This window comes from Canis aureus, chromosome 14 (assembly GCF_053574225.1).
Source record: "Canis aureus isolate CA01 chromosome 14, VMU_Caureus_v.1.0, whole genome shotgun sequence".
NCBI lineage: Eukaryota > Metazoa > Chordata > Mammalia > Carnivora > Canidae > Canis > Canis aureus.
Window position 1 is genome coordinate 14,809,957 of NC_135624.1, and position 288,358 is coordinate 15,098,314.

Genomic DNA, 288,358 nt, shown 5'->3' on the forward strand with positions numbered 1-288,358 from the left:
AGTTGTGCTGTGAATGAAATAAATATTGCCAATTCATTAATAAATTAATAATTCTAACAAGAAAATTCAATTATTCTTTCTTCGTTAGACACTTTTTTTTTTTTTCCAGTGAGGTAAAGGGTATTTCCACGTTTTGTAAAAATCACTCTTCTGTACTTGACAAATGTTTTCATCATACCTGTACAGTAGAAAGTGGTCAATAAATGTGAATTGCCTTTCCCCTAACCCTGAGACATGCTATAGGACTTTACCACTGTTTCAAATATCCTCCTTGCCCATTACCACTAAATCTGTTATTGGTAATCATTAGAATTCCACTTAAGTATCATTCCCCGCCCCCAAGAAACATTTTAGACTAATTCTAGATTAGGCAGATCTTTATTTTATAATCACACTGGTAATTTTCACTTCATTCCTTCCTTTATGTAATCTATAGGAATTTCAATTTCTTTCTCAATCAAATGAATAATCTGTTTCCAGATGGTATTTTCCATCTAAAAAACTGAAGACTCTAGTTCTCCAGTAGTATTCACTCAAAATGTTAATATCTCTTGGCCAAAGTTGGCATCTTCTTATTGCCTGTGAGTTTTTTGGTGAATGATAATGCAGTGCTAATGAGATTATAATTTGTTTGAGCCCTAGTCAATTGCTCTTTGCCATAGCTGTAGACTATATCATCAACATCAGCTCAATAAATGATGCGAATGTTTTCATTTGTAAATAAAATGTAGGAAAGAGAGAGGATAACTTACCACGAAAGCCTATAATATAATGGGGAAAAATGCAAAGATATAGACTGCAAATTCTTAGTGCATGAGTAACAATCTTTATAGTTTCTTGTATTTTTAGTCAGTTTTCTAAGCTTTCATGAGGACTGTGTTCATTCCTTTTAAAATAACATTGATTGGAACAGGAATCATTTATTTCTGTCCTTTTTAATATGCATACTTTTTAAAAAAGATTTTATTTATACATTCATGAGAGACACTGAGAGAGGCAGAGACACAGGCAGAGAGAGAAGGCGGGCTCCATGCAGGAAGCCTGATGTGGGACTCAATCCTGGACTCCAGAATCATGCCCTGGGCTGAAGGCAGGTGCTCAACTGCTGAGCCACCGAGGTGTCCCAATATGCATAAATTTTATTCAGTTGAATGGTCTTAAATGTTTTAGTTAAAATCTTGAGGGTACTATAAAAATAAAATAACCTTTTCAGAGTTAAAGGAAAAAAATATGTAGATATATCCCTCACTATTTTTAGGAAAAAAATATAGGCAAAATGAGTTGTTTGTATTCATAATTTGATATTTATAGAATAATTCTTTCGTTCCCTTTTTAGAGGATCTTGGGAAAAGCCCTCAGATACTCCAGTATCTGGAGGTAGAAAGGGTCAAAAAGACATCTTTTCATTCAGGGTCACTTCTGTACTGAAAATATTTAGTGATCTATGTGTGGACTGGAGTTCAAGGATTCTAGCAGGATAACTCTAGTAAATGTGTATATATTTATTTGTTAGCTTGGATCAATCACCATTTTTTCTTTATATTCTTGATAAAACTAACATGGTACCACAGTGACATAGTAACAGCACTCTGCTTCCCTGGATGTTTCCACATAATGAAAGTGTAGGTAATTATGTATTGCCAAATAAGGAAAAAAGAAAGGAATACTATGTAACTTATTTTTGGATTCTAATTGTTTATTGTGATAAAACTTAAAGCAATAAATTCAATAAATCTTAAGCTCACATTTGGAAAACATTCATGCAAGCATATACATATGCACCTACCACCAGGTAAAAATGTATAGTATTTCCATACCAAAAAACTATCAAACAGAAAACCTCACAATGGCACTTGTCCTTCTGACTCCCACCACAGGTTACTTTAGTCTGTTTTTGAACTTAATATAATTGAAGTTATAAATTGTTTTACTAATTCTCTCCCTAAAAGTTCTGCCTATGAGTTTATCCAAGCTCCATGTCAGGAGTTCATTCTTCTTTATTGCTCTGTAATATTTCTATATACAAATATATAAACCTAATCCATTTTTGATGGGCAGTTGTTTCCAATTATGACAATTACTGATTTTTTTTTTTTTGGTGGACAGAAGCAATCATTTCTTAATAAGAGAGGGAACTGCTGATTTATTGTGTAAGCATATACGTAGCTTTAATAAGTCCAATTAATATTCCAAAGCATTTGTACTACTTTAGGCTTCCGTCAGAAATATAAAAGAATTCCAGTTGCTGCACATTATCTCCAATACTTGGCTTTGAATTTATTCTTTTTTTTTATTTTTTTTTTATTTTTTTTATGATTTATTTTATTTTATTTATCTTATTTATTTTATTTTTAATTTATTTTTTATTGGTGTTCAATTTACTAACATACAGAATAACATTCTTAATTTTAGATGTTCTGGTGTGTATTTCAGTTAGATTCTAATTATATTTCTCAGAGGCTTTTATTTTAATTTTCTGTTTGTTTGTTACTAGTATATAATTGATTTTTGCATATTGACTTTTAACAACCTGACTAAATTCACTTATTTCTAATAATTCGTAAAACTTTATTTTCTAGCTAAATAGTAATGAATATTTTCTTACTTTATTAGTCTCTATTTACTTTCTTTATTTCTTATTTTCTTATCTTCTCCAAACTTATTCTACCTATTTCTCTTTTTTTTTTGTGCTAGTCTTCTTTCTTGAATCAGCCAGGATGTTAAATAAATACATTTAGAGATAGTAGATATTATTTTTGTTCCCCCTTTGCTGTTTTTTTGTTGTCGTTTTGTGGAGGCAAGGGAGGTTCTGGTAGTTTCACTGAGTGTGTATAAGCAATTTGGGAGATAGCCAGTGACTCTGGAAGAATTTTAAGACAGCTGGGAGCTTATCTCCATGTACTTTCTTTCTCATTGGTAATTTGCTCATCAAATTAAAATGATTTCAAATTTGAATAACGTTATTTAGAAAAGACTAAAAGAAAAGACAAGAGAAGGATTATTGTGTGCTTTGTGTATGGAAACTGGGTTAGAATGATGACATATTTAATCTATTCCTTTACGAATCCTGAGATTGATATGCAACTTTGTGGGAGTCAGTGGTCAGGATTTAGGGGGATAGTTTTTTTAATGAAATTGATTTATTAGAATTATTCTATAAACTCAAGTTTGAAATTATACATATGGAGTATTACAGAAGTCACAGTATAATATAGTCAATAACATTTTCACTCCCCCCCCCTAAAAAAATGCAACACATCCAAGGTTCATTGGAAATCAAACATAAAAGTTGTACACACAAATCATGGAAAACTGCCACAATTATGAAAGTGACAAAATTAAAACCCTCTTTATAAACTGATAAGAAAGAACAATGGAGAAATGAGCAAAGAACATAAGTAAAAATATGAAATATAAAATAACTAATATATAACAACAATGTTTTACTTTGCTAGGAATCAAAGGCAAATTAGTATATTTAGGTTATAAAGATTGTTTTTTTTAACCTATCAAATTATGTTTAAGGACATGTTTAAGGTAATATTGAAATCTGAGGAATATATGGAGTGTGGCATCTTCATGATTGATAAGGTCATAAATTGTCATAATATTTATTGGAATCAATTTGAAAACATGAATCAAGAGGCTAAATTTTGTGGGACCCAGGAAATTTAACAAAAATCCCCTACCCCTGGACAAGCAGAGCAGGACTAACTCCTTTTTGTGCTGCATGTTAGATGATAATAAAAACAAACAAGATCTCATCAAAAACTAAGATTTTGGGTAAGACATAAAAGATATGGGCAAATGAATCACACAGATATCAGGAGAAGAGTGTTTGGGAAGATAAAACTGCCTGTACACACATACTGAATTAGGATCATGCCCAGTATATGCGAGGAACAATAAGGAAGGTTAGTATAGGTACAGCAGGAAGAGAGTAAAACAGAAATAGACACAAAGATGGGGGTGGGAACAGCAGGGGAGAGAGAGAAAAAAAATTAGTACATGAGATGAGATGTCAAAGGAATTTTGAGGAGGGAAGTTTCATATCTATCAATTTTAACAAGATCACTATTGCTGCCATTTGAAAAAAGTGAAAGACTATAAAGATTGAGTATGGCAGAATAGCTAAGAGGCATCCACTTAAATTCAGATGAAAGATAATTACCTTGACTTGGACTAATGTGGTAACAATGGGCGTGGTGAATAAACCAGACTCTGGACAAAATTTCAAGTTAGAGAAAGCAAGGAGCCAAAGATGGCAACAGGGCAGCCCAGGTGGCTCAGTAGTTTAGCGCCACCTTCAGCCCAGGGCGTGATCCTGGAGACCCGGGATGGAGTCCGGCATCGGGCTCCCTGCATGGAGCCTGCTTCTCCCTCTGCCTGTCTCTGCCTCTCTCTCTCTCTCTTTCTGTCTCTCATGAATAAATGAATAAAATCTTAAAAAAAAAAAAAGAAAAAATATGGAAAGAAAAAAGGGAAAATGTTTCAGAAGGCAGGAAGTAAAATACCAAGAATTGTGGAGCATTGGTAAGTTACCTAAAAGTATGAACAAAATGAAACCTGTAAATCCATGGACAATCAAGATAGCATTTAGTATTTGAAATGACTTGAGTAAGATCCCAAATCTTTCTCTTCTCACAATGGGACTTTCAAAACATATTTTCGTCTAAGTATGGTAAGTAGAATATATATCTTAGTCAAAATTAGAATATAAAATTTAGAGTGATGGAAGATGGAGAGTATGTATTTTATTAGCATGACAACCTAACAACTTAATTAAATCTCAGACTGATTCAGGCTTGATTTTCTATCCTAGTTTCACTATTTTTTTTTTTTTAAAGTTAGTGTAGCTTTGAACTGGTTATACAAAATTTTAAGGTTTAATTTCCCCATCTCTGAAGTGAAAACTAAAATAATAGTTTCTACATAGAGTTGTTTTGAAGAAACTTTAACAAAAATGTACATAAAAACTTTTTGTTGTCACTGACACATAAATGTTCAATAAATATTATCTATTGTATCATTAATATGGACTACCATCATCAATCACTTATAATCTCCCAGGGTGTGATTTCTCCTTTAAATATGTGACTACTGATTTTGAAAAAAACCTTCTAGGACTTGTGGTTTATCATTATTTTACAAATGAGAAGACTGGAAAAACAAAATAACTATAGGAGCTCTAGTAATTAGAAAGTGGTAGAACTAGATTTTGAATTGACTTATAAAACCACCCCCTCTCAAAATATATTCTGCTGTACTAGTACATATCCAAGGATTAGCTGAGGTAGTTCTAATTTAAAGTTTCAGTAGCACACCCCCACGCAAGTTTGAGTTAGCTCTTCAGATTATGCTTAGTAGGTATTAATTTAGAAATACATTCCCCACATCCATAATTCACAGGGAAAAATTGAGTTAAATACTGTATATGAAGGATTACTAATTTCTATGTTAGAATAAATCTCGTATACATGCCCTGTAAAAAATACATTTTCCTTCAGCTACTAAGAATTGTTGGGTTTATTTTTTGTTTAACATATATATGCAAATTATAATTATTTTCACATGCAAGCTGAGCATACTATATCACAATTAACCAAGTTAACAAAGTTAGCTCTGTGACTCAGACTAATGCACTTTCTATTTATAATATAGCGGCAGGAATAATAATTTTGAAACTCCCATAAAATTGATGCTTTCAATAACTATAACACCAAAGTAAAATAAAAAAAAGAGCTCATTAAAAAGTTCTATTTGAACAGCATAATACCATATTTTTCCCAGTAAAATATCCTTTAGGACTGAGTAAAGCACTCCAAACCTGAATTTTTTATTTTGAGAATTATGATCTAAAAAGCTGCTAAATGGTGGCAATAATAACATAGTTCACAAAAACCATCTATGTCTTACCAAATCTTACTGCAACTTTTATTCTTAATAAAATAAATGTTTCCCAAGTTTTTAAAACCTAACGCAAAGCTTTAGTCAGTTAAAACATAATTTGGTCTCTTTAGAATACAGATACAAATCTTCCATTTTTGTTAAACAAATATATTCCAAACAACTTTGGAAATCGTAAAACATCACAGCTTCACAGCTCTCATGATTTTATGTCCATATGAAATTTTCTCACCATGTCCTATCAATTCTTCACAATGTTTTCCTAATGTTTTCTCTATTTCATTCCCCCTGCAACCACTTAATTTACTTCAAAAATGGGCCGTCCTAAGCCTCCCTCCTGCTCCGTCTCTTCCTCTTCATTCCGTATCACTGCTGGTGTGATCTTTAAGATGTTTTTGTCATATAATTCCCAGTTTAAAACTTAACTACCTAAAGAGGAAGTTGGCATTTTTGAACCCAGCTTTAAGACCAAAACATTCTTTATTCTGATCATAGCCTTTGTGAATTTATTTTAAAAATCTGTTATTAAGAAAAACTAACAGTGACAGTTTTGTTAAAGATTTTCTTATCCTCAATCCCATACACTTCTCATTTTCTTTCACTATTTATAAAGGAGAAGACCAAAAATGGTCTGTTTATCACTCTCTACTCCTCACCTAACATCATATGAGGCACAATATACCTCATCAAAATTATTTCTAGAATGGGAGAAGAAGGACTAACTGCTCTCATGAAGAAACTTGCCCTTCCATTGGCAACAGTTAAATTGAAATCTCACAATACTGAATGCTCCTGGCAAGCATTTTTCCTATTTTTCCAAAGCAATAATTATAGGCTCTCCACTAATATAACTGCTTCAGAACCTGTTTGAATCTATGCTTTCCATTCTTCCACATAAATTAAAAGAAAACTCTCAGAACTCCCAAGACATCTCTTTCACCCAACTGTAATCCTCACACAATCTTTTTTTTTTTACATATACTTTTCTCATAGTACTCTTTAGACTTTCTCACTTTACTCTCCAGTACTAAGGTTTCATTCTTCAACAAGTCTGTATAGTCTCAAATTCTGTGAATGCTGAAGTCTCTTTCTCAGCCAAAGTTAAACCTGGATCTACACTGTGTTTCTTGTAGACTTTTAAGTAAAGGTATTGTTTTTCTGACATAATGTGCATACCGCAGCATGTAGAAGGTCAAAATAAGCTCTATGTATTTATTGCTGCTTCCATTCTATTTTTCATTTTTCCTCCCAGCTTTTGATCTCATATTATCCAGACTATATTACCCAAAATACCTTTTATAGTCATGCACCTCTCTGTGACATGATCCCATCATTTGAACCTTGAAGATATTAGCATCTGGACTGTTTTTAGTCTTGTCACATTACACCTGTCATTGTATTTTGTGATTTAATACCCATGAGGATGATCTTTCTAGAAATCAATTTCTCATTTCCATTACCTCCTCCATGATTCCATTATTGCATATTCCACATCATATGAGACCCTTGGCTTGTTGTCAGGTACTCAAATTTATCATCACCATGAAGTTGAATGCCTCCATACTGGTCGTTTCAAATGCCGCAGTCTCTGATCACCATCAACTCTCCTACCAGAGAGAGACTAACTGGTCTCTAACCTAACTTCAGGAAATGTTGGACTTCTGTGCAAGTTCAGTATATTTGCCTATCATATTTTACCTCACCTTCAACCCTGACATTTCCACATTTCCTTTCAGGAAAGTAAAGAAAGTACATATCTACATGTTTGTGATTGACGTGATAAGAAATGAAACGAAACCAAAAACCAATAAAATTCACCTGGACCTCCAGGGTGCGGTCAACATCATATTGATTCTCTTTCTCCTCCCCCTTTTCTCATCTATATCAATATAATATACATATATATCAAAATGTAAGTATACCTTTCCTACGTGTGTGCATATATAATACTAGCACAAACTACACATGCACAAACATATCACAAATAATGTAAGGATACTCTCAACACATAAAAGTAATGAAAAGTTATCACCCTGAACATGTAATTAATTTATATGTGATAAAAATAATTAAATAATAAAAGATATCACAATAATTTTTTACTTGGGAGCACTACACCAAAGTGATTAAGAGCATAGTTTCAGAGATTAGGCCTCAGATTTTATTGTAAATCTGTTATCTGATAATGATACAATTTAGACAAGCTGCTTACACTTTGTTTTCAAGTTTTCTTACCCTCAAAAAAATTTTTAAAGATTTCTCATTCTGACTTATTTCACTTAGCATAATACCCTTCATCCATGTTGTTGCAAATGGCAAGATCTCATCCTTTCTTATGGCTGTATAATACTCCAGTATGTATGCATCACACCTTCCTTCCTGTATGTGCAGCATCTCAACTAACTTCCTTATCCTTCCTTATCCTTTTGTCAATTAGTGGACTGTCATGTTGCTTCCATATCTTGACTATTGTAAACAGTGTTGCAACAATGTTGCATAGAGGTATGTAAATCTTTTCAAATTAGTATTTTCATTTTCTTTGAGTAAATATCTAATAGTGGAATTATTGGATCATACAGTAATTCTGTTTTTAATTGTTTCAAGGACCCTCTATTGTTTTCCACAGTAGTTCTACCAATTTACATTCCCATCAACAGCATGAGGTCTCCCTTTTCCCCACATCCTCACTAACATCTGTTATTTCTTATCTTTTTTTAGCCATTCTGACAGGTGTGAGCTAATATCTCATTGTGGTTTTGATTTGCATTTCCCTGATGATTAGTGAGGCTGAACATCACTGCAATTGTCTGTTGGCCATCTGTATGTTTTCTTTGGGGAAATGTTTATTCACATCTTCTGTCCATTTTTTAATTGGATTGTTTTTTGGTGGGTGTTGTGAAAGTTCTTTACATATTTTAGATATTAACCTCTTATCAGATTTATCATTTGCAAATATCTTCTCCCATTCTGTGGGTTATCTTTTTGTTTTGTTGGTGGTTTCCTTTGCTGTACAAAAGGTTTTAATTTTTTATGCAGTCCCAATAATTTATTTTTGCTTTCTTTCTTTTGCCTTAGGAGGTATATCTAGAAAAAGACTGCTTTGGCCAATGTCAGAGAAATGATTGTTTTGTTATCTTAAACTCAAATTTCCTTTTTTTTTTAAGATTTATTTATTTATTTATTTATTTGAGAGAGAAAGCAAGAGAGTGGCAGGGGGAGAGGGGATGGCAGATTCCTGGCTGAGCAGGGACCCCAAAGTGGGGCTCAATAGCAGGACCCCAGGATCATAACCTGGGCCAAAGGTAAACACTGATTGAATGAGCCACCCAGGCACCCCTTAAATTTCTTATGATAAAATATACCTAGCTTCATGGACTATTTTAAGGCACTGTATAAGAAGCATAGTTCTAGGTACAGGGTAACCACTCATTAAACATTGCTTCTACCATTTATAAAATAAAAAGTAACTTTGTATAAATATCATATTGAAATAATTCTATTTTTTGTATTATATTTGTGAATTTACTCCATATTCACTAATTATTAGCATTCACTTATGATATTATTAAATTTTATTTATCTGTTTTCCTATTGATGGCCCTTAAGGTAGATTGTAACCATTTCCTATGACAAGTATTGGCATATGTGTCTCCTGATAGATGTGCATGAAAGATTATCAGGTGTTTATGCTTTGCAGTAAAATTGATAAGAAGTATATTTTGCATTCACTCACATTTACTTGATACTGAGAAAACAGTCTACAGATGTTGTTTGTACCAACCTCAACTAGCAATCCACAAATAGCTCCCTTGCTCTCCACATTCAGCAGTATTTCATATTGTCACATTTAAAATGATTGAGAATTGTACATATACATTGTTGCCACATTTTGCCTTTAATTTCTAATTCTGATCTCTCACAATTTTGAGCTTTTTATAAAATATATTTAATATCAATTTCTTAACCCTCCCTGACTTGCTAGTTTATAACTTTGGCTTAATTTTCCATTATCTTTATTATTTGCCAAGACTGAAGCCAGTCAAGAAGAGGGCTCAAATGAGTCTGGATAAGTTATATAAAGAACAATTTTTTTTTAAACAGTGGACCCTTGATTCTAACTAGGTCCTCTTAGAAGTTTCATCTCAGTTTTTCATCCACTCTGCCTTATTCTGGGGGGAAAGTAACCATTTAAACCCACAGTTTAAAACTTAGCGGTTTCCCTTATGTTTCTTATTTTTAGGGTCCATAATCTTTCACTGCCTTGTTAGCTCTTTGCCTTCAAGTATTCATTTTTTACTGTTTTCTCTTTCTGATAGTTCTCAAAATAACAGACCTCATTTTTTCAGGGCTAAGGAAATAATGAGAGTAGAGGGTAAGGTAGGGCCAAGAACAAATAAAAGAATAAACTAAGAAACCTCTTTCAGTGGCAAATCAAACTCCAATAAAAAAATACGTATACAAAAAAAAAGAGAAAGAAATCTCATTAAATTGGAGGAAAAAATGAGTATAGCCAAAGAATACTTCTTAATCCTTTGCAAAAGACATAAAAACTGCCCACCAAGATTCCACAGTTACCATGGACAATGACTGTGGTATGGAATCCATATTATTCTTTCTGAATAGGGGTATATTTCTGTGAGTGTATCACTTGGATTTTGATCTTCCACCAGTAGATATTGTCATGGAGGGTATATAATTTGCTCTTTTAGTTCAAATTCATTGGATTAGTAATATCCATATGTGGATATAAAGTAGAGAAAACTGTATATACCTCTCAGGTATTCTGGACTTAGAATCTGATGCCAAGATTTATGGTACTATGGTACTTTGGATTATCTCCCTCCCTCAAGAAGGAGGTAAGTGTAGTGTGTGTGTGTGTGTGTGTGTGTGTGTGTGTGTGTGTGAAGAATAACCAAATATTTGGTGATCAGTAGCAGGATTGTAATGGTAATTAGAGTGTAAAAGTATTCCAATTTTTTCTCTCCTTCTAGGCTCACAATAGGGTTAAATATCTGCATTCTTTAAAAGCTTAATGTGCCCTGAAACTTATTATAACCAATGAATATGAGTGGAAAATTTTAGAGACCATGGATATTAGTGGAAATGACAGAGACCTCTATAAAACAGGAAAATGCCCCCCCAAAATCAGAATCAACCTTTTCCCAACTCTGGAAACTAAACAAAAGCTTGCAAAAACCAAGAAAGAGTTGGATATTGGTACAAAGCTCAGTCTTTGTACCAATACCCATTCAAAGTAGCCAAAAGTAGCCACATATACCATTGCGAGTATCTAATTTTCAACAAGAAATTATAAGGCATAAAAAGAGGCAAATCATGCAGATTTCTGAACTGTTTAATCTTACTAAATGTTTAAAGAGTGATAATAGTCCTTCATACCTCTTCCAGAAAGTGGAACAGGGGGAAATCATTTCACAATTATTTTGATAAGGTCATTATTACCCTAAGTCAAAACCAAAAGTAGTGGAAGTTTTTGGAGAGTGCATGATCTTCGCCAATTCCCTGGCCCCTGTCACCATTATTTTTTTTTTTTCCGTACATTAGATACCTGGAGGGAAATATAAGAAAATGCCTCCTCTCAAACTAACCTGCAGTAAATCTGTGTTGAGAGAAATAAATAAAGCTCTATTAGCAGACACTAAGATTTTAATGTTGTTTAATGATGGCATTGCCTTGATTATCTTGACTGAGATTATCCATCTCCCTCTTTAGTCTCATTATTTTGCCATTAATGCTTAGTCTAATACCTCTTTATTTTTAAAAATTGTTTCAAATTTGTTTCTAATATGTTTTCCTATGTCCTATTGAGGATCTTATCATTTCTTGAAATCTTCTTCTGGGTCCCATTGTAGATATTTAAAAGAGGTGTTTTCTCCATTTGGAATGTGTAAGAGTGATTTTCTTTTTTCTTATAACCAGTGTTTTGCTAGAGATGTATAGAATTTTCTCTATTCTAAAACAACATGAAAATTCATTAACAAACCTGGCATAATAGTTATCTTTGTTTTTTTTAAGATTTATTTATTTATTTATTCATGATAGACATAGAGAGAGAGAGGCAGAGACAGGCAGAGGGAGAAGCAGGCTCCACACCGGGAGCCCGACGCAGGACTAGATCCCGGGACTCCAGGATCGCGCCCTGGGGCAAGGGCAGGCGCCAAACCGCTGAGCCACCCAGGGATCTCTCTGGCATAATAGTTATCTTTGAAGCAAAACAAACTAATGTAAAACTCGAGCACATGAAACAATAATTATTTATTATATGACATAGCAATTACAGCATAACAAACCATCCCAAAATGTAATGACTTAAAACCATAAGTTATAAATGTGTGGATCAGTGATTTAGGCTGTTCTCTTTGGGGTACTCCTGGCCTCATCTGGGCATCCCCTGAGACTGAAGTTGATTGCATACCAGATAGTGGAAATGATTATCTTGGTTGGGGTTTCTTATACCTCTAGGGTCTCAGCTGGAATGAATACATTAACTGTATTCACAACCACATGGTTTCTTGTTCTCCAACAGGGTACCCTTTGCTTATCGCATCATGTGGCAGGATTCCAAGAGAATGAACAGAAGTGGCTAACAGGCACAAGTTAATACTACCACATACTATTGCTCAAAGCAAGGGTTTAGGGAGTGGGGAATGAAAGAGTTGCAGACACATAACACATAACAAATACATAATAGGGAATAGAATAGTTTTTCAAAATAATATTCCACATTTATCATTATAGCTTATGAACTTTGGAGTCAACCAGCTGATGTAGGCTGAGCTTAGGTGATCTGGGCTCTTCTTGCTCATGCATATATGATGGTCAGCTAAGAGCTCTTGGTTTCTCATACTCCTTTTGAGACTAGTGGATTATTTCAAGGATATCCTTCCTTCTTTCATTTGTTCTTTTGTATGTCATAACTTTTTTAATTAAAATATTTTATACCAGTTTTAATTTCAAAACAAAATTGTGGGTAAAGTACAGAGATTTCCTGTATACTCCCTGCCATCACACATGCATAGACTTTCCCGTTTTCAACATGTGTCCCATTATCAACAGAGTGATACATTTGATACAACTGATGAACCTACATGGACACATCATAGTCACCCAAAGTCTGTAGTTTGTGCTGCATTTCACTTCTGGTGTGATATATTCTATTTGGACAAATATATAATAGCATCTATCTGCCATTAAAGTACCATACAGAGTATTTTCAGTCATCTAAAATCCTCTGTGCTTTGCCTATTCATCCCTCCCCCTGCTCAGACATATCGTTTTTTATGGTGATGCACAAGTGAATATGTGCAAAACATCTAGAGGGCATTGGTAATAGTGGAGAACTGGAGACCTTGTCTTTGCCAATGATCACTATGTGTTAGCAACTTTCATCTTCCCCATCTTCCTCTGGCCTTAGACCTATGAATCGATATACAAGTCGAGCCTTGTTGGCTAACTCTCTTCCACTCCAACACTGCAGCTGTTCTAAAGGTAGTGTATCTGATAGCCAGAACCCATCCTATCTCCAGTTCTATTAAACAAAAATGTGGAAAACAAGACTTAAGTAAGTTACATGTGAATTTCTTAACTGACATGTAGCCCTGATTCCCCAGTTAGATTCCTGAGGGAAGTTTATGCAACCTGACTTCTTTTAATATAAGATGAAAACTTTTGCCAATCAGGAAAAATAATGATTACTTTAGAAATGAAATTTTTGATGCTTTTGTTTAAGGTGTCCATTAGATAATGGATTGATAATATAGTTTATGACAAGTTTTATAAACTTTGTTTTAGATTTTCCAGATGGAAAAGCATATTTTAATATGTTTACACTGATCATATTTGACAGCAGTGAAATTTCCTTTTATGCTACTTTGTCAGAGATGTAGAAAATGTTTTGAAAATTTTTGAAAATTTAATTTAATTTTTAAAAACATTATTAAAGGGATGCCTGGGTGGCTTAGGGGTTGAGCGTCTGCCTTCTGCTCAGTGCAGGAGATCTGGGATCAAGTCCTACATTGGGCTGCGTGCGAGGAGCATGCTTCTCCCTCTGCCTGTGTCTCTACCTCTCTGTCTCTGTGTCTCTCATGAATAAATAAATTTCAAAAAAATAAATAAAAAACTATTATTACCAAGTAGTTTAGGTATATAAAATAATATTTTTGTTTATATAGATCTCTGCATAGTCAGGCTGCAAAGAAGCAGATATACTCGATATACTTTATTTTATCCACTGGGGATCAGCCAGTCTTGTTTCCAAACAAAATAGAATTAATATTATTCAATTTTTTACTCTTTTTTCTCAAGACAGATAATTATTTTTGTATCCCTAACCTCTTCTTTTTGACTCATCCCTTTCAAGAAAGTGATTTTATCATTTAAGAAAATAACTAAAGTCCTTAAGCATATATATATATAGTTTCTTTATTTCTTCCTTCTGTTGTGTGTTTTCACAGATGAGTGGGATAAAAGAATATTAGAATCAGCAATAGATTATATTGGGGGATGTAGCCGCAGGCGTAAAATGTGGTTGAAGCCAAGAGATTATGAGGTAATTTATTTTATCCTGAGTTACTTTGTCTCTCAATGATACAAAAATGATATAGTATATACTATAGTAGCCAAAAAGGCAAGAACCCTACATTCTTCTAAGAACATAGCACTTGACATGATGTGTCAACTACACAAACAAATTAACCTTTCTCTATCCAAGTTTCTTCATCTGTGAAATGGGGACTAAAACATTTGTCACCAAGGTCACCAAAAAATTTCACAGATTAATGAAATAATATTCTCAGAATCTCTTGAGATTTGAGATTCTTAGGAGGAAAAAAGAAAACTAAAACAAAAAAAAATAAGGGCATATTTTACTAGCGATTTTTTTGCTTATAACTTAAAAGATTTGTTTTAAATGTTTTAAATATTTTAAATTACATACTTTATATACATATACACTTCCAAGTGTTTATTCATTTACTTCAAACTAAGCAACATAAACATGAAAACTTGAATGTAAACATAAAGTACATACCAATAAAAGATGCCAAGTTCTACCTAACACAATTTTTTAAAAAAAGTTTTGACAATTTAAGACTAATTTTAAGCATAAGTGAGAACTCACTGAGATACTTCATATTAAATGCCTAACATCCAGCACATAGTACAAAACCAACAAATATCAGTTAATATTACTTTTATTATTTTTATAAAAATTTAGCCTCCTTAAATTTCAGTATGGTCTCCATGGAAATTTTTTTAAAATAATTCTTCTCTTTCCTTTTTTATTGTAAACTCACCAGTCATCTTTTTCATATCTCTTTCAGCCATTTCATGCAATTTTTGCCAAGCACCACCTGTTTAAATTCAAATGTACCTTAAATTTTGTGTCAATGGAGCTGAATTCCATGGAATTAGTAGACATAAGTAACATTTACTTGATAATCATTATTACAGTGGCCACTTTTGTGACTAGTATAATAAATCATCAGTGATGAATACCCTTACCTAAATGCCTATGAAGAAACATATTTCTCTATTTCCAGTATATATAAAATCAATCTCAAAAGTGCATTAGAAGCAGAAATTTTTTATTTTTACTGGACCTATATGAAAAGACATTTTTACTTTTGGAGCTCATGTATATAATTCATAATGATAGGGCAAGCATAGCATAATCATAAATTCTAATATCTGACCTCACATTGATATAGATGACGATCCTTTTTCTTAAACTTGACACATTCTTTTCTCCCAGGGTTGATAGGTTTATGAAGGCATTTTCTCTTAAAATTAGACTAAAATCTATTCTTTTTATATGGTTCTTCAGTGTGAGAACACTATTTTATAGTAATTTGGACAATTTCCTTTCCTGTTAATATACAGTTATAAAGAGATGACTTTTTAAAATATTTATACCAATACAGATTCCTTTTGAAGTTTAGACTGTTGACCACATTAGTTCCCCCCACAATCTATTAGTTTATAGAAAGATTCTCTCAAGAACAAAGAATCTCCTGAGAATTTTCTTTACCTACAAATGTGTTTAACTCTTATTAACTCAATTTTTCTTCAAATGCTGCTCTTACTGAGTGAGGGATTTAGGCATTGACAGGAATACTGAGTGTAATAATTTCATAATTCCTTTTAAAAAATTCTATGAAGGCATACACTTACTTATTCACAACACATATTGATGCAATTACTAAATCATACAGTCACTGTTTCATTTATCCCACCCTTAGTCTAAAGGCTAAGAGTTATTTACACTGGGCCTCTTCATTTTATTACCAGAGTCATCAACCAAACAAGTGGTTGATTTCAGGGTAATTTTATTTTTGAAACAAACATGTTTATGACTTCCTTAAGTTGCTGGAAATGTAGCAGACTAACAAAGCCTCACTGCAGTGCATATGTTGAGTAGTTTGGTAGGCTCAATCACTACATGACAAACTGTTTTGCCAATTTCTGAGCAAGTGAATTGAATTCTTTGCTTCAGCAAAAACAAAATTTATTGTATGCTATGAAACTTTAGTGGAATACTAGATTAGTAAAAATCATTAATATTAAATATGCTGTAACTATGATCTACTGCAAGGAAAACCAAGGTAAACACTAAATATAGAACTAAACTAATTCCTTGTAGCATATTATAAATGTAAAGATAAGAAAACATATGACATAAATACTTTATTCTTGAAGTTTCTAATATTTGCCTTTGAAGTTTGATTAAGAGGTCCTTTTTTTGACTCAAGAGACCTATATTGCTGATTCTTTTTCGTTTTGTCATTTGAATTTTTTATCATAAAGAGTGCTTTAACACTCAGAATGTATACTTCAAGATATCTACGTATGAGATATCTCAACACTACCTCAATGTATCTACATAATATATGGCATTTCAACATATATATTTTACAGATTTCTTAATGAGCATATAAAATAGAGCATGTTCACTTTTGTATTTTCCTGGACTTAAGAAAACTTACTGATTCAGTAGTATTTTTTGATGCCTAGACAGAGATAAAAATATTTCATTGTTCATGATAAGATAATTCTATGATCCTAAGTACATGTAACATTTAGGAAGACTCTACTAGGAAATAAAATATAAGTATGGTTTCAAAATAACCTTGCAAGTAGTTGGCTGTGTGTAATTAGAAAAAAAGAACTTTACAATATCTGACTATAACTCAGAAGAATGAATTTCAAAATAACATAATTAATCATTATGGAAGTGCTTTAATATTTAAAGTGTACTTATTATAACATTAATATTTGTCATTCTTAATGTGATGTAAACTCTTCTAATATGATTAAACATATCCATCATAATAACAGGCAAACAATAATACACTAATAATAGTAGCCTCCAACACCAACAAAATTACTAAGAAAAGTGGCAACCTGATGGAAAGTTACTAATGTGATCTGATCAGATTTCCTTCTTTTTTTCTTGTTGCTTTTTCAGCTTATTTTTCCTTTACTCAAGGGAATAGAATAGATGTCATGAAAAATATCAGTTATAACTCAGAATGTAACATTGACTTTGTGATTGAATGTACAATTCATTTAAGCAGATAATCTTTCATAGAAATAGCCATCCTTTAATTTTTAAATTTCTCAACAGAATTCTATTCATTTCAGGTTCATGGAATATGCTTACAAATGATGAACTGCTGTTTATACTTCTATTTATCACATTAGCTTTCTTAGTTGATAAATGGTTTTAACTGCTGTAGAATTATTTATTCAAAAGACTTGACATTGTTTATTATGTACATAAATTAGTTTATTCATGTAGAAGTTTCAATATAATCCTAAAATTCTAGAAAATTAAAGAAACTTAGAAGTAACTTGTAAAAACAATATAAAACTGAGACACAACGGAGAAAACATTGACATTGAATGCAAAAAGAACTAGGGATGACCTTGGCCTCTGGTTATAATAGGAAATGCATAAATGGACATAAATTACAATTATGTGGGTAACATTTTTTTCTTTATTTGGTATGTATGTATGTATGTCTGAAAGTGTGTAAGAACATACTTGGTCAATGGAGTTATCTGGTGTCTAGACCCTTATATAATAATAGGAATTGTATTTAAAAGTCAAGCAAGGAAACAACAAATATTGGGGAGGATGTGGAGAAAACCCTCTTGCACGGTTGGTGAGAGTGTGAACTGGTGCAGCCACTCTGGAAAACTGTGTGGAGGTTCCTCAAAGAGTTAAAAATAGACCTGCCCTACGACCCAGCAATTGCACTGTTGGGGATTTATCCCAAAGATTCAGATGCAATGAAATGCGGGGACACCTGCACCCCGATGTTTCTAGCAGCAATGTCCACAATAGCCAATTTATGGGAGGAGCCTCGGTGTCCATCAAAAGATGAAGGGATAAAGAAGATGTGGTCTATATATACAATGGAATGTTACTCAGCCATTAGAAAGGAGGAATACCCACAATTTGCTTCAACATGGATGGAACTGGAGGGTATTATGCTGAGTGAAGTAAGTCAATCGGAGTACAATCATTATATGGTTTTACTCATATGGGAAATATAAAAAATAGTGAAAGCGATTAAAGGGCAGAAGAGAGAAAATTAGTGGGAAAAAATCAGAGAGGTGACAAAACATGAGAGACCCCTAACCCTGGGAAACGAACAAGGGGTAGTGAAGGGGAGGTGGGGGGGGAATGGGGTGACTCGGTGACGGGCACTGAGGGGGGCACTTGATGGGATGAGCACTGGGTATTATAATATATGCTGGCAAATTGAAGTCCAATAAAAATGCCCCCAAAAAAAGTCAAGCAAAACTTTGGATCTAATATGTCCATTCAAATAACGCTCCATTCTTTCTTCTACCTGTTAATTTAATCCTACGTGCTTATGGATAAGTCCTGTCCACAAAGTCCAGTGTTTATTAGCACAGCACATTGCCATAGTACTACATTGTGCTACACACTTCTTGAGGCCAGCAGATCAGTAACAACAGAATGTAGGGACGCCTGGGTGGCTCGGTGGTTGAGCATCTGCCTTCAGCTTGGGTCATAATCCCAGTGTCCTGAGATTGAGTCCTGCATAGGGATCCCTGCAGGGAGCCTGCTTCTCCCTTTATGTCTCTGCCTCTCTCTGTGTGTCTCTCATGAAAAATAAATAAATAAATAAATAAATAAATAAATAAATAAATAATAAATAACAAGAGTATATACACACTGTACACAGATGTATATCATTACTCACATTCACATCCTGATTTTCCTTTTTTCTTTATTTTGATTCCAATATAGTTAGCATACAACGTTATATTCGTTTCAGATGTACAATACAGTGATTCAGTAATTTTATAATTTACTCAGTGCTCATTGTGATAAGTGTATTCTTAATTCCCTTCAAATATTTAACCCACCCCTTCTGGGTGACCATCAATTTATTCTATTGGTTGAGTCTTCTCTTTTATAAACAAAAATTTCTTTTCTCCTTGTTCATTTTTTATGTTTCTTACATTCCACATGTGAGTAGAATACATGGTATTACTTTCTCTGACTTATTTTACTTAGAATTATATTCTCTAGATTCATCCATGTTGTTGCAAATGGGCAAAATTTCATTCTTTTTATGGCTGAGTAATACTCCAGTGTGTGTGTGTGTGTGTGTGTGTGTGTGTGTGTGTGTACACCACATTTTTATGCAATCATCAATGGATGGACACCTGGGCTATTTTCATAATTTTGGAATTCTAAGGAAGACTGCAATAAACATACTGGTGCATGTATCTTTTCAAGTTAATATTTTCATATTCTTTGGGTAGATACACAGTAGTGGAATTACTGTATCATATGGTGGTTATATTTTTAATTTCTTGAGGAAACTCTACACTGTTTTCCACAGGGGTTGTACCTGTGGCCAAGAGTGCATGAAGATTCCTTTTTCTCCACATCCCCACCATTTCTTGTTTCTTCTGTTTTTTATTTTACCCATTCTGACAGTTCTGAGGTGATATCTCATTGTGGTTTTGAATTGCATTTCCCTGATGATCAGTGATGCTGAATTTCTTTTCGTGTTTTTGTTGGCCATTTTTACGTCTTCTTTGGAGATGAGTCTGTTCATGTCTTCTGCCCATTTTTTTTTAATTTTAAGATTTTATTTATTCATGAGAGACAGAGAGAGAGAGAGAGAATGAGAGAGAGAGAGAGAGAGAGAGAGAAAGGCAGAAACATAGGCAGAGGGAGAAGCAGGCTCCACGCAGGGAGCCCGATGTGGGACTTGATCCTGGGACTCTAGGATCACACCCTGGGCCAAAGGCAGTCACATAACCACTGAGCCACCCAGGCATTCCTTCTGCCCATTTTTTTTTTTCTGTTGTCTTACATTTGTATAGTGATTTTTATATGTATATTTTTTTTATTGGAGTTTGATTTGCCAACATATAGTATAACACCCAGTGCTCATCAACCTCTGCCCATTTTTTAATTGGACTATTTGTTTATCTTGGTGTTGAGTCATATAAGTGCTTTATATATTTTGGATACTAATCCTTTATCAGATATATCATTTTCAAAAATCTTTGCCCAGTTAATAGGTTGTCTTTTAGTTTTGTTGATCATTTTCTTTGCTGTGCAAGAGCTTTTTATTTTGATGTAGTCCCACTAATTTATTTTTGTTTCCCTTGCCTCAGGAGAAAAATCTAGAAAAATATTATCATGCAAATGTCAGAGAGATCACTGCCTGTGTCCCCTTCTAGGATTTTAATGGTTTCAGGTCTCAAATTCAGGTCTTTAATCTACTTTAAGTTTATTTTTATATATATATTTATGATATAAGAAGTGACCTAGTTTCATTCTTCTGCATGTAGCTGTGCAGTTTTCTCAACACCATTTGTTGAAGAGACTATCTTTTTCCCATTGCATATTCTTGTCTCCTTCATTGAAGATTAGTTGAACGTATAATCATTTTATTTTTTCTTTTGTGCTTTCTATCCTTTTCCATTGGTCTGTGTGCCTGTTTGTGCCAGTATCCTACTGTTTTGATTACTACAGCTTTGCATTATAGCTTGAAATCTCACATTTTGATATTTCCAATTTTGTTTTTCTTTTTCAACATTGCTTTGGCTATTTAGGTCTTCTGTGGTTCTATATAAATTTTAGGATTATTTTAGTTTAGTGAAGAATGCTGTTGTAATTTTGATAAGGATTGCATTAAATCTGTAGATTGCTTTAGGTAGTACAGACATTTTAACAGTATTTTTTCTTTCATTTTATGAGCATGGAATCTCTTTGTGTTGCCTTAATTTCTTTCAACAGTGTTTTATATTTTTCAGAGTACAGGTCTTTTAACTCCTTGGTTAAGTTTATTGCTAGGCATTTCATTATTTTGGGTGGAATTGTAAATGGGATTGTTTTCTTAATTTCTTTTTACGTCAATATTACTTTGTAGAAATACAACATACTTCTATATATTGATTTTGTACCTTGCAATTTTGAATTCATTCATCATTTCCAATAGTTTTTGGTGGTCTTTAGGATTTTCTATATATGTTAGTGTGTCATCTGCAAATAATGGAAAGTTTACTTCTTCCTTACCAATAGGTGTCTTTTAGTCTTTTTTTTTTTCTTGTATGATTGCTGTGGATAGGACTTCTAGTACTACATTGAATAAAAGTGGTGAGAGTAGACATTTTTGTGTTATTCGTGATCTAAAGGGAAAAGCTCTCAATTTTTCATCATTGAATACGATGTTAGCTATGAGTTTCTCATAGATGGCCCTTACTGTGTCGAGGTATGTTCCCTCTAAACCTATTTCTTTGACGGTTTTTATCATGGATGGATATTATACTTTGTCAAATGCTCTTACTGCATCTATTGAAATGATTATATTATGGTTTTTAGTCTTTCTTTTGTTGATGTGATGTATCACATTGATTGATTGGCATATATGAAACTACGCCTGCATCCCAGGAATAAGTCCCACTTGACTGTTGTGAATGATTTTTTAAAAGTATTGTTTGATTTAGTTTGAAAATTGTTGTATTTCTGTTCATCAGAGATATTAATCTATCATTCTCTTTTTATTTATTTTTGGTATCAGGATGATGCAGACCTCATAGGATGAATTTGGAAGTTTTCCTTTTTCTATTTTTGGAATTTTTTAGGAAGAATAAATTAACTTTCTTTAAATGATTGGTAGAACCATCTATGGAGTCATCTGGTTCTAGACTTTTGTTATTGGGAAGTTTTTTATTTCTGATTCAATCTTATTGCTGGTAATCAGTCTGTTCTAATTTTCTATTTCTTCCTGAGTTTGGGTAGTTTATATATTTCTAGAAATTTATCCTTTTCTTCTGGGTTGTCCAAAGTATTGGCATATAATTTTTCATAATATTCTTTTAAAATCCTTTGCATTTCTGTGGTGTCAGTTGTTATTTCACCTCTTTTTTAAAAAAAATATTTTATTTATTTATTCATGAGAGACACAGAGAGAGAGGCAGAGACATAGGCAGAGTGTGGTGAGCCTGATTTGGGACTCGATCCTGGGCCTCCAGGATCACGACCTGAGGCAAAGGCAGAAGATAATCAACCACTGAGCCACCCACACATCCCTTATTTCTCCTTTTTCATTTTTAATTTTGTTTATTTGAGTCCCTCTTCTCTCTCTCTCTTGATTTTTTTTTTTTTTTGATGAGTCTAGCTACAGGTTTATCAATTTTGTTGGTATTTTCAAAGAACCAGCTTCTGGTTTTACACATCTATTCTATTGGGGGATTTTTGTTTTGTTTTGTATTAATTTTTACTTTTTTTCCTGTTGTAATATTTATTATTTCCTTCCCTCTACTCATTTGGGGTTTTGTTTATTCTTCTTTTTCTAGCTCCTTTAGCTGTAAGGTTAGGTTGTTTAATTGAGATTTTTCTTGCTTCTTGTGGTAGGCCTATACTGCTATAAACTCTCCTATCAGAATAGCTTGTTGCATATCAAAGATTTTAGATCTTTGTTTTTGTTTTTTCCTTTTTCATTTATCTCCATGTATTTTTTATATCTTTTGATACCAATTCATTGTTTAGTAGGATTTTATTTAATATACATGTATTTGTGTTCTTTCCAGATTGTTTTCTTTTGGTTGATCTACTTCATAGCACTATAGTCAGAAAAGATGGATGGTATGATTTTGATATTTTTTTTAATTCAATGAGACTTGTTTTGTGACCTGATACGATGTAATCTGGAGGATGTTCCATGTGCACTTGAGAAGAATGTGTATTCTGCTGTTTTAGAATGGAATGTTCAGGACATATCTAAAGGCAAGTGCTAAACCGCTGAGCCACCCGGGCTGCTCTGTTCAGGACATATCTGTTAAATCCATCTGGTGCAGTGTGTTATTCAAAGCCACTGTTTCCATGTTAATTTCTGTTTGAATGATCTATCCATTGATGTAAGTGGGGGTGTTAAAGTCCCTCTTATTATTGTATGACTATCAGTTACTTTCTTCATTTTGTTGCTGCTTCATTTATTTGGGTACTCCCATGTTGGATGTATGAATATTTACAATTGTAATATCTTGTTGGATTGTTCCCTTTATGATTATGTAATTTCCTACTTTGTCTTTTTTTTTTTTTTTTTTTTTTTTACCATATTTGTTTTAAAGTCTATTTTGTCTGGTGTAAGTGTTCCTACCTTGGCTTTCTTTTCACTTCCATTTGCATGATAAATGCTTTTCTATCTCTTCACTTTAAATCTAAAGTGGCTTTAGGCCTGTAATGGATTTCTTATAGGCAGCATATAGATGGGTCTTGCTTTTTCATCTTCTGCCCCAAGTCTTTTGATTTGAGGGTTTACTCCACTTACATTAAAGTAATTATTGATAGGTATGTACTCTTTGCAATTTAATTGCTTATGTAATTAATTACATATTGTTTTATGGTTGTTTTTGGAGTTCTCCATTCCTTTCTTTTCTTGCTCTATTCTCTCATGGTTTATTGGCTTTCTTTAGTCATATACTTGAATTCCTTTTTCTTTATTTTTTGCATATCTATGACTGGTTTTTGATTTGTGGTTACCACTAGGTTTATAATAGCATTTTATGCATATAGTCATTATTTGTTAAGTTGATGGTTGCTTAATTTTGACCCAGTCTTTACTCTTCTGTCTCCATGTTTTAGGAACATGTTGTCATGCTTAATATCCTTTTATTTTATGAATCCCTTGACTGATTTTTATAGATTTAATTTTACTGCTTTTAAAAAATAATAATAATTTTACTGCTTTTGTGCTTCCTACTTTTCTTACTCCTGCTTACAGTCTTTCCTTTCCACTCAAAGTATTCCCTTTAATATTTCTTGTAGGGCTGGTTTAAAGGTTTTGAATTCCTTTAACTCTTGTTTATCTGGCAATATCTTTACCTCTCCTATTCTGAATGACAGTCTTGCAGGATAGAGTATTTGTGGTTGCAGTTTTTTCTTTCTTTCTTTTGGCACTTTGAATATATCATGTCACTCTCTTTTGGCCTACAAAATTTGTTCTGAAAAATCTGCTGATAGCCTTAAAGGATTTCCCTTTATGTAACTTCTTTTCTTTTGCTACTTTTAAAATTATCCCTTTATCACTACTTTTTGCCATTTTAGTTAGGTGTTTTTTTGGAGGGACAAAGGGCAGAGAGAAAGAATCTTGAGCAGCATCCATGCCCGACCTGACATGGGGCTTGATCTCATAACCCTGAGTTCATGACCTGAGCCAAAATCAAGAGTTAAATGCTTAACTGACTGAGCCACCCAGGTACCATTTTAATATAACTTTTTGCCATTTTAATTACTATGTGTCTTAGTGTGGACTTCCTTGGGTTTATTTTCCTGGGGGATCTCTGTGCCTCCTGGATCTGGATTCTGGTTCCTTCTCCAGATTCCAGTCATGCAGTGTTAGTAGGGTTTCCTGAGTCTGCTGTATGAGAGGTCCTGGAGCTGAGGGCTGACTAGAGGGGACATGTCCTCAAGAGAACACATTGGTGGGGCATGATGTTATCAAGTTTAGTAGTAAGAGTTGGTGCAGTGCTGATTCCTGCAGGTGTCCCTATGTTTATGCCACAGGGCAGGAGAGGAAAATGGTGCCCATTAGCAACTTTGTTCCTGCAGAGGTTTTCCAATGATCCCTGTCACTCCAGTATGTGTTCTGAGGTCAGTAAATAAATTCCTTCCTGTATACACTAGGTATTTTTCTGCTAACATAATGTATCTCTGTGAGGCTGTTTGTTGTGCTATCTCTTTAAGGGTGGGAACTTAGTTTCCTCTCACCCTCCTGGCTCTCTCAGGAGCCTGCTGATTTTTAATATTACAGATGTTAAGCTCTATATTTTGCAAGAACTTGTAAAATTTAGCCAATCTGGTTTTGAAAGCCAAGAGTCTGTTTCTTTCCCTTCTTCATTCCCATGGTGTCCTTCCTTCCTCTGGACAGTCCCAGTAGTCCTATAGCTCCTGACCATGTCACCACCCTTCCTACCCTCTTTAGTGTGGTCTCTTGTCTACATTTAGCTGTGGAGAATTTGTTCTGTAAGTCTCTAGGTGGTTTTATAAGCCTTGGACACTGATATGGCTCTTAACTAGTTGTGTCTGTGGGAGGAGATGAGCTGAGAATCCTCCCATTCCATCATTTTCCCCAAAAGACCTCTCTTTGACTCTCTTTTTCACAACAAATCAGAACATCCTAGCACATTACGTCTTCAAATTCAGACCACATAAATAATTTTTTGCATCATCTCAAATCTCCCATTCCTGTAAGCATTAAGAAAGATACAAAACTACTGCTATTTTTAGCTATAGTGAAAATCACATATTTTTAGCTATAGTGAAAATCACATCCCTATATTAACAATATAAACTTAAATGTATAGAATCGTTTCCTTAGAATTATGGCACATTGAATTATTTCAGCCTCTTGTCAATATCTCTCTCGACAACACTACCAAAATAGCAATGAATAAATAAACCTAGAATATATATTAAGGCAGTTATTAAGGGTGTAAAGACCAGGATCTCCACTTTTCCTTGACTTCATGATATGCTGAGCATTTAGTGTCATGGAGAGCAACATTGTATATTATATCTCTGTAACATACTATTGAGATAGTTTGAGAAAATCATGCTCTTAGAATATAGTTTTCCTCATCTGTTACAAAAAGAAGTAATATAATTTGTATCCTGTTTCTCCAATATGGTGCTCGAAATTTTCAGTTATGGAAGGATTTTTTTTAAAGATTTTATTTATTCATAAGAGATGGAAGCAGAGACATAGGCAGAGGGAGAAGCAGGCTCCATGCAGGGAGCCTGATGTGGGACTCAATTCCAGGAACCTGGGATCATTCTCTCAGCCAAAGGTAGACGCTCAACCACTGAGCCACCCAGGTGTTCCTATGGAAGGATTTTCTGATCTTCTTAAACAGATGTTAAACAGTTATCTATTTCTATGGGTGATTTCTTACTAACCTAAAAACATCAAAATGCATACTCTGCCTATTCATAAATCTAATAATATAACAAAGATTTATTTTATAATAATATAACAAAGATTTATTTTATTATTTTATTTATTTTATCTAATAATATAACAAAGATTTATGTTATTGCTCCAATGATAGACTCTAATTATGCTCTATTTTCCATTCTCTTCCTGTTATATATAACAAGATAATGAGATTCATGCTAATTAACTTATGATTTTGTATAATTAAACAGTCTGGACATTTAGAATTATATGTAGAAAAATATTATTTTTATTTATTGAATTTAAACCAAACTACTTAATATATGATGTATTAATAGTTTCAGATGTAGAATCCAGTAATTCATCAGTTGCATATAACACACAGTGCTCATGACATCAAGTGCCCTCTTTAATGCCCATCACTTACTTACCCCATCTCCACCACCTCCCCTCCAGTGACCATCAGTTTGCTTCCTCTAGTTAAGAGTCTCTTATGATTTGTTTCCTTCTCTGATTTTGTCTTATTTTGTTTTTCCCTCTCTTCCCCTATGATCCTTGTTTTGTTTCTTAAATTCCACATATGGGGGAAACCATATTAATTCTTTCTCTGATTAACTTATTTCACTTAGATACCCTCCAGTTCTATCTATGTCATTGTAAATGGTAAGATTTCAACTTTTTGATGGCTGAGTAATATTCCATCACACACACATGCACACTATATTTAGGAAAATATTCTTAACCTATAGTTTTATATAATATGTTGGAAAATCACTGATACTCATGGGAAAATATGTTTGTTCAAATCAGAAGATCTTAGTTTTGACATTATTCTAATCATTTTACTTTTTTTAATCTCAGTTCTTTTGTATAAAATTGAGATGATATTGACCATAATACTTAATATATATATATATATATATATATATATATATATATATATATCTGTTGTAAGGCAAAAGTAGCATATGGCACAGTGTTATATAAAACATATTATTTGTAGCCATATATACATAATGGAGAAAATTATTTTAAAGTCATTTAAATAACTATCAGAATATATATTTCAATATATAATATATTAAAATAAGGTAAAATGTTGTAAGTTTAAAATATTGTACTTTGTTTTAATTTTTTATTTTTATCATCTGCAATTAGATAGCAAATGTACTTAGCCAATATCTTGGGTAGAATTTAGTAGAGTCCTGTAATTTAGATATTTTTGTCATTTTTTTCAATACCCAAATACTTTCTAGTACAATTCTTTTATTAGATCTTATATTTTCCAGCAGATATGTACAGCCATGAAGCCTATTTTCTTTCATATTACTCTTCTATATAGTTTTTTGCACTAAAGACACAAATCCAGTTCTATCATATATGATCTTAGTAGTATGTTCTATTACCTATACTTTTTAGTTTATTAAAATGAACATCTGAATGTACATCAGTTGCTTCATACCTGCTTTTTTTCTGTTATGATGAAACTTATTAATCTTCCCTTACCATTTTACTTTAATGATATCCTTGTCATTTACAGTATATGTTGCTATAGTTTTCTTTAAGTGTTTGCTTCTGTAATGATTACCTAGCAGAAAATGACATTGTTCATGTTTAAATGTCAATAACAGGCCTTTCAAATATGATATATTTTATCTGTTGTAGACATAAGTTATTTTATTTTTTATAATTTTTTTAAAGATTTTATTTATTTATTCATGAGAGACACAGAGAGAGAGAGAGAGAGAGAGAGGCAGAGACACAGGCAGAGGGAGAAGCAGGCTCTATGCAAGGAGTCTGACGTGGGACTTAATCCCGGGTCCCCAAGATCAGGCCCTGGACTGAAGGTGGTGCTAAACCGCTGAGCCACCAGGGCTGCCCGACATGAATTATTTTATAAGGGAATTTACAGATGGATTTGGTTGACTGATATCACTGTAAATTATCAAAAAATAAACATGCATTGCATTTAAACTTTCAAATAATTCAAAGTTATTATTAGTGTATATACATTGTCTAGTGTAGCTCTTTCCAAAGTATCAACTTGAATTTTTTGCTTCATAACCAACCCCTTTAAGTCTTCTAGATTAAATTAGTAAAAGCTTATTGTCTCTTTATCCTGTAGATTCACTGGTTGATTCACCTGGGTGGGCTGGATTAGTTGTAGGTCTATGGTCTAGGGTAGACTAATTCACATCTCAATTCTCAACTGTGATGGCTGGAGGGGTTGGTACCACTGAGGCCTCTCTACATGTCTTTATTCTCTACCAGATCAATCTGGACTTGTTCACATGGTAACAGAAGAGATTCAAGAATCCGAGAGGATAAACCCAATGCCTAAACAGTTTTAATCTTTTGCTCATGTTAACTTTTGTTCTATTGGCTAACGCAAGCCATGTGCTAACCCCAGAGGCTTTGTGAGCATGACTATAGGATGGAATGGATTATCAAGGGTCAGTACTGCAAAAATTTAGCGTGCATAATAGACTAAATTAAAACCTAAAATGAAATCACTTACATTTTATTTTTAATTTGGTTACATTGTTTATCCTGCTTCCTTTTCCTTTATATTCGTATATATCTCTCTAGATTTCCCTAACAGAAAGTTTCAGGGTACTCTTGGAAAAGGTCAAAATTTATCCTAACCGTTACATAAAATAAGTGACTAACAAATATAGTCACTGCCACTATTTGTTAAATTCTGTCATGGTGTGGTTTGCTGGAATTAAATTATCCATTTTCTATTTCAGTTTTACACTTTATATCACTATCAACTTACAGCTTGCCCTCATCCTTCAAATTAGTAATTTAAATCACATCCATACAAATAAAGAATATAAGGAAATGAATGTTGAAATTGAGTTTATACATGCAATTATACCAACATACTTTTATGTTTTGCTCCTACTGCCAATGTGTCAGGAAAACTGCACAAAAAATGAAGATAGTTTGGAGTGCCTGGGTGGTGGTGGTGGTTAAGCATCAGCATCTTGATTTTGGCTTAGGTCATGATTTCAGGGCCATGAAATCAATCCTGCATCAGGTTCCACACTCAATGCAGAGTCTGCTTGAGATTCTTTCCTTTCCTCTCTCTTTGTCCCTCCCCTGGCTATCTAGCTCTCTCTCTCCTCTTTGTTTCTCTCTCTAATCGTTAAAAAAAAAAAAAAAAAAAAAAAAAAGAAGAAGTTCATAATAGCAAAAGTAGCTTAATTAGCACAATAGTAGCTTTCAGTATCTTCCTTCAATATTTCCTTTGGTTGTAGGTATTATTTATGAGGTGGGTAATTAATCCAAGGAAGAGTCACAGTCCTTAACTTATGCAAGTTCAGTCACCCCAACATATACGATCAAACTCCACTACAAAAAACTCATTTTATTGAGGTATAAAGTTAAATGTATAATTTATTGTTAATCCAGTAGCGTATGTAGCCAAGTATTATCTGTCCACATTTTGAATTAATTCTTTTGCTTCAATTTTAATAAAACACTTAAAAATGAAAAGCCATTATTGTGATCGATTGGAATTACACTTATGATTAATTAATGACATTAGAATTTTGTGTTTTTTGATATATTGCAATAATATAATGGTATTGCAATAGCAGCCTTCTGATGTATTGCCATAATATATTATCAAAGTGGTATCAGAGAATTAATGAGAATGATTGTATTTATAAGAATTTTTGTTAAAAAAACAACTTTGAACTATTTGAGCAGTAAGAAATAAATGAAAAACTAATAAAAAGCATATAAATCATGCAAATATCCAAAAGGGGGAAAAGGATTTGGGGGGAATAAATATGAGAAAAAAAGAAAATACCTTTGCTCAATTGTTTTCCATTATTCAGTTTTGACAGAAATCTATAAGCAACATGAGAATAAAACATAAATGTGTACGTATTTATTTTGAGATATTTTATAGATTATATGTTTGTATCTATTTACCAATCTAATATAAATGATCCACATCTTGACATCAATAAATTGTGTTTACAAGAAATATAAAACTGATAATAATTCTCTTCATGCATTCTTTTATTCTGTTATTCAGCAATAGAGTAGCATTATAACCTAGAAATTGAAACGTACTTATTATTACATTTGTTCCCCTATTATAATTAATGCCTATGCAGCTTTAGCTAATGCCATTTTTTAAAATGTACTGATTTTTCTTGGTATAATTAAAATAAAATAAGCTTTGACATAGGTAGTCCAGTAATTACTGATTACTTATTTTACAGTGAAGTATTAAAATGAGAAAATGTGAACTCTCTACTTTGATTTGAAATGCTTATATTAATAAATTATTCATAATCATGAATACATTTTAACAAAAGCTTTAGATCTCTGTATGACAGATCTTTAAATCAATCTTGTCAAATCATCCTTGGAAGAAGGTCATTGAGATCACAATCCTTCAATCTGGGGAAATAATATATGCAAAGTATTTGTAATCTGACAGTGGCTTTAGAAATACAACAAGTGGTAATGTAAAACATTCAAGTCATTAAGAATTCATTGACTCTAATGTCCTCATTCTGTAGTGGATATCCCAATTCATAGATAATTTAGTTTTGTTTGATTAATGAAAATGTGCCTCTTTCCTGACTCTAGTAAGAGTCAGTGAAACTTATATAAATATTAATGTTTATATTTAGATTAATTGGGATCCCTGGGTGGTGCAGCGGTTTAGCGCTGGTGTTTGGCCCAGGGCGCGATCCTGGAGACCCGGGATCGAATCCCACGTTGGGCTCCCGGTGCATGGAGCCTGCTCCTCCCTCTGCCTGTGTCTCTGCCTCTCTCTCTCTGTGTGTGACTATCATAAATAAATAAAAATTAAAAAAAAAAAGAAATTCTATATTTAGATTAATTAATGGAAGCCACCTAACATCATGTATCTCGATAATATAAGCAAAATATAAGGTCTCACTTTGGTTAATGTTCATATGTAGTCTTAAAATAAGTCATGTAAGCTAATTATTATTTAATATTATAAATTGTTGATTTTTTATATCTTTGATTTGGAATACATCTGTTTTTAAAGATTTTGAGAGAGAGAGAGAAAGCATCTGAAGCAGACTCTGTGTTGAATGTGATGCCCAATGAGGGTTTTAATTCCATGACTGTGAAATCATGACCTGAGCCAAAACCAAAAGTCAAATGCTTAACCGACTGAGCCACCCAGGTGCCCCAATGTGGAACACATCTCATTGGTATTTGATGATGTACAATATATGTGTCATTCATGAAATTTAGCTGGATGTATTGCCTTGATTTAATTTATAAGATTTCTGCTTTTCTCCCCAAATGCTTCCTTTATTTCTAATAAAGGCTTTCAAAAAAATCCGAGAATGTGTATATAAAATTAAAATGGGATAAATAAACAAACATTGGGAAAAATTTCTTAAGGAAAATTATACTTGAGCCTAAACTAAATGGGAAAAATATACAAAATAGGGAATTTTCTCTTGCAATATAAAGAATATAGAGTTCAACCACTGTGGGTTCAACCACTGTAGGTGGTTCCTGAATGGAAAATCCTTGCAATCACTATCATAACAATGTTTTTACAGAATAATGTGAAAAACATTAGGAGGATTTTAAGATATTTTTAAATCATAGATTTTGGTCTTTTCTTTTGTGTCTTCAACATTTCTATTTATTGGTTTCCTTTTAGTATTATAAGCATGCTCCTTCTTACTTGAAACAAAATGGAATCTACAAATAAAATGAAACAAATTAAAAAAATATGGAATTCCTTAGAATACTCCCTCCCTCATTGCTCTCTTATCCCTCTTCTCTATTTTAAAGTCATCTACACTTTCTATGCTTTACCATTTATTTCTCACTCTTGTGCATATGACCCAGCTGTTTTCACAGTCTGTAATAATCTGCCTCTTGCTAAGCATTAGTCATGGATTTAATGCTTATCTCATTTGACCTTTCAGTAACATTTATCAAAGTTTTTCCATGACAAAATAATGTTCTTGTTTTCCTCCCACACTTCTGGTTTACTTCTCTATCTCAGACTCCTTCTTTGGTGCCCACTTAAAAAATATTGATATTTATTAGGACACCATCCTCAGTTTTATTTTCAGGACATATATGCTCACTCTTTGGCAGTTCTCTCAAGACATTTCTATTGAAACCCATCCATCATCTATCAGGAGCCCAAGTGGAGGAGTAATCCTGTAGACATTGATAGCCAAGCTCTACAGAACTTCAGCTAACCTTAATTAAAGATGATTAGTGAATATTATTTATATAAATTAATTTTAATGTTTAAAAGAAAAGAAAAATGATTCATTGGTTCCTAATAAAGATGTGGAGTTTTTTTTTTTTCAAGCACTTGAAAGCACTGTGGCAGATACTTTTTAAAGAATTTAATATATATTTAAGTTACAGAACTTCTGATCCTATCATACCCTATCCTATCCATATCCTATCACTGTTACTAAATGAACGGCTTTTCATAGTTTCATTATTTCTCAGTTTTTAAAAACTAAAATCATAACATCAATTCACCTATATCCTAGATATATAATATACATAAAAGCAGTTTTTAAGTAATAGAAATGAAAGCAACCATAACAATGCCAAGTATTATAATTATTTTAATTTTGAGCAAGTAAATCTGTCTTACATCTTCATGTATTTGGGAAATTACAAGTTTATAATGAAAAGCATAATATCTAACAAACCTTCTCCTATCGCTTTATAATCTTATTTATTGAAAATAACACTGATTAAGCATGTTAACTGTTCCATTAAAAATCTCCAGTAGTTAATTTTTGTTTTCAATCCTTCAAACTATGTGAGGGTTTAAAAAGTGTTCTACATTATCTTTTTCTAAGAGGGTAAATTAAGCAATAAAACCAAAAATGAATATATTTGACAGACTTATTCTTTGTTCTTTGTATCTACTTTTTCCCAATCACTTCATGAACCTGCATCCTGTCTTCTGTAATATGTGAGTAACAATTATGGAAGCCAGCTCATAAGGTACATTGAATGGCATCTCAGCCTTCCTCCAAGCTTTTACTGTGTTATTCTAATGAAAGCTATTCCTAGGAACACCAGGCTTGAAAGATATTGATGTGGAAATTACATAAGCCCAGCTTCAGAGAAAAGTAGGCAATTTTATTTTATCACATTTTAAGTTGATATTCTCAGTCAGAGAATCAAAGTGAAAGTAGTACATAATTTGTGTTACAACTGTATTTATTATTCACACATTTTTCTCCCAAGATATTGGTTACATTCCTCATACTGGAGCTATTTTAAAGACAATAAATAATTTGGAGGATACTTTCTTTAGGATCCTTTTTATGTGAATATGTCTGCATGTATACACAAATACAATCTCCTAAGTAATGTGGTATCTCTTTTAATATATACTTGACACCAAACAGTTAAATATATCTAATAAATGATTAAGAGTTACTTTGTTTTGAAAAAGAGTAGTTATTTTCCAAAAGGGATCCTTGTAGTGATGGATAGTTCTATATTTTACTGTGGCAGTAAATACACAAACCTACTTGTGATAAGATTATGTAGAACTAAATACACATAGCTACACACATATCAGTATAAATAAGACTGAAAATCTGAATAGAATTATTATACTGTATAAAAGTAAACTCCTGATGTGATGTTGTACTGGAGTTTTTTTTTTTTTTTTTTTTTTTTATGTACTGGAGTTTTGCAAGAAGTTACCATTGGGGGAGATTGTGTAAGGGGCAGGCATGTAGGATCCGTCTGCTTTATTTTGTACAGCTATGTAAACTTTTAATTATCTCTATAAAGTTTTCAGCTAAAGATAAGTTACTCTTTCATTTATAAATTCTTTTTAAATTAAAAATGACTTGTAAAGAGAAACATTTACTAATTTGTTAATGCTCAGATTCTATTAAGAGAGCCTGTAATATTTATAGCATTGTTTTAATCTTTATGATGTTACAATAAATCCTAGTTCACCAATGTTTCTCATGCAATCATTTTTTTTCTCCTGCCATTTCACAAGCACTTATAAACTTAAAAATTAAAAAAAATTAAAAAGTACACCTAAAATGACGGGGGACTTATTATATGTAAATCCACAATTTATGTGTTTATGGAGCAGAGGTCATTGAGAAACAAGTGAAATATGTAGCTAATTGAGTATTAGAATATATTCCTTAAAAATGTTTTCTTATGTAGGTGATGAGGTCATGCATCTCTTAGATCTTTATGTGTTCTAATCCTAGAGCTCTTAAAACGAGAGTCAAGACACAAAATGACAAGATATTGTATAGGTAGAAATCAGATAAACGTATAAAAGGAAGATAATGTTGAGTTTCTGCTTTGAAATCTCTGGTTGTTCCATTAAATAAACCTGAGAATACAATAGCTGAAATCACTTGGAAGAAGATAATGAGCTCAGGTTTTGAATACACTAAACTTGGGGATTTATGAGATACACTAATTTTCATTTATTCAAATAACAACCTGGTTGTATGCTATTCTCTGAATTGACTGTGTATATCCACTCACCTATATGTTTAAACCATATGTACAATAATGGTCCAGTGAAAAATTTATAAAATATATTCTATTTTCAATTGAAAATACTTCTATTTTCTTCCAGACCATAATGTGATATTCTTTTTTTAAATTACATATAACATTTTCTTTTAAGGAATTGGGTTTCTTTGTAAATTATCTTTACTAGGTGTTATACATCTTTAAGAATGCGAAATCCATGATTTTTTTGGTAATGCATTCATATACTTTTATCCTATTCATATATTTTTCAATATGGTAAAATACACACAAATTAACATTTTGATATTAAGGTGTACAATTCTGTAGCATTTAATATATTCTCAAAGGTGTGCAATCATTACCATTTTCTAATTCCTTACATCTTTATAATCCCAAGGGAAACCCCATACTCATTAAGTAGTCATTCCCATCCCTCCCTCTATCATCTGGCAACCACTAATCTATTTTCTGTTTCTTTTGAATTTTATATTGTATAAATATCATATAAAGGTAATCCTACAATAGGTGCCCTTTTATGTGTGGCTTTTTACATTAATCACAATATATTCAAGATTTGTCCATGGTGTAGCATGTATGAGTGCTTAACTTCCATTTATGACCGAATTCAATTATATGAATGTAGCACATTTTTTTTCTTTTTTTTTAAGATTTTATTTATTTGTTCATGATAGACACAGAGAGAGAGAGGCAGAGACATGGGCGTAAGGAGAAGCAGGCTCCATGCCTAGAGCCCGACCCGGGACTCGATCCTAGGACTCCCGGATCACACCCCGGGCCAAAGACAGGCGCTGAACTGCTGAGCCACCCAGGGATCCCCTGTAGCACATTTTCTTTATCCAGTCATGAGTTGATAGAAACTTGAACTGGCTACAACTATTGTGTGAGTGTTGCTATGAACATTCATGTGCACCTGTTGTTTGAACATCTGTCTTCAGACCTCTTGAGCATATATCTAAAAATGGAATTTCTGGGTTTAGTTTATTATGGAATCGACAAACTGCTTTCTTAGATGTTTGGCAATTCGCATTTCCACTAGTAATGTACAAGCATTTCAGTTTCTTCACATCTTCATCAACACTTGTATTACTTATAGCCATTCTAGTAGCTGTGAGTTGTTATCTTGTGATTTGATTTGCACTTTACACATAGCCAATTATATTGATTATATTTTCATGGTCCTGTTGGCCATTTGTTTACATTCTTTGGAGAAAGGAGTCCTTGGTCTCTTTTTTAAATTGGGTAGTTTTTCTTTTTGTTATTGAATTACATGAGCTTTATGTATATTCTAGATATTAGGCCTTTATCAGATATGTGATTTATAAACATTTTGTTTCATTTGTGGTATTTTTTTACTATTGATATTGTCATTTGATGCGCATGTATTTTTAATTTTTAGAAAATCCTATTCATGTACTTGTTGCTTGTGTTTTTGATATCACATGTAAGAAACCATTGCCAAGTCCATGTTCGTGAAGATTTGTCCCTATGTTTTCTCCATTAGTTTTATACTTTTATCCCTTATATTTAGGCCTGTGATATATTTTGAGTTGTTTTATATATGAAGTGAGGTAAAGTTTAATTTCATGTTTCTATATGCAGATATCCAGGTATCCCAGCACCGATTTTTGAAGAGACTATTCTTTCCATCGTGGAATGTGTTCATACTATTATAGAAAGCTAACAGATGATAGATCTAAAGGTTTACTTTTAGACCCTCATTTTATGCTATTTTTCTAATTATGTCTACCATTATGCTGGGACCACATTGTTTTGATTATGATAGGTTTATAAGAGCTTTTGAAATTGGGAAGTGTGAACCTTCCAACTTTGTTTTTTTCCCCCAAGGATATTCTTGCTATTTGGTGTCATTTGCAATTTCATGTGAATGTCAGAATTAGTTTTCCATTTCTGCAAAAATGGTCACTGGGATTTTGATAGCGATTTCATTGAATTTGTAGATTGGTCTGAGAAGTACTGTTACCCTAGTATCTTTGAACACAAATATTTTTCTATTAAGAATTAACCAAATACTTTAGTACTTTCCGCAGCATCTTCTAGTTGTCAGTATACATATTTTGGATCTTCGTGGTTACTTTTATTGCTACATGCCTTACGCTTTCTCTAGCCACTATTAATAGATTGTTTTCTTAATTTTCTGTCCAGATTGTTTATTGAGAGGGCATAGAAATACTACTCATTATTATATATTGATCTTCTATCCCACAACCTTGCTGAATTCGTTTTTTTAAATTTAATATTTCTTGTGGATTTTTATGATTATTATCTATCACCTATCTATCTATCATCTATAATCTATTAACTACCAACTGTATCTTCTTTATCTATTCATATCCATCAATATCCATTAAGTTTTTTGGTTATTTCCATAGCTTAGCTATTATAAATATTGCTGCAATGAACATGGGAATGCAGATATCTATCTCTTTGAGATTCTGGTTTTCATAAAAAGATTAAAATAGTGAAAGATCTGAGGTAAGGGAAACAGAGATGATCATGTGTGTTGGCTGTGGTGTAAGAAGTCCAGCAGTATCACTTTTCCTAGGAGGATGAACCCGAAAGCATTCTTCTCCCTTCCAAGAAGAAAAAAGGTTCCTGTTGAATGCGACACCTGTGAGATGGAGCTCGGGTTAGAGCTCCGAGTTTATAATGGACTAGGCACTCTCATTTTAGCCCTTACTGCAGTTCACTTTTCCTGACACATAATGAGCATGTAACAATTTGGAGGATGCATGAATGAATGAATAAAGATGAAGACTGGTTTATTTTGCTATATAATGACATAATTGTGGGTGTGACATCTCACCACCTTTGCCATATTCTATTGGTCAGAAGCAAGTTGCATATACCATTCACAGCCTCAAGGGAATGAATTAAAAAGGATGCAACACTGGGGTCCAGAGATCAAGAGGCCATCAAATGTATCTGCCTACCACTTTCTGTCTTATTTTCTATGCTTCCTCCTTTTGTGCTTCCTAGGGAGACTTCTCACATAAATTTCTACATTTACATCTTTTGTCAGAAGCTGCACTTCTGAAAATCCAAAGTAAGACAATGTATTCAATTTAGAATATAACAATTTGATGTTCCTTTTGTTTTTTTTTTCTAGGATAGTTTTAACTATATATTATTTGATCATTCTGTTAATTTGGCAAATGATTGTTATTGGCCTACTTTATGCTAGACTTGTTTCAGGTATGTGATTTCAGTGACTCAGACAAAGTTGATGTCATTAGATCTACTGTCTTAAACTATATACACCTCAGTTTATTGCATCCTGGCTATATACACCTCAGTTTATTGCACCTCAGTTTATTGCATCCTGGCTTTCAACTTAATTATGCCAATATAGCACTCAAATTTTATAGGCCCTTCAGAAATGACAAATAAAATGGTCACATATTACTGGGATGTAATAGTATTTGCATTTACTACTGTATTCTCCTTTTAAAATTTCTTATAAAATCCATTTTCTACTGGTACTTTCATACCATACATACATCTCCATGTTTGTTTGTTTTTTACAATTTTAATATATTTTATATAAAATCTGTACATATTCTTTCAGAAATCAATTAGAAATAAAACACAAAAAGAATAATTCATATTTCCATTACTTATACACAAATTGGAAACAGGATGCTCAATTATTTTGTTATTTTTCCTTTTAACAATATATTGTGAATATTTTACTGCCCATAAAAATTATTTTATATTTACAATATTTTATGCATAATATTCTACTCTATAATGTACTGTAATTTAAACACTCTTAATATTGGTCATTAATATTTTCAAAGTTTATTTTATTATAAAAATGAAATAGTGCCAATATATACAAAGATTTTTAAGTATCTTATTTCTATTCTGATATTTATTTAAATTAGTGGTGAGAGTAAACTGTTTTCAACATCTGTGGTGCTCAATTGTTTTTCTTCATATATAAATTTCATATCAGAATGTCAGTCTTTTTTTTTTTTTTTCACTTATCGACTGCTAAATTCTGTTAATGATTATTGCACTAAATTTTGACCAGGCTCATACTTCCCTTTAAATTTTGTTTATGTTGATTTTTTATTGTAGTACAATTAACAATACAACATTATATTAGCTTCAGATGTACAACATAATGATGCAAATTTGTATACATTATGAAATGATCACCACAATAATTCTAATTACCATCTGTCACTCCACAGAGTTACAAATTGTTTTTGTGTTATTTTCTTGTGATGGAAACTTTCAATATTTACTTTCTTCCCATTATTCAAATTTTCAAAACAATATTACTGACTAAGCCAGTCTGTGTGTGTGGTGGGGGTGGGGGGGAATCCTTTAAGAGCTGTATTTCAATTCCTCAGCACCATAATTCTCCTAGATATACCTCATTGGTTTTCAAAGCCCAACATTTTGGGGGCTCATGTCCCTGGTGCTGGCCCCATGGGATGAAGTGTTTGATGTGGAGCATAGGCCTTTGCTCCTCAGGGAAAAATTCCATATTTGTGAGATCCTTACCAATTGGGAGCCACTGGACTGGGTGTGAGGTGTTTGGTGACAACTTGTTTCTGCCTCTTCTACCTGTCTTATTGTGGTCCTTTTATCTTTTGTTTTGGTGGAGCTGTTCAGCTAGTTTTCAGATCTTTTTCAGAGGGAATTATTTTCACATGTAGCTGCAGATTTTCTGTGTCTCGGGAGGGCATGAGTGCAAGATCTCCCTATGCTACCATCTTGAACATGGAATTTTATGATGACTTTGATCTCCAGAAGTGTATATATAGTATATAAAATATAATAAATATATATTTTATTTCATAATTTATACATTTGTTTGTAGAATTAAGAAGGTTTCCAAAATAGAAAGTTAAATTATCTCTGCTCTATGGTCACATTCTTTTATGGTTATATTTTTATATTGAAGTGGAATTCCAAATCATTAATACCAGTTCCAAATAATTTTCTTATAGAAAAATTTATTCCTTTCTTTAATATCTGTACTATATTTTAAAGTTACATTGTTTTGTTTAATTTGATCTTTCAAGATTCTAATATGTTTTTTTAAATATTTATTTATTTATTCATGAAAGACACAGAGAGAAAGGCAGAGACATAGGCAGATGAGAAGCAGGCTCCCTGTGCAGACCCTGATGTGGGACTCAATCCCAGGGCCCTGAGACCATGACTGAGGCCAAAGGCAGACACTCAACTACTGAGCCATCCAGGTGCCTCTACAGTCTAATATTTTTATAGGACCTGAAGCAGACTTTGAATTAGAAAGGCAGGAATATGGCTTAAAGCAATAGCTTGAAACAGTTTCTATAGGGATTATGATATTTCTCCCGTCACCTATGTGGTCATTGTTCCTAACTACATGTCTCCAAACTAGACTACTTCAGAAATTCAGATCCACAAATTCCATCACCTAACATGTCTTTACCCCGATGCTACTCACAAAAGACAAATTAAATATGTTCAAACTAAGACCATCCTCTTTCTCCAGAATTGCTTATCCTTCTTTCTAGAACAGTGGAAGACACTACTAAAGGTTTTTGGATATGGTCCTGTATTTGTTATTTCCAAGGTATAATTGATTCTTAAATACTTTTAATTTAGATTTTTGAATATATTTAAAATTCATTCCTTCTACTATATCCACACTGGTCCTGTCTTACTTTAGGACATCTTCTCTTCTTAACTAGATGATGACATTTTTTATATTCTCCTGGCATCTACCTCCAGCTCCTTTCCTCCTTTTAATGCATTGTTGCCAGAGTGATATTTTTAGATATTCAAGTTAGTCCCTGTAAAATATGAAATGAAATCTAAAGGTCTGTATATGGCTATCTGCACATTCGCATCACATAAAAAATAAACTTTGTGTCTCTGCATGGTTTTCTGGAACCTTAATTATTTAGACCTTTCTTTATACTTCAACAAAAGAAACTGCTGATGGTCTTCAGAACAGTGCTCTTTTTTGCCTTGTTGCCTTTATGTTATTAAATTTACCAAAGAAAAGTCTCCAGTTGATTGCCTACTTCGCAAATTCATATTTGTTGTATAAGTCTCAGCAAAATGTTACCTCCTCTAGGCAAACTCAGTATTCTTTCCCTTATGCTTCCACTGCAGTTTTTAGAAACATCCATTAAACAATTATTTTATTTTATTTAGATTTTTTTATTATTTCTTAGGAATGCAGACTTCATGAGAACAAGAATAATGAATTTTCGTCTTTAAATTTCTAACTCCTAAAGTAGTGCCTGGTCATAAGAAGTACTTCATATACACATTTGAAATGAATAGCCTGTGGATACTTAAATCAAATTATAATTTCTCCAGTAATGAGTACCAGAGAACAGAGCTAAAATTTCATGTTTCTAAATTAAGTGTTTTCATCTTTCATACACAGATTCACTGACTCTAGAAGCTACAAACCATGGTAACTAATTTTCCCAAAGATCTAAGCATAGTGGGATTTAATGCCTGTTTGATACATTATCAGTTAATTTGTTCCATCATATACTATTAAAATAGACAAACTTTCTGAAATGAGAATATATGCCCACACAGATACACAAATGTTTATAGCAGTGTTATTCACAATAGCCAAAAGTTGCAGTGAACCCAAATGTCTATCAATGTAGAAGCAAATAAACAAACTATGGTATATGCATACAATGGAATATTACTCAGCCATAAAAAGTACTTAAAAACTGCTACATACAACAACTCGAAATAATCTCAAAATATTAAGCTAATTGAAAGAAGACAGATACAAAGATTGTACATTATATGATTCCTTTTGAATTGAGTATTTAGACAAATACTTAGAACATAAAGGAAGATTTATGGTTTCTAGAAACTGGAGGAAGGGGACGGAGAATGAATCATATGGAATGTTCTGAGATGATGAAAAAGTTTAAAACTAGAAAGAGGAGGTGGTATTACAATGTTGTAAATTCACTAAAAGCCACTTTAACATACTGTTTAAAATGATCAATTGTAAATTAAGTGAATTTCACAACAACCACAAAAAAAAAAAAAAAAGAAAGAAAAAGAAAAAGAAAAGTAAAACTGCCTGGGCTGTTCTAGTACATGCTTAGGCACTCCATTCTATGTGACCTCAGGAATTTAACTTCCCTGCATTTATTATTATAAAGAATAATAAGACTTATGAAGTCATTTTAATATTGAAATAAAAGCATGAATACTTGCCTACAACTGTGCACACATAATTATCACCCAAAAGTATTTAAATAATTGGTAATAATATAATAATGACAGATTATTTTAATTAAATTAAGAAATCTGAAGGTCTGTGGAGGTGGTGGCAACTGAAGGCAAAGATCATATTCTGAGAATATAATCAGGGGTTTTCTGTCTGACTTTAATTACAATAACTAATTCCCTCCAACAATCTGCCTATATATCTTTACTACAAATTCCCATATCGCTGTTTTCTGTATTTTATCTTGAGCATATAGATGTTATCAGTGGGTAAGCTAGACTGTTGCAGACCTACACAGGTATGCTAGAAGTAGAAACCCTGATCAATGAATTTATTGATTGAATCCATGTACCTGTCTGAAATTTTTTTAATGAAATAATCGAAACTTCTTAAACCAAAAAATGATTTAGTTAGAGAAATTTAAATTATATGAAGCCAATGTCTTTAGATGGTTTAGTTACACAGGTTACAGACCTAATTGTCTTGATTGCTGCTTACATATTCAGCTCACTTGACAACCTGATGCCTAGTAAATATAGGTTTCTTATTTCAATGAAAATGTCAGTTATATGTTATAATGAATTATACTGATAAAATTTTGGATAGTAATTCCTTTATGGCAAATTCTGTTATTTCAATAACCACGCTAGTAAACATTTATGGACCAATTTATAGAAGCCCAAACTTTTTTTGATATTATACAGACAACCAAGTTATATTTGAAGGTATATATAACAACAAATATATATATATATTTGTTGCTTTATCTGTTAACTGCTATAGTATGGGATAGATTCAAGAAACATAATTCAAGTATCCTAGAGATATATTGGGACTCCTCAGAATATACTACCTTAAGAATGAAAAATAGTGGAAATGTCTGTGCTTCTTACAAGAGTGGTAGCCCATAAAAGTGCTAAACCCATGTTTGTGTTGAACTTATACCTCAAAAGGATAAGAGAGAGTGACTATATTGAAGTGGAACATGTTACCCTGGTCTCTACTGTGGCTAATACAAAGTGAAAAAGTGAAGAAAGAAGTTCCAAGTGTGTATATATGATAATTATGACAGTATTCTTCCCTCCAAAGATTGTAGGTAATCTATTTTGGTCATCCGTATAATTGGTTCTTTTATTCAACATTTGCTTTTGGAGTAACCTCTATATATCAGACTTTATGCTAGATGCCACACATAAAAAATTCCATGCTCTTTTCACAGAAATGTGTAACATATATGTACAAATTAAAATTATTTCTAGATGTTATTCTTACAAATATCATTGCTTTAATATGTGGAATGTTTGTTAGATATTTACAAAAACAGTCCCATCTTTGGATTTTGTTTGTTTTCTGATGATATATTCTTTTCCTCTCTCCCTCTTTCCATTTTTTTTTTTTTTAGATTTTATTTATTTATGAGAGAGAGAGAGAGAGAGAGAGAGGCAGAGACACAGGCAGAGGGAGAAGCAGGCTCCATGCAGGGAGACTGACGTGGGACGCAATCCCAGGTCTCTAGGATCACGCCCTGGGCTGAAGGCGGCGCTAAACCGCTAAGCCACCGGAGCTGCCATCCCTCTTTCCATTTCTCTATTATTAGCTTCACTGTCAGTGAAGATTTTTTCATATGGTGGCATCTGACAATCCCAAACCTAGAAATTGTGTATCAATATCAAAAAGAAAAAAAATTTCTCCCAATCCCAAAGTTCCTACAAAATTTCAAGGGTGGACTCTGAATGGCTATGAAAGATGCAATTACTATGATTGAAAAAATATGCCAATATAATTGATGCAATGTGAGACATTTATACTCCTGTGGTGTATTTGGGGTAAGGGACACTATGACATCAAGAACTCAAAGAATTGGGAATTATTGAATTTCCTGAGGAAAAAAAAATCTTCAAAAAATCAGCATACAGTGAAATAAAAAATAGCAGTTTGTGTTGGAATGGAGTTTTGAGATGAATTGTTGGCTGAAAACTTAATTTCTCTAGATTTCTTAGAATGTTTGTTGATCATCAAAGTATTTTTTCTATATTAATCAGTCAGCGCCACTGTGGTAGAGGAGGAAACATATACATTTTAGAAATTATTATTTTTTATTTTGATAATGTTGGCAAAATTAGGCAGAGGATAATTTCTCCTTTCTTTCAGTTTTTTCATACTTTTGCTTCCAAGGCTGATCAAAATTTAAGGCATGGTTTGGTATATGACTGAGACATGGCTCACACCCTAGGGCTCACATGATAGACTGCTCTTCAAGAAGCTATGAGTACTTCATTGGTTGCCACTCTTTTATTTCCTTGATCTAATTTATTAAGAAATAATTTACATAAATACACTATTTAAAGTATACAAATGAGTTAATACGTCAGTGAAACCAGTAGCATATTTAAGATAAAATATTTTTGGGGCACCTTGGTGACTTAGTGATTGTGCATATGCCTTTGGCTCAGGTTGTGATCCTGGGGTGGGGATGGTGTACCACATCAGGCTCCCCAAAGGGAGCCTGCTTTTCTTTTCTGCCTATGTCTCTCCTACCTGTGTCTATCATAAATAAATAAATAAATATTTTTAAAAAGATAAAATATATTAGCCATCTCCAAAAAATTCCTCATATCCTCATCCTTTCCTCTTTTTGTGCTCTGATCTGTGTTATTTCAGCACACCAGTCAGGATTCTCCAGATAAATAGAATATGGAATAGAAAATATAAATTTATATATATTCTTATTTATATTATCATAATATCTATATGATTATGTATTTATTATATATCATATAACATTATATATAACACATAATATGTAATATAAAATACATATTATATATAAAATATATATCATATATAAATATATGATATATATATCAATTGCATATGTTAATATTTTATATGTAATATATAAAACATAGTTCTATAAACGTAGTTTATATAGTTCTATATAAAACATAGTTCATAGTTCTGATATATAAAACATTGCTCATACTTTCTGCAATGTGTAGGCCTATTTTAGGTAGGAAGATAAATTTCCACTTGCATATTTGCCCAATATAACTTACCAGAATTTTGTATCAGCATTTAAAGTTAAATTTCCACCTTATAATGAAATTACATGTAAATTTTCTTTGCTTTCTGAAAGTATATCTTTTTGGAAGCTTGTTTGTGGTGATGATGAGTAAGGATTTCAGATAAATCTCAATTTCTGGCCAGTGAGAAAATATACTATATTGATATCTACTCTTTAGAGAATGAACTACATGCAATCTTGATAACTACATTTTATTATGTGATTTAAAACAATTTTGATTGTGCACAAGTATACAGTCAATTAGAAAATTATTATTGTTTCATATTTCAATAAGAATGATGAGGATCTGGGTGAGACAGAGTGTATGTTCTGTACTTTCTATACTACTTGGTAGAAATATTTCTTTGGATAGTTTTAGTCAATCAAAGTACATTTTGCAATAATGCCTTGCATCCTAGATACAACTAGGAACAGAAAATTATCAACAGACAAGTTATGCTCTAATATCTAATGGTAGTAACTGATAAGATATCAGAAGAGTCTATCGTGAAGATCGTCTTATCATGGCTGAACTGTAATGTGATCTGAAAACTCAAAACAGTGACACAAAGGAAATATTAAAACCCTATGAAATCTATGCATATAATGCCAGATTTGTGCAAATCCTTGGATTTTTTTTTATAGAGATGTTGCATGGTACTTTAGGATTCATTTGATAGAAAATAATCAGGAGAGTTGACCTACAAGATCCTGTCATTCTGATTCCATAATACATATGAAATGTGTACATAAGTGAATAAGAAAGTGAGTAAATTTGTTGAAAAAATAGATTAGTAATTTCTTAGAAAATAAATTATGTACCTAAGTATGGTATTATTAATACCTCCAGATTTATTTTTTCTTTCAGATATTTTGCATTTTTAAGGATCATATAACATTTTACTATTATGCTATTTGTTTTTAATACAGATTCCATTTTCTGTTTTCTGTACTGCACTGAGAGTTATTTGCTCTTGGGAATGTGTGCCAACTGAAAAAATGTATCAGGTGATCCTCTCACACAAGAAAACAAAAATCAATTAATTTGCTACTAAGTACTTTTTATAACATCTGTGTAACTCCAAATTTTTAGCTATCTGATGATCTTCTTTATAATATAGTATTGTATAATTTCCATGGCTTATAATTTCCTTATAATTTCGTGGCTTATGTCCTGCCACGTATTAAATAGATGTTCACAGTTATGTCTTCAAATTATCTCTAGGTGCCTTAAAATATAAAATTACCAAACCCATTATCAACTATATCACTTTAATTCACTTGCATTGAGCCTCAAGGATCTTTCAGTGGTGGACTTTGGAAGTTGTCTACATGGCATTTATTCTCTCCTTTTCCACAATAGAAACCCATTTTGTTCAGATATCTAACCTTCTCCTCTTCAGCCCTGTGCCTTAGGGAAAGTTCTAACCCAGTTTCAGCAGGGTGTTTCATTTGTCCAAGAATATTTTCATTTGCCATGACAGTAATTGGTTCAGAGATGGCAGATAATTGAGTTTTGGCCAATGAGGTGCAAGAGAGTCTCAGAGAAAGAGGCACTTTCTATTCTTTCTTTGTTTAGTGTCAAGCTTGTTATGAATTCTGAAAATGCTGTAACCATCTTGATATAAAGCCAAAACTTAAGACAGCAAAATGGAAAGAAAGAATAAAACTGGGTCATGGATAATATTGATCTGCCAAAACAGACAATTCTGGAGCCATTGCTCCCACTACAATTACAGATATGTGAGTATAAAAGCCTTTTTGGAGCTGAATTTTCTTTTATTTGTAGCTACAAGTATCAAAATACATAACCGTCCATCATTCATTTTGTGCATTTTAAGCTCAGGGAAATGACTTTGGTGCCAGATTTACCTTCATAATAGTAAACTGTCCTGGATCCCATAGTCATTTAATTTTAAGTGGAGAAACTATAGATGATGAGGCAATTTGCAAAGAAGTTGAATAATATATAGAAAGCAAGCTTAAATCTTGTGATCATCTTACTTAAAAGACTTAAAAGAGGGGATCCCTGGGTGGCTCAGTTGTTTATGCCTTTGGCCCAGGGTGTGATCCTGGAAAAAAAGAAAAAAAAAAAAAAGAGAAAAAAGACTTAAAAGAAAAAACCCTCTTTCATGAGATCTGGATTTTCAATCATATGTTAATCATGTCAATCATAAAAATTCCAAAATTACACTGCCTGCAAGGAGGTTAAATCTTCTTTACCTGAAAGCTTAAAATGATCACTTTGTGCCTATAGTATCTAACATATTACTCATTAATAAATTAAATACACACACATAAGCATATGTATATATAAGCTACGTAATCTGAGTGTATGTATATATATGTTATATATATATATATATATATATATATATATATATATATATATATATATATCTTACATCCACACATACTGTATCTTGAAATACATTTGCAAAATTCTAATTATTATTCTAACAGTGCCATTACTGGAAAGCTTCAACTGTAAGGTGAATTTATTTCCTAAACAAACAAAGAAGTCATTATCAGCTCCATAGACTTTGTAAATTATGGAATTTTCTCCAGAGTCATAAATTTATGGCAGACATTTCCAAAATAAGAGAGTATAGCATAATGGAATAAAATTAGGCTTATCAATTCCTTAGTAAGCACTGTTTGAAAAAAAAAACAATCTGACATGATAGGTGAAAATCTTCAATCTTCTAAATAATCTTAAATTCACATTCAGATGTTTTAATAACCCAAAACATTTTCTTAGAATAAAACTGAGCTCAGGACATATGAGCACTCCTTGCTTTCTCATAAATATTTGCATATTAGGTCAGGCAGTTTTTGAATGTTACACTCTTGAAGAACTCAGTTCCTTAAACTTTCTTCCTTACAGTTTATTCTAGGTATTACTTTGGGAAAACATTGTTTTCTGACATGCAGGCTTCTCCCTGTGAATAGCTTCTGTAATTTAAAAAGAATGCATGCAGGAGAAAGTATAATATAATATAATTATTTAACAAGGACATTTTATAGGAAACGTCAAGAAAAAAGAAATCATGAGTAGGTATTCTTATATCCTAGTTAATCTTAAAATAACCAGACTAGCCTTTAACATAATAAAGGGAGTATTGGTTAAATGTTGAAAATATTGGTTAAATGATGCAGGGTGTTAATTAGAATTACTGAGCTATAGTTTATACAAATCTTTATTTAGGTTCATTTCAATTAATTTAAACTACTTATAATAAACTAAACACAAAAGGATTTATCTTTTATATCTGAGATTAGAATATTAATCTGTGCTATAATTCTCTACCAATCTTAAACTATAGATTTTTCAGTAGATATTTAATATAGAGTACAAATTTATCACTTTAGCCCAGTCCCTATCCAAAAATTTAAAAAAGGAGAAAAGAGATAATGAATATTCAATTATATTAGATTGTATATTAAGCATATAGGATAAATTTATTATTAAGATATACAGAAAATAAAACTGTCACTGTTGGCTCTATTACTCAGGAAGCTTACATCTGTTGATGTGGTGTCTGGTTTATGTTGTACTTTTCTTTTTTAATATGCTACTTGTGCTTTCTGGAAAATGTCCACTTTGCCAAAAAGATATTCTTCCCACATGGAGAAAAGTCATTCTTGATAAAAGTCATTCCTGAGCTAAGTTTTCCAGACTGGTGCCAATTGGTGAGAGCTATCATTATTACATCGCTATCTAATTTTCGTGTTATAAGATCTGAGATTACAGTATATTCTAGACTACTTGAAGACTCAGATTCTTAGTTCAAATATGTACACTTTCTGCACTGAATATATCAGTTTTACTTAAAAAAAGCTGTACCTGAAAGAAATCTGTCCTCTAAACTGAGGGTGATAAAGGTAAATCTGGGTATAAAACCTTGCCTTTTGGTTTTTAATCAAAAGATTTTAAACAAAATTACTTGAGCCTTTAAGACTTTAACAAATGTATCATTTTCTGTTTTGTTAAGTATTTAGTGAATATAAGGAGTGCAATTCTATATTTAAACCTTATATCTAACTGGGTACATAGGTAGGAAACTAGGTAAAGGGAAAAAATAAAAGGCTACATTATTTCTTTCTTTTGGAATGTTAACTACATACACAGTTCCTCCATATGTATTTTGAGTTCATGTGGGAAAACATTAATTTATTCATTCTCTGAATATCTTTAATAACCATTTTCCATATTTATCCCTTTCTATATGACATTTTAGTTATATAATTTAGTAAATAATGTACATTTAATTTGTCAAATATGTTATGGGTTTTTTTAACTGAAATATAACTGACATACAATGTTACATTAGTTTCAAGCATATTACATAGTAATTTGACAAGTCATCACAAGTGTAGCTACCATGTGTCACCATACCTCACTATTGCAATATCTTTAACTATATTCCCTATACTGTACCTTTTAGTCATAGGACTTATTCATTCCATAACTGGAAGCATATATCTTCCACTGCCCTTAACTCCTTTTGCCCATTGCCCCACCTGCTCTATTTTTTTCAGTCATTCCTTGTTATCTGTATTTATAGGTCTGTTTCTTCCTTTTGTCTGTTTGGTTATTCATCTGTTTATTTATATTCCACACATAAGTGAAATCACTGGTATTTGTCTTCATCTGTCTGACTTATTTTACTTAGCATAAAATACCCTAGGTCCATCGATGTTGGTGCAAATGGCACAGTCTCATTCTTTTGTATGGCTGAGTAAAATCCAGTGGAGTGTGTGTGAACCTACCCATCACATCTTTACCCACTCATCTATTGAATGAATGCTTGGGTTGCTTCTATATCTTGGCTACTGTAAATAACTCTGCAATAAATGTAGAAGTACGTATATCTTTTTGAATCAGTGTTTTTGTTTACTCTTTGTTTTTATTTTAATTTTTTGCCCTTTGCTTTTAATTTACTTAATATTATCTCACAAAAACAGAGGAAACATTGAATTTCATACTTAATGAGTTTAACTCTTTTATAGCTTAATTTATTTCATAAGTTAAATAAAGTATATAAAACAAATCTGTTTTCTGGAGAAATGCTTAATAGAGAGATTTTAACTGTATAGCTAAAAATCTTTCTCATTAAGGATTGATCACAAAGATATCTTTAAAATTACATAACCAAGTTTACCTGCATCTATTTCAATACACTTTTACTTCTTTGAACTGGAAGAAATAAAACACCCTTGCATTATAGTATTATATTTCTATGAATGGGTTAATTAATTAATCCATTTGATTTAAATAGAACATTCTACAATGATAGTAATACAATGATAGTAAAAGTTTAAAAAATAAACTGAATTTGTTTTATGCTTGATTTTTGTCACCATTAAAAATTCAATTTTTAGGACACCTGGGTGGCTTAGTTAGTTGAGCATCCAACTCTTGGTTTTGGTTTATGTCATGATCTCAGGATCCTGAGATCAAGTGCCACAATGGGCTCCATGTTCAACAGGAAGTCTGCTTGAGGTTCTCTTTCCCTCCTCCTTGTCCCTCCCCAGCTTGTTCTTCCTTTCTCTCCCTCTCTCTCTCAACAAATAAATCTTTTAAAAAATTCATTTTTCAAATATAAATTAGTGTGTTTTCAATGATGAATATTAAAATATATTTCCTAGATTGAGAAGCAGTTGTAAAAGAAGATATTTTGAATAATGTTGAGTAGCAATTAAACAAAAATCAATGTAACTAAATAAAAAAATACTACAGAATTTTCAGTTGAACACTTTTAAAAACTAAGAAAACCAGTTTTTATATGATGTTTTATGAAGTGTTCTATTGTACTATTATAATAATGAATGTTATATTAGATATTTGAGTAAAATCCAGTCTACATAGCAGTGATAAATTTACATCAAGACTGCAAAAGATGAAAAAAACCTTAAATCAAAATTTCCAAAATTCTAGAAAAGCGTATTTTTCTCCTAAAAGATGAAGCCAAAGTTTATTATGTTAGCTGAAAGTAAACAATTAAAATTATGAAGCAGCTTTTCTCTAGCCACTGTAGATGTCCCTCAGAATGATAATGTTATAACAGGTCAGGAGTAGAGTATGAGTTAATAGCCAAATGAATTTAAGAAATTCTCCGTAGAGCACCACTTTCTGAAGATTTACATTAAATATTAACAAATAAAGAACCCATCATGGTCAGCTATAAGACAGCAGCTTATCTTTGTCCAATCTAATATTTTAGAAATATATGCAACCACAGGAATTTTTTAAAAATTATTTAAACTCTAGTTTTGCCCCACAGCTTCAGTGTTCCAAGATATATCCGTTTGGGAAATGCCCCTAAAGGCAATTTAATTAAAGACTAATAATTAGCTATGACAAACATTGCTACTTCTCCAGAGAAAATTCTACCCATGCCAATGCTTAAGAAAAGGTTATTTGCAATCTGGAAATACTAATAGAGATAACTAACCATTATAGAGGACTAACTATGCATCAGGTATTGTGCAAATACATATAAGCAACATCTCTTATATTTCCCTGACCATACACTTGCTCTTTCTATTTCTCCACTGCTAAAATAATTATCTAGAAAACAATTTTGTGTTTTAACAACATCATTTCATTTTTTTATCATTTACCGTTTAACAAAAAGATATGTTCCAGAGTCCTCAATAGGATATATAAGACATCTCATAATTTGTTTATATATTTATATTATATCCATTTTATCCACTTATTTTTGTTTATTTTATCTTTTTAAAGATACTAGTTATTTGAGAAAGAGCATGAGTGGGGGGAGGAGCAGAGGGAGAGGGAGAAGCAGGCTCTCTGCTGAGCAGGGAGCCCAACATGGGGCTCCATCCCAGGGCCCTGGGATCATGACCTGAACCAAAGGCAGATGCTTAACTAATTAAGCCACACAAGCACCCCTTATCCATTTATTTTTGATAGAATATACTGTGCTAGATTTTTTTTTTTTTTTTTTTTTTTGGTGATTAGGGATCTAGAACTTAAGATAGACAAGGGTCTTTCTCCCATATTATGCACATTTTACAAGGGAGGAGAGACAATAAACCTATTATTACATGATAAGTAAGTTAATTTAAAATGGGGACAAGTATCCTAAAAATAATACATTAAAACAAATTGATGGGACTTAAAATTCCTTTATATAGAGTGGTCAGGGAAGACCTTACTCAATAGGTCATAACTGAGTGAAGACTTGAATGATGAGATGAAATTAACCCCAAGTCCCAGAAAAATTAATAGTGGTCAAAACAAAAGATACAAAAAATACAAAAGAAGGCCTTGAGATAATAGAAAAGATGATGATCAGACGTAGGCTAGAGCCCAAGTCCAGAATCCTTTGAAGTTTCTAACTATGGTCCCTTTCCAACCAACACTCAACAAAATCATTAAGGATTTTCCCACTAAGCTAAACCAAATGATTGCAAATTCCTGATTTTCTCTTAAGGGTATATACCTAAATATGCAACTCACTCTTCTTGGAATATTTTCCTACCCTCCTTCATCTACTCACCATTAATATAGTCTTCAAAAATGCTAATGTTTAAAGATGCAGCTCAAATTCTAAATCAACTCTTGCCAAATAATTTCTTTTATATAGGTTAGTTATTTTTCCAAAGATTTCAGAATTTTATCATTATACCTCAGTTTTAAAGTTGTTTAGGTTACATTAATCAATGTAAATAGTCAATACAGAATTCTATATCTGGTTGAAATAATTTTCAGGATGAGAGCATAGAAACATTAGCAGATGAAGAAAGGCTAGGAGACTTTCCAGCAGAATTTTTCTAAAATAATTCCCTCTCAAATTCTTTATACAAAGGATACTAGTCTTCTGTATTGACACTTTTCTTTCTATGTGATAAAAAATATATTCTGTAAACTTTTTGTTTTTCTTGGTAACATAAGAGATGAAAGGGTTCTATTTTCTAAAAAGAAAGAATAATATCCATTAGCTGAAAATAAAAATCTACATCAGCTAAAAATAAATGTGTCTGCAAGTAATTTAAAAACTATCTCAGTGATGGTTAAACTTTCCTCATTTTTCTCTCCTTTTTTTCTACCTTCTTTTTTACATCTTTCTATACTTATTTTCATCTTCCTTCATTCCTTTCTTTCTTCCTTACTTCTTCACTTCCTGCCTCCTTTTCTCCCATCCTTCCTTCTTTTCCTCCCTCTCCTCTTTCCATGCTTCAAAGTTATTTTTATTATTTTTTAAAGATTTTATGTGTTTATTCATGAGAGACGCAGAGAGAGAGAGCAGAGACATAGGCAGATGGAGAAGCAGGCTCCATGCAGGGAGCCCAATGTGGGACTCGACCCCAGGACTCCCGATCACACCCTGAGCCAAGGCACATGCTTAATCGCTGAGCCCACCCAGGCATCCCTCATAGTTATTTTTAAATTAGAAAATGTTTAGTTTTTTGGCATGTAAATATATCCTTAGAGATAATCTTTATAGTTTTAAAAATATTGCATGCAGGGAAAGGTATAAAACAATGTAGCCTGTGTCTTCTGGGTGGCTCAGTTAGTTAAGCATCTGACTCTGTTTTGGCTCAGGTCAGGATCTCAGTCTCATGAGATCAGCCCCACATTGGACTCTGCACTCAGTGCAGAGGGGACTTCTCCTCTCCCCCTCTGCCCTTTCCCCTGCTCACTTGCTCATTCATTCTCTCAAAAATAAATAAATCTTAAAAAAAACATTAATGTAGCTTAAGTAACATTGAAAAATCTATGAGGAAAAAAGTAAGAAAGATGAAATAATAAATAATCTTTAAACCACCTGAGTTTGGTCATGTTTTATATAGACTGACACTATCTGTCTTTTAATTTATGTGTTTAGATAGTAATTTAAATGCAGTTTTTGATATTTGTATCATAAATAAAACCATTTATTTCCTCTGTTTTTTCATTTATTTCTATATTTATATTTAATTGCTTTCTAATATTTACTATTCCATTTTAATTTATTTACTGTGTTCTTGTATATATCTATATATATTGTTATTTCCAATTGTTGTTATAGGGACTATAATATAGGAACTGAAACTTTCAGTCTGTTCAGAATCAACATTTTACCACTTCAGATGGAATGTAGAAACCTTATCACAATGTATCCTTTTACTATCCCTCTGATTTTTCTTTATATATATTGTAGCCTCATCATTGAAGACCCCATTATATAATGCTATACCATTTTGCTTTTAACTGAAAAAATAGTTTTTACATAACTTAAGAGGATAAAATAGTCTACTTATATTTATCTGTTACTTGTGATTTCTGATATTAATTCTTTATTTAACCCCCAAAACTACCCAGATCCAGAGGTTTTCACTAGATAATTCTTTTTATTTAATTTTATTTTTTTTAGAGATTTTATTTATTCATTCATGAGAGACACACACAATGAGAGAGAGGCAGAGACACAGGCAGAGGGAGAAGCAGGCTCCATGCAGGGAGCCTGATGTGGGACTCAATACCGGGTCTCCAGGATTACACTCTGGGCTGAAGGCGGCACTAGAATGCTGAGCCCCCCGGGCTGCCCTCACTAGATAATTCTGTCAAGTACTTAAGGAAGAATGAACACCAGTTCTGTACAATCTTTTCCAGAAAATGGAAGAGAAGGGGGCATGGGTAAATTCTTTTAATGAAGTTAATGTTTTCCTAACGCCAAAACTTGACAAAGACGGTATGAGAAACAAACAGAAAACCTACATACGTAGACAGAAAAATCCTTGGCAAATATTAACCAATATAATACAATAATATATAAAAAGAATTACACAGCATACCAAGTGGGGTTTATTCCAGGTATGCAAGGCTGGTTCAGTATTCAAAAATCAACATAATTGACACTGACATTCAAAAGAAGAAAAAGCATGTAATCACATCAATTGATAAAGAATGCATTTGACAAAAATTCAACACCCACTCATGATAAAATCATAAACAATTAAGAATAGAGAGAACTTCTTCTAGATAAAGAACATCTAGGAAAAAAAACTTACAATCAACATTACGCTTTTTTTTTTCAACATTACACTTAATGGTGAAAGACTGAAGTTTTTTTCCCCTACGATCAGAAGCAAAGCAAGGATGTCTACTGCCTCAACTTTTATTCCACATTGTGCTGAATGAAAAAGATATAGGAGGAAATAAAACTGGGTATATTTGCAATTGAAAAGATTGCCTATGTAAACAATCTCAATCTATTTTAAATTCCTAAAATTTATGGGTGTGTTTAGTAAAGTTTCAGTGTACTTCAAGATCAACATAAAAACCAATCATATTTCTATATACTAGCACTTAGTGCATGGACATGAAAAGTGAAATAAAATACAATGTGCTATCATAAAAAAGAACAGTTGTAAATCTAATAACACATATAGAACTTGCATGCTGAAACCAAAATATTCTGATGAAAGAGATTAGTAAAATATAAATAAATTAAAATATGGACTATGTTCAAGGATTGGAAGATACAATAGAGTAAATATGCCAATTCTTTACACCTTCACATATGTTTTCTGTAATTACTATCAAAGTCCGAGCCAAATACTTTGTAGATTAGACAAGATAATTCCAGAATTTATATGGAGAGTGAAAGAACTAGAATAGCTAAAAAAAATTGACAAAGTACAAGTGGGTGCAATCAGCTTCCCTAAGTTGACAAGGCATACATAGAGATGACAAATCAGAACATAGAGTTGTTCATCACCATTAGCAGTTGGGAAAAATGAAAATTATAGCCAAATTCTGACAGCACTACAAACTAATCAGAACAGCTACCATAAAACTGAAGAAAATACTGATAACACCAAGCACTGGCAAGGATTCTGAGAAATGGGATTATTTTTATATGGACCATGTGAATAAAACATGAGAATTCTACACTGGAAAACAGGCAGGTAGTTTATTACTCAACTAAAAATGCAGCTACCATATGAGTCTGCAATTGGAGTCTAAAACATTTATCTAAGAGAAATAGTGATTTATGTTCACACAGATATTTGTACAATACTGTCCATAAGTAATTTATTCATGGTAGTCTCAAACTGAAAACAGCCCAGATATCCTTAAGTGGATAAGATGATAAACACACTGTGTTATGTCTATACTGGGGAATACTACTCAACGATAAAAAGGAACAAAGTGTTGATAGAGATAACAAACTGTATGGATCTGTAGATAATTGTAATGACTAAAAAATAAAAAAAAAATCAAAACAACAACAAAAAACAACACCCTCCAAACTCAAAAGTAACATACAGTATGATTTCACTCATATGAAATTCTTGAGATTTTAAAATTATAAAACAATGGAAACGGAGAACACATTAGTAGTTGCTGCATTGTTAAAAGTTTACAGAGAAACATATATATTTGAAATTAAGTATAGGATATATATGAGGTAAGTATATTTTTTATTATATAAACTTATATAAACAATTATAATTTATAATACATGTATGTATAATATAATAGGATATATATCTTGAGAGAGAGGTTGAGTAAGAGAATAAGAAGACAAATTCATTTTAAGGAATTGGCTTGTGCAATTCTAAGGCATGGCAAGTCCAAAATCTATAGGCAGGCTGAGACCAACACCCAGAGACAATTGATGTTCCAGTCTTGACCTTAAAATTGTAGGTGCAGCAGGTAGGCTGGAGGCTCAGGTAGGATTTCTTCTTTGGGAAAACTCAGATTTTGTTCTTAGGGTTTTCAATCACTTACACTAATGTGGATAATCTTTATTTAAAGTCCCTGATCACCTAAAAAATTAATAAATAAGTAATAAAAAAATAAAGTCCCTGATCATAAATGGTAACCACATCTACAAAATACCTTAGTTAACAGTACTATAGAATACACAAATTGACACATAATACTGACCATCACCCAACAGTATAGTGCATAAATTGAAACAAAAAATACTGTATAATTTCATTTTCACGGCAATATTTTGACTTCTTTTAAACCAATTATCTGGGGATCCCTAGGTGGCTCAGTGGTTTAGTGCCTGCCTTCCACCCAGGGCATGATCTTGGAGTCCCAGGATCGAGTAACATATCAGGCTCCTTGCATGGAGCCTGCTTCTCCCTCACCCTGTGTCTCTGCCTCTCTCTCTCTCTCTGTGTGTGTGTGTGTGTGTGTGTGTGTGTGTGTGAGATGAATAAATAAATAAAATCTTAAAAAATACAATAAAAAATAAACCAATTATCTTACATTTTATATTAAGAGTAGTAGCAGCAAGCTCCATTACTATTTGTACTTCAAACTCTGATTATGGAATGTGTACCATTTAAAGACTATCTGATGTAGAGTTTTTAAAAGATGAACATGCAAATGTAAGTAACATATTCACCATCTGTATTTGGCTTGGGACAATGTAAATTGCTATACAAAAAAAATACATGTCTTCTGAAAGGGTCTTATGAAGAGTTGCTTAAAGAGTGAACTTTCTTGATGTGCTTAGTATATAGTTTAATTTGTAAAATTAAATCAAGACAAAAATATTAAAACCCAAAGTTTTTAAAAACAGTCTTAGGGTCCTGGAGGATAATCAAAGAGAATTTCAGACCTTCACAAAATTGAACTTCAGAAGGCTTCCTGCTGTTAAGCAATAATAAACTAATTGTGACTTCCAAGTAGAAAACCACAGGGAAGATAGCACATCCAAGAGAAATTTAAATCTGAAGTTAGAATCCAGCTTCTTATTATAGTTATTATCCTTCATTCAGTTAACATTTTTGCCACTTAATAAGACCATCTGGAATCTTTTGTGACCTCAAACATAGATTTTACTTGTCTTCATTTCTATCCAGGGATGCTTTACAATTAAATTACATGGTTTTAAGTTACTTTTACTAAACCATATATGATTTAGCAATGGTTACACTAAGCATACAGATTGTGGTTATTGACTTTGGGAAGGTTTCTGATAAGTGCTCTATCACATCAGTCATTGGTGCTGATTTTTTTCTATTTGAAAGTGATTTATGACTACTTATGGGTACTTCAGTATATTTTCATTGGTATACATACTTTATATTTTATCTCTTCTTTATTTGTAACATTCCTATGTTCTGTGATAAAAGGTGTTTGTTATTAAATACTTTAGATATATAGCAAAGAACAAATGCAATTCACCTAAATGGAAGTTGCTCCCAACTTTATTATTATTTATTGTGTTCAAAGTATTGTGCTCAAATAAAATCTCATATACAATAATGTTTTAATCTGTATGAAGACCAAAAAGAAAATGACAAAGAAGCAACACTGGAGAACATTTAAAATTGGATAAACCACTTATATTGTTCTTTTATTTCACATGATATATGCTTGAAATGAATAGCACTTTTATTTATTTATTTGTTTGTTTAAGATTTTATTTATTTATTTATGAGAGACACAGAGAGAGGCAGAGACATAGGCAGAGGAAGAAGCAGGCTCCCTATGGGGAGCCTATTGCAGGACTCGATCCCAAGACCCCGGGATCACACCCTGAACCAAAGGCAGATGTTCAACCACTGAGCCACCCAGGTGTCCCTGAACAGCATTTTTAAAAAGATGTGTAGGGGGGCACTTAGGGGTTCAACTGGTTAGGTGTCTCCCATCAGTTCAAATCCTGATCTCAGGGTATTTTAAAACAAAATTGTTGTTGTTGTTGCTGTTCTTCATCCTCTTCCTCGGTAGAAAATAGACTATAGATTACTGGGGAAGGAGGGGATAAATTAACAAATATTAGGAATATTAACAAATTATAGAGCATTATTGTTTTGGAGGTGCTAAAAACCAACCCTACCCATTTCTGCTTTTCTAGGTAATCTACACTCAACTTTATTTGATATTAACTAAAATGTTTTATACACAAAATTGAAATTAAAATTTAAAATATAAGTAATACTGATAAGTATAAGTTTCAGGTAATTTGGATATCATAGCTTTTCAATGATGGGTTTAAAATGGCATTGAGACATCTACAAATGATTATTTCATATATTACCTTATATAGAATTTATAAAAGTTAAAATAAATTAAAAGGGGTATTAATTACTTAATAATGTTTATGTATATTGATTGGTTTCTGGTCCCGAATCAAGGAGGATTGTTATTTATAGCTGTGTTCTTTATATCAGTTTAAAAATTGCCACTTTGCTAGCAAACAATCTTATGCTTTCTATAACACAGTAATGAGCAAATACAGCCCCTGAAGATTTAATCTTGACAAGACATTCAGGGAACTCATGGGGATTTTTCTCTTAATTGGAAATTGAATGACAAACTCTAAGTGCCTTATTTGCCAAAATGCACTACGTTACTCTAGTCTGCTGATGAGAGATAAACTTCTACTGTAAGAAAAGCCTGTTTCAGTTTAAATATTTCAACACTTTTATTTTGAATGTCTGAAAGAAAGCTGACAATGAGCTGTTTAAGACAAAGTTAAAGAATCCTTTTCTCCAAATTCAAACTTAAATTAACCAATTCAAAGAATGTCTAACTAGTAGAAATGAAAATGCTGTTTAAATAATGTATCATTTCTTTGTCTATAATTACACTTCTTTTCTCTTATTAGCATCCATACAGCCAGGTAGCAAAACAATACCAGAAAACTGTTTTTCTGTAATTACAGTTTTCTACAGTACTTTCCCCACCCAAATCAATTTATGGGGAATCTCTAAGCTCTTGTCTCCTTAACAGGCTCTTCTTGGTTCTACTTGGAATCAGGGAACAACCTATCTTTGCCAAATGAATCAGCTCCTATCATTAACGTAACAATGTAAGACAAATTTGGTGGCTTAAAATAACACAAATTTATTCTCTTGCTGTTTTGGTGGTCAGAAAACTAAAACCAAAATGTTAACAGGACTGGATTCTTTCTGGAGGCTCAGAGGAGAACCCAGTATATTGCCGTTTTCAATTTGAAGAGATCACCTGCATTCCTTGGCTCATGGCCTTTTCTCAAATCACTCTAACACTTATTTCCTTTGTCACATCTACTTCCAACTGACCTTCCTGCCTCCCCCTTATGAGGAGTCTGTGGATTACTTTTGGCTCATCCAGATAATCCAAAATAATGTCCTTATTTGAAGATCTTTAATCACATCAAAAAAACCTCTTTTACAATGCAACATAATATATTCAATGGGTCCAGGGATTATAATGTGAGTGTTTTTAGGAAGGACATTAATTAGCCTATCACAGAAAACTGGTTAAGATTTTCATTCTCTCTTCTGCAGTTTGGCCCAATCGTCATAGGGTGGCTAGAAAAAGGGAGAATGTTTCTTATGGATATAGTTTCTTGCTTTATTTATGTATTTCATTCCCCCCCCCCATTATGTAAAAATTTCCGCTGTCTGAGCATGAACTGATAATGATTTTTCTATTCTTTGAGACATAGCATCTTAAATGCAGTATCTTGAATGTCCAGGGTAAGAATTGATTTTTCTATGCTCTTTGATGTCCTATGTTAGCCAGTAAATACAGAACATCTTATAGAATATATAACACCTAGAGTGAACATTAATGTAAACTATGGACTTGGAGAGATTATGATTTGTCAATGTAGGATCATCAATTGTAACAAATGTAGCACTCTCATGAGAGATTTTAGTAATATGGGAAGCTATGCATGTGTAGGAGCAAGGATTTATGGGAAATCTTTGTATCTTTCTCTCAATTTTAATGTGAATCTCAAACTTCTTTAAAAAAATAAGTATTTTAAAAATTAGCTACATAAAGGGGCATCTGGGTGGTGCAGTTGGTCTGACTCTTTGTTTGGGTCAGGTCCTAATCTCAGATTCATGATATGAAGCTTTGCACTAGCATGGAGACTGCTTAAGACTCTCTTCCCCTCTCCCTGTCCACTCTCTCTCTAAGACAAAAAAATAATTCTTTTTAAAACATTGGTTAGGGATGCGTGGGTGGTTCAGTGGTTGAGGGTCTGCATTTAGCTAAGGGTGTCATCTCAGTCTGGGGATCCAGTCTCACATTGGGCTCCCTGCGAGAAGCCTGCTTTTCCCTCTGCCTATGTCTTCTCCTCTCTCTCTGTGTCTCATGAATAAATAAATAAAAATATTTATTTAAAAATTAGTTAAATAAAACCACTCATTTTAAGTCTATAATTTAGTAAGTTTTATAGATTTAAAGTCATGTAACCACTTCATAGTCATGATATATAATATTTCTATCACAACAGATTTTCCTCTGAGCTGCCTTGCATTCCATCCTCAGCCCCAAGTTCTGGACCCTAGAAATCACTAATCTACTTTCTGTCTTTATAGTTTTGTTTTTTCATTTTTTTGGAGTTTCATATAAATGAAATCATACACTATATGAGTCTGACTTATTTCACTTAGCATGACTTTTAGAAATTCATTATAGTGTTTATTTTTTCACCATAGAGTCTTTGAATCAATAGTTTATTTTATTGCCAATAATTATTCCATTTCTATATTGACCACATTTTTTGTGTGTGTAATCCTCTTATTCAGAAGTTGATGGACATTTTGGAGTCTTCCAGTTTGTGGCTGTTTGAAATAAAAGTGTTTTGAATGTTCATATATCAAATTTTGTGTAGATATACGTTTTATTTTTTATGGGCTAATCAGGTAGTATTGCTGGATCTTACACTGAATGTATGTATAGCCTTATGAGAAACCGCTAAGTTTTTTTTTTCCAAAGTGAAGGTATTATTTTGCATTCCCACAAGCAAAGTATGAGAGAATCAGTTCTCCAAATCTTCTCACATAATTGGCATTTTCAAGATTTTTAATCATGAACTTTTTACTAGTTTATTGGTGTTTCTTTGTAGTTTTAAGGTTCATTTTCCTTTGTGGTAATTATGTTGAGAATTGTTTCTTATGCTAATTTGCCAATTTGTTTATTCTTCAGTAAAGTGTGTGTTCATTTTTTTCTACTGGACTTGACAGTTTTCATATTTTGAGTTGGGTTAACTATTTATATATGCTGGATTGTATTAATCAGGATTCTCCAGCAAAACAGAACCAATAGGATAGGACAGGATAGGACAGATAGGTAGATATAGATATTTATTTTTAAAAATTGACTCACACAGTTTTAAAGCCTGAAAAATCCCTTGGTCTGGCATCTGCAGACTGAAGAACCAGGAAAGTCAGTGAAGTAAATCAATTTAAATCAGAAGGCCTGAAAACCAGGGGAACCAATGGTATAAGGCTCAAGGCTGAAGGTCTGAGAATGGGGGAATTGCTGGTTACCCACAGACCGGGGTCACTGGTTTCTGAAAGCAAGAAAATATCAACATCTCAGCTCAGGAAGAGAAAGAATTTTCCATTCCTCCATCTTTTTGTTTATTTTTTTTTCATCTTTTTGTTTAATTTGGCCGTTCAGCAGATTGGTTGAGGCCAGCTCACATTAGTATGAAGAGACATTTTTTATTCTGTCTACTAATCCAAATGCTATTCTGGAAACATTCCAGTAATAATGTTTTACTAACTAACTGTGCAACCTTTAACCTAGTCAAAGTTGACACATAAAATTAGTCATCACATGGATTCAAATACACTATCATATATGTGATTTATAAGTATATTCTCCCAATGGCTGGAGTTTTCATTTCCTTAGAGCTTCTTTCAGATAGCAGAATATTTGAATTTTGATGAAGGGCAGGTTAATAATTATTTGTATATGGTTTGTGATTTTGTGAGCTATCTAAAAAAATTTCTACTAGCAAAAATTCACATAAACTTGAAAAGGTAGTCTCCTATATTTTCTTCTAAATTTTTTATATTTTTCCCACTTATAGTTAGGACTGCTATCATTTTGCATTTCTATATTGCATTAGTTAATAACTGAAGCTATATTGTTGCTATATAGATATTAGATTTTTCCAGCATCATTTGTTGAAAGTATTATACTATCCACATTGAATACCCATAGCCCCTTTGTCAAAAATCATTTGACTATATATAATTTGTAGACTTCCTATTATATTATATTATTATATTATATTATATATTATATTATATTATATATTATATATTATATTCCTATTATATTCAGTTGATTTTTTTAAATCTACAAGCCAATTCACTATTGTCCTGATTTCCATACTTTATAGCAAGTCTTGAAATCAAGGAATGTAAATTATATTTGTTTTTCTTTTCTGTGATTGCTTTTGGATCATCTTAGCTACTTGAATTTCCATATAAATTTTAAATAACTTGTCAATTTTTAACAATAAATTTTTAAAAGCTTGTAGGATTTTGTTTTCAGATTGAATCTATAGATCTATGTAGAAAAAAATGAACACTTAATAATTTAGAATTTTACAATTCATTTACATGGTGTATCTCCCCATTTAGATCATTATTAATTTTTCTCAACAACGTTGTTTTAGTTTTCAATTTGTAAGTTGTATATTTATTGCTTAAGCTTCCTCTAAGTTTTTTTATGCATTTAGATGCTAAAATATGTGATCATAGAACTGTGAGAGACGCTAAAATGGCAGAGTGGTAGGAGGACCCTAGCTTGCTTTGTCCATCCTATATAGCTAGAGAAATATCCACTCATTATGAATGTCCAAGAAATCAGACTGAAGACTGACAGAATAAACTGCACAACCAGAGAGAGAGAAGGAGAAACATCATGGAAGATAGGCGGTATAGAGATGTCTTTTAGGGAAGAAACAGATCATGCATGCTGTGGAGGGGAGGGAACCTTGGTCACAGAGACAGGTGAGAGAGAAAAAGAAAGAGAGAGAGAGAGAGAGAGAGAGAAGTGAGTACAAAGGTGATCATACAAGAACACTTCCCCAAAGCTATTGGCTGGGAAAGGAAGAGGGGCTGACTTTTGTGAGTTTTTACAGCCAACGGGGCTCAAAGAGTAGAGTTTTAGAGGTTGAGGGCATAGCTGGTACAGGGTGCTGCAATGTTTCTGTGGAGAAGGCAGCTAACCTGGGGGGCAGATGACATAATCTGAAGGTTGCCTAAGCTATCTAATAGATTGTTCCCTCTTCTTAGAATACATCTGAGAGAGTTGGTGTCACCTCTCTAGGGACAAAAACTCTAATTTCAGGATAGGCACAGAGACACATGCTGAGGATGGCTAGTCCAGACACTAGCTGTTTAATTTGCTTTTCTCCAAATTTGACACTCCTTTGCTCTGGTGCCAGAGCCCTTCTGCATCCATCCCAGGGATGTGAAATCCTCCCTAGAAGACCAGTGCAGGTCCCTGCCACACTAGGTCCCCAAAGTTAGGAGTTTTAAACTCAGCCAGCCTGGCTAGGATAGAGCCCAAAGTGCATGGCACTGGTCCAGGCAGGCAAACAACCTGGATACAGACAGTATGAAAGCAGCCATCTTAAAAAAGTACAGGATGCACAAGGGAAAGTTATTCACTCATCTAGGTGGGCTTCCCTGACACCATCAAACATAAGCTCCCTCCCTAGGGACAAAGAAGCTGGCTGGCACCATTTTCATCCCTCACCCTCAGCATAATACAGCACAGCTCCCACACTGGCTGCCTAACCCACTTACATCAGGTCCTACAGTTGTGCTAGGCTGATACTGCTTTTCTCAAGCAAGTATGCCTGAGAAGCAGTGCAGCAGGCCCCTCCCTGGGAAGACCAGAATAAATCCTCATATACTGCATTTACTGACCATAGAGTTCTCCAAAGCTTCTACTCTAGTGGAAATAGCATTACTCTTTTAACAAGAAGACCAGAGCATACCTAACCACACTTGGTGACCACTCTCTGGCCAAAATCCAAACAACTCTACACTGCAGACAAGGTGAAACTGTGCAGAGGACTGACCTGTGGGATAGAGCAGCCATAACATAGCAGCAGAGTGCACACAGCACACACGCAGAGACGCTTCCTGAAGTGCCAGGCCCTGGATATTATATGACCTCTCCTTCATAAAGCCATTACTTTCAGGAGCAGGAAATAAAACAGGCTTTCCTAACACAGAGAAGAAGGCAAAGACCTAGACAAAATGCCAAGATAGAAGATTCCATCCCAAAAGAAAAAAAAAAAGAAAAAGAAAAGAAAAGGTCACAGACAGGGAGCTAATCAAAATAGATAGTATGCCTGACCAAGAATTTAAAGCAACAATCATAAAGACACTAGCTGGACTTGAGAAAAGTATAGAAGACAGGAGGGATACCCTTACAGCAGAGATAAAGAGCTTAAATTCAGAAGCAGAGGAACACCTAAGTGATATAGAAGATAGAATTATGGAAAATAATGACGCTTCACAAAAGAGGGTAAGAAAAATATTGTATAATGAAAGTAGACTTAGGGAACTCATTGATATCATTAAATGTAATAACATTCTTATCATAGGAGTCCCAGAGAAGAAGAGAGAGAAAGGGGTCAGAATATTTAGTAGAGGAAATTATAGCTGAAAACTACCCCAATCTAGGGAAGGAAACAGACTTTTATATTAAGGCACAGAGAACTCCCATCAAAATCAGTGAAAGCAGGCCAATACCAAGACATATTGTAGTTAAATTTGCAAAATATAAAGAAAAAAGCTTAAAAGCAGCAATACAATGAAAGCCCCAACTGACAAGACAACTTATGGTAGTACTAGATCTACCCACAGAAACTTGGCAGGCCAGAAGAAAGTGGCATAATATATTCAACGTGCAGAAAAGGAAAATATGCCAAGGACACTCTCCAACAAGGCTATCATTCAGAAAAGAAAGAGAAAGAGTTTCCTAGATAAACAAAACTTGAAGGAGTTCATGACCACAAAACATCCCTGCAAGAAATATTAAAGTAGACTCATTGAGTAGGGAAGAAAGACTAAAAGTGACAAAGACTGGAAAGGAACAGGAAATCTCCAGAAACAGAAATAAAGCAAGTAATAAAATGGCACTAAATTAATATATATCAATAGTTATGCTGAATGTAACTGGACTACATGGTCCAATTGAAAGACATAGAGTATCAGAATCAATGGAAAAAAATAAAAGAACCCTCTATATGCTACCTACAAGAGACTCATTTTAGAGTCTACCTCCAGATTGAAAGTGAAGGGATGGAGAAATATTTACAATGCAATGTATGTCAAAGGAAGACAGAGTAGCATTATTTGTATCAGAACTACTAGATTTTAAATGAAAGACTGTAGCAAGAGAGCAAGAACGACACTTTATCATAATAAAGGGCTCTATCCAATAAGAATAGGTAGCAATTATAAATATTTTCACCCCCAACTTGGGATTACCCAAATATATAAAATGATAACAAACATAAAATAATCATTGATAATAATACAATAATAGTAGAGGACTGTAACACCCCACTTATAGCAATGGTCAGATCGTTTAAGCAGAACATCAGAAGGAAACAATAGCTTTGAATGACACACTGAAAAATTAAATGCCAACAATTTGGGCAATCTGGAAGAAATGAGTAAATTCCTAGAAACATATAAAGTACCAATACTAAAACAAGAGGAAAAGGAAATTTGAATAGACATATAAGCATCAAAGAAATTGAATCAGATATCTCAAACAGAACAAAGTCCAAGGCCAGAGGGCTTCCCGGGGAAATTTTACCAAACATTTAAAGAATTAATACCTATGCTTCTCAAACTATTTACAAAAATAGAAATGGAAAGAAAATTTTCAAACTTATTCTAGGAGGCCAGAATTACCTTAATTCCAAAACCAAAGACCCTCATTAACAAAGAGAATTATAGACCAATATCCTCAATGAATATAGATGCAAAAACTCTCAACAAAATAATAACAGTCAAATCCAAGAGTATATTAAAAGAATCATTCACCACAATTAAGTGGAATTTATTCCTGGGCTGCAAGAGTGGTTCAATATTCACAAATCAATCAGTGTGATATACCACACTAATAAAAAAAAGGTTAAGAATCATAGATCCTGTCAATGGATGCAGAAAAAGAATTTGGCAAAGTATTTGACAAAGAATAGCATCCATTCTTGATAAAAAAAAAAAAAAAAACTCAACAAAGTAGGGAAAGAGAGAACATAACTCAACATCATCAAGGCCATATACAGAAGATCCACAGTGAATATTCTCTTCACTGGGGAAAAATTAAGATATTTTTCTCACAGTAACAAGACAGAGGTGTTCACTGTCACCACTGTTATTTAACATAGTACTGGAAGTCCTAGCCTCAGCAATTAGACAACAAAAAGAAATAATAGGCATTCAGATCATAGAAGAAATCAATCATTCACTCTTTGACAATGACATGATAGTCCTGAAGAGAAAACCTGAAAGACTCCATCAAATAATTGCTAGAACTTACTTAGAAATTCAGTAAAGTCACAGGATACAAAATCAATGTACAGAAATATGTTGCATTTCTTTTTTTTTTTGTTCAATTGGTTGCATTTCTATAAACCAATAATCAAGCAGGAGAAAGAGAATTCAAGAAATCGATCCCATTGATAATTGTACCAAAACCATAAGTGACCTAAGAATAAACCTAAACAAAGGAATAAAATATTCATACTCTGAAAATTGTAGAATATTTATGAAAGAAATTAAAGATGACACAAAGAAATGGAAAGATATTCCATGATCATGGACTGAAATAACAAATATTTTTTAAATGTCTCTAATACCCAAAGTGATTATACATTTAATTCAGTCCCTAACAAAATTCCACCAGTATTTTTTGCAAAGCTAGAACAATCCCAAAATGAGTGTGGAACCAGAAGAGACCCCAAATAGCCAAATTAATGTTGAAAAAGGAAAGTAGAGCAGAAGGCATCAGAATTCCCAACTTTAAGCTGATTTACAAAACTGTATAAGTAAGACCGTATGGTACTGGCGCAAAAACAGACACATAGATTAATGGAGCAGAATAGAGAGTCCAGACATGGACCCACAACTATATGGTCAACTAATCTTCAACAAAGCAGGAAAGAAGAGCCAAATAATAATAATAATAATAATAATAAAGAGTCCCCTTGACAAATGGTGTTGAGAAAACTGGACACCGACATGCAGAAGGATGAAACTGGACCACTTTCTTACACCATGTATAAAAATAAAATCAAAATGGATGAAAGACCTAAATGTAAGATAGGAAATTATCAAAATCCTGGAGAAGAACATAGGCAGCGACCTTTTTGACATTAGCCATAGCAACTTCTCACTGCACATGTCTCCAGAGGAAGAGAAACAAAAGAAAAGTTAACTATTGAGATTTCATCAAGATAAAAAGCACAGTGAAACAAATCAAGAAAACTAAAAGGCAACCTTCAGAATGGAAGATATTTACAAATGTCATATCTGATAATGTTGGTATCCAAAATATATAAAGAAGTTAAAATATTCATCACCTCCCAAAACAAATAATCTAATTTTAAAAAGGGCAGAATATATGAATAGACCTTATTCCAAAAAAAACATACAAATGGCCAATAGATACATAAAAAGATGCTCAATGTAACTTATCAATAGGGAAATACAAAACAATCCAATATCACCTGGCACCTATCAGAATGGCTAAAATTAATAACACAGAAACAAATGATTATTGGCAAGGATGTGGAGAAAGGGGAACCCTCATGGACTATTGGTAGGAATGCAAATTGATGTAGCCACTCTGGAAAATTGCATTGAGGTTTCTCAGAAAGTTAAAAGTAGAACTACCTTATGATCCAGAAGTTACACTCCTAGGTATTTACCCAAAGAATAAAAAAAAAAAAAATACTGATTCAAGGGGATACATGCATCCCAATGGTTATAGCAGCATTATCAACAATAGCCAAATTATGAAAAGAACCCCAAAGTCTATCAACTAATGAATGGATAAAGAAGTGATATATAGGAGGAGGCAGGACAAGATGGCGGAAGAGTAGGGTCCCCAAGTCACCTGTCCCCACCAACTTACCTAGATAACCTTCAAATCATCCTGAAAACCTATGAATTTGGTCTGAGATTTAAGGAGAGAACAGCTGGAATGCAACAGTGAGAAGAGTTTGTGCTTCTATCAAGGTAGGAAGACAGAAAAAAAAATAAAGAAATAAAAAAGCATACAAGGGGGAGGGGCCCCAGCGAGGAGCTGGGTTAAGGCCGCCCGGCAAGTGCCCCCAGGACAGGGAAACCCAGGGCCGGCGAGGCAGGAGCATCCAGGCCCCTGCGGACTGGGAGCTGCAGTTGTTACTGCGGGAGCTGACTCTAGAGCTGGAGAGCTGGCCGCTGCTACTGTTGTTGTTCCTCGGTGTCCCCTTGTACCTGGGACTGAGCAGGGGCCTCACAGGATAAACAACTCCCACTGAGTCGTGCACTTGGCAGGGGGCTGGCAGGGCCCCCAGGTGCACACACCTGAGAATCAGCACAGCAGGCCCCTCCCCCAGAAGACCAGCTAGAAGGACAGGGGAAAAGCAAGTTATTGACCAAGCAGCACTGGAAAGTTCCAGGGGAAATCGAGGGATTTACACTATATATAATCAGAGGATACTCCCCCTTTTTTCTTTTGTTTTCTGTTTGTCCCCTGCCTCCTCTTTTTTTTTTTCTTTTTTTTTTCTCTCTTTTTCTCCTTTTTGCAGTACAACTTGTTTTTGGCCACTCTGCACTGAGCAAAATGACTAGAAGGAAAAACTTACCTCAATAACACCAATCAGAAACAGTCCTCTCTCCCACAGAGTTATAAAATTTGGATTACAATTCAATGTCAGAAAGACAATTCAGAAGCACAATTATAAAGCTACTGGTGGCTCTACAAAAAAGCATAAAGGGGGATCCCTGGGTGGCGCAGCAGTTTGGCGCCTGCCTTTGGCCCAGGGCGTGATCCTGGAGACCCGGGATCGAATCCCACATCGGGCTCCCGGTGCATGGAGCCTGCTTCTCCCTCTGCCTGTGTCTCTGCGCCTCTCTCTCTCTCTCTGTGACTGTCATAAATAAATAAAAATTAAAAAAAAAAGCATAAAGGATTCAAGAGACTCCGTGACTGCAGAATCTAGATCTAATAGGGAGAAATAAAAAATCAATTAAATGAGATGCAATCCAAACTAGAAGTCCTAACGATGAGGGTTAACGAGGTAGGAGAACGAGTGAGTGACATAGAACATAAGTTGATGGCAAGGAAGGAAACTGAGGAAAAAAGAGAAAAACAAAAGATCATGAGGATAGACTAAGGGAAATCAATGACAGCCGCAGAAGGAAAAATCTACATTTAATTGGGGTTCCCGAGGGTGCCAAAGGGAAAAGAGGTCCGGAATGTGTATTTGAACAAATCATAGCTGAGAACTTCCCTAACTTGGGAAGGGAAATAGGCATTCAGATCCAGGAGATAGAGAGATACCCCCTAAAACAATAAAAACCACTCAAAACCTTGACATTTAATGATGAAACTTGCAAATTCCAAAGATAAAGAGAAGATCCTTAAAGCAGCAAGAGACAAGAAATCCCTAACTTTTATGGGGAGAAGCATTAGATAACAGCAGACCTCTCCACAGAGACCTGGCAGGCCAGAAAGGGCTGGAAGGATATATTCAGGGTCCTAAATGAGAAGAACATGCAGCCAAGAATACTTTATCCAGCAAGGCTCTCATTCAGAATAGAAGGAGAGATAAAGACCTTCCAAGATAGGCAGAAACTGAAAGAATATGTGATCACCAAGCCAGCTCTGCAAGAAATATTAAGGGAGTCTCTGTAAAAGAAAGAGGAAATCCAAGGAAAAAATCCACAAAAACAGGGACTGAATAGGTATCATGATGACACTAAATTTATATCTTTCAATAGTAACTCTGAACGTGAATGGGCTTAATGAACCCATCAAAAGGTGCAGGGTTTCAGATGGGATAGAAAAGCAGGACCCATCTATTTGCTGTCTATAAGAGACTCATTTTAGACATAAGGACACCTACAGCCTGAAAATAAAAGGTTGGAGAACCATTTACCATTCAAATGGTTCTCAAAAGAAAGCAGGGGTAGCAATCCTTATATCAGATAATTAAAGTTTATCCAAAGGACTGTAGTAAGAGAGGAAGAGGGACACTATATTATACTTAAAGGATCTATCCAACAAGAGGACCTAACAATATATGAATATTTATACCCCGAATGTGGGAGCTGTCAAGTATATCAATCAATTAATAACCAAAGTTAAGACATACTTAGATAATAATACACATATACTTATTGACTTGAACACACTGCTTTATATAATCGACAGATATTCTAAGCACAACATCTCCAAAGAAACAAGAGCTTTAAATGATACACTGGACCAGATGGATTTCACAGATATCTACAGAACTTTACATCCAAATGCAATTGAATACACATTCTTCTCAAGTGCACATGGAACTTTCTCCAGAATAGACCACATACTGGGTCACAAATCAGGTCTTCTCCGATACCAAAAGATTGGGATCATCCCCTGCATATTTTCAGACCATAATGCTTTGAAATTAGAACTAAATCACAAGAAGAAGTTTGGAAGGATTTCAAACACTTGAAGGTTAAGGACCATCCTGCTAAAAGATGAAAGGGTCAACCAGGAAATTAAGGAAGAATTAAAAAGATTCATGGAAACTAATGAGAATGAAGATACAACCATCCAAAATCTTTGGGATGCAGCAAAAGCAGTCCTGAGGGGGAAATACATCGCAGTACAAGCATCCATCCAAAAACTGGAAAGAACTCAAATACAAAAGCTAAACTTACACCTAAAGGAGCTAGAGAAAAAACAGCAAATATATCCTACACCCAGCAGAAGAAGAGAGTTAATAAAGATTCGAGAAGAACTCAATGAAATAGAGACCAGAAGAAGTGTGGAACAGATAAACAAAACCAGGAGTTGGTTTTTGAAAGAATTAATAAGATAGATAAACTATTAGCCAGCCTTATTAAAAAGAAGAGAGAGAAGACACTAATAATGAATGAGAAAGAGATCACCAATACCAAGTTAATACAAACGATTTTTTAAAAAAATATTTTATGAGCAGCAATACGCCAATAAATTAGGGAATCTAGAAGCAATGGACTCATTTCTGGAAAACCACAAACTACCAAAACTGGAACAGGAAGAAATAGAAAACCTGAACAGGCCAATAACCAGGGAGGAAATTGAAGCAGTCATCAAAAACCTCCCAAGACACAAAAGTCCGGGGCCAGATGGCTTCCCAGGGGAATCCTATCAAACGTTTAAAGAAGAAACCATACCTATTCTTCTAAACCTATTTGGAAAGATAGAAAGAGATGGAGTACTTCCAAACTCGTTCTATGAGGCCGGCATCACCTTATTTCCAAAACCAGACATAGACTCCACCAAAAAGGAGAATTATAGACCAATATCCCTGATGAACATGGATGCAAAAACTCTCAACAATTCTCAACAAGATACTAGCCAATAGGATCCAACAATACATTAAAAAGATTATTCACCATGACCAGGTGGGATTTATCTCCGGGATGCAAGTCTGTTTCAACACTCGTAAAGCAATGTGATTGATCATGTCAGCAAGAGAAAAAACAAGAACCATATGGTCCTCTCAATACATGCAGAGAAAGCATTTGACAAAATACAGCATCCATTCCTGATCAAAACTCTTGAGAGTGTAGGGATAGAGGGAACATTCCTCAGCATCTTAAAAGCCATCTATGAAAAGCCCACAGCAAATATCATTCTCAATGGGGAAACACTGGGAACCTATTCCCTAAGAACAGGACAGGGATGTCCATTCTCACCACTGCTATTCAACATAGTACTAGAAGTCCTAGCCTCAGCCATCAGATGACAAAAAGAAATAAAAGGCATTCAAATTGGCAAAGAAGAAGTCAAACTCTCCCTCTTCGCCGATGACATGATACACTATATAGAAAACCCAAAAGCCTCCACCCCAAGATTGCTAGAACTCATACAGAAATTCGGCAGTGTGGCAGGATACAAAATCAATGCCCAGAAATCAGGGGCATTTCTATACACTAACAATGAGACTGAAGAAAGAGAAATTAAGGAGTCAATCCCATTTACAGTTGCACCAAAAGCATAAGATACCTAGGAATAAACCTAACCAAAGAGGTAAAGGATCTATACCCTCAAAACTACAGAACACTTCTAAAAGAAATTGAGGAAGACACAAAGAGATGGAAAAATATTCCATGCTCATGGATTGGAAGAATTAATATTGTGAAAACTCACTGTTACCCAGGGCAATTTACACATTTAATGCAATCCCTATCAAAATACTATGGACTTTCTTCAGAGTGTTAGAACAAATCATCTTAAGATTTGTGTGGAATCAAAAAAGACCCTGAATAGCCAGGGGAATATTAAAAAAGAAAACCATAGCTGAGGGAATCACAATACCAGATTTCAGGATGTACTACAAAGCTGTGGTCATCAAGACAGTGTGGTACTGGCACAAAAACAGACACATAGAACAATGGAACACAATAGAGAATCCAGAAGTGGTCCCTCAACTTTATGGTCAACTAATATTCAACAAAGCAGGAAAGACTATCCGCTGGAAAAAAGACAGTCTCTTCTATAAATGGTGCTGGGAAAACTGGACTTCCATATGCAGAAGAATGAAACTAGACCATTCTCTTACACCATACACACACATAAACCCAAAATGGATGAAAGATCTAAATGTGACACAAGAATCCAGCAAAATCCTAGAGGAGAACACAGGCAACACCCTTTTTGAACGTGGCCACAGCAGCTTCTTGCAAGATACATCCATGAAGGTAAGAGAAACAAAAAGAAAAATGAATTACTGGGACTTCATCAAGATACGAAGCTTGTGCACAGCAAAAGAAACAGTCAACAAAACCAAAAGAGAACCTACAGGATGGGAGAAGTTATTTGCAAATGACATATCAGATAAAGGGCTGGTATCCAAGATCTATAAAGAATTTATTAAACTCAACAGCAAACAAACAATCCAATCATGAAATGGGCAAAAGACATGAACAGAAATTTCACAGAGGAAGACATACACATGGCCAACAAGTACATGAGAAAATGCTCCGCATCACTGGCCATCAGGGGAATACAAATCAAAACCACAACGTGATCCCACCTCACACCAGTGAGAAGGGTGAAAATTAACAAGGCAGGAAACAACAAATGTTGGAGAGGATGTGGAGAAAGGGGAACCCTCTTGCACTGTTGGTGGGAATGTGAACTAGTGCAGCCACTCTGGAAAACTGTGTGGAGGTTCCTCAAAGAGTAAAAAAATAGATCTGCCCTCCGACCCAGCAATTGCACTGATGGGGATTTACCCCAAAGATACAGATGCAGTGAAACACCAAGACACCTGCACCCCGATGTTTCTAGCAGCAAAGTCCACAATAGCCAAACTGTGGAAGGAGCCTCGGTGTCCATTGAAGATGAATGGATAAAGAAGCTGTGGTCTCTGTATACAATGGAATATTAATCATCCATTAGAAACGACAAATACCCACTATTTGCTTCGATGTAGAAGGACCTGGAGGGTATTATGCTAGTGAAATAACTCAGTCAGAGAAGGACAAACATTGTATGGTCTCATTCATTTGGGGAATATATAAATTAGTGAAAGGGAATAAAGGGAAAGGAGAGAAAATGAGTGAAAAATGTCAGTAAGGGTGACAAAACATGAGAGACACCTAACTCTGGGAAATGAACAAGGGATAGTGGAAGCAGAAGTGGGCGGGGGTTTGGGTGACTGGGTGACGGGCACGGAGGGGGGCACTTGATGGGATGAGCACTGGGTATTATGCTATATGTTGGCAAATTGAACTCCAATTAAAAAAATAAATAAAAAAGAAATATATAAAAACTCTTAAAAAATGAAGTGATATATATAGTGATATATATATGTGCATATATATATATGCAGAAACACAATGGAGTATTTCTAAACCATAAAAATAATGAAATCTTGCCATTTGCAACAATATCAATGGTTTTATATATAATTCTAAGGGAAATAAGTCAGTCAGAGAAAGATAAATACCATATGATTTCACTCATATGTGGAATTTAAGAAACAAAATAGATGAACATAGGAAGAAAAAAAAAAAAAAAAAAGAAAGACAAACCTTAAAGGAGACCGTTAACTCTAGAGAACAAATTGAGGCTTGCTTAAGGAGAGGTAATCAGGGGAATAGGCTAAATAGGTGATGGATATTAAGGAAGGCACTTGTGATAAGCACTGGGTGTTTTATGTAAATGATGAATTACTAGATTCTCCACCTGAAACTAATATTACACTGTATGTTAACTAACTGAAATTTAAATAGAAACTTGAAAAAGGAAAATTAGAAAAATGTGATATTAAAATTATTAGTGTCAAATTAATTTCAATTTCTAATTGTTTATTGCTAACATATGAAAATAAAATTTACATTTTGTAATCTTCCTAAACTCATGTTTAGTTGTGGTCACTTTTTGGGAGATAATTCAGCAGTTACCTACATAAACAATCACATCATCTGTGAATAAAGACCATTTTAAAAAATAAATACCATTTTACTTCTTTTATAATGTGTATATCTTTTATAAATATATATAAAATTTATAAATATATATATAAAAGAATGTATATCATTCTTTTATAATGTGTTTATCTACTTTCTTCCCTGCTGTTATAGCAATGGTTAGAACCCTCAGTATAAAAGAAGTGAGAATAGAGTTCTTGCATTTCCTATCATTATGTCTTCAAGTTCACTGATTTCTTCTGCAGTGTTTGATCTGCTTTCCATTATAACTAGTGAACTTTTGAAAATTTTAGTTATTTGTATTTTTATCTGTAAAGCATATACATCTTAAAACATGCTTCATTCATTTCCTGTGTTTATTTTATACCTCATTGAATATACATAGGTTCAATATTTTAAGATCTTATTAATTATGTTTTCCATAATTTCTATCTTTTGGTTCAGTTTCTATTCATTTATTTAAATCCTCATGAGTTATATTTTTCTACCTCTTTCCATGCCTGCTAATTTTGTTTATTTCATTGCAGATATTGTGGATTTAATATTCTTAGGTGTTATATAATTTTTAAAAAATGTTTTAAAGTGTGCTGAAATTCGTTTGAGAATGCAGTTATTCACAGATCAGTTTGATCTTTTTGAGAACTTTTTAAGCTTTGTTTTGACTCTCTCCATAGGCTCATATATTATGATATCTCTCCACCAAAGGTGGAGTAATCACGAAACATTCCCCAGCATTTGTGAGATCTTAGAATCCCAATTCTACTCTCACTGGCTTCAGGGTGTTTTTTTTTTTTTTTTTTTTCCCACCCATGCACAGATCATTATGCAGCCAAACATTTTCTCCTTCTCTTCTCTTCTTTTTCTTTCTCTTCTTTTTTTCTTCCTTCTCCTTCTTTTCCTCTTCTTCGTCTTTTTCTTCTCTTCTGCCCTTCTTCCTGTTCTCCTCATCCCCTGCCTCCTCCTTCTGCTTCTTCTCTTTCCTCTCCTTTCCCCTTCCTCCTCCTCCTCCTCCTCTTCCTCCTCCTTCTTCTTCTTCTTCTTCTTCTTCTTCTTCTTCTTCTTCTTCTTCTTCTTCTTCTTCTTCTTCCTCTTCTTCTCCTTCTTCTCCTTTTCCTCCTCCTCTTCCTCCTCCTCCTCTCCCTCCTCCTCTTCCTTCTCTCCTCCTCCCCCCTTTCCTACCCTCTTTGTGCAACTCCTCTTATCTAGTATTATATAGAACTGAACTGTAAAATCAATCTCCCTTGGCCTTCCCAAGATCCAATATTTGTTTTCTCAATCCTAGGCTCTATAGCCTGAAAATTGACTCCAGTGATTAAGCAGTAGCAATCCAAGGATTTACCACATTTTAAAAATCCTTTTAATCAGGCAAAAAGTCCTCTGATGCCTGTAGTTCAGTTTCTGAACATTATTGTTTCATATATGTCCTGGTTCTTATTATGCACAGCAGGAGAGCAATTCTCATAGCAGTTATTCCTTTACCGAAAGAATTACAAATCACAAAATTGACTAGACTTCTAACTGACCCATTATACTTAATTTTAAAAACAGCTATGGATTACTATAATATTAAAGCTGATACGAATATTTCCCTTTAAAAAAATATTTACTTATTTCAGAGAGGGAGGAAAGAGAACAGAAACAGAGGGAGGGGCAGAGGGAGACAATCTCAAGCAGACTCCACACTGAGTTCAAAGCCTGATGTCAGGCTTATTCTTACAACCCTGAGACTGTGACCTGAGCCAAAACCAAAAGCCAAGAGTCAGATACTTAACTGAGCCACAGAGATGCCTCTAAAATATTTCTCATTTTTATCAAATACATTCATATATTAGATAAATAATTTCTGTTTATCAGAAGTACAACATCCAAATATACTGCCGAAAACAAAATACACTGCCAATCTCTCCTTCATCCTCTCCACCTCAAATTGGGAAAGGTAGTTTTGGTAGGTTGAAGCTGGAATTTTCTACATGGAATCTTATGACTGCTCTGAGAAAATGCTCTTTAAAGAACTTTGTTCACTGACATCATGTAAATGTAAGTTTACTAATTTATAGCAAATATGGGACACCACATGGTGTCACATGGGACACCTGGGTGGCTCAGCAGTTGAGTGCCTGTCTTTGGCCCAGGGCGTGAGATCCTAGAGTTCCGGGATTGAGTCCCACATCAGGATCCCTGCATGGAGTCTGCTTCTCTCTCTGCTTGTGTCTCTGCCTCTCTTTCTGTGTGTCTCTCATGATCAAATAAATAAAATCTTTGAAAAAAATAAACACATATTCACCAATGCCTGTTAAAAATAAGCAATCATTGCAGAATTTCATCTGAATATAAGACTTCATTCAATTCATTTCACACTGGCAACCCTTTGTATTGCTTGTATTGTGCTGATATTCCACAAGGTTTCAGTACATTCCCAATTTCTAATTTTGAGTTACGATTTCAGACTGTTTTCATACTTTTCCTTTGAATCTTTATAGTTTAAGGATTTAGAGGAAGTTCTTCCTATCCACCCACTTTAATACAAACTGCTTTACATCTGTTTATGTTATATACAATTGCATGGATTTCTGTTAATTTATATAGATCCTCAGTAATTTTTGATACACAAAACAGGAATTTCAATTAGTGGGTTTAAGCCATCTTGTTTTTTATCTACTGTATTTCTAAATGGAATAAACCTATTTCTCACATTTACCTATTGTTTCCTATTTCTTGCCCTGCATCCAAATGATCAATGTAAACCATGCTACAAGCATTTTATTGTGAATATAAGAGGAAGAGACCCTGAAAAGACAAATTGCTTAATTCAAAGACTTTCAAACTTACTAAGGCATGAAACAATTTGTTCATAGCATGCCTAGTCATATTCTGCAGAAACATGTTCTACAGAGCATGAGTCTGGGAATGCTGATTAAATAAAAATCCCATAAAATATATGAGGTTTGAATTAGATGCAAAAGGAGTGAAAATCTACAAAACTTAAACAGACTAGGAATAAAAATGCTCTATAATAAATATCTATAGTTCTTTTAAAAATGTTTCTTATTTGAATTAAGAACAGATCAGTGTTTTTCAAAGGCAGAGTCAAAAATTGAATAGAAAAGACAGCATGAGGGAACTGTTTGGGTAGTAGAATAATTCTATATCTTGTTTGTAGTGGTGGTAACAAATCTCTATATATGTATTTGTCAGAACTTGCAGAACTGTAAACTGACATGAGTATGCTTATAGATTACTATTAGTTATAATATGTAAGTGAATAATTCAGTTTTAGGGGGATAAAACTGTGTTTGAATTACATTCACTTGTAGAAGTGAAAGCATAGCTAATTTAACATCGTACTAGCATAACCCCCTAGTTGTATTCTCTGTGAACAGGAAAAATACTGTTTAGGGATTTCTTGCATATGAAGTAGCCTGAAGATATTGAGGAAGAATAGTGATTATTTCCAATATGCATAATATTACTTAGCTAAAGAAAGCATATAAATGTCTATCTTTTTTTCACCTCAAATATATAATCTCATATTTGGAAAACAAGTGGGGGGCAGACAAGGGCTAAATTATCAGCGTTTTATTTGTGTAATAGCATTAGAAGGAATGCTATTAGTTTAAATTAAAGCACAGCAAGGCACTTCTGCATAATTCAAGCAAACAATTTAACAAATAAACTCCAGCCTTCTCATTACTGATTCTGAAATTGCTAGGCAGCTTGAAGACGATGAGAAAACTATTTTATAATGAAGGGTGATCATGAGAGGGCAGAGGTGAAAATCTAGGAAAACTTGCTTTCCAGAAAATAGATGGGAAGTTTCAGTGAAATTTCTAATTCTCAAGACAAACTTTACATGCTGTAATTATAGAATGAAATACAAAATCATATTTCTGAGGATGACTTTAATCGTTTGAAAGAAAAGTCTTTCTGAACTCGTTTGCTTCCATTTATGTTCTTTGTTAATGCTTCAAGTAAGCAAAATAAATAACCACAGAAAGGTAATGTTTGGGTAATACAGACAATGAATAAATAGGCCAATTATAGACATCTATTAGTTCTACACTTGCAATGCAGAAACCAATGGAAAGAACAATTATTTATGCAATGGAAGACCCAAGAAAGACATATTGTTCATTCAAATGAACAACATGAGGAATTTTTTTTTTCTTTTTTTTTTTTTTTTTAAATGTTTATTTATTTATTTATTTTTTTTATTTATGATAGTCACAGAGAGAGAGAGAGAGGCAGAGACACAGGCAGAGGGAGAAGCAGGCTCCATGCACCGGGAGCCTGATGTGGGATTCGATCCCGGGTCTCCAGGATCGCGCCCTGGGCCAAAGGCAGGCGCCAAACCGCTGCGCCACCCAGGGATCCCGAGGAATTTTTTCCTGTAAGCTTCTACACTAAATTGAATTGGGAAAAAAAAGAAACTGATGTGAACATCTCTTTCCTAAACTCCTACATGTACCATAAAGCACTTTAAAAATAATGAGAACTATCATTTATGTGATGTTTACTTCTATTTCTCCAATCTTCGCTATATCAGTTTGCATATGACAAAACTGATAATTTTAAAAATATGAATAAATTATCTGAGATCCAAAGTTAGTGAAAGATACAGGTTCTTATATCTAAATTCATCTGATCAAAGCCCATGTTCTTTCATTTACTGTTGTGCTTCTTAAATAAATATTTATTGAATGCCATCCGTGTTCCAGGAATTCTGTAATAGGGATCAAAACAGACACAATCTCTGGCCCTATTTAGAACCCATTAGAGAAGGAGGGGAAAACACTTAACAAATATTTATAAAAATTATTTTGTCATTACAGCGATTGCCAGTGTAAAGGAGGAGTGAAGAGGACTTTGAGAATGTGTTACAGGGGGTTATAATCTAGTGGGTGAGAGTGAGGAGAAAGAAGTTATCCAGACAGTCTGACATAAAAATATACAAGATCAGTGGTGCCTGGGTGTCTCAGTCAGCCAATCATCTGCCTTCAGCTCAGGTCGTGATCCTAGGGTCCTGAGATCGAGCCCTACCTTAGGTTCTCTCAGTGAGGAGTCTGCTTCTCCTCTATGCCTCTCCCTTGGCTTGTGCTCTCTCTGTCTTGTTCACTCTCCCTCTCTCTAATAAATTATATATATTATATATGTAATATATAATATATATTATATATATTATAATTATATAAGTATATATAAGTAATTATATAAGTAATTATATAAGTATATATAATATAATTACATATATAATATATATAATTTATTCTAGAAATTAACAACAGGGATTGCAAACTGATTTAGGGAACTACTATATCATTTGTAATAACTATTTTACAAAATGAAATTTTTCTCTTTTAAAAACACACAATAGACTTTATTGTATCACCCATCACCACACAGATAATCGTTTTGGAAATACTTTTCTCAAAGCTTTTCAACAATATCGCTCCCTACATTGGTAATTACATTATTTAAAGTACTAGTCAATACATTTTCATACCACATTACACTGATCAAATTGATAAATGTAATATAAGGAGCTAGGCAATTCTGTTCAAAGTCAACTCATCTTTCAAGGTCCAGGTGAAATGTCATCCACTCTGTCATGCTTTGCTTAACACTTTCCTCTAATGCAGAATTATTTCCCTTTGAATGTTCCAATATGTCTTAACTATTCCTACAATGTTTGAAACAAATCACCCACACCCTGTAGCTTTTACAATAGGTCCTTATTTTTCACTCATGAGCTATTGGACTTGTCTTGGATCCAGACTGTGGATCTGGTTTAGTTCTGTTTTACCATTCCACATTCTCCTTGAATCAATAAAAATATGCAACATTCTTCTCATGGCAGATCACAGGACCATGGAATAGTTGCACAGAAAGACATAACACCTCTGTGACTTGGGCTCAGAACTGAAATATTGTCACTTTCCATATTCCTTTGTCTGAATCAAGTCATCTCCAAGACCAGTATGAATATTGGAAAGAAATAATGTGCCCATCCTCTAGCACAAGGCAGAAGGGACTGAATAATTAAAAACAGTAAACCAAGTTAACATAGTATGGCATTTAATCTGTAAATAGGTTTAGCATTTTTTATACTATAGTCAAATATATGTTAGGATGTTGTTGATACATACCCCTGTTGGTGTAAGAAGAACACGACGAGTTGCACAGTGCAACTCAGAAGGTTTCCTTCCATCCCTGAGTTAGCCAATATCTCCATTTTTGTGATAATTATACCATTGCTTTACTTTAGAGTTTGAGAATCCATTGTTTGAAACCTAAACAGTATAGTTTTCATTGTGACTTTTTTAAATGTTAGACAATGAAAGGAAAACTGTATGAATTATTTTGTAACCCATCCTTTCACTATTCTGCTAAGATTCATCCATTTTGACATATGAAGCTATAGTTCATCCAATTACATTGCTATGTACAATTTTTTATTTTTTTATTTTTATTTTTTATTTTTTATTTGTTTTTTAAGTAGGCTCCATGCCTGGTATAGAGCGCTACTTGGGACTTAAATACGTAACCCTGAGATCAGGGCTTGAGCTGAGATTAAGTTGGACACTTAACTGACTGAGCCACTCAGGCATCTCTATTTTTATGAACATATCTATTTATATTTTTCATTATGCTTTATAAGAGTTTTCATATATACACATACCAGTCCTGTATTAAACATTTTTGAAGTCAAAATCTTCTCTAATTTTTGACTTGCTTTTATAGTTGTAATGCTGCTATTTAATGAGAGGTTCTAACCTTAATGTCTTCAAATTTATCAAAAAAATGTTTATTGTTAGTGCATGTGTCTTTTAAAATATATCCATAACTTGATCACATAAACATTTTTCCATTATTATCTTTATTTCATCTGAGACTGTTTCTATGCCTAGTATTGAGTGTCTAGTACCATTTTTTTCGTCCAAATGCCCAATTGTTTTAGCATCATTCATTGAGAAATTAATCCTTTATTCATTGATCTGTACAAATAAGTGTTCAAATTGCAACTGAGTCTATTTGGGGGTTTCTATTCTATCCCAATGTTCTGTTTACCTCTATGCATTGATATGTATTCTTGATATCTGATAGAGTTAGTGCTTCTATCTTGTTTTTACTCAAGAAGAATTTTAGACCTTTTTATCAATGTTCACAGAATTGCTGTAGGTGATTATGATTAGGATCCTACCAATACTACACACCATTATGGAGGAAATTATCCTCTTTATTATTCTTCCAATCTTTTTATTTATTTTTTATTTTTTTTATATTGGAGTTCAATTTGCCAACATATAGCATAACACCCAGTGCTCATCCCATCAAGTGCCCCCCTCAGCACCCGTCACCCTGTCACCCCAACCCCCCCACCCATCTCCCTTCCACCACCCCTTGTTTGTTTCCTAGAGTTAGGTGTCTCTCATGTTCTGTCAACCTCACTGATATTTTCACTCATTTTATCTCCATTTCCCTTTATTCACTTTCACTATTTTTCATATTCCCTGTATGAGTGAGATCATATAATGACTGTCCTTCTCCGATTGACTTACTTCACTCAGCACAATACCCTCCAGTTCCGTCCACGTCGAAGCAAATGATGGGTATTTGTCGTTTCTAATGGCTGATTAATATTCCATTGTACACATATACCACATCTTCTTTATTCATTCATCTTTCGATGGACACTGAGGCTCCTTCCACTGTTTAGCTATCGTGGACATTGCTGTTATAAATATTGGGGTGCTGGTGTTCCGGCGTTTCACTGCATCTGTATCTTTGGGGTAAATCCCCATCAGTGCAATTGCTGGGTCAGAGGACAGATCTATTTTTTACTCTTTGAGGAACCTCCACACGGTTTTCTAGAGTGGCTGCACCAGTTCACATTCCCACCAACAGTGCAAGAGGGTTCCCCTTTCTCCACATCCTCTCCAACATTTGTTGTTTCCTGCCTTGTTAATTTTCCCCATTCTCACTGGTGTGAGGTGGGATCTCGTTGTGGTTTTGATTTGTATTTCCCTGATGGCCAGTGATGTGGAGCATTTTCTCATGTGCGTGTTGGCCATGTGTATGTCTTCCTCTGTGAAATTTCTGTTCATGTCTTTTGCCCATTTCATGATTGGATTGTTTGTTTCTTTGCTGTTGAGTTTAATAAGTTCTTTATAGATCTTGGATACCAGCCCTTTATCTGATATGTCATTTGCAAATATCATCTCCCATTCTGTAGGTTGTCTTTTGGTTTTGTTGACTGTTTCTTTTGCTGTGCAAAAGCTTCGTATCTTGATGAAGTCCCAATAGTTCATTTTTGCTTTTGTTTCTCTTGCCTTCATGGATGTATCTTGCAAGAAGTTGCTGTGGCCAAGTTCAAAAAGGATGTTGTCTGTGTTCTCCTCTAGGATTTTGCTGGATTCTTGTGTCACATTTAGATCTTTCATCCATTTTGAGTTTATGTTTGTGTATGGTGTAAGAGAATATTCTAGTTTCATTCTTCTGCACGTGGCTGTCCAATTTTCCCAGGACCATTTATTGAAGAGACTGTCCTTTTTCTAGTGGATAGTATTTTCTACATCATTCTTCCAGTCTTGAACATGGTATATCTCTATATTTGTTCCTTCTTGATTTCTTATTTATGCATTATAACACAATTTTCTTTTATAATTATTGAAATGATTTATAAAAATTCAATAAATTATTGAATTTATTAAGCATATCACACATATACTATTGTAAATAACATACATAAAATATATAATCCTTTTATAATGGATTTTTTAACATAAAGGATATTGATTTTCATTTTTTTCATTCTGGAGCAGAGAAGTGATTAATCATAATCCTTGTTTCATAGTCTACTCTTGGTATTTGATTCTTCTACTATATGTTTCTTTTATTTACTCTTAATTATACTTTTAAAATAATATAATTCATGTCCATGCACAATGAAATGATTATTAATTTTGTTGTATACAGTTAATATGCATTTACACATGCTAAACTACTTACCCACACGTTTTTAGCTATTCCTTTTCATTTGTATCAGACCTTTCTGCTTGGAACATGTTCCTTCTGCCTTAAGTACATCCTGTAGAATTTCTCTAGTAATGTCTGCCAATTTAAGTCTCCAATTTTTTAACCCAATATTGTCTTTATTTCACACTTGTTTTTGAAATGTATTTTCACTGAGTGCAGGATTCTAGCTTGACATTTAACCTCTTTAGTACTTTGAAGATATTGCCTGCAGGATAAAGGTGCAGGATGAGTTTACTCCTGTTTGATCTCACATTGAAGTTATAGGCATTTCGAGTCCTGACTTTAAGGAAGATGGCTTCCTATATGACTCCCCTACTGGCATAATATCTAGGCATTTTGTTCAGCAAACCAAAGCTCAAAGTTCACAAGTTTGTAACCACCATCAAAGCAACAGTAACTTTAGTATGCTGCTGACCTCTGTGTTCACCACCGTTTTTTCCTCTCTGTGTTTCAGCATTCAGATACTCGCAAGATAGCTCTTTTACATGTTTGACAGCATTTTCATACTTCATTACACTGATTGAATAGATAAATGTAAGATAAGGAGCTAGTAGACAACTCAGTTAAAAGTCAACTCATCTTTCAAGGTCCAGGTGAAATGTCACCCATTCTATCATGCTTTGCTTAATTTTATGTTATTTTTCAAAGGGAGAATATCTTAAGATGTCTAGCCAGGCATATTGCTGGAAACAAAATTGTCTAACATTTATAGGTTATAAACTGAAAAATTATTTATTTAGGAAACATTTTATTTTACTTTTTAAAGATTTTATTTATTTATTCATTAGAGAGGCAGACAAAGAGAGAGAGAGAGAGGCAGAGACACAGGCAGAGGGAGAAGCAGGCTCCATGCAGGGGGCCCAACGTGGGACTGGATCCGGGTCTCCAGGATCAGGCCCTGGGCTGAAGGCAGGCGCTAAACTGCTGAGCCACCCAGGGACCCCCCTGATTATTTTTCTAATTATTATAACGGGCTTTCTTCTAGATCCTAAGTTGTTTTCTCCATGCTTTAGCTGTAGGCACTGGATCCCTATGTTTGCTCCTGTCTCTGTGTCTTGGTTTTGCTAATTTGAGCAGTATTATAATATTCCATGAATTGTAAGCGGTATCTTGCCACTTAGATTCTAGCTATGACTTCTAGATATCCAGTACCCTTCTACTAGTAGCCTGATGTCTGCCTCTAACATACTTGGTTCTCAGGCTGGAAGCAAGTATTTCTGAGAGTCTGCTTTTCCTGTGACTAATGAGTTCTGCATTACAAAAAAAAAAAAAAAAAAAAAAAGATTATACAGAACATATTTCCAGCATTGTGTATCCAAATGACTCAGGAGATTCTGTGACATTCTTGTATTAATTTAGAATCAAAGGAGTATGAGAGAATTAGAGAGGAAAAGATCATTTAGAATCAAAAGAGTATATAAAATCTAGGGAGGAAAGGAAATCCATGAGAAACTCCTGGGGAATAATGCGCTTATTATTAGTATGATTTTAAACCTATTAATTAAGTTGTTTTCATTATAAAGATTAGTTTAAAAATAGATCAAGTTTATTTAATTGGTTCTGAACTTTTCAAGATTTGAATTTCAAATTTTTTTTAATATCTTAAATCAGGAAGAAATTCTTTAATTACTGGAACACTGTGTAATTCACATTTTATAATTTGATATCAGAAATATTTTTTTTTCAAAGAAAGATACAGGACTTTCAACAGATGCGGGTGACATCAATAAATCCAAATTTGGAGGGGTGTTGAAAACTGCACTTGATGATTAATTGCATGTGACTGATATCTAATTTAAATTACATGCTTTCCATTTCAAGTTATAAATTCGAATCAGTTTTGTTTGGCCGTACTGACCAACAGTTAACTGCTCATGTGAAAATGCTTGCATATTTTTATATTAGAGTAGTTTAGTGAAAGTTATTTTAAAGTGTAAGTAAATAAAACTAAATAAACTAAGACTAAATAAAAAATAACATTAGCTTATCTCTATAGTTCAATGACACAAGTGTAAAAAAATTTTCCGATGTAAGTTCTTTGACCTCTTAAAAAATGTTGTTAAATTGCTACATATTTTACAGTGCTTTTGTGGTGTTAAATATAATTTTATGAATAAAAACTAAAAATAACTCGATTTCCCTTTTTATCCCTATCCATTGTATTTAATTCCACCACAAAAATGAGTTCTAAATCCACAATGTATCCTGAATTATCTGTAGTTTTCCATCTCTAATCACTTTAGTCCAAACTAAACCAGCACCAAATCTCATAAAAACTATTATATTTTCTGAATGGTTTTCCTACTCCATTCTGGTCTGCACTACCAGCTCCATCTTCTTCACACAGCAGCAGTAAAGGGGATTTTTATTTAATTTGTTTTTAATATAAATCTCATGGCTTTCACCTGTCTGTAACTGCATTATAGATTTCATTATTCTTTCTGTTGAAAGAAAGAAAGTCAGGACTAAGTAGCTTATATCGGACTTATATCTTATAGAAAGGACAAAGTACATAAATATACTAAGAATTTGAAGAGTGGAAAGAAACCAGTAGAGGCAGAATGAGACAGCCTACAATTCCTAAGGGAAGAGAAGATTAACTGCATATTCATCCTGGGGTTCTCCTCCCCCTAAAGAAAATGCTGCTGATAGTTCTGGAAAGCAGTTACAGCAAGAAACTGTAGTCTTACTTTTAAGAAGAAAGACAGGAGTTGTGGGCTCCTAGACTGTGACTTGAAGGGTAATATCAGAGGGAAGAGGGAAATCAGTAACATGAGCCCCAAACTCTGTTTGCAAATTCTCCCTCAAGGTTTTTACTAATCACTAGAGTGCAAAGGTGCATGACAAAAACAGTAAAAAACAGAAAAACAAAAAACAAAAACAAAAAAACCTCATAGGTAGTGGCATTGAAGGATAGAGTGCCAAGCAGTAATTTTAGCTAGTATGTGATGCCAGTGCCAGGAGTTGAGTTCAGAGCCCACCCAAAATAGAGGCGTTGAGTAATATCCCATTTTTTCAGTTGAAATTCAGGATGGGCCACATCTTAGAAGTAATGGATTAAGATGAAATATAACAAAGAAAGATTAATAAAAAAGGGTCAATATTAAATATGACAGCCATTGAAAAGCATAAAACCAAACTTTGGTAGGAAGAAATGACCTACCTATGTTCTTTCTTCATGGCAGAAGAAAAAAATAATCTTCCATAGAGGAAGATAGTATATTCTGGAAACTTGACCAAATTTTAGACTCACTATTCTGTATTCAATTTAAAATGATCTGCTAAAAAATGATCCAACAAGAAAAATTGGCAATATAAATAAATTCAAAAGGGATTTAGGTATGGAATTTTAGACAGGGATGTTCCAATAACTTTGCTTTGTATATCAGAAAAAGAGGTAAACATGAATAATTATGGAAGAAACTAGAATCAACAAAATATGAGTTAATGGGATATTCTAGAACTGAAAATAAAAATTCAATGGACTAATTACGTATCATATTAGGCATACATAGTCATAAGAAGAGGAGGGAAGTTAGTGATATAGAAGATAAATCAATTGGAAATATTCAGGCTTGTGTGAATTATTTAAATATAAAGATGATGCAGAGAATTCCTGTGTTTTAGTTATTTTTCCACTTATTTCAGAGGTTTTGAAAGTATCTGCAGGATGGGGAACTGCAGAAGATATGTAAAAGCTTTAGTCCCTCCTTGTCTCTAGAGTACACAGGAAAGCCTCTGGGCAAGATTAAAAAAACCTACTAGCTTACGTAATGGTAGACTTCTCCTGGATGACTTCTAACACCTAGTCACATAGACATTCAAACCCTATTAGTTATCCAAGAAGCTTTACTCCTATTGAAATTCTTTTTTCTCATGTATAAAATGGGAAAGATAACCTCTTTTTCTTAAAGAGATAGAATTGAATGAAATGTTTTACAACTTTAATCTGTATTAGAATCCCATAGGCTAATTCCTGGCACATAGTAAAAGTTCAACAAATCCATGTTTGTTTTATTTTGGTTTCCTTTCTTTCCTCCATGGTAAGAATACTAGCTTAGGGATAATTAGTTTCCTAATGATAGAATGAGTGGTCTCATAAACCCAAGATTTTTTGAAATTATTTTATTTTCCAGTAAATAGCTTTCCTCTGCTTTATGTGAAGTACTTTCCAGCCCCCCCACCCCAATTTTTCCATCTTTTATACTTTCTACATAAGTAATTGAGTTAATGAATAGCCATTCATTTGAAGCCAACTAACTGATTATCGTTAGAAATAATATTATGAAAAATTCTCCAGTGTTAGCTGAACACCACTCACAATTCACATTCAGAACTGATTAGTGTATTTGTTCTGCCTATCTGAGCAAACAAACAAAACCAACCCTAAAATTGCTTAGCTGTAAGAGAAAATTAAATGTTATTGGAAAAAAGTGTCAATATTCCTATCAAGTAATTTGGTTTGAGACAGAGCCAGCCAAATGCACATGCATAAAATCACAAATATTTATATCTACTGCAAACAGAACACTCAAGATTTATACACAGAAAAATAAAAATATAAAACAAATTGATATTCCACAATTTGAGGCATTGAGGGCAATAAATGAATACTTCTAGTAACCTATGTTCAGTACTACAAAATCTCATAATAAATAACTCATTTTTTTCGATGTCATAATTTCTAGATAATAGATTTGGTACTATATGTATAATCTAGCTACTTTATAAACTAATGCTTACCATTGTCCTTCAGACTAATCTTCTACCTTTCTACTTACATACCAGCCTCTACTTTGAACCAGCTATATTCAAATTGAATATTATCATCTTTGTGGAGTGTATTCTGACTGTCCTCTGTCTATATCCTCATCCCTCAAATTCTTAATGTATTCATCTTTCTTTTCTTTCTTTCTTTCTTTCTTTCTTTCTTTCTTTCTTTCTTTCTTTCTTTCTTCTTTCTTTCTTTCTTTCTTTCTTTCTTCTTTCTTCTTTCTTTCTTCTTTCTCTTTATTCTTTTTTCTTTATTGTCACTGCATTGTGTTGGATTTTTTCCCTTTTTATTTAAATTCAAATCAGTTAACATATAGTGTAGTCTTGGATTCAGGAGTAGAATTTAGTGGTGATTCATCACTTACATATAACATCCAGTGCTCATCACAAGTGCCTTCCATAATACCTATCATGCATTTAACACTTTTCCCCACCCACCTCTCTTTCAGCAATACTCAGTTTGTTCTCTGTAGTTAAGAGTATCTTATGGTATGCCCCTCTCTGCATTTTTATTTTATTTTTCTTCCCTTCTCCTATGTTCATCTTTTTGTTTCTTAAATTCCATGTATCAATGAAATAATATGGTATTTGTCTTTCTCTGGCTGATATATTTCACTTAGTATAATACTCCCTAGTTCCATACACATCATTGCAAATGGCAAGATTTCATTCTTTTTTTTTTTTTTTTTGCAAGATTTCATTCTTTTTTTATGGCTGAGTAACATACCAAATTTTATATGTACATATATATATATGAATAATATACCAATTATATGTATATATACACCAACCAAATCATTTATATATATATATATATATATATATATATATATATATATATATATATACATACCATGTATATGTATATATACATACCAAATCTTCTTTATATATTCATCAGTTGATGGGCACTTGGGCTCTTTCCCTAGTTTGGCTGTTGTTGATAAAGCTGCTATAAATGTCAGGTTGCATGTACCCCTTCAAATCTGTATTTTTGCATCCTTTGGAAATATACCTAGTAATTCAATTGCTAGATCATAGGATAGTTTTGTTTTTAACTTTTTGAGGAACCTCTATACTGTTTTTCAGAATGGCTATATTACGTTGCATTCCCACCAACAATACATGAGGGTTCCCCTTCCTCTGCATCCTCACCAATATCTCTTGTTTTCTTTGTTGTTAATTGTAGTCATTCCAACAGATGTGAGGTGATATCTCATCGTGGTTTTGATTTGTATTTCCCTGATGGTGAGTGATGTTGAACATCTTTTCATGTATCTGTTAGCCATATAGATGTCTATTTATGTCTTCTGTCCATTTCTTAACTGAATTTTTTTTTTATTTTGGTGTTGAGTTTAATAAGTTCTTTGGAGATTGTGGATACTAATCCTTTATCAGATGTTATTTACAAATATATTCTCCTATTTCATAGGCTGCCTTTTAGTTTTGTTGATTGTTTCCTTTACTGTGAAGAAATGTTTATCTTGATTAAGTCTCAAAAGTTCACTTTTGCCTTTGTTTTTCTTGCCTCAGGAGATGTATCTAGTAAGAAGTTGCTATGGACAATGCCAAAGAGGTTGCTGCCTATGTTGTCTTCTAGGATTTTGATAATTTCCTATCTCACATTTAGGTCTTTCATCCATTTTGAACTTATTTTTGTGTGTAGCTTAAGAAAGTGGTCCAGTTTCATTCTTCTGCATGTCACTGTCCAGTATTCTCAACACCATTTGTTGAAGGGACTCTCCTTTTTCTGTCAGCTATTCTTTCCTGCTTTGTTGAAGATTAATTGACCGTATATAGTTGTGTGACCATGTCTGGGGTTTCTATCCTGTTCCATTGATCTATGTATCTGTCTTTGTGCCAGTAATCAACAAGATAGTTGTTATAATACAGCTTCAAGTTGGAAATTGTGATGCCTTTTGCTCTGCTTTTCTTTTTCAACATTAATTTGGCTATTTGGAGTCTTTTCTCATTTCATACAAATTTTAGGATTTTCTAGCTCTGCAAAAAATGCCAGTGGTGTTTTGAAAGGGACTGCATTAAATGTGTAGATCGTTTTAGGTAGTATAGACATTTAAACAATATTTGTTCTTTCAGTCCATGATCATGGAATGTCTTCATTTCTTTGTGTCATCTTTAATTTCTTTTATAAATGTTCTACAGTTTTTAGAGTATGGACATTTCACTTTTTGTTTAGGTTTGTTCCTAGGTCTCTTATGGTTCTGGTACAATTGTCAATGGGATTGATTTCTTGATTTCTCTTTCTCCTGCTTCATTGTTGGTGTATAGTAATGTTACAGATTTCTGTACATTGATTTTGTATCCTGCAACTTTACTGAATTCATGTCTATCAGTTCTAGCGATTATTTGGTGGAGTCTTTCAGGTTTCCTGTGGAGTATCATATCAACTGTGAAGAATGAAAGTTTGACTTCTTTCCTGATTTGGATACCTATTATTTCTTTTTGTTTTCTGAATGCTTAGGCTAGGACTCCTAGTACCATGTTGAACAACAGTGGTGAGAGTGGACATCCCTGTTGTGTTCCTGACCTTACAGGAAAAACTCAGTTTTTCCCCATCTAGGATGATATTCACTGTGAGTCTTCTGTATACAGCCTTTATGATGTTGAAGTATGTTCCTTCTATCCCTACTTTGTTGGTTTTTTTTTTCCAAGAAATAATGCTGCATTTTGTCAAATACTTTTTCTGCATTTATGGAGAGTATCATGTGGTTCTTATCCTTTTATTAAAGTGGTGTATTATGTTACTTGATTTGCAGATACTGAACCACCTCTGCAGCCCAGGAATAAATACCAGTTTGTTGTGGTGAATAATTCTTTTAATGTACTGTTGGTTGAGATTTTGTAGTATCTTATTGAGAATTTGTCTGTAACAGTGATATTGGTCTGTAATTCTCCTTTAGTGGGCTCTCTGTTTAGTTTTGGAATCAAGATAATGCTGGCAACCTAGAATGAGTTTGGAAGTTTTCCTTCTATCTCTATTTTTTAGAACCGTTTTAGAAGAATAGGTATTAACTCTTCCTTAAATGTTTGGTAAAATTCCCCTGGAAGCCATCCAGCCCTAGACTCTTGTTTCTTGGGAGATTTTTGATTACTGATTCAATATCTTTGCTGCTTATGGATCTCTTTAAGTTTTCTATTTCTTCCTGTTTCAGTTTTGATGGTTTATATGTTTCTAGGAATTTATCCATTTCTTCCAGATTGCCCAATTTGTTGGCATGCTGGATTTTTATATTAGAACAGATTGTTGCCTTCCAGGAGAGCCATATTACAAGATCTTTACATATCCCCAAGTGTGCAAATATATGTTTAAATAGAACCTAGTCTTTTCTCCAAGTCACATTTTTGATGAATTCATAAGATTTTCTTTGTCTACCTTCATTTTGTAAATATTTGCCATTTCATCATCCACTACAAGTTATCTTTCACCTAAACATTTTCCTACATAACCAATATTTATGTTCCTCCATGAATATTTATGCATACATAAGGGTAATAAAAGAATAGCACCCAGGTGATATATTAATATCTGTGTTTAGGTTCATTCTTTAGTGGAGTGAGGGTCCACCACATGGACCAACTTCAGTATTTTGCAATTCAAATTGAGACTTCATTGATCATATAAAATGCTCTTTGTCATTAGCCAATAAATTTGCTTGTGAGTATTGAATATAGGAAACATTAAATTTGTCTGTTCCACAGTTCTAATCTATTTTTTCTTACTCTAGAAAGTGTATTTTACTTTTGTCTATCTCCTTTTCAGCTTTTGGATGGTAAGGATTTATAGAAGAAGCTGTAAAATTTGCTGTCCCTAACTATACCCCATAAAAAGGTAAGATTGGCCCAAATAGTTATATTAACTGTCATTGTTAATCATATTATCTATCCCAGTGGAAAAATTAATGGCCTCATAAACTCAAAACTTTTTAAAAATTATTTTATTTTCCAGTAAAAAGCTTCCCCCTGCTTTATGCCATTAGTCAAGGGTCATATTCAATGATAATATTACTATCACTGCTTTTCTAGAATTCATTTTAATTGGTTATAAATCGCATCTAATAAAGTGCACAAATCTTAGCAGAACAATTCAATGAAATTTTACACATATATACACTCCTGTAAACTGCCATCCAGGTGGACATATAGATCTTTCCCATCACTCCATAATTTCTGTCCTCTAATTACACATATATTAGACTTTTTTTTCAATGTCCCATTTCTCTTTTCCTTCTGTGTTTCTGTTTTGACATCTTCTATTGTCTAGCATGTGTTTACTACTCTTTATCTTCTGTAGTTAGTTTGTTGTTAATTACATCCAATGAGTTCTTAATTTTAGTCATAGTATTTAATGGAATGTTTATTTGAATAATTTTTGTAGATGTTAAATACATGTTGAAATTCTCTGTAAGTTAAGCTATTTTGTCCATATTTTCTTCAATTCTCTTTTAGTGCTCTTCCTCCCAGAACTGCATTGTCCCACCTTGTACATTGTCCCACCTTGTAGTTGGCTCAGGAGTCAGCTGAATAATCTGAAGTAAATATTTATAAAAGATCTCAGGGATCCTTAAATGCATTTGCCTTTATTTCAGTGTCTTTCCCTATCTCTCCCTTCCTTTTCTTCTAAGACTGGTTCTTCCTGCTAAGGATCTACAGTGTTCTGCTTCAGCCTGAAAATTACCCTGAACGAAGACAGAGGTGAATGTCAGATTCCTATCACATGTTTTCTTCTCTCAAGTATGAAAGCTTCCAAATGATTGCTAATAACTTTAAACCTTTTGTTTTATAAATTTTGTGCAGCTTTTATACATTAATTTTGGGCATTTTTATCTAAATGGAACATGAATCACATATGTTTGATGTTTCCCTTCTTACTCTCATATAGTGGGTATCAAGTACAGTTTATTCTATTCATCTCTAACTATGAACATGCCACAATTATTTTCACAGTAAGTACTATCAGGTAATTTTTAATCTAATTTTATGCCTCCAGCATGATTTGATTTACACTTTGGTTTTATTTTATATTTTCATATATATTATAATGAGCTTGATAATTTTTAAGCTGTTTACTGGATGTTAGCTTATTCCCTTTGTTAAATGCATAGTTAAGTCTCTTGCTCACTTTTATACTCTACTGTCTTTTTATAGATTTATAAAAGCTTATCATATGTCCTGGATACTTTATGTTTCACAAATATCATCTCAGTATCTTTAATTTAATAACGTCTTATAATGAACAAAATATCTTAATTTTTAAGTAGTCCATTTACTCAGTGTTTTCAGGAATGGTTAGTCCTTTTTTTGTCCTATTTAAAATATTATGTTTGCAAATCATGTATCCTAGAAGGGTATAATATACAAAATACATAAAGAACTTATGCAAGTCAGTAACAAAAACAATCAGATTAAAAAGTTGGCAGAGGAGGGGCACCTGGATGGCATAGTCTGGGCATCCAACTCTTGGTTTCTGCTCTGGTCATGGTCTTTGGATCATGAAATCAAGCCCCCAGACATGGAGTCTGCTAAGATTCTCTCTGCCTTTCCCCTTTCTGTGCACCTCCCCCAATTAAATAAGTCTTTTTAAAAAAGTGGCAGAGGATATGAATAGCCATTTTCCAAAGAGGGCATATAGATGGCCTACAGGCACAGAAAAAGATGTTGAACTTTGCAAGTCATTAGATAAACGCAAATCAAATCCAGTGAGACACCACTTCACATCTACTAGGATGGCTATTATCAAGCAAAGAAACAAATGAAAAATAACAAATATTGGCAAGGATGTGGGGAAATTGGAATTCTTGTGCATTGCTGATGGAATGTAAAATGATGTAATACTATGGAAAAAAATTTAGCTGTTCCTCAAAAGCCAACCATAGAATTACTGTATGATTGAGCAATTTCATGCCTGAGTATATACCCAAAGGAAATGAAAGCAGAGACTTGAACGTACATTTGTATGCCACTGTTCATTGTTGCATAATTCTAAATAGTCACAAAGTAGAAACAACCTATGAGTGAATAAAAAATATGATATATAATATATAATGAGATATTAGCCTAATACATGGTATAATGTGAAGTTTGAAGATATTGTGGCTAAGTGAAGTAAATCAGACACAAAAGGACAAATATCCTATGATGTCACTCATATGAACTACCTAGAATAGGCAAATTCATAGAGATAGAAAGTGATTAGCCGTTAACACCGTTTTGGGGAGGGGGATAGGAAGTAATTGCTTAAGATTACAAAGTTTCTAATGAAAAACTTTGAAAATACATAGTGGTGATGGGTGTACAACATTGTGAATATAATTCCACTAAATTGTACAATTTAAAGTGGTTAAAATGAATAAATAAACAAAATGGTTAATATGGTAAGCTTATTGTTTTTTTAAGATTTTTATTTTATTATTATTATTATTATTTTTTTATTCATGATTGACATAGAGAGAGAGAGGCAGAGACTCAATCCCGGAAACCCAAAGGCAGGCACTAAACAGCTGAGCCACCCAGGGATCCCCTGGTAAGCTTATTGTTATGCATACATTATCACAACTAAAATACCAAAAATGGGGCAGCCCCAGATGGCTCAGCTGTTAAGCACGCCCTTTAGTCCAGGGCCTGATCCTGGAGACCTGGGATCAAGTCCCACGTCAGGCTTCCTGCATGGAGCCTGCTTTTCCCTCTGCCTGTGTCTCTGACTCTCTCTCTCTGTGTCTCTCATGAATAAATAAATAAATCTTAAAATAAAGTAAAATACCAAAAATATGTTGTCTAGGATATGATGCATGATCACGATGAATCACCAAAATGAGCCTGTAGTTTCTGGAGCCACTCCAATTAAGATGATATCTTTTATGGGGATCCCTGGGTGGCGCAGCGGTTTGGCGCCTGCCTTTGGCCCAGGGCGCGGTCCTGGAGACCAGGGATGAATCCCACGTTGGGCTCCCGGTGCATGGAGCCTGCTTCTCCCTCTGCCTATGTCTCTGCCTCTCTCTCTCTCTCTGTGACTATCATAAATAAATACAAATTAAAAAAAAAAAAAAGATGATATCTTTTACTATCTCTTTACTCCTACTTAAATTTTATCATTAGAATAGTTGCATCTTTGCTTCATCAGCTGGATTTTGCGCACTGCAAAGTAGTGGTCAAGCCCCAGATCTTCAATAAATCCTTATTTCCATTCTTCCTTTGTTTTTCTAAAATGTATCATTCCTAATTTCAAAGTAGCCCTAAAATCCTCACTCAATTGTTTACTGCACTCTTTGCTTTATACCCACAACCCTTTCTTCTCCAGCAAAATCTATGAACCTGCTTCATACCTGTGAAAGTTAATGTTAATGTTAAGTAAGAATATAATTAATATCTGTAATAGTAGTAGTAGCAATAGAAGTAGTAACTTTAAAGTAATTCATGGATTTACCACATCACTGATACTCTTAGATACTTTTAAAAAGATTTTATTTATTTATTCATGAGAGACACAAAGAAGAGGCAAAGACATAGGCAGAGGGTGAAACAGGCTCCCTGCAGGGAGCCCGATGTGGGACTCAATCCCAGGACACCAGGATCATGGCCTGAGCCAAAGGCAGATGCTCAATCACTAAGCCACCCAGACACTCCACTCTTAGATACTTTTCATATAGTATTTCTGATTTTCATACTCCCTATTTTCCAGATAAGGCAAGTGAGGCAACTATACATATATAACTTTCCCAAGTTATTACTAAATGAAGAACCTAAAGTTTGAAACCAAATCTACCTGCTCCAAAACCTGTGCTTATTTCAGGCTTTTTAATAGTCTCTAGAGAAATTTCTGAATATATTAATCTCAGAGTAAGTACTCATTGATGCTTCTTAGTTGACATCATATAAATCCTTTTGTTTTTTCATCCTGTTAAAATTTGCATGAAATTATTCAAAATTATTTTAAATAATCTTTCTTAAAATTAAATAAATAAAATAAAGCCATCAAAATTCTCTTCCTTATTTCAAAAATCATTTGTGATTTTTTCTTCTTTTTATTATTAACTAAATATAAGCCTTGATTTTTCAACTATACTCTTCATTTAATTACATGGAAAGTAATTTGTTATTCCAAGATATTTAAATGGTGGACTAGAAACTTATTTTTCCAGTCCATCTCCTGACTTAGCATTTTCCACTTCAAGTATCCATACCCCTTCTCTCACCAAATCTGCTTCAGAATAATATCAGATTTTAATTATTTCTAATATATCAAAATATATATCAGTGATCATACTCTTCCAGTAGGGATGACTGGTACCCTCAAGAATTGCTAAATGGAAGACTTGTCCTATTGTTACAAGAATTTCATGGGTCGGGATCCCTGGGTGGCGCAGCGGTTTGGCGCCTGCCTTTGGCCCAGGGCGCGATCCTGGAGACCCGGGATCGAATCCCACATCGGGCTCCCGGTGGATGGAGCCTGCTTCTCCCTCTGCCTATGTCTCTGCCTCTCTCTCTGTGACTATCATAAATAAATAAAAATTTTAAAAAATTAAAAAAAAAAAGAATTTCATGGGTCAATGACCACATGAGAAAACTTTGTGTCTTTATTTTCTCTAATACCATATATGTGTTCTCTGTGATATTCTGATTTATAATTCATATTTATTTTTTAATTTCTCATCTATATTTGGCCTTCATCCACAATTCATATCTTATAGGTTTCCAAACTCTTGGAATTTCCTGTGTTGAAAATTATAAAGGTGTCTTTGTTAAGTTAACAAGATGACTTTTGGATCCCACCTAAGGATGGAGACTGGTTACCAGGAGAACCACCCATATGATTAGAGGATTAGAACTTTCAGTACCCCTCACCCCCCAAAATCTTTGGGGAGAGAAAGGGGGATCTAGGTTGAATCAGCCTATGGCCAATGACTTACTTAATCATGACTATGGGATGAAGTCTCCATTAAAACCCAAGGGGGAGCTTTTTGATAGTTTTGGAGAGCTTCCACTCTTGGAAAACCAGAATACAACTACATGCCACCAAGCCAGGCTCTTAGCTCCATGAGGACAGGAGCTCCTTTGTTTAACCTTTGTTTTCATATCTTTTCATCTAGCTGTTGATTTGTAGCCTTATCCTTTAAGAAACTAGTAAATGTGAGTCTTTCCTTGAGTTTTGTGAGCCCTTCTAGAAATTAATCGAACCTAAGGAGGAGGTCATTGGAACCTCTAACCTGTAGTTGTTGAGCTACAAGCACAGGTGTTTGGGGCTTGTGATTGGCATCTGATGTGAGAAGGTGAGGGGAAGACTTGTGAGACTGAACCCTTAACCTGTGGAATCTAATGCTATCTCCAATAGATAGTATCAGAATTGAGTCAAATTCTGGACATTCTGCTAGCATCTGAGAATTGCTTGCATTGTGTAGGTAGGAAACCTTGAAGGACTATCCCATACTTACATACCCAATGTGGGATTCAATCCCGGGACTCTGGGATTGCGCCCTGAGCCAAAGGCAGATGCTCAACTACTAAGCTACCCAGGCATCCCTCAAATCTCTTCTTTTGTAAAATGGAGACTTAACTAAATGATTTTTGGTTATATGTTTTTTTTTTTTTATTTTACGGTATTATTTCACAGCAATATCAATAATTTTTAGACTCACTATTATAATTTATTTACATCACTAACCTTATGAAAAAGAAATGTGAAACTCTTACTTTCCAATTTCATTGAATGATTTAGCCCAGGAAAATTGGTTAAATTCATTCAGTTCTTGTATATAGTATACCAATCTTCGTGTGACACTTTTTTGAAGTGTTAATGCTATTAAAAATACTGGAATTTATATGAAACATATTTTTTTAAATCAAACAGCATGTTAAAGATTCCTTTGAACTTAATTATAAATGAATTTAATTTAAACTCTAATGGTTTTCAGTAAATGATTTATTATAATATCTGATACACAGTCTTTTCAATAGTAGAATAATTTTCTAGTTCATTGCTGTCATTTGAAAATGACATAAAAGCTTGGTTTGCTTAAAATATCTTATTACTAATGATTTTTTGTTGTTCTTCCTTGGTATTTCAAAAAGTTAATAAAATGTTCTTATTTATCACTAAAATTAAAAATGTTTTATGAATTTGGGGTCACTGCCTCAATCATTTATATAAAAAGAAATAATCTTTTTACTTGATAGTATTTTGTAAAACCAAGATAACAAGCATATAAACAGATAAGTTATATAGATATTTAAGTTAAGCATATCTTATATATCAAACTCTATTCTAAGTACTTCAAATATGTGAGTGGACAAAAAACAAACAAACAAAAAGCAAAAACAAAAACAAAACTTCTCTATTTAAGGAGCTTAATTCTAACAGATTAAGAGTCAGAGGAATATAATAGTCCCCTTACCCTTAAAAGTTCCCAGAGTTAGTGACAGTAAATCAGTAAATCATTGTAATATATGGAGCTAGAAGTTTACTTTCTTTACAAGTCTTAATATATACTGTTTTCAAATTTTTATGATTGTTAGTATTTTTCATTCTTCTTTTCATTAGAAACTTGATTTCTTATATATCAATTTTATAAGATAATTTAGATTTTGTTTTATTCCACATAACAGTATTGTCTCATATTAAATCCAATCTATATAAGCCTCACAAAAATTCTTTCATGATCAAAATTTCTGATACCTGTCTTAAATTGTATCCATGAAAAGTATGTGTTATGCATAAATATAACATCCAACATGAGCAAGAATATAAGTTGCATTTCTTTTCTTTTAAGATTTATTTATTTATTCATGAGAGACTGAGAGACAGAGAGAGAGAGAGGCAGAGACACAGGCAAAGGGAGAAGCAGGCTCTTTGTAGGAGCCCAATGTGGGACTCAATCCCAGATCCCAGAATCACCACCTGAGCGGAAGGCAGCTGCCCAATCACTGAGCCACCCAGGTGTCCCATAAGTTGCATTTCTAAACACCTTCATGCTCTTACTTCAGATATTGACCCTATATAGATTTTTAAAGCAATGTGAGAAAATATGCATACTCCCAAAATAGTGAAGAATTACAACTAGAAAGTGATTCTGATGCAACAGTTGACAATTGCCTAAGACATTTCATGTTTGAAATAATTGATCTGTTGGACATGTTAAGTATTCATTTGCATATGTTCGTTCTCACCTTCCTTCCTAAAGTTCATTTTAATTAGAATATCTGGAAATAATATACCTAACTCAGTTTCTTGCAGTAATTCCAGCCATTCAGTTTTAATGAAAACCGGCATAAGAATTTGTGATTGTAAAAATTGTTTTTGAGTCTATTGCACATCTGTAGTTGAAGACTTTAGCATTTAGTTAAGAGTCCTCATAATAAACTTTCAATTGTGACTGGCAGAAGTTTGTTCATTCTGATAAACATATTTACTTTCTTTCATCAGTTAGAGAAAACCTATAAAGAAATACATTTCCATTTAAGGGTTATTGGCCAGAGAGGAAGCATTAACTCTTTGTTTAACAATAGCAACTACTAGAAATCAGATAACAATTTCATCTATGTCTTATTCCTTTTACTGTCATATTTTATTTAAGTTTCTTTTTAAAAAGTTTTAATGAGATATAATTGTCTTACAATCAACTGCAAATTTTAAAATGTTTTAAATTGATAAATTTTCCCATGTAGGTATACACAAAGGAAAGCATTACAGAACTGAAATGAACAAACATAACCATCACCACCAGGAAGTTTCCTAGTGCCTATTTGTTGTTCCTCTCCTACCACTCCTGGCACAACCACTTCTTCCTCTGTTCCCAAACAATTATTCATGTATTTTATTCCTAAGCAGATTAGTTTGAATTTTATACAATTCAATATTAATATAATCATACTTTATAGTCTTTTTTGTCTGTACACGTTCATTCAAAATAATTATTTTAAGATCCATTTTTTAAAGATTTACTTATTTATTTTAGAGAGAATACACAAGTGTGAGGAGGGCTGGGGGGTCAGACAGAGAGAGAGAGAGAGAGAGAGATTTTTTTAAAAAGATTTTATTTATTCATTCATGAGACACAGAGACAGAGAGAGAGAGAGAGAGAGAGAGAGAGGCAGAGACCTAGGCAGAGGGAGAAGCAGGCTCCATGCAGGGAGCCCAATGTGGAACTCAATCCTGGGACTCCAGGATCACACCCTGAGCTGAAGGCAGATGCTAAACCACTGAGCTACCCAGGTGTCCCGGAGAGAGAGAATTTCAAGCAGACTCCATGCTGAGCACATGAGACTCCATGCTGAGCCTGAGCAGGACAATGAAATCACAACCTGCACTGAGACCAAGAGTTGGACACTTAACCAACTGTGCCACTCAGGCACCCCAAGATTCATCTTTGTTGTATTATATATCAATAATGAATATCTTCTTTTGATTAGTAAGATTGCACCGAATGGCTCACCATAGTGTTGATGAATATTTGAATTGTTTCTAGTTTTTATACAATTGCAAAAAAAGCTACTATGGACATCATAAAAGTCTTTTTAGGAGCATATGCTTTCATTTTTCTTGGTTTTATATCTAAGCAGTGATATGAATATACTATTTGTACTTGTATTACTGAATTTTGAATCACTTGTATGCTATGGTGCAATATTTTTATCAGTTATATTATTTGCAACTATACTAACTCACTTCTTGTCTTGTATTTTTATTCTTTTAACAGTGTCTTTCATAGAGCAGAAGTTTTTAATTATAATGAAGTTTGATTTATCAATTTATTTTAGTAATTACACATCTACTGTCATATTTAAGCAATCTATGCCTAATCTTCTACAGGTAGCTGAGACTCCTCCTTGGTCCATTGGCATGTGGTGCCAGATCCCACAACTCCCACAAAGGCACTTTTTTCCAAAAATAGATGCCAAATAGTTGTTGTAGCTTAGGGACAAATGCAATGAGGAATGTCTTAAGAGATCATCTTGCTGATGTCACTAAGGTAAGCACTTTCATAGGCATCACAGTTGATGTAATAAACAGACAGAACTTTCCCTCAAGGAACTTATATTCTAGAGGAAGAAGACTGTGAATAAACAAATAAATATATAGTGCTATAAGGTGCTATATCTAGATGAAGAAAAATAAAGCAGAGTAAGAATTTTAAAAATGGGCAGTACTCCTCTGTCATAAAGGACATCAGTGAAGGCATGTCTTTTAAAATGACATTTACACTAGGCTTGAAAGAGGAGAATGAGGGATTCACATATTATTGGGGATAAAGAAAGTATCAAATACAAATATCCTAGGGTGACAGTTTTCTTATCAAGTGATATAAATAGCTGAAAATTGACCTTTTTTTTTTTTTGTCTCTAAACTCCTATTTAGGAGTCGCAATTTAACCTTACAACCTTTCAAGAACTCCAAAGAGGCCTGTAAATGTGAACAATGGCAAGTGAAATATTCAGAAAGATAGGGTTATCCATTTGCTTCGATGTGGCTGGAACTGGAGGGTATTATGCTTAGTGAAATAAGTCAATCGGAGGACAAACATTATATGGTCTCATTCATTTGGGGAATATAAAAAATTGTGAAAGGGAATAAAGAGGAAAGGAGAGAAAATGAATGAAAATATCAGTGAAGATGACAGAACATGAGAGACTCCTATTTCTGGGAAATGAACAAGGGGTAGTGGTAGGGGAGGTGGGCAGGGGGCTGGGGTGACTCGGTGATGGGAACTGAGGGGGGGCACTTGATGCGATGAGCATTGGGTGTTATGCTATATGTTGGCAAATTGAACTCCCCCCCCCCCCCGCCAAAAAAAAAAGAAAGATAGGGTTATGAAATAGGTCATTTAGCACATTATAAATCCTGAGATGTGTGTTTGAGTTCACTCTCAGGGATTTGGGAAACTATTTGAGGATTTGAAGGAAAGGAGTAACATTATATGATTAGGTTTTAAAAGGGTCACTGAGACCACCATGTTGAATCCCTGTTGGCAGACAAATAAAGTGAAAGTAGGAAGACAAATTTGTAAACTGTCACAATGAAAATTCTTGGACTTGAACCAGTGTCAGGACTCTAGATGTGTTGAAAAGTATTTGAGCTCTGGATATATTTAAGAGAAATTGTCAACAATATTTTTGGGCAGTTTAACACAAATGCGAGAGAGAAAAAGGAGAGTCAAGTATGCCTACAAAGTCTTCTGCCTAAGCAAATTGAAGAAGAGAATTGTTTAATAATATGGGAAAAAACAAGAGTACTGAGTTTCTTCTAGGAACGGAAATCTGAGTTAAGACAATTCAGTTTCAGATAATTTTGAGAAATCTCTTAGGAAAATTTCAGTTGTTTCAAGATAACATCTGGATATGTGAGTAGAATTCTGGGGGTACATTTGGATGGGGTGTGTAAATTAGGGACTCAGCAGTGCAGTGCATACATAGCATTTGAACTCATAAAATTGGATGAAATCATCTAGGAATTAACATTTAAAATAAACCATACCAATACCACCAAAGTTGCCCAATTTCAAAGCCCAGAAATAATTAAAATTGTCCACTACCATTGGAAATAATAGGGCCCAGCCCACCCGGTTGCCTCAGTTGGCTAAGCATACAACTCTTGATTTTTGGTTCAGGTCATGATCTCATGGTTGTGGTATTGAGCCCCCCAGTCAGGCTCCCCATTCAGCAAGGAGTCTGCTAGAGATTCTTTCTCTCCTCTCCCTCTACCCATCCCCCCACTTGCATGCTAACTTTCTCACTCTATCCCAAATAAACAAATAAATCTGAAAGAAAGAAAGAAAGAAAGAAAGAAAGAAAGAAAGAAAGAAGAAAGAAAAAGAAAGAAAGAAAGAAAGAAAGAAAGAAAGAAAGAAAGAAAGAAAGAGAAGAAAGAAAGAAAGAGAAAGAAGAAAGAAAGAAAGAAGAAAGAAAGAAAGAAAGAAAGAAAGAAAGAAAGAAAGAAAGAAAGAAGAAAGAAAAGAATGAAAATAAACAAAAAGAAAAGGAAAATAAAACAAAACTATAGGGCCCAGACAGAAAAGAATGGAAAAATATATCTTGTTGGATACTTGAACCATCAGAAGAACATCGATACTCCACTGGGGGGAAAAATTAAGCCCCACAGAAGGCAGAACTAGTATCCCCCTCAGGATCAAAGGAAACTTTAGCCTACAGTAATGGTAGTAATATGGAGATGGTGTCTCTCTAGGGGGCAAAGGATAGGTATGCATCATTGTAATAGGTTCTTTTTCCCCCAAGTCAGGCTTCCTTTCCAGTAATAAAACCCATTATACTTACAAATGTCATTATGTTCTCTTTACTTCATCTCATGAGAATTGGGGCTTGGAGATCCAGGGCAAAAATATTGATACTCTGGCTACTAATAATGCTGTGAATGAGAAATAGATCTTTGTCTCTGACTCTGTGGTTTCATGTCTTATATCAACATCCATGAAACTATGGAACGCTCACTTGTTGCTTAGCAAATAGGGTAAAATCTCATATTCCTCTCAGTTCTTGACAGTATTCTCTCTCATTTTTAATATATTTGCAAGCTATTCTGTCTGGCTTCACTGTCCTCTGTCATCTCACTCCTCTAAACCTAGACTTACAGCTAGCTAACTTCCCTTTGATCTTCAAAACTTACCTTAGATATAATTTCCTTGAGAATAATTCTTTGTCACCATTTTAGCTGGCTTTCTTTATACTACCATAACACCACATATCTTTTTCCCCTGCTTAGCTCTTCTTGGCTATGACAGTTTCTCAAATTTCCTTGTTTTTTTTTTTCTTAATTATTGACGTAATATTGACATACAACATTTATTATTGACATACAACATTATATAGGTATATACATAATGATTTGATGTTTATATATATTATGGAATGATCACCAAATTAATTTAGTTAACGTCCATCCCCATACATAGTTATACGTTTTTTTTCTTATGATAAGGACTTTTGAGATCTACTGTCTTAGCATATTTCAAATATTGTATTATTAACTATAGTCACCATGCTGTATATTACATCTCCATGATAATTATTTTTAATATCTTAATATTAGCTTTCTTTTTATTCCTATGGAGAAAATTTCTTATTGTTTTTCCCATGGGTATTTGTCATCAAATTTATTTATTCTTAGTGTCCCTGGAACCAAATTCATGTGGTCTAGCACATGAATCAATAAATAGATTTTCAGTGAATTAGTTAATAATACATCCTGACTCCTGTCAGAATAGCCTGAGGATCTTTCCAGTTTTTCATCACAAGCAGTCAAAACTTTTATCAACTATTTATCACAACCACCAACTAACAAGTTAAAGGAATGATAGATTAAATTTGACTCTTTTCTGCCCAAAACTGAGTTCATTGTTACATTTGTTTGGAAATATGTTAACAGGATACAGTTACCACTTTTTCATGTATTTATTATGAGAGGAACTTAGCTCTTTGTCTACTTTCTTTCTTTTTTTTTTTTTTGTCTACTTTCTGTATGAAATCTACAAGATTTGTATTCCATTTTCTGAAAATTTTTACCTGATTTGGATTATTACATTCCAGTTAGCAAGCACCTAAATATCAGCCTTATTTTACCCCCTTAACTTTAGATTGTATATGATATACATTTATATTAAATAAATTCCCTCCATGGTACAGCGGCTTATATATTACAAATTACAAATCTACCTTCATAGATAATCCTTCTATCATCAGAAAATATAGTGTGTCCCTAAAAATTATCATGGCACAATCTCTCCTCATAAATTCACTTGCCTTTGCTCTAATATCAGTCTTGGATAATGACTCAGAGAGCACTGATACTTAGCACCATACTACAGAGTTCTGCCCCTAACACAGTAGACAATGCTGTATTCTCATAAGAAGAGCCATTAATTCCCATCCAAATCTCAGTTGTTCATTTTTCAACAAGTCTAACTAGAACACTATCAGAGACACATTTAAGGTTTGCCAAGGCCAATTCAATTTCATTTAGTAATTCTTCCACCATCAGATAAAGGTTATCCAATGCTCTTTATGTATTTATTTTAAAGATTTTATTTAGGGACACGTGAGTGGCTCAGTGGTTGAGAGTTTGCCTTCAGCTCAGGGCATGATCCTGGGATCCTGGATGGAGTCCCACATGGGGCTCCTTGTGGGGAGTCTGCTTCTCTCTCTGCCTATGTCTTTTAAAATCTTTTTAAAAAAAAAATTTAAAATATTTTTTTAATTATAAAGTAAAAATAAATTAAAAATATAAAGATTTTATTTATTCATAAGAGACATAGAGGGAGAGTCAGAAACATAGGCAGAGGGAGAAGCAGGCTCCCCTGGGGGAGCCTGATGCAGGACTAAATCCCAGGACCCAGGATCACACCCTAAGCTGAAGGCAGATGCTCAACCACTGAGCTACCCAGGCACCCTTCCTATATTCTTTGTTGCAATGATTATACATATACACTTCACAAAGAATAATCAGACACATGAAACTGTAAATATGTATGTAAACATTATAGAAAACATTGTAGAAAAAATATTTTTCCAAAAAACATGTTGTTTGTGGAGTTCCAATTTTGCTGTATGCATGAGGCTTTTGAAATAATCACACAGCAATGTTTTTCTTTAAAGTCCTACTCCATCATTTCTTACACAGTGGTTTATGTGTTTGTCATGGTTCCTTGAGTGTTGAATTATGACCTCTACTTTCTAGCTTTGTAACATCTTTTTCTCCCTGATTCCTGCAATGCTCATTAAGGTTTTAAAGATCACAAGGCCAGGGTATCCCTGGGTGGCACAGTGGCTTGGCGCCTGCCTTTAGCCCAGGCTGTGATCCTGGAGACCTGAGATCGAGTCTGCATTGGGCTCCTGGCATGGAGCCTGCTTCTCCCTTTCCCTGTGTCTCTGCCCCTCTCTTTGTGTTTCTCTCATGAATAAATAAATAAAATCTTAAAAAAAAATCACAAGGCCATATTGCTGACTTACAAGTACCCAATCATTTTTTATACATGCTATGTGTACAAAAGTAAGTTGTACCAGTCATATGGTCCAGGTGTATTAGATCAATTGTTCAGTTCCTTTGTTCCTCGCATATCATTCTATTCAGTGACCTTTCCCTGTGAAGTTGATAACTGAGCTTTCTTTTAAGTATCACATTATCTTACCTTAAGCTTGGTGAGAAAACAATATATTACTAAATTAAATATTCAAATATTTAATTTTTTAAATCATATTTTTTAAAGATTTTATTTATTTACGAGAAACAGAGAGAGAGAGAGAGAGCCAGAGACACAGGAAGAGAGAGAAGCAGGCTCCATGCCAGGAGCCAGATGTGGGACTTGATCCCAGGACTCCAGGATCACCCCCGGGCTGAAGGCAGGTCCTAAACCACTAAACCACCCAGGGATCTCCATATTTTCTTTCAATATTAGTGAAGTAAATGGTCAAGCTCTTGGTACTGTGAAGTCAGAGTAGCTGACTGGAATCCTCTGCAGCTATGGTAAAACTCCTTACCTAGTTCTTCCTCAATTCCATCATCTGTAATGGCACTAAGGACAATATGGTGGCTTAAGGACACCTGTCTTAAAATGTTTTTATGAAGAAAAAATGAGGTAATGCAATGAAGGACTATAATCACCTGACAGAGAGTTATCATTCAGTCAAGTTACCTATTATTTTATTTATGTGGTATCATGGAAATGTCACCATTCACAAATAAAACTTTATAAATATCTCTGATGTCTCCAATGATGATTTAATTTACAGTAATCTCTAACTATGTTTACCAATCAGAGAGAGGAATATGTTGTGCATATTAAGGTTTTAAAATACTAGCAAGAACAGATTTGGTTACTAGAGATTTTTTAAATGAATCATTGGTAGGATACAGCTGTGGTTTGAAGATTTTCATACAATATACAGTAATTAGGATTTTCTTCCACTTTCATTTACTGCAAATGAGACACACTAATTGATGGATTTCCCTTTGTGTACCAAAAGAAAGTCTCTCAGATACTTATTGAACACATCTAATGTGGTTTTAAAATTAAAGTAGAAAAATAAATATTTTAACTTCAAGACAGATACTCCAAATATTTATCCTAGGGAACTAAGCCTAGCAAAATTAGATGTCTTATCATCCTGGCAGTAGGCATTAGCAAACACTTTACATTCCACTAGAATTGACTCTCTTCCAATATACTAAACTGGTATTGGGCTTTAAATTCCTTTCTCCTAAAAGCCATAATTAGTACAATAAGCCTACTTCAAACATGACTAATTCCTGCTGAATATTATAATAATATAAATAGAAAATATTTTTATGTAAGAATATACTTCTGATATTATAAAAACTTTAATAAAAATATAATTTTCTAGCACAAGAGAGATGAGTCCTATTTTAATTGATTTATGTGTATTTTAACCTAACATATCTTTCTCATTAAATTGCATTAAATATGTATTATAAACTGAACATATCTTTATCATTAAATTGCATTAAATATATCACCTGTTTATTATGTCAAACAACTGGTAGTATAAATCAATATAGTTAACAATTACCTTATTTAATTAATATAGCAACTATTTGATATAACAGATATCCTTATCCTATTTTTGTACATAAGAAAGCTAAGACTCAATTTGAAAGAACCAGTAAGTGGTGGAGGATTAAACTGAAACCCAGATCTGTAGAACTCCAGAGTTCAAATATCTCCACTGACTATGTGTCTTCATCACTCACAACACAGCATAATGTAACTAAAACTGATGTAATTTAGTTATTTTAGGTCACAAAGAAAGTTTCAAATAAAATAGCCTAACATAATTTATTTTTTCTAGTCAATATGATTACAGAGTATTCCAAAATGTTTTGTAACTTACCAAAACAGATTCAAGTAAATATAAATTCAAAGGCTAAGTATTATAAGGACTTCAAAGGTGAAAACAACACTTTGAGCTCAGGTGCTACTTCGATGTAACCGATTTGATATTGGATTTGTTTTGGAACTTTCTAATACTAGGACAAGAGATATCTGAGGCTTCTGATTTATCTATCACTCTTTTACAGCATAATATATTTATAATGAAGGACAGAAAAGAGACAGGAAAAAAAGAAAAACAGAAATGACCTGGGTTTTTTTGTGTGTGTTTTTGTTTTGTTTTGTCTTTTTTTTAATATATATATAAATACCCCAAGAATTGCAGGAGATAAGTTGATTGTAGACAATTGTGTAGAAATAATCAAATAAATATAGAAGCAAAGAGGGGTGCTTAGGTGGTCAGTCGTTTAAGCATCTGACTCTTGATTTCATCTCAGGACATGATCTCCAGATCAGGTCCTAGGATAGAGCTCCATGCAGGCCTCCGAGCTCAGTGTGAATCTGCTTCCCCTCTTTCTCTTCCTACCCCCCCTTCCTCCATTCATGCACACACACTCTAAAACGAATGAATCTTAAAGAGAAATATATGGAAGCAAAGAAAATCAGAAATACCTAAAACTGAGATATCTAAAACTCCCTTGTTCACAATCATAAAATTATTTTAGAATTTTCTGTTTATTATTTAAATTTCTGAGCACCTCTGCAAGGAAAATAAATCATGACAGACTAATCCAATTTTCTTTGAACAGATTTGCTATTCTGGGGAATGCCATAGTCATGACAAATGCTAACATGGATTAAAATACATAAAGCAAATCTTTTCAAAAATAAAAGGAGAAATAGATCCTAAAGGATAATGGTATATTTTAACATATCTCTCAATATCTGATAAAAAAATAACAAACTCCAGCAAATTTATAGAATATTTGAACAATGTGATTGATACTCATTTGACAAATATAACCATGACAGTATTCATTTTTTAATGAACAAAGAAGTTTTATTAAAAATACCAAATTCTGGGCTACAAGAGTTCTAGCATTTTCAAATGACTTAAATACTATGATTTATATTCTCTGATCCCAAAAGCAGAGAGTCCTGTAGCCTATAATACCAACCAAAGAAGTTTTTTTTTTTTTCTTTCTTTCTCACTGAACTCATGAAGAGAACTAGTTCAGAATAAAATTTATAAACAACAGGTATAGGCCATGGAGAAAACATCAGAACCATTGTTGAATCCATTAAAAAAAAAAAAACAGATTACTTGCCCTTTCATCAATCTATTTTATTCATGCATATCATACACAAACTAAAATTTGAAAATACTCCTCTGAGTAAAATGAAGTACATCTCACCAATGAATCAGTTTCAGATATTTGAGTTGGTCAGAGAAGCTGAGATAACCTTGTGCCTTCACATTAAACTGTGAGGCTAAAAAATAAATATAAAATAGTGCCCAGAGTCATTTATTATAAATGACTTCCTCCCTTTCAATCAAGGTATTATCTTAAATTCAGACATGCTACAGAGTTCATATTTATCTGATATTGACAACTCCAAAGAGTTGTCAGAACTCCAGAAGAGTTGAAGAACTCCAGAAGCTTAAAACTGGTTTGAACCTAAACCCATAATTAAGAAATTCCACTGGTAGGAATTACATCTAAGTAAAGAAAATAAAAACAAAAATGCAAGAATGTGTGGATGATTTATGTCTAAAGGTAATCATTACCATAACCTTAAAAACAGGAAATGGATATTTTAACAGCAAATTATTTTTCACTTATCAAAAATAGTGTTTATGAAGAATATTCAGTTTGGAGAGGACAATACATGACACTAATATGTTAGCAGTAGTTCTTTCTGTGCCAGATATTATGGATATTATTCTTTAGGATTCTATATTTACCAAAATTTTATAAGTATAATTGGCATTACATTTTGAAAAAGATAATTTTAATTTATCAATAGGTTACACTATAATCACAAAATCAGTAGATAATGCTTAAGTAATGTTACATCAGAGGGGAAATCTTGAGATTCTCCAAGACTACTCAATAACTTCAAGGAAGTCTTCATTTTTGTACCAAAATTTCCAAAACAGGTAGCTTCATAGAAATGTGACCATCACTAATGTTGAAAGGAATGATGATAGAACACAGGGGATTTTAAAGATAGTGAAACTATTCTGTATGATACTATAAATGTCATTGTAAATTTGTCCAAACACAATAGGATACTAAGAGCAAATCCTAATATAAACTATATTTGGGGAGACAATGATATTTCAACATAGTTTCATCAAACATAATAAATGGTGAGGCTGTGAATATAAGAAATCTGTACCTTCCTCTCAATTTTGCTGTGAACATAAAACTGCATTTTAAAAATATAAAATATATTAATAAAAAAGAAAAATGGTGATTCAGAAATGAAGAATGTCAACAGGGTATCACAAATAGATCAATTTAAAACATTAGATTTATTCAATGATATTAAATCTAATTGTTTTAGAGGTTTATTTTTGCATTTGTTCATTTAAAAGTTTTTTAAATGTTATGTTCTATAAATTCTGATGATTTATATTAATACTTTGTTACTACTGCAATAAAGCATGTGTAAAATACCTTGATTGCTAGATGACAGTACATGTCTTTGAGAACCTATAGCATTGGAGTGTTACTGTATTCCTAATTTAACAAGACAAGCACAAAACTGGCTGATATGCAAATGTGAACCATGTAATTGAACTCACTGAACATGGGTCATGGAAAACACATCTCTTATTTAAGACAAGCCCTATAGTTAAAAATTTTTCAAAAAAAGAAAAAAGAGCTCAGAGAGGTTCATTGAAAATATAAGCTTGGTAGGCTTTAGAGGGCAATACATATAATGATTATTTTATCAGTAACTTTCATATATCTGGAGATATTATACCAATACTAAGTTCATAATAAGAGATGACAAAAAACAAAATATAAATGATTATTTTTAGAACTTCACATAAACATAATAAAACAAAAATCCAGATTTCATAGTCAAAATGTAAGGGCCCTATGTAAATAAGTGGGTATGCTTGTTTGTTTTTTGAGTATACTCATACCAGTAAAAGTACAATATCCCTGGTGCCCCAAGCAGCAAGCAATTAAAGTGTTAAAAAATAAATCAATAGGGCCAATTTTGCTGTACATAAATCATTTTCCTACTTAAACTCTTACATAGTTTTAGCTTGAAAATGGCAATTTTACTAAAATTATTGTCACATTTTTGTGAAATATTTGTATAATCTGACAATATAATTAGTTCACAGAACAAATGGTGTCAGTGATTGGGAGCCAACTAATTAAATAATAAAAATTAAAATCTCAAAAAGAAATTAAAATTAAAAGTTTTAATATAGAGGAAAACTTTGTTAACAATGTATAAATTCATATGATTCATACATACAAAAACCAGGACATGTTTTCCATGACAAGAGTTGAATTTAGGCAGAGTAAGGTGAAAAATGTAGCAATCATCTATGTTATTTTAAGAAAAACTAAAGTACCTTTAACATAATTATCTTGAAGTTTGAGGCGAAAATGTTAAGACATTTATTGATTGATAATGATCTGAGTTTTCTCTTTTATCAAAGTAAGAGCATATTTTGATTTCAACTCAATTTTCTAATTTCAAATTCACTCCTGGGTGTTAACCATAGATTTCTTCACAAATAGTACTGAGAGGTTCTTGAAGTCATCATGAAAATTATATATCAATCTTTGAAAGATTTTGGAGGGACTGGTTAAGGGTTTGAGGTATTACTTATTCAACTCTATCTAAGAACTAGTTATTATAGAATATCTTGTCATACAGTACAGATAAGTTAAATATAGTTCAAAAGAAGCAGAAATACATAACACATAATATTGATGAACCAATATTTTTTCTCAATGTATTGAGATATACTTGACAAATAAAACTGTATCTATTTAGAGTGTATGAAGAGGGACCCCTGGGTGGCTTAGCGGTTGAGCACTTGCCTTCAGCTGAAGGCGTGATCCCCGAATATCGGGATCGAAGCCCACATCGGGCTCCCTGCATGGAACCTGTTTCTCCCTCTGCCTATGTCTCTGCCTCTCCCTCTTTCTCTCTTTCTGTGTGTGTGTGTGTGTGTGTGTGTGTGTGTGTGTGTGTCTCATGAATCAATAAATAAAATCTTTAAAAAATAGAATGTACAACGTGATGCTTAGATACACTTATACGTTGTGAAATATTTACCACAACTAGTTAATACATATATCACTTCACATGCCATTATGTGTGTTTCTGTGTGTGTGTGGGGGGGGTAAGAATGTTTAACATCCAGTCTCAGCAAATTTCAAGTGTACAATACAATATCATCAACAGTAGCCACTATGGTGTACTTAAGATCCTCCCAAACTTATCTTATACCTGAAAGTTTATACCATTTGAATAATATGGCCCCATTTCCCTTACCCCACAGACCCTACCAACCACTATTCTATTATGTATCATTGAATTTGACTATATTTCTTTTAGATTCTGCATATGGTGAGAACATACAGTATTTATCTTTACCTGTCTGGCTTCTTTCACTTAGTATATTGTTCACCAGCTTCATTCATATTTTCACCAATGGCAGGATTTCCTTATTTCTTACAGCTGAGGACCACTTTGTGTGTGTGTGTATTCATCAATATTATGTATCCATATACCATATATATCAAATATATTTTGTGTTTTCTTTATTCCTTCATCTGTAGAGGAACACTTAGGTTGTTTTAATATCTTAGCTATTGTGAGTAATGTGACAATGAATACGGGAGTACAGATATTTCTTCCAGATACTGATTTTGTTTCCTCAGATATATATCCATAAGTGGGATTGTTGGATCCTATGGTAGTTCTATTTCTAATTTCTTGGGGAAGCCCCATGCTGTTTTCCATGATGTCTGTCTTAATTTTCATTCCTGTCAACAGTGTACAAGGGTTTCCTTTTTTTCCTCACCTTCACCAACTCTTGTTGTACCACATCTTTTTGATAATAGCTCTCCTAACAGATGTGAAATGATATTTCCTTGTAATTTTGATTTGCATTTCCCTGATGATTGATGATGTTAAGCATCTTTTTATGTGCCTGTTGGCTATTTATATGTCTTCAGAAAAATGTCTATCCAAGTCTTTATCCTGAAGGCAAAAATTTTAATTGAATTATTTAGTCTTTGATATTGAGTTGTATGAGTTGTATATGTATGTTTTAGATATTAATAGATATTAATCCCTTAGTAGATGTACCATTTGCAAGTATTTTCTCCCATTTCATAGGTTGCCTTTTCATTTTGCGCATTGTTTCCTCCACTGTGCAGAAACTTCTTAATTTTCTTTTATTTCACTTATGTATTTTGCTTTGGTTGTATGTGCTTTGATATTATAGTCAAGAAATCATGCAAAAAAAAAAAGAAAAAGAAAAGAAATAATTGCTGAGACCAATGACAAGGAGAATTCCCTTCTTCTAGGAATTTTACAACTTTAAATTTTTATTTATTTATGATAGTCACACACACACACACACACAGAGAGAGAGGGAGAGAGAGGCAGAGACATAGGCAGAGGGAGAAGCAGGCTCCATGCACCAGGAGCCCGACGTGGAACTCGATCCCAGGTCTCCAGGATTGTGCCCTGGGCCAAAGGCAGGTGCTAAACCACTGCGCCACCCAGGGATCCTGGAATTTTAAAACTTTAGATCTTACACTTAAGTTTTTAATCCCTTTTGAGTTAATTATTGTGACTGATACATAATAGAAATCCAGTTTCATTCTTTTGTGTGTAGATATCTAGTTTTCCCAGGACCTTTTATTGAAGAGATCATTCTTTCCCCATTGTGCTCTTGATACCTTTGTCAAAGAAAAATTCACTGTTTATATGTGGAATTATTTCTGGGCTCTATATTCTCTTCCATTGGTCTATATGTCTGTTTACACACCAGTACCATACTCTTTTAATAACAGTAACTTTATAATTTATTTTGAAATTATGGAGCTTGATAACTCCAGGTATCAGAGCTTTATTTTGCTTTCCTAATTTTGTTTTGATTATTTGGAGTACTCTGTAGTTGCATATGAATTTTAGGATTGTTTTTCTAATTCTGTAGAAGATGCTATGGAATTTATTTTTTAAATATTTATTTATTTGTCAGAGAGAAAGAGAGCACAAGCAGAAGGAGAGGGAGAAGTAGGCTCCCTGCTCGGCTCCCTGCTCAGCCCGATGTGGGGCTCAATCCTAGGATAATGACCTGAGCCAAAGGCAAATGCTTAACCAAGTGAGTCACTCAGCTGCCCTATTCCCATGGGATTTTGATAGAAGTTGCATTGAACTGTAGACCAAATGAGGTTATACGGAAGTTTAACAATACAAAGTCTTCCAGCCCATGAACACAGGATGTCTTTTCACTTATTTATGTTTTCTTTAATTTCTCAATGACATAGTTTTCACTTCCTTGGTTAAATTTATTACTAATTATTTTATAATTTCTGATGCTATTGTAAATGGGATTTTTTTCTTAACTTCTTTTCAGTTGTTCATTGTTAGTATATATAAATATAACTGATTTTTATATGTTTATTTTGTATCTTGCAACTTTACTCAATTCATTCATTATTTCTAACAGTTTTTTTCATGGGGTCTGAGGAATTTTTGTATATAAGATTGAGTCACCTGAAGGAAAAACAAATATACTTCTTCCTTTCCAATTTGGATGCATTTTTATTTGTTTTTCTTATCTCATCCCTCTAGCTATATCTACCAGTACTATGTTGAATAGAACTAGCAAGAGTAGGCAATCTTGTCTTATTGCTGATCTTAAAAGGAAAAGCTTTTAACTTTTCACCACTGAGTATGATGTAAGCTGTGGGCTTCTTACATTTGACATTTATTAGATTTAGGTACATCATTTTTACATCTAATTTATTGAGAGTATTCAGTCATGAAAAATGTTGAAATGTTGAATTCTGTCAAATGTCTTTCTGCATCTATCAGGACTAAATATGGTTTTTATCCTTCACTTTGTTAGTGTGGTATTTACATGTATTGATTTGCATATGTTGAACAATACTTGTATCACAATGATAAATCCTACTAGATCATGGTGTGTGTTTCTTTATACCAGGATGCATACATAAAACAGAAATCCCACCAGTTATTATTCTTAAAAAGATTATTTAATATTAAAATGGTTAATGAGAACTGAATGATACCTACGTAACTGAAAATACAAAGAACGCTACAATGTCATAGAGTTAGCAAGTATAAGAAGCAGCTTCCACTCCAAGGGGCTAGGGAATAAAAGGAGGAAATACTGGAATTATTACAACTTAAAAGTTTGGAGGAGCCTCATAGAGCTGAGGCTAGAATAGCTGAGAAGGGGCAGAGCTCAGCTATGAATGATGTCTCCATGTTTAGAGGAGGAATTCGGTGGGACCAGGACACCATAGTTTGCTGAGAATGTGCTGGCTGGCTGGGGCTGGTATCTCCTAGAGAGCATGATATGGTTTTAATACAAACTGGATTTAACTACTGGGGTGCCTAGGTGGCTCCGTTGGTTAAATGTCCAACTCTCAATTTCATCTCAGGTCATAATTTCAAGGTTGTGAGATTGAGCCCTGCATGGGGATCAGTGGTGGGCATGGAGCCTGCTTAACATTCTCTCTCCCTCTCTCCCTTTGCCCCTCTTCCTGACCTGCTCATGTGTGCGCATGAGGATTCTTTCTTTCTTTCTTTCTTTCTCTCTCTCTCTCTCTCTTTAGAGAAAACAAAACAAAACAAAAACTGGATTTAACTATTATGACAAACTGTCAATGCCAGGGTGAAGAAGCATTGCCAGAGAAATGCTTCTCTGAAACAGAAAACAAACAGGAAGAGAGAGTCAACCAGAAGCAAGCCAAAAATAAAAATAAAAATAAAAAGAAAAGAAAAGAAAAGAAAAGAAAAGAAAAGAAAAGAAAAGGAAAAAAGAATACTCTCTTCCTTCCTCAGCTTTTTCATTTCCTTAGTATCCCTATTGATTCAATTCCTTTTAGTATCCCTATTGACAAAGGCTAAGAGGAAACAGCTGGCAAAGCAGAAAAAATGGTTTGCAGAGCTCTAGTTGCAACCTCTCAAGATGAGTATAGAAAGTTGTGTTTGGATGTGAAAAGCCATAATGTAATAACTAATATATCATGACAATCTAAGTGACTTAATGCACGAAGAAAACAGATATAGTACAACTTGGTATTTTTTTCTGCATGCACTGAAGTAGCAATCACTTTCCTCTCTGTCAATGAAAGAACAAATGCTGGAAATTTTGGCAGCTTATGTTATATCAAGTACATGCCAGATTGTGGAACTCAATCATCTCATCTGTTCAAAGTCTGAAACTGAATCTTGACTTTCCAGACCATAAGGAAATAGTCCAAAGATAAAATTTTGAAAGATAAGAGCTCTACAGAATATCTCAAGCACAATTTAAATCAAGAGAGTTAACAAAATTGAATTTACTGAGAGGTAATTTGTATTTGATCTGTTCTCCATGCTAATTCTGAAGGCTGTGATCTGAATTGTGTAGCGGTTGGTTAGTACTATAAACTGGCCTCATCAAGCCTATTCTGTAATCAATGCCTAACGTATGGAATCATTTTGACAAGCCTGAAAAAATTTTGCAATAACAAATTTTGTCTTTTCTTCTTTCAGGAAGGGCATATATTGTATCTCCATTTTAATTAATAGCATACATAACTCTTGAAAGTTATGTAATTTGCCTAAGGTAGGAAATTAAAATATTAAGTTTTTCTTTCATAGATCATGGAAATCAAATCATTCTATTCATGCTTTTTTTTTTTTTTTACCAGTATTAGTTTCCTATTTTTTTTAATCAGACCAGTTATGTATGTTATCAATTCGTATTTCCATCCAAAAAAAAATACACAAAATGCTTATTTACAGAATAGTATTCTAGAACCATCTTGCAAGTGGCTTCCAACTTATGACTGTTACATTTTCAGAAAAATTTCAGGATATGTTAGACTCAGCCATTATTAATGGTGAAATTATTTAAACTTGCAATTAAATAAATTATATTAAAACTAAAGTAATAAAAAAAACAAAACTAAAGTAATAAATACTCAAAACTCATTACTTTTTACCTGACTGCATTTTATAGTTATCTATGCTCTTGAGGTATTTATGTCTATTATATCTGCTTGGTAGAATTATTACAAAATGATATGCTACTGCATATCTCTTCTCAACTCTGTGTTCAGCAATGTCTAGTTGATAGATTGAACTCAGCTATGGTGAGGTAATTTACACCTCAGCAATTGGCAGAAACTATAAATCAGGACTTGATTTATTATCTTACTATCTAAAACAGAGACTGATAAAAAACATTCTGTGGATTAAACCTATCTCAGTGCCTCTTCTGTACATATCTTCTTCACACAGCCCCACCCATTTACTTACATATTGTCTAAGGTTGCTTTGGAAATACAAAGACAAGAGGTGAGTTATAATTTTGTGATCTGCAGAGCCCAAAATACTTACTTTCTGTCCCTTTACTGAAAAAGTTTATCAAGTTCTGGTACAGAGTTAAAGCGATGAAGAAAACATTAACAATGTAGATTAAATATAAAAGTGTGTCATATCTGTTGCAGATATATAGGACAAAATAAGTGGTCTATAGCAGAAAAAAATGAGGCTATATTCTTCCACTATTACTTGATTTGACAAAAAATTCTCCCATCATTAATGAATGAATAAATTTCTACATATGTTGAAAGCTGAAAGGAGTTTTAGTTTAATTAGTTTAATTTTTATGATGATGAAAAATAGCTAAATAGTAGATCGTAGCAGATCATGTCAGACTTACTAACAATAAGTCTACTGAAAAAAGGGTCAGTTGATAGGACTACAACACAAGTCATGGTTGAATTGCAACCAATCATAGGTTGGCTACAAGTAATTAGGTATGAGACTAAGTTGGTTAAGATTGAGTATAACGAAAATCATTGAAACCTTTCTGTAAGAATCAATAGCCATATGGAATTTACAATGAAAAATATTGTATACTTTATTCTTATTTGTAAATTGTGTACTGCATATCACTTATTGATAAAACTTATAACAAATTTGTGTAAGTTTATATACATCTATTTTTTTCTTACAGAGGAAACATTTATTAGCCCATCACTGTATGAGAAAAACATTTTAAAATATTTATGTTAAGAATATTTGCTATAAATTATAAAAATAAATGTCACATATATTTAAGTAAATATTGCCTATTAATTAAAAACTTATACACAATCTTTATATGGCATTAATATAGTATTCAAATGTCAGAGTTGAGTGCATCTCCTTGGGCTATCAATCATTTGAGAATGAATCTGTTCAGAAAGGATAGCAAAAGATGATGTTAAGCACCCTTAAATCCATAGAATATTGACCTAAACAGTGACTTGAAATATTTCCATCCTTTGACTTGGGTTATTAAAAATAATATTTTAAGATTTAGTTTAGCATGGAGACATCAACTTTAAATTTTAAAAATGATATAAAGCTGTTATAAGAATAATTTGCCACTCAAGAGTTTGGACCCACTCCAAAATAGGAAGACTTGCAGCCTTCTGGAAACTAAGCAGCACTTAGGAAAAATGAATCATCCAAAATAACAAATCTTTTTTTTTTTTCACTCTAAAATTATACAGCAGATATAATCAAATTCCTTTAGTGGCTTCTTCTAATGTTTAGAATAACATCTATAGTCCTTAATATGTCAATCCTATTCCTATTTCTGTGCATTCCACACCCTCTATCCTAGCACTTCTCTAGTGTCACTGGCTTCCTTGCTGCTCCTGGAAAATATCAGACCTACCTAAAGGTGTGGGACCCAGGAAATTTAACAAAATCCCCTACCCCTGGACAAGCAGAGCAGGACTGACTCTATTTTGGGCTGCACCCGCCTTGTGCTGACCTGCTTATTACTTAGGGCACTGCCCCACCCTAGTCAAAGACCAGGACACACCCTAATTGGAAATCCCGCTCAGTGGACCAGCATGACTGTGCAACTTTCTGCGTATCCCATTGGTCACTGGCCCCTATAAAGTTGCTAAGCCTCTTAGTCTCGGGGTCCAAGTACCTGCTCCGCTGTGTCGGGTATACTTGGATCCAGGCTCGAGCTTGTAATAAACCCTCGTGTGTTTGCATGGGTGTCGGCTCCTTGGTGGCTTCTCGGATTCGCGATCTTGGGCACGATAAACTTGCTTTTTTCCTTCCATCTAGAATTATTTTGCCTTAGATTTTCATATCGCTATTCATCATGTTCTTTTACTCGAGTGTTATCTCCGAAGACTTTTAAATTTATTTATTTCTTATTTTTTGTTTATTTTTTTTCGAGATTTTATTTATTTATTCATGAGAATACACAGAGAGGAGAGAGAGAGAGGCAGAGACACAGGCAGAGGGAGAAGCAGGCTCCAAGCAGGGAGCCCCATGTGGGACTCGATGGGGGACTACCAAGATCACAGCCTGGGCCAAAGGTTAACTGCTAAACCACTCGGGCATCCTTCTGAAGACTTTTCAGACCAGGCACCCTCAAAGCTGCTATGTTCCCCTATCTTTCTCTGTCCTATTTGTCTGACGTATTTATCTGTATCATGCATCACAAACAGACATTATGTTATTTATTAACTGTTCTTTTTTTTTTTATTCCTTTTGCACTAGAATGTAAGCTCTACCAGAGCTGAGATTTTTGTTTTGTTCATAGTATTCTTCATGCTTAAGGAGTGTCTGGAAAGTAATAGCTGCCAAGCAAATTGTTGAAACAGATTGTTGAAAGAGAAAAGAAGGAAGGAAAGTAGGAAGTTAGGAAGTAGGAAGATAGGAAAAATTTTCTTTAATGTGATCTGCAAAATACTTTTTAACCAAAAGATATATACCATTTTGGAGAGAACTCAGACATATCTTGTCCTACCCTTTTTATTCTAATTTTCACATTTTCTTTGTCTCTCATGTTAGGCATTTTGTGACTATTTGTACTGTTGAAGCAATTAAGATTATTTATGGTCTCTTTTTTTGATGAGAAAATTAACTTCCTGTCCAAGTTGAAAGTTAAAACAAAAGTAAAAACAAAAACAAAAATAACCTCTCATTTATCTGCTAATCCCCTGTATATTCAATAAAAATAAATACTCTAAAATAATTTCATATGATACAATTAACTACTATTTTGGCCAACTATATTTTCCTGTTAATTTTTTACGCTTACAGTCATGAAGACTTTTGTAATATTGAATATGAGAGACTATATTGACAATGATTATTACTAAAAGAATATTTCAATGGCTTTAGATATTGAGATTAGCCTACCTAAAAGCAAAAAGTTTATACTCATGATAATCACTAAAGCCCCACTCCAGGGATTCTAATTTCTTAGCAAAATCTGTGTTTCAGTTTATTATCTAGTGTCAGAAGAATGCCTGTATCTGTGACAAATTCCAAATTAAAATAATTACCCTAGGTAGATTTCCATTTTTTTACGTTAGATTAGAAAATGCAAAGATGTGGACATTGATTTATTTATCCCCCAGGTAGGTTTAATGTTACATCTTTGTAACACAACCTAACAAATTTATATTGAGTGCTTAATGTTAGGTGTTTTATTAGACACTGGAGTAGTATAATGGTGAATAATGCACAAAATAATAGCTAAAATTTATTGAGTATTTACTACATGCCAGTTACCCTTCTAAGTACTTTGCTTCTATTAATTGAATTAATCCTCACAAAGGAAAGGAAACTTCTCCTTGCTTATTGCCTCTTCTATATTTTCAGGTATGTATATAAAAATTCAATATTATTCACTATCCAAATTATCCTCCTGATCCTGGATATCAGAAAACACACACGTGCACACACACAACACACATAAACACTTCCTGCTTTCAACATTATATATTATGGTTGTTATGCAGAAATTGACCCTTAATGTTTTCAAGGTCATTAAATCTGATGGTATAGCTAACTAGTATTAAAATTCTGTTATTATTACCTTCATTAGCCAAGCTGTATAAGGAAATCAAGACCCAATGAGAAAAGTTAGAGCAATAGCAACACCGAAATAGCACTTACCAGGCTCCATCCACAGTTCTATATGCTTTATATTCATTAACTCAGTATTTGCTGAATAAACTCATTTGAACCTCAAAGAAACTGTGTAAGGCAATTACTATCATTTTCATCCCCATTTTAGAGATGACGAAACAGGACTGCAGAGGAGCAAAGTAATTTGCCCGAGGTCACACAGCAAGCAAATGGCAGAGCAGATTGTGGAAGACAGTTTGGCTCCAGGATGAATTGCTTAAGGGAATTTATAAAATACAGATAATGAGAATTTATGATGATAAGGCAGAAATATAAGAGACTTGAGTGTTACAGACACGTTGATTTGAAGTTCACTCAGACACTATCGAGCTGTGAACTATCTGGCAAGTCAATTAAGCATGACAAGTCTCAATGTCCTCATATGTAAAAGAGTGATAATTGAGGGTTGTGTGAAAACTATAAATCACATCTGATGATCCACAGTCTGTCATAAATCAGGGTAGTATCTAGAGCTATTTTTATGAACAACTTTCCTTTTGGATACCTGAAGCCTTTACTGTTTCCATATAATTATAAGTTTATTTTATTATTTCTTTTGCCCTTAGTCTGTGTTAAAGACAAGACAGTAGACCCAAAATTGAGTCACCTATATAGCCCCATGTCATGAAACTGAGATTTAACTTAATTCCATTTTGGCTGTCCTGGAAATGGAATATGAAGCCAAACACAATCAGGAATGGCCTGATCAGCCTTAGTAAGGCAATCTGCCTGATAGACCTCTGCTATCCCTCTAAGAAAAGTACCTTTGCACTAATAGATCTATTTGCTTTCTGCCTAGAATAGCTTCCTTGTTCCTACTTCCTTCTGCCTATAAAATCTCTTACTTTATGCAACTCTGTAGAGGACCTTTTTTTTGTTTGCTTGTATGTTTTTAAGATTTTATTTATTTAAGAGAGTTGGAGAGAAAGAAAGCTAGAGCACAAGTGGGGTAGGCAGGGATAGGCTGGGAGGGCAGAGGGAGGAGAAGCCGACTCCCCAACATGAGGCCTTGATCCCAGAACTCTAGGGTCATGACCTGAGCCAAAGGAAGACCATTAACCACCTGAGCCACTGGAGTTCCTGTATATCTGTAGATTTGTTGCTGCCTGATTCATAAATAACTGAATAAAGCCAGTTAGGATCTTTAAAATTTACTCATTTAAACTTGCTTAACACTGATAAAGACCTTTTGGTTTGAAAAGAGAAAACTTGATAACACTTGAGGTCCTGCAGATATTTATTTATTTTGATTTCAAGTTTTTATTAGTTAACATATATGGTAAAATTGATTTCAGGAGTAGAACTTAGTGATTCGCCACTTGCATATAACACCAATGCTCATCACAAATGCCTCCGTTAATACCCCCTGAATGCCCCTCATCACCCATTTAGCCTATCCCCTGCCCACCTCCCTCCATCATCCCTCAGTTTGTTTTCTATAGTTGAGTCTCTTATGGCTTGCTTCCCTCTCTCTCTCTCTCTCTTTTTTCCCCTTCCCATATTTTCATCTGTTTCTTAAATTCCACATATGAGTGAAAAGTGTATTTGTCTTTCTCTGACTTAATTTGCTTAGCATAATATACTCTAGTTCCATTACTTTGTTGTAAATGGCAAGATTTCATTTTTTATGAATGAGTAATATTTCATTGTATGTATATATACAATATATATATATATATATACCACTTCTTTATCCATTCATCAGTCAATAAACGTTTGGGCTCCTTCCATTGTTTGGCTATTGTTGATAATGCTGCTGTAAACATCAGGGTGTGGGTGCCCCTTCAAATCAGTATTTTGTTTCCTCTGGGTTAATGCCTTGTGCAATTGCTGGATTGTACTGTAGTTTTATTTTTAACCTTTGGAAGAACCTCCATATTTTTTTTCAGAGTGGCACTACCAGTTTGCACACCCACCAACAGTGTAAGAGGGTTCCCCTTTCTCCACATTCTGACCAATATTTGCTGTTGTCTGTGTTGTTGTGAGGTAGTATCTCATTGTGGTTTGGATTTGTGTTGGATGATGAGTTATGTTGAGCATCTTTTCATGTATCTGTTGGCCATCTGGATGTCCTCTTTGTAAAAAGGTCTGTTCATGTCTTCTGCCCATTTTTTGACTGGATTATTATTTTTTGGATGTTGAGTTCAATAAATTCTTCATAGATTTTGGATACTAACACATTCCTGCAGGTATTTAAAGGATTAGTAAATAGTTTCAGAAATATTATTTTTTTAAAGATTGTATTTATTTATTCATAAGAGACACAGAGAGAGAGAGAGAAAGAGAGGCAGAGACACAGGCAGAGGGAGAAGCAGGCTCCATATAGGGAGCCCGATGTGGGACTCGTTCCTGGGACTCCAGGATCATGCTCCAGGCTGAAGGCAGGTGCTAAACCTCTGAGCCATTCAGGGATCCCAATTTCAGAATTATTTTTATATTTCTCCTCAGTCTTTTTCTTTCTTTTTCAGAAGTAAGAACCACATAGTGATATCCTTTGAGAATATTCTGGATAGCCTTATTTTTTTCATGTTAGTGATGACTGTCAGAGAAATGTTCAGCAGAATCTAATTGCCTTACTATTTATAACTTATAACAAATAATTTTTTAGTAATTGATATACCTTTTTGTGGATTTTTCCTTAGAGAAAATTGTATTATATACAAGGATTTTTAAAAATATTTCTTTAGCTATTTTTAAAAGAAAAAAGCAAATAGGATTTTTATATTTATATTACATTTTATTATAAATGAGGACACAGAGATTGCATATAACCTACCAATATCAAGAAAGAATTCATAAAGAATAACTTTTAATTATAAAGCAATGTTTCTAGTTTTGAGAAAACTTTGTCCTTTTTGCTTTTTAGGTTTTGCTTACTAATGTGAATAATATTGAGATAGCTAGACTTAGAACTCATTTAGAAAATATTCAGAGACGCCTGGGTGGCTTAGTGGTTGAGCGAATGCCTTTGGCTCAGGTATTGATCCTGGGGTCCTGGGATGGAGACCGGTATCGGGCTCCCTGCAAGGAGCCTGCTTCTCCCTCTGCCTGTGTCTCTGCCTTTCTCTCTGTGTCTCTCATGAATAAATAAATAAAATTTTTTAAAAATAGAAAATATTCAAGCTAGTTAAGAGTCACAGCAGTTACTTCGACTTTTGTACAAATATCTATTCTTGCCAACATGCAATTCCTTCTCACAGAAGTAAAGTACTTCTTCACAGTACTGAGAATTTACTCCAAGCATTTTAAGCAGACAAGAGAGAAGGGTGTGGGGAGAAGAGAGAGAGGAATAGAGAAATATTGGTTAAGTTCAATACTGGTGTTTAAAGGAGGATGCAGCTATGGAGGAACCAAGAGAAAGCATAGGGAGATGATGTCTGCTAAGCATCTAATCCTATTTAATTTAACAAGGAAAGTCTAATTTTTCTGTCACCTTTTGAGTGGTAGAAGTTTAGAACATGCTTTGTGTCACATTTGAATTTCACATAATTGCCTTCGCACTGCACATATGAGGTGAATTTCTCAGCTTGATTTTCAGTATGGTGTAGAATGCAGTTTCCACCTCATTGCGTTCAGATTGTTTGCCTCTATTTCACATACCATGGCAGGATGAAACCAGCCAAAATGTAAGAAACATCAACAACATCTATCATAGGATAAAATGTTTTATATTATTAAAAAAAAAACTTATTCAATGATACTTTTGAAGATGAGTAAGACTGTAAGGATAGGTATATGGACTACTGCAATGGGGTTTGGAAGTAGGACAGATAGACTCAACCTTGAAAACAGCAAGAAAAACTGGGAGTTTATAGCCAAGGAACAGAGTAGAAAGAGTTGGTGGATTGAAAATTACTGGCAGGAAATATCATGGTTAGAAGGGAAGTCTGGCTAAACTGACCTAATAGAATTCTTGCTGAAGGCATGCCAGGGTGTCTGAGGGGTATCATCTGAGGGGTAAGGTTGGGAGTTAGGGATTTGTTCAGATAGTGAAGGTGATTAGATATCAACAGTGGGATATTCTGGCTAAACCATCTTAGCAGAATTCTTGCTAAAATTGAATGTGCCCAATGATAGGTCTTAGGTGAAAAAGAGTTCAGAGAAGCCTGACTAGATTTGGTCAAAGGAAGAATTTTGTCAGCATAAGCATTCCAAAAATTGTAGCTTAGTTTTTCTAGGGAAAACAAAACAAAACAAAATAATTTATTTTAGTGTGAGTAATGAAATGCTATTAAAAACACACCATATAAGTTAAATTTCTTTTAAATGTAAAGTATAACTCAGTCTTGTTTACTCAGTGTTGTAGTTCTGAATTTTCATCATTGCACTGTACTTTGCTGGAAAGTTTTCAAAAAAAATAGGACCAGCTTAGTCTAATGACCTTGTCTGTTGCTAAAGGATTCAGGTTAAATCTTATTGATATTTCATTTAGACATTTTCTCTGAAACTTTGAACAATTCAGCCCAGAATAGATAGAATGAGTGCAAATACCTATTCAAACTTTCAAATAATTCAAGTGCTTTTATCTTGTAGGATGCCAGCTAATCAAAAGAAAGCTGGAATAGTATTATTAATCTCTAACAAATTATATTCTGAATAAAAATATTATTAGAGATAAGGAGGGACATTATATACTGATAAAAAGGTCAATTATCCAAGTAGATAACCTGAATCACATTATCAACCACCTAGACCGAATGGACATCTATAGGCCTCTCAATCCATCGTTAACAGAATACACGTTCTTCTCAAGTACAAACAGAATATTCACCATGATACATTATATTCTGGGCCATAAAACAAATGCTAGGAAATTTAGAAGAATAGATATAACAGGTATGTTCTTGGACTACTGTGGAAATAAACTAGAAATCAGTAACAAAATATATGGAAAGTTTCCAAGATTCTGGAAATTAAACAACATATTTCTAAACAATCTGAGTCAAAGTGGAATATAAGGGAAATTTGAAAAAAATGAACTAAATAAAAATGAAAATGCAGCATGCCTGTCAAACTTCGTAAGGCATTGCTAAAGCAGTTCTTTGGGAGAAAACTGTAGCATTTAATGCATACATTGGAAAAAAAAATCTGAAATCAGTAACCTCAGTTTCCACACAACAAAACTAGAAAGAAGGGATGCCTGAGTGGCTCAGCAGTTGAGCATCTGCCTTTGGCTCAGGGCGTGATCCTGGAGTCCTGGGATCGAGTCCCACATCGGGCTCCCTGCGTGGAGCCTGCTTCTCCCTCTGCCTATGTCTCTGCCTCTCTCTCCATGTCTCTCATGAATAAATAAAACCTTTAAAAAATAAATAAAATTAAAAAAACTAGAAAAAAGTATTAGCAAACCTATAATTTAACACCTCATTCCCAATAATCCCAATGATAGAATAACTTTATTTGCTATTTTGGTAAACCTCAATTCTAAACCTATGCCAGAAGAGCCCCCACTCCAAAATATACCTATTACTTATTTCTGCCTGAAAACAAGAAGTTCTGATACACTGTATTTGAAAATAATCGATAGATCTACTAACTGCCATTAATTTTTGAAGGATTGTTAAATAACTTCTTTAATTAATTTTATTACTATATTCCTGTATTTCCAGTGGACATTTCAACTTGTGTCTAAAGAACAAAAATAATGTAATGTTTTTATTTTACTTTATAGATCCTATTTTTTAATATTTCTGTCTTACTCAATAGCTTCCTTATCTCTCAAAGTATTTTTGGGGTGGGAAAAACCAGTAGCAATTTCTGATCTAAATTCAGTTAACACAGTGTTACTTCCAATTACCAGCTTCATAAAACCAGCTTGAAACACAATAACATTTTTTCTGAAGATGGACAACAAAAGCTTCCCAGCATGAAAGGTTCAGTGCACTTTGAACATTCATACACATATTAAATGATAATGAAAGTCTCAACTGACTTCAGAATTTTATCATAGAAGCAAGGAGGATGTTTCAATACGAGTATAACATTACAGCATATGATTTATTTTAAATGCTCAAGATACAAGTTGGTTTCTCTACTGCTGGTGGAGGAAACGGAAGTTAGGATTAAAAATATGGAGCTTTCCTCAGATTCATGCCTATATTACTTTTTGCCCTTCCATTTTTCAAGCAGCTTCCTCTCCTCTATATTTAGAGAAGCAGCTGGCGGATACTTTGTGTCAATAGCCCCATGAAGTATCTGTGGGGTTTCTGGGGAAAAAAAAAAAAGGATAAATTTGTAAGTTTCAAAGTTCATTTACCAGGTGGCAGCTGAACTGTTTAACAAATCCAAATTTTAAGATGGCAAAAATGAATTAAAATTTGGGGGTAGACAGTTTTCTAAGAATTAATGATGACAGTCACATAAGCATTTTGACATATTCATAGGTTTTTATATGTTGTTTGTAGCTGCCATTCTACAGAAGCTCACGTGCTGGGAAATCATAAGCCTGATGGTAGAACATGCACATTTTCTAAGATTAAGGCAAAGCTCTGGATTGTGTCTAATTCATCATTCTACCATCTGTTTAACATGGATTTATCACTAGTTACTGGCTTGGAGTAAGTAATCTTTAAAATTTCTATTCAGTCTGAACAGTGATCTGTAGAGTGTCATCCATAGAGCCTCTGTAGGACTCCTATAACTCAGCCAACAACGTACTTAACACAAATTCAAAGCAAAAACAAAAATAAAAAGATTTATATCCAACTGTGGCCAAATTGTAGCTCATTGCTTTAACTTGTCCTTTTACAAATCCAAGTATTGGAAAAACAGCTGCATGGGCAATGCTACACTTTCCTTAATAACACATGCTCAGTTAAAAACAACCAGAAAGAAGGTTTCTTATCTTAAAGGGATGCTTGTCCACGGCACTGAGGTTAATTTACTTAAATTGCAAATCATGCTTATCGCACTGGATCCCTAGTAGTCTGATAATGAGATCTAAGTTATTGTTAGTATTCCCAGACTGTATCACCCCTAATAGTCCAAACAGTTATGAAGTTCCAAGATGCTATAATTAAATTATTTTATATTTTTCTTTGTTTTGAGGTACGCACACACAAAGCAACAGGCTTTCACTTGTCAAAAACCCATATGTAAATCTCCCTCTATTTATATTTAGGGCTATAACTTTCCAGTACATATTATATTTAGGTGTCCATATTATCTTTGACCATGTTACCCCCATTTCTTTCTAGACTAAGCAATGCTGCAAATCAAAGCAAAAACATTTATAGTAATAGAATTATTAATAGACCTTTCATGAGCAATAAAAACCAAAGATAACTATAAAAATCAAGAAGGGTAGTAAAAGGCATGGAAGAGTTTATTTTTGAAAGGAGACATGATTAGATAAAATTAAATGTAGAAAGGCAAAACTGAAGAAGGGCAAGTTTGGGTCAACTAATATTCGATAAAGGAGGAAAGACTATCCATTGGAAGAAAGACAGTCTCTTCAATAAATGGTGCTGGGAAAATTGGACATCCACATGCAGAAGAATGAAACTAGACCACTCTCTTTCACCATACACAAAGATAAACTCAAAATGGATGAAAGATCTAAATGTGAGACAAGATTCCATCAAAATCCTAGAGAAGAACACAGGCAACACCCTTTCTGAACTCGGCCATAGTAACTTCTTGCAAGATACATCCACGAATGCAAAAGAAACAAAAGCAAAAATGAACTATTGGGACTTAATCAAGATAAGAAGCTTTTGCACAGCAAAGGATACAGTCAACAAAACTCAAAGACAACCTACAGAATGGGAGAAGATATTTGCAAATGATCTATCAGATAAAGGGCTAGTTTCCAAGATCTATAAAGAACTTATTAAACTCAACACCAAAGAAACAAACAATCCAATCATGAAATGGGCAAAAGACATGAAGAGAAATCTCACAGAGGAAGACGTAGACATGGCCAACATGCATATGAGAAAATGCTCTGCATCACTTGCCATCAGGGAAATACAAATCAAAACCACAATGAGATACCACCTCACACCAGTGAGAATGGGGAAAATTAACAAGGCAGGAAACCACAAATGTTGGAGAGGATGTGGAGAAAAGGGAACCCTCTTACACTGTTGGTGGGAATGTGAACTGGTGCAGCCACTCTGGAAAACTGTGTGGAGGTTCCTCAAACAGTTAAAAATAGACCTGCCCTATGACCCAGCAATTGCACTGCTGGGGATTTACCCCAAAGATACAGATGCAATGAAACACCGGGACACCTGCACCCCGATGTTTCTAGCAGCAATGGCCACGATAGCCAAACTGTGGAAGGAGCCTCGGTGTCCATCGAAAGATGAATGGATAAAGAAGATGTGGTTTATGTATACAATGGAATATTACTCAGCCATTAGAAATGACAAATACCCACCATTTGCTTCAACGTGGATGGAACTGGAGGGTATTATGCTGAGTGAAGTAAGTCAATCGGAGAAGGACAAACATTGTATGTTCTCATTCATTTGGGGAATATAAATAATAGTGGAAGGGAATATAAGAGAAGGGAGAAGAAATGTGTGGGAAATATCAGAAAGGGAGACAGAACGTAAAGACTGCTAACTCTGGGAAACGAACTAGGGGTAGTGGAAGGGGAGAAGGGCGGGGGGTGGGAGTGAATGGGTGACGGGCACGGGGGGTTATTCTGTATGTTAGTAAATTGAACACCAATAAAAATAAATTTAAAAAAATAGAAAAAATAAATACCAAAAAAAAAAAAAAAAGAAGGGCAAGTTTGAAGTTTAGAAAATAATGTTAAAAATCCAGGTATATTGCTGAAGCAAATTCAAGTGAAATAAAAAGAGAGGATCACTTGGAACTTAAGAAATAAAGACAAACAGAAACAAAATGTCTCCTGCTTCACAGAATATACAATACAATTAGATTCTAGAAAAACTGTGGTAGAATATATGTCATACATATATCTTGCACAATTTAAGAAATGTAGGAGGACTTAACATTCTATTGCCTCAGAAAAGACCTTTCCAATCATTACAAATCCCCTATTCCATTTGATCTACCAGTTTGTCAGTCAAGGCACACAGGTGGGAATTCAGTTTATAGTGTATATGTTAGAAGGGTGTATTTCTATTTCTATATAGGATTATTTTTATTGAATGCAGAGATAGCTTAGTAAATCAGAGAGTTTCTGAGAATGTTGCTGGTTTTTCTCAAAGGACACACTCAACTAAGGAAAGGGCGTTAGTTCTGCAGCAAGTCAATAATACCTGGAACAAGAGATTTGAATGTTTTCAGGGCATGTTCTTCTCTCTTCTCTGATTTTCTTGTGATTCTGATATGTCTACATAGTTAAAAATGCAATGGTCTCCTACTTTCAGTCATTGACATATATATATATATATATATATATATATATATATATATATACAGCTCTGATGTGCAGAGCTCTTTGCACATATATATATGTGCAAAGAGTGTGTGTGTATACACACACACACACACACAAAGAGCTCTGTACATCTGAGCTCTGTCCAATTTCTCCCCCATACCAAGAAAATGTCGTTAGAGGTAGGGTCATTTTACATAAAATATTATTTTTATTTGGTAACCATATATAGAAGAGCGTGCATTGTCTGAGAATTTTAAATGTCAAAGAGACAAACCTTAATGGTGGTAGAATATATTTTATTATCGGATAGGAAAACATAAGGATTGAAATTATCTAATGCAAGTGATGGTATACAAAAATGAATGCTCATCTAAATCCTAAACCATAAAGTTCTAAGTTCTGACAACATTTCAGTGTTGCCAACAGTGTATATTGAAAATGAAAACTATCCGAATACACTTAAAAATCAATAAGAAAATTAAGAATAAGGGCTCCTGGGTGGCTCAATCAGTTAAGCGCGACTCCTGATTTCGGCTCAGGTCATGATCTCATGGGTCCTAGGACTGAGCCCCACTGGGACTCTGAGTTCAGTTCAGAGTTGGCTTGTCCCTCTCCCTCCTCCTCTGCCCCTCCCCCCACTCACACTCTCTCTCTAAAACAAATAGATAAAATCTTTTAAAAATCATATTTATAAGTAAATGAAGAATAACTTAAAGACTAAATGGACAAAGATTATGAACAATCTCACTGTAAAAAGAGAGCAAATACCTCAACTCTTTCATGATTGAGGATACACAAATTGAAACAAAGTGATGTATCACTTTTCAGTTGGAATATTTTAAAATTTTGTAATACTCCTTGAAAGTGAGAGTCTAGAGAAACCTAATATAATATTTGGGGGAGTATAATTTGATTCAATCGTCTAGAGGACATTCTTGGAAACCAAAATGTACAGCTAAAATATCTTTTAAAATATTTCTTTTAGATAAAATAGCAAATTGTCATGATATTATAACAAAAGTTACATTGTGTGTGATAGGAAAAAATCTAGAAGCACCAAAATAGTGAATTAGTGAAGTTAATTATGGTAAGACCATACAATGGAATATTATACAATGAAAAGGAGTGTGAAGTAAAGACGTTGGAGGAATAAAGATTAACTCCTTAACCACAAAAATATTTCCATTACTGTGATAACACCCAATACTTTGCTTTCTCCCCCAAAACTACATCACTTCTGAAATAATTTCAAGCTCCAGTTTTCTGATCATCATCTCAGTACTCTCTGGAGCCCCCTGACAAGTAATTAACCTTATTGGGACTTCAGTTGAATTTGCTCCATATCCTTTTAGTATCTAGTGCTTTACTTTTGTTTTCATTCTCTTTCTTATCAAGTTTAGATTTCAGAGCACATAATTCTAAGCATGCCCTTGCAAATATCCTCTCTTTATCTCTCTCCCTTTCTTTCATCTCTCAAGTCTTTCCCATTTTATTCACAAGATGAAACTCTAATCCTGGATAAAATTTTTTATGCATTCTCCATAAATTTGCCTTAGGGGATGATCTTTGTGAAGTAGTTCTCACAACTAGGTTCCGGTGATTTTATTTTAAATTCATTATCTGAACATCAATTCTACATTGGCTTCCTGATATGCTGATTTTCCTATGATCTGATATATCTATGTTATTACTTCTTTGTTTTTTTTCAAATTTCCAGTTACATATATTTCAACAATCTCCCTCATATTTGTTTTTTTTTTAATTTTTTTTATCTCCCTCATATTTGATTAAAGGAGCTATCAGATAGACTTATCCAGATATTCCTAACATCATTTGCAAAAATACCTACTTGTTTCTTTACTCGGTTTCTCTGCAATCCCTCTTGTTACAATGGGACCAGCCCTTGAGCTTGATCTCAGCCACTCCTATTTTCCCAGTGACCCCCTCCCTCAGCTCCTCTGTCCCCACGTGTAGCCAATCGCTTCCATACACCAATATTCTTATAAACATGCCATTATACTCTATTAACTCTCATCTTTGAAAACAAAACAGAAAAATTTCATCCCACATATCTCCTGTTACTTATTAATTTGGCTCCCATTCCAGACAATTTTCAAATAAATTTTCTGTACTGGCAGTCTCTACTTTTTTTTACATACATTTATTGCTTAAAACAAACAAACAAACAAAAACATACACTAGTCTCTCTCTCTTTCTTATTTGCCTCTTATCACTAAAATTCTCTATTCCAGGTACCAAACAACTTCCACAGTACTACATATAAATATCTCTTTAGCTTCTTAGAATTGTCTGCAGCTTTTAATATTAGTGGTCACTTCATTCTATTGAAAGTCCTCTTCATTTGGAACCATACACTTCTAGTGTTCATCCTCTCATAATGACATCTATTTTGCCCCCATTATTAGATTTTTCATCTATTCTTAATTCTGTACAGTGAAGCTCTTCAAGGAATATCCTGGAACAACTCCTTTGCTTTGTCCAAAAATCTTTCCTTATGAGATTGCTGCAAATGCCATAGCTTGAAATAGTGTTAAAAACTGGCATTTCTCAAATGCATCGTTAGACAATATCCCTCAATTTAGTTGCACACTTTTTTTTTTTTCATCTTCACAGTCAGATGAAACTGTGAGGAAAATCACAAAGGTAATGTATCCAAAACAAGGTTCCTGCTTCCCACAGTTGAAAATGGCACCACCAACCCTCCTGATAGTTCATAAAGAGATTCTTTCCATTCCTTTTCCTCTCACGTCTACTTCTTTGTAAAGTTCTGCTCCTTCTGTGTCCAGTATATATCTTGATTCTTATCATTTCTATTCATTTCCACTGGCACTAACTTTAACCCAAGTCACTATCATCTATTATTCTCCAAATTTATCATTTTCTTCAGTTATTTTATGCTTCAAGTTATTTTTCACTTCTCTATAATCTATAGATTATTCACAAAGCAATAGGACCAATCTATTAAAACAAAAACAAATAAAAAAACAAACACAAAAAAACAAAAAAAAAACCCACTATGATTTATCATTGATAAAATCTAAGCTCTTTATCATAGATTACAAAATCTTGCTTGTATAAAGTGGCAACATGCTCTCCAACCCCATGTAATCCCACATCTCTCTTTACCTGTTATGCTCTACCACTGGGAGATTCTTTTTTCTTTGAACATGCCAAGGTGTTTTTGAATTTAGAGCATTTGCATTCTGTTTTCTCTAATGCTATTATTCTTCCTCCAGCTCTTCACAATATTGTCTAATTTTTCTCCTTAAAGTCTCTGTCATTTAATGTTTCCCCTGCAGATAGTATAAGCTTTATTCAAAATGGCCTATAAAATAAGAATATGTATTGGCCCATGTACTGCGAGTCCAGATGGAATACAGACTTTAGGTAATTTAAATCCAGTGGCATTAGCTCTATTTTGCTGTGATTCCCTTAGGGTTACTTCTCAACATGTCTTTGAGTGGCTTTGATCTCAACATGTTTACAAATGGCTACAGCATCTCCAGGCTTCATAGCTACATGCCATAATATCATATATAAGAGAAAATTCTGTTTCTGCTACTTCTAAGTCAAGATGTAGGTATTCTAATAACCTCAGAAAAGCAACTTGATTCTCCAAAACTAGAGTTCACAACCTTTCCCAAATCAAGACCTATAGAACAGGAAATACCAAGAACTGCTTTCATTAGTCTTATATTATTTGCCTTGTTCTCAGGTGCTGATAACAACCCTCAGTACATATGAATTGTTGGATACGCAATTCCAAATCAGAGGAGTTTCCAAGTGAGAGAAACAGTAACTGTCAGATCAACTGCAAGGACTCAATTCAAATATTCTATTTCCAACGGTAACATCGATGATCATCCTATCTAAAACAGCTTCCTTCAATGACTTCCAGTATCATCGATTTCTTTCTCTATACTTACCACAACCTGTAACTATATTACATGTTGTATTTTCACTTGCCAATTGCCTGTCTCTCCCACTGCTGTAGAGGGTGCATGAAGAGAAAGACCTTCTGCTGTTACTTTTGTTTATTTCCATAACTGGAAGACAATTCATGGGTACAAGTTTTTTGCTAATTTGTAATTTGCTTTAAACCAGATTTCAAATATTGCAAACCACATATCTGAAAAGAGGTTTATACCTAAAATAATAAGTAACTTATAGAAGTCAATAGCAAAAAGACAAGACAAACAACCTGATTTTAACGGACAAAGGACCTGAATAGATATTTCTCCAAAGAAGTCATACAAATTGCTCACAGGCATGTGAAAGGGTGCTCAATATACTAACCATCAGGGAAATACAAATCAAAACAATAGTGAGGTATCAACTCATACCTGTTGAGATGGCTATTATCAGAAAGATGAGAGAGAGTGTTGGCAAGGAGAGAAATAAAGCTTAGTATGCTGTTGGTAGATCTGTAAACTAGAACAACAGCTATGAAAAATAGTATGGAAGTTTGTCAAAAAATTAAAAATAGAAATACCATAAGGTCCAGTAATCCCACATGTAGATATTTATCCAAAGGAATTAAAAGCAGGATCTTGAAGAAATACCTGCATTTCTCTGTTCTTTGCAGCACTATGAACAATAGCCAAAATATAAAAACAACCTTAGTGTCTATCAGTAGATAAATGGATTAAAAATGTGATATACACATGCAATGGAGTAATCAGTCTTAAAAAAGAATGAACTGCCATTTGTGACCACATGGAGGGACCTGGAGGATGTTATACTAAGTAAAACAAGCCAACCATAGAAGGACAAATATTGCATGATATCATTTATATGAGAAATATAGAATAAGCAAACTCATAGAAGCAGAGTCAAATGATGACATCAAATGATGGGTGGTAGGAAATGATGTGATAGGTGAAGAGTACAAAATTATATTTATGCAAAAGAAATAAGCTCTGGAGATCTATATAGCATAGTGGCTGTGGCTAATAATACTGCTCTGTATACTTAAAGTTTCTAATAAGGTGGTTCTTACATTAAGTATTCTTATCCAACAATATTAATAATAGTTATAATAATAATAATGGCAACAGGAGGAAATTTGGGGAGCTGATGAGTACATCTATGGCTTTGTGGTGACAAGGTTATATGAGTGTATACTTATTCCCAAATTCATCAAGTTTGACATACATTAAATATATATATTTTCTACATTTCAAACACACTTCACTAAAGCTGTTTAAAAACTAAGAAATGAACTCCAATGACTTGCAACAATATAATATCAGTGAAATAATTAAAAGCTAAAGATCTATATGCATCATGATATATTTATCAAATTAGAAGAAGCTACACACACAATTCCACAGTTTTTAGGAAATGAAGCAAGGAATTATGAGCATGGAATTTAAGTCATCATTTACCTCTGGTCTGGAAATAAAGAGGTTGGAATTGGGATGCCACATAATCAGATTAATATTATTCTCTAGCTCTTAGCTTTTTGTTTTAATGAATACGATTAAAGGCTTGGGAGTTTGTGACACTACTGAAAATCCATATAATCCATAGAATATACTTTACTTTAAAAATGTCAGGCAAAAAAAAGATCAGACAAGTATTTTCAGAACAATTCCCAATTCCTAAAGGTTATGGCCTTTTACGATATATATTTTTAAAAATAAGTACTCTCTTAAATATAAAACAGTAAATAAATTGCATTTATTGAAGATAATAATTAATGTGTAATGTCTGAGTTATTCAAATGTTTACACAACTTAAATTTTCTAAAGAAATAACTAAAATATATTTTTGAGAAAAATATTTCTTTTCTCCAGGAAATAAAAATACTATATTCTGTATATAAAAATAATATTAAGTGGAAGGAAATTATTCCCATGAAATAATACTATATGATTTTTTATATTTATTATTGCAAAAAAAAATAACACTAAAGACTGAACTTATTACTCTATGTATCCAAATAACTCTTGCTCTATCTACACATATAACTCTGAATAAGGTCTTTGGGGATTCTTTTACCCACTAAATAAACAAATGAAACATCTGTACAATTGTTTGAAAAACTAAAACCTTTTTTCTAAAGAAAATACTTTTTTTTTAAAGAAAATACTTTTATTCCACCTCAAAAACAATCCCTGGAAGAGTCCATTAGAAAGGTGAATTTTAAAATAGAGTAGAAACCTTTAAAAGCTGTAATTAAATTTAGCGATAAGGTGATTTGCTGACAGTTGGAATCTAAGGAGATTTCCAGATGTTTAATAGGCAATTTTAATTTGCTGCATTGCCTGTAAACTCCAATTCTCTGAACTCTCAGTAAGTCTGACACTCATAATTGTGGTGACTTGGGGCATAAAGGCATAAGGCAGTAAGAGGACTAGTGGAAGGTTCTGTATTCAGCCCTCTATTTCTGATGTTTATGCATATGTAACATCCTTTCATCCATAGGGAAAGTGGATCCTGAAGGTTTTGGTTGATGACCATCATCAAGGTGAACAGTTATCTCCCACTGAGCTAAAGCACTATAATGAGGATGCAGCTTGAGAATAATTCAGGACATTACAAAGGCTGGTCTCTTTTCCTCAAATACATTGAGGAACGTGAGTATAGAAAAGAGGGAGCAGACATCTGGATTACAGTGATGTAACCACTTCTTCACAGATGGAGGATGATATAATTATTCCAGGAATTTCTATATGTATTGATCAGTCATTAAAATAAAAATCTACCCACCATTTGCTTCAATGTGGATGGAACTGGAGGGTATTATGCTGAGTGAAATAAATCAATTGGAGGAGGACAAACATTATATGGTCTCATTCATTTGGGGAATATAAATAATAGTGAAAGGGAATAGAAGGGAAGGGAGAAGAAATGGGTAGGAAATAACAGAAAGAGAGACAGAACATGAAGACTCCTAACTCTGGGAAACGAACTAGGGGTGGTGGAAGGGGAGGAGGGTGGGGGTGGGGGTGAATGGGTGATGGGCACTGAGGAGGGCACTATACGGGATGAGCACTGGGTGTTATTCTGTATGTTGGCAAATTGAACACCAATAAAAAATAAATTAATTATAAAAAATTTTAAAAATTAAAAAAAAAATCTTCTACTATGCTGCTTAGAATGTCTCCAAACAGAATTTTATTCAAATAAAGACCATTGCAGGATATCACAATCCACATGATGGGAGCATTAAATCATGCAAGCTTAGAGAGGTAACTTTCTGTTGGCAAGTAGCAATTTTTACTGAAGGTGAGAGGTTGCCACAAGATAGGAGGGAATGGGCGGTGAAAGTAATATGAAGAGGCAAGTACGCTTTAAATTTTGAGATTCAGAAAACAGCCAAATATGAGAAGCCTTTTGAGTCATGTTCTTCTACATGCAATAATCCATCTGTCGGTTATTTTTTTTAGTTACTTAAAGGCCAGCGTGTTTATGAACCCCACTGCCTTCCCCAAATGCCCCATCATTTGTAGTAATGCCAGGCAACTTGCCAAGGGCATTCACAGGCAGAGGGCATCTGAAGAATACATTTGTATTCCAAAGTAGCACACAGAAAGTCACGTCATCTCAAATGCTGACTAATATACAGATAAAAGCAGCAACCGTAAGATGAGAAAAATAAGTATACTGTTGCTGAATTCTGAGCAAGTAAGTCAGAAAATTTCTGCATATTAAGACTGGTGGGAAATAAAAGGAAAAGCCCAGCATAATTAGATTATTAAGTGCAATAGCAGAAGATATCAGATTAGAATGAAATGTAGAAGAGGAATATAGTATGTAATATAATGAGAACAAAAGGCTATAGTCAGTAATAGATACACTAACTTTGTAGAAGTATCACCTAACCCTCATTAAGAGGCACCAAGGGTTAGCATCAGGCTCACACTGTGGTGTTACCTGTACATTATGTGTATGTTTCTGAACATACGCATCTATAGTCTTTACACATTGTCCAAATGAAGAATGTCCTTAGGTATTTTTACAGATAGTTTTTTAAATGGATAGAATAAACTGATTCTGAGATCTCTTCTTCAAGTGAGTGGAATATTATGAATGCAAGAATTACTGTAATTTGCTCTCACCCCTTTTATGAGCACATGGATACTGGCAAGGTGTGAATAGAAAAAAAACACAAAAGCATGAGACATTGTTTTCAATCTCTATATTTATTATTCTCATAATTTTATTAAAAATGTTGGCTTTAGAGTTCATTCATTCCAGAGACTACTGGGTACCACTCTTTGTGCTAGTCTGACTATACTAAGGAATGGGGACAAAGAAGAGGGATCTTTAATAACATTGATTAAAGAAGACTTTTTCATGGAGGTGACAAGATAAATCTTCCTGAAAAGCAGTAATGATCTAAGCAAAGAAGGCATGGTCTTCATTTTCAGTAGCAGTAAGCTGGGAAGTCACATTGCAAGTCTCAATGAACCATGGTTGTCCTTCTTTCACACCCTTGTGGAGTCCTGCCCACATTGATCTGACCTCAGCTACATGGCTTCTAAATATAACCAGTGAGGTCTTAGCAACGTGATGTCAGCAAAAGTTTACATGCACTGTTTGGGAAGTTTGCATCCCTATCCAAGTTCATATGTTGAAACATTAAACTGTCTCTCTCTGCGTACAAACACCAAGGAAAAGCCATGTGAAGGTGGAGAAAGAATGCAGCCTTTTGCAAATCAGGAAGACAGGGCTCTCCACAGAAAGTGAATTGGCTAGATCTTGGACTTCTAGCCTCCAGAACCACAATAAATAAATTTCTTTTGTTTAAGTCACCCGGTTTATACTACTTAGTTAGTAGTTGTTTTGTTTAAGTCACCCGGTTTATGCTACTTAGTTAGTTGGTAGTGCAAACTGACAAGACATGCACATTTACATGATTTGGAATGTAATATTTGCTACCCAGACAGAATATTATGGAAGTCCAGACAACCCTCCTGTATAGATAAGCTCCATAGAGCCCGCTAAGTGTAAGATATCAAATGAAGAGAGAGGGACCCATGGAAGAAAATTGAGAATCCAGCCCTTCTCTCATTTACATGTAGCCATATGGATGACCCAGCCGACACATGGAGCAAAGGACCCATCAAATTCACACAAAAGAAGTGAAACAAATATTAAATTGTTGCTCTTTCAAACCACTGAGTTTTATGGTGTTTTATTTGGCATCAGTTGTTAACTGAAACAGGGAATTAACTTGAAAAGGATGCTGTGTTGGAAACATACTAACAGTTCAATAGTGGTGAAAAAATAAGGTGTAAGGTAAGAGATTTCGTTCATAGGGATACTGTCAAGACAACAATTTACAACCATATTAATAGACTGTATAATAATGTGTTATTAAACAAATAAATATAGTATCTTTCTGAATAAATGCATGGCTCTGTCAATTTGCTATGTTAGATTACAGTGAGAAACCAAATATACATAGCCTGTGGCTTTCAAGGAAACTTGGAGGAAATTAGATTGAAACGATGTGATTCCTGACTTTCCTAATATCTCCCCATGTAGAAAGGTGGAAAGAGTATCTCTTGCACTTTGATAGGAAAAAGTTGGATAATCCACATTATTATATATCACAGAGCTACCAAGTAGTACGGAATCTTAAGGAGAGACAGATGCCTCAGAGAGGACAGATATAAGCACTGGCTTACCTTGTAGCCACAGGAGGACAATGGAGCAGGAAGGAAGAATTCAGCTTCAAAGTTTAACCATTTGCCCATGGCCAAGTGTGCGTTTGTGTGTTAATATAGACTCCTAGGAACCGCATACACAGGTAAGTACACACACACACACACACCCACACCTACACACAAGAAAGCCTGTTCTGTTTCCTCTTTATTAAATCACCTTATTTTGATAAATGTGAACAGAAGCTTTAGTAAATAAGTAGGCTCTTAAATTCAATTTCTAAAATTATAAAGCTGAGGTTTTGTACAGTGATGATCCCATATATTAGGCATCTATTTTCTTCCAGCAAGCCCCGGTATACTGAGTAATAAATTGAGCATTTAAGTATATATTCCTCATCCACTTCCTGCAGGTAGTCCAGAATATGGCATCAGCCCAAACACTTCAGTTTGAAATGGAGATTGCAGAATCAATTTCAACTTCATCAAATCTCCTAAGATATAGTCCAGATATAAATAAGCATATGCAACAGATCAGTAGTTTGGTGGTACAATATGTGGTGGGATATAGGATGGTTGTGGCAAATCCTTGATTCTTTGCTATTTGTGGAGTTTTGCATGTCTAATTCATGAACTGCAGCATTCGTAATATATAACAGTTTATAGTTGACCAAACTAGGTGTAGTCTTGTTTCAACATCCCATGGACAGTTTAAATGTTTTAATACTGGCTTTTCTGCTTTCAGCAGACACAAGTTTACAGTTTTCCAAACTCTAGAGCTCCTTTTCCCAGGCCACTAACTTTGGTTTAGGGCTATTTATAGCAGAAGAAAAAAGTGTCTTAAATAATTCACATGCAAAAAAAAAGTTTTCTGTTCTCATTCTCCCTAAGAGGAAAATTATACATAGCTAAATGAGAATGATACATATCAAGAGTTCACTAAGCACTGGTGCTATGCTTCTTCATTTAACATACTATATTTCAAAGAAAAGAGTACTTCAGAGAAAAGAAAATCACTACATAACACATTCCCCCTTTTTCTTTCTTTAGGGCTATTGAAAAATGATTCCTGACATTAATGGCTAAGTTGTAAGATATATATTATAATCAAAATAAGTAATTTTGTCTTTTAGTTTGGAATATAATCAATGATTAATATAAAGTATACCATTTTATTTAATATTTCTATTTTTCTTTTTGCTATATCAAGTTTTGCTTAAAGATTATGAAACAGTCTCTGTAAGTGTACAACCTAACCAAGACCCAAAACCAGTCCACCATAGGAATTTCATAAATCTTCAGATTAAACACACACATAAGCCTACACCACCAGGCATAGTATACTATGTAAATAAAATATTATCAACTAGTCACAGAAAAATGAAAAGGCACCTTACAAGAGGTAGTGAAAGTTCATTATGAAATTGCCCCTACAGTTCATGAATGGAATTCTTACACAAAATTCTACAACAATCCAATGTATTCATAGCTTGAATCTGAAATGCATAAATATAAAATATAAATCAAGTATGAGATCTTTATATTAGAATTTCTTTAGTTAGTTGTTTTATTTAGATTTTCAAATCTATAATAAATTTAGCCATGAAGGGTATCTTAATTTTGTTAAGGCAAAAATTCAGATCATCACTGTTCTATTTACTTTGTGCTTTGTTTTGAAGAAAGGATTCATGGCATTTGATTTTGACTTGGAATTATTTGAATATTAGATGGTAAATGAGCCCTAAATCTCTTTATTGCAGGAATCATAGTAGAAGAATTATCTACATTGTTTTGAGTTTCCAATTCAGTTTCTCAAATTTGAGCCAAAGCTATAATGTGAACAGCTGGTAAACAATGCTGGTATCTTTGGTGGTTATCAACATAATGGCAAATTTGTGAAATAATAAGATAAAGTATCAAAATATTGATGCTAATTCTCTCAAAGCACAGATTATGTTGAAGCAATAGTCAACCCATTTAAGAAGCTTTGTAGTAGCCAATTCACTAAATTACTACTCATCACAAGAAAACAAGAAAGAAAGAAGAGAAAGGAAGAAAAAGAGAAAGAAAAAGAGAAAGAAAGAAAACAAATAAGAATTTAAAATAAGAAAACCAAGGTTTGAATCCTGGCTCTGCAATTTGTTATTTGTTTGCTTAGGATGAAATTAACTTTATCTATCTCAATTTTCTCATTTAAAATAGAATGTTTTAAAGGTGAAATGAAATAAAGTAAGTAAAGGACTTCACACAGATCCTGGCCTACCTATAGAGCTGAATTATTAGTTTATCTTATTATTATGGAGGGAAAACTCATTCCCCCATTCCAGTGTTTCCCTCTCTACCTCTAGCCATTGGACCTATACTTAACTACCATCTATGGAGTTACTTGATATGTGGAAGACAAACTTTAATGAAAAATCATCAACTTAGTGTTGCTAATCTATCAAATATCTCAAATCTGTCATATTAATTGCCTCCTTGTAAACTTAAATTTTCCCTCAGGTGGCATGTTGGGAATAAGCAACCTTGTTGTCATATTTTTAGCCACCATAACACTTACATCCATCTTCATTAGTGAGAAAAGTTATATTACATTTCCTATGTGATCTTTCTTTTGTTTTCTGTCTCAAATAGCTTACAATCACATTTGAATTGAAGGTAATAATTTTGAGGGAGAAGGGATAATCCACATAAGAGTTTAAAACAAAGCATGTCAGATATTAGATGTTGGTTACTATAATTAATATTTTTTTAAAAATCCAAGCATTCTTAAGAACTAATTGAAATACAAAGGAAATAAAAAACCTTTTATGGCTCCTGTGTATCATTTTAACTAATAACACATTACACATTATGTAAGTATAAATAGTTTCCCAAATCAGGGCATGTGTTAGAGTGCACTCCAATATATATTACTATTATTTTTTTAAGATTTTATTTATTTATTCATGAAAGGCACACAGAGAGAGAGGTAGAGACATAGGCAGAGCGAGAAGCAGGCTCCATGCAGGAAGCCAGATGTGGGACTTGATCCCGGCACTCCGTGATCATGCCCTGAGCTGAAGGCAGATGCTCAAATGCTGAGCCACCCCAACATATTTTATTCTTAAAAAAAAAAATTGCAGATATGTAAACATCACATTCTCTCAAAATCACCTTAATTAGGCACACTATACTAGAAAATATATTAGTGGAAAAAAAACTTCTGGATAGGATTGGAAATATATATGGCTTCAATAATAAAATAAACATGATGATTATACCTTTAGTGCTTAAATGAACAAGTAGATTCTATCAAATAGTATATTTTTGTCTTTTGAAGAACATAAAAATATTCTAATAGCTATTTTGATCCCCACCCCCTCTATTACATTTTCTAAGGTATTAGGAGATTGGCCTAAGCATTTAGATACTAAGTAGATAAGGAATGCAGGTTATATTTGGAACAGTTTTGCAAGTGATTTTGCCAGAAAACTAGACCTTTTGATGACTCTAAACCATGATTCAAGAATGAGTATCATATAAATAATGCCAAATGTTGAATGTGTCTTAAGTTGATGGAATATATTGGAGTATGTTAGCAAACTAATTCATAACTAATCTGCAATTCTCACAGAATGTATAATACCAAGTGGAATATTATGCCCTTTAAAGAAATTTCACATCAGTAAGCTAGCATTTTCATCATACAAACTCTTCAGGTAATTATAAATATTATTATTAGTCTATAACAGAAGAATAGAAATAGAGAAGTAAAGAAATCCCCCTAACTTGATAAGGGATTAAAAGTAAGATTTTAATTCTGTTGCATTATCATTTCGGTATCCCAACAATTTTCTCTTTTTAGCACACAGAGGAAATGTCTTGTTTTTCCCCACAAAATACTAAAGTAAAAAAGATCAAGGTGTTCTCAAGGCTGAAGGTACTAGCCCTGGGCCACCTGCTATCCCAGCCCAGCAATCCCAAATGATAAGGATTTCAATAATCAGCCTAATAATAAAGTAGTGCAACATTTGAACACCTATTTAACAGCTTCGATGGTATTTTGCATAGTTAGATTTTCTGGTGTTGTCAAGATTATTAATTATGCATTGCTATTCAATAAAATAAATTTAGTTAATTATTATATAGATGTATAAATCATTTCAGGCATAGTGAGAACTGTTTAAATTGTCTTGTGGTATGCCTTAATTAATAAACAATCTAGTAATATAAAAAAGAAAACAGGGACACCTGGGTGGCTCAGTGGTTGAGCGTCTGCCTTCAGCTCAGGGCCTGATCCCAGAGTTCTGGGATCGAGTCCTGCATTAGGCTTCCTGCATGGAGCCTGCTTCTCTCTCTGCTTGTGTCTCTGCCTCTCTCTCTCTCTCTCTATTTCTCTCTCTGTGTGTGTCTCTCATAAATAAATAAATAAATAGTCTTTAAAAAATACAATAAAATAAAATAAAATTAAATTAAAATAAAATAAAATAAAATAAAATAAATAAAATAAAACACTTTTCACCAGCAATTCAATTTTGTGAACACAAGTGTAAGAATACATTTTGCATTATCACTGTAATTCATAGTTACTTTAACTGAAATGTTCAATCAGAATTTTAAGGCATATTTGCAGAATAGCATTTCAAGAATTTGCAAATAGCATTTCATGAATTATTAGATCAAAGAGGTTACTTATTCCTGATTTTTCAGGGTATGCATAATACTAGAAACACTGAAAGAGAGTAGTTAAACATGTAGTTGTATGTGGTATCACATATATTTAAAAGTAGAAAATGTAGACTACATACTTTTAAAATTATTCTACATTTAAACACACAAATGATATATATTTGACTCTCTGAACTTCCATATAGAATATAGTGCAAAAAATTGGCTTCGGAGTAAAAGGTTTATGGGCTGATGGATTATTGCTATAACACCACAGAGTGCAAATTGATAGTAGAGACACTGGTTCTAAAGCAAAGATTTTGATAAAAAGCAAATGTTCTCTACTGATATTATAGGAGGTAACATTTCATTTTAATACATATAATCAAAATAATTACATAAAATTTTACTGTCATTTAATTCAATTATGAAATTAATAGGAGCACATCATATAGATTTTACCTTTTTAAACCCATTCAAATTTATCATACTTAAAGATATTTTTACTTGAGGGACATTACAGCAGCCATTAATCTAATTACACACTTAAAGACGAGAGTAAGTCTCTACATTTAAGGGAGCCAAATATAAAAACTGGAAAATAGAAATAGGGAGTCACCTTAGGTATATTTTATATACTTCAGTTATTTATCAATGGAATTATTAATTTTAAGAATATATCGATTGAAATATGTATTCCCATGCTTGTCCTAAGAACAAAAAACCACTTAATGCCATGTCTAATTAGAAAATTTGCAAGACTTGATTCATGCAATTTGCCGAAATATGCTAAACTACTCTCAAAGAGTAGTGGACCCAGAAATCCTAAGACATCATGGTTTTTGTGAGCTATGCCTTAAAATCAAAATGATATGGAATTCTAAATAATAAGCAAAGGAAGCTAAATTGTGTTTATATATTAGAAAATTCCTCTTAGAGAACATCAGAGTAAATCTCCAGTATTGATGAGAAAGAGTTAATGTTCTCTTTGCCTAACAAACTAAATTTGGTCTATAATCTTTGGTTAATACTTTCAATATACTTATCATTATATTTAACATGCCACATGTCTATTTTTCTAAATATATCTGAGGAAAGCTATTAAATCATAACATTTAGTAAATATTCTCATTCACATTTCTATAACAAAATTGTATCATTCATTTCTGTATCATAACAGCATACATTTTATTGTGAATCACATTATGAAGAGTTTAGGTAAGATTTTATGAACCTCAGAAGAAAAATTAAATCACCTATTATCCACATTCTTACATTTTATTATACAAGATGTGTAATCTTCAAAAAAGGTCCCTATTCCTTTAAATAAAAATATTTTCCAAAAAAGCCAATAATTCAGGTATTAGAGAAATCATAAATATAAGCCCAATCTAGATATTTAGAGAATAAAGAAATTTCCCAAAGCTATCATATTTTATAGAAATATTGCTTTTACCAAATAAAACAGAAGGAACAGTTGTCTACTGACAGTTATGTTCACATGGCTCTAGTCAGCAGGAATGTTATGAGTCCCTGATGCCCATGCAAATGATCAAATCATGTTTTCATTGAGAAGAGAGTAATTAGGGAACTATTTTTATAAAATAAGTCATGTTCTTGTGGAAAGGCATCATGAGTTAGAAATTTTTGCAATCTAGTTTATGTTTATTTTTCTTTTACCTTCACTTTAAGTCAGAGATGAATTTGGTTTATTCTGACACTTAATGAATATAAATGTTATAAAAGTGCCTACCAAGCATGCTATATATTAGATGAAACTTTATTACAGGAAGTCAATGTACCTATGCACAGAACTGCAGTCAAAAACCTAGGTGTTTTTTTTGTTGTTGTTGTTGTTGCTTTTCTTCTAAATATCTCCTTATCCATTCCTGTGTTGGCTTCATCATCACAGTGGTGTTAGGGTGAATTTAGCACCTCGCCCAGGTGAGGAAATTAGACTATGTTTTCATGCGGAATTCATAGGATCAAGAGACCTTCCCAGCAAATTTCTCCTCATATATATTTTTTTGAGATTTATTTTATTTATTTGACAGAGACAGCACAAGCAGGGGAGTAGCAGGCAGAGGGAGAGGGAGAAGCTGGCTTCCCTCAGAGCAGGGAGCTCAACGTGGGACTGGATTCCAGGACTATGGGATTATGACCTGAGCTGAAGGCAGATACTTACCTGACTGAGCCACCCAGGCACCCAAATTTCCCTTCATATTTCACTGGACAGGATGAAATGTGCCCATTTCTGAAATAATCCCCAACAACATAAGTGGGATGACCCTGAGACCTGATATAACAGGGACCAGATTTTCAGCCTACTCTCCATACGAGGCTGCAGGGGGAAGAGTTATAGACATGAATAGTTTAGATTCTGTAAGGAAGAGACAAGGAAAGGATGCCAAGTAGGAAACTAATAGTTCCAATTATACGAGCTATACGAAATAGACTATAAATATTTATATACACTAATTGCTAGAAAGCAAAATGATATGTCTCCAAATATATGTTACAACAGAATTCATTAAAACCAATGTCAATTACTTACCACCTGTTATTTAAGTTTTAATTATCTATCATAAAGTCTTCATATGGCCCAATGAAATAAGCCATGTACACGGTGTTCTGTTCACAGAGATTATCTTCCCAGTACTCTTATTTTTTTCAGTGCTCTAATTATTTAATCATTTAAAATTAATAATTTTCCCAGAATATTATCTAAATGACTATTCATGTCAATCATTCACCAACCACTGATTAAACATCCTTTAAAGTGTGTGCATGCTATAATGGAAGAAAAAAACCTAACTATCATCATTGAGCTTACAGGCTAACAGTTAGTTCAGGTGTTACTAAGCTGATAGAGATTTTTTTTTTTTTAACTAGGCTGGGAAATTTGGATTTGATTTAAGATGCAGTGTGAATAGTCAAATAACCTTTGGCAGAATACTGAAAATTGATAAAGACGTCTAGGAGCAATTATCAAGTAGTTTAAACAAGAACATAGGTAGGTTTTATGAGCAATTACATAGTGTGGCATATTCAAAAAGTACAGAACTTTTTAGAAGTTTACATATATTTTTTCCTGGTCACCAGTAAGCTGCATTCCTTTAAAAAAATAACAGGTAATATTTCCATCTTCACTGTCCCTCTGTCTGCTTTGCTTTATTATTATTTAATTATTTATCTCAAGCATATTTTCTCCATGTATTAATGGGGTAATTGATGGTTTAGGCTTTTTTAACTTTTACCACCAGTGCTTGCTTCTAGAGAAAGAAAGATTAAGTCTCTCTCCTCCAGCGTTCATATCGATCTCTAAAAATGGTTTATGCTGACTTAACTATATTATTATACCTGTAGCAAGGAAGGTGAAACAAGTAGACAAGTGGTGGGAAAGGTATTTTCAAAAGGAAGAGATGCTAAGGTAACGAAAGTAGATGTCTCTTGCATGGTATTCAGAAAGAAAAAGAAAAATAGTTTTATTCATAGCTTAAGAACAAATGGTAGAAGAGATGGAACTGCCCTGAGTGTTAAGAATTATATTGTGTGGGAATGGCGATAGAGAATTCATGAATAAAAATCAGAAGACATTTTCTTCTTTTTTTGCCACTTAAGTGGCTGGCAAAAAGGTCAAAAATAGGACTTGAGTGTATGAGTGAATGTATAGATGAGTGAAAGAAAAAGGTAAACTTCAACAGACCACTCAAATACTTGCTGTGTCAAGCCTTATATTGAAAATGCAAGGAAGGGGGCCTGGGTGGCTCAGGATTCCAGAGTCCTGGGATAGAGCTCCACCCCCTACCCCTACTCCCTCTGGGTTGGGTACTCTTCCGGAAGTCTGCTTCTCCCTCTGCCCCTTCCTCTGCTCGTTCTCTCTCTCTCTCAAGTTATAGATAAAATCTTTAAAAAAATACAAGGAATAAAATGGTTTCATGTCTATCTTCAAGGACTTGAATTCTATTGTAAAGTGTAATATATATATATATATATACATATATATGTATATATATATATATGTAATTATGATAAAAATCTAATAGATAGTGATTGCCATATGAAACATGCCAGGGAAGTAGTCTGGAGGTAAAGCAAGAAGATTAATTCCAGGTGGTCCAAAACAGATGAAAAAAGATCAGAGATCATTGTCTTGAATGAAACTGTATTTACTCTGGGTTTTGATAATAGAACATTCATTAAGTATTGGTAAAGAGACAGTGTTTAAAAATGGGATATATTACATATATGACTAAATATGGGTCAATGAAATCAACAAATAATGGCATTTTTATGTAACAAACATTATTGAGTCCCTATGATGTCATTCAAAAAATTCTCAGAACCAGGGTTATAGGGATGAATCAAATATTTCTCATTTCAATTACATTTCAGTGGAGAGAGTTAAGCAGAGGAAGAATAAAAAATGTAGAAAGCAATACATATTAAGAAAACTGAAAACTTTATGAATATTCATTATCTACTATCCACCATAGGTACACAATTAAGATTAAAATTAGTATTTTCCTTGCAGCATACTCAGTGTCATAAGCAACATCACATAAGCAACATGAGCAATGTAACAGCACCCTATGACCAAAGACTCAATAAGTCCTGAAGCAAATCAAACTGGCCAAAGAAATTTAACTTGACAATTAATCTTCCCTTTATAAATTAGTATATTAAAAGTAATGCCAGGAGAATTGACTGAAATAGTTTTTAATTTATGGATGTTATCTTCATACATTTTTATCATCCACATTATTGTCAATAAATACCACTGGGGATTTCAAATAAATGTTATTATGATACTAAATAGATTATGTGAGGCTTTGTAGTGGGATGGCAATATAAATAGTTATTTAAAATAACTATACATTTAGAAAAATTCTGTTACTGTTGAAAATATGTAAGTAGTTACATGATCATATTGATAAACATAATATATTGAATTTATATACATTTAAACCTAGATGATGTGAGATATTTTAATAAGAAGTGAAAAATTAAGTTTTTTTAAGATTTTTATTTATTTATTCATCAGAGACACACAGAGAGAGAGAGAGGCCGAGGCAGAGGCAGAGGGAGAAGCAGGCTTCCCATGAGGAACAGATGTGGAACTCCATCCCAGGACCCAGGGATCACACCCCTGAGCCAAGGCAGACGCTCAATCACTGAGCCACCCAGGTGTCCCAAGAAATTAGGATATTTCACTGCAAAAGTAGCAGAGAAGTATTTTGTCATCTTTTGAAACAGCAATTATAATATTGCAATGTAAACTAAGTCTTTCTCTTTACTTGGATAGTGGCTTTGGGGACTTAAGAGCTAATAGTACATTAATTTTATTAGTGTTTTAAATATTGGCTTAACTAAAGATATGTCTTATTAATAATCAAGGTTATTAAATTATGAACTACCCTAATAGTCTAGAAAACTTCAATGTAATAACTCAATTTATCCGACTACTTATTTTAAATTTTTCAAATAAATCTTTTAAAAAGAAATCCCAGAATACTTATCATTTTCATAGTTTTTTTTCCCCCTCAACATTGTTACCATGCTGAGTGTGTTCAAATACATGTAGAGCATGATTTATCAGGAACCAGCTGGGTTTCCTGTGCAATGGTCCACAGTGGCTTAGAGGAAACTCTCTTGGTGTTAATTGGCAGTTTGTTTTTCAGGGTACCACTGTGGCTAATTGATGTCCCTGGCGCCATAATGGAAGGGAGAAATGAGACAGAAACAGTCCACTTCCCCACTCTGATTCCTCAATTCCAGAAAATTGCTGAAACAAACAAATGATAAATATATGTAATCTCCAAAATTTGTTGCCCTCTATTCCCACACAATTTTATATCTTCTTTAGTAACATGGATTCTGCTCACAGAATTTTATACCCAATGAAAATTGTTTATAAACAAGTATTTTTCTTTTAGAAGGATGACATGGACATCTTCTTGTAATAGTGTGGGAAAACTAATATCCTATTCTGAAAGAGAGACATTGTTACATTAGGAAAACCAATATGTGCTTAATATTGTCAAGGTTACAGGTATTATTTTTATGGGAACACAGTTTCAGTCTAAATTCTCACATATATTTATATAACCCACCACATATCTATCATTTGACTCAGATTAACCTTATCTTGTAAGAGTATCACCCATCCCCATTCCATCTTGATCTACATAGTTACTTTAAAAATATCTTCCATATAAACATTTATTGATTTATGTTTTAGTTGATATTTTAGAATTTCTTCTGAAAATACTGTCTTTGATATAATGGCGTGCTTTCATTTCTGTTTTAAGGGAAATAAATTCAGGCCAAATGTAATATGATTAGTTGAAGATGTGGGAACGTGTGGGATATTTTTTCTTGCCATTTCGGGTCCATTCCTTTTCTCTACTTTGTCAAGAGTGTGAAATAACTAGACCACTTCACTGGGCAATTTTGCCCACCAGCTTTTCTTTGGGTTTGGCTAATGATGAGACATAGCAAGTGTTCAGGAGTGGAAAGACTGAAATTCGGCTCTTCATTCCTTTTGCTCTTTCTCTGTAGTGTGGTGAAGTGTGGTGTTTTTACACCACCCAAACCCAGAACTTCTCCCCACATTGTTCTTTTTTTTTATGTTTTTGCATGTGATCCCTCCTCTCACCTATCATCTAGAACAGGGCCAATGATGTACCATTCATACATCTCTCTTGAATTTCTTCATATCTTTGTTAAATAGAGCCATTATTATTTTCAAAATAATTTGTGTGCAGATCTCATTTTTCCAAGAATCTGCATGATATGGGGGACATTTGTTTTCTGCCACTACCGTTCTTATTCTTATGATTAACTCGACTAACTTTATCAAACATCTATTAGAATTTCTTGGGGAGTATAAAATGTATTACAGTAATTTGTATACTTGTCTTTCATTATAAATATTTTGACAGCAAATACTTTCTCTAATTCATTTCACCCTCTATAGAATTACTAGCATGGGACTTACATTATAGAAACTCAAGTAATATTTTCTAAGAGTAGAATTATGTATTGGTAAAATAATTATGAGTTCATTCATTTTCTCTTTTCATATAAGGCAAACAAAACTCTCTTAAATCTATATGCTTATTTACTCCCGCAAAATAAGTTGTATTAAGTGAATAAGCAACTCATTGTTGAGAAAATAATCCATTCTTTTCTACATTCTACAAAGAAAATTAGTCATTCTTTTCTACATTGAGTAATATGGCATTACAAGGTTTGTAAGTGGAAGCTGCATAATGAAAGGGCTTATATTTAATTTGTAAATTTTAATCATGAGTAAATTGATCTTGAAAACATTATATAAGGAAATAAAATATGAATATTTATGATATAATATACATAGCATATGCAGATTATTTAAATACATATATGCATTTATGTATACCTATGTGTTTCTCTATATACAGAAGACTTTTACATAATGCTTGATAAATGTTAAAAGTTCAAAAAACAGGAGTTATTAATGAGCTTTCTCTTAGACCAAATAATTGACTACTCTTATTATTCACCCTAGATATATTTAATTTTTTGAATAAATGTAATTTCTCCCTGTATTATTCCTAATTCATTTTCTTAAACTTTATTACAGCCTGTAACTGAACTAACAGTGCATCAATTCTCCACAATTATAGTTTTTTTATTGTTTTTTAAATTATTATTATTTTTATTGGAGTTCAATTTGGCAACATATAACATAACACCCAGTGCTCATTCCACCAAGTGCCCCCTCAGTGCCCATCACCCAGTCACCCCAACCCCCTGCCCACCTCCCTTTCCACTACCCCTTGTTCATTTCCCAAAGTTAGGTGTATCTCATGTTTTGTCACCCTCACTGATATTTTCACTCATTCTCTCTCCTTTCCCCTTTATTCCCTTTGACTACTTTTTATATTCTCCAAATGAGACCATATAATGTTTGTCCTTCTCTGATTGACACTTCACTCAGCATAATACCCTCCAGTTCCATCCACGTTGAAGCAAATGGTGGGTATTTGTCATTTCTAATGGATGAGTAATATTCCATTGTATACATAGACCACAGCTCCTTTATGCATTCATCTTTCGATGGACACTGAGGCTCCTTCCACAGTTTGGCTATTGTGGACATTGCTGCTATAAACTTTGGGGTGCAGATGTACTGGCGTTTCACTTCATCTGTATCTGTGGGGTAAATCCCCATCAGTGCAATTGCTGGGTGGGAGGGCAGTTCTATTTTTACCTCTTTGAGGAAACTCCACACAGTTTTCCAGAGTGGCTGTACCAGTTCACATTCCCACCAACAGTGCAAGAGGGTTCCCCTTTCTCCACATCCTCTCCAACATTTGTTGTTTCCTGCCTTGTTAATTTTCCCAATTCTCACTGGTGTGAGGTGGTATCTCAATGTGGTTTTGATTTGTATTTCCCTGATGGTAAGTGATGTGGAGCATTTTCTCATGTGCTTGTTGGCCATGTCTATGTCTTCCTCTGAAATTTCTGTTCATGTCTTTTGCCCATTTCTTGATTGGATTGTTTGTTTCTTTGCTGTTGAGTTTAATAAGTTCTTTATAGATCTTGGATACTAGCCCTCAAAATGAATGAAAGATCTAAATGTGAGACAAGAATCCATCAAAATCCTAGAGGAGAACAGAGGCAACACCCTTTTTGAACTTGGCCACAGCAACTTCTTGCAAGATACATCCATGAAGGCAAGGGAAACAAAAGCAAAAAATGAATTATTGGGACTCCATCAAGATCAAAAGCTCCTGCACAGCAAAAGAAACAGTCAACAAAACTAAAAGACAACCTACAGAATGGGAGAAGATATTTGCAAATGACATATCAGATACAGAGCTTTTTAAAAAAAATTACTTTATACCACTTTATGGAGACCTGATTAACATGTAAAAAGCTGTACATATTTGATGTTCATAGGTCAATATGTTTGAAAACTTATTCTTGTTTGAACTTCAAAAATCCACAATCTGCAATGAAGTATGACTAAGCACTTTCTTCAATTATTATTTCACTTACGTTTTTTATTTATTTGTTGTCTGTTTATACTGTATGTAAAACTGTGGATTCCTTTTTTTTTTTCTTCCTCCCTCTCTCTTTCCTTCTTTCTTTCTTTCTAATTTAAATTCAAATTAGTTTACAGCATAGTATTGGTTTTAGGAGTAGAATTTAGTGATTTATCACTTACATATAACACACAGTGCTCATCCCAACAAGTGCCCTCCTTAATGCCTAGCACCCATTTAGCACCTCCCTTCTAGCTACCCTCAGTTTGTTCTAAATTCAAGAGTCTTTGGTGGTTTGCCTCCCTCTCTGTTTTTATCTTATTTTATTTTTTCTTCCTTTCCCCTATACTTATCTGTTTTCTTTTTTAGATTCCACATATGAGTGAAATCATATGATACCTGTCTTTCTCTGACTAACTTATTTCACTGAGTATAATACCCTCTAGTTCCATTCATGTTGTTGTAAATGATAAGACTTTATTCCTTTTTTGATTCCAATTAATATTCATTGTGTGTATCTATCATCTTTCATCTATCTGTGATATATATCTATATCTATATCTATATCTATCTATATCTATCACTTCTTCTTTATCCATTCATCAGTCGATGGATATTTGGGCCCTTTCTATAATTTGACTATTATTGATAGTGCTACCATAAACATTGGGGTGCATGTGTCCCTTTGAAAGAGTATTTTTATATCCTTTGGATAAATACCTACTAGTGTAATTGCTAAGTCATAAAGTCGTTCAATTTTCACTTTTTCAGGAACCTCCAGATGGTTTCCCAAAGTGGCTGCACAAGTTCGCATTCCCACCAATGGTATAAGTGGATTCCCCTTTCTCTGGATCCTCACCAACATGTTGTTTCCTGAATTGTTCATTTTAGCCATTCCAACAGGTGGGAGGTGGTATATAATTGTGGTTTTGATTTGTATTTCCCTGATAATGAATGATGTTGAGCATATTTTCATGTGTCTATTAGCCATCGGGATGTCTCCTTTGGAAAAGTGTCTATTCATGTCTTCTGCCCATATCTTAACTGAATTATTTATTTATTGGGTGTTGAGTTTGACAAGTTCTTTATAGATTTTGGATATTAACCCTTAATCCAATAGGTGATTTGCAAATATTTTTTCCTATTCCATCAGTTGCCTTCTAGTTTTGTTGTTTCCTTCACTATGCAGAAGCTTTTCATCTTGATGAGGCCCAAATAGTTCATTTTTGCTTTATCATCCTTGATGGAGAAAAAAAAAATGATACATGAATTAAGCAAAGTTGCAGGATATAAAATCAATGTACAGAATTCTGTTGAATTTCTATATACCAGTAATGAAGCAGGAGAAAGAAAAAGCAAGGAATCAATCCCATTGACAATTGTGCTAAAAATTGTAAGATTCCTAGGAATAAACCTAATGAAAGTAGTAAAAGATTTGAACTATGAAAACTATATGACACTGATGAAAGAAATTGAAGAAGACACAAGGAAATGGAAAAATATTCCATGCTTCTGGATTGGAAGAGCAAATATTGTTAAACTGTCTATACTACGCAAAGCAATCCACATATTCAATGCAATCCCTATCAAAATAGCACCAGCACTTTTCACAGAGCTAGAACAAACAATTCTAAAATTTAAGTGGAACCAGAAGAGATCCCAAATAGCCAAAGTAATGTTGAAAAAGAAAAGTAAAGTGGGAGGCATCACAATTCTGGACTTCAAGCTGCATTACAAATTTGTAATCATCAAGACAGTTTGGTACTGGCAAAAAAAAAAAAAAAAAAAAGACACAGATCAATGGAACTGAATAGAGAATCCAGACATGGACCCACACACGTATGGTCAACTAATCTTTGAGAAGCAGGAAAGAATAGCCCATGGAAAAAAAATCTTCAACAAATCGTGTTGGGAAAACTGGACTGCAACATGCAGAAGAATGAAACTGGACCACTTTCTTACACCATACACAAAAATAAGTTGAAAATTGATGAAAGACCTAAATGTGATATAGGAAATCATCAAAAATCCTAGAGGAGAAAACAGGCAGCAACCTCTTTGACCTCAGCTGCAGCAAATTCTTACTAGAAACATCTCCAGAGACAAGGGAAACTGTAGATTCCTTTTAATCTCAATTAAGTGACAAACATAAAAGAAGGCTAAAGTCATGCACCCTGCATAGATGTGTAAGTATTCTCAAGAATTTGTTCTTCAGCCATTTTATATCTCACACTATTTTATATTTCATCTAACCTAGTTCCAACTTCTGCCTTGCATATTGATAACAGCCATATTAACAACTTCAGCCCTGTCAATCCCCTGAATTCCAGAATATTCCCATTATTTGTGGCATAATAAACAGCTGTCCAAGATATTAAGCTTCACATTCTCAAACATATTGTTTCCACTTATTGGCTTTGTTATGTCAGAGCTGTTTCAAACTTTAAATATTGGCTTCATCAACTATCAATTTCTCTAGTTACTCAACTGAAATTTTGCTTTTTATCACAAAATCCTATTTTTTTCTAAATCTGAAATGCCCCCTGAATAAACCACTGCTCTCAATTTTTCTATATTCACTATTATTCATTTTAGTTCTTCTCTGTATGATTGAAATAATCAATTTTCCTGTTTCTATTGTCCCCACATTATTAATACACCTCAAATTTTAATTTTTAACTCTACAAAGCTGTCATATTAGCCTGAACACACACACACACACACACACACACACACACACACATATACACAAGCACATCTGTCCACATCTTGCTTCATACAAAGAACTTTGGTTACCTTTTTGCTACTAAATGAAGTTCCAGCTCTATATCTTGATATTTAGGCCCTTCAGATTCTGATATTTTCTATCTCATCACCTCTGTTATTATGTATTTAATATCTTATGTTCTGAACTCACTAACCTTGATGAACTTACAATATTTTACATACTTTTACACATCAGGAAGCTTACTCAACATCTTCCCTATACTCAGAATGTTCTTTCACATTTACTAATATATTAAAATTCCTTTAATCTTTTAAAGTCAAAATTAAATCTTACCTGATCTGTGTGCATAACCTCCCACCTCGTATGCGTATGTATCTACAGAAATATGTATTGGACAAATTATTCTTTTAGGTTATGATTTTAGAGAAACCATAAAAATGTTGGAATTCTTTAGGTATAGTTTTGTTGGTCACAAATTACGGTGATTTTGTAAATGATAATAGCATCTTCTTAAGTGTTGTCAATCACCAACTTTGTTCATTTATAATTTATCTGATGTATCCAATTAAATAATAAATTTGAATAATCCATCATGTAGCAATTCTTAGACTTGCTTGCTCAAGTATGGCACCATAGAACTAAATACATTAATATTCAAATGGTATTATGTAGCACAATATTTATTACATCTCCAAGGCTTTAATATAAAAGTTTCTTTGTAAATCAAAAATAACTATTCTGACTTCTATAAGAAAAAATTAATTAAAATTTGCACAAAAAACCTCTTGTCTCATAATTCCCTTATGCTCTCAAAAGCAATGAAATTCCTGAATTACTAAATTAAGTCAACTTGTTTTATATCTCATTCAGCTGAATGCTTACCATTACCACAATGATATCAGAAAATGACATCTTAGGAGTTATTATTTACATTCATGGATCATAACTGAAAAATTTTATATTATTATTGAATTACACCAACTACACGCCTTTTAAAAGGAGTTTTGTACACATAATGGTGGCTGCCACTCAAATTGACCTAAGGTCCACCCTTGAAGGAGACTAGACTAAAAGAAATAGAAAAGTGTTACTTTTCACTTAAGTCTCTGTATGGCAATGAGAACCCAAAGCACACAGTGTTACGGGGAGTTTGACTGAATGGTGATTATCCTAATAGAGTTACTTTGAGTGTTGTCAGGGAATGGAAGGAATAGAGTGGTCTAAGTATAAAAGGCAACTAAACTGTATTTAAAGCTAAGAAATAAGTTGTTAAAAAAAAAAAAGGAAATAAGTTGTTCACTTCTCAAGTATAGAAACTAACACCTAGACAGTGAGTGCACATCATCTCTGATATTTAGTTTAGGAACTTAAATGTGCAATTGAATAGAATACATATTCAGAAGGTGAGAGAACACCTAACTGATGATGTTTGATGAATGTTGAATATCTTTCATTTTTTTAAAAATAAAAAATGTTGGGGATCCCTGGGTGGCGCAGTGGTTTAGTGCCTGCCTTTGGCCCAGGCCGCGATCCTGGAGACCCGGGATGGAATCCCAAGAAGGGCTCCCGGTGCATGGATCCTGCTTCTCCCTCTGCCTATGTCTCTGCCTCTCTCTCTCTCTGTGACTATCATAAATAAATAAAAATTAAAAAGAAAATCTATAAATAAAAAATGGGGATCCCTGGGTGGCTCAGTGGTTTAGTGCCTGCCTTTGGCCCAGGGCGATCCTGGAGACCCAGGATCGAATCCCACGTCAGGCTCCCAGTGCATGGAGCCTGCTTCTCCCTCTGCCTGTGTCTCTGCCTCTCTCTCTCTCTCTGTGTGTGTGTGTGTGTGACTATCATAAATTTAAAATAAATAAATAAATAAATAAATAAATAAATAAATAAATAAATAAATAAAAAATGTTGTTTTGTTATGGGAATCTATTCCCTAATTCTATTGCCTAATTTGTATTACACATTTTGAGTCCTTTAAACAAAAATTAAAATTGTCATTTCTCTAGATAGATTTGTTACATACATGGTTAATTTCATATGTGAAAATTTAAGTACATAAGTATATATGTGCATGTATTCATATATATGAAATTTTATTTTCTTTATTTAAGCACTTTTTCTATCACTGAGATAGTTACATTTCTTTCTATGGTGTTCTCTTTTCTAATATGTATTTTATAGGGAACAAACAATTATTCAAAATCTATTTTTTTCAAAAAGTATGTATGGAAATAGTCTAGAAATCAGGTATAATTAATTGTACACATTTATCAGATTTTCTCTTTCTGTAAGTAAAACAGTTGAAATGACCTAAATGTCTTCAAAACCTACATGAAAATTTTAAGAATGTATTTCCATATTCAGGATATTCCAATTCATGTGGACATTCTAGTTCAACAGTTTTACTGTAAAATAGTAAAAAAAAAATTTTTTTTTCTACTTAAAGAAAATTATTTCACTTACTACCCTCTCCAAATTTAAAAAGTGACTATGTTGCTGTGGCATCTGTAAAATAAGCATTAATATATATAATTCAGTGGTGAGCAAATTATTTGGTCATTAAAAATTATATTCATTATAATTTTTATTTATTTATTTATTTACTTATTTATTTATTTCTAAATTATTTTTTTATATATTCATGAGAAACACAGGAGGCAGATACATAGGCAGAGGGAGAAGCAAGCTCCCTGCAGGGAGCCCGAGGTGGGACTTGATCCCAGATCCCCAGGATCATGACCTGAATCAAATGCTGACACTCAACCACTGAGCCACTCAGTTGCCCTAATTTTTCTCTTTTAAAATAAAAATAAATTTATATGGTTCCTTGAGGAAAATAATAAAAAATACTTTATATTTTATAAAAGACCTATTTTATAAAAGACCAATAGAAAAAAAATGCAATTTTAAAATCATTAAAACGTTCTTATTTAAGGTTCTTATAATATTTTACCAATTATACATATTATATCTGTATAGTATTTTAGAATTCACCAGATATAATCACATATGTGATTATATACTCACAAAATAAAATGTTAACAGAAGAGTTGGGTTTGGAATAAATCTTCTTTTCTTGTCATCATAAAAAAAAATATTCAACTCAGAATTGTCACATGATTTCAATGAAGGAACTACTGTAGGAATATAGGGAGATTCAAGCAGTAACAGGGTAACAAATTACCCAGATATCAGCAACAACAAGAAGCCAGTCTGACCAGTAGGACCCCCAAGAGAAATAGGGGGTGAGTAGTATGTTCACAGACAAGTGAGAAAAGGAAGCCTGAAGAAGATCCCCTTCAACAGGAGCTGTGATCGTGAGGACTTCATTCACTTATAGAAAGGTAGCCCAGGAGGGGAAAAACACAGAGTAAATGCCTAGATATTCTCCCATTTAAGAAATCTCTGATTTTTACCTTGGTCCATTGCTGCCAGAAATACAAATGAAATATTCCCACTTCCCTTGCAATGAGTTGGTCATATAACTAAGTTCTGACAGATGTAACAAAAGTAGGAGTGTTGAGGACAATTTCTGAGATGCATCCTTAAAGGAAATGAGCATATCTTCTTTCATTTCTGGAATACTCCCTGCTCAATGAAATGGAAATACATGGCTGAAATTTGAGAGTTTTCTCAGTGACAGATTAAGTTGAGGATGGCTGAGCTAGTATCATCCTTTTGCCCCTAGACATTATTGATCTTCCATCTTTCTATGTCTTCTTTGCTGTCCTAGAAGGCTGATATGTATGGGCTTCATTAACCCTAATCTGCTCACTTTCCCTGTTATTTGGAACTGGATTTAGGCAATGGGAAACCTAGTCAGAATATTAGAGAAAGAAATCAGTGTGAGCTCAGACTGTTTCCCAGTGGCATCTTTCCATCGCACCATCTTGTGCTAACAGTGCTCATCATCTAAGAATCTCATTTCCTCTCAAGGTGGCCTACACCACAAGACTATCTTCTTTTTGATTTAGGTAACTCTTTCCCTGAAATTGTCCCTTCTCACATATGGTTATTAATGATTCTGTTGCTACTAGCCTTGGGTTTTTAGTGTATCTCAATCATACCCTTTAATATAATACTTTTATAAGTAAACTGTTCAAGTTATCCTAATTCGAGTTATCCCTATATTTCCTGTTGAGACTCTAAAGAGAGTGGTGGAATAATAAAGTAGAGGGACCCTGGGACCCATAGAAGAACAGACCTGAACTGCATTCCCTAAATATTGATATATTTCATATGAGAGAAAGAATATACTTCCAAATTTTAATGCCCAATATAGTTTGGGGTTTACTTTATCTCCTGACAATTTAATATTAACACAAAGAGTATTGTGATTGCCTATAATTTTAAGATGGTCCAGTTGAAGTTTAGAAAGGGAAATGATTGATAAATGGGTATACATTGATAGAAATGGGTCTACAGTTAGCTTGTTTTATTAAAATCATTATTTATAGAGTATCTATTATGATCCAGATACTCTGTAATATGTTGAAAATATAGGCAACAATAAACATGACTTTCTAACTTCCTATTTTAGACTTCCAACTGCAGCGATTGTAAGTAGGATTTTCTGTTTGAGAGAATTTTAAGATGATCCCTGAAGACAGAAGAGCACCCTTACAGTCCATTTTCTGGAAGGCGCAGTTGTTTGGACATGCAGTGGAAACAGCAGAATCTGGTTTAAAAAGACATTCTGTATAGGCCATCATTACTTCCCTCTTGTTCTTCCCCATATTCGTACTGTTTTGGTTGTTGGTTAGTTGGTTGGTTGATTTCTTGCACTTTCCAAATATATAGCTTGCACTTGAGTTTTTATCTCAGGGTCTGCTTCTAGGGGAAAAAAATCTAAGGTGTTTATTTCTAGAGTTTTTCCCATTTACTTCAACAAAATGATTTTCTGCCTTCTGTCAGAACCACAATATCTCAATTATAATAAACTTGAAATAAGCCATGAGTATGGATAGGAGGCCCTGCTGCTTTTTTCTTCAAGATTTTATTGGCTCTTCTTGGCTAATGGTACTTCCATATAAATTTTGCAACCATCTTACTTGCTTACAATAAAAACTTGCTAATATTTTGAGTAAAGTAGCATTATATCTATGGATTAATTTTAGAGAATTTTTTGATATCATACTATTTAATTTGTCAAAAGCAGGATATAGTATAATCCTCCATGTATTAAGTCCTTTATTTTTATGTAGGTAGTTTATTCGGTAAAGTCCTTACACATTATTTATCATAAGTTTTTAATGCTATTTAAATGACATTATTTTTCAGTTTTACTTTGTTCACCATATATAGAGATACAATTGATTTTCCCAAATTGATCTCACACATTCACTCATTAATTCTCATATTTTATCTGTACTCTCACATGATATAACAATGGTAAAAAGAAGAGGAATATTCCAACAATTAACTTGTGTAACATATAAATACATATTCTTATATGAATCTTCATTATGCACACTTAATGTCCTGATTTTCTCCTTGTATTTTAGGAATAGCAGTGGCACGTTTGTTATTGTCCTTGTGTTCCAGAATCTATGTTGGCCTGTTTGCCTGGCTCATATGAACTTCTGCAAGTTACCTAAATCTTGCATTGCTTCTGATGATCTCTTCCATTTTTATTTGGTAGATAGCCCTTTATAAATGTAGCCTGAGCTTTCACGAATACTGCATATCAACTCTTTTTAAAAGAATCTTAGTAGATTTTCATCACTTCATTCATATATTTATCCATTCCTTCAGCAAATACTGAGTGCCTATTCTGTGAAGCATAATACTGGCCCCTGGACTATCAGAAGGAACAAAAATCAATCTTGCTCTTTGGGGGCTTAATTTTACTGAGGAAAGGTAGATAACTAATTAATTCTCAAACTCTCATTGCATCATCATGACTAACAATATCTTTTGTGGACTTTCAGACTTACAGTCAATGCCAAGCTAACTGTGATTAGAGGTCTGACATTCTCTAGGGCTGGCTTATCCTACAGCTGCTTGAACTCTGCATGAACAGTTAGGGATTGGGTTTGCTATTCTATACCTCTTTATGTAAAACTTGAGCTACAGAACTACTTAAGCAACCAGTTTCTATATTTGTTTTCTGTAATAAATTGTGAAATGAGCTGGTTCATTGTTCATTTTTCACATATTCAAACATAAAATGAGAATGCATTCTTATGACAGCATTTGTTCATTTTTCTATATGGGAGAATGAACTGTTTCATTACTTATCATTAGCAGCCTATTTATATAATAGGGTGGTGAAAAAAATAATGTCAAAACCAATTGGAGTTGTAGGACAATTTTGGATTTATAGAGTGCAATTAATCAAATTTGTGATGACACTATGGTATTAATCCTGCTTGGTGAAAAGTACTGAAGAATCTGTAAAGGGTCAGAGGTGTGGTTTTGTATTTTCTTCTAAAGAAGATTGTCTATTCAGCAAAATGAAATTGAATTTCTAATTACTTAGTTGGAATAAAAATTAACTCCTAAAACAAACTACTGTTAAATAACTTGTAATCTCATCCACAAAGTGTGTGAAAAAGTTCTTTGAAATATTTGGGATTGCTGCTTAGTAATCAAATATATCCTTTGCATACTAATTTGAGATAAATCATAATATTTAATAAATCATCAATGTTTTAGAAAAGGACTGTAATTCACTATACCTTTCTGTATTTTTACTAAGCCTATAATATTTTACCTATACTTTTACAGTTTAATTATAAGTTATTGGGAAGTTGGGTCTTTGATTTTTCAAATCAAAATTGTGAAATGGCAAGTCTGAAGATATAATAGGAACATTAATTATATGGAATCCCTGAGTGTTGCTCCTTTCACATTGATATTTTCTCAAAGATAGAGATATCAAAATAAATCAGGTTTCTTCATTACGTAGTTCTATATATAATCCCCTTAACATATCATCATCTTCTTCAAGGCCATCATGCCTTTTAAACAAGGTGCACTCACTGTTTACAAAGTTTCATTTAGGTTTTCACCTTTGCTTCTCCTAAAAACCCATACTGGACCTACAAGAATAAGTTCTAAGGCTGCAGCAGAGATATTTGCTATATCAAAGCACGAATTAACAGAACTAAAAGAAGTATTAGAAAAACCCACTGTCATTGTGGGAGATGACAACATATGTCTCTCAATAAATGATAAGACAAGATTAATAATTCAATAAATATATAGAAGATTTGAACAAGCTGATTAAAGTGATAGAACATATCCATCTACCTATCAATTACCTATTAATCTATCTATATCTATCTCACTATAATAAATAAACTAAATTGATTTATGTAGAAGACTAAATAAAATAAATACATAAACAAAGACATTGAGTGGTATCATCTAATGATGTAAGCTTAAAGCATTTAGGAAAGGGATTAAAGGAAGGAAGAAAAATGGTGTGGAAACAAGTGAGAAGCTGACAGCAAAGATGATGCCTATCCAGCTGCTAGTGTGGTCCAATGATATGAACAGTGTGAAAGAGTAATAGCCACCATAGGAGACAACTAAGGACAAAGAATGTTCTCAGAAAAGAGCTCATATTCCTAACAGCAAGAAGGAAATGGAAAAATAGAAAAGAATTTGAGGGAAAGGAGTATTTGGCTTATGAGAGTTGAGAACTTACAAAAGACACAGTAGGAGCATGGCAGGAGTTGAGAAATGGAGTCAGAGCAAAGGTTTATAGAACTGAATGTAGAAGTCAGTGGTAAGAAACGACTTGGATCTCTTAAGACCCTTAAGTTCCTTGGATCCTGAGGAAAATGAAGTTAAAGGGTAAATCAAAACTCTCCATGATAGGGACAAAATGATGAAACTTAGTGGTTGATAGGCATTAAGGGTGGAGGTTTTGTTGGGAATATGCAGAACTCACAAATCTTGTCTTTAAATGTTGGTCTTATTTATTTTGAGCAATCTCTGGGCCAACTCCCTTTTCTATGATGCTACCTTCCTGAACATCCACCCAACAAATTTTACAGTATGATAAACACTTGCTCATTGTCCACTAGATTTTAGGGGCTTGCTTCTTCTGAGAGAAAACTCTCAACATTGAGAAAATGCTATCATAACAAATAGACTTTTTTTCTTCCTTTCTTTTTATTTTCTCACTGATGCCCTGACTTGATCTTAAATTACTCTGATTATCTTCAGGATGGACAAAGTGTACACCCTTAATGGACTGGAATCTGCATAGTTCTTGATCCTCATCTTTTGCCACAAACATCATATCTCAACCATACTGAATAATTGCTGTGCTGCCTTAACTTTCCAGTTGCTACCACATGGGGTTATCTCTGTCCAGAACTTGCCTTATAATTCCATCTTTGCTTCTCTAATGCCTTTTCAGTTGAAAAGACTCAGTTAACCTCACCTCCAGATGCCTGACCCTAAATCTCAAAAGTGATTCAAGGCTTAAAGGGTGCCATAGCAACCTGGCTTCATGGCTACAAACTACTATACACTAGAATCAACTGATATACTATACATTTCTTGCCTATTTCACATCAATTGATTTTCAGTGTTGGGTATTATTGATAAGATTGGATAACTATTAAAAGGGAAAATATTAAATAATATTAAATAGTATTTTAATATTAAAACATTAAAGGGGAAATACACATACTAAGGATAAGTTCATAAAAATTATGTGGAGGATTTGTACAGTAACAACCATGTGGTTGTCCTTAGAAATACTTGATAGAGAATACTATTTTAAGTAGGATTACAGTATTAGAACAATTCTAAAATAGAGTCAGTGGCTACAAAAAAATGTTTTTTCTTGTAACTACAAATGAAGTATAACTAGATCAAAATTATAATAAGAGGGCAGCCCCGTTGGTGCAGCGGTTTAGCGCCGCCTGCAGCCCACGGCCTGATCCTGGAGCCTGAGGACCAAGTTCCACATGGGGCTCCCTGCATGGAGCCTGCTTCTCCCTCTGCCTGTGTCTCTGCCTCTCTCTCTCGCTCTGTATCTCTCCTGAGTAAATAAAATAAAACCTTAAAAAAAAATAGAATAAGATAACGTAAGGTCCCGCCACGACTAGTGTAAGCACCACTCAAATTTTCCTGAGTTTTAAGAACCCATTTTTTGGAGATTAAAATAAAATAAGAAGAAAAGAGGAAGCAGGTGCAAAGCATCACATAATTTGTTTAAGTAGTTTTTAAGGGGAAATTGTGATGTAGTTTGGGAGAGTTTTGGATATAGGCTAGGAATCCAATTATAAGAAGGAAAAATTTTTAAGGGGCTGATATGAGCTCAACTGTGTTGAAGTCCTAACCCCAGTACCTCAGAATGTGATGACTGTATTTGAATATAGGGATTTAAGGAAGAGAATAACCTAAACTGAGGTCATATGGGTAGACCCTAATCCAATATGACCCAGAACCTTATAAGAACAAAAGGTTAAAACACATTCTCATACAGAGATGACCATGAGAAGATATCAGACGAGGTTGGCCATGTACAAGTCAAGGAGAGAAGTCTTAGTAGAAATCTACTTTTCCAATACATTGGTCTCAGAACTTGTTTCCTCTCAGACTCTGAGGACATCAATTTTTGTTGTGTAGACCACCCAGTCATGGTATTTTGTTATGGCAGCCCTAGAAAATTAATACAAGTGGTTTAAAAATGAACATGACTAGCTTTCCTGAAAATGAGTATCTTGACAAGCACACTGACTTACTAATTTTTGTTGCTGAAGAAGATGGTTTAGTTATAATCAAGGTAGATGAACTAAATACACATGAATCACTGTTGTCTTTCCCATTCTGACAAAGACTATTCATTTGGTGGCTTTCTTCAGTTAGTGATAGTACATAGTGGTAACTAGGTAGATTGATTGCTTTCTCTGACTCTTCCTGCTACTAGAGACCTCTGAGCCTACTCAAAGAGGGAAGAAAAACATGGAAATAGTGGTTCATTAGTAATCTTACCTACAGCAATTTTATTAAATGATTTAGCTTAAATGTTATAAAAGTATATGGCTTCACATAACAATGGATTTATTATTATTTTTTCTTTTTATGATTCACTCAATCCATGTGTGGTAAATGCCTAAAGACACTAGTTATTAAAAAAAAAAAAAACACTATGAATGCATGAGGTAATTAAATAAACCAAAGAGAAGGTATTACATTAAATGTGCGATGCATATCAGTTATCAAAATGTAAATTGTCTGTAAAGATAGACCTACTTTCGATCATTATATTTACAAGTGTCATTTAAACCAATGTGAGGTAATTATATACAAAATGTTGCATTATTTGTTTATTAAATTTCATTTATGTCATTTACTCCAAATTATAAATGCATATTGCAATAGGAAGCATTGAAATCAACTTAATAGGGTGAATATGAGACTCTTTTAATTAATTTCATAAAAGGTCTGTAGTTAACATTATTAATTAATTAATGATTAATAATATTAATTATTAATCTAGTTGGCCGATAGCATGTTTATAGTAATTTCAGAATCATTTTTCTGGGTAAGTTTAATACCTGGTCAAGATTTCAGTTAAGAACATCTTTAAGAAACTGCAATTTGGAAGTAATAAAATGTTGAAGAACTGCTACTTAATAAGAAACATTGGAAAATCAGATTTTTTTCAAAGCTGATTCTTCACCTGCTGTTGTTAAAGTGGGTCTCTGAGCTAGCATTCTTATTTTTTTTAAAAATAATGCATTTGAAAAAAGTGAGAGATTAAAGAAAAGCAATATTTGATTCTATATGAAGAAAAGATACAGTTTTAGAAAATTCATTGCAAATCTGAGTAACTCATATTTTATTGTGTAATTCAAAATGTTCATTTCATTAATATTTAATAGGATACCTATGTATTCCCATTTTGCTCTGGCCATTGAAAGATGACTACACATGAAAATAAGTATGCTTCAAGCAGAAACATTTTAAATAAACGACTAATGTCTCAAAGAATACACATTAAAACAGCCACATCTTTTTAAGATATTCAAAAATTTTAAATTAGTTATACATACATTTTAATAGAAGATTCAGTAACTTGATGGTATGTTTAGTGATTTCTAAGAATAATAGATACATTTTCAATGTTTATTGTAAATTGAGAAAGCAAAGATGCTTTTCTTTTCACATGCAACCTGTTTAGTCACATCTCTTTTAGCAAAAAGAATATGTCAATTTTTTATTGAGATGTAATTAAAATGTCAATTTAATAATAATGGCACACACATACTCATGAGTGTATATATATATATATATATATATATATTTATTTATTTACTAATAGTTTACCTATTTTATTCATTTAATATTTAGAAAAAACTTATAAATTAACTTTTTTCTAATATTCCATTTCAGAGTGATAGTAGATGACACACAAATATTAATTCGGTTAATATGTGTCTTTTTATTTCACATGGGAGAAATCTGACATAATTTGAACACTTCCATACTGAAGAGTAAATGTAACTAAATTTTATCTGCTATACTTTTGAATAAGTTATTGTATCATCATTATAAACTCTCATGATGTGCTTTCTGGTTTTATCTGTGCATTGTTTTGATCATATTATAAACAAGAACCTTTTCACACTAATCTATAAGATATAGCCCTGCTCCCAACACTGGCAGGATTTCAAACACAGAGAAGAAACAGAGGCAAAGTAGTGCACATTGTCAATAGTTTAATGACTCTGCTTTGTCACAGAGTCTTAACTTGGTTCCTGGATTTTTCTCTTATTTGTATTAGATTGAACATTACATCGCATACTGGCACTGAGCTGAACCTTTGTCTTTGTCCCCAAAATGGCTTTCTGTCCATGAAAATTTGAATCTTGTCTTTACATCTTCATCCTTAAAATTCTTGAATCTGTTTCTATGACTGTATTTTACTGAAAAATCCATCCTTTCTATTTACCTAGAATTCTCAAAATATTGGCATATTTTATATTTTTAAGACTTTATTTATTTAGAGCTGTTGTAGGGATACAGCAAAACTGAGAAAAATGTATAGAGATTTGCCATAAGTCCCCTGCCCCCATACATGCAGAGCCTCCTTAATTATCAACATCTAACAGAGAGGAACATTTATTGCAATTGATAAACTTACAATGGTACACTGTAATCCCTCAAAATTCATAATTTACATTATGTTCACTCATGCTGTTGTACATTATATGGGTTTGGACTTATGTATAATGACATTTATTCATTATTATAATATCATACAGAGTACCTTCACTGCCTAAAAACTCCTCTGTATACCTCCTATTTACCCCTCACACAATCCTCAAATCCCGGCAATTACTGATCTTTTTACTCTCTCCACAGTTTGACTTTTCCAGAATGTTCTATAGTTGGAATCATACAGCATTATGGCTTTCCAGATTGACTCCTTTCAATTAGCAATACATATTTAAACAACCCTTCATGTATTTCCATGGCTTGATAGCTCATTTATTTTTAATGTTGAATGATATTCCATTGTCTGGATGTTCCACAATTTATTTATCCATTCACCTGCTGAAGGACATTTGTTTGCTCCCAAGTTTTGATGATTATGAATATAGCTGCTATAGACATCTGTGTGTAGGTTTTTGTGTGGACATAAATTTTCAACTCCTTTGGGTATAAATACCAAGCAATATAATTGCTGGATCATATGGCAGAGTATGTTAATTTTGCTAAAAAAAAAAACCAAAAAAACAAAAAACAAAACACCAAACTGTCCTCCAAAGTGGCTGTAACATTTTACATTTCCATCATCAGTGAGAGTTCCTGTGGCTATACATCCCTGCCAGCTGCCAGCACTTGAATTCTTTCAGTGTTCTTCATATTGGTCAATTTAATAGGTGTATAGTGGGACCACATTGCTGTTTAATTTGCCTTTCCCTGATGATGTAGAATATGGAGCATTTTATTTACCATTTGTGTATATATATATATATATATATATATATATATATATATATATATATTTAGTGGCTGTTAAGGCCTTTGGCCCATTTTTAAATTGTTTTGTTTTTGTTTTCTTCTTGTTGAGTTTTAAGTCTTCTTCATTTTCAATAACAGTCCTATATCAGATGTGTTTTCCTGCAAATATTTTATCCCAATCAGTGGTCTCTCTTCTTGTTTTCTTAACTTTGTCTTTCATAGAGAATAATTTTTAAATTTTATTGATGCCCATCTTATCAATTATTCTTTCATGATTGATTTATTAGTTGATTTTTCTTAGAAAGTTCTTTTAACATTTCTTACAAGGAAGGTCTACTGGCAACAAATATTAGTTTGAGAAAGTCTTTATTTCTCTTTTATTTTTAAAGGATAATTTCGCAGCATACAGACCTCTGGTTTTGTTTTTCTCTTAACATTAAATACTTCACTCCAATCTCTTATAGGCATGGTTTCTGAGTGGTTGGATGTAATCCTAATCTTTATTTTTCTGTAAAGTTTGTTTCCTTTTGTGTCTTTTAAGATGTTTTCTTTATCTTTACTTTTATGGAGTTTGAAAATAACATGTCTCGCTGTTGTTTTTCTGCAGAGTATTCTCTGTACTTCCTGGATCTGTGGTTTGGTGTTTAACAGGAATTTTAAAAATTCTCAGTCATTATTATTTCAAATATTTCTTCTGTTCTTTTCTCCCTTTCCTTTTGGGATTCCCATTAGGCATATGTTGTTGCTTCTTTTGTAATTGTCCCACAAGGGAACAACTGTTCTGGTTTTGTTTTGTTTTTCAGTCTTCGTTTTATCTGCTTCTTTAGTTTTGAAGGTTTCTTTTCCTTTTTTTTTTTTAAGATTTTATTTATTTATTCATGAGAGACACACAGAGAGAGGCAGAGACACAGGAAGAGGGAGAAGCCGGCTTCATGCAGGGAGCCTGATGCAGGACTCGATTCCAGGTCTCCAGGATCACACCCTGGGCTGAAGGCAGCACTAAACCGCTGAGCCACTGGGGCTGCCCCTAGTTTTGAAGGTTTCTAAAGAGATATTCTGAAGCTCAGAGACTCTTTGTTCAGCGGTTCTGTCTACTAAGCCCATCAAATTCAATCTTCATTTTTTTTTTTTTTTTAGATTTTATTTATTTATTCATGAGAGACAGAAAGAGAGAGAGAGGTAGAGACACAGGCAGAGGGAGAAGCAGGCCCCACTCCGGGAGCCAAACGTTGGACTCAGTCCTGGGTCTCCAAGATCATGCCATGGGCTGAAGGCAGGCACAAAATCACTGAGCCACCCAGGGATCCCATAAATCAATCTTCATTTTTGTTATGATTTTTATCTCTATTGTCTTTCTGGTTCTTTCTCATATTTTCTATCTCTTCTGCTTTCCTTGATCATTAATTCTTGCATGCTGTTTATCTGTTAGAGCCTTTATATGTTAATCATAGCTGCTTTAAATTCCCTGATCTTTGTGACATGCTCCCTTCCCCCATTTCTCATTCTGATGCTTGCTATCTCTTCAATTGTGTTTTTGCTGTTTAGTGTGCCTCACAATTTTTTTTCCTGGTAGGCAGAAATGATATACTGGGTAAAATGAATGTTCTAAATAGTACTTTAATAATGTGATGGTGAGGTGTGAGTGGAGGGGAAGCATTCTACAGTGCAATGGTAACATTAAAGAATTTTAGTGAGCCCTTCTCTTTGTTCTACAAACTTCACAAGTGTTCGAGTGTTTCTCAGTTGTTGTTTTAAAAACTGATAATCAACTTATTAAAAAGGGTTAATTTAAGCATCTTCATTGGTCACTCCTGGTTCAATACTGATGAAGATAATCTGTTTAACAGTCTCAGAAGGATTGTGCAAATCAGCCAGTCACTTGCGAATCCTATTCTGAAAACAATCCCAAATCTTAGAACCCTCACACTGAGATTTTCTTGCAGTGGTCCTCAGAGTCTGATAGCATGAAACTGGTCCTTTCACTTTGAGATTCTTATCTCTCATGGTTCCTCCTCCTCCCTCCCACTTTTAGTAGGAGAGAAGGTCTAGAGTGGGCTGGAGTTGATTATTTCCCTTCCCCCAGGTCAGTTAGGCTCTGATACAATACCGCTGCAGAAGAGGTCCTGGTTAAAACAAAACAAAAAACAAAACAAAACAAAACTAGCTTCTCCTTAGGGCAGGCCTTGTTAAAAACAGAATGCTCTAGTGTATTTCAAAATAGTTTATTTTCTTCTCCCCTTACCCAAAGCTGGAGTTGGGGGTAGAACAGATTTGTCTCCAGTATTTATTTTGAGAACCTAGTGAGGTTCCCAGAGGAAAATCTCTCAGAATTTCAAAGGGTCTTCTATGACTGAGTTCCTCCAGCAGTTTTTATCTCGGAGCTGTTCACTCTGAGCATGCAATAATTCTTGTATTACACTTCAAGTTTTCTGGCGCTGGGTCCCATGGAGGTTTCTGCTGGTGAGTTCATGCTCCAGTAAGATAAGCCATGACTTCTTGTATTTGTGAAAGGAATCTGTTCAAAGTGTCCCTTGCCCAGCCACACTTGCAGACAAAATTCTCAAGGGTCTGCACTTGGCCCTAAATCTTCATTTTTCTAGGTTATAGTGCTCTACATTTGGAAAGTAGACCCCAACTACAAAACACAACTCTTCAGCCCCTTCCCCAACCCCCACCATAGGTACAGCTCCCACCTTCTCATATCCAGAAAAAAAAAAAAAAAAAAAAGTCTTAAAAGGCCCAGCCTGACAAAAACTCAGGGCAACATCTCTCTTTATGTCTGGCCTCTCTCTTCCCTTAGAAAGTGAATAAACTCTGCCCTGTTTGTTGCTAATTTACTCTCTGCAATTATTTGCTGCCCATCGCACCAGCCATCCTAACAATATGCCTGTCTTTCCAGTCTTGGGGGCAACAGTTTGCCTTGCATCCTCACCTCCTTTATGGATCCTACATTATGGACTTTTCAGTCTTTAGAGCTTTTTATTTGTTTGGATGGAGTGGTGACTTCTAAACTCCTTCCAGAAACTGGAAATCCCTTGAACATGCTTTATTCACTTCCAGACTTTTGCATTCTGTCCTGTTAGGCTTTTCTTGTACTGAATACCAGCTTACCAGCACATGCTTGTTGTTTTTCCATGTTTGGTTTGGTGTTTGGATTTTTCAAATCTCCTGATGACAGTATTACTTGGGTACCTTTTCCATTACTGATTGCCAACTGATAATGAGGGATAATTGGAAGAAAGGTAGGCAGGGATAAAGGCCCCCACCCTAAAAGGAAACCATCTTTAAGGATTTTACACCACTCTGGAAGGAGCCCTCCACCCTTTTCCAAATGATAGATAAATGACAAAAACCTGATTAAATGACATGCTCGTGGAGAGTTAATGAAATCAAAACAGCCCACCAACAAGCCCATAAAAACCCCTAGACTTAGAAACTCTGGTGGGAGCCCTCTCGGGTCCCCTCCCTCTTCAGGAGCTTTGCACTATCCTTTGATAAAACTTATTATTGCTCAATAAACTGCTTTGCTGCCCACCACTCTTAATCTGGTCTACCTCTTCTTTCTTTGAAGTGGTGTGACCAAGAACTGCAGGCACAAAAGGAAAAGAAATTCTGTAACACTGACAAGTACATACTGCTAACTGAAATATTACACCTGTATGGCAGGGTTTATGAGCAGCTTTGCTAATTTGAAGATTGTAAAAGAAAATTAGAGGCTTTCTTTTTATTTCCATGGTCATACTACAGACATTTTATCAAATAGGAACACATGAATTTGACAATGAACCTGGTTTAAAATAATAAATTAAGCTAAATTAACCATGAAATATAAACCATGCAGAAATTAAAAGCCTTTTCAAATGATTACTTAATTTAAGGCTCATTGAGTATTGTTTTATTCTGTGTGCAGATTAATTTTATTGGCCATATCAACATGTTTCATTTTTAGTTTGTTCAGATTTACAGTGTTCTAGGCATTTGGTAGGTCAATTTGCTTAGTTTTAATTAGGTGATTATACTACAGTCAATAGTGTTATTGATATCAACAGAGCATTTTTGCAAACAAATTTCAAAAGAAATTTTCTTATTCCTGGAAAAACTTCACTGAATGCTCAACAAAAATCATGCAAAGGTTTATTTCAATAGTTTTTGACTTGTACAAGCAGACTTAATTGAAGAGTCCAGGGATCTTTTAGTATACTCATTAAGTAATGACAGCAATCAGGTGAATTGAAGACTCAACTAGGTTCTTTTTGGTATTAATTAAAATCGGGCTTCATCTAGTCATTTGTTATAGTATTGTTGCTAACTCTATCACGTTTATATGTATTATTTTTTAAATAAGGACAAACACAAAATCAAAATAATCTTAATTCTTATTGAAAATAAGAAAGGACACTTCCTTTTCATAGAGCATTTACTGTAGAAAATTTTAAATTATCTAATCTCTTAGAAATGTATTACATCTTTTAAAAGTGAATTTAGCCTTTTACCAGCTTTAACCCAGGAATGATATTCTCAAGAATCTGGGAACCATCTCTTTGAAAAAGTACCATTCTCTCTCAGTTTCTGTAGGAGAGTAGGAGCCTAATGGTAGTGGATGCCACATTGCAGAACTCCCTGTTACACTAGACATATGAGAAATTTATTTTCGCGTTAGTAGAAAGCCATTTGAGTAACTCAAATGGTCATCCCAATTACCAAGTACATTTACAGTAAGTTGTTTTGACAAATTGTGCTATCAAGTCCTCTGATTTGAAGACTAATTATTGTTTATCTTGTGAATATATATGTAATGGATTGTTATCTTACTGTCCATACAAAAGGGTGAGACTCCTGTCTTTAAAATCTCTTAGTAGATTACTTGTGATGCAAACACAATCTGGTTTAACATTTATTCAATAGAATTGTTTTTTTTGTTGTTTTTTTTTTGTTTTTGTTTTTGTTTTTTTGTGGAGATGTTTTCTGAGATGAGAAAAGATTTTGATTTTATATTTCCCAACAAATAAAACTACATTATTTTTAGCATTTGCAGTCAAAAAGAAATTGGAGCATGATTAGGAGAGACCCCTTAAAGTCAACCAATTAAATCAAATGCCATTTTTTTTAAAACAATGATAATATTAACCTTAAGATATAAAGACCTTTGCAACTACTTATTTCATTTTTTGAAGTACCCATAGAAGTAGAAATTTTTAAAGATACCTTCAAACATAGCTTGTGGTAGCTTTAGGTTTTTATGTTTTCCAAAATGCTAAGTCGCATGGATTTTTGGAAGATAGTTCTTGATCTTGAGCTTATAATTTCAGTACTTTCCTTTTTTTTTAATACAAAGCTTAAATTTTTAAATACACTACTGATAATGGGGAGATGGAGACCTTCTGCCACATTTCTATATTAGTATCTGCATTCCTCATACACATTTATACATTAGTATGTGGAAATTAGCTTTATAGAAAAGCTCTACATAATATCAAGGTGGTAATTACTTAAAAGATCTATATAAAAACTACATCTTAGGAAATGCTTAATGTTAGCCATTAGCAGGTTTATTTCTTTGTAATCTTTCAAATTTTGCATGTATTTTAATATATTCTGTATTTAGAGGTAAAATACAATTTAGCAAACTCATTGAGTACCTGATGTACACTGAGCAAAGTCACTGTCTTTGATTTTAATGTATTTTTTTTCAACTTAAGATGTGGACATTTATTTGTGTTTAAAAATATCATTTTAAAATGTTATTTTAATGATGTCTTATATCTCCTTCTGTACTAATGTAATTCTCCTAGTGTTGGTCATATTTGTTTTAAAATTCTTTCTTTCTTTACCAGTACTGAAATAGACTTCAATATACACTGAAGTGACAGATGTTGCACAACTAAGAAATCAGGGGGTATTTCTTTACTATTGTTCTTGAATAGATTATGTTACTTTTCTATGACTCAGCTTCTTTGCCTGTGAAATGAGGATAATAAGACTACCTATTTCATAATTTTGTTTAGAACATTAAATGAATTAGTGCACAGGGTACAGTCCCTGGTAATGTGTTAAGTAAATACCAACTGCTTTGACTGTTACAGGTGTAGTAGGAAATCTGGATTAAATAACCTTGGCCTAAATATAACCTTCGAGTCACACATGCTGCATATGTAGATGAGTGAAGAGATTATAACATTTTATTAAATGAAATAATAGTAAAATATACAAATTAATATTTGAAGATGTAGAAAAAATCTATCAAATTAGAAGAGTAAAATAAAACCTTTAGTTAGAGGTAATATTTTTTGAGTCTTAGAAGATGAATAAGGTCTGAGGAGATAAAAAGAATGAAGAAAGAAAGGTAAGAAATTACATTTTTAAGAAGTACAGTAAGTGATGCTGCAGAATGAATGACTCAGAGATTGGAAAGCTGTATCTAATCATTATATACACTCAGAGACAAACTCCTATCCAATTACTTCCCTAATTATAGGCATTGTAACACTTAAACTTACGGTTGCAAAGTAAGTTAACCCCTCCTCCATTATCTTGGGTGCTGATTGAGAATGTTATAGGAACCAAGGAAAAAAGAAGTAGGGGATCCTATTTCAGGATCCTATCTGCTTATTTGGAAGGTACAACTGCAGAGATATAAAGTATTGTCCAGGGGATCCCTGGGTGGCTCAGTGGTTTGGTGCCTGCCTTTGGCCCAGGGTGTGATCCTGGAGTCCTGGGATCGAGTCCCACGTGAGGCTCCCGGCACAGAGCCTGCTTCTCCCTCTGCCTGTGTTTCTGCCTCTCTCTCTCTCCCTGCCCCCCATGTGTATCATGAGTAAATAAATCTTAAAAAAAAGGTATTGTCCACCAGATTATTTTGTCTGTATCTGTGAAGTTGTCCTAGACAAGGATTAGAATCTTAGAATCAGAGAGTGGTAGAGGTGGTTCTCAAATTTGTGTATGGAAACAACCTCTTTTACCTACATACACTCTGACTCTATTCATCCAGCACTAAGAAATCAGTTTCAGGGATCCCTGGGTGGCGCAGCGGTTTGGCGCCTGCCTTTGGCCCAGGGCGCGATCCTGGAGACCCGGGATCGAATCCCACATCGGGCTCCCGGTGCATGGAGCCTGCTTCTCCCTCTGCCTGTGTCTCTGCCTCTCTCTCTCTCTCTCTGTGACTATCATAAATAAATAAAAATTAAAAAAAAAAAAAAAGAAATCAGTTTCATTATCAGCCCTGACACCAAACCCCTCAACTGATATAAACATTAAGATCATTTCTTATCTCTCAATCACTGTATCCAGTCTATCTCAACAAAAAATGATAGCTAGGAGAGCAGGTGATGACAATGTAATACCTGGCTTCAGACGGCAAGGCTGGAGAACACTGGTGTAGCATTGTTATCGTATGAGTACTATATACTTTTTTAAGCAGAAAATAAAATTTTGAGAATCAGTTTTCTGTGATTGTGTTGAGAGAAATACATATTTCAATAGGTACTAAATGACATTTTAATAGCAAAGTAAGAAAATATTAGTATTAAGTTTGAAACAGAAGTTCAGAGTGAATTTTAAAGACGATTTCAATGTATTATTCTAAGGCAGTCCTTTGGCTACTTTTTTGCCCATGGGGATAACAGTGCAAAGAAGTCAAACTGTGGAGCTGGACAGGTGAGGTAGGAGTCATAACAACTGAAAGGCAATTAAAAATTATCATAAGATAAACTCAATTTTGCCAATCAAAAGCCATAAACTCAAGTATTATATATAGTAGAGGAAAACATGTAAAAATAAATATGTAATTAGACTCTATTATAGTAAAGTACTCCTAGAATGGACATTGGGAGTGACTGCGTAGGTGCCCAAGTTTTATAACTTTTTCAAGAGATCCTCAGAAGTATGGTATAAATTGTGGAAGAAGAGGGATGCCTGGGTGGCTCAGTGGTTGAGTCTTTGGCTCAAGGCATGATCCCAGAGTTCCAGGATGGAGTCCCACATTGGGCTCCCTGCAAGGATCCTGCTTCTCCCTCTGCCTATGTCTCCGCTTTCTCTCTGTGTCTCTCATGAATAAATAAATAAAGTCTTTAAAAAATGTGGAAGAAGAATGCCAAGAAAAAGAAGAAATGGCCTTATGGCTGATCCTGAGAAAACAAGGGGCATGAGAAATGTCACTCATTCACTCATTTAATGATTTTAGTACTCTTGATATAATTCTTAATTCTGTGGTAGTACTTGCATGAGGAAATGCTGGAGTAAGGCTAAAAGTTGGATAAGAATAAGGCACAAACATACCAAAGAAAACTGCATATTTATGACCTCCTTTAAGTACTTTGGTGAAGCAATGGAAAACGGTGATTATAAACATGTAAATGTTAATAATGAAACTATTTTATATGAAGGATTATATTCCTGTCCCATTAATGTTGTATCTTAGTGTTGAAATATGTGGAAATAATGAATTATCTTTGAAAATATAGTTTTCAAACTTGTGGATTCTTCAGAGAAGTCTAGATATTTAACTTGTATTTTTTTTAAGATTTTATTTATCTGACAGCAAGAGAACAAAAGCAGTGGGAACTGCAGACAGAGGGAGAAGCAGGCTCTCTGCTGAACAGGGAGCCGGATGAAGGGCTCCATCCCAGGACCCTGGGATCATGACCTGAGCTGAAGGTAGACACTTAACTGACTGAGCCACCCAGGCATCCTGATTAACTGTTCTTTTCTTAATAAACATGTTATAGGTGTCATTGGGAATTTCCAAATAAAGAGAACATTGAGGCTACAAATAGATTTCTTTAGAAATCTCACTGTTGGGCTGTCTGGGTGGCTCAGGGGTTGGGTGCCTCTCTTCTGCCCAGGGTATGATCCTGGAGTCCTGGATCAAGTCCCACATTGGGCTCCCCGCATGGAGCCTGCTTCTCCCTCTGCCTGTCTCTCTGCCTCTCTCTCTGTGTGTCTCTCATGAATAAATAGGTAGAATCTTTAATAAATAAATAAATAAATAATGGAAATCTTACTCTTGGGCAGCTGGGTGGCTCAGTGGTTGTGCATCTGCCTTCAACTCAGGTTATGATCCCAGGGTCCTGAGATCAAGTCCCGCAACGGACTCCCCACAAGGAGCCTGCTTCTCCCTCTGTCTGTCTGTCTGTCTGTCTCTCTCTCTCTCTCTATGTGTGTCTCTCATGAATAAATAAATAAAATCTTAAAAAAAAAAAAGAAGCCTCACTCTTGCCAGTTTTCCCCCTAACATGTTATGAAAATTTTCAAACCTACTAAAAAATTGAAAGAAATCTAGGCCTGTGTAACACCGCCCATATTTTATAATGAATATCTTGCTATGGTTATGTTATCTATAATCATGCATCTTTTTATTCCTTTTAGTTCCTTTTAGTTCCTTTAGTTCCCTTCATTTCAAAGTGAGTTATAGACATTAGTACATGTTCCCCCTACCTGCCAATACTTTATTATGCATATCGTTAAACTAGAATTGAGAACTTTTTAAGAATAGAGGCATACTATTATCCCCATTAGGAATAAGCCTTTTTTAGTAACTGCTTATTTTGTTAATGGTTGATGCATTCATTAAAGCGGGAGTGTTTTTGTTTTGTTTTTTGAGTGCCCACACGGGGACCAGGTTTGGTCCCTCAGACTCTAGATCTGAGGATATAACTTAACAAACTGATAAAGTTCCTGGTCTTTTTGGCGGCTTTAGAGGTTTTTATGAGTACTCTCTGAACCAAAATGGTGTTATAAAAGATAAGTAGTAAGCTAGTAGCAATTTTAAGCATTAGAGAAACTCTCCTTGTGTATATAGAACTCTAACTGGATAGATTCTCCATGATTTTAAGCGTGTAGCTCTTAGACTTTAGAGAAATATACATTTGTCGGGAGGTGTGAGATAATCTCTAGCAAACCATTTCTTTTCTTTCTTTTTTTTCCTCATCTATTGGAGGTGTCCTTTTATACTGCTTCATGGATGGTGTGATTTATTGTGAGGGAAATGAACTGGCAAGAGAAAATTCAAAGACCATAAAGACATGATCTTTATTTCCACATAGGTATTTCAACATAGTCATTTCATTGAATTTAACACAATTTGACTGAATACTATTTCATAATCAGTCTTTGGAAGGAAGGAGATGTGCCTTATGTGGGAGAAAATTTTGATAAATACAGTACCCTCAAGATAAATATACCATGGTATAGAAGTCCTGAAATTGTTTTCCTCATGGAGTAATTCATACTTAACAGCTAGCCTTAAAATTGCTGAAAAGACCTATTTTTTATACCATGGTAATGATGTATCTATAAGCAGACATGTTTTCCAAAAATTAATATGGTTTTGGTATGTAGAATATAGAAAGCAAATGCTTGAAAGCAAGGATAAAATTCTAGGGGCACCTGGGTTGCTCTGTCAGTTAAGTGTCTGCCTTTAACTTGAGTCATGACCCAGGGTCCTGAGATCGAGCCCCACATTGGGCTCCCTGCTCAGCAGAGAGTCTGTTTCACCTCCTCCCTCTGCTGCTCCCCCTGCTTGTGCACGCGCGCGCTCTCTCTCTGTGTCAAATAAATAAAATCTTTAAAAAGCAAAAGCAAAAAGGATACAATTCTAGTAGCAGTAATTCAAGCATAAAACCTAGTTATCTGTGCAAGGCCATGATAGTAGGCATAGAAAACACTAAATATGAATGCTATTAAAAATGGAAAAGATGGGAGAGAACATAGTGAAATTAAATATAGAGAACAAGACACAGGCCAGTGATTATTCTTTACTTGTGCAAGCAAATGTCTAGGAAAGTAAAGCTACAGTTTTCAGAAATAAAGCTGATTAAATGAGGAAGATGATGAAAAACTCATAAATGCTAGTTTTTCATGCAGTTCTCATTAGAATTAGTCACATTATAGAATTCCAATCTATGTTTGCACAAATATTTTATTGGATCTATTTTTAGGAATACATCATATTTGCTTATTTTAGTTTTACTGTATTTGAAGTGTGATATCTAAATGTACATATCCAAATTCATAGAGATAAGTGATAGGAAAGCTTTCAGGGAGACCTCATGGAAATGATAGTTAAAACCAAGAGGAAAAATGAAGAAAACTCTGCATTATATAAGTCTTCATAAAAAGATTGATCCTACATCCCACCACAAAAATCATAGAGACTTAGTTTCTTATCCACCCCCCCCCCCAAAAAAAAAAAGATGAGAAAGTGAATGCAGATCATTTGGGAAGATTCCAGTTAAAAAAAAATGAACAGTAATAAGAGTGAGACAGGAGGGAGAGAAAAACATTATAACTGTGTATTTATTGCGGAACTCTCCAATGTAGGAAATAGAGGCTCAAATTCAAAATTTTAGAACTTCTGAGAAGCTTAAAGAATGTTGTCCAGAACTGTCTCATGAAGGATGAAAAGTGAAAGCATATCATTAATTTCACTGTATTTCCAAAGCTTGCTTCCTTGTGCCAAGAAGATTCTTCGAGTGTCAAATTACATGTTGACAAAAAAAGTAGAAAAACAGAAGTGCACGCATTTTGAGAAAAGGATGTTGCCTGCCCAGGGTGAGTTTGAGCTCACATGGAGCTATCACCTATGGCTGCAACTAAAATAAAAATTTCCAAGTAGAAACTGGAGTAACACTTTTCATTTCTTCCTGTATGTCAGACATAGGCACAGAACCTAAGCTAAAAAGTCAAATTCATCTATTCTAGACTTTCAATATGAAGGTAAACACGGAAAGTATCAAAAACTGTAAAAGAGAGAGTAGTAGTGAAGGCAATGATAAAAACCTGGCAGGATTCCTTCTTTTTAATGGTTGAATGATACACGTGTGTGTGTGTGTGTGTGTGTGTATTCTCTTTAACCATTCATCCAGCAAAAGGCATTTAGGTTGTTTTCATATCTTGGCTATTGTGAATAACATCCAATAAGTTTTAAGATGCAGTTATCTCTTTGATATACTGATTTCAGTTGTTTGAAATACATACCAGGGAGTGAAATTGCTAGATCACATGGTATTTTAATTTTAATTTTAATTTTTTTTCCTGAGGAACCTTTATACTGTGTTCCATATGGCTATACTGTTTTACGTTATCACCAACAGTGCATAAAAGAGCACTTTGTCTACATCCTTAACAATATTTGTTATCTCTTTTTGATAATAGCCATCCCAGCCATGTGAAGTGTCACCTCACTGTGGTTTTGATTTTCATTTCCCTGGTGATTAGCAATGTTGAGCACCTTTTCAAGTATCTACTGCTATTTGTATGTTTTCTTTGGAAACATGTTTATTCCAGTCCTTTTCCAATTTTTAATTGGATTATTTGCTTTTCTGCTATTGAGTTGTATGGGTTCTTTATATATTTGGGGTATTGGCCCCTTATTAGATACATGATTTGCAAATATTTCTCTCATTATGTATGTAGGTTGCATTTTCAAACCGATTTCCTTGCTGTGCAGTAGCTTTTTCATTTGATGTAGTCCCCCTTGTTTACTTTACCTTTTACTGTCTGTGCTTTTGGTGTCATTGGAAAAATCCTTGCCAAGATCACTGTCAAGGATCTTTTTCTGTATATTTTCTCCTAGATGTTTTATGGTTTCAAAGACTTAAATATAAGTCTTTAGAAGTTAAAGACTTGGTGACTTAATTTTTTGTTAAGTTGTAAAAGGTAGGGGTCCAGTTTCATTCTTTTGTATATGGATATCCAGTTTTCCCAACACCATTTATTGAAGAGACTTCTTTTCTCCATTTTGTATTCTTGAAATGTTCATCTAAAATATTTGACAATATATGGGTGAGTTTATGTCTGTATTCCCTATTCTGTTCAACTGGTCTATGTGCTTATTTTTATTTCTATACTATAATGTCTTGATTAATATAGATTTGTAATATACCTTGATATTAAGAAGTTGCATACCTCCAACTTTATTCCCTTTCTCAGTATTGCTTTGGCTATTTGGGGTTTTTTGTTCCATACAAAACTTTAGAATAGTTTCTTTTGTTTTATTAGAATGCTGATCAAGATTGCACTGAATCTGTAGCTCACTTTGGATAGTATGGACATTTTCACATTAATTTTTTTTCAATCCAAGAACATAAGATATTTCATCAAAATAGTCTTATAGATTTCAGTATATGGATCTTGGTCAAATTTATTTCTGGTTTTTTATTGTTTTGGTGACTGTACATGGAGTTGCTTTAATTTATTTTTCAAATTGTGTATAGAAATATAACTAACTTATTTCTGCATGTTTACTTTGCATCTTGCAATTTCACTGAGTTCATATATCAGTTCTAACAGTTTTTAGGTGGAGTCCTTAGATTTTTCTTTGTGTAAGATCCTGGCATTTGCAAAGAGATAATTTTATTTTTTCCTTTCTGATTTGGATGTCTTTACTTATTTATTGCCTCATTAGTATGGTTAGAACTTTCAGTACTAAGGTGAATAGAAATGGTGAGAATTCTTGTCTTACTCCTGATTTGAGAGGAAAAGCTTTTAAAGTATCATCATTGAGTATGATGTTGGCTACAGGCTTGTCATACATGGCTTTTATTGTGCTAGAAGAATTATTTCTACACCCAATTTGTAAGTTCTTATTAAATGATGTTTAATTTTGTCAAATGCTTTTTCTGCATCTATTGGGATAATCATATGATTTTTATCTTTCATCCTGTTATCCTGGTATAGTACTTTTATTAGACTCGCATATGTTGAGACATCCTTGCATCTCTGGAATGAATTCACTTGACAATGGTGTATGATCCTTTTAATGTGTTTTTAATTTGCTAATATTTTGTTGAGGACTTTTGCACATATGTTCATCAGAGATATTGGCATATCATATTATATTCTTGTATCATTGTCTAGCTTTGGAGTAGGGTAGTACTGGCTTCTGAAAGTTAGTTTGGAGGTGTTCCTTTCTCTTTATTTATTTTTTTGAAGAGTTTGAGAAGTATCTGTGTTAATCCTTTTTTAAATATTTGGTAGAATTTACCTGGACTTTCATTTGTTGGGAGATTTTTAATGATTACTGATCGAATCTCCTTGCATTTTACTGATGTGTTCAGATTTTCTATGTCATAATTCAGTTTTGATAAGGTTTATGTTTCTAGGACTCTTTCAAAATCTCTCTGAATTATCTAATTAGTACATAGTCTTTGATGATACTTTGTATTTCTCGGGTATAAGGTAATGTCTCCTCTTTTATGTAGAATTTTATTAATTTAAGTCGTCTGTCATCTTAGTCTAGTAAAGATGTATTAATTCTTTTTTTCCAAAGTCTGTCTTTTGGTTTCATTTTCCCTATTGAATTAGTAGTTTATTATTCTTATGGTGAATCCTGTTTCAGGTTAAGTATCCATATTCCTAAATTAGAACAATGGAATATATATAGAAAGTGAGTATAGCACATCAAAGCAAAGTAATTTAAAGTTATGAATGCCCTTTTTTACTCAGTCTCTTCTTTGTGCATGGCTGTAATGTGGACAGAATTGCCAGAGAATCAGCCATGTTCTTAAATGATGAGACTTGGCAATGAGAGCCACAAATGGAAGAGAAAAATCATACAAGGATCCTGGTCTCTGATTATAGAATCACTGTGATTATCCTGGATTTATTAACTTCTGGAGACTTTATTTATATGAGGGAGAAACTAATTTCTTTCTTAATATCTTTCTTGGAGGTCACTCTTAACTAATAGGAGTCTGATCCTAATCAATACATGGCCCAAGAATGAGTCTTCGTATATGTTAAAAGTCAAAAGGTTGGGTGTGGGGATGGGGGTATGAGAAGAAAAGAAAGAGTAACCAGAGATATTAACTTAATAAATAGAGTAATATAATAGTGCTGTAAAAAAGGAGAAAAGGATTTTAAGAAATGGAGTCAAACCAAACACCACAGTAAGCCTAAAAGAAAGATGATTTAGAGAATGCTACTATAATTTGAAGTCCTGGAACTCAGCAGCAACTTATAAGTGTGCAGTTAGTATAGTTAACTAGAACTATATATCTAGAACACAAAAAGGGAAGAGTTTGATAGTTCATGTTCATCAAAAAGGAAGGATAATTTGATAATAATTAGAAGTCAGATTTATCACACATGTCTTAAAGTAAGAATGTAAAGTGACAATTGGATAAAACCTTTTGAAAGTTTTATACACAAAGAAAAAGATTAATGAGCAATCTCCCAGAGAAGATTAGAGACCAACGTAAAGAATTCAGAATAGTTGGGCCAAAATTGAATCTGTTTTGTGTAAAGTTTAAGATATTGGGCTTTTGAGTTCTGTCTCTGAAAGCTTATAGAAGCTCACATTATCAAATGTAGGATTGTCCCCTTTTTGATATCTCCATTTAGATGGTCACTATGATTTTCTTTTTCATTAAAACATGGTTCACTATTTTTTAAAGATTTTACCTTTTAATGAGAGACAGAGAGGCAGAGACATAGGCAAAGGGAGAAGCAGGCTCCTCACAGGGAGCTTGATGTGAGATTTAATCCTGGAACTTCAGGATCATGCCCTGAGCCAAAGACAGACACTCAATCACTGAGGCAACCAGGCATCCCGGTTCACTATTTTCTTAAGGGGATGGAATTATTACTCAATCAGCTGTATAACATACCATCTTATGTACATTCCATGAACTGTAGTTTCACTGGCTTTTCTTTGGTTTTTGATGGATTAGACAAATGCGTTCTTTTTTTAAAAATTATTTTTCTTAAATTTATTTAATTTCAGTTTACAGTGTAATATTAGTTTCAGGTGTATAATATTGTGATGCAATACTTCCATGGTAGTCATCATAACAAGTGTGCTCCTTAATCCCCATTACCTATTTAACTACCACCTCATCTTGTGACCATCAGTTTGTTCTCTGTAGTTAAGAGTCTTGTTTCTTGGTTTGCCTCTTTTTTTTACCCCTTTTCTCATTTGTTCTGTTTCTTAAACTCATTTCACATATGAGTGAAATCATGTGGTATTTGTTTTTCTGACTATTTTGCTTAGCATAATACTCTTTAGCTCCATCCATGTGATTACAAATGGCAATATTTCATTCTTTATGGGTGAGTAATATTCCATTGTATAAATATACCACATCTTCTTTATCCATTCATCAGTTTATGGATATTTGGGAAACTATCAATAAAACTAAAAGGCAACCTACAGAATGGGAGAAGATATTTGCAAATGACATATCTAATAAAGGATTAGCATCCAAAATATATAAAGAACTTATAAAACTCAACACCCAAAAAATGAATAATCCCATTTAAAAATGGGCCAAAGACATAAATAAACATTTTTCAAAAAACAAACAAACATATAGATGGCCAATAGGCATATGAAAAGATGATCAACATCACTTATCATCATGAAAATACAAATCAAAACTTCCATAAGTTATCACCTCACATCCATGATATAATTAAGCATGTAGTATTTGAAGCCAACTTTAAATAAATATTTAAATTATTTTACCAATGCATCTTTTCCTGTCAGACTTTAAGTTCCATGATGATAGAGATCATACTGGTGTTAGCTTATCATCAGAGGTAAAGAATTAGACACTTATTGTTCTTCAGTTCTCATATGACTCTCTTCCTTTAAACTGATACAAAACCTCTGTCTATATTCAGTGGAAAGTAAGGGGAGAGATGACTTAATATTTGAAGATAGGTAAAGAAATTCAATGAAACTTGAAGAGATTTGATAGGGTTATAGGGTTATACATTATTTGAAAGGGTCATACTATTTTAAGATGATATTCTATAAAAGAATATTCAACTTTTAAACATTGTATCTTGCAAATAATTATTTTCTGAATGGTACTTCAGGCAACACTAGACTTTATTAAGGAGTCAACATGTTTTTCAAAGATCTAATTATATTAGAAAAACTTTACTTCTCTAAACACCAAGGTAGGGATCCTGAACGCACATCAGCATGCTTACTACTGAAAGAATCCTACAGCAGCAAAGCTTGTTTATTAGAATTTAATTTAAAAAATTATTTTTTGGTTGTCAAACCTTCTTGTAAAAGTTAGCTTCTTTAGAAACATTTTAGTTTTGACAAAGATAATTAAGAAAATATTATTTTGACTCCTATCCCTTCTTTTTCCTTACCTTCCTCACTTGTATCACAAATACAATTAATTTGTATATTTAACTTATAAGCAGAAGAATTATTAAGCTCTTATTTTCTCAGAATTTTCTCAGAATTTTCATGTTCTGACATTTTCTAAGTCTATAATTTTCTCCATTCTTAAAATAGTTTCATTTCTTTGAAGCCATATAATTACTGCTTTTTCCAAAAGGTGTTAAATTAAGTACTCTTGATACTATTGTTTGTCATTTGTCAAGTATAATGTTAACTCATACTAGCAGTAATTTTTATAAAAATGTTCATAAATCTAGAGTATGATATTGGCTGTCCAGTTGTTTTGAGGTAGGGATCCTTCCACTTTTTTTTTTTTTAATGTAAGTTTTGTTTTATGTATTTGCTTTTTTTAGGAGAGTAGAGCACATAGAGATACATTTACATGTTGCATCTTGAAATTTTCTCATGTCATAGACACATTATTCTAGAAATACCAGTGATAAATCTTAAGCAATATATGACTTACAGTAGTGACTTAAATTTTATTGTGAATACTAGTAACAGTTTACAGTTCACAAAGGACCACTGCAGGAAGAAACTAGAGTAGAGCTGAATAATTGCTTAGGGATGACAACATTCTTATATAGATATATTAATATTCCTACAATACAACCTGTATCATGGAAAAAAATCAATTCTTTGCATTGGAGATGCACTGGAAAAATTCTGGCTCATAAGTTTGAGAATAGTATACATTTTCCAGGATGTTCTTTTTATTTATTTGCTTAGATCTTCAGTGTACAGTCAAGTTCAGCATATATTAAAAAATACCAACTTCTGGTTTCAGTACTAACATTAGAGTATGGCAGTCACCAGCCTCATCTTTAGGTCAAGAAAAAGCAGAACAAACTAAATCAAGAAAAAAATTTTGGACTCCTCAGAACTGAATTTTCAGGGCAAATCTCTACTCTGAAATTTGGTGAGGGAGTAGTTTAATTCAAAAAGTCACAGCTAAGAAGCTCTGAAGCCATAAATCAGTAGAAACTTAAATGGATTTTGGGGGACATAGACCTTGGGGAAGGGGCAATACCTCAATGTGTTTTATCTTTAGGATATCCACCAAGTTCTCATGGTGAGAATCTAGGAAAGATCAACTCATGAAACGTCAGTAAGGGAAGGAGCAGAATAATTATGGTTAAAGTATGTGCAGAGCATTCTCCGTAACAAAGCCCTGTTCTTGATAGAAAAACTTTTTTTTTTCTCACCTAAGTAGAAAAAAAATAAAGCTCTATAACACTGAAGAAACACTTGTGAAGGTCACTGCCCAGGAACAGACCCTCTAAAAGACTGCGATTTAATGGTATGATTATAGAACGTTTCCTCTGTCCATACCTTACTACAACACCAACAGGGTTCCAGTATAATAATTGTGAATTATAGTTGAAAGAACTGCAAGATGCAAACTCTCTGAGGAGAAGTACTTAGCATAACTCAAAATTTAAAGGAGAGGCAAAAACAAGGACACTTGAAGCCTCTGGCACCTACAGCTACAGTAAACATTAAACACAGCGTAACTTCTAACAAAAATAGGTATTGTGTTTAGGTCTTTGATCTAAAACCTGAAACTTCTAGAAGAAAATTTTGTGACATTTTTGTTAGGCAAAGATTTTTTTTTAATTCCTTATATAAAGCTCAAAATTCAAAAAGGAAAATAAATTTTATCAAAATTAACAATTCTTGCTTGCTAAATACACATTGTTAAAATATTAAAAGCCATACCACAGATTATTAGAAAGTATTTTTGAAGTTTGTATTTAACAAAGGAGCTATATCCTGTTAATAGGATACTTTAAAACTGGAAGACAATTGCATACAAAGATGGACAAGTAATTTTAGCAGTCATCTTACTAAGATTATATATAAATAGTCAACAAGCTCATAAAGTTACTGAACATTTTTGGTCATTTGAGAAATGTAAATTAAAATCACATTGTGTTACCACCATATACTAAATAGAATACTTAATGATCCCAGCTGTTGTTGAAGATATGGAACATCTAGAACTCACTCGCTACCTCTTTGGAAATAATTTAAAAATGATGCAGCCTCTTTGGAAACAATTTGGCAATTTCTCTAAGTAACACAAACAGTTACCTTATAACCAAGTAATCTAATTCCTGTTTAATTATGCAGGAAAAAAGCATGTACCCAGTTTTTTAAATGAATATACATATCAACATTACTCATAATAGTCAAAAAGTAGAAGGAACCCAGCTGTGTATCAGCTGGGGAATAAACAAAATATAGTGTATGCATGCAAAGTTAAATAGTAAAAAAGGAAGAAATCAGTAACACACTCAACAGTAGAGATGAATCCCAGACATATCATGCTAGGTGAAAGAAGACAGACAAAGACTATATCAGATTCTATTTCTTTGAAATTCTAGAAAAGGCAAAATTATAGCAATAGAAAGCAGATCAGTAGTTTCCTTGGTTGTGGGCGGAGTGGGAACTAACTGCAAAAAGACAGGGATGCCTTGATATGATGGAAATATTCTGAAGTCTCTGTGTGGTTGCTGTTGTGAGAAAGGAGAAAGCAGCTCCTGACACCCAGATGCTGCTAGCCTGGTGCAGTCAGCCAGGAATTGGTGTTACCAGGAGCTGGCATACCACTTACAGCTTAGCTATTGTGCTTCTGTTAAACAGCTTCACAGACAATCAACATTAAATTTAAAAAGACTTCTTTGTGACCATGAAGGACCAAGATGAAAATAAAACCAATCTGTAATCCTTACCTGAAATGTTTGAAATATGAACATTGTTTGAGAGAGAAATCACCAAACATTCCTCTATCCAAAGATGTACCTTCTCCATTACATCCTCATTCAGTCTAGCTTTCCCTTCTTTTGTAGATTGAAGATACCCAAGCATGGGCTTACCTCTGCTTCTTGACAGCCTCCGATCCAGAACAAAGCCTTATTCCCTTAAAGCCCACACAAACTCAATTGGCACAAGCTCTTATACCCTCTTCTTGAGACACCCTGTTGTTCCCCAGGTGTATGAAACTATGTTTTTTCAACTTCAGTTGTATTTCGGGTACTTTGGGCTTGAAGGCATCTGTAGTTGCCCATCTACAATCATTTACCAAAACTCATCAGACTATGCATTTATAAATGAAAATCTTTTTTTTTTAATTTTTTTAAAATTTATTATTTATGATAGTCAGAGAGAGAGAGAGAGAGAGAGAGGCAGAGACATAGGCAGAGGGAGAAGCAGGCTCCATGCACCGGGAGCCCGACGTGGGATTCGATCCCTGGTCTACAAGATCACGCCCTGGGCCAAAGGTAGGCGCTAAACCGCTGCGCCACCCAGGGATCCTTATAAATGAAAATCTTAATAAAGCTCAATAAAACTTAAAGAATTAAAATCCTGCCCTTTGAATAAATTAGCAAAGGACTCCAGGAAAGGATTTCTTTTGAATGCTTAGTTAACATCTCATGATACAGAGCCCAACTGAGTTTTGGTTTCCCATAAATAAATCTAGAGGGTTCCTCCAATTAGACCCTATGTTCCCTGCTGAACCAGTGCTAATACTGTCTAAAAATATGTTTATAAAATAAAATAAAATAAAAAATAAAAATATGTTTATAATCTCTTTTCCTCTTCAATCATTCTTTGCTTACACATTTGCTCTTTATACATGGGTTTGACTTGTTGAACAATTGCTCCCCGAATATCACCAGCACAACACGCTGATGAGAAAAATCTGTTTGCTGCTTACCTTGATGATTCAACAGAATTTTGGTAGTGTATCATAAAGGAAAGCACAAGTCAGAATTTATTGGGAATTTGAAATTTATTTTAAGACTGATCTTTTATTAGGTAAAAAGACCTGTAGACGTAACTATCTACCTGCCAGTGTCTATTAGCTAAACTTGTAAATTGGAAGACTAGTCTTTTATTTTATTATTTTTAAAGATTTAAAATCTCTCACACAGAGAGGCAGAGTCATATGCAGATGCAGGACTCCATCCAGGCCCCAGGATGACAACCTGAGCAGAAGAGAGATGCTCAGCTACTGAGCCACCCAGGTGCCCCCAAAGACTAGTCTTATAATTCAGAGGATTGATTAGAATGAACAAGATTCATGATATAATGGTTTACCATTAGTGGTCATAGCAAGATGAAGATTTTGAGGCATTTCACAAAGGCCAGATACTGTTTGCTGATGCTTTCTATGGAGAAGTTGATGCAACTTTTAGGAAGTCTCTGTAGTAGATGATCAAGTTATTTTCCCAGGCAAGAGTCTCCTAGAATGTGGAAGTTTTGCTAAAGAAGACAAACTAATGAGGTCATATGAATGTAGTTTGCAAGATCTGCTGGAGAGCATGTAGTTTCAGTTCTCGAAGTCCAAACTGTTAGGAAAAGGCAAGTACATGTTTCTGTTCTCAGGCTAAAATTGGTATGTGTTATTCCCCTCCATTAGTCTATCCCTTTTCCAAACTGTGTTTATTGAAAATAACATCTCCTACAGTAAGAATTCACTTAGGACAACAAAGAGGCTGCAATGACTTCCTGTTGCCAACTTAAATTAAAAAACAAAAAACAAACTTTTGTCTTATTTCTAATACTTATCAGAAACTTATGACTGAGACATCATTGAAGCCATACTGCCCAGTGGCTAATCTTTCTCTTGTCCCCCTTTTCCATACAGGTATCCAGCTTTTCTTTTATCCCTGCTACATCTTAAATATTTTTCATCTCTTTTTTTTATGTTCTTTGTATACACATTCAGTGTGTACATTTTCATGAATGAATGAAGTTCTTTATTCATCCTAGGGAAAATTCTATATACTTGGAGAATTTCTATAAACATACTAGCATACAAGTTTTCCCACGTATCCTTCCTTGGTAATAAAAGCAGCCATAATCAGTATAAAAGTGACTTTCCTTTTAATCTACACTTTCTTAAAAGCATATTGTATAATGTTCCCTCTTCCCCAAGAAATTCAGTATAAGATTCTGCTACTCAAACCTCAGAGTAGTATGAAGCTAGCTGCTTTAGCCTAACTTGAGAGCTTTTTAGAAATGCAAAATCAGGTTCCACCCTGATCTAGAGTATGTCTACAGTTTAGCAAGCCCTCCTGGTGATTTATAAGCACATTAAAGTTTACGAAGCACTAGCTTAAGTTATTTGCAGTATCTCTGAGGCAGTCTGTCTAATGGTATTAACAGTGAATTGGAACTAAATCCTCTTTGTGAATTAATAATTGGCTTCAGGCACCATAGCTTCTTGTATGCTTCTGTCAGGTTCTCAAACTACAGTGTCTACCAGGAATTTGGGTTACTTTAAAGTTAGCAAAGCTATTTTCTCCCTTAAGCCGTTCATAGTAAGGAAATGATTTAGGAAACACTTCAATTCAGGTGGGCTTTGTTAATTTAAAGGTTATATTTATACTGCAATAAATTCTTAGTTTGACAAAGATCATGAAAATGCTAGAAATTCCTAACTTATTTTTAATTCTAATAAGGATGATTAAAGTAAAGGCTAGAATACAATGAAACCTATATGAGAGTCTTTGGCAGGAAGATCTCTCTTAAGAAGGGTAATTTTGAGTGAGATCTGAACAATAAATGAGAATTATCCACATGAAATGGAATATAGGAAATGGGAGAAGAGCATATCAGGCAGAAAAAGAAGCAATGGTTGTGTTGAATATGCTCAGGAAACAAAATGGTTGAAACATGAATATTGGGAAGAATACTTGTTAAAATCTGATTGATGATGACTATTTCTCAAACTCTGCATTTCTTTGTACTGAAAGAAACACAAGCAATTTTTTCTATTAGAATGCTATTATAGCTGACCAGAGTAATGATAATTTCTGTCTGGACAATTTGAAAGGTAAAAAAAAATGAAGAAAGCCCATTAATGATTAGCTAGAAAGTAGAATCATTGTAACTTCTCCTGGGAAATTATAAAGGGAGATTGTTTTGGAATAGCCAGCTCTTAGTTTAGTTGATCTTTTCTATGTTCTTTTAGTCTCTATTTCCTTTATTTTCACTCTGATCTTTGTTATTTCTTTCTTCTATTAACTTTGAGTTTTGTTTGATCTTTTTTTCTAGTTCTTTGAGGTGAGGTCTAGAGTTAGGTTATTTGAGATTTTTTTTATTTTCTTAATATATGCACTTACTGCTATAAACTTCTTTTTCAAAATAGCTTTTGTAGCATCCCATAGGTTTTGATAATTTCTGTTTTTATTTTTGTTTGCTCAAAATATTTTTGATTCTGCTTTTAATTTATTTTCTTTGACTCATGATTGTTCGAGAGTGTATTGTTTAATTTCCACATATTTACAGCTTTATTAGTTTTTCTCTTGTTAATTTCTAATTTCATACCATTGTAGTCAGGAAAGAGCTTGATGTGATGTCAGTCTTTTTGTATTTGCTAAGACTTGTTTTGTGTCCTATCATGTGATCTATTCTGGAGAATATTTCCAAAGAATGCAATTCTGGCGCTACTGGATGTAATATTCTGTGTATGTTAGATCCATTTGGTCTAAAGTATGTTTCAAGTACAATGTTTCCTTGTTAATTTTGTTTAATTCCTGTCTTTCTCCTTTCGTATATGTTAATATTTGCTTCATGTATTTAGGTGTGCTGATGTTATATGCATCTATTTTATAATTATTACATATTTCTTGATAAACTGTTTTATCATTATATAGCAAACTTCTTTGTTTCTTGTTACTGATTTAGATTAAAGTCCATTTGTCTGGTGTAAGTATACCTTCTTTCCTTTGGTTTCTATTGTCACGGAGTACCTTTTCCCATCCCTTCACTTTAAACGATGTGTGTCCTTAAATCTAAAGTGAATCTCTTGTAAGCAGCATATAGTTGGGTCTTCTTTTTTCACCTATCCAGGTGGTCTGTGCCTTTTGATTGTTGAGTTCAATCTATTTAAATTTAGAGTTATTATTAAATGTAAGATGTTACTAATGCCATCTTATTAATTACTTTCTGTTTATTTTGTACTTACATTATTTCCTTGTCCCTCTGTTCCTCCCTACCTTTGTAAATTGGTAGTGTTCTCTATTTCTCCCTTTCTTTTGTGAATCTATTCTAGGTTTTTGCTTTGTGGTTACCATGAGGATTACATATGATATCTTATAGACAAAATAATTCATTTTAAGCTGATAATAATTAAATTTTAATTGCCTAAAGAGCTCTACCCATTTGCCCCCTTTTATATTTCTGATGTCCCAATTTACCTGTTTTACACTAAGTATTCATTAAAAAAATTATACTTGCTGTAGTTATTTTGAATGCTCTTTTCCTTTAAACTTCATACTAAAACAGTTAACAAATCATCCTTTTACAGAACTGATTTTCTAAGTCTGAGTGTGTATTTACCTTAACCATTGTGTTGCATGCTTTCATATGTTTTCATGTCACTGATTAGTATCTTTTCATTTCAGCTTGAAGAACTCCTTTCAGCATTTCTTGCAAAAGAGATGTAGTGGAGATGAACTCCATCAGGCTTTGTTTGGTAGTCTTTATAGCTCCTTCATATCTGAAGGATAATTGCCATATAGAATATTGTTGGCTGTCAATTTTTATCTTCTAATACTTTGAATGTGCCACTTCACTCTCTCCTGCCATATAGGGTGTCTGCTGAGAAATATGCCGATAGCCTAATGGAGGTTCCACTACAGGTACTTTTTCCCTCACCACCACCATCCCATGTCCCCTATCTTTAGGATTCTTTCTTCATCTTTGATTTGTTACACTTTCATTATAGTGTGTCTTAAAGAAGGTCTTTTGGCATTGAGATTGCAGGATGATCTCTTAGCTTTGTAGACTTGGATGTTCAGGTCTCTTCCCAGGTTTGAGACATTCTCAGCTATTTCTTTAAATAAACTTTCTGCCCTGTCTTGTTTTTTCTCTTTCTGGAATCTTTATTATTCTAATATATTTACACTTGATTAAATCCCATAGATCTCATAGGCTTTCTTTGCTCTTTTTCATTTTTTCCTTTGTTCTTTTCTGATTGGCTTATTTCAGAGTTTCTGTCCTCTCCATTCTTTATTTTTTTTTAATTGCTTTACTCCACTGCCAATGCTCTTTATTATATGTTTTTAAAAATTTCATTCATTGACTCTTTCAACTCCTTGGTGTCTTCTTAGGATTTTTCTTCATTGAATTTCATTTTGTTCATGTATATTTTTCCTGAATTATTGAAGAATCTATGTTTTCCTTTTTTTTTTTTTTTTAAGATTTTGTTTATTTATTAAAAGAGCCAAAGAGAGCAAGCACACACATGGAGGAAGGGGCAAAGGGAGTGAGAGAAGCAAGTTTCCTGCTCAGCAGGGTGCCCAATGTGAGGCTCAATCCCAGGACCTTGAGATCATGACCTGAGCCAAAGCCAGAAGCTTAACCAACTGAGCCCCCCAGGTGCCTCTCTATTCTCTTGTTTTAAATGGTTTCTGTTCCATGAATTCCATAAACTTACTGTTTTCACTCATTATTTTTAAGTACTTAACACTATCAAAAACAGGAATAAATTCACTTGACTGATACATTTTTATTTTTACGCATTAATAAAATAAATATTTTACTCAGTGAGATATTGTTAGATCGCTTCTATCTTTTTTCCTTACAAACCATACTGCATCTAAGATGCTTTTACCTGTTTTATGGGACATAACATATTCAAATGTAATAGATATTTCCAGGTTGCTCTTGGTGATCTCTATACTTATATTCACATATACTAGACATACCCTATACCATACTTATCAAAATGGAACATGATTATGAATTGATTTTTGGTCAATATCATAGAAATATTTACTCTTATAAATTTCATTGATACATTAAATATAGTTGGAATAAAATACCTAAAATATTTTATACAATTTAAAATATCAAACCTAAAATTCTTTAGGTAGGGAAAAGAACTAAGAAAAGTCAAGACAGGTTTGAGGGAAGGAAAAAAGAAGGGCTAGTTCTAGCCAGATAGCATGCATCAGTATAAAACTGATCTAGAATTTACTTCAATACCTTGATTTTTTTATAAATATATTACTTATTAATTAATTAATGTGATTTTTATTTATGTCTTTAAAGGATGATGAAATCAGAATATTTATTTGAATTCCATATTCTATTTCATTTTTCCTGATAACTTTGGTTAGTGATATAGTTTTCATATTGACAGGTTTATGATACTACCATTATATTTTATAATAATAATGGCCCAAATCATTTAAATCTACACTACAGAGTTCAATACTTTCTCCAACTCTGAAATGCATGGAATTCAGCTTCTTAAAGAAGAGTTTATAAAAACTATATTTGCTGAATTATTTCATGATTAAAATTATGTGCTGATAATGCAGTAGTTTGTATTAAAGTGAAGTTTGCCTGGGTAGTCAATTCTTTAGCCACAATTGTTTTTCTTGAAAAATTTTCTTTGATTGATGTAGAAAGTATAATGCTGGATTAATGATTAACATTTATTATGAACTTTATTATTTTAGCATTATAAATATTATATTCTCTTTCGATAATACCCCAAACTGCCTTTTTTGTTTTAGATTCCTATTCTTTTATAAAGATAGATATTCTACCTTATCATATTTTTTTATTTCCCTAGAATATGAGTGTCATTTCAATCCTCTCTTCTTTTGTTGATCTTCCATAATTATTGTCTTTGTTTCTCTCTCAATTGGCTTTTATCAATGTATCTCCCATGTCACAATTTTCCCCCTTTGAGCAATGTTCATACATTTTTGTGTTATTTTTTTCTTTGTTTTTCATTTTTCTGAAGCATTTACTTTGTATTTCTCATTTTATCACTGTCCATAATTTTTCATCTTTATCTCATGTATCTACTGAGCCAGTGTATATCTGCTTTGAGGCTTCTGGTTATTTTTAAAATTTTTGTGAATTTATGAATATAGGACCATGTGTTTTAAAGTTTTAGTCAAAATTTGATTTTTTTTGCAGCATTGCTTTCTGATGGATGTTCTCTTGTGACATTTATTGTTTTGTTTCATCCCATTCTGGTCATAATAATCTTATATAGCACCTATTGTTTCTTTTGGATTGTCCGTTTTTGAGATAGCAGTGGTGTTCTTGTTGAAGAAGTTTTATGTGGAGGAAGGATCAAAGAGTACTCTATACATCAAGGATTCTTTTCAGTTCAGAGTAAATTTCCTATGTTTTTGACTTAATGGCAGAAAGGCTTACATTTCCTTGATAGTTACAGGATATTCAGCAGAAGGCAGAAAGGAGAAGATACATGACCATGTCCTAGTTTTCTGATAATATGAAATTTTCTAAATCTTGCATGAATTTCCTTAAAGGAAAATACATTTATATGGTTAAAATATCATTACTTTTCTAACAAACATACTCCAAAATGTAAAATGGCTAAAATATAAAGTTTATTTTTCCTTTACATTAACTTAAAGTTGGTGTGATTGATTTGCAGATTTCTCCAAAGATTCAAAGACATGGCTGTTTATCTCTGAGCCTCACTGTCATCAAAGCATAGGTTCGATTCCATCATGCTGTCTCTAACACACTGGCAAAGGGAGGCATACAGAATTCTAATACAGAGGGTATTATGTGCTGAGCACTGAAGTGATATATATTCACTTCCATCCTTATCCAAAGGGAGTTGCTAATTGGTAAGTGACTCTCTTTTAAAGCAATTACTGTATCAATATCTAGGCTCCTTCCATCTTACAACTTTTCCATCTTTAACATGCGTTCAGTGTGTGCTGTAATTTTATTGGGTGAGATCTTATTTATTATCATGTGTAATGCAAAAGTAAATGGAGAATAGGATATAAGAGGTTTTGTATTGGTAGGTCTTATGTGTCATTTATTATTTATATACATATTCCACTAGCTAGAACTAAATACCCAGCAATACATATTTATAAGAAAAGCTATAAAAGTTATTACATTCATATTTCCAGGAGAAGGGTTATTTTTTTCTTCACATCTAGCCTTTATCTACCACATTTATTAAAGATATTAAATGTTTAAAATAGTAAGTATCTAGGAAAGTTTCCTAGTAATAGTACATGTCTTTCATTAAGCATAGGCCTTATTCTTTACATTACTTTGAATAGGTAGTAAAACTATGAGGCCATCTATGACTCATTTTGTCCAGGCACCTTGTGCCAATGCCCACTTTTAAATCTCTTTGGCTGTGGTCTTTTTTGTGGAATGTTAGCTAAAAATATTTCTGTTCTTGGATCCTTTTCTGAATTTTTTACTATTATCCAACCCTAGGTCTGGGACTGGGGAAGGCTATCACATCAATATATTAGGAATCTACTTGTCACTGGGGTGCCTGGCTGGCTCAGTTGGTAGAACATGTGACTCTTGATCTCAGGATCTTGAGTTTAAGCCCCATGTTGGGTATGAAGTCTACTTAAAAAAAAAAAAAAAAAGAAGAAGAAGAGGAATCTGCTTGTCACTCACATGCATTTCTCCCATCCAACTCTTGATCCCTCCACTTCAAAAGCTCTATCTATCCCAGAGGGGTAATCATTAACTGGCTTCTCATATGTTTGTCTAGATAAAATTCCTTCATATTTTCTCTAGGACCTAAATATACTTAAAAAATAATTTTAAAAATGCAAAAAGATTAATTTGTCAGTTTTTTTCTGAAATCAGCTTTTCTAGAGCAAGGAACAGAGATAGTTCTAGATTATTAAGATAGGAAAGATGAAGACATAAAGTGAAGCATGAAATTGGCTGAGGGTAGAATTGGAGAATGGGGAAGAGAAAAACAATATCAATGTTTCAAAAATTATTTCCTTTCTGTGTTAATCACATGTCCAGTTTACATTTGGGCAAAGAATTTATGTCTAATTCAGATGACATTTAAATATATCCTTCCCTGCAATGTTATAGGTTTTTATTTTGTTTTTTATTTAGGTATTGGATCATTTCTATCCTGTATTCATGGTGTGTTTGCATATGCCTGAGGTCACCAATATGTATGACTAATAGATTTCTGAGTGCAGTTAAAAAGCAAATCTGAAAGAAGCATTATTACTCAATATCCCCTTCTTTCTTCAGTAAGTTGTTGATTTTTAGATAAATTATAATTTTAAGATAACACCTAATAATCATTCTGTGACCCTGACTTTTTAGGTGTAATTATGCAACTTAAATTTTTTATCATCAAATGCTAAGAAACCTATGTTTACCTTTGCTTTCTAGTTTCTGCTAAGTACACTTCATCCAAGATTTAAATCAATCCTTAATATAACCATTAAAAATTAATCTTTATCTTATCTGAGGTATTATATTTTACTAGGTAGGTTAATATGGGAGAAAAAACACAATTATGAATACTGTTCACACAAAGTGAGATAATGTCTAGTGATAAAGACGCAGGTGAAAAATGAGTGTTTGTGAATTAATGCTGGGAGTGTAAAAGCAACCTAGATATACTTAGGTAAAATTCATAAACAAGTACAGCAAACACTCAACCATGTGTAAAACTATCAGGGGGTATTCAAATCTGTAACTGTCCATTTCAGCATTATTTAGAATTAATCCAGATGCAACCTAAGAGACAATGGAATAATTAACACCAATGAATTATACATTAACTGTATTAAAAGGAATAAAGCCTTTAATTGTTGATAAAGTGAGATACTTAGGACAATATTATTTAAATAACAAAACAGGGACACCTGGGTGGCTCAGCAGTTGAGAGTCTGCCTCTGGCTCAGGGTGTGATCCCAGGATCCAGGATCAAGTCCCATATTGTGCTCCTTGCAGGAAGCCTACTTCTCCCTCTGCCTGTGTCTCTGCCTCTCCCTCTGTGTCTCTCATGAATAAATAAATAAAATATTTTTAAAAAGAGAAAAATATTATTTTAGCTATGTAACTCTAATTGTTTTAATTTGCATTCTCTGATTACTAGTGATGTTGAACATCTCTTCGTATGTTGGTCATCTATCTTACGTGCATTCATAGCCTCACTCTTTCTTTCTGTCAGCTTTTTCATCTTTTTTCTCATTGATTTTTAAGGGATTTTGGTAAACTCAGAATATAAATATTTCCCTTGAGAGAGGATATTTGCAATATCCTATATACTCTATTCCATCTGTAAATTTTACAAATAGGTTTTGTGAAGTGCCATTTGTTTTGCTTTCAAGATCGCTGTTGTGTATCTGTATATCTATATATAAATTTGAATGGGAAAATTAAATACATTGAGAGATCTCTCCCTTCTCTTTAGTTACTGAAGCTTGATTTTTAGCTTATTTTGTTGCCACCCAGAATAAATTATCCAATTTGCCAGCCTCACTTTGGAACTATATGCAGCCATGTAACAAAGCTCTAACATAAGATTTAGCAGTAAGTGTTGGTGCCACTTCCTTTAAGGATGTTTAAAGGGAAGCAATTCACTTTGGGGTGCTTCCGTTGGCCCTTTACCCATTTCTTCTTTTTGCAATATGAAAATATGACACTGTGGCTAGAGTTTTAGCAACTGTCCTGGATCATGAATTTACCTTGACAATGAATAAGGGATAAGGGTATTATTGCATAATAGAAAGGCTAACAAAATTTGTAGTGTGGGCATTGAAGTATCTCTAATGCATATTGTGAAAGAAGCCAGTCTGTAGAGGCTAGGACTATATGATTCCAATTATATGATATCCTAGAAAAAAGTAAAACTTCAGAGATGATTAAAAAAAAAATCAGTGGTTTATAGGTTGTGGGAGGGAGAGTTAAACAACTGAGGCACAGGGGAATTTTTTTCTTTTTTTGGCTGGTGAAACTCTTCTACATACTTTAATGATTGATATGTTATACATTTGTCAAAACCCATATCCTTTACAGCACAAAGAGTAAGCATTCATGATATACATTTTAAATTGGGTTAGAAGGAACCCAATTTAAATGGAACAAAATGATCTAACTGTATCACAAATGTGTGAAACAACTTCCTTGAAGGGAATGGTGGTGTATGCTGATCTAAGCAATTTTGAAAACAAGTGGATCCTATAAGATGAAACATAAAATAAATTATATGTAAGAAACACTTTAGTTGCTAAAATTATTTCCCATAGAGGACTAGGTTAACAATTTTGATTCTGCTATATATGCATATTAGAATTGAGTAAGTAAATGGAAGGTAAATGATAGAAGTCATTCCCATCAGAGTGGGAATTCACATGCAAGGGAAAGAGAAGTAGAATGACCCATGTGGCAGTGGATTAGAGTTGAAGGTAGGAGTATGAACTCATAATCAACTTAAATACAGACTTTACCTATGTATACTTCCATGTATATTTACAAATATTATAAATTTTACATATATAAATTATGTATACAAGGGCTAGTATACACACTTAAATTTCCTTGCTGTATCAGCTGAGAGAGCCTAAGAGCAACAATACCCCAGCAGCAAAGATGACATCTAGCACTTAGAACTCAGATTTTGGTTTCTAATACCATGTTCCAAAAAAAAAAAAAAAAAAAAAAAAAATGAACCACAACTTTTAGGAGGAATAACTTAATGTAGAAATAAGGCAGGAAGTGTATAATATGAACCCGAAGCATGTTACAGCAAAAAGATATAGTAAAGTATTCAAAAGGATAAAAAGAAAAAATTAGAAACATAAAAACCCTCTCTCTCTCATAATCATGAGCATGTCAAAAGATATAGGAGACAACTTAAAAAAGTCCTACTATTCAAATATGGAGCAATTTGATCAAGAAAAAATTAGCAGTAAATTTTAACTCTAAAATAAATACCTATGAGTTAATTTCAGGGAAATTAATTGAATAAATAAGGTAAAAGAAACAAATCTTTCACGCAGAAGAATTCAAAATTAGTGGTGTAACTATTCCATCTTCAAGGTGGTAGAGCATAATTCTTCATTAAGTGTAGACTGCACATAGTGACATTCTTCCAATGAGTATATTATGCAAAGAGGGAAGAATTACTTTACAGTGGAGAACTCTGAGAAACATGTCATCAGGCCCTTCAGTTGTGACCAAAGTTAACATTAACAGTGGAAATTAGGTTTTTACTGTATAACTTTGATAGTGAAGAGGTATGGAACTGTATCTCTGGTCAAGAACGTAGAATTCCAATCTAAATCTCAGACACGTCGTAAATGAGGGACATTCTGCAAAATACCTGACTACTAGTCCAAACTACCTTACCAAACTATCAAGGGCACTAGAAATAAGAAAAAATCAGCAACTGTTATAGTCAAGAGAAACCTAAAGACAATGACTACTACATGTCATGTGATATCCTAAATGGGATTCTGAAGAGAAAAATAACATTAGATAAAAACCGAAGGGCAGCCCCGGTGGCTCAGCAGTCTAGTGCTGCCTTCAGCCCAGGGCGTGATCCTGGAGACTGAGGATCGAGTCCCATGTCAGGCTCTCTGCATGGAGTCTGCTTCTCCCTCTGTCTCTGTCTCTGCCTGTCTCTCTGTGTGTCTCCCATGAATAAATAAATAAAATCTTTAAAAAAACTGAAGAAATTTGAATCATATATAGAGATTAATAATGTGGATCAATGTTGATCCATTAATTCTAATGAATGTACCATTCTAATGTTAGATATTAAGAGGGAGAACTGGTATGGATATAGGTCAATTTTCTGTATTATCTTCATAACTTTTCTATGATTCTAAAATTTATCCAAAATATACTGTATATTTTGGAGAAGTTTGAAGAAATATATATATATATATATATATATATATATATATATATAGAGAGAGAGAGAGAGAGAGAGAGAGAGGAGAGAGAGAGAAATATAAATATATATATAAATATATAGAGAGACATATATACAGACACACACAAACACACATACACTGTGTATAGACTATAAAATCTCCAAAGAAAATTCCATCTCTATTTGTCCTTCACATCTATAAAAACATTTCTGCAAGAAACTAATACTCATATTCTTCCTGGGAAACAACTATTCTAAATTCCACAATTATAATTTCACAAATGATCACTTTTTTGGAAATGATAAATAACTGTTAACAGTAGATATTATAAGATGGTTCAAATGTTAAGTCTGTTGATAATGCCTCTTGGTAATTTCTATATTGGACAGGCCATATCAGCAAAAGGAATAATAAAGGCAGGAAGAGCTACCTGTAATTAGGCTTCTTAAATAAATCTTAATCCAGTAAAAATGATACTATGCAGAAAGTCAATAAATTCTGGCATGAGTTTCTCCAACAAAATTGTTATTATAGATCTAGTAGGTGAAAAGATAGATATATATCTTCATTGTTTGTAAACCACCCCAGCTTCATCAGATTAGTGGGAAATGCAGTAGACCAACAAAATCCAGAAACTCTTAGAATCAAAAAGGCTTAAAAATATATAATATTCTTCTTTTGTCTCTAGCAAAAGGCTTTACCAATTTTCTCCCTGATCTTTGACCAAATGGAGCAAACTACACCATAATTGTGCTTTTTATATATCTAAGTATAATTCCTACCCCAACCCCACCATAACAATTTCATTTTCATGAGGTGGGCAGGGGATGAAAGATTTGTGCTGTTGACATGATAATTCAAAATAAGGGAGTCCCAGTGAAAACCTCACTCAGACCTTAAATTCTACTTGGTCATATTTCTGGTATGCTTTATTTTCTTCAAAATATGTGGTTTAAACAATGAAAGTTGTTCTGTTTTGTCCCTTGATTCTATTTTGTGTGTGTGAGTGTGAAATTCCTCTCAGCAGCCTGAGTCAGTTTAACCATTGACTCTTTTCCCACTTTCCCCTAAATGTACCTCATTAATCAATAGAAACAGAGATCAGGATTCAGATAGTGGTGTTTTTAGGCATGAATTTTAAAGTAATTATGTTTAATATCTGAGGAAATAAAAACAAAAGTTTTATTAGAAATGCATGCATAAGAAAAATATATTTGCAATGCATATAACTGACATGCTTGCACAAATAATGAGAGACCAACAACTCCAGAGAAAAATTGGCATGGGACTTGAATAGCAGTTTCACATAGAATTATATCCAAAAGTCATTAATTTGTGAAAAAGTCCCCAGCTTTCTCAGTCATCAGGGAAATGGACATTAAAATAGCAATTGGATACATCAAACTGCAAACCAGAATGTCAAAAATTGAAGAGCAACAAACACCAAATGACAATAGGAAGTGGAGCAGTGGGGACTCTCTTGCAATGCTGATATGTGTATAAATTTTTATATGAAACGTACTTTGAAAAAAACTTTGGCACCATTTTTAATGGTTAAACAATATGTACACAATATGAACCAACAATTTCATGTCTAAATATGTACTACAGCAGTGTATTTCTAAAAGTCAAACCTAAAAACAATCCAAATGCTCATGAACTATAAAGTAGATTGATAATTTGAGAGGTCCTCGTGGAATGTAGTATAACCCAGCAATAAGCCATAAAAACTATAGCTCTGAATAGCAATTTGGGATTGATTCACAAATAAAGCTGTGTAAGAGAAGCTGGACACACACACAAAAAAGATACACAGTAAAGATTCAATTTATTTAACAAAAAAGAAGCAAAAATATATGGTTATAAATTACTAGTTTGAGGATGAGAGAAGGGATAGTAATTGGAATCAGTATGATGGAGATTTCTATACTACTGGTATTACTTCAGTAACGTGGTTAGTAGTGACACTTCTTCATGCAGAAGAGGAGTCATCTGGAATTATCCAGTTAGAGAAACAAAAATTAAAAAATAAAACAAACAAAACAATAAAGAGTGAAGGAAATATGAGACCTGATACAACTCGAGTAAGAAGATAAATGTATGGACTCCAAGAAAGAGGGGAGAAAAAGGCAAACAAACAAACAAAAACTTATAAAAGTTATGGATGAAAACCTCCCAAATCTTGGAGGGGATATGGACATACAGATTCATAATGATCAAAGGCCTCCAAACAAATTCAGCATAAAGAAAATAATCTGAAGACACATTATAAACAAACTGTAACTGAAAGGCAGAATTTTATAGCAAGGGAATGGCTGGAAATGACCACATTTAAGGGAATGGGCATAAGACCATGAGTGGATATCTATACAGTACCCTTACAAGTCAGGAGGGAGTGGGATGATCTATTCGAAGTGCTGAAAAAAAGAAAAAAAAAATCTGCCAACCAAGATTACTATACCTATAAAAGCTGTTATTCAGAAATAAAGGAGAGATAAGGATATTCCCAAACAAATTTAAGGGAGTTCATCCCTTCTAGACTTGCCTTATACAAAATGCTTAAGAAGTTTAAGTTGAAATAATGCTAAGTGAAAAACATGAAAGTATTCGAGTCACTAAAGGTAAAGGTAAATATATAGTCAAAATTGTAATGCTCTAATAGTGGAATGGTGAAGCATAAGTCATTTAATTCTAGTTTAAAAGTTAAGACAAAAGGATTTAAAAATTACTATCACTACAATAAATTGTTAAGATATAATATCACTATATAAAAGTGTGAAATCAATAGCAAAGAAATGATGTAGAGGAGTAAAAATAATCTTTTAATGCAATTGAAGTTATTAGCTTAAAGTAGACTGTTGTGACTTTTAGATATTTTATCTAAGCCTTAGACTTAAAAAAGAAATCCTGACATTTTCAACAACATGGTTGAATAAGGAGGACATTAGACTAAGTAAAATGAGACACAGAAAGACAAATACTGCATGATATCATTTATATGTGATCTGAAAGGGATCTAAAAAGGTGAAACTCATAGAAACAGTAGAATGATGATTGCTGGGTTCTGGGGAGTAGGAGAAGTAAGATGTTGGTGAAAGGATACAAAGTTTTAGTTATGCATGATAACCATGTTATGGAGACCTATTGTAGAACATGGTGACTATAGTTAACAATACGTGTTATATGCTTAAATTTTGCTAAGTGAGTAGATTCTTAAGTGTTAGCAACAGCAAAAAGAAAGTGAGATGATGGAAATGTTAATTTGCTTAATTGTGGTAATCATTTCACAGTATATATCAAATCCTCATATTTTACATCTTAAATAGTTTTTTTTTTGATTTTACCTCAGTAAAAGAAATAAAAATAAAATAAAAATAAATCTAAAAATAACATTGTTCTGATACTGCATCCAATGCAGGACAGATGTATTTTCTTTGTCATTTTGTTCTTACTCAAATTTAACAAGTCATTTCTTCACTCTTGGTGTTTATTGCTTAAGGCAAAATGGTAAGAATAGAACAAAGTACCAGACAATAATTTAGTTCTAATAAGTATCAATTTTTTCTCATGTTTACATCAGATTTTTTAAAAGAAGTTAAAACTATATATAACAACTCACTTTAAGAACCCTCTGTAAACTTAATTTCCCTCCTTTCTAGAAGTAATAATATACATTTTGTGTTTTCCCCCATTAATACATATTTATGTCAAATATATATATAAATAAATAAATATGTATAAATATATATAAGTAAAATATAAATATATATAAATAAAATATATATATATATATAACTATTGAATTTAAACTGTTTTATAGTTTAAGACATTATAGAAATATTATATTTGTGTATTTTGCTATTTTCTCATAATGTGAAGATTTTAAGGTTTATTGATGTTGGAACAGGTAGCTCATTCATTTATCATGCATGTGGTATTTTATGGTATAAAGGTACCACAGCTTATTTGTCTGTTTTCCACCTAATGAAATGTGTTTCTTTTAGTGTTTTTGTTATTGCAAAGAATGGTTCAATCTCTGTGCTTGTTTTTGTTTCCTTTTGCATGTGTCTGAGAAATTATCCAGTGTACTTACCTAGAAATGGGATTCCCATGGTAATTATGAAAAATTTAATATTGTCAAATAACCCTATAAATATTTATGATTAATATGCATCTCACTAGCATGGAATGTATTTAAGTAAAATGTATAAATACCAAGACTGATTATTGTTAGAATCTTTAATATTTTCTGGTATAATGAGTATGAAATGCAGTTTTCTCATTTTAAGTTGCATAATCTGTCCCTGTGGTAGTTGAGAATCTTTTCATGTTTTATAGTCTACCTGATCTTCAGCTAATTTTTAGTTTCAAACTCTTCAACAATTTTCTAACCATTCTTGTTATTTTTTTTTATTTTAGGGTACGTGTGTGTGTGTGTGTCTACATAGGATAAAAATTACATATATAATTAATGTGTATAGAGGATAGAAATTACATAATTTTTGCTGAGGAAAAATTAGTTGTCTACCCTTAAGAAGAAAGGTGAGTAAAATGTAGTACACAAAATAAAATACTATGGTTCAGTTATAGCCAATTACCTAGATATGTATTTAGAGACAATGATAGATCTCACCAAAAATATGTTTATTAGAAAATGAATGAGATAATAATATATTGACACATGAGAAATAAAAAAATAAATACACAAATTATTGTATGTTTTCAAGAATGGGAATGAGAGCATGAAGGAAATTATAAAACAACGTAATGTCAACAGAGGGATTGTAATTAAGACTATAATGTGCATTTCCTAATGTCTATTCTAAAAGTCCCCCTCACTGAGAGAGCCCTTAGTTTTACCTGAGCACATCGCCATTCAACATTGAATACAGCATTTCTTTGTAAATGTATTTTCCTGTGTAACTAAGTGCTGATCTAAGATGTTAACACAAGACTTATGTAGAACCTCAAGAAATTCTACCAATAGAACTGATTTACCTGGGGAGGAGTCCCTTTTTATACTTAAGCCATTCGTTTGTTAGCAATTTGCAAACCCATCATGCCAAAGGGAGGTAGCTACTTAGGCTTTAATGCTACATTGAGGATGGAAGCGATTCTCTTATCTCTTTGTACCTAAGGACCAAATTGGGCTCTGGGGGTTGAAGAGGGCAGAAGTAGCCCTATGGACACCATAATGATACTAACTTAGGTACTCACTGATGCAGTTGCCCAAGTGGTAATTACACCTATTGTAATACCTAAACACAGAAAGAATGTCAAAATATCTGTGCTGGTCAGTAAATAACATTTCAAAGTAACCTTTCATTTAGCATATTCTGTATCTTAAAGATAAAAAAAAAAAAACTAATATAAAACTACTTTTAGAGAAAACATTTTGAAAAGAAGTAATAAAACTACAGTGATAAGGGATGGGGCAGGATCCAAAGGAAAGTAATTTGTGAATTAAGAACCATGAGGTGACTACCTAACACTTCTGTCAGAATAAAGCCTTTGGAATTTTAATATATAAATACCCAAATGTATCTAGTATCAGATTTTTCTCTAGTTTTACTTGGCCAAATGAACAAATACATAAATAGCTCCTTATTAGGACTTGGGACAGCTTAGGTAAAAGAGGCATTGCCTTTTCACTGCTCTTGAAATTAAACCAAACCAGTCTTTACATCCTTCATTATAGAATGGGACTCAAGTCAGCTCTCTCAATGAAATGTGAATCTCATTTCTCCATGTAGAACCTGGGACATTTCTAACCTACCTATATCTTTTGAGGGTATCAATAGACATTTAAAATAAGGTTTCCTCAGGTGCATTAATAGTCCTGTTTTCTTTTCTGTGCTATTTTTAGGTTATCATTAATTTTTAAAAATTCTCTTTTAACTTGTGCAAGACTTTTTTTTTGTGTGTGAGCTGAAATTGCCTTTATACTCAGTTAATGAAATTAGATTATTCTTCCCCCAAAATAAAACTTTTCTGTTACCTTACATTACTTACTAGGTACTACTTTCTTTCGTGTTTCCCTTTCAACTACCAGGATAAAATTATCTATGCTCTCTGTCTTCATTTCAAAACTGCCCAGTTATCATCAGCCAACTGTATAATTTTTCTGCTGTCGTTAACCCTCCATTGATTCAGTGCTCACCAAAGTTCATTAGAATATCTAGGTTTACCAAACTTAATGGACTCCAGTGGACCCATTCACCTTTCTTTGTTGTTGTTGTTGTTGTTTTTTAAGATTTTTATTTATTTATTCATGAGAGGCAGAGAGAGAGAGGCAGAGACACAGGCAGAGGGAGAAGCAGGCTCAATGCAGGGAGCCTGATGTGGGATTCCATCCCCGGTCTCCAGGATCAGGCCATGGGCCGAAGGCGGCACTAAACCCCTGAGCCACCCAGGTATCCCCCACCCCCATTCACCTTTCTTGACATTGGTAATAGAAATGACATCAAAGGTCATTATGATTTACATAGTAGTGAAATTGAAGCTCAGAAATATTCAGATCCAAACATCATGAATCCTATTTTTTTTTATGATTAATTAAGCCTTGAGGAACTAGGTGCTGAACTAAGGGAGTATTACAAACTTACTTTAAGTCCTTGAAGGTACTTACTATATTTAAGCCAGGGAACAAAATGTCCAATAGGGGATCAGAATAAATCAGATGAAGCAACAAAGAGATGGAAACGCTAAATTATTTCTACTTTATCTGACCTCAGAGTTTCAAATCTATTCCACTTTTTGATTGTTAACCTTGTTAACCTTGAAGGGATTCCTCAGTAAGTGTAGGAAACAGACAAGGAAGCAAAAACTTAAGTTGAAACACCTATGCTTTGTAAATTTTGCTCTATTTGTGAAAAATTATTTGAAAATATATTTATATATCTTAATTTTGTTTCAATTTTACATATTTTACAATGAAAAATTCATTATAATGTAAGAAAGCTTTTTAATTTTTTTTTTCTATTGTGCAACAATCAATCATCTTTTGCGGGGGGGTGGTTATTTTATTTTTTTTTATTGGAGTTCAATTTGCCAACATATAGCATAACACCCAGTGCTCATCCCATCAAGTGCCCCCCTCAGTGCCCATCACCCAGTCACCTCAACCCCCTACCCATCTCCCTTTCCACCACCCCTTTCCGTTTCCCAGAGTTAGGTGTCTCTCATGTTTTGTCCCCCTCACTGATATTTTCACTCATTTTCTCTCCTTTCTCCTTTATTCCCTTTCACTAATTTTTATATTCCCCAAATGAATGAGACCAAATGATGTTTGTCCTTTTCTGATTGACTTACTTCACTCAGCATAATACCTTCTAGTTCTATCCACATCAAAGCAAATGGTGGGTATTTGTCATTTCTAATGGCTGAGTAATATTCCATTGTATACATAGACCACAGCTTCTTTATCCATTCATCTTTAGATGGACACTGAGGCTCCTTACACAGTTTGGCTATTGTGGACATTGCTGCTAGAAACATTGGGGTGCAGGTGTCACGGCATTTCACTGCATCTGTATCTTTGGGGTAAATCACAGGCAGTGCAATTGCTGGGTCATAGGACAGATCTATTTTTAACTCTTTGAGGAGCCTCCACACAGTTTTCCAGAGTGGCTGCACCAGTTCACATTCCCCCCAACAGTGCAAGAGGGTTCCCCTTTCTCCACATCCTCTCCAACATTTGTTGTTTCCTGCCTTGTTAATTTTCCCCATTCTCACTGGTGTGAGGTGGTATCTCATTGTGGTTTTGATTTGTATTTCCCTGATGGACAGTGATGCAGAGCATTTTCTCATATGCTTATTGGCCATGTCTATGTTTTCCTCTGTGAGATTTCTGTTCATGTTTTTTGCCCATTTCAAGATTGGATTGTATGTTTCTTTGCTGTTGAATTTAGTAAGTTCTTTATAGATCTTGGATACTATCCCTTTATCTCATACATTTTCTCCCATTCTATGGGTTGTCTTTTAGTTTTGTTGACTGTTTCTTTTGCAGTTCAGAAAGTTTTTATATTGAATATGTCCCAATAATTCATTTTTTGCTTTTGTTTCCCTTGCCTTCATAAATGTATCTTACAAGAAGTCACTGTGGCCAAGTTCAAAAAAGGTGTTGCCTGTGTTCTCCTCTAGGATTTTGATGGATTCTTGTCTCACATTTAGATTTTTCAACCACTTTGAGTTTATCTTTATGTATGGTGTAAGAGAATGGTCTAGTTTCATTCTTCTGAAATAGCTGTCCAAATTTCCCAGCAGCATTTATTGAAGAGACTGTCCTTTTCCCAGTGGATAGTCTATCCTGCTTTTTGTATATTAGTTGACCATAGAGTTGAGGGTCCACTTCTGGATTCTCTATTCTGTTGATCTATGTGTCTGTTTTTGTGCCAGTACCACACTGTCTTGATGACCACAGCTTTGTAGTACAACCTGAAATCTGGCATTGTGATGCCCCCAGCTATGGTTTTCTTTTTAAATATTCCCCTAGCTATTCGGGGTCTTTTCTGATTCCACACAAATCTTAAGATGATTTGTTCCAACTCTCTGAAGAAAGTCCATGGTATTTTGATAGGGATTGCATTAAATGTGTAAATTGCCCGGGCAGCCCTGACATTTTCACAATAATAATTCTTCCAATCCATGAGCATGGAATATTTTTCCATCTCTTTGTGTCTTCCTCAATTTCTTTCAGAGGTGTTCTGTAGTTGTCAGGGCACAGATCCTTTACCTCTTTGGTTAGGTTTATTCCTAGGTATCTTATGCTTTTGGGTGCAATTGTAAATGGGATTAACTCCTTAATTTCTCTCTCTTCAGTCTCATTGTTAGTGTATAGAAATGCCCCTGATTTCTGGGCATTGATTTTGTATCTTGCCACATTGCCAGATTTTGCTGTATGAGTTCTAGCAATCTTGGGGTGGAGTCTTTTGGGTTTTCTATGTACAGTATCATGTCATCTGCGAAGGGGGAGAGTTTGACTTCTTCTTTGTCAATTTGAATGCCTTTTATTTCTTTTTGTTACCTGATTGCTGAGGCTAGGACTTCTAGTACTATGTTGAATAGCAGTGGTCAGAGTGGACATCCCTGTTGTGTTCCTGATGTTAAGGGAAAGGCTCCCAGTGTTTCCTCATTGAGAATGATATTTGCTGTGGGCTTTTCATAGATGGCTTTTAAGATGCTGAGGAATGTTCCCTCTATCCCTACACTCTGAAGAGTTTTGATCAGGAATGATGCTGTATTTTGTCAAAAGCTTTCTCTGCATCTATTGAGAGGATCATATGGTTCTTGTTTTATCTCTTGTTGATATGATCTATCACGTTGATTGCTTTATGAGTGTTGAACCAGCCTTGCATCCCAGGGATAAATCCCAGTTGGTCATGGTCAATAATCTTCTTAATGTATTGTTGGATCCTTTTGGCTAGTATCTTTTTGAGAATTTTTGCTTCTGTGTTCAGCAAGGATATTGATCAGTAATTCTCCTTTTTAGTGAGGTTTTTTTCTGGTTTGGGAATTAAGGTGATGCTGGCCTCATAGAGTTTAGAAGTATTCCATCCTTTTCTATCTTTTGGAACAACTTTGGTAGAATAGGTATTGTTTCTTCTTTAAACTTTTGATAGAAATCCCCTGGGAAGCCATCTGGCCCTGGACTTTAATGTCTTGGGAGGTTTTTGATGACTGCTTCAATTTCCTCCCTGGTTATTGGCCTGTCCAGGTTTTATATTTCTTCTTTTTTTAAAATTTATTTATGATAGTTACACACAGAGAGAGAGGGGCAGAGACATAGGCAGAGGGAGAAGCAGGGTCCATGCACCGGGAGCCTGACGTGGGATTCGATCCCGGGTCTCAAGGATCGCGCCCTGGGCCAAAGGCAGGCACCTAACCGCTGCACCACCCAGGGATCCCAGGTTTTCTATTTCTTCCTGTTCCAATGTTGGTAGTTGTGGTTTTCCAAGAATGTATCCATTTCTTCTAGATTGCCTAATTTATTGGCGTATAGCTGCTCACAAAATATTTTTAAAATCGTTTATATTTCCTTGGTATTGGTTTTGATCTCTCCTTTTTCATTCATGATTTTATTAATTTGAGTCTTTTTTTGTTTTTAATAAGGGTGGCTAATGGTTTATCTATTTTATTAATTCTTTCAAAGAACAAACTCCTGGTTTTGTTGACCTGTTCTACAGTTCTTGTCTCTATTTCATTAAGTTCTGCTCGAATCTTTATTAACTCTCTTCTGCTAGGTGTAGGTTTTTTGCTGTTCTTTCTTCAGTTCCTTCAGGTGCAAGGTTAGCTTGTGTATTTGAGGTTATTCCAGTTTTTTGAGGGATGTTTGTATTGCAATGTATTTCCCTCTCAGGACTGCTTTTGCTGTATCCCAAAGATTTTGAGTGGTTGTATCTTCGTTCTCATTAGTTTCCATGAATCTTTTTAATTCTTCTCTAATTTCCTGGTTGACCCTTTCATCTTTTAGCAGGATGGTCTTTAACCTCCACATGTTTGAATTTCTTCCAAATTTCTTCTTGTGATTGAGTTCAAGTTTCAAAGCATTATGATCTGAAAATATGCAGGGGCAATCCCAATCTTTTGGTATCAGTTAAGACCTGATTTGTGACCCAGTATGTGGTCTCTTCTAGAAAAAGTTCCATGTGCCCTTGAGAAGAATGTGTATTCAGTTGTGTTAGGATGTGAAGTTCTGCAAATATCTGTGCAATCCATCTGGTCCAGTGTATATTTTAAAGCTCTTGTTTCTTTGGAGATGTTGTGCTTAGAAGATCTGTCATTTGTAGAAAGTGCAATCTTGATGTCTCCCAGTATAAGTGTATTATTATCTAAGTATGTCTTAACTTTGGTTATTAATTGATGGATATACTTGGCAGCTCCCACATTAGGGGCATAAATATTCATGATTGTTAGGTCCTCTTGTTGGATAGATTCTTTAAGTATGATATAGTGTCCCTCTTCATTTCCCACTACAGTCTTTGGGATAAACTTTAATTTATCTGATATGAGGATTGCTACCCCTGCTTTCTTTTGAGGACCATTTGAATGGCAAATGGTTCTCCAACCTTTCATTTTCAGGCTGTAGGTGTCCTTGGTCTAAAATGAGTCTCTTGTAGACAGCAAATAGATGGGTCTTGCTTTTTTATCCAGTCTGAAACCCTGCACCTTTTGATGAGATCATTAAGCCCATTCACATTCAGAGTTACTATTGAAAGATATGAGACTCATGTCATCATAATACCTATTCAGTCCCTGTTTTGTGGATTATTTCTTTGTGTGTCCTCACACAAAGGATGATGGTTTTCAGAGGCTGGGGGCATGTAGGAATGAGGAATTTTTCATTGGGTTTAGAGTTTGTTTTCAAAATTAAAAAGTTTTGGAGATATGTTGCTCACAAATATGAATAATGGGGCACCTGGGTGGCTCAGTCAGTTAAGCATCCGACTCTTGATATTTGGCTTCAGATCATGATCAGGATTGGGAGATAAAGCCCCACATTAGGCTCAGTGTTTAGAGTGGGGCCTGCTTAAGATTCTCATTCTCTCTCTCCCTCTTGTCCCCCAAAGAATATGAATAATATTTAACTGAACACTTAAAATGGTTCAAATGTTTTTTTAAAAAGTGCCTCTTTCAAAGAAAGTTTTAGTCTAATAAATGAGGAATTCATTGAAAATGTTACTAATATAATTTTATTAAAAATGTCAATATTAAACTAATATTTTATGAATAAAATCTGCTTTTTATGCTATATAAGAAAAGACACTTGAAAGTCAATATTTATTTGGATCTGAAGACTGGAGCCAGAAGGTACAATCAAGAAAACAAATATCTGGGGAACAGGCACAGAGACAGAGAATGCAGCTCCAGGAGAAAGTTGATTCTATATAATCTTCCCTATTGTACCTGCATAGTAGACTTTCAGGAGGCAAAGGACCATGTCTCTAATTCACTAGGCCTGGATTCAAATCCTACCATACCACTTTTTTTTCCTTTATGACCTGGAACACAGTATTTAATCTTAGGTCAAGAGTGAGTTACTATTACTTTACTTAAAAATAGTTTTGAGGATTAGACAAAATATGTCCTTTGTTTCCGTTATCCCAGAGCTTAGCCTAGTTCATAGTAAGGCAGTGGTGAGTTTCTTTCTTCACTAAAATACATAGTCCTACTGCCAAAGCTGTTCTCTCTTAAGAATGTAATTTATATATAAATGTTGACATTTCTCCTTTCTAATACCAATTGTGATTGGAATTGTGACTAAATATATTATTTAATTTATTTCTTTTCTTCTAAAGTATAAGCTCTGGAAGGTTAAAATCCATATCTGACTTCTCTGAACTCCTTCTCTGATACCTAGCATTACCAGGTAGGTAATGTGATAAATATATGTATTAATGACTAAATACAGAGCTCAGAGCTTGCTCTTGTGGAGCTTACTATTTATATGGGGAAAATCAAAAGCAAGAAATTGTGACATAGGCTGTGGAAGAAATACATTAAATTGAGCTATGAATGTGAGATAAGACTTTCTGGAAGATTTAAGCTACAAAGTCTTCAATTATGAACAGATTTATCCAGGAAATAAAAGCTTGAAAAAGTGTAATAGAGCTAAAGCCTAAAGAGAGGGATGAATCTATCTATATAAAGGCTAAGCTTAAGAATTTTGACTTTGTCATTTTAGATTCTGGAAATCCACTAAGAAACTTTAAGCATTTAATACATACAACTACCTATTTAATATTGTCCCAAGCTAATAATTCCCCAGATTTACTTAAATGTAAATACCCATAGCTTTTAAGGGTAAATAAGTATTTGCTAGTTAAAATTTTTTAGAATGAGTGTTATGAGAACTTCATACAATCAATGAAGCAAATAGGCATGAATCAGAAAGCATCAATATATCTGGCATAAATGAGATTTTAACAAGTACAACTATGCCTTTTGAAAAATATTTTTTAAAGGAAAAAGACAGTCTTCATAATTTTTAGAAAAGACAATATATTTATATATGATGATTACTTATTTTGGTAAATTAGTCTCTAAAAAGAAACACACTCTGTTTATAAGAAGTGATAATTTATCAGGCTTTTTCACAGATAATTTAAAATCCTAATCATTTTGGGATTCATTTTAACAAATCCCACCTCATCATGCAATTTTCTAATCCTATGAGAGATTGCTCAGAGTTCTCTCCACTGAGACAGAAAATATGGAGGATTTTTGCTCCGAGGGGGGTTCATCAGGCATGTTGGCCTGGAATTTTTTTCTTGTGCTGTCCTTGTCTGACTTTCAGATTAGGGTAATGTTGGCCTTATAAAATTAATCTAAAAGTATTCCTTTCTCTTTTGCTTTTTTTGGCAGAGTTTAAAAAGAATTGGTATTCCCTCTTTAAATGTATGTAGAATTCACCAGTAGAGCCATCTGGACTTGGGCTTTTCTCTGTTGAGAGGTTTTTGTTTACTAATTCAGTCTCCTTTGTAATAACGAGTCTGTCCAGATTTCCTATTTCTTTATTATTTAAGGATAAACAAGAATTTACTAGTTGGAGAGGGGGAAGCACAAGGGAGGTAAATGGCACTGGCTAGCTCTTTTGTTTTTGGAAAACTCTGCTAAAGATCCCTGCCCCTCTAGCATTGTTCAGAGATTAGTAAATAAATCTCCTTCCTCTTCCTATACCCCAGGTTTTTTTTCAAAGTACTGCTTTTATGCTGTTTCTCAGCAGGATTATTTGTTATACTATCCCTTTAAGGACAAGAACCCCTTTCCTACTGCTCTCTGGGTCTTCCCAGAGCTAAGCCTGATGAAGTTTTGGAATATAGGTGAGGTCTGGAGCTGAGGACCAAGAAAGAATTCATGAGACGTCTTTGTTGCAAAATGGTGGTTTTATTAAAGCACAGGGACAGGACCTGTGGGCAGGAAGAGCTGCTGCCCTGGGCCTGTGAGGGGTGGCTGATTATATACCTGGGAGTTGGGAGGGGTTTGAGGATGGTGCACTGTCTAAGGAATTTTGGAAGCAAGGTTTCCAGGACCTTGAGGGGGCTGGCTATTGTTGGGAAAAGGTCACTTACTACCGTCTAATAAAACCTGAGTCACGAGACCCTTCGATGTGTATCAGTGGGCCATGTGCTTGGGGGATGACTGCTAACCCGTGTCTTGGGGGTTTAGAGATAAAGGAAATTTCTAAAGGAATTTTTGTAAGTTAAAGTAGGCTTACAGGCTTCTGGAGTTAGGGCTAAGATTGCCTTCTGCCCTTAGCAAAGTATTAACATCCGGGTAATTGAGTCTGCAGAAGAATGTCACTCTCCCTGTTTTAAGAACTTGTCAATATGCTTTGTCCTCAGCTAGTCCTCTGTTCCCTCATCAGAACCCATTGATTTTTAAAGTTTACGTGTTAAGCACCACTTATTATAATAAGAACCTCAAAGTTAAGCCCCTCTGGTTTTCAAAGCTGAATGTCAAGGGCTTTGTCTTTCTCCCCATTTCCTGGGGTATATAGTCTGCTCCTCTCCCTTCTCCGTGCCTGCAGTGTCCCTCCCTGTCATGAATGGTCTGGTTGGTCATTTTGATTTTCTGACCACATATCGGCCCTTCCTTCCCTTTTTGATATGGCCTCTTCTCTACATTTAGCTGTGGAGAGTCTCTTCTACCAGTTTTCTGGTAGAAGAGTTACCAGGTCATTTTATTTCATACCAGTTACCAGGTCATTTTCTGAGCTATTTGCACTGATGGGGGTTTATCCAAGTGTATTCATGGGACAGGTGAGCTTAGGATCCTCCTACCCCACCATTTTCACCTGAAGTTCCCATAGAATAATCCAGGCTTGCTAGGTTTTATGTTTCTAGGGATTTATCCATTTCTTCTAGGTTGTCCAGTTTGCTGATCTATAATTGTTCGTAGTAGTTTCATGATCCTTTGCATTTCTGTAGTGTCATTTGTAATGTATCCTCTCATTTATAATTTCATTTATTGAAGTCCTGTCTCTCTTTTTCTTAATAATCTAGATAAAAATAGTCTATCTTTAAAAAAATCAGCTCTTAGTTTCATTAGTTTTATTTTTTTTGTAATCTTTAGTCTCTATTTGATTTATTTCCTCTATTTGTTATTCCCTCCCTTCTGCTAACTTTAGGTGCATTTTTTTCCCCTAGTACCTTGAGTTATAAGATTAGATTGTTTACCTGGGATCTCTCTTTTCTTAATATAGCAATTTTTCATTATAACTCTTCCTCATCTTTTGCTGCATCCCACAAGTTTGGTTATGCCATTTTTCCATTTTCATTTGTCTTGCGATATTTTTTTTAATTTCTCTTTTGATTTCTTTAGCCTATTGGTTGTTCAGGCCCATGTTTAAGCTTCACATATTTGTGAAATTTCCAGATTTCTTTTTGTAATTCATTTTTAACTTCAAACCTAAAATGGTTGAAAAGGGTATTTGATATGATTTCAGTCTTCTTACATTATTTTAAGTGTTTTTTTTTTAATTCTTTTTTTTTATTTTAAATGTTTTTTGACCTAATGTATGAGCTGTCTTGGAGAATGTTCCATTCTTCAGAAAAATGTCCATTTTGCTGTTTTTGAATGGAAGGTTCTGTAAATATAAAAAATGTTAGGTCCATCTGGTCTAATATATCATTTAAGTTTAATGTTTCCTTATTAACTTTAAAATCTGAATGATTTATCTATTGTTCAAAATTGGGAATTGAAATATCTTACTACTATTGCATTGTTGTCTATTTCTCCCTACAGATTCATTAATAGTTACTCTACATTTTTAGATGCTTTTATGTTGGGTACATAGCTATTCATAAAAGTTATATTCTCTTGATGAATTCACCTTTTCATGATGCAGTTACTTTTTTGTCTTTTGGCTTAAGGTCTATCCTGACTGATACAGTATAGCTACCTCTGCTTTCTTTGGTTTACATTTGAATGGAATATCTTTTCTATCTCTTCACTTTCAGTATATGTATAGCCTTAAAACTGAAGTAAGTCTCTAATAGGCAACACATAATTAGGTCTTGTTATTTTTTATCCATTTAGACACTCTGTGTCATTTGTTTGTATAATTCAGTCCATTTAAATTTAAAGTAATTATTGATAGGTGCAGGCTACTATTTTAATGGGGTTTTTTGGTAAGTTTTTAATTCCTTTGTTTCTTTTTGGTCTCTTTGTGATTTGATGATGCCTATTCCCCCCGCCCTTCCCCCACTCCCACCCAGTGGCGTATTTTCTTTCTTTTTGTCTTTTGTGTATCTACTGTAGGTGTTAGCTTTGCAATACATAAAATATCATATAATTATGGCAGCCTCTTTTAAGCTAATAGCAAGTTAACTTCAAACACACAATAAAACTCTTCACTATTACACTCCCACTGTTTTTGATGTCACAAGTTACATCTTTTTATACTGAATATCCATTAACCAATTATTGTAGTTATTTTAATACTTTTTTAACCTTCATACTAGAATTACAAGTGATTTACCTAAGACTTTTGCAACATTTGAGTATTCTGAATTTAGCTATATGTTTACCATTACCAGTGAGTTATATATTTCCATATGTTTTCCTGTTAGTAATTAGCATCCTTTTGTTTCAGCTTGAAGAACTCCCCTTAATATTTCTTTTACTTCCTTTCTAGTGATAATTGACTTCTTTAGCTTTTTTGTGTGTGGAAATTCCTTTTCTTTCCTTCAATTCTGAAGGACAGTTTTGCCAGGTAGAGTATTCTTGACTGGCAGCATTTTTCTTTCTTCACTTTGAATATATCATACCATTCCTATTTGGTCTCAAAGTTTCTGCTGAAAAATTTGAGGTTATACTTTTGAGGTTTCCTCTGCACATATCAATTTGATTTTCTCTTTTTTAAGTTTCTCTCCATGTCTTTAGCATTTAATAAGTTAATTATAATGTGTCTCAGTGTGGTCTCTTTGGAATCATTTTATTTATTTAATTTGGTATTCCCTGAGCTTCCCAGATCTAGATGTCTAGCTCTCCCAGGTTGGGGGTATCTTTGAATAAGATTCTTCCCCTTGGGATCCCTGGGTGGCACAGCAGTTTGGTGCCTGCCTTTGGCCCAGGGCGCTATCCTGGAGACCCGGGATCGAATCCCATGTTGGGCTCCCGGTGCGTGGAGCCTGCTTCTCCCTCTGCCTGTGTCTCTGCCTCTTTCTCTCTCTGTGTGTGACTGTAATTTAAAAAAAAAAAAAAAAAGATTCTTCCCCATGTTCTCTCTTCCCTTTGGGGACCCTATAATACATTTATTGGCCGAATTGATGGTATCTCTTATGTCCTGTAAACTATTTTCACTCTTTTTCATTCTTTGATTGGATGCATTCCACTGTCCTGTGTTTGAGTTTCTGATCCTTTTTTCATTTCATCTAGCCTGCTATTGAATCTCTCTATTGATTTTTTTTTTCAGTTCAATTACTGTATTCTTCTGCTCTGTGAATTTTGTTTGTTATCTTTTTTTCCATTTTCTGTTGAAATTCTCAGTTTGTTCCAGTATTGTTCTCATGATCTTGGTGACTACCTTGGTGCCCGTTATTTTGAACTCTCTATCAGGTAAACCACTTATCTTTCTTTCACTAAGTGTTTCTGAATAGTTATGTTATTTTGTTTGGAACACATTCCTCTTTTTCCATGATTGTGTTGGTCTTTGCACGCTACATAAAACAGTCACCTTTCCCAATGTTGACAGAGTGGATTGATGTCCCAGTGAGGAGGTAAACCTCCTCACTCAGCCTGGACTAAGCTCCTACTTGTCTATCAAACTTTGTAATTGTCCAAGCCACTTGCTTGCTTGCTTGCTTTCATCCATGCCTTTTTTTTTTTTCTTTTTTGTTCTTTTCTTTTCTTTCTTTTCTTTCTTTTCTTCTTCCTCTCTCTCTCTCTCTGGTTCCCAGCGTGGAGAGTGTGCCAAAACCTGTCAATGTCCCAAAGAGGAAGGTTTCAGTCAGCACATAAATGCAGGCTAATTAGAATCTGCACCTTCAGACAGCAGCTTGGAAAGTATGTAATTAAGCCCTTTCCAACAAGAAACAGAGATGGACATTTTTTGCCTGCTCCCTCTGAGCTGAGCCCTGGGGAATAGCTGGCTAAGAACAGCTTCTTTGTTTGCTACAGTTTTGTGTGACTCATGAATAGAAGAACCTTGGCTGTGAGAGCCAGGCAATTCAGGGATCATATCCCTTGGGTGACTGCCATAATAGAGGCACAATGTGTGCACAAGCTCTTTCCAGGGAGGGAAACTTGGAATAGGCTGGAAAGAGAAAGAGGGTGAGTGGTCTAGTAGGCTTCCCCAGTCTCTAAGGAGGTTCAAATCCAGGCCCCAGATGCCTGCTAAATTAGAATCCTGGCCCGCAGACAGCAGCTTTTAAAAGGATGCAGGTTAATCTCTTACAGGCTAATCTCTTAAAACTGGGAGATAAGTTGTTTTTGCTTGCTCCTTCTGCATAAAGCCCTAGGGTAATAGTCATGGTGAGTGCTCATGAGTTCATTGACAACTAATGTTTTGTTTACCATATTCTTGTGGGTCTCATGGATGCAAGCTCCACTGACTTTCAAAAATAGGTATTGAGGGACCTGTCCCTCAAGTGAGAATCTTAAAGTTTTGGATGCTAGATGTGGGATCTAAATATTTTACTTCTCAGAAAGAAGCTAACAGTTAAGGGTTTCTGTCTGATTATATGGCACCATGCCAGGGTTGTGGTTTATGGCAGGAATGTATCTCAGCCTTCCTTTTCTGTTTCAGTAGGTATATTCTCATTCATCCAATATATAGGAGTCATTCATCTAGTTTCCATGTCTCTTCCAGAGGGTATTGCTCAGCATATAGTTGTACATTTAATGTATCAGTGGCCAAAGGGTGGAGGCTCTTATGTTGCCATCTTGTCATTTCCCCTAAGCTTTAATTAACCAATTAAAAATATGATATAGGGACGCCTGGGTGACTCAGTGGTTGAACATCTGCCTTTGGCTCAGGGTATGATCCCAGGGTCCCAGGATCGAGTCCCACATTGGGCTCCTTGCAGGAAGCCTGCTTCTCGCTCTGCCTATGTCTCTGCCTTTCTCTCTGTGTCTCTCATGAATAAATAAATTTTAAAAACATATATTAAAAAATATGATATATGTAGCACCTGGATGGCTCAGTTGGTTTAGTGACTGACTCTTAATCTCAGCTCAGGTCTTGATCTTAGGGTTTTGAGTTCAAGCCCCATGTTGGGCTCCATGCTGGGTGTGGAGTCTACTTAAAAAAGAAAAAAAAGAGATATATTCTGTTGTATAGATAACCATAGCCTATTTATTAACTTCTTAGATAAACAATTTATCTCTTCCTTTTCAGGTATTACAAGTAATTTTCATGTAGACATCATTGTAAACATTTGTATTATGAACTTAGTTTATCTGTAGGATACTTTTCTGGAAACAGAATTACTGGAAAACAGCATTGAAATTTTGATATATGTAATCAATTTTACAAAGAAAATTTTAGCACCTTATGTGCTTCCATTTATAGTATGGGAATATTTGTTTTTCAACACTCCTACCAATGCTATCTATCATCTATCTATCTATCTATCTATCTATCTATCTATCTATCATCTATCTATCTATCTATCATCTCTCAGTTAACATTTATTCTTTAATAAGTCACTCCAAAATGTGATGGCTTAATGCAACCATTTATTTTGATCATAGTTCAATAAGTTGGTGATTTGAACCAAGCTCAACTGGGCAGTTTCTCTAGAAGGCTCCAGTGCATAAAGTATTTTTCAAGTCTCTGCTTGTGTCATTCATGTTTGTTACCATCCCATCAAATAAGCAAATCACAGTCTATTCCAGATTCAGTAGAGGGAATTATACACTCCACATTTTAATGAAGGAGGCTGAAAATTCACAGGCTCCACCTTTTGATAAAAGAAGCTGCATCTTCACATTGCAAATGCATATGCATATGAGGGATAGAAAGAATCTGTAGCCATTTGTGCAATCTAACACATTAATTACATATTAATAAATAATAAGTTAGAGTCATTATCTAAGGACATTGTATTTAATCTTTAAAATAACCCTATGAGGTAATGGCAGAACATTATTATCCATCTTATAGAGGGATTACTGAGGGAGAGAGAGAATAAGTAATTTGCCCAAGGTTATTTATTCTCCTGTAAAGGAGGTTCTTTCCTCCACTTAACCTCAATATTCTATGGCATCGTAGTTTATGTATTTGTTTTGTGTGACCTTAAGGCACCAAAATATTTAAGAATATATTCTTTCAAAACACGTATGTGTTCATATTTCTTGAAACTGTTTTCAAATTTATCTCTAACATTATCCTCAAAACCTCCTGTACTCTGATAAACTCTCAGACCTCAAAAATGACCTCAAGTTTTAAATCTTCTGAAAAGCTTACCTTGGATTTCCCTGCTCTGTTGTGGACATGTTACTTCTGTCATTTATATCTCTTCTTGTGTTAGTCATTTCATGGGTACAAATTATTTCTTTTCTTCATTCATTCTCTATTAAACTGTGACTCCCTTGAAGGCACTCCCAGCTTTAGAATCCCAATAAAGCACTTAATGTCTCTTTGTTGTTGTTGAATGAAAGAGAATACTTGCCTTTGAGCAGCTCATTGATAATTTGTGATAACAGATATGCAAACATTTATCCATGTGGTCCTATTAAACTTCTACCTATTATCCTAGGCCTCAAATTGTCCTTTACCCATCTTTCTGGAACTTTAGATTAATTTCTTTTTCCAGGCATTCCCGTGGAATGGTATTTAAGCAATTATCATAATACTTATTACCTTTGAATATCTCTCTAGACTCCCAATTCTCTAGCACATAACTGACTAAAAAACAGAAGAAACAGAACAGTCTATATATCCCTTTACCAGAAAGTTTCTCAGCCTTGCCTTAAGTTATGATCTTTTTATTACTATAAAAAAAAATCTTGTGCTTTTAGTATTACATAAAGTTTCCAAATAATAAAATAGCAGAGCTCAGTTTTCCCTGAACCAAATCCTCCTATACATTATCACCAGATTTACTTACAAAATACATTTTTGTTTCTCACCTCATAATATCTGCTCACAGTGGATGTTGTAAGTATGCATAATTCATGTGGATTCCAAACTAAGGATTCTATGATAGTTGCTATCTTCTTGTTTGTTTATTAAGGACATGGTTCTTCTCTGGAAACTTTGAGGTGAGTGCCTTATATGTCTGAGAATGTTTTAGAACTGGGCCTGGTGGTAAAATAGATTCTAAACCCCAAATCCTCTGCCAGCTGCTCAGTTTTGCAAAGCTATGTCATGCCTATCCTCTGCTTCCTTGTATGTGAGCTAAGGTCAGAAGATAGGACACGGACACTTCTTCTCATAGGAACCCAAGCTCCATGGTTTTCCCAAAACATTCCAGGAAGCCAAAACAAGGCAGACCTGGACCAGAAGGGCTGGTTCAGGTGGTAACCATGAGTCTATTAGGGCTTCCCTGGGGCAGGTCCGGTGGGAGAGGGTTGATCTGGACTCCTCCCTAAGCCTTACATAAGTACGTCTGTGACTCTGGAGGTTGTTTTTTGTTGTTGTTGTTGTTTGTGTTTTGTTTTTGTTTTTTTTTTTTTTTTTGCCCAGTACAGGCATATACATGTCTTGTTTTATTGTGCTTCACTTTATTTCATTTTGTAGATATTACATCTCTCTCTCTCTCTTTCACAAATTTAAGGTTTGTGACAACTCTGTAGGAAGAAAATATGTTGGCAACAGTTTTCCAATAGCATTTGTTCACTTTGTGTCTCTGTCTCCCATTGTGGTAATTCTCACAATACTTTAAACTTTTGCAGTATTATTATATTTGTTACGGTGATCTATGATCAGATTTTGACTTGCTGAAAGCTCAGATGATAGCATTTTTTAACAATATATTTTTTTGATTAAGGTATATACATTGTACTTGTAGATGGAATGCTATTGCATACTTAATTGACTTCATATACTGTAAATATCCATTGGGAAAACAAAATAAATTCACTTGATTTGCTTTATTGTGATATTTACTTTATTGTAGTGGTCTGGAAATGAACCTGCAACTTCTCCAAGGCCTGTACTTGTTCTCCAAGTACAGCATAGTATTGAGTGTCATCATCTAGATGACTAAATCAAGTTTCTAAGATGTGATCTTTAGGGAACCAAAACACTATTTGGGATGGGTGTTCTGAGATTTGTAAAGCAAAATTATGAAGATAAAAAGTTAAAAATAAAGAAAATCAAAAACAACCAAGCATGAATAGTGGGTCTCACTTTAAAAAGAAGTGACTAAGAACTTGCTCTTCCCCTTTCCTTCCAGCTGGTCTTCTGGGGGAGGGGCCTCCTCTTGCACTGTTGGTGAGAATGTGAACTGGTGCAGCCACTCTGGAAAACTGTGTGGAGGTTCCTCAAAGAGTTAGAAATAGAACTGTCCTACGACCCAGCAATTGCGCTGTTGGGGATTTACCCCAAAGATACAGATGCAGTGAAATGCCAGGACACCTGCACCCCAATGTTTATAGCAGCAATGTCCACAATAACCAAACTGTGGAGGGAGCCTCGGTGTCCATCGAAAAATGAATGGATAAAGAAGATGTGGTAGCCCCCTCGGATGTGGCTGGAGCTTGAGGCGTGCAGGGGCGCAGACGCCGCAGACCCGGGACCCAGAGCAGCTCAGCTCGGAGGCTGTGAATAATAGCTCTTCAAGTCTCCAATAAAAAATGGCCTCCAATAAAACTACATTGCAAAAAATGGGAAAGAAACAGAATGGAAAGAGTAAAAAAGTAGAAGAGGCGGAGCCTGAAGAATTTGTGGTGGAAAAAGTACTGGACCGCCGTGTAGTGAATGGGAAGGTGGAGTATTTCCTGAAGTGGAAGGGATTTACAGATGCTGACAATACTTGGGAACCTGAAGAAAATTTAGATTGTCCAGAGTTAATTGAAGCATTTCTTAATTTTCAAAAAGCTGGTAAAGAAAAAGATGGTACAAAAAGAAAATCTTTATCTGACAGTGAATCTGATGATAGCAAATTAAAGAAGAAAAGAGATGCTATGAGAAGCAGAGAGGTTGACTACAAATTTGGTTCTGGATGCTTTAGCAGCCAAAGTGAAAAGGCTGATAAACCAAGAGGCTTTGCCAGAGGTCTTGATCCTGAACGAATAATTGGTGCCACAGACAGCAGTGGAGAATTAATGTTTCTCATGAAATGGAAAGATTCAGATGAGGCAGACTTGGTGCTGGCAAAAGAGGCAAATATGAAGTGTCCTCAGATCGTAATTGCATTTTATGAAGAGAGACTAACTTGGCATTCTTGTCCAGAAGATGAAGCTCAATATATATATATATATATATATATATATATATATATATATATAAAATCTGGGTCTTTGTTTTTTGGTTTATTAGTGTGAAGAAATAACATTCTAATGAAAATCAAGTTTGATATGTTTGTTTTGAAGTAGTATTGGGGGAGTTGTTGGGGTTTTTTGCATCTATAGCACTGGTTACTTTGAACAAATAAAAGCTTTCTGTAGTTGTTTCCTTTATCAGAAAAGAATATTTGAGACCATGGCATATTATCCCCCTGCATCAGAGAACACCTTTTCTAAATGTTGAGGGAAATTTTCATAGTTGCTACTCAGTCAGAATTTGTGTTTAACTCCTATATGCCTAAGGACCATTTTGGGTTATTTATTTAGGGCTTTTTGTGTATATACTTAAAAGTACATACATAAGTGGTTTTCTTTTCTTTTTGTTATTTTTGAAACATTCACCAAAACAAAAACAGCATTTTATAACCATGGATAAGGCCATGTTTCTGGGATGCTATCATTTTCAGCAGCTTAAGAAATAAATCACTTAAAGTTACATTGAAATTTTTCCTGAAGCCTTAACCTTTCAAATTTTGTAATTAATTGGACAATTTAAATATAATGTAAAGAGTTTAAATTGGACAATTTAAAAGCAGCCATATCAGAATCCATATCCCTAGTTACAGTCACATAAATGCAAGTTTATTTCCAAATCCTTGAAAGGAAAATTTTGATCACCACCAACAGCCTCCCCACCCAAAGGGCAAAACTAGACAAGTTTTGGTGTACTTTAATTAGGTAAGCAAAACTTAGTTAAATGGATATTTAAAGGTTCCTTCTAGTGAACCATACCTTTTTTTTTTAATATTTATTTATTTACTTATGATAGACATAGAGAGAGAGAGAGAGAGAGAGAGGCAGAGACACAGGAGGAGGGAGAAGCAGGCTCCATGCCAGGAGCCCGACGTGGGACTGGATCCCGGGACTCCAGGATGGCGCCCTGGGCCAAAGGCAGGTGCCAAACTGCCGAGCCACCCAGGGATCCCCTGAACCGTTCCTTTTCAAGAAGTTGAAAACCCTTGTGCTGTATTGACTAAAAGGTCATGATTTATGGAGCATCTAAGACTTCGTTCATGGGAACCTGATCATAACCAGGTGGTTAGAAATGCTTACAATTTAGCACCTGCTGGAATAAATGGGTGGACAGACTTCTATAATCCAAATTCTTGACCTGCATGTTTTTTCTTCACCCCAACTCATTCCTAACATGTAGGCTCAATCTTCTCAGTATTTGAACTACTGGTTCAGCAGAAACCAGGAAAAATGATAACTTTGTAGTCAGAATGTTATCCAACTGTATATTGTTTACTTTATTGTAAATACTGGTAAACAGTGGTCAATAGTTTTATATTCCTTTAAAAAAAAGAAAAAGATGTGGTATATGTATACAGTGGAATATTACTCAGCCATTAGAAACAACAAATAGCCACCATTTGATTCAATGTGGTTGGAACTGGAGGGTATTAGGCTGAGTGAAGTAAGTCAATCAGAGAAGGACAAACATCATATGGTCTCATTCATTTGGGGAATATAAAAATTAGTGAAAGGGAATAAAGGGGAAAGGAGAGAAAATGAGTGAAAATATCAGTGAGAGGGATCCCTAGGTGGCGCAGCGGTTTGGCACCTGCCTTTGGCCCAGGGCGCGATCCTGGAGACCCAGGATCGAATCCCACATCGGGCTCCCGGTGCATGGAGCCTGCTTCTCCCTCTGCCTGTGTCTCTGCCTCTCTCTCTCTCTCTCTCTCTCTCTCTCTGTGTGTGACTATCATAAATAAATAAAAAAAAATATCAGTGAGAGGGACAAAACATGAGAGACACCTAACTCTGGGAAACAGAAAGGGGTGGTGGAAAGAGAGGTGGGTAGGGGGTTGAGGTGACTGGGTGATGGGCACTGAGGGGGGCACTTGATGGGATGAGCACTGGGTGTTATGCTATATGTTGGCAAATTAAACTCCAATAAAAAATAAAGTTATTTTTAAAAAAGGATTAAAGAAAAAAAAAGAAGTGGCTATAGGGGATCCCTGGGTGGCTCAGCACCGCCTTCAGCCCAGGGTGTGATCCTGGAGACTCGGAATGGGGATTGAGTCCCACATCCGGCTCTGTGAGTGGAGCCTGCTTATCCTCCTGCCTGTGTCTCTGCCTCTCTCTCTATGTGGCTCTTATGAATAAATAAATAAAATCTTTTAAAAAACAAAGTGGCTATAACAACAGTTTAAGATGCTAGTGTGTCCAAAGTTGTAAAAACAGGTCACTATGTTTCAGATAAGGGATCACGCATTCCATGAAAGCAAGTATTGCATGGGTCAATATATAACTCAATTATTTTAAGAAACTTTAGACTTCTGAAAGTTTGAAATTCAAGGCAGAACGTGTGAGATATTAAGAAATAGATAAGAAAGGTCGAGCTACAAAGCTTATGAAGCAAAGGCATCTATTAATTGGGATTTATACACCAGTAAGAAGATAGGCCTTATTAGGAAATAGGTAGAACTCAGATACTAGAGCAAGAGACCACTGGTAATCATGGCATGATTTTTGGTATGCTCTAGAGTTCAGGTATGTTTATAAACATTCTTGAAAATTTAAGGAGATGTTCATGCATGGAAAAGAAGACCCACAGCTATTTTCCATTGTTTAATGTACAATTTATTAAATTCATATGTCTTATTGAACAAATTTTGAAAGCCAGTTTTTCTTGGGCATTTAAACTTTGACTATATATTTGATTAATTTTTTTAAACATTTTAAACTGGAATTATAAACTGAAATATCTAATGGGATAATGAATAATAGTTTTCATGTTCTTTCAGAATTGTAATGAAAGCCTTGTGGCTGAAAATAGCAGACACTCAACATCCCAATATACCAAAGACAAATACTAAGAAAATGAACCCAGCAGATCCATTGATCCATCATATCAGTACTTACTAATTTTTCACACACAGCTACCTTTGCTTTTCATACACACACACACACACACACACACACACATGCAAACACACAAAAGTAAGAGTTTAAGGAGAAGTCCTAGACATAAGTATTTATCTTCTCAGTGGGAGACTGGATTTTTCTTTTTCTTTCCCAAGGCTGGGTATGCAGGGCATTGCCTATCCCCACTGCTATAGAAGTAAGCAAGAAAGTAGCTTCAAAGTAATCATCGCTGATGAGTTAGAGTGCCTAGAAGGTGGAAGAAATAGATATTGTCTTACTTAATAGACTTTTAAGGGACTTAGGCTATCCCTTGTGCAAACTTTGGCCAGGAACTTACTGAAGTAGATAGAAATGGCAGAAGGAAGACATGGGACAAGGAGGCACTGCAAACCCTTTCACTATATGGTCTAAGTCATTATTTTGAGGAGTAGCTAGGTTTGCTCTTCTTTCCTTTGGGTACTCTAGCCAAGAAAGTTGTCTGGTATGAAATATAAACCCAACTACAAGAAACTGTATGGAAGAGTAGCTGAGGGGTGATTGCTGGTCAAATTGGAGCACAACTCACTCATCAGGCAATAGTGAAGTGGGAGGTAATGGAAAGATAAAAGATACCGAGCCCTGGCTTCCTCTCGCGCGCTCTCTCTTCTTCTCTCTCTCTTTCTCTCTCTCTCTCTCTCCCCCTTCTCTCTCTCTTTTCAGCAGTTAGGTGGGACAAGAAAATAACTTTCATATATGATACACATTGTACTAGAGTTGACCATATGAGAGCTACATCTGTCTTTGTATGTGTATCTTCTTTGAGGATCCAAAACCTGAGAAGTTTAAATTCTATGAAAGATACAACTTGACAAAAGGAAAGAAAGGGAGTTAGGGTAGATGGTTATAGCAGTTAGCTGTTATTGTTTTATAAAGTGTCTTGAAACCAGAGCCTTAGCATTTGGATTCATTCTAACGACTATGGGAATTCCTAAGGAGATTTAATCTATTGAGACAGAGCCCTCAAACAATGTAAATACTGTATATTCCTCCAAATTCCATGGGAGATGAATGAGGGGAGATTTATCCATGTTTAATTGAGTCAGATATGAGCTGTTAGGATTCAGTGTTTAAAAAGGATAGGAGGTTTCAGGATTGGGGATTCCAGATGATGAGGTTCTGAACAAGAAAACATTACAAAGTGCAAGAAAAATGAAATCAAATTGGCCAAAGTTATCAACTAAACCAATTGTTACTACTAAATTGCATCATTAACTGCATTATTTTCATGACTACAGGGTGATAGCATATCATGACATAAAGTCAAAAAACAGGAAAACTTATTCATGCTTGTGAAAGAACTACAGTTTAGCGTTTTGATATTCAATTTCTCTTTGAGGGGTAGGTCACCCTATGCTCAGAAACATTATTAAAAATATCTCTAAACTAGACACTCTTTGGCTTATAGTTTTCCTAATTCAGGACTTTATCATCTTAACTATTTCAATCGTATTATTATTGGTATCCCACATCTTCAGTTTCTTTCTACCTCCAATTTCCTGCCTTAAGTACTTCCTGAGAATCTTAAAATGCGTTTTTCTCCTAGTAACTAAAAAACCTCGAAAAGTGTTCTGTTTCATAGTTACACCCAAAATCTAACACCTTACTTCAAAATAAATTCCATGCTTATATGCACACAAGCCAATTGAGAACCATCCTTCTTTAGTCTTTCAAATCCATAACTAGTCGTCTAAGGTTTTATCTTAATTTATAGTTTGCCATAACTTCAGAGTCTTTTAACTATTTTCAACTTCAGTTCATAAGTTTTTTAGAATCAACTTGGCAGCATCTCACAGCCACGAATAGGTCTGTACTACTACCTACTGAACAATTCAAACTCTGAAATTTCTTTAGGTTCATTGTTTGGTTTTGTTGCTTAGTTGATTCTCTTCTTCTCTATTCTTTTCTTTCTTTCATTTTTCTTTCTTTCTTCTTTCTTTTCTTTACGAATTCATTTCTGCTAGACTTGAAATGGCTTGCTCTCTGTCCAGAGAGTGATTTGCAGACAGACTAGGTGAAAACATTGGATTTGGTTCAAGTGTACATTCCCTGGTGTTTTACTGGAAAGTCTTTCAGCAAGTCATGCACCACAGCCCATAATAAGACTGTTTCCTCCTAGTCAGTAAAGTTTCTGCTTCCTTTAAACTAGGAGTTAGGAGTTCGACCTCAAATGAAAATTCTATCACAGTAATTTTTAATGAACAAAGATTGCCTTCCCTCTCCATTTTTCTAGAACCCAATTCATCAGTCATTCCCATTCTTTCTTTAACCCTGCCTCTCTATTAATTTCTTGATCTATGGTTAAGAACACATTCATATATTTCACATATTTCTTCCTTTGTATCTTTCTCTAGTTATTTATCTAGCTCACTGATTCCCTCTTATCCACACTTCTCAAGTACTTCTACGTTGATTGCTTTTTACTGTCTACATTTACTGTAATCTCTATTCATTCACTTCAATATACAGTGTAGTCTATCAAAACCACCATTAGCAGGAATTTCCTTTCATCAACTTGTTTACACTCATATAATAATCTCCTTTTAGTATATTTAAAATCTGGCTAAAGTCAAGTTTGCCAAAAATTATTTCCTTTGCTCTTAAATGCCATTAAACAATGCAATAATATTAAATAGCTTTTAATTGTTATCTTTATGAGATAGAAATAATAATTCTTATAGGAATTATTGGAACTAAATACTCTGATTCCTTAGAAAAAATTCATCTTGAAATTTTCCAAAGGGCTTTGAATGAGTATCCAGCAAGGAATTTGGCTTGTAATCTTTGCAAGGTAAAACAACTTCCCCTTGAAAACATGTAATATGTTTCATATTTTTGCCCATTCTGAGTTAATTATATATGTGGGTTAGTTTTGATAATTGTTTGGTAAAGACTAATGCCAACTATTCAAAAATAATTAGACTATTAAGAATAATTAAATGGCAAGAACTCTTTCCTGGGGCTTTTTACTGTTGTCATGATCAGATATTTAAACATAAATAAAGTGATCTAATTCCAAGTGAGAAAATTATTGAAATATGCAAATATGCAAATAGAAATCATCATAGGATAAAGCTAGAGTAGCAATTCAATACTTTATGTCATTAAAACATGATAGTTTAAAAAATGTCATATTCTTGCATTTGGTTATCCTATTTTAAGATTGCTATAAAAAAGTATCATTTTGTGAATGGGCAGATTAAAGTTTCAAACTAAAATTATTTTCCAAGTTTCATGATTAAAAAGTGGTTGATCTGCATCTTTCTGATGATTAGTTTGTAAACATTTTGATGTACTTGTTGACCATTTGTATGTCATATTTGGAGAAATGTTTATTCAAATTTGTTGCCTGTTGATCAGGTTGTTTTCTAACTATCAAACTGTAGGAGTCTTTGTGTATTTTGAATATATTAATCCATGATCAAATAAATTGTTTGGAAATATTTTCTCCCATTTTGTAAGTTCTCTTTTTACTCTGTTAAGTTCTTTTTGTCTATGCAGTAGTTTTTTCAATTTGATGTAGTCCTAGTCCTACTGCCTATCTTTGCTTATGTGCTTTTGTTGCCTGTGTTGGTGTTGTTATGTCTAGGAAACTACTATTTAGACAGGTGTCATGAAAATTTTCTCCTGTTTCCTTCCATAGTTTAGTAGCCTTAGATCTTACATTTAAATCTTTAATCCATTGAACTGATTGGTGTCTGTAGTGTAGAATATAGTACAATTTCATTATTTTCCATGTGGATATTCAGACTTTATAGCACCATTTCTTGAAGAAACTATCCTTTCCCCAAGAGAGTAGAACAACGGTTGTCAGGAGCTTGGGAAAGAGGGAAATGCAGCGTTGCTCTTCAGGATATATGAAGTCTTCATTGTACACGATGGATAAGTTCTTTGGATCTGTTGTATAACATTGCACCTACAGTGATTACTATAGTAGGCAACTAAAAAATTTGAGAGTAGACCTCATGTTAAGTATTCTTACTATAGTAAAATAAAAGAGTGATAAGCAATTTTAAAGCGTAGGTCCTTGGAGTCTAAATTTAAGGCTTTTCTTAAATTGAAGGTCACAATTCAATATACAAAGGAATGAGTATTTCTTAGCTTTTAATCTGAGGTTCTTATGGTTGATTTAGTCATACACTTCAGATCACATCATATTATCATATTGCCCTTTAAAATGTTTTTTCATATTTTTCATTTTCTTTTATCCACATACTCCACTTTCATTCCCTAGTCTTCTCATAAATGGCCATTCAAAATTGTTTAATATTATTTTTCTGTTTTCTTGGAAAATGAATATCTTCTTTGTGTGTATTTTTATTATACACAATATTTCACATATTTTGAACTTTATTGTTTTTTCCAAAGATTACATAACAACAATCCATGTTGTTAAGATCTATCCTTATTTCTATGTGCAAATAAAACACGTTGTTTCCAGATTGAATTGTGTACTTGCTACACACCATCATCCATTCTCTCAGTGATGCATGCCCAGGTTACCCATAATTTTCAATTACAAAAAACACGCTACACAGAATAGTCTGTGTAAGCTGTTTATGACTTTTTGGGGAATATATTTTTAAGAAAATAAATGCTGATCATAGGTTATGCAGATACTGTTGTCAAGAAGAATGGTTCAATTAATTTACAGAAGGGCTGTATTAGTATTATTCCCACTAGAATGGCAAAAATGTTTCCATAGACTCCCACCAATATCTAATCTTGATAAGCATTTCTTTATTCATATATGTATCTATAGAACTCTAGATTAGAGTGTGATTTCCTTGTGAGTAAAGAAGCAAGGGACCATGACACAATATATAGCTTTTAGTAAATATATACAAATATATTTAAACCCCAAGAAAAAATTAAACACTAAAATTAGATTTAGTGAGTTTTTATCTCTCTGATCTCTATTCAAGAGAGAGACTAGACTCTATTACAGACAGATAAATTGGATCAAAACTGCAGCTACATTAGTAACTGGCAGATGGCCAAAAATCCTCTCCCTTAATACCCCCAAAATAGGGCTTCTGGAAAAGCATGTTGGAAATATTTATTTTAATGTGAAAAAGATCTTCCTACTCAGTACCTCACACACTGCATTTTAACACTTCATGTCAACTTTGCAAAGATTTGTTCTTAAAACCTTTCATGGGTAAGGAAGCAGGAAAAATTTCCACCTTCAAAAATATATTCTTTTTTTTCTTTTTCTTTTTCTTTTTCTCTTTCTTTCTTTCTTTCTTTCTTTCTTTCTTTCTTTCTTTCTTCTTCTTTCTTCTTCTCTTTCTTTCTTTCTCTTTTTACTTTTTTATTTTTTTTATTGGAGTTCAATTTGCCAACATATAGCATAACACCCAGTGCTCATCCCGCCAAGTGCCCCTCTCAGTGCCCGTCACCCAGTCACCCCAACCCCCTGCCCACTTTCCCTTCCGTTACCCCTTGTTCATTTTCCAGAGTTCGCTGTCTCTCATGTTTTGTCACCCTCACTGATATTTTCACTCCTTTTTTCTCCTTTCCCTTATTCTTTTTCACTAACTTTTATATTCCCCAAATGAATGAGACCATACAATGTTTGTCCTTTTCCGTTTGACGTATTTCACTCAGCATAATACCCTCCAGGTCCCTCCATGTCAAAGCAAATGGTGGGTATTTGTCGTTTCTAATGGCTGAGTATTATTCCATTGTATACATAGACCACATCTTCTTTATCCATCATCTTTCAATGGACACCGAGCCTCCTTCCACAGTTTAGCTATTGTGGACATTGCTGCTATAAACATCGGGGTGCATGTGTCCCGGCATTTCAGTGCATCTATATCTTAAAAAAATAAAGAAATATATATTCTGATAGGAATATATAGACTATAAATATGTATGTAAATATATATTTACATATACATACACTACCTTATATACACATATATACATAGATACATGTTTATATGCATCTCTTCTCAAGATGTATGGATGTATGAAGATATACATATGTATCTACATTGATATGTGTATCTGTGAGAGAGATGCATATGTTTACATATTTCTATGTATATCTGTAAATGTATATATATGTATGTGTATACATTGGCATAAATATGATATAGGATGTAATGCTAGGTAGTAGTAACTATTACAATGAAAAAATAAGGATAAAGGATAAAGGTGGATGGGGTGAAATGGAATTGATCTTAGATTGGATTGAACAGTAATAAAATTTGAGCAAAAAGTCTCAAAGTGAGAAAGTGATCCCTGCAGAATCTGGATCTAGAATGTTCCAGGAAAAGGAGACAGTAAAAACAAATATCTTGAAGAGATGTCATATGTGAAATGTTCTACAAACAATGAGACCAGTGCTACTAGAGTACAATGACAGTAGAAAGGCAGTATGCCATACAGAGAAGTTTCATTTTACTTTATTTTAAGGGAAGCCAATGAAGGGCTTTGAGAAGAGAAGTGATATCACTAGATCTATATTTTATAAGAATCACTCTGACTGTGATATGAAAGAAAAACATATGCTAGGTAGGTAAAATAGAAGAGGAAAGATCCTTAGGAAACTATGTTAATATTTCAGGTGAATTATCGTATTTGGCTTGAGCTAATGTGGTAGTGATGGAGATGTGTACTGAGATGAAAACACTGGCATTAGAAGAGGGTTGAAGGAAGGAAATCATTTGACTTTGTATGTCGCTTTTGAGAAGTATGCATCTATGTGAAAGATTTCTCTATAGGCATTTGACTGTATAATTTCTAAAGATTAGTCTGGAGATATTAATAGAAAGTCATTATCATTAGGGCATAACTTTTCAGACTGTAAGCTAAATGAGATCACATGGAGAGTAACAATGTAGGTAAGAAGTCCAAGGATTGAGTCTTAACACCAACATTTGAAGAGTTAAAGTGGCTCCACCAAAGACCCTGAGAAGCTATAAAGTAGAAGAAAAAGTGAAACAAAAGATATTTAAAAAACTAAAGGAGTTCAAGTAAAAAGGAATGATCAACTATGTCAAGTGCTGATGATAAAACAGAAACCTGAAAATATGCCATTGGGTTTGGCAATTAGAAGTTATTGATTACCTTGGCAATTATGGTTTTAGGAATGAAAGTCTGAAGCACATGGGTTCCAGTCATAGAGGGAGATGGGAAGTACTGATGGGAGACAGACATTTCTTTTTAGAATTTTGTTCTATAGGGAGCATAAAAATGAAGTGGCAGTTGGATTGGAACCAAGGGAATGGTTTTTATTTGTTTTTGTTTCTCTGTGATGTGAAAAATATTTCATAATGTTTGCTAATGTGAATGATGCAGTTGCAGAAAGCAAAACTGAAATAGAATATATGTGGAGATTACTTAAATCTCTAAGAGTTGAAGAGAAATGTAATTAAATTCATCATAGGCCCAATTATTCAACTGTCCTTCACCGTACCTTTTTGTGTTTTAATTCCCCTTCCTATAAGGTCCAAGAAATTTTCCCTGTCTCTCGAATTTGTGTAGGGCCATGTGACTTACTTTGATCTGTAAAATGAGATAGAAGTGATAGAATGATTAGTAGCTCAAAAGACCTTCTATGTTTTTACTTGCTCTTCTGAACCTCTGCCATTACCTAAAGGAGATATGCCCCTGGGGAGATGCTGCAGCCTCAGCCTGGGCCTTGGAATCAATGCAAGTGAAACAGATCTGAGCTCAAATCTCAACAAAGAACCAAGTACCAATGGATTTGCTTCAAGCAACTTTAGATCAGTAAAACTACAGCATATCATAGATTCATGAAAGAAAATAATAAAACTGTTGTCTTTAGCCACTTAATTTTAGATGACTTATTACATAACAAAAGCCAATTGATACAGTATCTATCATACAATAGAGAGAAATAGAAAGGTTGGTCTTTGGAAAGAACATGAACAATTTGTCCATTGTAACAGAATGGAAGACAGAGCTTATGGGTTTTGATTGCTGAAAGTTGGCTTTGTAGGAATTAGTTGTTTAATTTTCTCTCTTTGAGTCCAAAAGTACAGACAAATAATGGACTGTAAAAATAAGAAGCAAAATAATCACATTTTAGAAGTATCTCCCATTTTAAAAATCACACTTTAAGTGCCATCCCTTCATTAACAGCAGAACTTCTAAGAGTTTGCTTTGCCATGCCTAAATTTATTTTCACTTAACATACTATAAAGTCAATCAGTCAACTGCATTTATAGTGTTCCAATAACGTAGTACCAAGTGTCCCCAATGTTAAGGAAATCAATGAAATGACAAAGTCTTAATGCATGCTAATACATTTGTACTATGTCTTAGGTTGGTATTCACAAATATTTGCAAAGTAAATTAACAAATTGTGGGACTAAAATCTCCTTAAAATCTTAAACAATATAATAGTTTATTTTTAAAAAATGTTAGCGCCATCGGCAGTTGACTGACATCATTAAGAAAAAAAAAGTTTGGGGTGAGATAGACCTTGGCTTAATTCCTGGTTATTTTACTTACCAGCATTTTGTTTTTAAAAGGCAATTTACTTCATAATATGCATACTCTTCATTATAAAGGAGAAGAAACTTTCTTGTGGTGTTGCAGCAAACCACAATAGATAATGTTCCTGATACAGCCACCTTTGTGGTATTGAGAGGTCACTCAATAATTAATAACAAATACAGGTTGGTTTGTTTGATCAGGGAAATATTCTTAGAGGAAATCTTTTTGTTTTTACAACAGGATGTATGGAGTGTTAGTTATAGTTTTTCAGATAAATAGAAGCAATAGGATGTGTGTGTGTATGAAAGATTTATTATAAAAAAGTGTCTCACATGATTATGGAGGCTAATAAGACCAATTCTACAGTGTGGGCCAGCAGCCTAGATACTGAGGAAAGCAAAAGGTGTAGATGAAACTCAAAGGAATTCTGCTATAGAATTCATTTGCTTATTCAGAGGAGAACTGCTGTTTTTGTTGTACTTATGCCTTCAACTGATTAGATGAGGCCCACCTGCATTAGGGAGGGCAGTCAGCCTTACTCTACTAATTAAGAAACATCCTCACAGAAACACCCAGAATGATGCTCAACCAAATATCTGGGCATCCTGAAAGCAAGTCAAGTTGACATAAAATTACTATCACCATTGGTATCAACCACATTATAAAATTATAAGCCATATTTGCTTCACTGTAAGTAGAACTAAAGAAAACAAGGACTCCGGGCATTAAACAAATAAGGAAAAACTGCTATGCGAGATTGTTCAGTTTGGTTAATTGTTTAATTCTTCACATATCATACCAAAATAATTATTCATGAGTTCATGGAGAGAATATATTAGAAATTCATCATTACAACTATTGTTTAGTTAGTCTCCACTGTATGTAGAACACAGTTTTAGGTATTTGGTATACAGTATTGAAATCCAGATAATATTCCTCCTATCTGGGATCCCTGGGTGGCTCAGCGGTTTGGCGCCTGCCTTTGGCCCAGGGCGCGATCCTGGAGACCCGGGATCGAATCCCACGTCGGGCTCCCGGTGCATGGAGCCTGCTTCTCCCTCTGCCTGTGTCTCTGCCTCTCTCTCTCTGTGACTATCATAAATAAATAAAAATAAAAAAAAATATTCCTCCTATCTCTTTTAGCTGGGGAAATCAAGAAATGAATGTATTCCCATATGTTATAAAGACCATACAGGTCAATTATAGAAAAATGAATAAAAATTCTAGAAAAACAAAATAAAAAGTGCAATAAAAGCCTATTATAGATAAGAAGAATGGCAGTCTCTGAAAACATTTTTATTGTATGGGGCAAAGGAGAAAAGAAAGTCCAAGAAGGCCTGAGGTGATAAACGCAGCCATTACAAGTACAAAGTTGAAATTGATGGCTACAACTCCTGTTGACACAATGAACATAAAGGGTATTGTTGTTCACTGTTACAGGATAGAGTATTGTAATTTTAAGTCTAAAGAAAACCTCGTATCTCACATGAAAAAATTAATGTAATGCCATTTAGCTTTTGCATAGACAGACTAAGGAATACTTATTGCCTGGTTCTATGAGTGATTTTTAACAGCTCAAATCACAATAATTTCATTATATGGTACCAAATTCACTAATAGAAAATGAAAAGTTAAAGCATTTTAAATCTTCTATCTCAAAACAAAACAATTTTGGTAAAAATGTCATGCAAAAATTTTCTTAAATGTATACTGTTCCTAAAAATTTGAAAAAAACCCAGCCTATTTTATTGCATAATTCTCTTATTTGCTTTAATGTTGATTTTCTATCTTTATGTGACATCTGAACATTAATATAAATGTACATAGAAGAATTAACTAATAGACTATTCTTTAGAACTTAAATGGCAGTAATTTCAGTGTTACTTGACCTTGGAGAGTGTTAGTTCTTTTTTTTCTTTGCCTATTATACAACTGTGAATCAATAACTGTCTAATCACTGGGGAAAAGTAGTCCATTTCATTCTCTAGCTTTGCTTTATTTATGACAGTTTAGTTGGCCTATGGCATTTATTCATCTGGGCATTAGCTGCTAAGAATTCTTGCCTCTAGGACATTATTTTTCCCCTAAATCATGGGAACATAAACCCAGAATGAAAGATAAGAAGTGGAAATAAAAATTAGAAGATAAACTATATATTTCTTTTCACACCAAGTTTTTCTTTGCATGTTTACTTTCTGGCTAGTGAACAAAGCAATGGGGGAAGCAAACTGTTTCATTTTCTTTTTTTTTAAATTTTTAATTTATTTATGATAGTCACATAGGGAGAGAGAGAGAGAGAGGCAGAGACACAAGCAGAGGGAGAAGCAGGCTCCATGCACCAGGAGCCCGACGTGGGATTCGATCCCAGGTCTCCAGGATCGCGCCCTGGGCCAAAGGCAGGTGCCAAACCGCTGCACCACCCAGGGATCCCTGTTTCATTTTCAATATAATGTTAATTCCTGGGCAGCCTGGGTGGCTCAGAGGTTTAGCACTGGGCATGATCCTGGAGACTCAAGGTCAAGTCCCACGTCAGGCTCCCTGCATGAAGCCTGCTTCTCCCTCTGCCTGTGTTTCTCCCTCTCTGTTTCTCCCTGTGTCTCTCATGAATAAATAAATAAAATCTTTTAAAAAAAATCCTAATTCTATCAGTGCTTACGTGTATCTTTGACTGAAAGTAACATTTCTACATGTGTTAGTTATACTGACATTACTACTAACATTATCACTAATTATTTAACTCTTTAGAAATATGGAAGATAACAAAGAACATATAAAACTTTTTTGATATCTCAAATCTTTTGTATCATAATATCCCCTTAATATATAAATTCTCCTTACTAATTTGAAATAAAAGTGTTGATGAAAACTTTATAAGGTAGAAGTAGTCCTCGTATAAACAACATAAAATCTATGAAAAATTAATTTAAACATAATTGTCATTACTAAAATGTTTGACTTATAGCCAGTGTAATTATAACAAAATAGAGTGTTCAAGAAATGGATGATTAAAACTACATGATATCATTGTAAATCCAATAATCCCTAAAAAAATCAACTATTGAAAGAGAGGTAGAAATATTGACTAAATACTTCTTCACTAGGAATAATTTTTTTTTAATTTCCATGCAAAAATGTTAAATCAGAACAAAAATAATTGTGTATATATACGATTTTATTTAGAAATTATATTAAACACGGGATCCTAAATAGAATGATTCTGGGCTTCATTGAAAAACATGTCTATTGTTATAATATTTTAAAATGAGTATGCTGTATAAAATGTCAATACGATTAAGGAAAATTAGATATGGGGCACCTGGGTGGCTCGGAAGTTGATTGCCTTTGGCTCAGGTTGTGATCCTGGGGTCCTGGGGTCGAGTCCTGTATGGGCCTCCCTTTGAGGAGCCTGCTTCTCCCTCTGCCTATGTCCTTGCCTCTTTTTCTATATTTCCTGTGAATAAATAAATAAAATCTTAAAAGAGAAGTTAGTTACAATTGACATAAAATTTATTTTTAATATTTTTAATAAACTACAGATAGGATACAAAAAGTAACAATGTTATATTTATAACTTAAGGCAGCTCATCAATAATTATAGGACTATTAATGAAGGACTTAATCTGAATATATAATAAAATTCACTTTAACTTTTAAAAGGCAAAAGGAAATAAATGCATATGAACACAAATGAGAAAGAAGAAAGAAGTTTCATTGGTTACAAGAAAATTAAGACAGGAGACTCTGGGATATAACTCTTAAAAACATTAGTCACAGTTTATTTTAAATAAAGGATAAAAAAAAAAAAATGTGTCTTAAGGCACTCTGCCTCAATTAAGATTACTCACTATTCTTGAATTTCTCCTGTCCAGTCTAGTCATATGGATGTAACAAGTGACATCTGTTATTTTAACTGAAGATTCTCATTGGATCTTTATGTTCTCTGACAGATACTCAACCAACAATTTCAAAATATTATGCAAACAATTAACTTCTTAATGAAATAATTTCATTTTACATTCTGTGCCTCTTCAAGAAAGTTGTTTCCTCTTGCTGTAAATGATTTCCAGTCAGGAGTCAACAAAGATCATGTCTTAGAGCAAAGGCAAAGTGGAACAATAACATTGTTTGCTTTACTGTATCATTTAAATAGCTACTTTTTAAATGATAGAGCAAAACCAATGAAAAATTATTTCATGAATGTTCTTAAAGTGTGCTTGGTAAATAATCTAGAGATCAGCTGGCTGATGTTCTTAGTTGTGGTTTCCTCATCTGTAAGTACTGCTCATACATAATTCCTCTCTTGCAGGATTACTGTCATCAATAGATAACAGATAATGAAGTACAGATTGAACAGCGAGCACAGGCCTGTTACCTGGTTAACAACCAGCACATGATATTTTTTCTAAAGGCACATCTTTTCCCCATCATTTTGACCAATAGAAAATAGAAGACCGTTCACTATAATCTCACAGGGACTACCTGTGTTGTTCAGGAAAATAAGTTGCATTTAAGAAAATCTACATGGAGGGGATCCCTGGATGGCTCAGCGATTTGGTGCCTGCCTTCAACCCAGGGCCTGATCCTGGAGACCCAGGACCAAGTCCCACGTCGGGCTCCCTGCATGGAGCCTGCTTCTCCCTCTGCCTGTGTCTCTGCCTCTCTCTCTCTCTCTCTCTCTCTCTGTGAGTCTCATGAATAAATAAAAAAAAAAATCTACATGGAATTAAAGGCCATTCATTAATTATGATATTTGTATACAAAATATGCTTGGAACATTTGACGGTGTGGGTAAAGGGGTAACCCTTTCTCATGCTGCATGGGAAAAAAAGAACTTTGTTCCTGGTCCCCAGAAGACCTAATATACATAAAAATGAAAAGTAAATTGCTAGGCAACATTGCTTCTGATTAAAAAATGACTCCTGTTTTGTGTGCTGTGCCTGGCCTGGGAAAATTACCAAACTGTGATAGATACAAACTATTTTATTCATCCTTGATTGCAGTGACTATTGTAACTGTCCATGACTCTTATGAGGACCATGAAACCTATGTCCATAGATTTTCCAAATTGATGCATATGAGATGCTGTGTTGGTCTGCTGCAAGAACTATGGCAAAAGAAGAAAGTCTGACATTGTCCTGCTGGCAAGGGGTGTTCCCTGTCCTAATTCTTTCTCATTAGACTGATGTCAAGTATAGTCTCTGCCTGTCTTTTGAATCTGAACATTTAGTGCAATCTAAAAAAACCCTTCATGGTAAGCACTGTAGATGGCAATGTAAAATAGTCCTGAATAGTCCCCTTAGATTTAACTTAGTTGTAGTGGTTCATTATAGAGCATTTAGGGGTACATTTAAAAAATTGTCATTTCTGCTATTTAACCTGCATTTTTTAGCTGTAGATTGCACTCAATTCTATTCCAGAAATGATCTCAAAACCCTTAGGTTAAAATGTGAGAATCAGTCGAGTTCTGGATAATTTCTCAAGTGCTTATCAAAAAAAGAGTTTTCCTTCTGTGTATCAGAAGTAACATTACCTTCATTATGCACATATTGAAATACCTAATAAGCAAAGTAGCTTATAGATTAATTGGTTTCACAGAATGATAGGAAAATGTATATGTTGAGTCTATTATAACTTTTATGAAAAGTTCATTTTTTAACATTCTCTAAAGAATTCCATGAAGTTTAATATACTGTGCTAAGGGCTAACAAACTTAAGACAAGAAGATATCTCTGCTAAGGAGGTAGGAGAACTGTAATTAATACATTTTAAAATCAGCATGTACATTAAAAAACTATAAATCATCAGTATATGATAGTACACTGAAAGTTGAACTATATGTAATTATAACAATTGTAAAATTCAACTGAGGTAGAACTGAATCATGCCCCTCAACGTTTTTGTGTCCCCTTTCACGTTGACTCTAAGCTTGGTGGTGGTTGCTTTGGCCAATGGAACATCAGCATATAGTGTGAGCCGAGACTTAGTTAAGTCCTTTTGCAATAGGGCTTGCCCTGTTAGAACTCTGCTGCCACCATGTGATGAAATCTGGTCTAGCATGCTTCAGAATGGAAGATGATACAGAGAGGTTTGTGGGAAGCCGTTTCTGCACTACTGCTGTCTCTGTAGCTGTCATCGAGTAGTTGGCTTCAGGGCCTCAGTAGGGCCAGCAGTTATGCCAAGGTAGTTGCACAGCAGCAGAGAGTGATGTCACTCTGTTTATTGCCACTTCATCTGAGTGTGAAAAGATGAGTTTCTTCACTTTTGCATTCTAGATCTTGTGCACATTTCCCCTCTAATACAGAGGCATGCAAGTGAAATTATACTGAAAAATAGTTTTTTCCATTTTACTCAAGTTATCCACTGTATTGTACAACAGAGTCCATTTCCACGTGGTATCTATATATACCTCTTTTAACCAGATTTATCTTCAATGTAAAATAAAAATATACTTCCACCTAACATGATACAGCTTGTACCACTAGAAATTCTAGTAAGCCCTCTAAACAAAGTCCAAAGCTGTCCTTAATCCATCTGAGAATAATGTTTAGTGTTCTCACTATAGTGAGAACACTATAGTGTGTGTATATATATATACTTAAATATAGATGTGTAAAATTAACCAAAATCAGAAAATCTATGTAAGAGAGTAGGAAAATGGGGGAGAATAGGGGGGAAATCCATGTATGTTTATATGGAAGCACTGAAAATTTACTCAAAGCTGCTACAACTGTCAGTTAGGTTCAGTCAGGGGAATATGGGATAGCAATATATCCTACAAATTTTAACTTTCCCAATTGTTGGAATAGCTGGTGAAGGGTCTAGAAATGGAAAATAGAGGATCAAAAAAGAAATCTTCAGGCTCATCTGGAGAAAGCAAACTTTCCAGTTGCCAAAGGAAGAACAATGAGTGGGTGGTTATGCAGAGTGGTCTATGGGAAACTATTACCTCTCTGCAACTCTGCAGAAAGCAAAACATGGATGTGAAATCAAGCAAATTGAGGACAAATTGGAACTCAGTATCTCTGCATTATGTCTGAGGCTCCATCTTTAGTGGAAGCCACAATGTGCTACTGAGATCCTCCATCAAGACATATTCCTCAAATTATAGGGACTACTGTTAACTGACAGCCCTCACCTATTAGCTTTCCCTGGGATTCTCCCTAAGCTGAAGAGAGCCACTTTGTCTAAAGTCATGCTATGATTCCAGGGACAGCCTTCATTTCATGGTCTATCTCTACTAAGATATAAATATCTGACTCCGTCACTACAATGCAGAAATTTTTGAGAAGACTACGTTCTACATCCCCAGGGGGTTTGGCTGGGCATTTTGACAGTGCATCACAGCCCACCTTCTCCTTTTGCATAATCTTGCTTCATTCCCTGCATATTAACTTCCATCCTAGAATCTACTTCCTGGGGTCTGAATGGTACCAGAAGAAGGATCTGATGAATTAGTGCCAAATGAGATGTTGGAGCTGGATCATCTCTTGACCTGCTGATAGAAATCCGTGAGTATGAGAGGCGGTAAACAGAGAACATGCTAGCATGCTGTGTATGGAATTTGTTTAAACTTTCATACACCATGAACTGGTATAATGCAAGAGAAGTTCATCCACTAGCATGGGGGTTAGAAAACTATAGCCCGCCATCTGTTGTTTAGTAAAAACTTTTATTGAGACCAGGGATGTTTTATCTATGACTGATTTTATCCCATAGTGGTAGATTGCACTAGATGCTACAAAAACTGTATTGATCACAAAGCCTAAACTGTTTATTATTTGACCCTGTACAGAAAACTTTGCTGAATCCTGCACTAGTGAGTGAAATGTAGCAGGCATTTGAAAGATATGATGGAAATAATAATTCTAAGGATACTAAAATTGAATAGCAGTTATTGGGGTTAATTGATGCTTGAGAGAGATAATGTACAGCTCTAATCAGTTAAAAGCTATGTGTGAAAGCCAGAGAGACTCTTTGGCAGTATATAAAGATACCAATCCCCTGTTGATAGAGAGCTGAGAAGGATCAGGACCAGGACCAAAACTAATTATAAAGAGTAGCTGAGTGCCAGGGAACATTAAATTCTTACTCTAAATGATCTCCTATACCAAGATCAGGGTCTGGGAAACATTAGACTATCAGAATGTGATGCAGATAACTGTGTTGGTGTGCTTAAAAATCTTGAATTCCTATATGCCCCTATATCCTCCAACTTGCAGAAGGATTTATTCTTCCTTCCAAAGGACTTTAATATGATGCAGTTGCCTTCATTATGCATGCCTGCCTACTCCCATCCTACTAAAATCTGCTCTCACCTTCCTTTCTGGCTAGTCCATTAGTGATAGAATTTAACCATAGTAACTAGTGGAGAAAGTGCTTGGCCTATGGAAGGTATAGGATACTCATTACCCCCAAAGAAACCATAGGACCTAATCAACATACCCCAGAAAGAGCCAGGTTAATGCAGCTAGAACTGTTTTCTGAGTGTATTTCAAATAATATAAAGTTGTGTGGGGAGGAGACTTTACAGATATGGCAAAATTCTCTCAGGATATAGGATCTAATACTCTGACAAAGACCCCATGGGAGTGCAAAGACACCACAAGTTTCCTAGAAACTTAAAGATAGCAATGTTTCATTAAATGAAATTCTAGAAAATTCGGCTAGAATCAATATGCTATGTAGGTCCAGAAAACCACCAGATGATTAGATCTACGGAAATACTATAAGATATCCTCCCTGCTGCTACCAAGCAAAATGAAAATAAAACAAAATGAAAAACCAACAACAATGAAAAACTGATAATGAAAAGTGAAAGCAACTTGCTAGTAAGAGTGGTGGCAGATCACTTAGAATCTTGGTGATGCTTTCCTTTGTTGCTCATGGTAAGGGATACTTTTAGGAACTGAAACATTGCAGCAATGGGATAAGATTCCGCAATTCTAGAGACCGGCTAGTGCTCAGTCATCAGCAGCAATGAGATACAATAATCTTATGAATGGTAAGACTGCAGTGGCTGCTGACCACTACAGGGAACTTTGAAGATAGCTAATAGACACGTGTCTCCAGAAGCAAGTTAGATGAGAAGATAACATGGTTCATGCTCAGTCTACAAATCCAAAAGAAATCAAGCATGCATGACTCCTAAATTTCTTAAACTGAATCAGTTTCATGATCTGGAACCCAACTGAGAGTGTCCAAGCTTTCAGAAGGTAGAATCTTGCAACCCCAACGTCAAGTATATACATTAATGATCCGTCTAGTTTTTCCCCATGGGCACCTATGGAAATTTATTTGCATTAACTGTGCATAGGAGAAAGGAATATTCAAACATTTCTGAGGACTTATGGGTACAGGTTTCAAACTGACTTGATACCAAAGGCCCTGGAGTTTCATGGTAGTCTTCCTATTAGAAGGGGAGCACATGCAAGTCAGGACATAGATAGCATCTTATACTAGGCTTGGCTATTATGAGTTTACTGAGTCTAAGGTTCCATCTGGAGGTCACTTATTGGATCCTTAAATGTATATGTGGAATGAGTATATTCTGAGCTTGCACAGAATCTAGGAGCCTTTGAGTACTGTTATGAGGATACTGTGACTTGGTACCAATAGTAAGGAGAACAATTTGGTAATATCAATCAAGAGTATTTGAAGATGTAAAAGAGAATTCTAGAATTTCTAACATATGCACAAAGGACATAGAAAAGGACTTTTTATGTAAGAATGAAATATTGAAAACTCTCTTGTTTTACATGAATATGGAAATATACAACTGTTGTGATTTTACTATATAGATGTATTCACCAATGAAAATTTAAACTCTAGATGAATTGTTATTGACCATATTAAAAAGCTAATACTCAAAAAATATTTACGAATTATATAATCAAGTTAAAGGACTTGTATCTAGTATATATAAAGAACTCTCAAAAATTAGCAATATAAACCAATTACAGAATAGACAAAGGTTATTAACACACTTTCACTAAGGAGAATATACTAATATTAAGCACATGAAAAGATGCTCAATTTCAATGACAAAATTCAAACTAGGGATGCCTGGGTAGCTCAGTGGTTGAGCATCTGCCTTTGGCTCAGGACATGATCCTGGGGTCCTGAGATGGAGTCCCACACTGGGCTCCCTGTGAGGAGCCTGCTTCTCCCTCTGCCTATGTCTGTCTCTCTCTCTCTGTGTCTCTCATAAATAAGTAAATAAAATCTTAAAAAAGAAAAGAAATTCAAACTAAACTCACAGTAAGATCTCACTGCACACCTATCAAAATTACTGAAATAAAGCACTATAAATGCAAGTGTGGATGTGGACAAACTAGATTGCTCACACATTTATCCCAGAGAATTGCAAACTTACACATAAATACCTATACATGAATGTTCTTAGCAGCCTTATTCGAAATAGCCTCAAACTGAAAACAGTTCAAATGTCCTTCAGCCAGTGAATGGTAAAACAAACTACACTATATTTAAACATAGAACACTACTCAACAATGATACCAAACCAAACATACATGTAAGAATTAGATGAATCTTTAAAGAATCATAAGTCAAAAAGCAAATCCCAAGGATCCTGTATTATTATAGAACATTCTTGAAATGGAAAATTATAGAAATGGACGACAGATTAGAAGTTGTTAGGGGCACTGGGAGGGTGGACTCAGAGAGAGGTACGTATGGCTATAAAAAGGCAACAAGAGGGATCCCTGAGGATATAGAATTGTTCTACCTCTTGACTGTAGCAGTGTCAATAACCTGGTTGTGGTGATGTGCTGTATTTTGCAAGATGTTATCATTGAGAGAAACTAGGCAAAGGGATCTTTCTGTGTTATTTCTTATAACTGCATGTGAATATATACTTACCTCAAAATTTAAGAAGTTTATTAAAAATTAAAGTAAAATAATTACACAAATTAGATTTTACATAAAATATGAATTTTTTGTTTTTCATAAAATTTGAAAATCTGGAAACACTTCACCTACAATCTTTTCTCACAAATGTTGGTAGATTTAAATTACAACTGCCCTTTTATGTAAGATACATGCTCTCCAGGTTGCTAGGGTAACAGCTATTCCTGATGTTTCTTACACTTGGACCTTTCACTTATTTACACAGTCTTTTGCCTAAATATTAATTCTGTTCAACCCAACATGCCAAATGAGACTTTGATATCAAAGTAGAGATTTTAGTGTAAGTTCTCATGTCCCTCGGGATCAATAATTAAGAAAGCCAGCTACATATCTACCTGTCTCTGCACCGTTCTATAGCAGTCATTTCATTGAGCCTATTCTATCTTGATTACAACTTTCTAGATATCCTGAGATGTCTATAGTTCTAATTCTTTTCTTGTTTCCTGGAACAATAAGTAATTTCTCAAGAACACAGCCAAGCAATATATTTTCTGAGCCAGTGTATATCTAACAATAACTTTCAACATGTTTACAAGATGATTCAGTTATATATTATTTGAGAGGTCACAATGTGTTTTTTGTTTTGTTTGTTTTTACTTTTAAAATGAAGTCTAAAAGCAAAGCTTCATTGTCTTCTGGCATTTGGTGTTAGATGAAATTTTAAAACAGATAAAGTTTTAACTAATTACAATTTAATATACATTAAAATTATAAAATTTCATTCCTTTGGACCATTTGGAAACTTTTGTATTTTGATATAAAAAGTAAATTCACAAATCCAAGTATTAGAGTCTCTTCAAAAAACTTCTGTGAAATATAGAGAAGTCTTTTAAATTTTCAGACTCAGATATTTTAAATTTTGGAACACTTTTATGTTACACTCTTGGATGTTGTTTCTAAATTCTTCTATAGGAACCCAAATACTATTCATAGGTGGATTTTCCATTTATGTCATACTTTTTATTGTTTTGATTTATTAATAGAGCTACAATTTATTGAGTAAGTGCTATATGCCAAGCATCTAGCTAAGTTACCTACTCACATAAGCCAAATTTACTTACATAAAATTCTTTTGAGGTCAGCATTTTATAGAAGAGGCTAGAGAGATGAAACTATGGGAAGTTGATACAAGTATTAAGAGTAGATCTAGTCTTTGTTAAAGCACCATATGATATTAAGGATTGCACCTTCCAAGGTAATTCTCAAATTCCATTTGTGTGGTATTAATTTTGTTTGACATAGCTTCCAATGCATGTTTCAATTTTATCTTTTTATTTGCAGCCATTTTCCCCCTGTTTGTTATTTAATTTACTTCGATTTCTTTGCGTCTGGTTTGTTAAAATACACTTGGGATTTGTTTTAACCAGGTATAGTAAGACATACAGACATTACATGATTGTCGCAGAGGAAGAAGTTCCTATTCAGAGATCCCTTGAAATGGGAGTCATGTCATGCCTTGCAGGGCCCTATGGAGAAGGACCAGGGTTGCTCAGGATGCAGGGGGGCACAAGGCAGCAGCATGACCTAGAGCCTAATCAAGAATACAGAACTGGAGAAAATATAATCAATATAGTCTGCCTCAATAAAGTCTATTTTTAAGCCTTCTTGAGAAAACAAAAATTTAACATACATTCTCTTGATTACTAACTACTTCCAGAAATACTCTTCCCTATGATTATTTCAGGTAATGCTTCCTTGAGTGGTTTCATCATTCTCACTGTGACTCATTCATTCATCCATTCATTCATTTTGGTTAGTTGACTGATCTCCTCATATCAAGCATTGTATAACCATAGGAATTAGGCTTGTCAAGAAAGCTAACGTACTCTTAAACCTTTTCAGTGGCCTTATTTCTGACCTAAAGTTAGAGATTGTGAACAGCTGTACCCAATTCCTGCCTTCTGGTAGTTTTTTATCTAAGATACTAGTAGATGAGATTTGCATATGCCCCCGCTCTGTGGTTCTCTACTCAGAAAGAAGAGGAAAAAAAGTTTAAGATACTCACAGTGTTTGTAGTATTCTTTGTTTACATGCTTTGTGTAAAATCTAAAGCCTTAATGCATAACTCAAAATTTCTGTCCACAAGAGGGATCTTTATGTCTCAGAATAAAATCTTTTGTTACTTATTCTCATATATAATTTCCTCATTTCACTTCATTACCATAATGTTGTACAATGAGTGTTATTATCTTGTGTATGGATATAAAAAGAAGAATGTCATAATTAAAGAGGGGGATGTCAGAAAGACCATTTTCCCGACAGTTTTAGCCCGGAAAATTCTTCTTACTAAAAAAAAGTTGATACATAATCATGGGTTGGCATAGACAACTATGCAACTTACATGAATCCTCTTTGTTTTAAATTGCAACATATATAGTTACTATATCAAAAATACAGCAGTTTTGCTAAAGATTTTTTTCTGTTTTAAAAATCTTACCTATTGGGACACCAGGGTGGCTCAGCGGTTAGGCGTCTGCCTTCAGCCCAGGGCATGATCCCGGAGACCAGGATCAAGTCCTACATCAGGCTCTCTGCATGGAGCCAGCTTCTCTCTCTGCCTGTATTTCTGCCCCTCTCTGTGTGTGTCTCTCATAAATAAATAAAATTAAAAAATAAAAATAAAAACCCTACCTAGTTATCTAGGTTTTAATATTTTTTGGTATCTCCAGTAGAGTAAATATACATTCCGGTTTGCACAAAATAGTCCCAGTTTACTTCTTTTGCTCCAGCCCATACGTTCAGGATTTGCCTCTGAAATAAAAGTCTCAATTTAGGCAATGTATAGTAACTCTATCCCTGATCAAAAATCTTCTCACACAAAATTTAAACAATTCTTATATTAGCTGAGAATTTTTAGCCTTCTAATCTTAGGCTGTCATGTAAACCTTCAAAACTTTGGTTCCTGCCTTCATAGAAGTCCCTTCAGCAAGACAATTAAATATTGTAAAACATTTGTACTAGGCATAGTTCCATGCAAACATAAGGTGGTATATGAACTTATGTGAAGCTAATATTCTAGAATTTTAATTTCTGAGGCTCTGAAGATTAATGTCAATTATTTTTTGCATTGCCTACAAATTGGTAATAAAAGCAAGTTAGAAATTTAAGCCTAAATAATAGGCCTAAATAATAAGTTCACAGAATCAAAGAAGTCCTAGCCAAAAAAAAAAAAAAAAAAGCTATTACTCTGTAGGCACTTGCAGAATTCACCAATGGCTTCTTGGAGAATACACTTTTTAAATTAACCGCATTAAAAATATTTTTTTTTTCATCTAGAAACTTCTGGTATGTGCTAAGTGAAGATTTTAACCCTTTCTCAAGTACAAATGAAAACATAAGTCCCAAACTGTAGGAACAACATCAGGAGAAGTCCACCAGTAGCCTCTCACATGCCCAGGTCTAGTTTCTAGACTTAGATACCCATCCATCTTCACCATCTTAACCTATTGAAGATTTTCCAGGCTTTTATAGTCCACTCACATTATCAAAGTATATACCTTTTCTGCAGTAGCACAAACAAGACATTTATAAATGCATATTTATCAATTATTTAACATGAGTAAATCAACTTGTAGATGTGTAACACCATGTTTTTGCTTTCCATACGGTTACTGTTTCTCATGCAGCATAGCATTTGTGTTTAAAGATGGTATTGAGTTTACACTAAAAATTGGTATTTTAAATATGAAATTTTCAGATACAAATAAACTAATCCTATGTCTTGAAGATTTCCTGCCATGTTTTTTTTTTCATTTCTAAGTGTTGTTTTACTTTTTATATTTAAATCTTTAATCCATTTTGAGTTAATTTTTGTATAAAGCACAAAAAATTTTTTGTTCATCATTATCTAATTTCCATCTCCATTGTTTGAAAAGGCCATCATTCCTTCCCTGCATTGTGCTTGCAACATTGTGAAAAATCAGCTGGGGATATCTATGTGAGCCTGTATCTGGGTTCTCTATTCTGTTCCACTGATCTGTGTGACTCTTCTCCTACCATACTCCACTGTCTGGATTATTGTAGCTCTATACTTGGTGTTGATATCGGGTATAGTAATTTCTCTCACTTTATTCTCATTTTTCAAGAGTCTTTTTCCCCCTGTATTCTAGAGTGTATACCTCTTCATATAAATTTTAGAATAAGCATGTCTATATATACAAAATCTCTCTGGAATTTGATAGGAATTGTACAAAGCCTACAACTGAATTTGAAGAAATTTGACATCTGTACTATGTTGAATCTTCAACTTTATACACATGATATGTCAGTTTATTTAGGTCTTCTTTGATTTCCTTCATTTGCATTTTCTAATATTCAACATACATATCCTGTACATTTTTATTAGGTTGATAGTAAATATTTAATCTGAAGCAATTGTGAACAGTATTGTACTTTTAATTTCAGTTTGCACATTTTCATTACTAACATACAGTTATTTCTAAACAGTTTTGGTCAAACAAAATGCAATTGCACACCAAATTTCTCTTGAAATCTACAAGTTTTCAAACTTTAACGTAGGTAGATGGAATTGACACAAAGTCAATGGTGAAAATATAATGCTGTTTTGTGTATACAGATAGCCCTTAAGAATAGTAAAAGGACTTAGGTAAGCATTTCCTCAATATGTACCGAAGTCAAAGGACTGGGCTTATGGTAAAATTTTTATTCCCACAAAGAGCTGTTAAGGATAACTAAGAACTAAGACAGAAACTGTGGCATATCGGGACTCAGAGCAATATACAGTGTTATCACATGCTGGACATGTGGTAGAAATAATACTCAGCACTCATGTACAGTTGGGTTTGAGGCTATTGATAGTCTTCTGTTTTGATTGGAATTGACTCAGTTTTAGTGAATAAGTCTCTGTATTTTAAAGGAGTTTTAGTACAATGATATGTGAGTAATAAAAAGCCTGGTACACTGCTCATATTCCCAGATAAAGGAAAAAAATGTTTTGTTTTTCCAAAGTCCTCCCCTCTCTACAAGTGACAAATGCTAATGACTCAAATATTTGCTTATAAAAAAAAAACAGAAAAAATTTCCTTCTTTCTCATGACTGAATAACATTTCAGTGTGTGTGTGTGTGTATGTATACACACACCATATCTTCTTAGTGCATTCATCCTTTGATTGACACTTAGGTTATTTTCTCATCTTGCCTATCATGAATAATGCCGCAATAAACATGGAAATGCAGATAAATCTTCCAGATCCTGTTTTCATGTCCTTTAGATATATGCCTGGAATAAGTCTGGGGAATCTAATGTACAGCATGATAGTTATAGATTATAATACCTGAAAGTTGCTGAGAGAGTAGTTTTTAAATGTTCTCAACACACACAAACACACACACACAATATGTGACACAATGGAGATATTAGCTGAAGTTATGGTGTTAATAGTCGTTTTGCAATATATAAGTATGTCACATCAACAAGCTGTACACCCTAAAATGCTACATGTCAGATATACCTCAATAAAGCTGGAAAACCATAAAGAAAGAGGATAGCTGTCAATGTAGACAAGATGTGTGTGAGAAAACAGTTTGAAAATGTGGTCACAATATTTCAGAGCTTCCATCAAGAGGTAGATAGAGTACATTTCTCTATACCTTCAACCTGTGGCAGCCTTGTGACCTGCATGGACCAACCAAATGTTGAGGAAGAAATTTTTTTGAGGTTTCTGGAGCATGCGTCCTGAGATAACTTAAAGCTACTGCTCTTGTTCTTTTGGAATGCTATCCTGAGACTGTCACATAAAGAAGCTTAGTCTAAACTACAGGAATTCTGTCATATGGAGAAAAACTGAGGAGTCACAGCTGGCATCACATTAGTTGCTGGATATGTGAGTAAGGACATTTGGATCTTCCTGACCAGATGATCCTTAAACTGAATGAACCCTAATGAACTGGGCTAAAATCATTGGAGGTACCACCCAACTGACCTAGAGTTGTGGTTAATAATAAATCATTGTTTTAAACCAGTTTGGGGATGATTTGTTATGAAGCAACTACCTTCTGATACACTATATCTCCTATTAGTTGAGAAATTCAGAGAGAAGATTCAAATATACTTGAAAATTTGGAAGAGTCAGATTGAAGGGTAGAAGCTAGAAATGATAATGTTTACTTTTCCACTATAAGACAACTTTATAATACATTTTATTGCAGCGTAAGTGACTTAAAATATCCTATTGGTTACAGGTGTACATCATTGTGATTTGATATTTTATACATTACAAAATGATTTCCATGATAAGCCTAGTTGCCATCTATCACCATAGGAAGTTTTTAAAATATTATTGACTATATTCCCTATGCTATAAATTGTATTCCCATGATTAATTATTTTAAACTTGAAGTTTGGACCTATTATATCCCTCACTTTCACAACACCTCCCTGCTCTAATAACCAACAGTTTGTTTCATGTATCTAAAAATCGATATCTGCTTTGTTTCATTTGTTTTAAATTCCATATATAAATCAAATCATACTATATCTGTCTTTCTCTGTGTGATTTATTTCACTTAGCATAAAACCTTCTAGATCCAAACACTTTATTATAGATGGCAAGATTTCAGTCTTTTAATGGCTGAGTAATATTCCACTGTGTGTGTATGTATGTATGTGTGTGTGTGTGTGTGTGTGTGTGTATTCTTTATTTATTCATCAAGTGATGGATGCTTACATTGCTTCCCTATCTTGGTATTGTAAATAATGTTGAAATGAATAGGACTGCATATATCTCTTCAAATTAATGTTTCCGTTTCATCAGATAAATACCCAGAAGTCCAGAAGTGGAATAGCTGGATCATATAATAGATCTATTTTTGTTTTATTTGTGGAAATTCCATCCTACTTTCTTAACAGCTATACCATTTTACATTCCCACTAATAGGGTACGAGGGTTCCCTTCTTTCTACATCCTCATCAACACTTATTTTTTGGTTTTGGTTTTGGTTTTTCATAAGAGCCAATCTGACAGGTCTCAAATGATCTCAGATTTTGGCTTTAATTTGCATTTCCCCAATTATTAGTGAATATGGGCCCTGCTGGCCTTCTGTATGTTTCTTTGCAAAGTATTCAAATTCTCTACCCATTTTTTAATTAGGTTGTTTTTCTGATATTAAGTTGCATAAGTTTCTTTATATATTTTGAATATTAACCCTATTTTGGATATATGATTTGGAAATATCTTCTCATATTTTGTAGGTTGATTTTTTGTTTTATTGATTGTTTCCTTCACTGTGCAGAAACTTTTTAGTTTGGTGTAACCCCATTTGTTTGTTTTAGCTTCTGTTACCTTTGTCTGATGAGACTGGTCCAAAAAAATATTGCTAAGACTGATGGCAAAGAGCTTACTGGCTATGTTTTCTTCTAGGAGTTTTATGGTCTCAGGTCTTACATTCAAGTTTTTAATCCATTTTGAATTTATTTTTGAATGCAGTTTAACATAGGGGTCCAGTTTCATTCTTTTGCATATGGTTGGTTGTTCAGTTTTCCCAACCTTATTTATTGAAGAAATAGTCCTTTCTCCATTGTATATTCTTATCTCCTTTGTCATAAATTAATTGACCATGTATGCATGGGTTTATTTCTGGCTCTCTGTTCTTTTCCATTGATCTATGTTTCTGTTTTCATATCAGTACCATACTGTTTTGATTACTACAGATTTATACTATAGTTTGAAATCAGAGATTGTGCTACCCTCAGGTTTGTTATTCTTTCTCAAGGTTGTTTTGGCTATGCAGGGTTTGTTATTGTTGTTGCTGTTGTTTTGTAATTCCATACAAATTTAAGATTCTGTATTCTAATAATGTAAAGATTGCCATTGGTTTTTTGATGAAGATTACATTGAATCTATAGATTGGTTTGGGTAGTATGGTCCTTGAGATCTGGAGTTTTGACCACTTGTATGATGTAAAAAGCAGAGCAGAGACCTTTTTTTCTTTTAACTGTTCCCTAACAAATACCATAGTACTGGCACTACTCAGCAAACCAGCTATTCTTAATATTGCAATGTTATAACCAACAAATTTAAAGGTATTAAATATTTCTACTTTAATAAAACAATGTCACAATCATACCAACAACTGAAGTAAAATTACTGCATTAATATTTCTTTGTAGTGTAAAATGTTACCACTTAAATGGTATGGGTTTCAAAATATTTTAAACACAGAGACTTCCCATATTGATATCTATGGCTGCAATACACTTAGCAGTTTTGTGTTGCTATCATTTTTTTTTTAATTAGGAGACCCATAAAATTAGCTAAAGGAGAGGAATGATAGTCATCATGTTGCTTTCTTTTGTTTTATTGTATATATGGATGAAAACACAAGTGGAGTTAAATTTATATTTATTAAATTAATTGAAGAGATTTTTTAAATCAAGGGTAATACAGGTTTAAGTTTCATTAACATGTGGCTTATGGGGGAAGAAAAAAAGAAGTTCTGATAATCTGAAGGTTAAAAAAAAAATGTCATTGATTTAGGCCAAAAAGGTAAATGTAGCACAGCACTTAGGTATTCCTTCTTCTTTAGTCTCTGCCCAATGAATACAGAAATTACTCTTCTGTTTTCATTCAGTTAAATTCTAAAGCAAGTTCAAGTTCCTTTCAGACTTCTTAAACTCATTATACTGTCATGCTTGTGCCTTAAGTTTTGAGTCAGAAAGAAAAAGAAGGCTTATTGCTGAGTTTGGAATATAACATTGCTATTTTTACTTTCATCTCAGGACTCTCATGATAGTTTCTGAGAAGAACTGAAATTGAACAGGAAAAAAAAATAATGTAATCCTAAAAATGACTGCTATAGAAATGCAGAGCATTGGACTAGCTTTTGAGAGTATTTGGGCATCATATGTATCTTGGCTTGTCTTTTCAGCTTGTTACTTCCATTATGGATGGAAAGAGAACCCCCACAAGCTTTACTTGTATTCACACATTTGCTTATGAAAGCCCCCAAAAAACCTCAAAAAACAACAACAAAAAAACCCTGTGAGTGAAGCCATCTCAAAGCAGACTATTCTATTATTTTAAGAAACTAAAAGCAAAATGAGCTACTTCAAAGCCTCTGTTACAGAAAATTTTGCCTGCAGGTGACCAAAATAATCAGGCTGACAAATGTAGCAAATGGACAGTTGAAATTTATGTTGTAAAACCAATAACCCTCTTTAGAGAAGAAGAAACCATAAATTCAGATTTATTACTCATTTCTGTGCTTGCTAATAATAATGCTTTACACTCAAAATTCTATCAAAAACAACCATTGGATTTCAAAATGCAGTCCTTGTAATAAAAATACTTGGAGTTAATAAGGGTAAGTAATCAAAAATCAGATCCTAAAGACAGTTTAATATTCTATTACAAAACACTTCCACCCCCAACCCCAAAATTCTGTGCTTATATGTTATAATCTGAAATTGATAAAATGGCATTATTTCCAGAGGTTATTTTAATGGGGAAGGATCACAAACAAAATGCAGTGAAAATTGTTGGAGAAAATAAAACGGAGTCTAAGTAATGAAAGGTAAATATTGCAGTTATCTTTTATCATTATCCTAAATCATAATGTTTTCTGCACAACGGCCTTGTATTATCAGCATCCTTCAAGTCTTTCTTTTGATCATGTCATCATTTACTTTCCACCTGTGCCCTAGAGAGTTGTAATAATGTAGAGAATGTTAGAGTGGCTCTTCCAGCAGAAATATTAATACTTTTTTTCTAAAACAGATACCTGAGGGATTACTTGTACTAAAATGAGAACAAAATTGAGAAAGTACCTCTATTGCCTTTTGACTTTTTAAAATAATCCCAAACCACTAGAAGAGTAAAGCCTAATCATGATTAGCAGTTTAAAATATAAACATATCCTGCATTTCTAGAAAATGATCTTCAAGCTTATAATAAAGCATGACTATATGCATTCCTTTGTGTATATATTGATATATTCTATGTAGATATGTGCTTAAACTTTGCTACATTAATACACCCCATCATGTTTTATCACCTAATGATAAAATATTATTATCACTGCATGGTGATCAAGTAATAAAAAATATATTTTATAAGTATAATATAAATAAAATAACAGCAGTCTTACAAACTTGTGGAATTTTACACAAGATGCAAATGCTGTGATAAATGGCACCAATCTTACTGGATATCTAGTATCTACTAGATAGCTTCTTTATATACACATTGCTGTTAAATATGTACAATACTAGGGCAGTTATTATTTTTATTTTTCAGTTGAGAAAATTGAAGTTCAGAAGACTTAAACAATTTTTCTAGTCGTATCTAGTACACTTTGAATTTAGGGTTTAAATCCAAGCCTGTTTAATCTCAAAACACGTGATCATTCCACTGTAACACTGCAGAAAATCACTCTTCATCTCTATCTGTGTAAAAGCAGTGCAGCATTACCTGGAGATTCTCCATGCCCCAATATGCTGATGAGCATGTACCATCAGGTGTACAACTACTCAAAATTAGATGAATATTCTCCGTCACTTTGTGCAAACAGTTCAAAAAGCTAAAAAATCCTATAATCCTTAACAAGCTTGTCCTAGGCACAAATTGGATATTTTCTGGTTCATTCAATGAAAGAAATATTCTAGAGAAATTTTGGAGTTGGAAGACAGCTTTCATAAATGGTCTATGAGTCCAGTTGATTTCCTCTGAATAAGGAGATTACTATAATGTCAAGAGATATTCAGAACTGTGACAACATATTTAGCTGCCCCAATATGACCATACCTATACTATATCTAAGTATGCTATACAATATAATAATAGTATACCTAAGGTATAGACCTGGTATGAAAGTGGATGAAGAAATATGGAACAGGTACACATGTAGGAACATATTTGAAGAAATATGGCTTGGTATTTATACAGTTTTTAAAGACCTCAAGTTTTTCATATAAGCAGATGGAACAGATGGAATTATAGCAAAAGTGATGTTGCTTTAAGGACACCAGAAATGCATTTGCTACTTTCTTGATCTAAACAAGTTTCATTGTCTTTTCTCCCAGACTCTGAAGAGTTGGCCTGAATGGTGAAATTGATAATGATAATAAGGGTAATTATAAAGAGATTTGAATAATTAAGAAAAGAAAGACATTTTTATAAATTTCAACATTGTCAATCATACCTAATTGGAAGAAACCAAGCCCAATACACCAAATTTGGCAAGATGTGTTGTTCATAACCCCTGAGGAGCTACTACATTCCAGTTATAATATTAGAACCCAGTAGTTGTTATTACAGAATACTTCTCATCCCTTTTGATGTTTCCTTCCAACAAGGGAAAATGTAACTCCAGTTGGTATACTCAGGTTTCTTTCTATGCTAGGAAGGTAGAATTGATAAATTTGGGAAGCATGTCTGGCAGGTACACTCAGCTCTTGCCTACTTTGTTTTTCTTGGAAGCAAGCTGCTTGCAAAGAGCATGTGTTCTTCTTTTCCTTCCAGACTCTTGCCTATAGAGATTGCCTTGCCTTGGTCCTATGTTGTTGGTGCCTGATGGTTGGTGCCTGATGGTTGGTTGTTGGCATCAAGTGCATGACCCAACTGATCCATACTAAGCTGTCTTCCAGCTTCGTTTCATGGACACTATAGGTGGTATTTCATTCTTTATGTTTTTTGTTTGTTTGCTTCATTTCATAATGTTTTAAGAATTCAGTTGACAAATTGGTACAATGATACTTATTTAAGACTTTTAGAGGGTCTTAAATGGTACATTTATTTCAAGCACAGGAATATAGAGTCATGTAGAGAATCCAATGGAATACAAACAGAGGCCTCTTATAATGAGCCCAAAAAGCACAGTATATTGTTCAAGTTTTAACCCATGCTTATATGAATTATTCCTTAATTTAACCTTAAATATCAGTCATAATTCTGTTATTGGGGTCTTTATAATCAGGAAAATACTTTTGGTAGTATCACCACCAATTGTAGAAGTCTAATGGCACTGTTCAAGTGGTATTTAAAACTGGAACATCTGACTGTGAGTTTAAATGTCCACCATTTTAAATCTAGCGGTTTGTATACATCTCTCAAGAGGAAATGTGTTTCGGGACTAGCACGCATTTTGTAGTTCCCATTTGCCTTTGTGAGTATGGCATTAACTGTCAGAAACTAGATTTCTGACATCCATATTTTGAAGCCAGAATTTTATACTGTCATTGTAAAAGTCATAGGATGATGCCACTACAAACCCAAGAAAGTATTGTTTAGAATATCATGGGAGCCAGGTTGCTGCTTTCACACTTATGTGGGAATTGTCCGGGAAGTGCAGACTATGTGCAACAATATTGTCTCCTCAGCAATTCTGCGTGGGCACCAAACTCTAGGGAATATATATGGGAATGGAAATGGGAAATATGATTAGGCAGAGACACCAAAGGGACTTAGAAGGAATTGGCAATGTTCTATTGGTACCTGCATGATAAAGTTAAATTTATTATTATTCCTTTTCCTTAAATTTAGCTTATTAAGGTAAAACACACAGACATTAAATGTACAATTCATTGAATTTTGATAAATGTGTAGCAGTGTAATCAACATAACAATCAAGATATAAGGTATTTCCTCTATTTCAGATAAGTTTACTCATGTTCCATTTCAGTCAATCCTTACCCTTTTTCAGAAACTGTTATAACTCTAAAGTATCCTTGCCCATTCTTCAATTTAATTTAGAATTTGCTTTTTTAATAACTGACTTTTTGCTCAATGTATACATTTTTAAAAAATTCATGTATATTGTTACATGGATAGACAGTTTGTTCTTTCTCTATTTTAAATGAGCTTTCTTGAGGTAAATTTGTATATAGCAAAATTTATTAATTTTGAGTATACTGTTAGATGAATTTGGGAAAATATGTATAGTTGTAGAACTACCACATACATAACCAAGATAACTTTATTTTTGTCAAACTTAGTGAAATAAATCTTAGTCCAAGATGGTATTAAAATGATCCATAGAATCTGATGTAATATGATGATTTTGTAAACTATAGTTAGTTTACAAAATGAATGAATATTTTTCCTATAATTGAAAGGAATGCCAACTACAGATTTTCCTCAATTTATAATGAGATTACATCTCAATATACCCATCACAAATTGAAAATATCATAGGTCCAAAATACATTTAATACACCTAAACTACTGATACCATAGTTTAGGTTAGCCTACTTTAAACATGTTCAAAACATCTACATTAGCCTCTAGTAGGGCAAAATCATCCAACACATGAGATGCCTGGGTGGCTTAGTCGTTGAGCATCTGCCTTGGGCTCAGGTCATGATCCCAGTGTCCTGGGATAGAGTCCTGCCTCAGGCTCCCCCACCGGAAGCCTGCTTCTCCTTCTGCCTATGTCTCTGCTTCTCTCTGTGTGTCTCTCATGAATAAATAAAAAATATTTTTAAAAATCAACACAAATCCTGTTTTATAATAAAGAGTTTGGTATCTCATGTAATTTACTGAATGCTGAAAAGTGAAAAACACAATGATTGTATGGGTACAGAATGGTTTAAGTGCATCTGCTGTTTAAGTGCATCCATGATTATGTGGCTGACTGGGAGCTGTGGCTCGCTGCCCAGCATCATGAGAGAGGATTGTACCATGTGTTGCTAGCCTAGGAAAAAAAAATACAAATTCAAAATTTGAAGTACCTTTCTATTGAAAGTATATCACTCTAGCATCATCATAAGTTGAAAAAAATCTAAGTTGAACCATTGTAACTTAGGGATCATCAATAGAAGTTTGACAAAATTTACATTTTCTTTTAACACCTTAAGGGCTATTTATTTTTATTGCAACCGGGATGCACCATTACTGTTTACATACTTGTAGGAGAAAAAAAAGTTTTGGAGGCTCCCTCGATGAATAGAAACAATACAGACTGCATTACTAAAGAATATGGGAATAGATCATTGCATTGTAATGATTGTGGTTTTATAAGATGGTATCAGAGTTTTATGAATAGTCCTCAGGTTTTGGGGTTTTTTAACGATTTTATTTATTCATGAGAGACAGACAGACAGATAGACAGAGATGCAGAGACACAGGCAGAGAGAGAAGCAGGCTCCATGCAGGGAGCCTGACATGGGACTCGATCCAGGTCTCCAGGATCACACCCTGGGCTGAAGGTGGCGCTAAACCGCTGAGCCACCCGGGCTGCCCTAGTCCTCAGGTTTTAAAAATATTTTGGAAACATGGCTGGGAATCATTAAAATAATGTATCAGCAGATGCTGAAGACAGAGTGAAATGGTGAGGAAGAAACTAAAAGCCCAGCCAGCTGAGTTTCTGTTAGGTAGGTTGTTATCAGAATTGTATGAGTGAGGCTTCTCTGCCTTGACTGCCCTCAGTTTAGCAAGTCTTTGTTACTTGCCCATAGGAGATAGTCTCAAGGAAAACTGTCTAGATGTTAAACTGCCACATGCTTCAAGTTAATAAACCTTTAACTTATGATCGGCCTTTTACTAAACACAAAGACACACATAAAGGGAGAGGGAAAGAGAAAGAAAGGAGGGAAAGGAGGAGGGGAGGGGAAAGATGAGAGAGGGAAACCTTCTTAAGGTATTTTGCCTAAAGGCCTTTGACATCAGCAAAGCTCCACTTTTTAACTTACTGTTTCCAAAGCAAGTGCACTATTTTTATAGCTTTATTTCTGGACTTACTCAGCAGAAAACCAGAGATGGCAGAGGATTCAGGTAAGAGGGTTACTCTCTAGGGCATATCTGCCAGTATTTTCTTTTCTCAATACATCTTACTTAACCTATAGCAGAAGTAAGAATTGAAGCCCTATTCAGCAAAGTGGAGATTCTTCCAATGTTTCTCTGCCACGGTGTTCACTGCAACACCACTGTATAATAACTGGGGCCAGGTAACTCTACAGCAGTAATGCGAGAAGCCCAACTTCTTTCTTTCTTTCTTTTTTTTTTTTTTTTTTTTTTTTTTGCCCAACTTCTTTCTTCGCGGCTTTTCGGTAAAAGGAATGAAAGCACAGGTGAAACTAAAACTCACATATCTTTAACAACATTAATTCTGGCCTCCCCAAACCTTGCTATAGCCAGACATCAATAGTGTGGAAAGAGCAGGGAAATAAATGTGTATACAGTATTTCCTAACAAGAAGACTAATAAAACATGGATTGAATACCCATACGAACTATTGGTCACACACAGTTCATTCTAGATCCACCTGGTAATTGTAGAGACCATGTATGCAGTTAGTGTCTTACTCCAGAGAAAAAACAAGCCTCTCAGGAAAGTCTCCTACTCTCCCATAGAAACTGAAAGATGGACATGCTATGTCCCTTGATATTTACATTTCAGAGATTTCAGAGTTGGCTCCCACATCCTTAAGAAAGATCTTTCTGGCTCTTGAAGCAGACAAAAGACCTATGTAGTTTTCAAAAGGATATCTATTCATTATATATGTACATAAAATTTATACATATTATATATATATGCACATATATATGTTTTTGAAAGGAGAATGTACTTACAGTTACACATTTTCCAAAAATAAATGGTCTTAGAGAGAGAAGTCTTTTCTCTTATTTTTGATAAGGAAGGAGAATTAAGCCTATTTTGAAATGTGTATGTACCCTTATACCTTTCAATTATTTATTAATCTGTTATGCGTTTGGCAAATGTGCCCTATTATTACTTAAAACTACCAACTCTTGGGACACCTGAGTGGCTCAGCGGTTTAGCACCTGCCTTCGGCCCAGGGCATGATACTGGAGTCCCAGGATCGAGTCCCACATCGGGCTCCCTACCTGGATCCTGCTTCTCCCTCTGCCTATGTCTCTGCTTCTCTCTCTGTGTGTCTTTCATGAATAAATAATAAAACTAAAAATAAAACGCATCAATTTCACTATTGCAATTTATTTAAGAAACATTACAAAAAGTATTTAAAATATAAAAAAACACAGTAGAAGAGAGGATATATGTCCCAGGCCAAAGTTATCTAAAGTAATTAAGTGAAATTAAGCATGAAGTTATTTTCACAGCTATCACTCATAAATGGTTCAGAATTTCAGGTACAACAAAATTTTAATTTCGCATCAAGTATTTCATAGAGATAAAAAAATTCAAGTAGCTAATATATTTATGGGCTCTTATAGATATTAGACTATATGGTACTATGACTAATCAAGTATCAATATAAACCATATTCATTTTGTCTAACCAACAGAAGTCATCAGTAATTCAATCATAATAGAAGCAAATAATATACTGAGAGTGTTTTTTAAGTCATGATATAAAAATAAGCAGCATTATAATTCCAGACTTATTTGAATCTATATGTAAATTTAAGTGTGAATTCCTAACTAAATTCTTAAACAATGAAAAATTAATTTTTATAAATAACAGCATAGGAATCATTTTCTGTTTAGCGGTGGTTCTCAACTGGAGATAATCCCCACCCCTAAGGGGTGTGTGGCAATGCCTGGAGCATTTTGGCTGTCTCCACTGGAGGGGAGAAGGTGCTACCAAAATCTAGTGGGTAGAGGCCAGGGATGCTGCTAAACATCCTGCATGAACAGAACAGTCTCCACAATAAAGAATTATCCAATTCAGATATTAATAGTGCCTAGTTTAAGAAACTTGATGAGTTATAGTTAATTTGTGACAGTAATTAGTGCAATTCAACTTTTCCTCCACACTGGGATGTCTGATATGGGTACTGACCTATAGATCCTAGGTTGAAATTAAAGTTGATATTGTTTTTCACTGAAACTTAGAAATGATAAAGTATGAATAGATCATTATTCTAACCTGTGTGAAACTTAACAATTTTCTTGCATTATTGAATGACCTGACATAAAATACCCGAAGCTGACAAGATGATAAAGTAACATCTGTAGTACAGAGGTAAAAGCTATCCCTAAAGTCTTCTATCTTGACAGTTTATTGTGAAATGATTTAGTATCACAAAAAGAACAACATATCAACAAAGTGTAGGGGTTATCCCCAGTTTAGCAGACTAAATCTGACAAGAACAGTGTTTCGTGTTTCTAAGCAAATGTATGCACAAATTAAATCATAGTTAACATCTCCTCTGGTAGTTGGAAATAATAAAAGATGGCAAATCTTTGATACAGAAAATTAAATACTTTAAAGACCTAAAACTTAAAACATATAATGTTTTAAAAAATTGAACATGAACCCTTCCTTAAAGCATTCTCTGGGAGAAGGTTAAGCTGTATTTTATATAATTAAGATTTATGTTCTATGAGAACAGATTTTTTTTTTTTATCAAAACATGTATTTATCAAAATCTGTTACTTAGAGACACACTTATTTAAAATCAATTAGGGGGCAGATCCCTGGTGGCTCAGCAGTTTGGAGCCTGCCTTTGGCCCAGGGCGTGATCCTGGAGTCCTGGGATGGAGTCCCGCGTAGGTCTTCTTAAATGGAGCCTGCTTCTCCCTCTGCCTGTCTCTCTCTCTCTCTCTCTCTCTCTCTCCTCTGTCTCTCATGAATGAATAAATAAAATCTTTAAAAAGAAATAAAAAAATAAAATCAATTAAGTATTGGTTTTATTTTCCCAAATGTATACACAAAATGCAAAATCCATTATCAGTAACAAAATGGGATTATATAGAGATGATTCCTGACTTATGATATTTTGACTTAGGATTTTTTGGATTCACAATGGTGTGAAACCAATACCCATTCAGTAGCAATGTACTTTGAAATTTGATCTTTTCCTTGGGCTGGTGCTGAGGGGCACAGTCCTTTCTCATTACGCTGGGCCTTAGCAGTGAGTTACAGCTCCCAGCCAGCCACACCAACAAGAGGGTGAACAATCCTTACACTGACAACTGTTCTCTGCCCATCCATTAATTCTGCTTTTTCACTTTCAGTACACTATTCAGTGAATGACATGCAATACTCAACACTTTGTTATAAAATAGTCTTTGTGTTAGATGCTTTTGCCCAATTGTAGGCTAATCCATGTTTTGAGCACATTCTTAGGCATGGCTAAGCCAGGATGTTTGGTAGCTTAGGTGTATATTAAATGCATTTTTGACTTATAGTATTTTCAACTTACAATGGGTATATCAAGACATAAGTCCATCGTAAGTCAAGGAAGATCTTTATCTTGTTATTTTACAATTAAAAAGTTATATGTCCATGGTTTGGTGATAAAGGTATGGATTTCAGATAACAATAACTACTTTACAGTCATCTATGGCGAATACTTAAAATTCTCAACTACTTATATAACATTCTTCACTTCTGCTTAAAACTTATAATTTTATCAAAGTAGGTAAGACTATTCATAAAAATTACTTTATGCCCAAGGACCTGAAATTCCCTTTGCTGTGATTATATTGTTTCAAAATCCATTACTCCTCCAACACCATCTCTGAAACAATTTTCTTATGATTGTATTGTATCAAAAGCTCTAGCTCTTATTCACCAAATAATAGACTTTTTTTCCTACTATCTTGGTACCAGACAGAAGAAGCATCTTCACTTTGATTATACTTGAACAAAGTCTAAATAGTCTCCTTTCCTTTCAGACAAATTTTTCTTTGTATTTGCCATTTCCAGGATTCACTGCTATTTGCAAACCACTTAAAGTCCTATTCTGAATAAATAAATAGAAATCCTCATTATAAGGGAGACTTCCAATTCATAATGGATGAAACAAAAAAAATCCTTTGATATATACTTCAAGATTTTATGCCTTCTATATTCAGAATAAAAAAAATCTGAAACAGAAAAAGGGGAGGTTGATTTTTAAAAAGAAGAGAAGGAAAATATCTCAGGGCTTCCCTGGCAATAACTTAGGGAAAAATATTTCTTGGTATCCTTAAGTTAAAAGATGCATTAATGGAAATTTAAGCTAGCTTGCTCTCATGTCTTTCTTTTTTTATATATATGTATATTTTTTATTGTAGTTCGTTTGCCAACATATAGTATAACACCCAGTGCTCATCCTGTCAAGTGCCCCCCTCAATGCCCATCACCCAGTCACCCCATCCCCCTGCCCACATCCTCTTCCACTACCCCTTATTCATTTCCCAGAGTTAGGAGTCTCTTATGTTTTGTCATTCTGTCTGATTTTTCCCACTCATTTTCTCTCCTTTCCCCTATAATCCTTTCACTATTTTTTATATTCTCCATATGAGTGAAACCATATAATGATTGTCCTTTTCCAGTTACTGGGGATTTGCCCCAAAGATACAGATGCAGTGAAAAGCCAAGACACCTGCACCCCAATGTTTATAGCAGCAATGTCATGTCTTTCTCTAAAACAAAAGTCCAAAAGCAAAATTTAAAGACTTGTAATTTTTCAAAGTAAGAGCAAACTTTGAATTAGAGTAGAGCACTTTGGAAATAATTTTAAATATCATTAAAATTAATACATATGGATGTATCCTTTCTCTCCCTTTTTTTTCTGCTTTCATTCCCTTCCTTATTTCTTCCACTAAATGAAAAGACTTATAAATGGTTTTTGCTTAATGCTACTAAAAATATATATCTCTCTTAGTTCTCTATTACTGGATACCAAATTAGCACAACATTTGCGTTCTCTTCTCAGATGTCTCACAGAGATGTTAGCCAGAGCTGTGTCACCTGAAGACTCAGCTGTGGGAAGAATCTGATTTAAGCTCACCCACAGTTATCACAGATACTCCTTTTTTTGTGGGTGTTGTCCCAGGGCCCACAGTTCCTTCTGAGCTTTTGTTCAGAGACCCCTCTCAGTCCCTTGCCTCCCACTGGCCAGTTCACAATATAATAATTTGTTTCATCAAAGCCAGCAAGGAAGAGTCTGCCAGAAAAGAAAAGTTACAATATTATGAAATTCAGTTGTGAGTGTGCCATTCAATCCTTGCTATATTCTGTTGGTTAGAAATAAGTCACCTGTTCTGCCCATATGTGAGAACAGGGGATTAGAGATAGGCATGAATAGCAGGAGAAGGTAAAGTAGTAACACCAACTTAGAGTCTGTTGTACACAATAGGTAAAATATATTGAAAACTTAAGGTTCCAAAATTTACTGGTTTTCCTCAAATATTCCTTTTCTTGCTGGTAATAAAACTAATGAATCTTGCCTAGGGTCATAAACTCAAAAATAAATGGTACTGATTTTTGCCTCCTTTATAGCTAATCAGTTAGGTGGCCAATGGAATAAGAGAGCAAAACATAATACTTCTTTCTTCCCACATTCTGGAACTTGCATGTGTTAGTGAATTATTGGATTACATGGCATGCTGTCTAAGCACTTTACATGTACCAATCCATTAAATTATAACACACTTCTAAGAAGTAGGAAGTCTAATTACCATAATATTATAGATAAGGAAAGTGATACAAAAAGTAAAATATTTTGTTCAAAGACACATAGTAAATTCTGGTGCCACAATCTGAACATGGAGTATAAATCTAGAGTTTACAGTTTTATCACTGTTCATTTTCATCTCTACAACATAGTAATTGGCGTTAGTCATCTAGTAAACAACAGCAACAAAAAAAACATTTAAAACTTAGACCAAATTACTGCAACAGCAAAGAAAAATCATCTGCATCTTTTGGAAAGGTTTCAAAATATCCGTTTGATTTCATCAGTAATGATTCCTACTTTGGTATCACTGGAAAAAATGAACTCAGGGGGATATGTTGGGAATTTTTATATTTTAATTAATAAACTGTAATTCATCCTTTATGTATGATGGAGTTTTCTGAACAGTTCTCTATAAGAAAGACAATATCCACATAAGAAAGGTCTTTGTTTTTTTCTCTTTCTTTTTTTATAGGTCTATCAGTATAAAGCTTATATGAAGTAGGAGAGACCCAGAGGTTTGTGTTCAATGTTCATAGTATTTGATATTATTAATGAAAATAGATTAGTTTTAATAAATGAGGTAAATTTAATTGTATAAAGTAGAATAATCTAAGACTAGGTATATCTTTTAGAAAAGTTCTTCAGCATATTAAGTAGTAGTTTATGCTTTAGCACCAAAATAAATTTTCTTGCTCTCTGAATTAATCTCTATTGGTTCTGAAAATAAGCATAAGTACACATACACACATACACAAATATACCAAGAACAAATTAAGTGTTAAAAAAGCCAACATCAACAATTACTTAGTTCTCTCCTTTTTTCTGCCATTGTAGTGTGTGAGTTGACTGTTCCTTGCCATGTCTTCTCACAAGACTTTCAGGGTCAAGTGATTCCTGCCCAAAACAAAGGCAGAATCATCCCATTCCCCACTAGATTCAGATGAAAACTGAATAAAATTAGGTACAATTCCAAGAGGAGGCATTGGAGAAGAACCAGGCTTGGTCTATCTATAAGAGATCACACATGATGTGGCACACATGTGGCATACATACTGCATGAAGGTCATGTGCTTGTATCCTATCACTCTGTAGACATCACTACTACCTGAACAGTAGACATTTTTATTGGGAAAATGATGTTTCTGTTACAACACTTCTTCACCAGTAGGTCGGTTTAGTAATAAATATGTGACACCTTTTGTTTGAAAAGAAAAAAAAAATATTTATTATAGCATTACGTTGAACAAAATATCCAAGTAGCGATTCAAATCCTGGCCCACTAGCATAGCTGGAACTTCTTGCAGTAACTGCACTACCCTTACCATCCACTGGTTACCTTTTATGAGAAATGAAACAAGCAAGCAGAGCTACCCTTTGTTTGACCTCAGCTGTGAACATGCATGTCTGGTGACTCAAATTCTTTGCCACTCTGGAATATCCAGGATGACCTCAAAAACATTAGAAGTATCAATTTTGGAGTTACAAATAAATGTTAGTGGTAGGCAAATTAGCAAATACAGATTCTTCGAATAATGAGGAGAGATGTCTGTCAATTAGGTTAATACTTGTAAAATTCTTCTCCCACACTAATACTAGCAAAAGTCACACTTTGTTTGTCTGTACCAGTGACTCCTTATGATAATGACTTATAAAGATCTAGGACTTCCTAGAATTTTTTTTTTTTTTTTTTTTTATGATAGTCACAGAGAGAGAGAGAGAGAGGCAGAGAGACAAGCAGGCTCCATGCACCGGGAGCCCGACGTGGGACTCTATCCCAGGTCTCCAGAATCGGGCCCTGGGCCAAAGGCAGGCGCCAAACCGCTGCGCCACCCAGGGATCCCTTCCTAGAAATTTTTATTTCTTTGGATGAGGATAGAAAGAAATATAGAGAGCTTCACTGAAATTTTCTTAAATCACATTTAAATTAGCCATAAAATAAAATTGTGAGGATTCATTGAAGTGTGTTCTCAAAACAGCAAACAACAAAACAATTATACACATACACATCTTCTAGTTGTTAGAGGGGATAAGAGACAAAACCAAGTTCTTTTTATTATGACATAGGCTTTTTGACATATTAAAAATTTTATCAAGCTGCCAATGCTATTTAAATTGACTTCTAGTTTCAGGCTTATTACAATTTTTAATTTATATTTCTCCCCATTATCATACTTCATTTCCTTAATTAAATTGTTTTGTGTATCCATCTAAATGATGCTCTTTGTTTCCGTTTCATGTGCTATGTGTACCAATTTGGTAATGAAGTAAAACAATACAAGACTTCTTTGGATTTTTTAAAAAATTTAACTCAATAGCTCTGAACTTAAATATTTATGTATAAAACTATCTCATTTTCATCACGTGCATTTCTCTCAAATACAAGAGTATTATATTCTGCCCTTTATTATATATTTAGATACTAGGTTTTCCTTAGAATATAATAGTTATTAAAAGATTATTTCAATGATATTCTGGTTCCGTGTAATATATAAAAAAAGACCCCATCCCCTACAGTCATCATCTCCCCCTTCCCCCTTCCCTGAAACAACCATAACTACAAGAATAAAAAGTTCTAGAGTTTATCTGGAAGCTGTAGAAACTTAACAGGCTGTTTATCTCCACACCTTTGTATGGGAAGAATACCAGACTAATAGAATTTTACTTTACTATCCTACCAACTTTTAACAAAACACCACTTTCTCTGAACTTGATTTATTTAATCTATACAATTAAAGGAATAATAATTATGGTAGATATATTACATGGCTATGGTGAGGATCAGATAAAATAGTTTGAAGTTATTTTAAATTGCAAGACAAATATAAAAACTACTGTTTCATTTGATATATATTTTTAATTTGCTATATATTTTTAATTTGAGTACAGTTGATAAACAATGTTACATTTGAGATTTACAACTCAGTGATTTGACAAGTTCGTATATTATGCTATGCTCGTCACAAGTATAGCTATGATCGGTTCCATTACACTGCTACTACAGTATTATTGACTATTTATTCTTAATGCTGTACCTTTTCTTCCTATGACTTAGTTGTTTTGTAGCTGAAAGCCTGTATCTCCCTCTTTCCTTCACCCATTTTGCCTAATCCCCTAACTCACTCCTTTCTGGAAACTATCAGTTATTTATATTTATAGGTGTGATTCTGTTTTTTTTTATTTGTTTCTTTATTCTACTTTTAAGTGGAATCATATAGTCTTTGTCTTTCTCAGTCTTATTTATTTCATTATACTCTCTAGGTTCATTCATGTTGTTGCAAAAGGCATGATCTGATCCTTTTTTATGGCTATGTAATAATTCCATTGTGTGTGTCTCTGATGTGTGCACACATATCTTCATCTGTCAATGGACACTTATGCTGCTTCCATATCTTTACTATTATAAATAACGCTGCAATAAACATAGGATGCATATATCTTTTTGAGTTAGTATTTTTATTTTCTTTGGGTAAATATCCAGTAGTGGAACTACTGGATCTAATGGTATTTTTATTTTTAATTTTTTGAGGACCCTCCATACTGTTTTCTAAAGTGGTTGCACCAATTTACATTCTCATAAAAAATGCACAAGATTTCCTTTTTCTCCACATCTCCACCAACATGTATTTATTGTACTTTGATGTTAGCTATTCTAACAGGTGTGAGGTGATATCTCATTGTGGTTTTGATTTGCATTTCCCTCATGATTAATGATGTTGAGCATCTTTTTATGTTTCTCTTGGCCATCTGCATGTTTCCTTTGAAAAAATGTTGACTCAAGTCATCTGCCATTTTTTAAAATATTTTATTTATTTATTCATGAGATACAGAGAAAGAGGCAGAGACACAGGCGGGGGGAGAAGCAGGCTCCATGCAGGGAGTCCAATGTGGGACCTGATCCCTGGTCTCCAGGATCACACCCTGGGCTGAAGGCAGGCGCTAAACCGCTGAGACACCTGGGCTGCCCCCTCTGCCCATTTGTAATCAGATTGGTGTTTTTTGGTGTTGAGTTGGATAAGTTGATATATATATTTGGTTATTAACTCCTTATCAAATATATTATTTGCAAATGTCTTCTCCTATTCAGTAGGTTGTGTTTTGTTGGTGGTTTCCATTGCTGTGTAAGCAATTTTTACTTTGGTGTAGTCCCAATAGTTTATTTTTGCTTTTGTTTCCCTTGCCATAGAACATATCTAGGAAAACATTTCTATAGCCAATGTCAGAAAAATTACCGCCTGTGTTCTTTCCTTGGAATTTTATGGTTTCAGGTATCATCTTTAGGTCTTTAATGACTTTTGAGATTATTTTTGTGCATGGTCATTCTTTTACGTGTAGCTGTCCAATTTTCCCAATACCATTTATTGAAAAGGCTATGTTTATTCCTTTGCATGTACTTGCCTCCTTTGACATAGACCAATACACCATATAGTTTTAGGTTAGTGCCTTGGATCTCTGTTCTGCTAATGTGTCTGTTTTTGTGCCAGTTATATACTGCTTTGATTATTTTTTAGAATATCTTGAAATCTGGGCTTATGATTCCTCCAGATTTGTTCTTCTTTCTCAGGATTGCTTTGGTTATTCAAGGTCTTCCATGGTTCCATTCAAACTTTAGGACTATTCTAGTTTTGTGAAAAATGCTGGTGGTTTTGACAGGGATTGCATTGAATATGTTTTGAACATTGCTTTTGAGTAATATGGACATTTTACCAATATTGTTTTGAATCCATGAGTATAGAATATTGTACCATTTTGGGTGTCATTTTCAATTTCTTTCATCAGCATTTCATTGTTTTTAATAATTTTATGAAGAGAGATTTACTTAAGTGAAAAAAATACAGTATATAGTCCTTAAATCTGACATTGCATTTTAAATTTGTGTTTAAATATCTGCTCTTCCATTAGAAATTAATTTTGTTAGGATAAGATTATTGTTTTTATTGATGTTTCCTTCTTCTATACCTAGTATAATACATGGACCAAAGAAGTTTCTCAAAATACATTCATTAAGTAAATGAGGATAAACATTGTCTTCTGATACTAGTCCTTTCTCTGATTAGACATTTGCAAATATTTTCTCCCATTCTGTCAACTATCTTTTGGTTTTGTTGACTATTTCCTTTGTCGTGCAAAAGCTTTTTATTTTGATGAAGTCCCAATAGTTCATTTTTGCTCTTGTTTCCCTTGCCTTTGGAGATGTGTCTAACAAGAAGTTGTTGCAGCCACAGTCACAGAGGTTGCTGCCTGTGTTCTCCTCTAGGATTCTGATAGATTCCTGTACTGAGAAAACTTTAGAACACTCATGAAAGAAATAGAGGAAGACACAAAGAAATGGACAAACAATCCATGCTCATGGATTAGAAGAACAAATATTGTTAAAAGGTCTATGCTACCCAGAAAAATCTACACATTCAATGCAATCCTTATGAAAGTACCATCAACTTTTTTCACAGAGCTAGAGCAAAAAATCCTAAAAATTGTATGGAACCAAAAAAGACCATGAATAGCCATAGGAAGGTTGAAAAAGAAAGCCAGGGATTCCTGAGTGGCTAAGCAGTTGAGCATCTGCCTTTAACTCAGGGTGTGATCCCAGGACCTGGGATTGAGTCCCACATTGGGCTTGTTGTAGGGAGCCTGCTTCTCCCTCTTCCTGTGTCTCTGCCTCTCTCTTTCTGTGTCTCTCTTGAATAAATAAATAAATCTTAAAAAAGAGAAAAGAAAGCCAAATCTGGTGGCATCACAATTCCAGACTCAAGCTCTATTGCAAAGCTGTAATTGTCAAGACAGTACGGTACTGGCACAAAAACGTACACATATATAATGGAACAAAATAGAGATTCCAGAAATCTGTCCTCAACTCTATGGTCAACTAATCTTCAACAAAACATGAAAGAATATCCAATAGAAAAACAATAGTCTTTTCAACAAATGGTGTTGGGAACATTGGACAGCCACCTACAGAGGAATGAAACTGGGCCATTTTCTTACACCATACACAAAAATAGACTCCAAATGGATAAAAGGTCAAGTATTTGAGTTGGGGAAATTACACGATATTATCTCAGTGGACCTCATGTAATCACAAGGATCACAAGGATCACATGTAATCATAAGAGACAGGTCAGAGTGAGGACGACATAATGTGATAATGAAAGAAGGGATTGAAGGAGTGTGGTCTCAAAGCCAAGGAAGGTCTGTAGCTTCTAGAGTCTGGAGGCAGAAGGAATAGGTTCTTTTCTGGGGCCCTTATAAGTAACCAGCCCTTCTAACACCTTAATCTTAAACCTTAATCTTAAACCTGCAGAACTAATTTCAGACTTCTGAAATCAAAACTATCAGGGAATAAACATGTGTTGTTGTGTTACTAAATATGTGGTAATCTGTTATAGAAGCAACAGGAAATAGTGGTTTGATTTGTGGCTAATGGGGATGAGAATGAAAGTGCTGTTACGTCTGTTCTTCACTAGATTGTTACAGGGGTCTAAAAGACAACTAAATATATTAAATCCAGTGTACCTAGTCAGAAAGTGAGTGATTATGTCACAATCAAGGTATTGCTCTAAGATCTAGTTGTGATATAGTGTAGGGACATATGTGAAGATCAATTAAATTGGTGTTAGCCATATTCTCAAAATTGGGCTTTTATGGCAAGTCAATGAGCAAGCTTCAAGATCTAAAGTAAATCAAGGAAATACTCAAGAAATTCTCCTAGATTCAGCAAGCATATAATATGCCTGTTAAAAATATATATACATTTCTGGGACGCCTGGGTGGCTCAGTGGTTGAGTGTCTGCCTTTGGCTCAGAATGCAATCCTGGGATCTGTGATTGAGTCCCAAGTTGGGCTCCCTGCATGGAGCCTGCTTCTCCCTCTGCCTATGTCTCTGCTTCTCTCTGTGTGTCTCTCATGAATAAAATCTTAAAAAAAAAAAGAGAATACATATACATTTCCAAGTCAAATAAAGTACTCTGGTTATTTTGCCATAAATACCTCCTGTGCCTTTTAATGAACTCTTATCTTCAAACATCATGTATGCTTATGTATTGATATAAAATGTAGCGACTTATTAAGTAAATCATTACTTGGCAGTGATCCCAATTCTTACTTTTTCTTCTTCTTCTTTCTTATTTTCTTCCTGTTCCTCCTCCTCCTCCTCCTCCTCCTCCTCTTCCTCCTTCTCCTCCTTCTTCTTCCTTCTTCCTTCATTTTATACTAGGTAGAGCAGCACAATATGGTGCTTAGGTTCCAAAGGCTATTGAAGATTCTAGATATATACAATGAAAGTGGCTCTGAAAAGACAGAGAGTAGATACATAGAATCAACATTGATACTTTTGAAAAGGTCCAAGGAACTAGTAGGACTCAAATTATGAGTATAATCTGTAATAATGGGATGAGAAGGGTTGAAAAATACATAGAAGTTAGAAAGTATAGGATAATGCATGTATCTGTATATTTGTATATGTATATTTATATCTCTATTGTGTTTCAAGAGTGTTTTACACAAGCTATATATTATATATATATACAAGCAATATATATATTGCTTTAATTAAGCCATTATCATTGCTTTACAATATGGTACTTTAGAAGAAAACAAATTATTTATTTGGGGACATAATAAAAATAGGTAAAAATAGAAGTAACTCAGAATATAGTAATGTTGCTGAGATTATTTGTGCAGCTGAGACACCCTGGTATGGCTGAATTATTCTAAAATCAAATCAAATCACTTAATATTTCTCTTATTTGGTGTACGTATATGTGGGGCATGTATATATGGAGTGTATGCATACATACTTGTTCCTTTGTTCTCTAAACTAGCCTGACAATGTTTCATATTTCTTTCTGCAACTTAACCAGTTTTGATGTGTGGGCAACCTGATTTTACTTTCTTAATTATATAATTCATATTTGAACATAATATTGAAGTAGACAAACTATTCATTTTCATATGCCACTATTATAAATATTACTGCATCTTATAAAATGATTACTTTGCCCAAGTTCCCCTTAGAATTTTATAATCTTTACAATTTGAAGTAAAGAAGGAAGTTGGCTTAGACCTTATTCCTTGTATCTTTGAAGAGTCATAATTACCCTAATTATCTGCTCCAGTGCAATGTTAAAATGCTTCAACATTCCACTTTACCTCCAGAGGAATGTACTTAGTTTCTAAGATGTTGCCATCTGTTTTTTATTTGAATACTCATCATAGGTTAAAAATCCACTTGTGTGTTCAGAGCTATCAACATCATCCATCATGGATTTCCTATTTCAGGGGCAGATACTATGCAAATGACAGTAGGAGATATAAAAGCAGGAATCAACAGTGCAGAAAAAAAAAAAAAAAACAGATTTGTGCCATCCCCTCTCTTCTTTGAGAACATAGAGACTATTTTCATTCTTTTCTCAACTCTTCTTTTTGCTCCTTAAATGAGCTTTTAATAATCTTTATCCATCCAAGGATGGTTTTTGCAATCTTCCTAACTACTTCCACTTCTCTGTTAGCATACATATTTTTACAAGAGATTGCAAATATTTGCGTTTGCAAATTTGAGAAAAATATGAAAATTAGTGGAATAAAGAGATTGAGTGTTACAGTAACATCATATTTCCATTAATTTGAAACAATGTAAAGGACATGTAAGTTTGACTTTAAGAAGTTACATAAACACTATCAACTAGAAGTATCAGTTTATGTTATTTATAGTGCTGTAAACTTCCAAAACTGATTACAATTGTCTATCAGTTGAATAGTTTAGATAAAGGGAATTTATTAGTTTTGAAAAAATAAAACTTCAAATTAGTGGTTTGTGAGAATATTTTCCCCTTCATCACTAATCTGTTTAAGAATCTCATGAACCTTATATATTGTCTCCCCAAAAGGAACAATTATGTTCACTCAATATTTAGTTTAGAAAGATAATGAGCTCTGTAAAATATAGTGCTATCTCGATCTGCCATTCAAACATTCATCTTAATAGAAATGCAAAATTTAGAGTAGGCATATAAAGTTTAACTTTCAAGTAAATGTTTAAAACACAGCTGTGTGGAGGTGGGGCAAGATGGCAGAAGAGTAGGGTCCCCAAGTCACCCGTCCCCACCAAATTACCTAGAAAACCTTCAAATCATCCTGAACATCTACGAATTCGGCCTGAGGTTTAAAGAGAGACCAGCTGGAACGCTAGAGTGAGAAGAGTTCGCGCATCTATCAAGGTAGGAAGACGGGGAAAAAGAAATAAAGAAACAAAGGCCTCCAAGGGGGAGGGGCCCGCGAGGAGCCGGGCTGAGGCCGGGGCGAGTGTCCCCAGGACAGGAGAGCCCCGTCCCGGAGGAGCAGGAGCTGCACCGACCTTCCCGGGGGAAAGGGGCTCGCGGGGAGGTGGAGCAGGACCCAGGAGGGCGGGGATGCCCTCGGGCTCCCGGGGACAGTAACAGACACCTGCGCCCCGGGGGAGTGCGCCGAGCTCCCTAAGGGCTGCAGCGCGCACAGCGGGACCCGGAGCTGCTCGTGGGGGCTCGGGGGCGGCTCCGCGGAGGGGGCTGCAGGGCGGGAGCAGCTGGGAGGAGCTCGGGGGCGGCTCCGCGGAGGGGGCTGCTGCCCGGGAGCGCGAATCCACCAGCGCAGGCCCCGGAGCACAGGGCGCCGGGACACAGCCCAGGATCCGGCCTCCCCCGGGACAGGCAGAGGCCGGGAGGGCCCAGGACAGCGAGGATGCTCCTGCCCGAGCTGAGCAGATCAGCGGCCCCGCCCCGGAGCCTCCAGGCCCTGCAGACCGAGAGCTCTGGAGCTACTGCGGGGGCTGACTCCAGGGCTGCAGAGCTGGCCCCGCCACTGCGGTTGTTCCTCCGGGGGCCTCACGGGGTAAACAGCCCCCACTGAGCCCTGCACCAGGCAGGGGCACAGCAGCTCCCCCAAGTGCTAACACCTGAAAATCAGCACAACAGGCCCCTACCCCAGGAGACCAGCTAGACGGACAAAGTCCAGGGGAAGTCAAGGGACTTAAAGTATACAGGATTAGAAGATACTCCCCCGTGGTTCTTTTTTTCTTTTTTTCTTTTTTTGTTGTTGTTTTGTTTTGTTTTGTTTTGCTTTTTGATTTGTTTCCTTCCCCCACCCCCTTTTTTTCCTTTCTTTCTTTTTCTTTCTCTTTTTTTTCTTTTTGTCTTTTTTTCTTCCTTTTTTTTTTTCTCTTTCTCTTTTCTTTCCTTCTTTCTCTCCTCTCTTTTTCTCCTTTTCCCAATACAACTTGCTTTTGGCCACTCTGCACTGAGCAAAATGACTAGAAGGAAAACTTCACCTCAAAAGAAAGAATCAGAAACAGTCCTCTCTCCCACAGAGTTACAAAATCTGGACTACAATTCAATGTCAGAAAGCCAATTCAGAAGCACTATTATACAGCTACTGGTGGCTCTAGAAAAAAGCATAAAGGACTCAAGAGACTTCATGACTGCAGAATTTAGAGCTAATCAGGCAGAAATTAAAAATCAATTGAATGAGATGCAATCCAAACTAGAAGTCCTAACGACGAGGGTTAATGAGGTGGAAGAACGAGTGAGTGACATAGAAGACAAGTTGATGGCAAAGAGGGAAACTGAGGAAAAAGACAATTAAAAGACCATGAAGATAGATTAAGGGAAATAAACGACAGCCTGAGGAAGAAAAACCTACGTTTAATTGAGGTTCCCAAGGGCGCCGAAAGGGACAGAGGGCCAGAATATGTATTTGAACAAATTCTAGCTGAAAACTTTCCTAATCTGGGAAGGGAAACAGGCATTCAGATCCAGGAAATAGAGAGATCCCCCCCTAAAATCAATAAAAACCGTTCAACACCTTGACATTTAATAGTGAAGCTTGCAAATTCCAAAGATAAAGAGAAGATCCTTAAAGCAGCAAGAGACAAGAAATCCCTGACTTTTATTGGGAGGAGTATTAGGGTAACAGCAGACCTCTCCACAGAGACCTGGCAGGCCAGAAAGGGCTGGCAGGATATATTCAGGATCCTAAATGAGAAGAACATGCAACCAAGAATACTTCATCCAGCAAGGCTCTCATTCAGAATGGAAGGAGAGATAAAGAGCTTCCAAGACAGGCAGGAACTGAAAGAATATGTGACCTCCAAACCAGCTCTGCAAGAAATTTTAAGGGGGACTCTTAAAATTCCCCTTTAAGAAGAAGTTCAGTGGAACAATCCACAAAAACAAGGACTGAATAGATATCATGATGACACTAAACTCATATCTCTCAATAGTAACTCTGAATGTGAACGGGCTTAATGACCCCATCAAAAGGCGCAGGGTTTCAGACTGGATAAAAAAGCAGGACCCATCTATTTGCTGTCTACAAGAGACTCATTTTAGACAGAAGGACACCTACAGCCTGAAAATAAAGGTTGGAGAACCATTTACCATTCGAATGGTCCTCAAAAGAAAGCAGGGGTGGCCATCCTTATATCAGATAAACTAAAGTTTATCCTGAAGACTGTAGTGAGAGATGAAGAGGGACTCTATCTCATACTTAAAGGCTCTATCCAACAAGAGGACCTAACAATTATGAATATTTATGCTCCGAATGTGGGAGCTGCCACGTATATCAATTAATTAATAACCAAAGTTAAGACATACTTAGATAATAATACACTTATACTTGGTAACTTGAATGTAGCACTTTCTACAATTGACAGGTCTTCTAAACACAACATCTCCAAAGAAACAAGAGCTTTAAATGATACACTGGACCAGATGGATTTCACAGATATTTACAGAACTTTACATCCAAATGCAAATGAATACACATTCTTCTCAAGTGCACATGCAACTTTCTCCAGAATAGACCACATACTGGGTCACAAATCAGATCTTCAACAATACCAAAAGATTGGGATTGTCCCCTGCATATCTTCAGACCATAATGCTTTGAAATTAGAACTAAATCACAAGAAGTTTGGAAGGATTTCAAACACGTGGAGGTTAAGGACCATCCTGCTAAAAGATGAAAGGGTCAACCAGGAAAATAAGGAAGAATTAAAAAGATTCATGGAAACTAATGAGAATGAAGATACAACCATTCAAAATCTATGGGATGCAGCAGAAGCAGTCGTGATGGGGAAATACATCACAATACAAGCATCCATCCAGAAACTGGAAAGAACTCAAATACAAAAGCTAACCTTGCACCTAAAGGAGCTGGAGAAAAAACAGCAGATAGATCCTACACCCAGGAGAAGAAGAGAGTTAATAAAGATTCTAGCATAACTCAATGAAATAGAGACCAGAAGAACTGTGGAACAGATCAACAGAACCAGGAGTTGGTTCTTTGAAAGAATTAATAAGATAGATAAACCATTAGCCAGCCTTATTAAAAAGAAGAGAGAGAAGACTCAAATTAATAAAATCATGAATGAGAAAGGAGAGATCACTACCAACACCATGGGTAATACAAACGATCTTAAAAACATATTATGAACAGCTATACGCCAATAAATTAGGCAATCTAGAAGAAATAGATGCATTTCTGGAAAACCACAAACTACCAAAACTGGAACAGGAAGAAATAGAAAACCTGAACAGACCAATAACCAGGAAGGAAATTGAAGCAGTCATCAAAAACCTCCCAAGACAGAAAAGTCCAGGGCCAGATGGCTTCCCAGGGGGAAATCTATCAAACATTTAAAGAAGAAACCATAAGTATTCTACTAAAGCTGTTCGGAAAGATAGAAAGAGATGGAGTACTTCCAAACTCGTTCTATGAGGCCAGCATCACCTTAATTCCAAAACCAGACAAAGACCCCACCAAAAAGGAGAATTACAGACCAATATCCCTGATGAACATGGATGCAAAAATTGTTAACAAGATACTAGCCAATAGGATACAACAATACATTAAGAATGAAGATTATTCACCATGACCAAGTGGGATTTATCCTCAGGATGCAAGGATGGTTCAACACTCGTAAAACAATCAGTGTGATTGATCATATCAGCAAGAGAAAAACAAGAACCATATGATCCTCTCAGCAGAAAAAGCATTTGACAAAATACAGTATCAATTCTTGATAAGTAGTGATAGAGGGAGCATATCTCAACATCTTAAAGGCCATATACAAAAGACCCACAGCTAATATCATCTGCAGTGTGGAAAAACTGAGAGCTTTTTCTCTATAGTCAGTAATAAGATAGAATGTCCACTCTTCCCATTGTCACTTGATACAGTACTGGAAGGCTTAGCCTCAACAATCAGATGACAAAAAGGAATAAAAGGCAACAAAATCAGCAAGGAAGAAGTCTAACTTTCACTATTCACAGACAACATGATATTCTATGTAGAAAACCTGAAAGATTTATCCATTTTTAAAAACAAGTTGTTTTGTTGTTGAATTTTAGGAGTATTTTATATAGTCTGAAATTAACTTTTTTGTGTATATATTTTTTTGAAATTATTTTCTCCTATTCTGTAGGTGATGTTTTCACTCTGTTAATTGCTTCCTTATATGTACAGAATTTTTTAAGTTTTATGTAATCTCATTTGTCTATTTTTTATTGTGTAGTCTGTGCTTTTGGTGTCATGTCCCATCACCAAGACCAAAGATATGATGTGTTCCCCTGTTTTCTTCTAGGAGTTTAATGATTGTCTTATATTTAAATATTTAATCCAACCTGAAGTACTTTTTTAAGAGGTGTAACGGTCCAAATTTATTATTTTGCATGTGGATATACAGTTTTACTAGCATCATTTGTTGACAAGATTGTCTTTTCTTTGTTGTGTAGTCCTCTTGCCCTTCCTGGAAATCACTTGATCATATATAGAGAATTTACTTCTGAGTTCTCTATATTTTCCATTGCTTTATAAATCTATCCTTATTCCAGCACCACATTATCTTAAATATTGTTGCTTTGTTGTGTGTTTTTGAGTCTGGGAATATGAGGCCTCCAACTTTGTTGTTGCTCAGGATTTCTTTGTTATTTAAAAATACTTTGAGAGTCCATAAAAACTTTAGGATTATTTTTTATTATTTCTGCAAAAAATGCCATTGGAATTTTGATAGGGTTTGCATTGACTCTACAGATTGTTTTGGGTAGTATGAATATTTTAACAATATTGTCTTCCAATCTGTGAACATAAGATATCTTTCTGTTTGTTTGTATCTTCTTTGAATTCTTTTAGCATTGTTTCCAGCTTCTAGTGTACAAGAAGTGTACTTCCTTGGTTAAGTTTATTCCTAAGTCCTTTCTTTTTTACTGCTCTAGTAAATGAGATTGTTTTCTTAACTTCCTATTTAGATTAGTATTATAAATGTATAGGAATGAAACTGATTCATGAGTGTTGATGCAGCTTTGCTGAATCTATTGGTTTTAAGAATGTTTTTGTGGAACCTTTAATGTTTTCTATATATATGATCATGTCCTCTGTGAACAGAGGATTTAAATTCATTTGTAAGTCGTATGCATTTTATTTTATTTTTTTCTGTTTGATTACTATGGCTAGATCTTCTAGTACTCATCAATAGTAGCAACAAGAATATGTCTCCTCCTCTTATTCCTGATATTAAAGGGAAAACTTTCAGTCTTTCTCCAAAGAATATATTTGCTGTGGATTTTATATACCTTATTTTTATTATATTTAGGTAGTTTCCTATAATTTCTAGTTTGTTGGATAGTTTTATAAACAAAGAATGTTGAATTTTGTAAATTGCTTTTTCTAAATCTATTGAGATGGTTATGTGGTTTTTGTCTTTTGTTTCGTTATTGTGGTGTATGTTTATTTTCATATGCTGAAACATCCTTGCAATCAAAGTATAAATCCCACCCAATAATGGTCTGCGATTCTTTGTTTGTTGCTGAACTCAGTTTACTAGAATTTTGTTGAGAATTTTGTTCAGTATTCATCAGGAATACTGGTTTGCAGTTTTCCTGTTGGGTCATTATCTGATTTGGTAAAGGGAATGATGGCCTCATAGAATAAATTTGGAAATATCGCTTCCTCTCCAGTTTTTAGAAATTTGAGAAGGATTTCTGTTAATTCCTCTAAAGTATTTGGTAGAATTCTTCAGTGTAGCCATGTGGTCCTGAGTTTTTATTGAAAAAAATTAATTACTGCTTCAATACCCTCCCTAGTTATAGATTTATTCATATTTTTCAGATTTCTATAGGATTCAGCTTTTGGGGGTGTATGTTTATAGGAGTTTATCCATTTCTTTTAGGTTTTCCAATTGTTCATGTGTAATTGTTCATAGTAGTCTCAAAATTCTTTTTGTTTTTGTGATATCAGTTGTAATGTTTCTACTGTCATTTCTAATTTTAAATATTTTAACCTTCTCTCTTATTTAGTCTAGCCAAGAGTTCATTGGTTTTCTTGAACTTTTCAAAAAATCAACTCTGGGAGAGTATCCTATAGGTACCAGGTTTTGTCCTTTCTGTTTTAACTTTATTTTTGCAGATAAAGTCTCATTTACTCAAGAGAATAGAGACCAAGGAAAACCACTGATTCAGGGTTAAAGACAACTTTCACTTTATGATCTGTATCTTGGGAGGCTACTATTTCCTTTGAGGATATAGTAAGTACCCAGTCTTTGAAGATATATAAGGGCAAAAATATTTTTAATTTTCTAAAGATAAATAAATAAATTAAATTGAACTGGAGTTCCAGTTAAATTTTAATACTTGTTAATTAGAATATCTGATGTTGAGGCTCTGGAGAATCTGCATTTTAAATAATCATATCATATATTTTAAATCCTCTCACATATTTTTGCACTAAAAAACACTCTTGCAAAGTACAAGATAAAGATTTATTCTAACTGAGGAATTGCATGGGTGGAGTCATATTAATCTTTCATAAAAGAGGTGGGAACCATTTTCCCTTAAATTAAAAGTAAAAATTACAACTATTGAAGGATGTTTTTAATTTTTTAACTTAGAACTCTTAGGAAATGCAACCAATACTCTACTCTAAGATTTAAATATTTAATAATGAGACTTTCCTTGCAATGGAAGACTGGAAGTGACCAGAAAGAATATTTTAGGATAGAATGGGTTAAAACATAATAAATGAGAGGAGAGCTTGATCGTTAGCAAGGGAATGTATTGGTGAACTGGATTCTGTGGGATTCTTGCAAGAGAGTTTAGAAAGGGTAAAGGACTGGTATGAAAGTCCTTTACCCTTTGGTTGTTGTCTTCTCTTTTCATTTGATCAGATCTGTTAGTTAAAGAAGGGAGGTGAAAGGTAGGATCATACCTCTCATGAAGCCTCAATAGAGGTCTATAGTTTAGAGTGATATAATAAAAGAGGAAGGAGATAAAAACAAAACAGGTGATAGGACTCCTGGGTTGTTCAGCAGTTGAGTATCTATCTGCCTTTGGCTCAGAGTGTGATCCCAGATTCCCAGGATTGAGCCCTGCATCAGGCTCCTTGCATGGAGCCTGCTTCTCCTCCCTCTGCCTGTGTCTCTGCCTCTCTATCTGTCTATCATGAATAAATAAATAAAATCTTTTAAAACAAAACAAGTGGATTCATAATTAGTGTCCCTGCCTAGGAGGTGTGTCATCCAGAAACTACATATAAACTTTAATAGAATGTCAATACTTGTTGGCTACACTTTCAAATTTTATTCAGAATTTGATCACCTTTTGCCTCCCTTATGCAATATCCTTATTACGATGTGTGTATCTCTCAGAGTATTGCAGTAGCTCTTAACTAGCCCCCTCCTTTCTCACTATCTCCTGGTCATTTTCCCCTAGCCATTCATAAAAGTGCATCTGGTGTTCCCATTAAAATGCAAGTGAGATCATATCACTATTCTAATGAAAAACTTTCATTGGTTTCCCAGTACACTCAAAAGTAAAGGCCAAAGTCCTTAGTATGCTTTATAGTGCTATATATGAATCTGTCTGCTCCTTACTTATGGCCTTACTCTTTTTCTCCTCAGTTCCATTAATGGCCCCCTTGCAGGACCTGGAACATTGTCAGGCATGTTCCTCATTTAAATGTTCAAAGTTGCTGTTCTCCTGCTTTTAATCTACATCTACTAACTCCCATTTATTTTAGGTATTTATTTTAAAAAATCACATTCTTAGTGAGTTTTTTTTTCTTGGTACTCTATCCAGAACTCCAACCATTCAGCATTTCACATGTCCTTACTCAATTGTTTTTTTCTTCTTTGTTACTTGTCCCTATGCAATATATTTTAATTATATATTGTGTTTGCCTATACATACCAGAAGAAAGTAAACTCCATGAGAATGAGTTTATCTGTTTCGCTTGTTGCCCACTATATCCTCAGCAATTAAAAGTTCTCAGTGCACAGTAGGAGCTTAATAAATAATTATTGAGTGACTTAAAACTATAAGATATATTCTCTTAAAGGAGCTATCAGAATTGGTTTCTGTAATGCTTAGAACAGCAAGAATGTTGTTGCCAGTAAATGCCTTAAACACACACACACAAAATATGTACTCCTCCCATAAAAGTAGAAGCATGTAGTAATTCTGGAGTTGCTTTATTCTAGGACTTAATCATCTCAAGAACCCAAACTATTTCCATTTCTCCATGTTGCCATAATTGGCTTGTTGGTGGCTTTGATATAATTATTGACTTCTTGATCAAAACATTGCTGCATTGACAACAATGTCTAGAGGTCCCAAATCAACTCTTTATTTCTGCATAGATCATGTTATCTTCTATATGGAGAAAAAGTATAAAAGTAGGAAGTCTGGTATGAAAGATATTACATATTTAGAGCAGAGAATTACTGGTGCTGGCTTGGACTGGTGGATTGATGAGATAGAGAAAAGTAGGGCAAACTAACGGTGTCAACTGTGGAAGAGGAGAAAATTTGAGGATTTAAAGATGTCCACTTTCTTGTTTATGTTTGTTTCTTTGAACAATTGGGTAGAGATACCAATTAGATAGAGATACCATTTACAGAAGGTTTACCTTTTATATAAAGAAGGTTTAGAAGGAGTAACTCTTAAGTTTTACATCTATGTTGCATATATATGAAATATGATAATCCTGTCATTATAACCATATTCAATAGAAAAAAAAATTGTCTACATAAGGCTATCTGAAAAATTTGAAGAATTGTATCTGTCAATTATATGCAGATGTTAATTGAAGTTATTTTGTTTAGGCATTAATATTAGTCATTTTGTTTTTTAAGTAATTGGAGGATTATTGACTTGCTTTGTGTGTGTGTGAAAAGCAGCATTTTATCTTATTTTTCATTGCAAGTTTTTATTTAAATTCCAGTTAATATATGATATAATATTACTTTCAGGTGTAGAATTTAGTGATTCAACACTTGCATACAACACCCAGTGCTCATCACAACCAGCACCCTCCTTAATAACGATCACCCATTTAATTCATCCCTATGAACCACCCCTCCAGCAACCCTCATTTTCTTCTCTATAGTTAAGAGTCTACTTTATGGTTTACCTCTCTTTTGTTCTCCCTATATTAATCTGTTTTGTTTCCTAAATTTCACGTATGGGTGAACTCATGGTATTTGTCTTTCTCTGACTTATTTCACTTAGCATAATATACTCTAGCTGTATCCACATAATTGCAAATGATAGGATTTCATTTCTTATGGCTG

At 34.0% G+C, this 288,358-nt stretch overlaps 1 long non-coding RNA gene and 1 pseudogene across 8 annotated transcripts; both read left to right on the forward strand.

The window, feature by feature from the left end:
• The first annotated feature begins 10,524 nt into the window (after nt 1-10,524).
• On the forward strand, nt 10,525-138,669 carry LOC144283200 (uncharacterized). Of its 8 annotated transcripts, XR_013351626.1 has the most exons (10): nt 10,525-10,763; nt 14,379-14,473; nt 93,252-93,320; nt 94,114-94,183; nt 94,371-94,434; nt 102,291-102,450; nt 118,063-118,135; nt 128,910-129,062; nt 135,600-135,948; nt 138,314-138,669. It is a non-coding gene; the product is annotated as an uncharacterized LOC144283200 (long non-coding RNA). The 8 variants fall into 8 exon arrangements; XR_013351624.1 differs by lacking the exons at nt 14,379-14,473; nt 118,063-118,135 and adding an exon at nt 115,532-115,654; XR_013351622.1 differs by lacking the exon at nt 14,379-14,473.
• An 87,641-nt stretch (nt 138,670-226,310) lies between these two features.
• Nucleotides 226,311-227,334, forward strand: LOC144283201 (chromobox protein homolog 3 pseudogene; annotated as a pseudogene).
• The last annotated feature ends 61,024 nt before the right edge of the window (nt 227,335-288,358 follow it).